The sequence below is a fragment of the Oryzias latipes genome, chromosome 9 (genome assembly GCF_002234675.1).
Source record: "Oryzias latipes chromosome 9, ASM223467v1".
NCBI lineage: Eukaryota > Metazoa > Chordata > Actinopteri > Beloniformes > Adrianichthyidae > Oryzias > Oryzias latipes.
This window is the reverse complement of record NC_019867.2, coordinates 3,300,282-3,588,639: the sequence shown is the minus strand read 5'-3', so window position 1 is coordinate 3,588,639 and position 288,358 is coordinate 3,300,282. Positions and strand designations below refer to the sequence as shown.

General features: G+C 41.4%; 8 protein-coding genes and 2 long non-coding RNA genes across 22 annotated transcripts; 5 read left to right on the top strand and 5 right to left on the bottom strand.

The window, feature by feature from the left end:
• Positions 1-6,804: 6,804 nt before the first annotated feature.
• On the bottom strand, positions 6,805-7,152 carry LOC110015598. Its single transcript, XR_002290813.1, has 2 exons — positions 7,040-7,152; positions 6,805-6,960 (listed from the first exon to the last, which is right to left on the bottom strand). It is a non-coding gene; the product is annotated as an uncharacterized LOC110015598 (long non-coding RNA).
• A 28,674-nt stretch (positions 7,153-35,826) lies between these two features.
• On the top strand, positions 35,827-37,957 carry LOC101156581 (zinc-binding protein A33). Its single transcript, XM_020705701.2, has one exon. It carries the CDS (start codon positions 35,965-35,967, stop codon positions 37,384-37,386), a length of 1,422 nt encoding a protein of 473 aa, XP_020561360.2. The 5' UTR covers positions 35,827-35,964; the 3' UTR covers positions 37,387-37,957.
• Positions 37,958-39,121: 1,164 nt separating this feature from the next.
• On the bottom strand, positions 39,122-44,270 carry LOC110015597. Its single transcript, XR_002290812.2, has 2 exons — positions 40,438-44,270; positions 39,122-40,155 (listed from the first exon to the last, which is right to left on the bottom strand). It is a non-coding gene; the product is annotated as an uncharacterized LOC110015597 (long non-coding RNA).
• Positions 44,271-49,597: 5,327 nt separating this feature from the next.
• Positions 49,598-60,217, bottom strand: suds3 (SDS3 homolog, SIN3A corepressor complex component). 4 transcript variants are annotated; one of them, XM_004072073.4, is made up of 13 exons: positions 59,752-59,945; positions 58,288-58,357; positions 58,146-58,201; positions 57,010-57,081; positions 54,721-54,740; positions 54,459-54,615; positions 54,213-54,308; positions 53,604-53,665; positions 53,504-53,525; positions 53,310-53,415; positions 50,671-50,755; positions 50,023-50,076; positions 49,598-49,939 (listed from the first exon to the last, which is right to left on the bottom strand). In XM_004072073.4, exons 1-13 carry the CDS (start codon positions 59,861-59,863, stop codon positions 49,841-49,843), a joined length of 1,011 nt encoding a protein of 336 aa, XP_004072121.1. In that variant the 5' UTR covers positions 59,864-59,945; the 3' UTR covers positions 49,598-49,840. The 4 variants fall into 4 exon arrangements, with proteins under 4 accessions (XP_004072121.1, XP_004072120.1, XP_023813993.1 ...); XM_004072072.4 differs by lacking the exon at positions 50,023-50,076; XM_023958225.1 differs by lacking the exons at positions 49,598-49,939; positions 50,023-50,076 and having other exon boundaries at positions 50,175-50,755; positions 59,752-60,217.
• Positions 60,218-62,789: 2,572 nt separating this feature from the next.
• Positions 62,790-119,369, top strand: taok3 (TAO kinase 3). 4 transcript variants are annotated; one of them, XM_023958222.1, is made up of 22 exons: positions 62,790-62,892; positions 63,103-63,198; positions 86,294-86,403; positions 92,916-93,141; positions 95,256-95,327; positions 96,793-96,894; positions 97,101-97,146; positions 98,976-99,072; positions 99,532-99,645; positions 100,724-100,815; positions 100,898-100,991; positions 102,864-102,945; positions 108,262-108,429; positions 109,465-109,662; positions 110,223-110,360; positions 115,278-115,514; positions 115,705-115,833; positions 116,252-116,455; positions 116,720-116,959; positions 117,042-117,254; positions 117,368-117,550; positions 118,330-119,369. In XM_023958222.1, the coding sequence occupies exons 4-22, from the start codon at positions 93,010-93,012 to the stop codon at positions 118,489-118,491; spliced, it is 2,703 nt and encodes a 900-aa protein (XP_023813990.1). In that variant the 5' UTR covers positions 62,790-62,892; positions 63,103-63,198; positions 86,294-86,403; positions 92,916-93,009; the 3' UTR covers positions 118,492-119,369. The 4 variants fall into 4 exon arrangements, with proteins under 4 accessions (XP_023813990.1, XP_023813989.1, XP_023813992.1 ...); XM_023958221.1 differs by lacking the exon at positions 62,790-62,892 and having other exon boundaries at positions 63,073-63,198; XM_023958224.1 differs by lacking the exons at positions 62,790-62,892; positions 63,103-63,198 and adding an exon at positions 63,331-63,448.
• A 985-nt stretch (positions 119,370-120,354) lies between these two features.
• On the bottom strand, positions 120,355-121,390 carry pebp1 (phosphatidylethanolamine binding protein 1). Its single transcript, XM_004072070.4, has 4 exons — positions 121,182-121,390; positions 120,934-121,043; positions 120,743-120,843; positions 120,355-120,657 (listed from the first exon to the last, which is right to left on the bottom strand). The coding sequence occupies exons 1-4, from the start codon at positions 121,314-121,316 to the stop codon at positions 120,440-120,442; spliced, it is 564 nt and encodes a 187-aa protein (XP_004072118.1). The 5' UTR covers positions 121,317-121,390; the 3' UTR covers positions 120,355-120,439.
• A 2,485-nt stretch (positions 121,391-123,875) lies between these two features.
• On the top strand, positions 123,876-133,395 carry vsig10 (V-set and immunoglobulin domain containing 10). Its single transcript, XM_011478803.3, has 8 exons — positions 123,876-124,102; positions 124,180-124,482; positions 127,641-127,907; positions 129,955-130,239; positions 130,322-130,438; positions 130,515-130,527; positions 132,706-132,845; positions 132,922-133,395. The coding sequence occupies exons 1-8, from the start codon at positions 124,051-124,053 to the stop codon at positions 133,017-133,019; spliced, it is 1,275 nt and encodes a 424-aa protein (XP_011477105.1). The 5' UTR covers positions 123,876-124,050; the 3' UTR covers positions 133,020-133,395.
• Positions 133,396-136,874: 3,479 nt separating this feature from the next.
• wsb2 (WD repeat and SOCS box containing 2) lies at positions 136,875-140,944 on the top strand. Of its 3 annotated transcripts, XM_004072069.3 has the most exons (9): positions 137,009-137,291; positions 137,424-137,592; positions 137,981-138,177; positions 138,258-138,389; positions 138,480-138,580; positions 139,011-139,207; positions 139,304-139,393; positions 139,765-139,881; positions 140,387-140,944. In XM_004072069.3, exons 1-9 carry the CDS (start codon positions 137,252-137,254, stop codon positions 140,607-140,609), a joined length of 1,266 nt encoding a protein of 421 aa, XP_004072117.1. In that variant the 5' UTR covers positions 137,009-137,251; the 3' UTR covers positions 140,610-140,944. The 3 variants fall into 3 exon arrangements, with proteins under 3 accessions (XP_011477104.1, XP_020561355.1, XP_004072117.1); XM_011478802.2 differs by having other exon boundaries at positions 136,875-137,592; XM_020705696.1 differs by lacking the exon at positions 138,258-138,389 and having other exon boundaries at positions 136,875-137,592.
• A 105-nt stretch (positions 140,945-141,049) lies between these two features.
• Positions 141,050-145,139, bottom strand: rfc5 (replication factor C subunit 5). Of its 2 annotated transcripts, XM_023958220.1 has the most exons (11): positions 144,952-145,132; positions 144,635-144,699; positions 144,424-144,560; positions 144,262-144,341; positions 144,097-144,170; positions 143,606-143,765; positions 142,437-142,518; positions 142,237-142,366; positions 141,464-141,541; positions 141,271-141,325; positions 141,050-141,186 (listed from the first exon to the last, which is right to left on the bottom strand). In XM_023958220.1, the coding sequence occupies exons 1-11, from the start codon at positions 144,996-144,998 to the stop codon at positions 141,087-141,089; spliced, it is 1,008 nt and encodes a 335-aa protein (XP_023813988.1). In that variant the 5' UTR covers positions 144,999-145,132; the 3' UTR covers positions 141,050-141,086. The 2 variants fall into 2 exon arrangements, with proteins under 2 accessions (XP_023813988.1, XP_023813987.1); XM_023958219.1 differs by having other exon boundaries at positions 141,271-141,541; positions 144,952-145,139.
• Positions 145,140-146,372: 1,233 nt separating this feature from the next.
• On the top strand, positions 146,373-277,647 carry ksr2 (kinase suppressor of ras 2). Of its 4 annotated transcripts, none has more exons than XM_023958217.1 (22): positions 146,373-146,664; positions 161,734-161,874; positions 163,156-163,306; positions 172,818-172,853; positions 174,198-174,699; positions 200,912-201,084; positions 218,698-218,767; positions 219,562-219,645; positions 220,456-220,541; positions 221,347-221,367; positions 221,615-221,724; positions 224,638-224,806; positions 233,594-233,635; positions 237,693-237,762; positions 247,593-247,641; positions 248,158-248,519; positions 251,752-251,848; positions 251,922-252,055; positions 253,768-253,902; positions 255,903-256,032; positions 261,646-261,779; positions 270,829-277,647. In XM_023958217.1, exons 1-22 carry the CDS (start codon positions 146,491-146,493, stop codon positions 270,833-270,835), a joined length of 2,877 nt encoding a protein of 958 aa, XP_023813985.1. In that variant the 5' UTR covers positions 146,373-146,490; the 3' UTR covers positions 270,836-277,647. The 4 variants fall into 4 exon arrangements, with proteins under 4 accessions (XP_023813985.1, XP_023813984.1, XP_020561249.2 ...); XM_023958216.1 differs by lacking the exon at positions 270,829-277,647 and adding an exon at positions 263,952-264,236; XM_020705590.2 differs by lacking the exon at positions 270,829-277,647 and having other exon boundaries at positions 261,646-262,751.
• Positions 277,648-288,358: the final 10,711 nt, after the last annotated feature.

Here is a 288,358-nt window from a genome sequence, read left to right as displayed (position 1 = left end):
CCGCGCGTGATGCCAGGGGTAGTAGTAGGGCAGTAGTAGCGGTGCTTGGAGAAAACAAATCTGCGCCACTATCATTTTACTATTTTCTGTTATATCACAGAGTTTGTACCAGCCTGAAACCTGCAAATTGCCATTTTAGGTACCATAACCATTCAGCCTGCATCAACCGTTCGGGGTCCTTCGAGTAGTGCTGATGTCAGATTACGTGATAGGCTGTCCGTTGGTCCGATGACGAATCAAATAGTGATTGGTCTGGACAAATTACTATACCACCATAGAATAGAAGATATTATGTGGCCCGTTGTAAACAAACAGAGCTCTCACACAGAGAGAGATTATCTTCTTAACATGCTTTTGTTATTGTTGTGAATATTAATAAATGCATTTGCAGCCAAACGGACTGCGTTCAGAACCTTCTCTGGACCGCAAACTATAACAAAGCACCTTCCCTGCCTGCGTACGTTAAGCTACGAGACTCCAGCTGCTCTGCTCAGAGACACTGTTTGCTCATGTGGAGCATCAGGTTCATTCCAACAGCCACACATCGTTTTACAAAGTGGGTTGTGGCAAAATGTCTCTATAACCACAACAAAAACTAATGAGGGTAAAGAACTTTGGGTACAAAAAAAAAAGTGAAATGAATATATGTAGAGCCCGAGCAGATCTCCACACTACGTAGTTTGTCCAAGTGGGGCTACCCTGGTGTGACATTATCCTCAGTCGAAAGGACCCCGAACAGTTAATGCAGGCCGAATAGTTTTGATACCTTCCCCATCCCTGCAGCTGCTCCCGTCTCTGAGAAGGAGCCGAAAATGTGTGTGAAGGAAAAGGGGAGGGGTAGCTGGCTCAGGCAGCAAGGAGAAACAGTGCACTGATTTTCAAATCTTAGAACACGCTGCCCGTCACATTCCTCACACTGCAGCATGTGAGTCTTGCTGTACTGACAATGTTTGGCTCCACGTATGTGTGTGAGCAGCCTTTCTAACATCTAAAGAACATTCAGGCCAACCTACAATCACGTTTAACGGATGGAAGCCTCAACGCCTGCATGAAGCTGAAACTCACAACGTATCAACCAGACTAGACCATCAGCAAAACCCCCATGCAGCACCAGAAGTCACATTTATGCTAAGAAATACTCATCATTTATTAGAAACAGCATAACATAGCATCCCACACTGAGGCATGGAGGTTTGACCTTTTTTAAGTTTATTTATTCTGGTTACTGAAGGCCATAACCAACGCCGTACAACTTATTCAGCCACTCTTGAATCTCTCCCACTGAGAGGGCTCGCCCCTAACTTTTTATTCCCCCGCTCCAGCACCAGCCCTCCTATTTCCTTCGGCCCATAGCTGAACCCCATTGGTCCAAACCCCCCAACGACAGAACTGAGGGCCAAGCAGTATCTCTGCTTGATGCGTTCATTGAACTCAGAATTGAACTTGAAATTCAGAACGTGACCCAACAGCCAGCGAGTCAAGCTCAGTCCGCTACAATAGCAATGTTATTAAAATAATCCACAGACACATTGTAATTTAAAAGTGTTGAAATTACATAAAATGCACACATTCACTTGTATTTTTAGTTTTAAATATATTGTATGGCTCTCAGGAAATTACATTTAGAAATATGTGGTGTTGATGGCTCTCTCAGCCAAAAAGGTTCCCGACCCCTGGTCTATGGTGTCAAAAACCTTCTTTAAATCAATGAAAATTCTTATTGTATATTTCTTTTTGTCAATTGTTGTTGAAATTTCTTCAACTAATTTCACTATAGCCAAACCTGTAAACCTAATAGAACGAAACCCATGATTCTCACTTAACAATTTATTGTTTTCAATAAAGCTGTCTAATTTGTTAACAAACAACTTTTCTAACACTTCTAAAAAATTGGGAAAGCAATGATACTGGTCTGTAATGATTAAAATATGTCTGTCTCCATGTCTGCTTTCATTCTATCTTGAAATATTCCCAATTTAAGTGAGAGGTTAAAAATATAATGTAGTGGTTTGACGATACAATCTATTTTCATTTTTATTATTTTCATATCCAATCACTGTCCTTTGAAGTCTTGTTTTTCAGTTTGTGTTCTAAAGTCAAAATGTCATTTTCAGTAACATCAGATAAATACATAGATTGAAAATCACATTTAAAGTTAAATATAGCAAATATAGGCAAGTGATTGTTTATATCATTAATTACTAACCCACAATCTCTGACTTTCCAAAATATTGGTAGAAATATTGTCTTTTAAAGTTGCACTAGTTGTTTTTATTCTGCTAGGCTGGGGGTTGGCAACCTGCGGCTCAGGAGCCGCATGCGGCTCTTTAGCGCTGCCGTAGTGGCTCCCTGGAGGATTTTCAAAAATGTAAAAAGATGGGGGAGAGAAATATATTTGTTGTTTTAATATGGTTTCTGTATTAGGAAAAACAAGACACAAACATTCTTAACGTTTTCCAATGCTGTAAGAATGAGTAGAATAAATATTACATTTCAACATTTCTGTCAACAAAGATTTGCGTCATAGCCAGCGACACACGTTTCTACCAGCAGGGCAGCGGACCGCTAGTGGCTGATGTAAATGAACCACCGTCAGTTCCGTGCATTGCTTTGTAACAATTCACCCTCCACTCAGCGAGGGGAACATCACAACGCCGTTCTACGGCTGGGGCATTAAATATCAAGACAATCTGCTCTCTAATATACTCATAACCGTTTGTTGTGCAGCCGTGTATTGTGTGAGCGTGACAAACGTACATTAAACACTTCGCCCAACACTCAAACATCAAAAACCCAATTTCCCTAAATACACAATATATACACAAAACACAGTTTAAACCCAAGTCCCGCAGATTTGCTAGCAAAAAAAAACAACTGTTCTGGAGGAAATATGATTGTTCGACAGTCTCGCGCGTTTGGTGGGAGGCCGCTCGCCTCACTCGCTGGAACGCATTCCACCCGTCAAAAAAGCTGACACAGATCCTCGTACCGGACGATCCGAGCTCTTGGAAAAATATATTCAGTAGGCAAATAATCCGTATGAGAGATCGCTTGCTCCTCTGCGCTTCTGCGTCTCTGTCAGCTGTGCACCCCCCCCCTTGTGCTCCTGCATCTCCTTACAAAAAAGAAGTGTGTCGCCCTGTCACCTGGCTGTCATCTGTCAGCTGGTACCTTTCAACCAATGGGGTGACGACAAATACAACACATGACCAGAAATTTTCATTTAAATAAAACTTTTAAATAAATAACCAAGTTTTCAATCTTTGCGTCACGCGCTGAAACTCATCTGTAGTGGCAAACATTACAGCTTGATGAAGTTGAAAGCTAATATTCTGATCTCCTGCTACACAACAAAGTCCGATGGCAGTCCAGGGGTGTCGTTTTGCGTCACTTTGTCATCTGTTTAGAACACGTGAAAACATTCCTGAAAAGCAAAGACCTGAACGACCCGCACCTGGAAGATGCTGAGTGGCTGGAAAAGCTGCACTTTTTGGTGGATATGACTGACAAGCCACCTGAACGAGCTGAATGAAATTGTGCAGGCGCAGCAAAAACTGTTCTTTCATTCGAACGCAAGCGGACTGTCTTTACCAGAGATGTACAGCCAAAAAGAGAAGAGGATGCTGCTGCGTTTTACCTTTGCACTGACTTGCTTGGCATTTGCACAGAAATCAAACTCAACTGTATTAATTTGATTTTATATACTTTACCATTTCAAAAGGCTGCTGTTTTCTTTTTTATAAACGCAGGCTGCGTTTTATTGCACTCTGTTTAGTTCCCAGAGAGGGGCACGTCACGCACGTTCAATTTTGTTGTTTATTGTTCGAATCCTCAAAATAAAAATGACATCAAAATGACATCAAAATCGGAATTCTTTATTACGTTTCTTTAATTTTATCAAAGCAACGGAACATAATTCATTGATATGCAATGCAGTTAAACTTGAACAACAGAGCAGTCACGTGACGCGTCGTTCCCCGCTGAATGCACTTCAGGGCAAATAAACATTTACTCGTTAATGCTCATTATGTATTTGTAACAACTTAGTCATTTTTATAGTAGGCTAATATAGTTAATATATATACATATTGCACGTGTTGCCTTCATTATAAGGCTTAAGTAAGGCGTTTAATATTTTGCGGCTCCAGACATGTTTGTTTTTTGTTTTTTTCGTCCAATTTAGCTCTTTCAACATTTTGGGTTGCCGACCCCTGTGCTAGGCTTTGTAATCAAAGGATACAGCCCTTCACTAGAATCAGAATCAGAATCGTTTATTGTCATTGTACATGGGGATACAATGAAATTGCAGCAGCCTTGGAGTGAAGGAGTTACATAAAATAAAAATAAAAATAGAATAGAAATACTGTATTTACAACTCTTAACAAAAAATGAACAATATGTACTGAAACTGTTAAATATTAAATATTTGTGGATAAAATAGAATGGAATGACATGAGTTGTTGTCAGCACAGCATAATAAATATCGAGTTATTGCACAGTGGCCCGGTTATTGCACAGTCAGGATATTGCACGCATTGTAGTAAAAGTCAGAGTGAGGTGTGGTTGGTGGAGGTATGTGCATTCCGTATGGTAATTGCCTGTGGAAAGAAGCTGTTTCTGAGTCTGTTTGTCCTGGTTTTGATGGACCTGTATCCAAGGTTATTATAGTTAACGAAAACGAACGAAAAAACTAAAACTAGAACTGAAAAAACATTTTCGTTAACTGAAATAAAAATAAAAACGAGAGTTTTAAAAAAAACGAAAACTAACTAAAACTGTTTGTTGTGTGTATAAAACAAACTGAAACTAACTAATACTAACCCCAAAAAATACTTTGTTTTCGTCTTTGTTAATACATAAGTCTTTTGGGTTGAAATAAAGTCTATTTACTTCACCCTGCTAGTTTTACTGTATATCTGAACCTTACGGCATTACGTTGTCTGTGACGTCACATGATGTCTGTCAGACACTGCCGGCTAGCGTTGTCATAGACATTTACATGAGTGTGATGGCTGCATTAAAAGTTGGGAGAAAGCGGGAGAGTCCTATTTGGGACTTTTTTGAATATAACAGCGTCGAAAACAAAAGTAAGTGCCTTGTAGTCGAAGCAGGAGACAACACTTGTGGAACGCTCCTCAAAGGGAAAAACCCTACGAATCTAAAAGTACATTTAAAAAGCGCACACAAAAACGCAAATCAACAGTACCTAGACAAGCTAGCCTGTCGCCCGCCCTCCCCCGAAAAAGAAGCGAGAGCAGATAACGTAATGCTGTTATCGGCTGTAGTATTTTAATTTAAGGATGGTTGTCCTTGTGTCCTCTGAATAATAAGTGTTTCAAAATGTATCTTTGATTTAGTTTTTATCATACAATACTTATTCTGGTGATTTTGAATCATGCACCTGAGAAATATCCTAATTTACAAAAAAAAAAAAAAGAAAAAACTAAAACTAACACTAAAACTAATAAAAACTAAACTAAAACGAAGCAATTTCAAAAAATAAAAACTAGTAAAGCTGCCTCTAAAAACTAATTAAAACTAAATAAATTTAAAAACAAAAATTCAAAACGAAATAAAAACTAAAACTAATAAAAAATCCGAAACTATTATAACCTTGCCTGTATCTCCTTCCAGAGGGCAGCAGTTCAAACAGAGGGAAGGCAGGATGGGTGGAGTCAATGGTGATGCTAGTCACTCTGCTGAGGCAGTGAGACTGGTAAATGTCCTTCAGTGAGGGGAGGGGGCAGCCGATGATCCTCTGCGCAGTCTTTACCACTCTCTGGAGACTCTGGACTCTGGAGATGATAGTGGATGATTTCAGGCAAGCAGGGATGAAAGCCTGAGCTAGCGACAGGTTGAAGATTTTTGTGAAGACCTGGGAGAGTTGATCGGCGCAGGCCCGCAGAACCTTCCCGGGAACTCCGTCAGGTCCCGTCAGGTCCCGCCTGGGGTTTACCCTGCTAAACATCCGTGCCACATCCTGTGTCTGCAAAGTCAGGGGTTCGGAGCTGGAAGCAGAGTGAGGAAGAGGTGATGAGACTGCAGACTGCAGTGATGTGGTCTCGAAGCGTGAGAAGAATGCGCTCAGCTTTTCTGCTAGTGTAGCACTATGTAATGCATTGAAAAAATCAGATGTCTGTAAATGTGAATTTAACTTTATGAGATCTATATTGAAGTCTCCACTTATTAATAGTTTATGTTGGTTTAGATTACTTGACAAATCTTCTAAATTATCCTTAAAAGTTTAAATTTTGATCCGGGTTTCCTCTACACACATCCAACCATACAGTTTGTTGTTTTTTTATATTTATTTCCGCATCAACACTTTTCTTTAAATCATCAAGATGTCATGCATTTTACCAGTTTCCTTTTTAAACTGTTGTCAATATAAAGAGTGACTCCCCCCAATCCTATTTGTTCTACTATTGAAATACAAATCATAACTTTCAACTTTAAATTCCTTTCCTTCCCTTAATTATCCATGTCTCTGACAGTGAAATGACTTTAAATGTGTCCAAAACTATTTAATTTTGTTGAAGTTCCCTAGCAGACTTCTACAATTTAAATGAATAACAGAAAATGTTCCTTTAGGAATAAGACACCTGATCAGAATTATCAAACACTCAGGCTTGCAGATGGTTTAGTGAAACCAGAAGTTTCTCTCCCTCTGAACCAGAGATAGAGATAGTAATCATCTATACTTTTTAAAATCTCATTTCACATCAATGACAATGTGTCATGATTCGGGCGAGAGTTCTGAAAGACCCAGATGCTGGAACCCGGAAAGAGGCTAGGACTCCATGGTAAGTTTAAAGAGATTTAATCGGGAACAGAGCTTGACTGGCTTTTTCCTAGGCGAGGAGCGGCGGCTGGCTGGAGGGATCTTGAGGCGGATTTCCCCAAGGGAGGACTGCGGCGTAGGTGGACAGCGACCAGGTAAGTATCCAACAGGTTTAAGTCCTGAAGCAGAGCGAGAGAAGCAATAACCAAAAGGAAACGAGACAGGAGTCAAAAAACATGAGCTGACCAGACTATGCACCATAGGAGGAACAACGAACTGGCATCGGCTGATGATCCAGGAGGAGCTTATGAAGGCAGGAGAAGATGAGGTAAGTGGATCCAGCTGGTTGCGTCCGAAACAGGAAGGAGGGGGGGAGGAGGGAGTAGCAGCCAGGACATGACACAATGTGCTTGTTTGATTAGTTGACATCCTTTTTCTCATCATTTGTGTTGTATTTGTGGGATTTAGTCTGCTCTTCTTATGGCAAACTACCTCTCCAGTTCTGGAGATGACCCATTCACACAGAACTAAAGTGAAAACAGTAGAATAACCCCACATCTTTATCCCACATTTCATATTCATACATTTGAGTGGCTTGAACATCCTGCTGTGTTGTAATTACATTATTCAAAAAATTCCTCTGAAACATTCAAACTTCCATCAACACATTCTATTCATTTGGGTTCTGATCTACAGAAATGAGAATTCACAGCAGTGTTTGATGCTACACCGTCTGGACTTTGCATGTAGTTCAGGAGTTCCTGCAGAGCACCTGCTTTGACTCTCAGTCCCCCTGATGGGTCACAATCTTCTCTAGGTAGTCTTTCTCTCAAACCCGGCCGTATTCGTCCTGACCCTTCCAAGATCCAGGCAGTCACCAAGTGGGAACCCCCTACCAACAGAAAGAAATTTCAACAATTCCTGGGGTTTGCCAAATTCTATTGCAGATTTATACATAACTTTAGCCAAATTGCCTCTCCCTTAACTAAGCTCACTTCTCCTTTAAAAACCTTCAGCTGGAGTACCTAGGCCCAAGAAGCCTTCGGTACTCTCAAGAATCTCTTCGTCTCGGCTCCTATTGTTATTCAACCTGATCCTTCATGCCCGTTTGTTGTGGAATTGGAAGCCTTAGATTCCGGTCTTGGCGCAGTCCTGCCTCAGAGAGAGACGACGTCAGGCAAGCTTAAACCCTGTGCTTTCTTCTCTAAAAAATTTTCTTCTGCTGAACAGAGTTACGATATCGGGAACCGGGAGCTGCTGGCGATTAAATTCGCCTTGGAGGAGGCTTGGAGGGGGCACCGCAACCATTCAATGTCTGGACCGATCATAAGAACCTTGCCTACCTACATTCTGCTAAGAGACTCAATTCTTCACAAACCTGTTGGTGCTTATTCTTCGACAGATTCCATTTCACCATCACCTACAGACCCGGCAGTCATAATGTTGAGCCTGATGCTCTTTCAAGTCAATTCAACCCCTCTGATGATAATTCTGACTCCTCTATTCTACCCCCCCACCTGTATTGTGGGCACCCTCACCTGGGATATTGAGTCTAGGGTGCAACAATCCCAAGGTGAGGAACCTGTCATACTGGCATCCACAGGACCCTCGCCCTACTCTGTCAACGTTTCTTTTGGCCGTCTATGGAGAAGGATGTGCGCAAATACATGGGGGCCTGCTCCATCTGTGCGCGTTCATAGTCCTCTAACTCTCATTCCTCTTGTTTGCTCCACCCATTACCCTCCCCCAGTAGGCCCTGGTCTCACATTGCTCTAGATTTTATCACTGGTCTTCCATCGTCCCATGGCAACACTGTTATTCTCACGGTTATTGACCGTTTTTCCAAAACGGCTTACTTTATTCTTCTACCCCAGCTTCCCACGGCTATGGCAACAGCTAATGTTCTAGTCGACCACGTCTTCCGTTACCATGGAATACCAGCCTACATTGTGTCTGACCGGGGCCCACAGGTCATCTCGCAGGTATGGAAGGCTTACTGCTCTGCCCTAGGAGCCACCGTCAGTCTCTCTTCGGGCTATCGTCCACAATCTAACGGTCAAGAAGAGCAGGCTAACCAGGAGTTACCTGGTGTGGATAGAATACTCCCACAACTCTCAACCCTCATCTGCCACCAGTATCTCCCGTTCAATGCCTCCCTTGGGTACCTACCACCTCTTTTTCCGTTGCAGGAAGTCGATTTGGCGGTGCCCTCGGTCCAACACCACCTTCAGCAATGCAGTTGCATCTGGAGTCAGACCAGGGCTGCTGACAACTTCTACCGGGCCCATCCTGACCAGCGTCCTGGACCTGGATTGAAGGGGGGGGGGGGGGGGGGACTGTCATGGTACCTCCGGGAGTCCTCTCTTCCCCCCTTCCTTCTCTGCTCTTCCTCCACAGATTGAACCCAGCTGTTGACACTTCTCTCATCAGTCCTCTAGAATATAAGATGGCCTTGCTCCAGTATTCATCGCCAATTCGTTGCCCACTATGATGCAGTACCTGGACTCTTGTATAACCTCGTTTACCAAGTTACTCCCTTGTTTTGTCAAGTCAAGTAATCAAGCTATCATTCCTGTCAACAAAAACTTCATCAGCCACAAGTGCCAACCTGGGTTCATTCTCAAGCTCCTGAAAATTAAATCCACCTCCACCTCGCCATACCTCCAGCTACGCCATCTCTCCACGCCACACCTTGCCTCTCTACCTTTTAGCTCCATCTCACCTGTCTCGTCACAACGGTGTCGGCAAAAACACACAAAGGAGATACCTACCTTCTGGTCCACTCCTCGCCTCCACCTCCTCTGGTGACTGTCTCCACGGACCTCCTCGTCAACATCCAAGAACAAAATAAAACTTTTTTTTTAGCCAAGTCGTCTTGCGTGATGATTCTGGGTTTCAGCGATTGGGTCTGTTCAAGTCATAGGCAATCATGACAAAAAAGCTTTAAATGATTTACTGTTGTTGTTAAAATTTTGTATAAAAAAACAAAAAAATTAAAATCAAACCATTTACGAAGACATAAGATATTATTTTTTTTCTAAGTCAAAATAATATATATAAATAAAAAAAAATCTTAACATTAGTTAGTGTACTTATTTGTTTGTGTAAAAGTTTTCTTAATGTTCACTTTAATTATAAATATGTTGTTTGATATACAGTTGCTGAAGTGACAAAAATAAACATTTACAACTGCATGAACTGCTGTTTTTTTTTTTTTTTTTTTTTTTTTTTCTTCTGAAACTGCTGTTTAAATAAAGATTTAAAAACTTTGAAACATAAGGAGAGAAAAAAACTTGACTCCACCTTTGGTAAGAATGAGGAAATGAATTCTGAGGAAACCGGAAGTAAAATTACTGAACTGAACTCAGACGCCATTAAAGGTCTTTGAATCTCTGCTAGAAAAACAAAGATTTGTGGAATATTTGCATCCTGAACTTAAAGACAGAAGCTGGTGAGTCTGAAAGACTTTGGTCAGAAATGGCTGAGAGAGCTGCTCTTCTTGAATTCCTGAACTGTCACGTCTGTTCAGAGACTTTCAATGATCCTGTAACTCTGAGCTGCAACCACAACTTCTGTTCGAGCTGCCTGCAGAAGTTCTGGAAACAAACTCAGAACAAAAACTGTCCCATGTGTAAAAGAAAATCTTCTAAAGATCATCCACTTGTGAACTTTGGCCTGAAGGAACTTGCTGACTCGTTTGCTGGAAGACAGAAATCTGAATCATCAGAGACAAAAACAGGAGAGCAGAAGTTCATCGAGGTCTGCAGGAAACATCCAGGTGAATCAAAACTGTTCTGTAAAGACGAGCAGAGAGCTTTTTGTTCTGTCTGTGAGTTTTCTCTGCACCAGAGTCACAAAGTGGTTCCTGTAGAAGAAGCAGTCAGAGAGCTGAAGGAGGAGCTGAAATCTGACTTAAAGTCTCTGCAGGACAAGAAGATCAAATACAAAGAAGTGGAGAAAACATACAATCAGATGATTCAACACTCCAAGAAGCTGCTGCTGTCCACAGAGACACAGATCAGAGCAGAGTTCAACAAGCTCCAGCAGTTCCTGAAGGAGGAAGAGGAGGCCAGACTGGCAGCTCTGAGGGAGGAAGAGGAGCAGAAGAGGAAGACTGTGATGGGAGAGATGAAGAGGATCCAGGAGCAGATGTCCTCTCTGTCAGAAAGTATCAGTGCTGTTGAAGCAGAGCTGCAGAAAGACAAGGAGGCGTTCCTCAGCAGTTGGAAAGACACTCAGAGCAGAGCCAGAGCCCAGAGCTCGCTGTCAGACCCACAGCTGCTCTCAGGAGCTCTGATAGATGTGGCCAAACATGTGGGCAACCTGTCCTTCAGAGTCTGGGAGAAGATGAAGGAGAAGGTCCACTTCAGTCCGGTCCTCCTGGATCCAAACACTGCAAACGGAGGTCTTTATCTGTCTGATGATCTGACCAGTGTGAGAAGAGGAGAAACTTCTCAGCAGCTTCCTAACAATCCAGAGAGAAACATGAAATATGCCATTGTTTTTGGCTCTGAGGGCTTCAGATCAGGGAAACACAGCTGGGAGGTGGAGGTGGGAGATCATCCTCACTGGCTCATTGGTGTGACTAAAGAGTCTGTTAACAGGAAGGGAGAGTGTGAACCAACACCAGAAGATGGAATCTGGTGTTTAACAGACAATAATGGAGAATACATTAACGTTGTTGGTCAGACTGTCACTGTGACCAAGAGTCTCCAGAAGATCAGAGTCCAGCTGGACTATGACAGGGGGGAGGTGTCCTTCTACAACCCTGAAGACATGACTCACATCTACACTCACAAAGACACTTTCACTGAGAAACTTTTCCCTTTTTTCGGTGTTGGAGAATCTGGAGAGGCAAAAACCTCTAAACTCCAAATCTGTCCGACTGATTGAGATGATTTGACTATTTTGTCATCAAAAAATAACTGAAATCTTTTTTGTTTCATCATCACACTTTGATCAATGCAGATGATCAGTTTTTCTCTTAGCAGAAACTCTGTATTTTTTTGTGTAAAGCAATTAACACAAAAATATTTGAAAACTCGATTTTCTTCATTTACTTGCTCTACCTTGTGGATTCCAGGTAACCCCAATCCCAACCTTAACGTCCCTTGGATTGCATAAAGGAAACTGAAATCACAAATGTCTGTTCCATTTCTGTTTTCTTTGTTCTTTAGTGTCTCAAATATTTTGTATCTGAATTTGATTTTCACTGCAGCATCTCTAAAATGTTTGACAAGTTTCTGATGTTTCTGTTCAAGTAAATGTGAATCAGCTGTTAAATCTCCTTCATGAGTCAGAAATCAGGAGCATTTCAGACAAAAACTGTGCAGTTAATGTTTTTCTCAGGATTCAAGTAGAAGAAACGGAGCAGAAGAAGGTTTTTCATGTTGGAAGATGGTTTCAAATAGATTCAAGTTTCTGTGATTTATTTTATTTATGTCAGAATTAAAAAGGTTCAAGGTGGAAATGTATTTTTATTGTCTTCATCTCAGAGTATACAAAATCCAAAGAATGATTTTTCTTTTAATATAATTGTTGTTTTCTTTTTTTATCTTTTACTTAGAAACTGATTTTCTTTATTTTTGCTATGGAGGTTTAATAAAGCAGTGGCTCATCCAGATAATTTCTATAAAGAGAACAACAAGACAATTGTCTTTTTTTTAGTTGCATGAAGGACTAACATCAAAACATTGCTCTTATTATGAAAATCTCCTTATGGCATTATATATATATATATTTTTTAATCTAATGTAAAGGCACCAACATGGTAGGAATGATTGTTCTTCAAATTCACAGCGTCATTCATCACATCAAACTTCTGAGCCACATTTTAAACACCTTCTAGACTGAAAACACAAACATGGACTTAAAGTGAAATTGGTTTGTGATTCACCAATTAAAATAAATACACTCAAACTTAAGGACATTATGATAAAAAAAAAGTTTTGGGGCCAGTTTGCAATTTTATTTTATTTTATTGCGACTTTTAATTTACGAGAAAGAAAGTGTAGCCTGGGTGGTTTTGCTGGTTCTATTTTGCCTTACCCGTCTGTTAGTTTGTTCTGCATTGCTTGTCACCTTCTGCTTCCCGCGCCACCGACGTCACGTTATCATGTGGGATGACCGGCCAATCAGGGTTTTTCATCTCGTGTCGTCACAGCATCACGTGACACGGCGCGACCAGTCGTGTACGCTTATTAAGGTACGGGGAATTAGTGTTGTAAGGTGCGGCGGGGAAGCTACCTGGGTGACAAGGTACCGGTCTAAATCTAAATAACATTTTCGGTTAACTGCCATATTCCGCTACGTAATTATTGTGGTACATGTTATGTCGTAGGAACCTTCTATCCGGTCCACATGTCAGGTCCTGATGGCGAGCTAGACCAAGAGCCGCTTCCTCCCGCCGGGCCAGTAGGGTTTTTCTTCTAATAGGCCAAACAGAAGAGCCGGTTTCCTCTTTTCTTTCTCTCTTGGCTTCACTAGTGGCCAAAACCAAAGAGATGCTTCTTTCCCTCTGTTTTGCTAAACAGTCCAATAACTGACTTGACCTATCCTCACAGCATCAGCCTACGTAAGCTACTATGGACATGAGAGTGGCACAATCCAATGCATCCTCTAAACTGTGGGCCAGTCTTGTCTAGTACTTTTTTTTCTGCGGTGCAGTTAAGAGATGCTAGACTCTTTTTTCTGAAAAACTATCTCAATAAGAGCATAAAGTATTGGTGATTTTTCCTGAAGTGTCTCTGTGTATATATGTTTGAATGGCCATTCTTTGTCTCATTATCTGTCTGTCATGGTGCCTCTCTCAGACTCCTCCCCCTCCTGCAGCTGCTCCTCTCCTAACTACCACCAGCTGTCGTCACTCAGCTTATCACCCTCTGCAGCTCAAAAGGAGACCCAGCTCCACCATTCGACGCCAGTTCGTTGCCCATTATGGTGACTAGCCGGGTCTTGTCTTGCATCAAGCTACGTTGTCTTGCATTAAGAACTGGCTCTAACTCTATTTTCCTGCCTCAGGAATTCTACGAGTGACGTCAGTGTGAACCTTCTACCCTACAGTCTTGAAGAACCTGAAGACCTCTCGGCCTACGTCTACCGCGTTCGCATCTCCAGCCACGCCACAAGTCCTTTGCTGCTCCGGACCACGCCTCGCCAAAACCATAACCATCTCTGGAAAATAATAAATCCATTCTTACCTGCAACTTACCTGTCTTCCGTCTGGGTTTCGGCACCTGGGTTCACCTCACCCTGAAAACATGGCAGAACGAACTGGCTAAACTCCGGACCCAGCTGACCGTGAGGGACTCTGCTTCGCCGTTAGTCAGCAAGGCATCGCGCTGGGGCGTCAAGCCGACGCGCTGTCTCAAATTGCGTCTTAAAAATACACTCCCTCCGCAACAAAGCTCTGCAGTGGGCCCAGGCGTTCCTAGCGGCCAAGCCAATATCCCATCTGACTTTTGAACATTTAATCAGGGAATTTCAGCTTGTGTTCGATCAGCCCAAGAAGCAGGAGGAAGCCACAGGTAAGCTGTTAGCCCCCAAACAATGTAACCGGTCGGTCAGTGACCACGTTATAGATTTCAGGATCCTGGCAGTGGAAGCAGGATGGTCGGAGTTGCGTTACGGGGAGTTTTTTACCAATCCCTGAACGAATCCATCAAAGACCATCTATGCACACAACCAGAAACCCACACGTTTGAAGAACTCGTCACCGCTGCCCTATGCTTGGACACCCGCTTAAAGGAACGACATCATGAAAAGACTTCTCATCCCCGCAAAAGCCCAGTGCGGTCCACCCAAGGTACAGCGCAGCACTGTTCATCTCACGTCTGATGATTCCCGCAGTTCATCAGAAGAACCCATGCAGAGCGGGCACGCCAAGCTCTCCTCAGAAGAGCGGCAGAGACGTCTGATCGAAGGTGCGTGCTATTATTGCAGCAAAACGGGACACCAAGTCAACCAGGGCAGTTCACGTTTAAACTTTGCAGCCCCGCGCTAGAAGACAGGCCGCGGGTGGGTGAATTCACTCCTTCTTCCGAAAACTTCCTCTTCGTCCCTGTCAAGCTCTGTCATGCATGTAAGATCATTGACTCACAAGCTCTAATCGATTCTGGAGCGGAACAAAGTCTTATTGACCACCCTAGTCTCTCGTCTTTCACTACCCACCGAAAGACTTCAAGTTCCTGTTAAAGCCACTGGGTTGGGTGCTCACTGCACTGAACCCGTTCTTCTAGTTACTTCCAGTAACCATCGTGAGCTCACCCGTTTTTTTGTCATCCACTCACCTCAGAATCCGGTCGTGTTAGGGTTTTCCTGGCTTCGGCGTCATAATCCTCAGTTTGACTGTATCCATCACCAGCTCACTGATTGGAGCAAGTTCTGTCTCGCTAATTGTTTACAATCTGCTGTCCCGTCCGTTGACGTCACCCCTGTCAACACTCCTGAAAACATTGACCTCTCGAACGTTCCCGAATGCTATCACAATTTATGTACCGTCTTTAGTAAATCCAAGGCCAGCTCGCTACCCCCTCACAGGCCATACGATTGTGCTATCAATTTATTGGAAGGAGCTCCATCTTTCTAAAGGTCGGCTATTTAATCTTTCAGGTCCCGAGAAAGCTGCCATGGAAAATTACATTCAGGAGGCACTTTCCTAGGGACACATTCTCCCCTCGTCTTCTCCTGTTCGCGCCGGTTTCTTATTTATGAAAAAAAAAAAAAAAATCCCTGAGACCATGTATTGACTACTGGGAGTTAAATCAGATCACTATAAAGGACAAGTACTGTCTCCCACTCATTAGCTTGGTTTTTGACTCTATTCAGGAAGCACGCATTTTTTCCAAGCTCGACTAGCACAAGGCTTATTACCTGGTCCGAGTTAAGGAAGGGGACATATGGAAAAATGCGTTTAATATCCCCTTAGGAAACTACGAATATCTCGTCATGCCGTTTGGCCTTACTAATGCGCCCGCAGTTTTTCAGCGTCTCAGACGTTCTCAGAGATTTTATCAACCGTTTCGTGTTTGTTTATCTCGACGACATACTCATTTATTCCAAGGATCCCAGTCAACACCAAGTTTAGGTTCGTCAGGTATTGCAAAGGCTGTCCGAGAATCAGCCATTTGTCAAAGCTGAAAAGTGCCAGTTTCATTCCTCTGTCATCCCCTTTCTAGGGTACATTTTCGAGGCAGGTAGTATCCGTCCTGATCTCGCCAAGATCGAAGCTGTTTCCCAGTGGGAGCCTCCAACCATACGCAAAAAATTACAACAATTTCTCGGGTTCGCTAACTTTTACCGCTGCTTCATCAGGAATTATAGTACCATCGCTGCTCCACTCACCCAACTCACGTCCACCACCAGACCTTTTCAATGGAACACCACGGCCCAAAATGCCTTCGACACCCTCAAAGAACTCTTTGTTTCAGCACCCATCCTTATACAACCTGATCCCACCAGACAATTCGTGGTGGAAGTTGACGCTTCTGATTCTGGAGTGGGGGCCGTCCTCTCCCAGCGTGAGGAAAAAAACGGTAAATTAAAACCCTGTGCTTTCTATTCCAAGAAATTTTCCCCCGCGGAGCGGAACTAAGACATGGGAAATCGTGAATTACTCACCATCAAGCTGGCTCTCGAGCAGTGGCGTCACTGGCTGGAGGGAGGGGTTCAACCATTCATTGTCTGGACCGACCACAAAAACCTTTCATATCTCCGTTCCGCAAAAAGACAGAACTCACGTCAAGTCTGGTGGTGTCTGTTTTTTGACCGCTTTCATTTCTATGGGATTTGGGAACAGGATGTGCGTCAACAGTTCCAGAAGCAGAAGATCAGGAAGACTCCAGGACCGGATGGAGTCTCTCCCTCCTGCCTGAAAGTCTGTGCTGACCAGCTAGCTTCCATCTTCACCAGGATCTTCAACAGCTCCCTGGAGATGTGCATGGTCCCTGCTTGTCTCAAACTCTCCACCATCATCTCCGTCCCCAAGAAGTCCCCGGTCACAGGATTGGACTGTGACTACAGACTACAGACTGGACTACAGACCAGTCGCCCTGACCTTGGTGGTCATGAAATCTTTTGAACAACTGGTGCTGGACCACCTGAAGGTCATCACTGACCCTCTGCTAGACCCCCTGCAGTTTGCCAACAGAGCGAACAGGTCAGGGGATGACGCAGTGTGATAAAGTAGTTTATCTTGCACAACCACCAAATGTTTAAGACTGGTTTGATTTTTGTAATGTTTCTGGTGGCAAATGGTGGCAAAGGCCTTCACTTCCTGTTTATTAGTTGGCACAGGAAGTGGAAAGAATTGTGATTTCTTTGTATACCTTTTGTTGTACTGATTTGAGTTCTTTGTTTATTTATGTATGTCTTTATTTGCAGGACTTTAACTGTATCATTTACAAGACATTTCTATCTTTTGTTGTAATAATTTGAAATGTTTGTTTAAATGTGGCTTCCTTCCTGGGCGTGGCCAGCCAATTAACTGGAGCCCATAAAAGAGAAGGAGCTCAGTGTGAAGGGAGAGCATTTGTGAGCTGTGCAGCCAAGGTGTGAGACCAGCAAATAAAAATCTGGACCTGAACTTAAGAGTCATCTGCCTCCTACGTAAACCAGGCCACTCTTGTCACATTGCATTGTGATATGCAGTCAACATGGCTCTCCACTACATCCTGCACCACCTCGACTCTTCAGACACGTATGCACGGGTCCTTTTTGTTAAATGTGGTCTGCATTTAACACCATCGTCCCAGAGCTCCTCCACCACAAAATGTCCCAGCTCACCATGCCTCTCCCCACCTGTCAGTGGATCACCAGTTTCCTGACTGACAGGAGGCAGCAAGTGAAACTGGGACGCTTCACACCCAGCAACCGGATCCTTAACACTGGCGCCCCCCAGGGGTGTTTTCTCTTCCCTCTGCTCTTCTCCTTCTACACAAACGACTGCACATCAGGAGCCCCCTCTGTACTCTTGAAGTTTGCAGACGACACCACAGTCATTGGGCTCATCCGGGACGGGGATGAGACTGCATACAGAGAAGTGGAGCGGCTAGGGCTAGTCCTCTGGTGCAGCCAGAACCACCTGGAGCTGAACTCACTTAAAACAGTGGAGACGACAGTGGACTTCAGGAGGATCCCCCTACCACTCCCCCCACCACTCACAATTCTCAACAGCACTGTCCCCTCTACAGACTCTCACAGGTTCCTAGGGTCCACCATCTCACGGGACCTTAAGTGGACCTCTCACATTGACTCACTCCGGAAAAAGGCTCAGCACAGCTTGTACTTCCTGCGACAACTCAAGAAGTTCAACCTGCCTCAGGAGCTGCTGACCATCTTCTACACGGCATTAATCCAGTCAGAGTCAGGAAGTGGGCTGGCAGAATTGCAAAGGACACCTCTTATCCCGGACACTGCCTTTTCAGCCTTCTCCCATCAGGGCGGCGCTTTAGGATCATGTGCACCTAAACCACTCGGCAAAAAGACAGCTTCTTCCCCCGAGCCGTCACTCTAATGAACTACTGACTCCAGACCACTCAAGAACACGGAACAAAAACAGAAACTGTCACACCAGAACTACTGTTGCATTTTTATTTAGTTATGTTTAAATATTCCTACATCTGCATCCCACTACTTTCTTTTATTATGGATCCTCTCTTGTCTTACTCCTTTACTCTTTTTTATATCTTTCTAGTTTGCATAAGAACACAAGACACCAAAGCCAAATTCCTTGTACATGCACTGTACTTGGCCAATAAAGCTGATTCTGATTCTGACTTCCAGCTCCAGCGGCTGCCAGGCGTTTTGTTCACAGGAGACATCTTCCTGCTTTTCATCCCCACACTTTAGATCAACCTTTTGGGAATGGAGCCATGGATGGCAGGCTTGCTCGCTAACTGAGGCGTAGAGCAAACAAAATCAAGCATCAACCACTTTCCAACCAACATCCTGTTCTAAACCCAGACTCCAAAAGTCACGAGTCAAAATAGTGTTGTCCACCATAGCAATGTGGTCTCTTGGACTAGTAAAATAAAAAAAGAAAACTCTTTAAAAGCTATAAACTGTGTAAGTTAGAACCAGAATTGAATTTTTAAGCACTGAAAGTTTCTAATTTACCAAAGATTTTCAAGAAAATTTGCAAGGGGACTTCAAAACTCGCCATATTTTTTAACAGAAAAAAATAAAAATACAAAAATCACAAATTATCAAAGTAAAGTCTGTGATGGGGTAACAATAAAAAGCCTACAGTGCCCTCACTTCCTGCACCTGTGTTAAAAAGACATTTTCACAAATCAGAGAGAGGTCTCACAAATCAGAAACTGTGTTTAATGTGTTCTCTAAATAATAATTTAATTCAGGTTTGAGGAGTCCAGGTCAAGTGGTTTTTGAACAGGACCCGGTTCTAGGTGATGTTAGATTTTCATTTTCAAAATCCAGGGCACTAGATAGTCCCGCACTATAGTTTTTAGGGATTAGGGTTGGAATTCGGACATAGCCTAGATGTACCTTTGTGTTTCACGGATGAATGGGTTTCCACGAGGTAGGCTACAGCAGGCTCTGCATCCTTGTAATGGCAAAATGGACAATGAAAGGGTCGTTTTGTTTTTTCGGCGTTGGTTTCCATCACAGCAGCTTTTGACAAAAGTAAATACCACTGAATTACTTGTTGCCGGTGATTTAAATTGGGACTGGTTAAATACAACTTCTAGTGAATAAAAAGTCTTTTGTGATTCCATTAATCTCACTCAGTTAGTGAACTTACCTACCAGGCCAAATCTCAAATGTTGTCTCAAATTGACTTGGTTTTAACAAACGTTTTAACAAACGTGCCGCATAAATTTGCTTGGTGTCTTCTGTAATGATTTCAGTGATCATTGAGTTGTTGCGGCTTGCAGAAACACTAAAATTCCTAAATGTAAACCACGTATAGTTTTTGAGAGGAGTCTTAAACATTTTAATGAGCAAGATTTTTATCATGATTTTTCATTAGTTAAATAGGTAAATATTGGTGGGAGCCGGTTTAGCTCGTGCTAGTTTGCGGCACCTTCCGTCTGTCAAACCAGGGTTCAAATTCGGGCTGCTCCCTGTTCCCTTCTCTACTTCTGTGTGCCGGTCTCAAGCCCAGATCAATTGAGAGAGTTGCGTCAGGAAGGGCATCCGGCGTAAAACATTGGCAAGTTTACCATGCGACTCGTTCTCTGTGGCGACCCCTGATGGGAAAAGCCGAAAGAGACGCAAAAAATGGGTAAATATTGGTCTACTGCCAGACGTAGAGCTAGCTTGGATATTTTTTAAGGAAACTTTTTTACAAATCGTAAATAAACATGCTCCTTCACAAAAATTTAGAATTAAGGGACGTGAAAATCCCTGGTTCTCACAGGCACTTGCAGATATTATACATGAGCGTAATAGAGCATGGAATAATGCAAGACAAACAAATTCTTCCACTGATTGGTCTGTTTTTAAAAAGTTTACGAATAGGTGTACTTCTCTTATAAAAAAGGCCAAATCTGAATATTTTTTGTGTGTCACTACTGAGAACCTTTATAACCCACAGAAATCTGTGGGTTAAGTCTCTCTCTGTGATTAAAATGACTCAAGCACTTCCTACTTCTGTTGTTAAAGATTCATTCGTTAATGATAAAACTGAAGTCCTGAGTTGCTTCAATGAGCATTTTTTATCATCAGGTTCCCTGTCTGATTCTGCAAGAAAATCCCCAACAAACTCTTGTTGCAGAATCCCCTATGTTTTCTGGGGACTAATTTAACTTTGTAACTGTGAAGAATATTTAGAAACTGCCTTTAACCTTTATTACACAGTCCGTCCTTCGTCTACACAAGACGTTTAGCCTACAGAAGGCTCTATTAGTCGGTACACGCGGCGGTACCTACACTTCAGACTCGGGCACGCGCAGCACCCTGACTGCAAGCGCTGCTCTGTTCAGCGTGCCCGCGCAGCAGTCAGGCTGCAGCCATGTCTCTATTCTTCCCCCAAAGTTGATGCACGCACACACAAAGACACAGACACATTCAAAGTAAGGCCCTAACAAGTAAAGAGGAACAGACTTTCTGTGTGGCGTACTCACTTCAAGCAATGAACCTCGTTATTTGATGAGGGTCCGACATCACCGGGGGCACCACCGGACCCAAGGGCGAGGGCCGCCGATCCTGAAGGCGGATGTTTCAATGCTGAGGCTGTGATCTCAGACCGAGCTCGGTTTTCGGGCAACCCCCCCCAGGGGCTCCAGCGATGTCCAAGGCGTGCCGGCCAGCCGAAGGACCAAATGTGAAGAAACTGGATTTTCTAGAAAGGACTGTATTAAATTTTAGTTCGTTACCCCGTCAGTTTCTTACACACAGAAATAATGAATAATGACTCAGAGACAAAACTTAGCTGTTGTGGAGGTTTTACTTCGTACAAACACGAAGGGGACAGACATGAACATGGTACATTCAAAGTCCGAACCAACGAGCTCAGGGATGGGCTTTGGTATAAAAACCCTGCATTTGCATATTCAGAAGATCGTCCGATGGACCTCGTGTGAAAAACACGCCCACAGGTTACTGCTGGAGAGAACCTCCAAGGCTAAAGTGAAGATAAGTCTGAGGACTGCTCAGCAGAAAACATGCACAGAAAAGAGGGAGGATGAGAATAAACTGTGAAAACAATAGCTTGGCTGTGCTTTCTTCAAATGTAATATAATTTTGAGATGACAATACATGCTCAGTGAATTAAGTTTAAACCATTAGTGTAATAAAGGTTAAAGGCAGTTTCTAACTATTCTTCACAGTAACGTTTACTGTTCATGAAGTGCATAAAGCTTTAATGGCATTGGATCACAGAAAACCTCCTGAGCCAGACTTAATGGAGCCTTACTTTTTTTAAACTGGCAGCAGATTTTATTGTAGAACCACTAAAAAATCTTTTTAATCTTTCAATCAAAACTAAAGAAATTCCATCAGTTTGGAAATCAGCTTTTGTTTTGCCTTTATTAAAAGGAGGTGATCCATCCGTACTGACTAATAGGCCAATATCACATTTATGTTTTTTATCCAAAATTCTGGAATCTTTAGTCTGTGCCCAGTTGAAAGAGTTCCTTTACTTTAATAATATCCTTATTTCAATCGGGGTTTAGGAAAAAGCACAGTACCAACACAGCTTCTATTGAGGTGATAAATGACATTATTGTGGCACTTGGAAAAAAAACTGTACTGTGCATCACGTTTTATAGATTTGTCAAAAGCTTTTGACACAGTTGACCATACTGTATTAAAAAGCAGACAACTCAGCTTTGGACTGTCAGGGCATGCAGTTGTGTGGTTCTCAAATTGCCTGAATAACAAGACCCAATGCATTAAACATGAAGGTCTCTGTTCTAAATGTGTTACTGTCCACAGGGGGGTGCCACAGGGCTCAGTTCTGGGTCCCCTTTTATTTATTTTGTACATTAATGACTTGTTTGAAAATGTACGACGGAGTATTAGGGCCACAAAAAAAAAAAAAGTTAAATTATGAGATTTTAAGTCGTAAATTTAGGAGATTAAAAACTCGTAAATTTACGACTTTTTATCTCATAAATTTACGAGAAAAAAGTCGTAGATTAAGGAAAAAACACCGAAGTTGTCCGTTTATCGGAACGTAACTTGAAGATTAAGTATGTGGAGCCTTTTGTGAAGCTTCATTTCCGTATTATTATAGGTTTAAAACAAAGAGATTCTGAACCTTTTGGCGACTCAAAATCAGATTATTGTCAATGTAGCCATCTTTCCGGGGTTTAGTGTCAGTAAAGCGGAGTTTCATATGTAAAATAAGGAGCTCAGAGACACGTTTGGGTGTAGATGATCGCTGCAGCCTTTATTCTCCTTTTCATTCACATATCCTGAAGTTCATCTGTCTGATTACGTCATGAAGCTGTCATCCGAACACCAATGCGGAAGTAAACAGTGTTACATACGCCTCCTCCTGCAGATCAAATGTTATGTTTCAGCATAAAACAATAAAGAGGAATGAAAATTGTCTTCTATATTAGCTTTAGAACATTGAAAATGCCAAAAAAAAGTGCTCCTCCTTTTGTGTGACGGAAGCGTCACAGACGTAGAGATCTTGTCTTTGGTGGAGGAAGAAAGGATTCAAGCGGACAGCTGCGGGGACACCCGACGGCTTCATCGGGCTGCAGTGATCCTGCAAACCAACCATCAATAAATAAAACTTTAATGAATCGTAAATCAAACAAATAAGCTTCCAGACATTTGGAACGTTATCAATAAACATTCAGCTCACCTGTTCAACAAAGTTTAGTCGGTCTGCTCTGCTGCTGCACAGCGTTCACCTGCTGCTCTGCATATTCACTTCCACTGTAATCTCCTAAAATTACGAGTTTTTTTCTCATAAATTTACGACTTTTTATCGCCTAAATTTACGAGATAAAAACTCGTAAATTTACGACTTTTTATCTCCTAAATTTACGAGATAAAAACTCGTAAATTTACTTTTTTTTTTTTTTTTTTGGTGGCCCTAATACTCCGTCGTAAAAATGTCTCTGATGCTAATCTAAATTTTTATGCTGATGACTGTTATGGATCATCGCTTGCTCAGGCCATTGAAACCTTGCAAAAAGCTTTTGTTGCAGTACAGCATTCACTTATTCAGTTGAAATTTGTTCTCAATGCTGACAAGACAAAACTGGTGTTTTTTTTCAAACTCAAAGAAGGTCCCTGATACAATTCCGATGGTGTCCACCTTGGATGGAAATGTCATAGAGTTGGTTTATGAGTACAAGTAACTTGGTGTCTGGATTGAAGACTCCCTCACCTTTAAACCTCACATAGAAAAAAATCGTAAAAAACTCAAACTCAAACTTGTCTTTTTCTTCCGTAACCAGCTGTGTTTTTCTTTTGAAGTAAAAAAGCGACTTGTTGCTGCATCTTTTTTATCTGTGCTGGATTATGGTGATATTCTGTATATGAATGCCTCATATTCATTTCTCAAAAAGGTTGACACCATGTATCATGCTTCCCTGAGGTTCATTACCAACTGTCCATCCATGATGCATCATTGTGACTTGTGGTCAAGAGTACATTGGCCTTCTCTAGCCACTAGGAGGCAGGGACATTGGTAGAAGAACGAAAGTTTAATCTTTGAGAATGACTGCTTTCATTTCAAAGCAGCTCATTGAGCTGTTGTGTTCTTTATATTTTGGAAAGTTTTATTGTTATTTGATTTGTACGGAGCCTGTGTCTCAGTTTATCTCAGTTTATGAGATAAAAACTCGTAAATTTATGAGATAAAAACTCGTAGATTTATGAGAAAAAAATCGTAATTTTAGTAGATTACAGTGGAAGTGAACATGCAGAGAAGCAGGTGAACGCCGTGCAGCCGCAGATCAGACCGACTAAACTTAGTTGAACAGGTGAGCTGAATGTTAATTGATAACGTTCCAAATGTCTGGAAGCTCATTTGTTTGATTTACGATTCATTAAAGTTTTATTTATTGATGGTTGGTTTGCAGGATCTCTGCAGCTCGATGAAGTCATCGGGGGGGTATTCCAGGAAGCATGTTAAAACTAGCCTGACTTTAAGCCTGAACTCTGGCTGAAATCCGCCTGAACTTGCTTACTCGGTGTACGTCGGTTCCAAAAGACCGGATATGAGTTAGCGTAATTACGCTCAACTTGGTAACCCTTGGTTAATGCACGTGCGCGGCATGCACAAGACATTCTCAATGTATCGCCAATTTACGGAGTCACCATGGAAACGCGTGGAGAAAAAAAGAGCGAGCCACACTTCAGTGAGGCGGGGTCTGAGCTTTTAATGACGGCGTATGAAGATTATACGTCCATCAAAAAAGTAATACGGCTGCATCATCAAAAGAAAGAGTTTCTGCTTGGAGAAACAGAACGGACAAAGTAAATGCACGAGTTTCTGATCTTATTTCCATTTTCCTTGTGACGCATATATAACTTATCCAATTTTCCAACTTAAATGAATTACTTCTATTGGTAACAAGTAATTCAGTTAAATTTATTAGATCTCATTTCACATCTATAAAACTCAGTAATTGTTTGTACAACTCATATTTACATATTTATCTAACTAAATGTCATATTACTCCAATTCAATTAATCTTTTTTCCATCTTAATAATTATGATTCTTGAACTCTCATATGTCTACGTTTGAGCCGGCAAATATGCTCATTTTTATAACAATTAAAAAGACGGGGAAAAAATTGCACGGAGTGCATAAATTCATTAAAGAATTCTCTGTCATTATAATTACAGCTATAAAGGTAGGAGTGCTATATAAACTCATCCTCCTCTCCTTCACTCTCACTTATGGTGCAGAGACATAAGCATAGTAGCTCTGTGTTTGGATGAACATAGAGCTGATATCCTGGAGATGGTAAACAACACTTCAACCATCCTCAGCAGCTTCTACAGCTGCATGGTTGAGTCCATCCTGACCAGCTGCATCACAGTGTGGTACGGCAGCTCTACCGCCATGGACCGCCAATGCCTGCAGAGAGCGGTGAAGATTGCGTCAAGATCACCAGGACTCCTCTGGCCTCGTTGCAGAGCATCTACAAGTGTGGGATCCGTAGGAGAGCTGCCTCCATCATGTATTGTCCCTCTTTCCCTCTCCCCTCCTGGGGAGTGGGAGTGCTTCCAGACTCCAGTTGGCTCATCCGTGCTCCTGTTCCTGACCGTTTACCTCGCCTTTGCTCCTGCTCCTACACCTGGCTGTGGATCCTGCCTCTGGCTCATCTCTGGCTCGTCTCTGCTCTGTACCTGACCGAGTACCTCGTCTCTGCTCCTGCTCCTACACCTGGCTGTGGTTCCTGTCTCCGGCTCGACTCGCGCCTTTGACTGTCCCCACAACCACGGCTGGATGAAGCTCGTCTGCTGGACTTTTATATATGTAGTTGTAGATTTAGATAAGTTAATTCTTCTCTAAGAGTTCTGGTAAATCGCCTGTCCATCCTGGGGGAGGATCCCTCCTTCATGTGGGCACCCCTGAGGTTTCTTCGTTTTTTTTTTTTTGGGAGTTTATCCTTACCGCGAAGGAGGGTCTAAGGGCAGGGATGCCAATATAGCTTAGTCTGTTTGTTAGTTCATTTTAGTATTTTCCTATTGAACTCTTTGTATTCGTGATCCTTTTGAGTTCATGTTTTATTTCTAAGCCTATCGAGACGACTGTTGTTGTGATTTTGGGCTATACAAATAAAATTGAATTGAATTGAATTGAAAATTGAATCCATCATCAAGGACCCCACCCACCCCCAACGAGGCAGGAGTGTGAAATGCAGGACCACCAGACTCAGAAACTCTTTCTCTGCCATCAGACTCCTTAGCAGCTGAAAGGAGTCTGGAACAACAAACTGCACCTCTGCACATCTTCATCGTTTATAATTTTTCTTCTTGCACATTTACCTCATGTAAGTCTACTAGCACAATCAAACTCAGCTGTGTTTGTATCTGTTTTGTACATAGGTTTAGCCATTTACTGATGCATAGTTATATTTCATTTATGTTAAATGCAAATTTACGTTATCCTGTATATATCCTACTCCTTTCTTTATTTTACTTTATTTAACCTTGGCATTCTGAGCAGACAGCAATATAAGAACTTTATTGTACATGGAAACCTGTTTCTTTACTGAGGATATGATAATAAACCCTTTGAATCTTGAATCTTGAAAAAAATCAGATGTTTGTAAATGTCAATTAAACTTTATGAGATCTATATTAAATTCTGACATGTTTATGTTATGTTAAGATTCATTGACATATCTTCTAAATTATCCTTAAAAGTTTCTATTTTTGATCCTGGTTTCCTATACACAAATCCAACCATAACATTGTTGTTTTTTGGTAACTATTTATTCTACTACATATTTTATTCAACTATTTATTCTTCTACTACAGCAACACTTTCCTTTAAATCATCAATAGCAGTTGTCATGCGTTTTACCGGTTTCCATTTTAAGCCGTGGTCAATATAAAGAGCAACTCTGCAATCCTATTTGTTCTGCTATTGAAAAACAAATCATAACTTTTTAACTTTAAATTCATTTTCCTTTCCTTTATTCATCCGTGTCTGTGACAGTGAAATTACTTTAAATGTGTCCAAAATATTTAATTTTGTTGAAGTCTCCTGGCAGACTTCTACCATAAAATAAACAACAAAAATGTTCCCTCAAGATTAAGACCCTTTGATCAGAATCATTGGTCCTAATCACAGGTGTAAAAAATAAAATAATCAGGCATGCAGACACTTTAGTGAAGCCAAAAGTTTCTCTCTCTGAACCAGAGAGAGTGACATTAATCACCTATACTTTTTTAAATCCCATTTCATATCAATGACAATGTGCATGTTTGATTAGTTGACTTCATTTTTTTCATGATTTGTGTAATAATTGTGGGATTTAGTCTGGTTTTCTTGTGGCAAACTACCTCTCCAGTTCTGGAGACGACCCGTTCACACAGAACCAAAGTGGCTACAGTAGAATAACCCCACATCTATTTAGAATAGAATAGAATAGAATATTTATCATCTCAAAAACATTGCCAGAGTCCGCCCGTTCCTCTCTCTTGCCAGCACAGAGGTGCTAATGCATGCTTTTATTTTTAGTCGTTTAGATTACTGTAATGCCCTGCTCTCTGGTTTACCGAAAAAGTCGATCTCAAATCTGCAACTATTACAGAACTCTGCTGCACGAGTTCTGACGAGGACCAGAGGGCAGGAACACATTACACCTATTTTAAAGTCGCTGCATTGGCTCCCTGTGCGTTTCAGGATTGATTTTAAAGTTCTTTTAATGGTTTACAAATGTTTTAATGGTCTTGGGCCTTCTTATTTAAATGATGTTATTTTAAAATACGAACCCTCGCGGACCCTGAGGTCCTCTGGCACTGGCCTCTTAGTTGTCCCTAAGGTGAGGACCAGGACACATGGTGAGGCTTCGTTCTGCCATTACGGCCCTCGCCTGTGGAACGGCCTGCCTGAGGGCCTCAGGGCCGCAGAGACTGTAGAGATTTTTAAGAAGAGGCTCAAGACCCACCTTTTTAGTCTGGCTTTTACATGACTTTGATCATTTCCTATGTCTTTTTTATTTTTTATCTATCTATTTATTAATTTATTTATTTATTTACGTATTTATTCATTTATTTATTTGTAAGGACTATTATTATCTCTGTTTTTTAATATACTATTCTTTTTATTGTTATTTTACCAATGATACGTAGGTTATGTTTTAATCAGTTTTACGTATTTTATTTTTTAAATACTAAAATATTTAAATCTTGTTTTATTTTTTATCTTTTTTCTATTTTTAGTGTAGTTATTTTATGATAATTTTTATTCTGATGTTTTTGACTCCGGTGTTTCCTCTTGGGGATCCATTTTTCTGGGGCACCACCGGCTTGACCTGTAGGGGGTGCTATTGCTGCGGTGCCCATTCTGGTTGGGCGGGCTGGGGTCTAATAGCCATGGAGTGGGCCCTGGGCTGCTCTGTGCTTGCCGGGCGCTGTGGTAGTGACCCCTGTGGTCGGGCTGGGCCTTGGAATAAATGGATCCCCATCATATCGTTTCCTCACAGCAGTACCAAGCCAGACCTTCTTTTAGCTGCAGTTCTTTGTTTCTGTTCAGGGTTCTACTGGGGGAACTGGGTGGGTGGGGTGTGGGTGTGGGTGGTGTGGGGGGTGGTGAGGGAGGGGTCCCATCTTTGTGTGATTGTCCTTTGTTTGCTGTTTTTAACAATATTCTGTTTTTTTTGACTGTTTTATCTGCTTTTATGTTAAGCGCTTTGTGTTTTTAACTGAAATGAAAGGCGCTATATAAATAAATAAAGTTTGAGTTTGAGCTTTAGAACTTTGTCCCACATTTCATATTCATAAATTTGGGTGGCTTGAAGTTCCAACAATTCCTCTGAAACATTCAAACTTACATCAACAGATTCTTTCTCGTTTGGGTTCTGATCTACAGAAATGGGAATCCAGAGCAGTGTTTGATGCTACCCGTCTGTGCTTTGCATGTAGTTCAGGAGTTCCTGCAGCTCCTCCTTTGACTCTCAGTCCTGCTGATGGGTCACAATCTTCTTTAATCTTTGCTTTTCTTCTGCTAAACATTTGAACCCAAAGACAAGAACTTTGTTCCAGGATTGTCTGGTTTCTGTTCCATCAGCTACTTTCTATTGAAATAATTTATTTTCTGTTGTAACCACAACAATTCCTTCAACAATTCCTTCAAAAGAACAAAGTCAAAGAGATTTCATTTAAATTGTTGAAAATATATATTATTAAAAGAAAAAAAACGCGAACAGTCCAGGGTATTCCCTGCCTTCGCCAACAAGTGGCCGGGATAGGCTCCAGCAGCCCTGTGACCCGAAAGGGATAAAACGGTAGAAAATTAATGAAAGAAAGAAAATAAGTAATATATTTTTAAAAAAAATAGCCTTTAATGATTACCAGATATTTTGATAAAATTGTATTTAAAAAATAAATAAATAAATAAAAGTAAAAATCCAATCACTTATAAATTCAATTAAATTCCATCTTATTTGCATCTTCCAAATTCAAAACAACAGTCGTCTCGATGGGCTTCGTTTAGGTAATTGAAGAAGTAAAACATAAAATCAAAAAGATCATGAATACATAGAATTCAATAGGAAAATACAAAATTGAACTAACAAACTGACTAAGACAAACTGGACATCTCTGCCCTTAGACCCCCCCTCCCCCCTTTGCGGTAAGTGAAAACTCCTAAAAAACACATTACGGAAAAAACGAAGAAACCTCAGGAGTGCCCACATTAAGGTGGGATCCTCCCCCAGGACGGACAGGCGATTTACCAGAACTCATAGAGAAGAATTAACTTATCTAAATCTACAACTACATGAAGGCATAAGATATTTATTTTTTCCTAAGTCACGAGAATTCATAGAAACAAAAATCTAAATAAACTCTTTAAATGTGTAGAAGTGATTGTAAACAAGATAAAAAGTTAGAATTTTTCTTCACATTAGTTAGTGTACATATTTTATTGTGTGACAGTTTTATTAATGTTCATTTTATTTAGAAATATATTTTTATAAACAGTTTTTGAAGTGGTAAAAATAAATTATTCATTTACAACTGCATGAACTGCTGCTTAAATAAAGATTGAAAACTTTGAAACATGATCAACAGGAAAAAAGAACAGGACTGCACCTTTGGTGAGAATGAGGAAATGACATCTGAGCAAACCAAAAGTAAAATCACTTTGCTGAACTGAATTCAGATGCCATTAAAGGTCTTTAAATCTCTGTATATTTTCATCCTGAACTTCAAGACAGAAGCTGGTGAGTCTGAAAGACTTTGGTCAGAAATGGCTGAGAGAGCTGCTCTTCTTGAATCCTACCTGAAGTGTCACGTTTGTTCAGAGACTTTCAATGATCCTGTAACTCTGAGCTGCAACCACAACTTCTGTTGGAGCTGCCTGCAGAAGTTCTGGGAACAAAGTCAGAACAAAAACTGTCCCATCTGTAAAAGCAGCAAATCCTGCCCACAATGAAATTGAGTTCATCCAATGAGTTGTTTTTTTGAGTCCGTGAGGCCAGACTAAATGTATTTATTCCCTAATACATGCACATGGAAACTTATAAAAAGGCATAAGAAGACAGCAATCACTGTATAAATTCTCTAATTCAGTTAAATATTTGTTTTTATTTAGCGCAAATTCGAACTACAGACGTCTCAATGGGCTTCATACCGGTAATTGTAAGGTAAACATACAATGAAAAAGGGATCCTGAATACAAAGAATGCATTAGGATTATACTAAACTTTAACAAAACAGAATAACTAAACTGATATTCCTGCCCTTAGACCCCCGCTTCATGGTAAGGAAAAACTCCTTAAAGTAGTAGCGGTGCTTGGAGGAAAAAAATTTGCGCCACTATCAGTTCACTATTATCTGTTATATCACAGAGTTTGAACCAGCCTGAAACCTGTGAATGGTCGTCCCTACAGCTGCTCCCCTCTCTGTGAAGGAAAAGGAGAGGTGTAGTGGGCTCAGGCATCAAGGTGAAACACGCACTGATGGTCAAAACTTAGGAAACGCTGCCCATCACATACCACACACTGCAGCGTGTCTGCATGTGAGCAGTCTTTCTCACATCTAAACCAGTGTTTTTCAACCTTTTTTGAGCCAAGGAACACTTTATCCTTGACAAAAATCTCGCTGCACACCAAAAATAAAAAAAGTGAAACTTTATAGTCTGTATTGATCTACAGTCCCTCTGCAATCTCACGTACATTTTTGCGACAATTGTGGCAGAAAAAGCTGGAAGTCGCAGCAGTTTTTTCTAAAAGATGTCATGAAAGTTAAATTAGTTTTCAGTAATAATTTTCAACTAAATTATTTGAAATGTTTCCCTGGTAGTTGTTTTTCCATCCAGTTTATTAATATGCAATTTAATGTAACCTCAAAAAAACAGATAATTCTTTCTAAATAGTGATTTATTTTATTATATATTTATTTCAATGTTAGAGCAAAGGCAACTGTAAGTTTTTGAACAGTTATATGATCACAATATGTTTATCATATTTACACAAAAAAACTGACATTATATTTATGTTTTCTATAGCTACACAAAGAGTCAACATGTTGTATTTTTATTAGTTTTTCTTTTGTTTTAATCAAAGATGAAGTCTTTGAAATCTTTAACAAAAATGTTTTATTTCTTTTTAGATGATTAAATTCTTTCAATTTAGTTTAATTGTGTCTGTTGGCCGCTTCACTTTAATCCTTTTTCTTAAATGTTGTCATTACTTCTACTATTACTTCTGCTTAAGAAGTCTGAAAGCGAATTTTTCCTTCAATCCAGACGTTATTAGAAAAGTGTTTCAGCTAGAAAGATGACTTGGACCAAACTCTGGGATGTTTGGCTGTTAATAAACACAAACCTGGAAGGAGAACTAAACTGTTGACCTTTTGATTTCATCAAGAAGATTGAAAAACTTTTTGATGTGTTCGTTGTGGATTCAAGACGTTTAACAATGAAGACTCATTGTGGGCTGAGACGCTGTCACTTTAACCCAATGCATTATGGGAGATGTAGTTTGTAAACTGCAAAAGGGCAGAAAGACTCGCGTCTTTTAGCTTAATTATTTTGCCCACTTGTTCCACGGTCTGACACCGGATTCTGTGGAAAGCTACACAGCTAAAGACGGGCTTTAGCTGGTATTTTTGTTGGAACTGAGAGACTTTATGAGCAGAATCAGAACAAGGAAGTGAAGACTTTAACCACTTATGATTTGTCAGACTGATGACGTATGATTAAGCCTCCAATAATGATTGGTGGAGACAATTAAAGGGGCGGGACTTTTCCAAAAACAGCTGATGCTACAGATAAATCGCAGTACTTTCATTCTTATCAAAGTGTCTTTAATTAAATGAAATAAACAGAAAGAAAAAAGTATTTTATGGTCTTTCATATTTCTAACTACTCAGTGTTTCATCAGGGCCTGTTTGGATGAACAAAGAGCTGATATTCTGGAGATGGAAAATGTTTTTAGATCAGTGAAAATGGGTCATTTCCCACGGCACACTAGTGTACTGCGGCACACTGGCTGAAAAACACCGGTCTCCGGTTTCATCATTCCTTATTCTTTTATATATTTGGTGGATTTCTGCTGACTTTTTTGTGCAATTTAAAGTTAAACATAGCAAATATAGTTAAGTGATTGCTTATATCATTAAAAACAAGCAATCACAATCTTTGACTTTCCAATATATTGGTAATAAAACAGTCTATTAAAGTTACACTACTTGTTGTTATTCTGCTAGGCTTTGTAATCAGAGGATACAGCCCTTTACTATGTAATGCATCAAAATCATTCTGAAGTGCTTTGATAGAGTGGTGCTGACCCACATTCAGAGCAGTATCCAAGACACACTCGACCCCCTGCAGTATGCATACCAGCCCAACAGATGCCATTGCTGCAGCACTGCACACCTCCCTCTCACACCTGGAGAACAAAGACTCCATCATTAGGATCCTCTTTATTGACTACAGTTCTGCATTCAACACAGTTGTTCCCCACAAGCTCACCCACAAGCTGTTCTCCCTTGGAATGCACCCCATCATCTGTGACTGGCTCCTGGACTTTCTGACTGGCAGGCCTCAGTCTGTCAGAATAGGGGACAAAATCTTCCACCAGCATCACCTCTAACATTGGCACACCACAGGGCTGTGTTCTCAGCCCCATCCTCTACACCCTGTTCACCCACGACTGTATGGCCTCTCATAAGGACAACATCATCCTGAAGTCTGCTGATGACACCGCTGTGATAGGACGCATCACTGGCGAGGATGAAGCAGCCTACAGGAGGGACGTGGCCAGTCTGGTGTCATGGTGTGAGGACAACAACCTCACCCTCAACACAGAAAAGACAAAGGAGATGATGGACATGAGGAAGGAGAGGAGGAACCCTCATAAGCCGCTGCTTATCCGGAGTCTGGAAGTGGAGATGGTGAACAGCTTCAAATATCTGAGGGTCCACCTCAGCCAGGACCTCACCTGGACACTCAACACCTCACAGCTGGTGGAGAAAGCTCATCAGCAGCTGTACTTCCTGAGGAGGCTGAGGAGGTTCGGCCTGTCCCCAAAGATCCTCAGCAGCTTCTACAGCTGCATGGTTGAGTCCATCCTGACCAGCTGCATCCGTGTGGTACGGCAGCTCTACCGCCATGGACCGCCAACGCCTGCAGAGACTAGTGAAGACTGCGTCCAAGATCATCAGGACTCCTTTGCCCTAGAGCCTAGTGCCCTAGACTCCTGCTGCTTCATGATCATCATTTTCTCCGTGGAAAAGACGGGGTTTCTTAATTGAATTAAAATCTTAGACCCCAGATATGAGCTGTATTGGTAATCCTATAGAAAATGGTGCTACTGTCAAGGTGAATGTGCGTCTCCTTTTAGTCTAGACCACAAAGTGTGACTTAAAACACAGCTGGGACTTTAAGTAAGGAAGTAACCTTTTTATTTTGGATAAGTGAAAACAAGTTTAGAATAACGAAATTAGACAAAAACAAGACAAAAATTACATAAAACAAGACACAATTATTTAAACACAAGTCCAAAAAGGGAGTAAGAAGAAAAATCTTAACTTTGATTCCAAGAGTGTTTTCATTTATTTATTATTCATCCCAGAAATGGGGGTTACATTTGTCTTGGGTTTGATTAAATATAAGCAAAATTTGCTTGAACTTGTTTGCCGTTTGTACTTATTGCTTTCCTTAAGTAGGGTGGGGGAAAAAAAACGAGAAAAAATCGGAAATCGAATTAAAAAATATAAAATCTGAAATTTTATTTTAGGCCATATCGCCCAGCCCTATCAGGCATGCAGACGCTTTAGTGATACCAGAAGTTTTTCTAGAGAGAGTGATAATCACCTACTTTTTTAAATCCCATTTCATATCAATGAGAATGCACTTTTTGATTAGTTGACATCAATCTTTATTTAAAAACTAGATATTTGTTCTACAGTTTTGGGATTTAGTCTGCTCTTCTTATGGCAAACTACCTCTCCAGTTCTGGAGACGACACGTTCACATAGAATCAAAGTGGTTACAGTAGAATAACCCCACATCTATTTGGAACTTTATCCCACATTTCATATTCATAAATGTGGGTGACTTGAACTTCCTGCTGTGTCGTAATTACATTATTCCAACAATTCCTCTGAAACGTTTAAACTTCCATCAACAGATTCTTCTCGTTTGGGTTCTGATCTAGAAAAATGAGAATTCACAGCAGTGTTTGATGCTACCCGTCTGTGCTTTGCATGTAGTTCAGGAGTTCCTGTAGCTCCTCCTTTGACTCTCAGTCCTCCTGATGGGTCACAATCTTCTTTAATCTTTGCTTTTCTTCTGCTAAACATTTGAACCCAAAGACAAGAACTTTGTTCCAGGATGATCTGGTTTCTGTTCCATCAGCTACTTTCTATTGGACTCATTTTGTTTCTGCATTTAATAGAAAAAAAGTCTGGTTGTTACCACAACAAGTCAAAGAGATTTCCTGTAACCCTTGTGATATCTTAGATGACCCCACCCTTCCATTGACGTGTTCTCCCTCCCATGAAAAAGGTGGATAAAAAGAAAAAAAGGCGAACAGTCCAAGGTGCTCCCTGCCTTCGCCCACAAGTGGTCGAGATAGGCTCCAGCAGCCCTGTGACCCGAAAGGCATAAAACAGTAGAAAATAAACGAATGAAAGAAAATAAGTAATTTTTTTTTAAATAGCTTTCAATGATTTACAGATGTTTTGATAAAATATTATTTAAAAAATAAATAAATAAATAAAAATAAAAATCCAATCACTTATAAATTCAATTAAATTGTATTTGTATAGCCCGAATTCACAACGACAGTCGTTTTGATGGGCTACGTTTATGTAATTGAAGAAGTAATACATAAAATCAAAAGGATCATGAAAACATCGAATTCAATAGGAAAATACTAAATTGAACTAACAAACTGACTAAGCTAAACTGGTCATCCCTGACCTTAGACCCTCCTTCGCAGTCAGGAAAAACTCCTAAAAAAAGCACGGATTCCGGAAAAAACGAAGAACCCTCAGGAGTGCCCACATGAAGGAGGGATCCTCCCCCAGGACGGACGGACAGGCAATTTACCAGAACTCATAGAAGAATTAACTTATCTAAATCTACAATGACATGAAGGCATAAGATATTTATTTTTTTCTAAGTCACAAGAATTCATAGAAACAAAATCTCAAAAAACTATTTAAAATGTGTAGAAGTGATTGTAAACAAGATAAAAAGTTAGAATTTTTCTTCACATTAGTTAGTGTACATATTTTATTGTGTGACAGTTTTCTTGATGTTCATTTTATTTAGAAATGTGTTGTTTGATATACAATTTTTGAAGAGGTAAAAATAAATTATTCATTTACAACTAGATTTAAAACTTTGAAACATGATCAACAGGAAAAAAACTTGACTCCACCTTTGGTGAGAATGAGGAAATGACATCTGAAGAAACTGAAAGTAAAATGACTTTGCTGAACTGAACTCAGACGCCATTAAAGGTCTTTAAATCTCTGCTGGAAAAACAAAGACTTGTGGAATATTTTCATCCTGAACTTCAAGACAGAAGCTGGTGAGTCTGAAAGACTTTGGTTAGAAATGGCTGAGAGAGCTGCTCTTCTTGAATCCTACTTGAACTGTCACGTTTGTTCAGAGACTTTCAATGATCCTGTAACTCTGAGCTGCAACCACAACTTCTGTTGGAGCTGCCTGCAGAAGTTCTGGGAACAAACTCAGAACAAAAACTGTCCCATCTGTAAAAGAAAACCACTTGAAGATCATCCTGCTGTGAACTTTGGCCTGAAGGAACTTGCTGACTCGTTTGCTGGAAGACAGAAATCTGAATCATCAGAGACAAAAACAGGAGAGCAGAAGTTCATGGAGGTCTGCAGGAAACATCCAGGAGAATCCAAACTGTTCTGTAAAGACGAGCAGAGAGCTTTTTGTCCTTTCTGTGAGTTTTTTGTGCACCAGAGTCACAAAGTGGTTCCTGTAGAAGAAGCAGTCAGAGAGCTGAAGGAGGAGCTGAAATCTGACTTAAAGTCTCTGCAGGACAAGAAGATCAAATACAAAGAAGTGGAGAAAACATACAATCAGATGATTCAACACTCCAAGAAGCAGCTGCTGTCCACAGAGACACAGATCAGAGCAGAGTTCAACAAGCTCCAGCAGTTCCTGAAGGAGGAAGAGGAGTCCAGACTGGCAGCTCTGACGGAGGAAGAGGAGCAGAAGGGGAAGACTGTGATGGGAGAGATGAAGAGGATCCAGGAGCAGATGTCCTCTCTGTCAGAAAGTATCAGTGCTGTTGAAGCAGAGCTGCAGAAAGACAAGGAGGCGTTCCTCAGCAGTTGGAAAGACACTCAGAGCAGAGCCAGAGCCCAGAGCTCGCTGTCAGACCCACAGCTGCTCTCAGGAGCTCTGATAGATGTGGCCAAACATGTGGGCAACCTGTCCTTCAGAGTCTGGGAGAAGATGAAGGAGAAGGTCCACTCCAGCCCGGTCCTCCTGGACCCAAACACTGGAAGCAGATATCTTTATCTGTCTGATGATCTGACCAGTGTGAGATATGGAGAAACTTCTCAGCAGCTTCCTAACAATCCAGAGAGATTCATGAAATATGCTGAAGTTTTTGGCTCTGAGGGCTTCAGATCAGGGAAACACAGCTGGGAGGTGTGTTTCCACACCAATGTTCCTGTCTGGAACATTGGTGTGGCTAAAGAGTCTGTTAACAGGAAGGGAGAGAGGTTTGTTACACCAGAAAATGGATTCTGGTGTTTATTACACCGTAATGGAAAATACACAAACGGTCTTTGTCAGACTGTCACTGTGACCAAGAGTCTCCAGAAGATCAGAGTCCAGCTGGACTATGACAGGGGGGAGGTGTCCTTCTACAACCCTGAAGACATGACTCACATCTACACTCACAAAGACACTTTCACTGACAAACTTTTCCCATATTTTGAAGTTAATAAATCTGGAGACGTAAAAACCCCTAAACTCCAAATCTGTCCAACTGATTGAGATGATTTGACTCTATTGTCATAAAAAAAAAGAAATAACTGAAATATTTTTCTTTCATCAATTTGATCAATACAGATGATTCAATTTTCTCTTAACAGAAACTGTATTTTTTGTGTGCAAAACAATGAACACTAAAATATTATTTTAAAACTCTGATTTCTTTTTTTTACTTGTTTCTGTCTCGTGGTTCCACTTCCAACATTAACGTCCCTTGGATTGCATAAGGGAAGTTGAAATCACAAATGTTGGTTCCATTTCTGTTTTCTTTGTTCTTTTGTGTCTCATATTTTGTATCTGAATTTGATTTTCACTGCAGCATCTCTAAAATGTTCAAAGACAAGTTTCTGGTGTTTCTGTTCAAGTAAATGTGAATCAGCTGTTAAATCTCCTGCATGAGTCAGAAATCAGGAGCATTTCAGTCAAAAACTGTGCAGTTAATGTTTTTCTCAGAATTCAGGAAGAAGAAACGGAGCAGAAGAAGCTTCTTCATGTTGGAAGATGGTTTCAAATAGATTCAAGTTTCTGTGATTATTTTATTTCTGTCAGAATTAAAAAGGGTTCAATGTGAAAATGTGTTTTTATTGTCTTCACCTAAAAGTATAAAAAATCCATAGAATGATTTTCCTTTCAAGCTAATTCTTGTTTTCTTTGGTAGGAAGGATTGTTCCTCAGATTCACAGCATCGTTCATCACATCAAACTTCTGAGCCACATTTTAAACACATTCTAGATTGAAAACACAAATATGGGCTTTCAGTGAAGTTGGTTTGTGATTCATCAATTTAAAAAAAATACACTCAAACTTAAGGACAGTTTACGATAAAAAACAAATTCAATAGATCCTCTATGGACACTAAAAAAATATATTATCATGTTGAAATTTAGTCATAAAAATATACAGAAATGAATCTAATCTGTTAATAGGTTAGCAAACGTATCCTCAGCTGTTCTGTGATGCAGAGCTCTCTGTACAGCTACCATAAAACAGGATGTTTACAGGAAGATGAAGACTGTAATGTGATTTTTTTAAAGGTGAATTCGAAAGGTTGTATTTATAACTTCCAGGTGAAATCTTGTTTTTAAATCAGAAGTTTTTGGAGTCAGATCGATTCATCAAGGAAAGGAAGGGTTCATCAAGGAAACTGTCTAGTTTCAAAAACATATTTCTTTCTTGTTTTGAGATGAACCGTACCTGATACCTGCGTTTACGTACATTTACCTCATGCTTTTATTGTTTATATGGTCTAGACAGTGTCGTGGTCACCTCTTTAGTTCTGAAGCAGCTTCATGGTGGATGTTTCAACATGTAAGCATAATATAAAGCCTTCATATTCTGCTTTTTGGTTCATAGCAACCTGGGACGTGTTGAAGTTCCTCAAATGGCCACTTGAGGCTCCTAAAATTGAATCAAATTCCAACTGAAAATAACATTTTACACCACGATACAAAAGTCTGTCTCTTTTCAGTAGATGGACTCAACAAACCTCACAAAACTCTTGTCATTGTCTTTCTCCTGCAGTGGGTGGGATAGGCTCCAGCATGACTGTAACCCTGTGGAGCAGTGATTTCAGACCACGAGCAGGTTTAATGTCAGACAATATCTTCACTGACCGATCTAAACGAGGCTATGTTTTTTTAAAGCTTGCAGTTTCCCTTAAATTTTGAGGGTAACGTTTATTTTCATTTTCTATAAAATATCTGCTGGCTCTCTTCTCCCAAAGGAAACTTTCCAAATATGTTTTTTTGTTGTTTTATTAACTAAGTATCTCTAGCTAAACACCAGTCGGACTAAACTGAAGAAGCCGCTCAGATTAGGGCCGAAACGTCTTCAAACCAGAAGTTTTTTTCTTTTCTTTTCATTTTATCATGACTTGGATGTCTGAGAATCTACACGGAAGTGTAGGCCGTGTTTTTGTTTTGTTTTTCTCTCTGAGGCCTAGAACCAACCGTCCCACAGACTAGTACCAGTCTGCAACCCAGGGGTTGGATGTCACTGCTGTAGAGACTAAAAAGATACGGAAGATGGGAGGATGTATTCCTGCTTTTTGGTACACTGACAGTCATTCACACTGAGATGAACCACACCAGAGTTCATCTGCAAGTGAACTAGAAGAACAGAAACCTTCACACTCACCAAACAATGGGAACTTATAGGGGTATGGAAACAGATGGAAACTCAACCTACCAGCGTGAATGTACCCTGAGATTGATTTGTCAGTAAATTACACTGCTAAATGAGTTAATTACCATTCATGCATGTGTTTTATGAAAACAACAATAATATATCCAGCCAAAACAAGAAAAAAGTGAGATTAAAAAGTGTTCACATTAAACAAAGGATGGTCTTTCTCCTTCCATAGACTTCTGTGACTGTAGATGTTACATCAACAGCATCTGTGAGGGATTATGTGATTGTATTTCACTCTCTAGTGAGCCGGACATGATCCCTCGCTGCTGCACAGTCTGTGGCAGATGGGAAGTGAAGTCATCAGCATGCGACGCCTTAAACGCCTGAGTTTGGTCAGCGCGTTCAGAGACAGGATGCTGCTATAATTGGACCTCGTGGATACAGATGTTGTGTTCTGTGGGATTTCCAGCTCCAGCGGCTGCCAGGCGTTTTGTTCACAGGAGACTTCTTCCTGCTTTTCATCTCCACACTTCAGATCAACCTTTTGGGAATGGGGACATGGATGGCAGGCCTGCCCGCTAACTGAGGCGTAAAGCAAACAAAACCAAGCAATCACAGGTGATTCTTCGAGCCTTTTGAGATCTGAAAATACAAAACCACAGAAAGAAACACAGAATTATCCCTGAAAGGCTGCAGGAGGGGGAATAGTTTTCTGACAAGTGCAAAAACAGAAAGCAAAGGGTTGAGAGGCAAACACTATTATTATGCAGAGACAGAGCTGTGCGTTGTCTAGGAAACCCTAATTAGAAGTCATTTTGCTCTCAGTCCTATCAAAGCTAATGGAAGTAGAGATATCAGATCACGGCAGAGCACATTTCTGTCCCTATTAGAATATATCTCCGAGTGGTGAACGTCTGTTGTTACCTTTTCACGAGCTGTGCTTGTCAGTAAACACGCAGCACTAAAATCCCTCTTAGAGCTCCAGAGGAGATTCACGGCTGACCCACATCAGCGCAATCAAACCGATGGCGTCCCGGCTCTGTCCTGAACCATAAAGAAAGCACAAACGACAAAATGGAATCCATTATCCCCTCCTCTCCCTTCTGATTGAGGCATCAGCCAGCACTCCCAGCTCTCCTCAATGCCTCGTGAAGATGTCTCACAATCAATGGGCTTTAATCACATCCATTTTCCCTCCTTTTTCTCCTTCCATAAAAAGGAGAGAATGTCTCAACCTCAATCAACGCTATCAACACCGAAAAGGGAGGACAGTGCTGGTGTGGTTGGGCGTTCGTGGAGGAGAAGGGTCATAAGTTCACCAGGATGCAATCGTTTATGCTATTTTCATTAGAGTAAGATAAGGAGGAGCTTCTGCTGGGATCCTCCACAAACCTGAAAAACCTGCAGCACCAGTACCGGTCATCCGCCCTCCAGTACAGGTCCATGTGACTAAGGCTTTAGATGTAGAGGATTTGAATGTGGAGATCCAGGATTCAAGTTCTTGTTCAAATACTCCATATAATAATATAAACAACAGATGGCAACAGATAATAAATAGCAATAATGATAATAACACTAGAATACATTAGATAACACAATCTATTGTCCAGTGTCAATGAAGCATCGTAGAGTCTAATACGATAGAGGACATTTTCTAACATGAAATCAGTGTTTTAACTCAAAAGAAATCAAACAATAAACAGTTTCAGTTTAGCTCTATAAGTTAAGCAAAACACAGAAATGAACAATCAGTTTCCCTTTCCTCCTCTGCCGTGGTGGTTGAGTGCTGCTTATGAGCTTCTGCATGAAGATCAGCTCCATCCTCAGCCAACTCTTTGGACCAGGAAGCTAAAACTCCACAGGAAACTAAATCCAAAAGGATTTAGTAACACAAAAAATAACAAAAAAACAGGAAAAAAATGAATAATTAACTTTGATTTTTTAATTAAGCTTCAAGTTGTGTTGTGTGTCAGAAGACTTACCTCACAGAGGAAGTGCACGGCATTAGAAATAAACCCTTAGTCATAGCAATATTTAAAAAAAAAAAAAAATCATTTAGAAAGTGAGCATCCACAAACGCAAGGAACAGAATTACACAATAACTGCCTGCCACTCGTACGTAGTATTGAAATTGCCATAAAAACACATTTGAGACTCACTTCAAAGTCTTAATTATTTCTGCTCCATAAAAACTTCAACTTAACGTAATTTGACGTATCAAATCTTTGTTTGGGTGTAAACGACCGGCTGTGAAAAACTAAGTGTTTCTTCCTGATTTGTTTTCTTGCTCGTGTCAAACTAAAATGATTCGAGACATCGAACAAGCACACAAAGACAGCCTAAGTGAATAAAAAATTGTGGTTTTCTTTTAATTTAATTCATTTATGGGGGAACAAATAATTTTTCTGCATCACAATTTTTCCTCATGAAAAAGAATGTCAATCATGATGACAAACTGTGTGTAGCAAAGGAGCTGTGATGTTATTAAGACAATAATTCACCGTTTTCATCTTTAATCAGCACCCCTCAGGCAGTGATCCAGCAATTGATTAGTATTTACTCAAGATTTAAAAGGGAGGATGTGTCTGACTGATGCTCACATAAAAAAAGAAGACATGAAGGTGATTTTTGAAGGATTTCTAACCCTGTAATCACACCTTTAGAACAGTATTTTTTTTATTTCAAACAGTAAAGTAATTGAGTTATTTTGGTGATGCTTCACTCGCTCACTAAGTTTCTTTTGATTGGTTAGCTTCTGCTCTTAAGCCTATAACCTGTTTTCTCTTTCACACCATTAAGGATTTATTTCAACTACAAATCTTTATTCTGAAAAAATGTTCAATAGTGTAAAGACAGAGCACTTGTTCACCAAACGTATTTCATGTGGAACTGTCTTAATACCAAAAAAACAGTTAGCAAAACATGCAGAGACAGACGATGCGATTCAGTCAATTTTGGTTCATTTTGAACGATCCGAATCACTGACCTAAAATGGGTCCAAGACATCTTTAGCCTAAACTTAAACAAGTGACACTCAGAAATAAATACCTGGATACTGAACATGGCAGGTGAACTTTTCCAGATTCCTTCTATTTCTTGTAAGATAATCACTTGTAAATGTAATATGTGTACAAACAAAACAAACATTAGTGTAAAACCCATTCCCATTTCAGCCCACTGTTGTTTTTCTGTTTTGGTCTGTCTGAAGTAAAAAAAAAAAAAGAAGAAATCTGTACAGGGCATGCGGGGGTCTCACATGAAGGTCATAGACCCCTCAAGGAGCCCGTGGGGTAAAAATGTTCGTGCACATTTTTTCTACCATCATGCTGTGGGTGGTCATAGTAAAGTAAAGCAAAGCGGTAGTAAAAAGTGAGTTAGGGTGAAGTAGAAAACGGTTGTGCTCAGCCCCACCCTGCATTTGTGAGCCCCCCTCTGATGTGATGTAATATAGTAATAGTTGAAAAAAACTGAAACTGAAAATACAAAATAGCAGCTTTTCCAAATAAACTTTTTCATTTCATAACAGTTTTAGATTTTTAGTTTTTGTAATTCGAGTTTCAAATTTAAATTTTTTTTATTCAATCTTTATTATTTCCGTCAGGTTTACATTGTGTCCTTTTGAGTTTAAACCTGTTTTCAAATTTTCTTTGCTTTTTTTTTTTTCAAATGTGCTATTTGTTGTTTTTATTCCCTTTAAGCTGATTTGACATGAGACTCATTCTAGAAAATCCTCTGTACTGTTTGAACTCAAGCAGATCTACAAAGAGCAGAAAAGCAGGAGAAGGGAGGTGCACTCAAAGACTGCAGATGTTTTCAAATCTAGAAAAGAGCAGCACACCAGAACATCAGTCTAAAGTGATTTATTCTGAATGATTTGCAACAAACACCAACGCCTGCTCCTCCGATTTACTTCATGACATTTAAATATTTTTTTAGTAATTAATTCAGTTTTATATACAGGTTTGTTCAAAATTGTAAACTCAATTGCCAAAAGGATCTGTACAGTTGTAGCTTTCGTTTATAATAATAAATATTTGGAGTCCATCTCAACATCATCTTTTTATTCTAATGGGAAATTGTTCTCTGGACCAGCGAAGCTCTTCTTGGTTGAATCATGGTGCAGAGAAAAAGGTTTGTTTCCTTTTGAAATTTCTGGCTGCAGAATCTGAAGGAGTTGTGCGGATTCTAACCCGTCCGGCGCCGCAGCTGATTACAGCCTTTGTAAACGCTGAACTTTCTGAAGGTTTCTGGCCAAATCACTGTAATTATCCAAAGAAGCGATTGTGTGGCCCAGAGTCCCTTCAGCATTTCGATCTGAATAATTTAACGCTGGAAAAGGTGAAGAACCGGGTAGAAATCAGAGCCAGAAGATAAAAAAAACCTCACTGAGAACGGCGTTCATGCTTTTAAGCTGCCGAGGTTACTCAACCCCAAACTCACAGCAGCTTTTGTTTGGCTCTGACATCACAGACGGGAACCTGTTCTGTTCTGGCTTTTCCTGTTTGACTGAACAACAAGGCAGCATTTTCAAAAAGGAAACGGCCTTCATGCTAAAGATTTACCTTCATTTGAGTCAAATATCTGCCCATTTTTCCACAAACAAACATCAGCTTTGCATTTTTCACCTGAAGAGTCACATTTTTGCATTTGTACCGAAATGTTGAAAATACTCTTCAGATGGAATAAAATGTACTTCAATAAAACCAAATAAAACATTTATAAAAGAAAATATGTTTAAAATTATTATTCTTGAGTAAAGTAATAACTCTACTTTTTTGTCTTTTGAAATAGAATCATTAAAAAAAATGAAAATCGAAAAGATTTTTACAAAATAAGCTTAATGGTTTCAAAATAAAATTCACGATTCAGTTAAAAATGACGGGTTGTTTGGGTCTGACGTCCCTGAGCATCACACTACCACCACCGTGTTTGAATGATGCACCTTTGTCCAAAAGTTTCTTCCTGATTGTTGGATCATAGATTGATGAGGACGATATTTTATTTTGGACACTTTAAAAGAAAAAGAAAGGACTAAATAAAATATTAAAAAATGCAACAAACATCCAAACAGGAGTGGGACGAAGTGAAAGCTTTGTAAGTTCTAACCTACATGCTCTCTAGACCAATTTAATCCCCACACCCAGTGCCTCCATTATGTGTCCTGTTTCCTCTCTAATGAGTAAATGTTCACTTTCAGATAAACATATATAGGTAAATATACACAGAAAAACATGGAAACAGGGCTGCACCATACGAGGAAAACTCACAATTTGCGAAATTAGTGATCAATATTGGGTTGACAATTTAACTTGCCATACATTCAAAAATAGCAAACAACTAAATACGTCCCATTCATTTCACTGCAACAGTTTAATCTAAAGAAGAGTCAAAATTATTTATATTACACTCCAAATGACCCTCGGCTCCCAAGGAGACAAACATCGAACATAAAAGAGCTCGATCCAATTGATCAAATGCATAAATGGATTTATTTGATTCCTTAAATACTTCTAGATGCCATAAGATTGTTTTAGCTCATTTAAGGTGACCATTTATTGCAATTTTCGCCAACTTTTGCAATATGATTATTGCACAGCTTGATACGATAAATGTGCGATTCATTTCGCAGGTCTTCATGGAAACATCTGATCTGAACAGAATAAAGTGAGGCCTGATCTTCTATACGTCTTCTTCTGCTCCTATCAGGACCTCCTGGATGAGTCCTCCTTGTGTTCTTCAACTATTCTTTAGTTGGTTCTTCACAGTTTTCTGCACTTGTAGATGATGATGTGACCCCTTCAGACTAAAACATTTGGTTGAACTGTGAAAGGTCACCCGCTTTCTTAGTCTATATGATTAGGTGAGCAGTCTGTCTTTTAAATGAATCTCCACCTGAAGCGGGTGTCTACACCGTCTCCTCTGAATCAGTATGCTGAGAAAGCAAGGGATTAGTGGGAGCAGTTAAGCATGTCTGGAGCTCTCGGGTGATGAATCCTCGTGAACCCGAGTGTGTAGAAAACACCGAAGGCGAAACAAAAAGCAGCTCTCCAAACCTTTTTGGAAGTCATTACAGCTTCACACCTCCAGTCTGGGATTGTGGGCAAATCTCCGCAGAGCTGTTAGGCTCTTTGCTGGTTATTGCTTGTGTGCATAAGAAGTTTCCTGAGGCATCAATAAAAAAATAAAAAAATCTTTACAATCTTGCAGCAGCCTGAGCTCCGGCAGCTCCTTCATTCTGTGATCTGAGGAATGTTTGCGCTGCTGCTGCTGCGCGTGGCTGCAGGGCAAAGAGCTGCGATCTGCAGGCAAACCGGTGTGATGCATGCAGACTCAGATCTGCCTGCAGTGGTCTGGGGGGGTGGGGGGTTACTGCCTGTTTATCACTCTGCTGCAGCTCTGCTCTGGAAGAGTTGTCTCTTTGCAGGTTTTTGTTCCTCAGATGACTCCCACAGAGTCCTTCAGGCTAAAACCAGTGGTTTTTGGTAATCTGGGCTTTTATTTTGTCATTGTTGATCAGTTCCTTCTGTAAACATCTTAAATATAAAACATCAATAAACTTAAAGCCAAAGCTGTTAATGTTCTAGTCATTTATTTTTTTGGGTTATGCATATTGATAAACCAAATTTAAAATGTATTTTTTATGATAGTAGATGATAGTAGTTTTATGATAGTTTTATTGAAGGTGTTTTTATTATGTTTTGCTGTTTTTAAAAGCTGTAGATTCTTTTTAATTTAATTTCCATGCTGCTTTTCTTTTTTCTCGTTGTTTAGCAAAAATGCTGCTGGTAAAATATGAGTTTCCTCTAAATTAACAAAGAAAACATTTTCTTCATATTAGGAATGATCTTGTTTTAACAGCTGTAAACAGATCCTAATGAGCCTGAGTGATCCTGATGGAGACGCTGCAGTGGTTTCTGGCTCCTGTTTCCAGAATAATCCACAAACATCGTTTTCTCACGCCTTCGTCTTTTATGCCAGCCTGCAGGTTGAGAAGTCGTGCATTTGTGTGGCGCTCAGAATCCACTCTAAAATCTTCCTCTACTTCTTCTGCATTGTTCAAGCCACTGCATGGTTTTCATTTAACTTGGTGGTTTTTGTGGGTAAACTCTGGTTTTTGGTAATCATCAGTTCTTCTTTTGCATGTGTGGATTTTCTCCGGGTTTCCTCCCACAGTCCAAACGCGTGTTTCATAGGTTCATTGGTGTCTCTTTGCGTGTCCCTGCAATATACTGGTCAACTGTTGAGGGTGTACTCCGCCTTCACCCAACAATATCTGAGTTGACTCCAGTAACCCTGTGAAAGTTATTCAGCGGCTTCTGAAAATGAATGGAACACTTATTTAGTTAAATATGACTTTTTTCTTTGATTTCAAATCAGTCTCATCTTCAACTAGTAAGATCTCACATGAACTGTTTTGTCTCATGTTGCTGTGGCTTCAACCGAAGGCCACAAAATGATTTTGTCATCTTCAGAGAGAGGAGCGCTGATGGCAGACAGCTCCTACCCACTCTCTCCCCCTGTGAGCCTTAGGTTTGGTGCAGAATGGAAAGTAATTGCCCTCATTGCCAGGCGGTGTCATTAAGTGAAGATAAAGGGCTGAGGACAGACAGGAGGCAAAGCCAGACTCCGCTACAGGAGTCCTGCTCAGCAGTGGCAGTTTTTGATGCGGGCGGTGTGGGCGGTCACCCAGGGCGGCTCTTCATAGGGGGCGGCATTTGCCGTGCCTGAGGCGTTACACCTAATGTGCTACATACTATATTCAAAGAGGAAGCTTGGAGCTTTTAATTTGAAATTGCTTCAGCAGCCAACACTTAATGCTTTTTGTTTGACATATCAGACTCTTAAGAATGTCTTCCTCCTATTTGCTCTTCACACTTATGGTGCAAAAAAAAAAAAAAAAAAAAGAATACCACAGAGTGAAACAACGTAAAACAGGCACATGAAAAGGAATTAGGCAGAACAAACACCCGTGCTCAACCCAATTTCGAAAAAAACAGGCAATGGAGATTATTTCCCACAATTCTTTGCTCCGACACAGCAGACCCGATGCGCACGTGACCACCGCCCTCTGCTGCAAGACGCTTGCGGCCACACCTCTTTGCGGTAGTCTTTGGAACATAAGTCAAAAAACTCGAGAGGGGAGCGCAACTCACCGGTGGCTGGCTGAATCACACTAACAGGTGATTGGGAGTCTTTTTCTATCTGACAATCAACTCTGGGCCGCAGCTGCGCCTCCCGTCATAGAGACGGAGCCGCGTGTGTCAGAGGGAAGGGGAGGGGGGAGGGAGGGGGGTGAGCGCAGACCATTTTTTATGGATTGAGGTTTTTTGGAGGATTTCTTCTGTTGGTGTTGCACAAATTTAGGGAAATGCCAAATATTTTTGGAGTAATCCCACTGATGAGTTCTAAGATTTAGTCTTTAATGTTTTATAAGACCTAAACATATTAATCACAATAAGTTTTATTTTTTAGATCTAATCCCTCTGATATGTTTCACAAATACACACACACAGGACGTCACACATTAAGAAATTATTGCTAAAAATGAAGCAGGAGTCCAGCTCTAAAAAAAATTTCTCTAAAAAATGATGAAAGAGCAAAAAAAAATGGAATTATTTGATATAATTTCTTATTAATATTTCCAGGCTTTCTTTGCTTTTTGTCCTGCAGCATGTTCATATTTGTATAATTTTGACAGAATATATTTATATGGAGAACAAAATATTACAACTTATTTAAGGTTTAACTTGTGTTCCTGTTTTTATTCATATTTATGTTCAAAAAGTTCAGTTTAAAAGGTTTAAAAGTTTAGCTTTAGTGTGTTCAGTAAATGTTTATCTTCTTCGGCCCAAAACCTTAAGCGTGTTTTTAACTTAGGCCCCTGTGTGACTGAGTTTGACCCCCCTGTAATACGAGTCTAGAAAATTCATGCATTTTTTGTGTAAAATGGCTAAATAAAAGATAGGGAACACAGCAGGATGTTGTCAAATTTTGTATGTGTGTGTGTGTGGGGGGGGGGGGGGGCGCTGGTGGGGTTACTCGCCCAGGGAGTAAGTTAGTGTAGAACCGCCACTGCTGCTCAGCATGCCAAGTCTGTAGCTGTTTACACAGAGGAGGGGCTGCATGTGGACTGGGGGGTCCGTCCAGATGAGTATATGGAGAAAGTGTAAAAAGAAATAGAAATATCTGGTTGTTAAAGTCAGTAATTTAGGCTGCATCAAAAACGGATAACTCTTTACAGCTCCACACAATGATATTTTGCCTAAATAAGGTGGCTTGATTAATTATTATTATTAATTAAAAGCTAGTTTGATGTTTATACATTGCAAGCCTGTTCAAAAAATTAAGAACTGAGGTTTTGCTTTGGGTTCCCCTGCTAGCCTAATAAATGCAGGTTAACCTATTGTTTAAGTATTTACATTGTAAATTCTTGTTTTTCATCACTAAAAGCTACACTTTTTATGTATTAGCTGAAATTTTTTTTTTTTTACTAAAAAAGGATGTTGGTCCTTGTTAAATTCTGAGTGGAGCTTTCTTCTCCAAACGCATACGGATGTTTTTGTATATTTTGACTGAATTATGACTACCGTTATTTCATCTTAGCAGGTTGATTACATTAATTGTATGTGAGAATTTGACCAAAACAAGTTCAAGCAAGTCTGTCCGGAAAGTGGGAAGAATGTTGGTTCTCATAAAATCCAATTGTAATTCCAGTTTGGCATTAAAAACATCAAAATTTACCATCTATTCCTAAACTAAATTTTCTCTCCACTCTAAGTTTTTTCATTTACGATACTTTTTTAGGGACCTAGCACAAAGAAATGACTATTTTTCTGTTGAATGGACATGTATAAAGACAAAACATGTTTCTTCTCAAACTTTTCATTTTCACCAACATTACTTCTTAACCTTACAGTTGTGAAGATTAAATCAAATCTTTTCTGACTGCCCCCAGTGGAGAGGACCCCCGCAATGAACACGCTAAGCAGGAACTACAAATTAAACATTTTATTAAAATGAAAACACACTTATGGACCAAATAAAAACACTTTCAGGTGTTTGAGCATGAAGAAACAAACAAAAATAGGAGTTTAGGATACAAAAGGTTTAATACACCTACAGCTGGTAGCTTGAGTCTGATTTGGAAGAAAACCTGTTCAGGCAGGTTGTTCTGCAAAACGATCTTTGTCACTGAAGACTCTGGAGCTCATATGAAAATGGCAAAAGAAAGAAACAAAAATTTGTGTTTCGTAGAGCAGCCGGCTGGGAAATGGTCGATAAATGACAGATGGGTTGGAGAAATTGAGTGTGTGTGTCGGGGAGGGCTTCAGGATGCCGACCGTCGCCGGATGACAAATGTTCCTCTCTGGAGCTGTCCCAGGTAGATTCTCATCTTTGTGCTGTCGCTCGTCTTCCTCACCCAGATCTGTTCAACAGAGAGGAAGAAAACATCAAGAAGGAATTCTGTTTTTGAAAGTGGAAAATGTATTTGCTCCCCGACCGCTGTACCCCCTCTAGTGGCAAGAACGCTGTGCCCCCTCTAGTGGCAACTCCAGTGAACTGCTGATGACAAATGGATCAACACCTGAGTGGATTTTAGAGCAGCATCTCCATCTCCTTCAAGTCAGATTTTTCACCAAATCGCTCCTTTTAGTGAGGGGGGGGGGGGGGGGGGGGGGGTTCATTTAGACAAGCAGTATTTTTGGTTCCGCAGTGTTCTGCTGCAGAGCCAAAAATACTTAGGTCCAGAATCTGAAGCTGCCCCACACCATCACACTACCACCACCACCACCTTTGACTGTTTATGGGATTTTATAACGATTGTTTGTGTTTCTTTTTTGAGCAGAGGTATTTGGAGATCAGAGAAAAACAACAACAAATGCTTCTGCAGCAACGGCAGTAAAGCAGAATTATTGAATGTGTTTGAAGAATCAGTTTAACGAGAAATTTGAAGTTTGACTTTTACATGAGATTAGCTACTATGAACTGATTTACTGGATTCAGAGAAACGTGAATGTCTGAGGACAATAAAAAGACAAACATCAGATGCTTTTTTATAATCAAGGAACCAATAAATCCACGTGGAAAAGAACCGGATAAACATGAAGGATGTTTGGCTCCGGATCCCATGGTTCCACGGTGGAGAGAAAAACTGACCTCGTTGGTCCCCACCGAGCTGATGACACAGCTGATCTTTGTGTTGTCCTTGGACTCCAAGTAGATGGCCTGGCTCTTGTGATACCTGCCGACAACATGCGCATCATTCTTGTCAGGAAAAAAAAGGGAAACTGTGCCATCAAAGGCGGTCAACAAATAAGACACCAGCAGAAAAAAATAAAAACCCCAGTTCAGGAAAACAAACAAACATCCATCATAAAAGTCCAACTAGGAGAGGAGGAATTTTCTTCTGGTCACACTGTTGAATGAAGCTGGGGGTCAAACACAACAGACCGTTTATGGACACAAAGACTATGGGGTCAAATCACCTTAAAGTGAATAAAAAACCAGCTGGTAAAATGGAAAAAGTAAATCAGAATTTATTTGACACTAAATCATGAGAAAAAATGTAAAACTTGAAATATTTAACATTTGAAAAACAATGTTTATTTGTAGCAGCTGATGTTTTGTGATTTCAATGTTTGTTCTTCATCTCTCCCCCCGTTAAATCATTGACATGGGGGGGGGGGGGGTGTAGTTCTAACGCTCTCTCATTAGGGGAGGAATGACACCAGAAGACGCTTTGGGCTAGACGCTGACAGAAATACTGGTAGCCAATGGGATCAATTTTTATTTTTAAGTTTTTATTACTCATTAATTATTATTATTATAAACTAAAAAATACACAAAACATCTCTTATTCCTGAAAAAGAAGTTCAAAAATAGGTTCAAAAATGAGATGAAACATTGAATTGTTGGCTTTTTGTGTCAGCTCAAAAAAAGTGGTTATGTGTGGATAAAAACAAGGGGGGAGGATGAGGAGGAGACGCACGTGTAAACACGAGGAGATGCATCAAAGATAAACGCACAAGTGAGAGTGACAGCAGCGAGCGGATAATTGGACAGAAACCTCCAAACAAAAAGGCTTTCATTTTCCTTAAAGGCGACCAAACCGTCAGCAGAGAAACGCAAACAAGGACAGACTGACAGGAAAAGGGTTTGATCACTAAGCAGCTAGAGAACAACACATGTGACGGCCTCCTCTTCCCCCATAGCCCCTCCCCTTCCTCTGACAGGTGATGAACAGCTTGGGTCTCAAGAAAAAATAAAAAAGGGGGTCAAAACGACCCGGGTTTCAACGATGAAATGAAGAGAATTCAAATCTCTGCTGTGCAAAAGTCATCGATCAAACTTTGGACAATATAATGTGGTAATGTTGCCATCTAGTGGAGACACAAGGAACAACAACAAACGTTCCTGCAGAAAGTAGAAAAATTAGTGCCTCTGAGTCTGTGATTATCTACTGATGTGTAGTTTTTTGATCCACTGGGTTGTGTAACGTGTGTGTGTGTTGTGGTGGATTAAGGGAAGTTAAAATTGATTATCTTTTGATCTATTTTCAAAGTCTTCTCAGTGATCTTTTAAATATGATGATGCTGTTTGAAGCCATTTTCTCTGACAGTTTCTGCAGAGCAGCAGGGGTTCATTAGATATTCACCTCTGAGTTGTGGGCGGGACCTTTGGGGCTGGGATACCCCGCCCCCCTTCCCCTCCCAGTTGCCAAAGTTCTCTGCTTGGACGCTCTCCCGCTGATTTACAGCACATAAACCCGTAAATCATGTTTCTTCTTCTCCTTATTTACAACATTTTACAAAAATACATGCTAATTTTCTTTAGATATGTCCCCCATCATCAGAAAAATACCACAACATGATAAAAACACAGTATTTTCTTCAGAGTGGGTCTTTAACACGTATCCGAACACTTGGATATTCTCCAATTTATTACAGAAAAATGACAACAAATGTTTGTGATCACTGATGCTTTAGGAGTACAGTCAAGTACAGTAAAATACACTCCAGGAAATGAAACGTTTGCTCTAAAATGTGGGAAAATGTTGGCACTGGAAATGAAAAAATCTTTAGAGAAAAGTGTCGGTGAAGGTTTACATTTTCTAAGTGAAACTATTTCATGTTTTTTGTAGAGAAACTGTTTTACAGAAATAAGCACTGTAAAACAGATTTGTTGTAAATATAAATGATAATTTGAATAACATATATAATGAATATTTAATGGATAATATTCAAAAATCTGCCTATCGGCTGTGTGGTGTCGTTTGAAACCAGAACACATCTGTAAAATGTTCATCTTTAGTGTGGACGTATTTGGGATTTTCACTAAAGATGAAAATAGTCGGTTTGTAAAACACCGTAGTTTAAAGGATTAAAGATAAAAGTCTGTTTTCTATATCATTTACATTCATATCAAATTGCTGTTTTTCTTGTCATCTATTTTAAATGTAGTCGGCTAAACACTGAGGATGGAAAAACTGCTGAAAATGTTCAGGATTTGTTGTTAAATGATCCAAACGACAGTGATGTTTATGTTTTGTTTGCTGCTGAAGTTAACCAGGAAGTTGACAGAAAACCTTTTTTTTAAAGTGATAAGAACCTTTTCTTTCTTTCTAAATCTTTGTGTTTTTAACAGTTATGTTGATTCTGATCTCCTCTCCTAAATAAAGCTATAAATGACGGTGTTTAAAATCATTTTATTTGAATTTTCAAAACATAACGGTGGGAATCTTGGTTTGATCTTTGAATTCCTGATTGTTGAATGGAAGTGCGGCCCCACAAACTCACCATCTCTTGTCGTAGTAAAGTTTCCCCTCCTCTATGCGAGCCTCGTAGCGCTGGGACAGGTTCTCCAGGGGAGCGGAGGGGACGTGCTCGGGAGTCGAGGGAGACACTGAAAAGCGAGAGCGTTTGACATCAGAGCTGCTCGTCAACGCGCCTGAACCAAAAGGACGAACTGAGCGGCGCCGCCGCGGACGTACCTGCTCGTTTGGGCGACTTCAGCTGTAAGAGATGAAAGGGAAAAGAGTTACGATGAGCAGCAGGAAGGGAGGTGGATGCCGCAGACACGGCGGTACTCACCTTGTTTAGTGTTCGTAGATCTTCTATTATCTGCTCTTCTGTTAACAAATAGTTCAGCTGAGGTTTGAGGAGTCAAGGACGACATCAGAACAGACGATTCAACATGGCGGTCTTAGTGAAGGTCAAAGGGCCGCTGGATACCTTTACATGTCTGGGTCTGGACTCAGACTGTCCACCTGTGCAGTCACTCCACGCCTGCGCCACAGCAAGGCACCTTTTATATTCTATTCACCTAATATGGTTGTAAGCCGCTAGAATTGTGATCAATAAAGTTTGGGTTAGTAGTTCAATCCTCCTAATGACCTCCAATCACACGCTCAAAAAAAACTAAAGCATAAACAGAGTCACGATCTGACTCCAGGTGGCGTCCTCCACAAAGGTCAGAGGTCAGACCCCTTCTGTGTTATTCTGTGAGGAACAAGCAGCATTTCAGAACTTCACACTACAAGACGAGCTGAGCCAACACATTCTTTAAAACAGCCTTTTGATTGGTCCAAAGATGTAAACATTTCACAGGTTATACATTTTCCAACATAAAACTTTTTTTTATGGGATCAAAATGCAGCAGAAGTGTCTTAAAACATCCAGCTGGGTTCCTGTGAAGGATATCTGGTGCCGGTTTTCTCCTCTTGTCCGGTATGGGGACTGGATCGTTGGGTCGTCTCCTCAGCTTCCTGGTCATGATGGGTTTCACCTCCATGGAGTCTTTGAATGACAGAGCAGAGTCAGACGGTTACATTTTCCGTAACCGACAGTAAAAATCTGACAGTTTTGCTGAAAATACAAACATTTCTCAACAAAATCTGAAAGCAACGCTTGATTTAACATTAGGAGGGAACGCGGCGGCGTCCTTACCGCCTGTCAGCTCCATCGTTAGTTTCTCATTCTCGATCATTTTCTTCTTCTCCTCCAACTCTGCGATGAGGTTCTCCTTCAGCTCCACCTTTTTATCGTCAAACTCCTTCACCGCCGCCTTCTTCTCTTTGATGTAGTTCCTCTCCACTTGTTCCGACTGAAGTAACGATGCCGATTTGAGAGGGGGGGGGGGGGGGGGCACGGATTAATCCAGGAAAACCCCCACTTCGGTTTCAGCAGAGACCTGATTCAATGTTCTTACCTCAAGTTGAAGAAACAAATCTGTAAACAAAGAAGGAATATTGGTCAGGTAGAATAAAATCTACTGTTTCAAAAGTGAACAAACAGCAAAAGAAGAGAAGCGTAAGGATTTAGGAAGAAAGGCGAGAAACAAACTTTATGACACTTTTTACACGGACAACATGACGATTCTGCAGCTTTGTCAACGTAAAACACACATTTTTGTCCAAAACTAATATTAATATTAAGAACGCATTAGGAAAACATGACTACAAAAAACTTTACATTTCTAATCGCCAGATGTCGTTAAAATCCCACTCCGATCATCGTTGATCTATTTAGAGCTTTCTTAGTAATCTTTCAATTATAATTTTGACGTTTTTAGCCAAAATCAAAAAAAACTGTGTCGTTTTCTAGGACATAGTTTCTGCAGAGCGGCAGGAATTTGTTAGAAATTAGTTTTGAAGTTAGTTGTGGGCGGGGCCATTGGTCTGGACAAATAAGAACTTTATCAAACGGCATTTTTTTCGTTGGCTCCGGATTCGGAACAATTTCAATAAAGAAATACTCAGAAACTCAATTTCGAGCTTAATTTCAGTTAAAAATGTCCTCCATCATCAGGAAAATGACATAAGAACATGTTAGGAATACAAAAAGCATGATTTTCAGTGGAGCAGGTCTATAAAGGTCTAAATTCTGAGTGTTATTAAATTACTGCTCTAATGTAGAAACAGCCAAAAAATCCAAGGTTTTTACAGGAGCCTTGAATGCACCACGCATTTGTGACTGAAGCTTTAAGAGCAGGAAAGATCTTCAAAAGAACGTGAGTGTGTGTTCAGAGGATTAAGTGTGTGTGTACACTGTCATAAACCCTTTGATTTACCTGCTCGACTTACTGCATTTGTGTTAAAAGTTTCCATTTGCATATCTCTACAAATCTAGGAAATGATTTCATCTCCATGCTTTACGGCAGAGACGACCTTCGGAAGGATGACTGACAAACCAAGATGTCTGACAACAAAACACGGATTCCCGCAGGAGCTTTTTAGTTCATCAGGAGACCGAGCAGCCGGGTTTCTAACACACACATGCTGAGGTTCCTGTAGTCCAAAGCAGACCTTAGAACAGGGGTCGGGAACCTATGGCTCGCGAGCCATATATGGCTCTTTTGATGGTCACATGTGGCTCGCAGACAAATCTTTAATTGTACTATTTTTTTTTTCATTAGACCAGTCCTTCTCGGGCGCGATGCAATAACAGAGGCGCGGAGTAGTAGCGGTGCTTGGAGAGAGAAATCAGCGCCAGCGCTATCAGTTTACTATTATCTATTATTTCATAGAGTTTGTACCAGCCGGAAACCTGTGAATTGCCGTGCCTAAAACTGCGCGCTCCCGTCTCTGAGAAAGAGCGCGCAGTTGCGGGGACGGGATGTGTGAGGAAGAAAGCAGAGGGTGGGGCTGAGGTGTTGTGGGGACCGGCAGCAGGTGAATCACGCAGGGATTGTAAAAACGTAAAACCCGCTGCCTGTCACTCACTGCAGCGTGTGAGTGTGTGTTTAACTCCGTATCTGCATGTGAGCAGTCTGTCTCACATCTACAAAACATTCAGACCTACGATCACGTTTAAAGTCTCAACGCCTGCATGAAGCAGAAACTCAGCCAACCAGACTAGACCATCAGCAAAACTACCATGAGAAATACTCATCATTTATTAGCAACAGCACAACAATGTTATTAAAAATAATCCACAGACTTATTGTACTTTAAAAATGTTGAAATTACATGAAATGCACACATTCACTTGTATATTTAGTTTTAAACATATTGTTGCGGACTGAGTTTAACTTGGCTGTTGGGCCGCGTTAAAAGTTCTGGAGTTCAACGAACGCATCAAGCAGAGATCTGATTGGCTCTCAGTTCTGTCGCTCAGCCTGTTGTTAGGTAGTTATGACCAATGGGGTTCAGCTATGGGCCGAATAAGGGAAATGGGAGGGCTGCAGCGGGAGCAGGGGAATATAAAGTTGGTAGAAGCGCTCTCGTGTCGGCGGGAGAGATTCAGGAGCTGCTGAATTAATTGTTCGGCGCTTGTTGCGGTCTGCACTAACCAGAATAAAGAACCTTAAAAGAGGTTGAGTCTCCGTGCCTCAGTGTGGGAAAGGGACACTACACTATTGTATGGCTCTTTCGAAATTACATTTAAAAATATGTGGCGTTTATGGCTCTCTCGGCAAAAAAGGTTCCCGACCCCTGCCTTAGAGGGTTTAAAGTGGATGCTGAAGAACCAGCCATGGTTTTGTTTTTTGTTTTTTTACCAGCGTTTCGAAGCCTCTCTTTGTACTGCTGATCCAGCTTCTTCATTCTCTTCTGGTACTCCTGCAGCGTGCCTGCAGGAACAAAGCTTTGACAATGAAGCCGAAAGGCTGAGGAAATGATGGAGCTTAGTGAGGCTTCAGCTCCACAGAAGCTGGTACCGATGGAATAGAGTGATCCCAAACCCCCAGGGTTGACGGTCCAGGTCCGTAGGACCGCTGGTACCGGTCCACAGCTTTATAATCTGATTCTGAAGGAAGTTATATTTTGGAAAACTATTCCACCACATCCGACTCACTCTTGACGCGTGCAAAGTCGCTCGGTCGTGTGTCGAAAATTCATCCGCTACTTTCTTAAGCGGCTTCACAGACCGCTAAACTGAAATCACCAAACCAGCAAAGTTGACAAAAACAAACATACTCATAGTTTCTTTTGGGAGAAAAGAGTCGGAGAAGAAACAAAAGAGGACTTCAAAATAAAGGACAGCTGCATTTATCAGAAAAAAACAGTCTTAAATCCAAATATGGACCATAATAATAATGAATAATATTCAGCAAGTTATGAGGATGCTGCTAATAAACTTACTCAAACAGTGGATTAGTGTTTTTTTTAATAATGTTTAAAGAGTTCAGAGTTTTTAAGCTTCCTCCTTGATGGCTGTGGGTTCAGGGAAACTCTAGATCACATTTTAATCGTTCCTACATGAAATCTAGTGTTCAAATTAAGTTTAAAGCAGATATTTTACAGAGGATGAAGATGAACATTACCCTCAAAACCTAAAGAAAGCAGGAGGCAAAAAACAATAAAAGAACTCAGAGGCCCACTTCAGCCCCGTCCGTGAAAATACCGTTTGATTTTAAACCGATCTGTGGCCTGAAAAAGGTTGGAGATCTCTGGTTTACACCCACATCTTTGCTTTAAGAAAAAAGCCAGATCTAAAACCAGGGGGGGCACCTGAGGGCTGGATTTGTTCTCCAGCACATCCTAGACACACCTGGTGATCCAGGTAACCAGTAGAGCAATGATATCTGGGAAAACATGCAGACCTTTCCTACCACAAACAAACCCCTTCAGACATACTTTGGTTTTAATGACGCACTCTGAAATGATGGCGTTCTGTGCAGGCCTGCATCTTTACCTTCTTGTAACTGTTGCAGCTGTCTCTTCAGCGAGGCCAGCTTGTCTTGGTACATTCTGTCAGGAAAACAAAACCACAAATAAGGGTTCGGCTCAGGCCACGCACACACACACTAGTACACACAAAGACACAAATCCCTTACTGCTCTTTGATTTCCACATAGTCATCTTCGTCATGCTTGGCCAGGTCCGTCTCACTGGCATCTTCTGTGTCTTTGAGGGGGGGGGGGGGGGGGGGGGGGACAAAGAGACTGAGTTGAAGTTTGAACTCACTTAAACCCATCTGATCATGTCAGCGGCTCCCTCCCCGGAAGGAAAGACAGACAGACAGACAGCACAGGTCTTATTGCAGACCAGCCTGGGGGGCTCCGGTGAGGTCATACTGAATGCCCCCCAGGTCAGATCCACGTTTGTTTTTAAGCCTCACGTCAGTTCAACTCAAAAGGGACAAAGTTAAAGTTCGAGGCGGAGGAATGACGGTGCAGATGTCCGCGTGAAAGTCAAACATTTGCCGCATGCTGCTGGGCTTTGATCCTCCGCGCTCCCGCTGTCTGTCTGTCAGGTCCAGCAGCGGCTACCCCCCTCGGAGCGATGCCGGGACGTTTCTACCCCCCCAGAAGCACAACGATGACGCGATCGACTTCACAAACGTGCCGTTTTCTTCGTGAACCCGTGGGAAAAAGACACGGACAGAGAGGCCCACGTAAGCTGACGCAGCGCTTTCGGTTTCAGTTAGCTTTGAGGGCTAGCTAAAGTTAGCTCCAACAGTTGTTCCAAGGAGATCGGAGCGATCGGGACCGTCAGCACACACGCGCGCGCGCGGAGAGAAGGGGAGATAAAAGCTACGCTACGCAGTTCTTCTGGAGGTCAGGAGCACCAAACAAGCAGACCTGGCAGGGCTGTCATCGCCTCGATGCGCCGGGTTCCGCTGCGATCGCCTGACCGGAGTGTGAAAGGGCAGAACGGTGGACACGGCAGGCAGGCCGACCTGTCAACGCTCAGAGCTAAAGTTACGTAGGAGGGCGGCTGATTAACGCTGCGGACGGACGCTGCGGGGAATTGCACTGAAATCCTGCGGTAACTAACTGCAGGGGAGGGAGGTACTCCTGTGACTTACTCTGCAAATCACTCACTTAAACCCTTTTATTAGACGATTCCAATTTTTTCGAGCAGAAATGTGACATTTGAGCATAAACATTCATGCACCACAAAAGGCAACCCTTTAGGAAATAGCGATAGAAAAGGGACTCATTCTAATTATTTATTAGTGGCTAATTATTTGATATATTTGTTTTAATAAAGTCACTTTACTCAATTATTTTTATTTGTTTTCCTTCCTTTGTTTAAAAAAAACAATTCGGGAACCAAATGTTAGCTTGAAGCTAAGCCTAGGCAGTACAAACTCTACCACTTTCACGCTCAATAATCAAACCTCACATGTTTACCCAAAATATATATTTTCAAATCCCAAACTTAACTTAACTGTAGGTGCTGTTTCAACGAACAACAAGCGAAACATGTGCAATGGCCGCGCATTTCCGTTTCTTCTCCAATAAATAGACGGAGCCCGCGAACCACAGAGAAAGGTTCTACTGATTTAACGTTACCTTCTTCGGAGTCTCTGCCCCTGAAGCTCCGATCATCGTCGTCATCCACGCTGTCGAGCTCCTCCTCGTCGTTGTAATAATCCACCACGGGCGATATTAAAGTGGACGCCATTTATTTATTTGGAGGATGTAAACAAAACAAAATAAACAATCGCTCGGTGTTTTGCTGCTCGCTTGAAACTGCGCCTACAACTGCGAGGACCCCCAAGCGCTAAGCTGTCCAAGCTTGTGCCTGACGAGTATTCCGTTTAAAAATTGCACAAAATATACTTTATTGTATTTTATTTAACTAGAAGGACGAACATATAATTAGTTTTATTCACCTTGGAGAATAAACACATCCGCTTTAATTTTGTATCTGCAATGGAAAAAAAGGAAAAAACAGGCAATTGCAAGAGATTCGATACAGTATTTGGTGCTGTCAATGGCCGTTTATTTATTTACTTCTTTTTGTGTGGGGTTTGTGTGTTCTGGGTTATGAAATTATTCAATTGATCATGTTAATTGGGTAATTTGGTAGCCGTTATCTGACATTGGGAGTAAACTGATGAACCTGGAAAAATCTGGTTATAGTGTGAATACCACAGGATGATGGACTCCATAGGCTTTCAAGAGACAACTGTCTTTTTTGCTGCATGAAGAAATAAAAAAGGACAAGAGAACCTTAAAGTCTTTTTGTAAATCTATAAGCTGTGGTTATGGCTAATTTTAATAAAAATTAGTTAATTATTTAATAAAATAAGCAAAAACACATGAGCCTTAAGTCTCCACACATAATTCTTCAAATTAATTTTATAATAAACCACTTTTTTATTGCCAAACATCTACTTGTCTCCAGACACATCAGGTCCAATTAGCACAGTTATGTGATACTCCCAGTTATAAATTTAATGGATAAAGATATAATTTAATACTCCTAAGTTCCCTAGAAAGAGCCATTATCAATTTCCCAGAAGTGACCAGTTTGGATGAAGAATCATACAGAAAATCATAAAAGAAGCAGAATAAGAAGATGGAAAGAAGATCAGACCCTCGATTGACTCAGTTCAGGTTAGAACCCATGATTTAACGGCCAGACAGAGACTTTTGGACAAACATGGATCCATAGGAGAGTTCAAGGAGAATCACACTGTGAGCAACAGGAACATTTGGATTATCCACAGAACTTTAGGACAAATGTGACTCAAGAAGAACTGTCTTTCTGGATAAACAACAGTGGCGTTTCACTGAAATAAAAAATGTCACATCAAAGCAAATCTGCATCCTTGCACTCATTTAAATAATCCCCATAATCACATTTTTTGTTTGAATATTTTTTTTCTGCTCTGTAATGTCTTTTAAACCTGACAAATTAAAAAAACAACAACATTGTTTTATATCTCAAACCTTTTTTGTCTGTCTGTCTGTCTATAATTTACAATGTTCCAATTTAGTCTGAAGAAGGATTCATGCCCAGCCCAACCAGGATGCTCTCCTGGTTGGGCTGGGGCGGCGCTCTCTTTCCCTCCGTGCTTCCCTGGCCTCTGGCTCTGGGGGCCTTGCGGCGGCCCTGCTGGCCCTGGCCTGGGTGGCGGGCTTGGTCGCCCGGGCGGCGGTTGTTCCCTGCCGGTTCCCGTGTGGCGTTGGGGGAATTCCGGCTGCCGCTGCTGCTGCGGCGGGGGTATGGGTGTGGGGGTGGCTGGGCGCTCCTCCTCCTTCTTTTCACATTCCACCATCCATTTTAGAAGAACATAAAACCTCACCTGAGCACAGGTGTTAGCTCACCTTTGCACTAATAGCTTGCATGATTGAATGACTGAAATATTTCACACTAGTTGGTTTTAAGGCATAAGTATGTGTGTGAACACTATCTGTTTTGTGTACATGTCGACAGGTGGACATTTTTGCAGCTAGCAGGTGTGTTTATAACATTTGAGTGTGTGTGTGGACGGGCCCCGCCCTTTTTGTACTGCATTTGAACCTTACCATAATGATTAACAACCAGTAAACTTGTTGCTTTATGCTGCTTCATGGTCTTATCCCCCTTCCCCTCCTATTATCACCCCCTACCCCCCCTCTTTCTAGCGTCCCTCTCTCTTCTTCCCCTCTTTCCTTTTCCGTCCGGTCCAACACCAAGGATTTTAAGACATGATTGAAATTAATAAAGTTTGGCCTCAATTACAAAAGGGGTTTATTCAGACATACCCTTGGTTTGTCAGAAGATTAATAACCCCTCTTGTTAAAGCAAAATATGTCCAACACAAGAGGCCCTCAGCTCTCATCTGACTGCCCAGCTGTTGGACAGGACAAGTTAAAAAAAAAAAGAAAAAGAAAAAAAATGAAGAAGGATTCATTATTTTAGTTCCTGCACTAGATGTACATGGTCCTTTTGCTAAGGGTAAAAACCCTTTTACTGTGAAAACAAAGGGTGACTGAGGAAACTTGCATCAGAAATGGACTGGGATACACTGGCCATCTACTATCAGGCCAGTGCATTTCCTAGTTATGATACTGAACTGGCCTGATAAACTACTGCTTTTTTAAAAACAGTCTAAAATAAGAAATTTATTGATGACATTTAGCATGACAAAAAAAATAATACCTCATTTTTTGATTGATGCAATAAAATGAAAACCGATTGAAATCCAGATTGATAATGTGGGCACCCTTGAGGTTTCTTCTTTTTTTTTTTTCCCTGAATCCGGTTTATTTTAGGAGTTTTTCCTTACCGCGAAGAAGGGTCTAAGAACAGGGATGTCCAGTTCAGTTTAGTCTGTTTAGTTTGGCAATCAGCTATTGAATTCTATGACTTTATGTTCTTTATGATTCATGTTTTTCACCGGTATGAAGCCCATTGAGATGACCATTGTTGTAAATATTGGGCTAATTTAGGGCAAATCAATTTAAGCCAATTTCAAATAAATTTAAATTGAATTGATAAAAGCAGGTCAACTGCTGCACTTCTGCAGTCCGACAGCAGGGGGCAGCAGAGGCTTGAGAGTCACGCGGAAACGGTCGGTCGCTGAAGTTGCAACCGAATCGGGATGACTCAGTCCATACATGTTTAATGATTTTGCGAATAAATGTGGTGTAGCGCCGCTGCTCCTCTCAAATTAGCGCCTTTTAGATGGAAAACACCCTGCAAGTGAAACCATTAAAGCTGTAAGTTTTTCATTCAATTGTTTCTGCACCTGTCAATCAATCAATTTGTTTTATTATTATTATTATAATCTTTTTTGTTGCAATTTTGTATAAGTCGTCGCGCTCTGAAGATCAGCATCCTGCGGCGGCCACTGCTCTGCGCGACACAACTTTTTTTTTTTTTTTTTTTATTTCCGGCTGCCTGTCAAAGTAACCGAGGCTGTTCTCCAGGAAGTCTTGGAGCGGCGCGCGGCCAAGCCGCTCAGACGTCTCCAGACTCGGACTAACAGAGCTCCACAACGGCGGGACGACGACTTTTGCTAAGAGGTGAGCGGTTCTTCTCCGGTGTTGTTGTTTCGGCTGCTGTCACCGGTTCGTTGCTGCTCGCCCCCCTCTGCCCCCCCGCCTCGAACCGTTACAGAACTGACACTTCCTCATTCGGCGGCGGCTAAGCTATCGCGGCTATATCGCTGGGAGCGGGTTCGACTGAAGTTGGACATGACCGCCGTCGCGCGGTGTTGTTCGCTGTGTCGCCGTCCCCCCCTCCCTTCCCCAACCCTCCCCGAGCGCAGACGCGGTGAGTACTGGCGCCTCGCGGGAGGTGAAGTGCGTAGGTTTGTTTTTCCGCGCGGGTCTTTCTTTGCACCTGCTTGAAACTGCGCACAATTTGGGGATGTTTACGATGCGAGATGTGCTGCTCGCGCGGGGAGGGCACGCGCCGCTTGCTGTGAGTGACGGATAGAGGCGGTGGGGGCTGAGCCAACAGATGACAGGTTGTAGAGAAGTGGACAGTTGGGGGTTGTAAAGACGAGGCGCCTGGATGCTCCTGCGTGAACTTGTCCTGCGCGTCATTGGAGCTCCGTCGCGCGCCGTGGACCGGTCCACTCTTCCTGACCGGACCGGACCCGACCACCGTGGTACCTTCCATTGTTTCGGAGCAGGGAAACCGTCTGCAATGTGTGTTTGTTTGACTGCACCGAGGGGGTGATCTGCAGTCAGGTAACTCCATTTCCTATCTTTTATTTTTATTTTTTTTGCCCCTGTTTATTTAAATAAAAAACCTTTGGCTGAGAGTGCGCGCAGGCTGCAGAGACGCCGTGGAAATGGCAGATGCTGAGCTGTAAAAACCCAAGCTGACCCAACATGATGTCATCCGCGGTGCGCAGAGCGCATGAGTGAGAGAGGAAGCGAACCTGCTCCACCGCCGAACTGAGTCGTTAGGAGGGATTTGTTGAAAGACGCGCAGCTTCCTGCCCGACAAGCTGACGTTTCCCCTCACAGGACTCCCGCGCGCCACCAACTCTTCCTCTCAGTTTACAATTTTCTCGGGAGTCTTTGAAATCCACCACTTTCTGATTTAACAGTTTGAAGTAGGCCAATGCATTTCATGATGTCACCCAGATCTTTAGCATTTTTCTCCCTGTAAATGTTTGACTGATGCCATAAAGACCACATCATTATACAATCCAGTAAAAAGTAGGTTGTTTGTGTAGTTTGAGCACTGTGACAGTAGAATTTATCAGCGGAAAACTGTTTACAGTACCTGTTATGTGACTTTCCATGAACAAGATGATCTTTTTTAACCTTTTGCAGGAGGATAAGCTTAACTTCTTGCAGGAAAACGTCCCCACAAACGCAGGAGAACTGTTGGTTTCACTGACGAGGCAGGATTTTAAATCACTCAACTTGACGTCTTGAGTCCCAATTGCAAAGATCTTTAAGTCTTATTTTTATTTTTTATATGTGTTGCTTTTTGATGGGCTGCACAGTGGTGCAGTGGTCGGCCTCACAACCAGAAGGCCATGGTTTGAATCCCGGCTGGGACTTTTCTGTGTGGAGTTTGCACGTTCTCGTCATGCGTGTGAAGGAATTTTTCCGGGTTCTCCCACAGTCCAAAAACAGGCTTCATAGGTTCATTGGTGTCTCTCTTGTTAAGGATGAATTCATTTTTCCAGCCAGATTGATCTGTCTGTGAGTTGTCAGCAAGTTGTTGATCTAATTGAACTATACCATAATAAAATTGATTCAAAATGAAATAAATTGATTATAGTTCTTAGCAGGAAAATACCGTTTGGATTGAGGCATGGCAGGGCTATTTTACTATAACCAACAGCGGATAACACACACATGTGAGATGACAGCAAAAACGGATCACGCCATCATTCCAGTCCAGTGTGTGGAAACACTTTGAATTTTGCAAAGACGTGACCATCTACTGTGCTAGGATGTTCTAATAATGTTCCCTTTGTATGTGGAAAAACTTCAGGACACTAAAATGTGAGTGGATTTGCCATTAATCCTCGTTTACTTGTTTGTTTGTACACATATTTAATGTACAATTGATTATCTGGAAGAAATCCAGGAAATCTGGAAAAGTTCACCTGCACTGCTCAGTCTCCAGGTATTTCTCTCCGAGTCACACTGTTGAACTTTTGGCTCAAGATGTCCTGAATCCATTATAGGTCAGTGAATCAAATCAATAAAAGGAATTGTTACGCCCGTAGTGTCTCTGAATTGCCCCTATAGGTGTGCGTGCGAGTGTAAACATGTGGCCCTGTAACAGACTAGTGACCTGTTGAGGGTTTGTCCCGCCTTTGCTCCACTTGAGACACCGGATAAGCTCCATGAATCCTGTGACCCAAAAAGGGATACAGTAGATTTTAAAGATGGATGATGCTCTTGATCCCTTCACCTTTCCTGGGATTAGTTACTCCTCTTTTGGATTATTTGCGTTTTTCTTTGTGATGGAAAATTGACTTTTTTTTAGTCCAGTAAACAATCTTAATATTTGTGATGAAATAAACGATCTTCAACATAAGTCATACCATCTCTTGTCACTCTGATCGTTTTTTTAACCGTTTTAAAAGTGTTCCCAGTGGTCTTTTATTCACGATTATGCCGTTCGGTGTCATTTTCTAGGACATAGTTTCTGCAGGGCGGCAGGTATTCATTAGAAATTCACCTCTGAGCTGTGAAAGGGACTCGTGGCACAGAGCAACCCCGCCCCCCTTCCCCTCCTCGTTACAGAGCGCTCTCTGTTTACATGCTCTCCTGCTAGCTTACAGCCCCTCAAAACCCCCCAGCTAACATTAGTGGAGCAGCAAAACTGGTGAGCAATACAGGAATTATGAAGCCTTACAACTTTTAGCCAAACTTCAGCTCAGACTAGGAAAACAAACGTTATTGGATCAATTTGACTGCAAGTGGATGGATCAGAATGGAGCAGAGCAGGGAGCTTAATACATAAGAAATATCCATTTTTTTCAAATAGCAGTTTTTTTTGTCTTATTTGAATAAAGAAATACTCAGAAATGCAATTTCAAGCTTAATTTTCTTTTAATTTACATATATATATATATCTATATATATATATAGATAGATAGATAGATAGATAGATAGATAGATAGATAGATAGATAGATAGATAGATACACAGACATGGACCCATCATATTTTAGGTCCAAAAATACGCAATGCTCCAAGCTGCTGTCCATCAGCTGATATTCCCATGATGCCTTGCTTCCAACCTGTTGAACTGATCGATTCCTCCCGTCCTCATCCGTGGAAAGCTGCCCTTTTAATTATTTCCATCCTGAGGAATCACTCAAAGATGGCCAGGCCGGTTTGGTTGGTTTGTGGCTCCGAGCATTAATATTAACGCGAAGCTGTCAGACTTAATGTTCTGCAGTGATCCTGGTTTATCATGTCTAATACAGGACTGCTGTCTCACATGCCAAGGAGAATTATGCCCCCCCCCCTTTCCTCAGCTTGCAGATGTGTTCATGCATACTTCTTTTAATGATGATTTCAAAGGACAGCAGAAGGCTGCAGCGCTGCGAGAGTTGTGTCTCCAACCAGCCGGAGAGAGTGAAACCTCACAGAAGAGGCTGACCTAAAAATCCTCATTTTCATTTAGCCTGACACCGTCCTGCCGCTCTATAGAGATGTGCTGGTGACGGTGTGGGCCGCCAAATGCCCCTTTCCTTCTCAAACTAAAATAAATATACCAAAAATTTACCGGAATCGATTTGCCCCAATCTATACGTATTGACCAGCAATTGAAATGTAAACAAACTGTTGGAAAAACTCCTGATATCTTAGTCCAAGGTGACGTGATAGCATCACTGCTGAATATCCCATGATGCAAATCTTCTGTTTCATCATTGACTGTATATCAGAGCTGGAGGGAGTGGGTGTGTGATGTCACCCATAGAGTTTTCTTTATGGCTCCAACCAAATCAAGTCAATTAAGTCGCCATTTTTCTTTGTGCAATATGGAGCGCGACGACATCAGTAAGCAGTCATTGGTCCGAGCTCCTCTGAGTCGACGTTTCTATGGCGACGACTCTTACCAATCAAGCTCCCCGTTGATAACTTAACTAACTTCAACTACTGACAAATGTCATGAAAAGAGATGAGGATCATCAAGATCAGGATGGAAAAGGTAGCAGAGCAAGGATGGTTATTCTGACAAATATAGTGACTGTTTGTTTCTGCATAGATGTCTATGGGATTTTGGTTTCTTGGAGCCAGCGGGAACTTCCTGTTTGGAACGCCATGAGGGAAGGGGGTCTCCCAGTCCAGTTTCATGTACAGTCAAGGGTCTCAGCACATTCCCAAAGTATAGAAGTAGCCACTGGAAGATTAGCCCACTGGGTCATGATGGGGCGGCCTTGGGCAACAACAGTGTGTCAGGCACAGTGATCAGGAAACTCCTCCCACGCCATTACACAACCAACAACAACAATCTGATCTGCTGAGACAAACTATTAGATCCACAATTGGTCAATTATCTAGGATATTTTTTTTGTTTAATCTACCAATTTTAGCCGATTTCCATGTTTGGAAGACTTAACTGACCTCGGATTTAAGTGAAGTTTAGAGTTTTTCTTCAACATTTGGAAAAACGTTGTGATGCTTTTCTGGGTCAATCACATAGAAAATCGTCAGATTGCGATTGAGTTGACATTCTGAAGCTTCCGCGTGATTTTTATTTTTTTGCAGTGGATTTTGAGCTCCATCAGGGCTTGGCCACGCGATTCCCCGTTTGGTTTGGTTTTGTGCTCTTTGCTGAAGAAAACATTGATCTTCTATATGGGTACGCTGACATTAGAGATTGAGCTGCCATAACTGGGGACATAAATGAGAAAGGAACATTCTATGATGCATAATTGTTATAATTCAGTTTCAGGGGTTGTCCGGATAGAAACCAGTTAAAGAGTAATTCGAGATGGATTACTAAGAATCTGAATATTTTATAATAAAAAGTTTGCTAATTATTATTATTTTTTTAAATATTTAATAAAAATGTATCCAGACCCTGCAATTTTGCAAGAAATACCACTTTAGAATATTTTTAAAAAGCTCCTCAAATGCCACATCTGCATATTGACCTAACTTGTAATACTGTAGCAGTCCCACTTGGTTTTGTTGACCAATTTTATGAACTAAAAACTCCAAAGAGTTGTCTTTTTCTAGTTGAAAACATGTAATAGAAGGAACACTCGGTCATCCATGGGGTTTATGTTTGATTCAAACAATTTCTTTTAACAATGATTCCCTTTTGTATTAAATGTTATAATATCGCATGTTTGTTTGTCTTATAAACCCTTTTCTTTTACTTGAAGCTGTGGTTGCTCAAAAGACCTGGTTGCACGGAGAAGCTTTTTTTTTTTTCACTTCCTGCATTTGGTGGAAATAGTTTATTTCCATTCCTCAGAATGATAGGAGAGAAAAGTGTGGAAAGGATCCGCTCATGGCCCGGCAGCTGGTGCAGACCTGAGTCATGGCCTTGGTCTGCACAGGTCCGCCTCACATGGGAGGAGGCCGTCTGTCTGGCAACAAACTTTTCTGTTGTCGCAGTCAGAGGAGCTGTTTGACGTCTCGGTGCAGCGGCGGTGTCGAGTCGCTCCTCTTTCAGAGTAAAAGCATTGTGCGGCAGGCAGTGTGTGACATCTTTGTTGGTTTTCGCTGCAGACTTGTGTTGGAACATGATAACCTTTCTTCAGCTTGTCCTTATCTCCGTTTTCCCATGTTCCCCTCCAGCCTGACATCTGGCCCGAGTTGATTATAGGAGCACACAGTTGGAGAGCATGTTGGCGTCCAGGACAGGTGGAACGTCCCTCCTCCTTTTCATGGGTTTTATTTCTTTAAGCTGGGTTTATTTTGGTAAAAATGCATTTTTTTGGGCTGGCTCAGGAGGTCAGCATCAGCGACTTCAGCGTTTCCCCAAACTTCGGTAAGAGTTGCAGCTGAGACCTCAAGCCCCCCCCCAGACTCTTTTCAACCCCATTCTGTTTGGCCACATCTGTCTCCAGCTCTGCGATCATTTCTGCGAGCTCCTCCGTGACATCGCTGATGGCTGACCGTGTTAAATCCGCTCACAGCCACCCTTCCGGGCCGAACGGCTTAGCTCAGCCCTGTCAGAAGATCCACTTCACCACACGTTTCCCTTGAACGTTCCATACATTTTGTGTATGTTTAGAGGTTCCCTGTGAAAGCGTCGGAGGAGGACGCCACAGCTTAGCAGAGTGGGCACGTCAGCTGGGTTTAGGCCGGATGAATGTGACAGACATGTTTGCTGATGCCAGTGTGGGGGGTGAGGTAATACACTGCATCATGCTAGTCTATTTTAGGAGCATCGTTTGTCTTCACAAAGTGCTTTTGTGTCTCTCAGTTGCACAAATGATTTTGGTTGCGTCGTTTGGCGTTGAGGCAGCAGTGTTGAGCGGCCCTGCTCTTTGACTCTAAGGGGGACGCTTCCAGATCATTTATGCAAAAACTACCACTGCATTTGCCAGAGCCGCCCCCCCCTCCCGTGAATCTCGGCTTCTGCCCAAGCTCAGTGCAGTCCTAATGCTGTGACTGGACAGCCTCCATTGGGTCAAGTGGAGATTTGCCTGTGAATCTGGGGGAGATTGTGTTATGCTGTCAGCAGCCAGCGGTGCATCAGGATACAGCTGACTTTTAATTAAAAAGAAGTTAACTCTACGTTTATCCGGCAAAAGGTGTTTCTTAGTGATTTTCCCCTTTGATGGCTTAAAGAGCCACTCTGATGAAAACCGTGTTTTTAGCATGTTCTTGTGGCAATTCCCAGAGAATAGAGGACATGTATGACAATAATTAGGCACAAATTGCATTTTTAAATGATCCGCACTAGGGCTGCACGATATGAGGAAAACTTGCGATGTGCGATATTAGAGATTAATATTGCGATAACGATATCATTTGCGGTATATAAACAAAAAGAAAAATAACCAAAAACATAATTCCTATTTCATTGCAACAGTTTAAAAATAATACTAGGTGACAAACATCTAACATAATAGGCCTCCATCTGATTGGTAAACAATGGGAAGGCGTCCATCTGATTCGTCAAAGCATAAAGGGATTTATTTGATTCTTAAATGCTTCAAGCTGCCATAAGATTGTTTTAACACATTTAAGGTTTACGATTTATTGCGGTTTTCGCCGTCTTTTGCGATATGCATATTGCAGAGCTGGATATTGCGATAACGATAAATTTGCGGTATATTGTGCAGGCCTAATCCGCACTATAGGGGCCACCTGATTATAAGGTGCACATTCAATATGTGTCATCTACAAGGCGCACCGAAATATAATGCTGCCTACACTACGCCCTCGGCAAAGCTCAATCAAGCGAACACTTTCAATGAAAAGTATATGTAAATGTGTGTAACCGCATGTTTCAGGCTTCCACATTGAAAACTCTTGTGTTCTTGCATTCCTATGCATGTTTCTACGACCATTTTTGGCCTCTATGTACAAAGCGCACATACATTGAAACGTGTGTTGAAAGTTAACTAGGTTGAACTTTGACTATTGAGGGACTTGGATTTGGTAATGACAGTTGGATGACGTGCCCTTTAATTCAAGGAAGTGCCAACCGTTGGAAAATTTGTCATGGAGGCGAAAGTACATAATAGTTGCGGTTTGTGCCTGGACGGAATAATGCAACGTCAAGTTGTGTCCCAATTCCTTCCCTACTCACCATATAACGCGTTCGCCATTTTGCAGTGCTGTCCGAATCTACAATTTCAAAATCGAGTGGCCTACAAATTTTCCAGAAGTCTCTGCGAAAAAACAGTGTGCATCAATACTCACTAAATTGGTGGATATAGACCACAATGACCACAATTTAACTGTATTGTCTAATAAGGCTGAGTAGCTCGGTTGGTAAGGTGAGAGGCTACCAGGCAGGAATCCAGGGTTTGATACCCGGAGGGGAAGAAACAATGGTACTGGGGGCAATTACCATATTAATGGCGAGCAGTTAACATCACTCAGTGAGGGTCCTTAGGCAAGACCCTTAATGCTACCGCCTCCCAAGTACAGTTCAGCTGCAGCTCACCGCTCCCCCAGGGTCAAATGCGGAGAAGAATTTCCCCATTGAGGGATAAATAAAGTATCCGGAAAAAAAATAATAATAAACCATCATCATTTTTATCTTCAGAAGACGATGGACTCATTAACAATCGTTGCAAAACGCTTGTAGTAATTAGATTTTCACTTCGTGAAATCGATGACGTCATATTCGCCGTTTAAAACAAAAAAAGTATTGAGCATGGTGTCCGAATTGCTTTTAACAAAAATACATAGTTCTGCACTATATCGTTCTTTAGTAGTTAGGGATTAGGTTGGGAATTCGGACACAGCCCGAGTCTTTCAATAATCGGAAAAGAGCTGTGAAGGAAAACGCCTGGTGCAAGATTTAAACTGCTTCGACATTCCGTACCAAGGCTATTCCGACTGTAGGTAGTAGATGAGCGCTATCAGGTAGCGACAGTCCAGTGTGAACATCATGACCTGAACGGATGTTCAAGAATACCCGTTCACGTGCCCGGTGTGTATGGGGCATTAAGCGAGGCAAGTCAAAAATAGGTCAGCCAGTCAGACTTTTTATTCTAGAATTTGCGACAAGCTACACGGTAGCCGTGTTGGTGCATTTACAATACCTGTAACTCCCAACCGTGTTTGCAACATGTTAAAAACAGACTGACACCAATATGACAAACATTACTTTGACTAAGCTAACCCCCAGTTTTGTTAGTAACACCGCTACACGTTAGCTGTATTGGCTTATTTACAATAACCCCCAACCTTGTTTGGAACTTGTAATAAAAACAAAAAATGCATGCCCTGTACTTCTTAAAATTTCTTCAAAATCACTAAGCAAAACCATAAATCCATATCGGGATTATAATGTGCATTTTTATAACAAACTCTTGCCGCTCTGCAGAATCTATGTCCTAGAAAATTACTTTATTTTTATTTTTATTTTGGCCAAAAACTGCTTAATCATAAATAAAAGACCACTGGGAACGCTTTGAAAAAGGTTAAAAGACAGCCAATTTAGTCTCCTCCTGCGTCTGTTATCTTTTGAAGTTTATCTCCCCGATGTCTAAAAATTCCTGTGTTTTAAGCCAAAGTAAACATTTCTGCCACCTTTTCCTGCTTAGCGCCACCTGCTGGGACGCTTTTGTTTGCCTTTCTGAACCCGGGGAGCCCGAGGTCAAATGAAACAATTGTCCAATTAAAGCGTGAGTAGGAGGAAAAATGCTGTCAACACCCCACCCCACTTATTGCACACACATCCTCACCCCCCATCCGCCGTGAACACAAATAAACCAGATGTGCAGCGCCGCGCAGCCAGAAGGAAGCAAACCCTCGGATAATTGCGACGGTGGTGCTGTCCCCCGGGGGGCAATGCAGGAAGGAGTGAAATGGTCAATCAGGGGGGTATCAAAGATGCAGAAGCACGGACAACCCCTTCCAGGTTGTTATAGACGATGACCTTTATGGCTCATGTCCAGATCGTTTTTATGTCTCTGCCAGACAGAATCACCCCCCCCCCACCCCCACCCCCCACCCCAACAGCTGAGTGAATCCAACCAACACAAGGAAAGAGAAAACAGGAATCAGACCAGACTGGCTGTCTGAAGGGTGTGCTTGTTTCTTATCGCCAACCCTTTATCTTTTACCAGACGTTAAAAACCAGCAATAAAACATCTTTTCTCCTCATTGAAGCCTCACTGCTTCGTGACTCGTCGTGAGAACAGCAGTAAAGAAAATGTAACGCTGAGAAACACGCAAACCGAGGTCGTATCGTCTTAAAATGCACATTAAATGCACAACTCAGTGGTGATGTGCATTTAAACAATCTACAGATCATAAATGAAGCGCGCGTGTCTTTAAAAGTGTGTGTTCTGTGCTTTAAGCTGAACTTGAACGAGGCGGATCTGGTGTTCAAAAAGCTCTGTTTTGGTAATTTGATGTTTCAGTTGATGAGAAGACGGGAAGTTTGAAAGTTGGACAGTTTTTTGTGGTCGAGTTATTTTGCTGTGCTTTTGCCCACACCTCAGAAAAGTTCCAGATTTAATTTAAGATTCACTTTAGGGTTAGTATTTCTAGAACATCCTTTAAGGTTATCTTGCTGCAGTTAGCTCAGTACAAACAATTGAGGGTTTTTTTTTATATATTACTCCAAATTTGGATCTTAATTATTAGCATTATGACAACAATTAAGGGCATTACTTGTGTTGAAAATATCTTTTTTTCTATTTTTGCCTGTTTAGACTTTCTAAATTCTGTTTTGAATTGATAGTTATTTTTATCCAATGTTCCCATTTTGTTTTTGATATTGAAACTAATATAGGAAATTCAAACCCTTCTTTTTTATCATTCAAGATATATGACAAAATTACAACTTACTGATGAAAAGAAAATACTGATAGTGACAAACAAAACAATATACACACTTTCGGTAAAAAAAGAACAAAGTAATTTAATTTACTTGTGGATCAAAGTTGACCTTATAGGTCCGATCAGTCAAGAAAAAAACATGTATTTAGTTTCTTTCTGTTTATTACCTCCATATGGTCTCAATTAAGTCCAGGCTGGACCACGCCCACACCTTCCTGGCTGCTTCTGTTGATAACCAGGAAGTGTTAAATGTTGCAGTTCCTCCAAAGACCACTGGAGGCGGGCATCAGAAAAGAGCAGCCCCTTGAGCCCCCTGTGGAAAAAGTCAGATTTTCCACCAAAATAAAAGTATTTACAGTTGGGTTTCAGATAGTTTATTGATGTGTTTTACTTTTTTTCAGTTCTTGACAACTGTGAGGGGAGGGAATTTTAATACATATATATATTTTATTTTATTAGAGAGTTCAAAGTTGTGCAATATTAGGGGAAAACTCTATACCAGAGGTGGGCACTGAGGGCCGCATTCCTGCATGTTTTCCAGCATACCATGCTCTGGCATGTTCTGATTGGCTGGACACACCTGAACCAGGTAATCAGCCATGAGTATGGCAAGGATGTCTGGAAATCATGCAGACACACCGGCCCTCGAGGCCTGGAATTGCCCACCCCTGCTCTATACTATATACTGCATGTTGGTATGGTGGGTGGAGAAAACACAATGCCCCTCCCACTTATAATCTGCATTTGTGCTGCTTGGAGTGGTGGACTTCAGACGGACAGACAAACCGGAGATGCAGTTTTGCGCTCGCTGATCTTTGGTAAATGGTAAATGGCGTATACTTATATAGCGCTTTCTACCTTCTTACGAAGGCCCAAAGCGCTTTACAGTCACAGTCCCATTCACCCATGCACACACACATTCACACACACATTCACACACTGGCGGCGGCTCCGCTGCCGAACACTGGCGCCAACCTCCCACCAGAGGCAAGGTGGGGTTCAGTGTCTTGCCCAAGGACACTTCGACACATGGGCGTGCAAGGCGGGAATCGAACCTGCAATTTTACGATCATGGGTCGACCGCCCTACCGCTGCACCACGGCTGCCTCTTTCTTCTTTTTCAGTTGAAGACGAACAGTCCTACTGTGAGCGAATGTTGGTGATGCAGTTGGTGGGTTCAAATCGACAAAGACGCAGACATTTCATGGGCGTTTCTTCATGACGCACGCCTAAACATGGCCAACATGTCGAAGCACCTAGTGATGCATTTGCCGTAATCCGTATAACCAATGCAGAGCTCCATCTTTGAGAGTTTTTAGATATTTGTGGATCTTTGCTGCGTCTTCACGTTGTAGTTTTCTTTTTCTTTTAGAGCTTAAATTTGTTCCTGATGTTTGTGCATTTGTAGATGTTTTTAGACGTTCCTTTGATGCCTACTTTGAAGATGAATAACTGGAGACATCCAAAGGAAAATAAAGTTTTGGTTTTACAGAACAAACCTTGAGAATTTTTTTTAACATCGATTAGGAGCAAACCTAAGCCCAGATGGGCTCATTAACACGTGAGACGTCTAGAGAATGGAGGTTTTTTGGGTTTTTTTGCTCAGAGATCTTCTATTATTATTTCCGTTTTTTAAAAATTCTTCTTAAGTTATGCAAAATCCCAACTGATGAGTATTTGTTTTGAAATGTCAAAGACTTTTTCTTCCCCTAAATCTTTTTGTTCGAGTTAAAAAAAAGAATCACCCAACTGGATTGTGATCAGGCTGAACATGCACAGTGGTCTATAGAAAGCGTTTCAATTATTAATTCATGTTTCTTCATGTTTTCTAACAAATATTTGCAGTGGGAGGAATCTCATCCTAAATTATTAATAAAGGAAAGACACAAAGTACGGCTGTGTTTTACTTTAAGATTAAAAAAACAGACTTTTTCCATCTGAAACGGGTATACTCAACTCAACTCAACTTTATTTATATAGCACTTTCATACAACAGTAGTTGAGACAAAGTGCTGAACACAATAGTAAAAAACATTAAAACATGTTAGGGGGGGGGGGGGGGGGGACACAGAGGGAGATAAAACTATAGAAAACAGTAAACAGTTAGAAAATCAGTGGTCTCATATTGGGCCAAACGCCAAGGCATAAAAATGTGTTTTTAAACGGGTTTTAAAAATGGACAGTGAAGGGGCTTCTCTAATGGCCAGCGGCAAAGTATTCCACAGCTTCGGAGCGGCTACAGCAAAAGCTCTGTCCCCTCTGAGCTTCAGTCTGGACCTCGGTACCTCCAGAAGCATCTGATCAGCTGATCTGAGGCACCGTGCCGGCGAATAGGGAGAGAGAAGCTCAGAGAGGTACAGCGGGGCAAGACCGTGTAAAGATTTAAAAACAAGCAGAAGAATCTTAAAATGAATTCTAAAATGCACAGGCAGCCAGTGATGCGATGCTAGGATCGGCGTGATGTGGTCTCTCCTGCGTGCTCCAACCATAAGAAGTATAAATGGTAAACGATGGCCATAAAATGCAGACGGGTTAAGTTGGTGCAGCGTTAGTTTAGGTGCTGTCCTGTGAAGGAGGCTGCACAGACGAGGGAATGCATTTCCTGACCAGTAGAGCTGCTTTTTTGTGGTCAATATTTCGGCGCCCGAGGATTCAAAGACCTGTCACGTAACAGTTCACACGCTGGTGCATATTGATTCTCATGCAGTTGACCTTTCAGGCTCATAATCATTCATTTGCATTCGCTTTGTTGTCAAACTTGAGTTATCTGCAGAAGATTTTTCCTTTTTTTTCCTGTCCATGGAGGAGTTTTAAAACAAAAAAGAAAACCCTCCTTCTATGTTTGCCTGCTGGAGCTCCAGCAGCTTGGATGAATCAAAGATCCAAAAGAGGAAGAGGGAGGCTAAGTTCTGAGCCTGAATTGTTTTTTTAAACTTATTACGGGTCGACTGTGTGGGATAAAAGCTGAGATCTTAAAACCCGAGGCCCCCGCTCACTCTGTAAACCCTGCTGATGATGTACATAATTTATAGTGTCAGTGTATTTTTGACAAAAGAGGAAAAGGAAATGACTCGGCGGCCCAGATGCCTCTTTCCTTTTTTGGGGGGTTCCTCCCCCCGTCTTCTAAGGAAGTGCAAAACTTTTAATTTTTTGTCTTTTTTAAAGTATTTAATGCACGAAGCTGCTGAAACTCTGAACACAGATCACACGTGAAGAAGGATCGCCGTTGCTCTGTGAGCGTTCAGAGAGACTTGAAGATGCACGACCTGAAGCCTCCTGCCCACTTCTGCTGCCTCTAGACGGAAAGCTAACTCCTTTGAACCTCAGGACTTGACCTGGTTTAACCTAACTCCTGAGAATTTGGCAAAAGACGGCATGACATCATTGTTTTCCCCTGAGGAGATTCTCATCTAGATGTCTTTCTTGGAAACTGTTCATTAATCTGGGAACGTCAGATGGGTTTTTATCACCTTTTTCATAAAATAAATTAGCAGAATTCTCCAAGTTTTGGCAAACTTCTGTTTTTCATCAAGCCGTAGTGACGCATTCTCAGGTCAGAGTGTTTAAAACTCTGTTATAAATGCTTTACAGACCCACTGAGATCATCTTTTCATCTATTTTAAAAGCGTTTCCAGTGGTCTTCTAAATAGGATTTTGCTGTTTTTAGCCAAAATCTGTGTTGTTTTCTAGGACATTGTTTCTGCAGAGCCCCAGTAGTTCATTAGAAAAACCCCTTCTGGATTTTTGACAGGGCAATTGGCGCCCCCCCTTCCCGTCACCGTTGTTGAGAGCTCAGAGCAGGGAGCTTGTGGCCCTGGCACCCAAGCAACCCCGCCCCCCTTTCCCCTCCCTGTTGTTGAGAACTCAGAGCATGGAGCTTGTGGCACGCCCAGTCTATTTTCTATGTCACAAATTCAGTCTCTTTCCAGCAGCAGTTTTTCTTCTACTCCTGATTCACAATGATTTAAAAATAGAAATACTTAGAAATGCAACGTTAAGCTTAATTTTCTTCATATATGCATAAGAAAAAAACCACAAGAACATGTTAAAAACACCATAAACACCATTTATATATATTTTAACTTTTGGATTTATTTAGGGTCCAAACCTGCCTGGTTCTACACTAAAGACAACGATTAAACTGCCCTGTGAAATCATAAATTTTTTGTTTTTGGAAAGCAGAGCTTGGTGTCACCTTTCACACCCAGGCCGGATCACTGACATACCGCGACAGAAGCACACTAAAGATCTGACAAACAGACACACGAGGCTGCCAGAAATTCAAGAAAAGCTTAGAAACAAAGCCCGACATGTTGGGCCTGAAAGGGTTGCACAAACATCTCTGCAGCCTTTAGACTCCAGAGAGGCACAGAGATCCATCCTCCACGCACGGAGAAAACCAGAGAACGTTCAGAGCGAAGATCATTATGGAGACGACGGAAATGTTGCTAACCAGGAAGTTATAATGTTTGTCAGTCTCATTGGACTCCGTTCAGGTCAGAGTTCATGATCCAACGGTCAGAAAGAACCTTTTGGACAAACATGGATCTGTGGGAGAGTTTTCCTTAAAACCCCTGAACTCGTGTTGTGGTGAGACTCAAGAAGAACGTTCTGGAAAGGGTTTCTCTTCCAGGACCTCCTGAAAAGAGCAATATAGTAAAAGTCCAATTGGTCTGTTGAGAATTATGCAGTTTATGCGTTTTTTATGTAGTTGACACACAATTGTTGCATAAATCTTGCGCAGCTGTAAGTGAGTTTTGCGTGAGTTCTGTGTTCTTTGCGTAGTTTATTCGTACTTCTTCCGTCGTGATACGTCATGATACAACCTTTCTTACTTTTTCCCCGTATATTCACATATGACCACTAGGTGCAAAATGTAGTGTAGTGGTTGTAGAGATGTTGACCAACTCCGACCACTCACTGATTACGGACAGAGCCTGGATCCAACAAACTATGTTGACTTCTTTTTGTCGGCGCCACTCTGACTCGTTCCATTTCCCGTATACAGTCAAGGTTCTGCACTTTTCTGTAACTTTTCCAACACGGAAATGAAGGAGGCGGATGTGTAGAACTGAAAAACCTCATTAATCAGGTATTAGATTCTGTGTCCCGTCTTCATTGTTTCACGTTGACTCAGCATCGATCTGCAGTTTTTTCGTTAGGCTTTGATGGAAAAAATATATTCGGAAATATGGAAAGTTATCGTCCTTCTGTCCGTGGTAACCTTAACAGCACATGATGGTGTGTAGATCGCTGTTCCGCCACTGAAACTTTAGTGTATGGATGTTGGAGATGCAGCCTTAAAGTCTGCTTTGGATTTTTTTTGGTACTTTTAAGCTGCCATGCTGGACTGGATTTTAATATTTTCACTAATGGATGCTCAAGAAAAAATTTGGCTTTGAGAACAATTTAGGAAGTTTGGATTCATGCAGAACTTGGTGTTTTTTTCTTTGAATAATTGAAACATCAACACCAAGTTTAGGAGAGGACACGTTTGGCGTTTTCAAATGAGTCATGAAGTTCATAACAAAGTGTAATCAATATTAAATGAGAATAAGACTAAATACAACTTTAAAATATTACTCTTAACTTGCTAGCTTTTATTTAAGTTACCTAAGTAGCCGAATGTTACCAAAAAAAGAAGTTGTTTCAGGTCTATCAGACAAAAAGTGTTTTGAATCATCTTTATCTGTATTTTTAGTTTTAGTTTTCTCCTGAAAAAAGACAAAATAGGTCTTGTGTTGCTTCTAACTTTATAAAATCAATTACAGCTTTCTCATGTTGGAAAAACTTCTCAAAGATCCTACTAAAAAATGACAAATGAACCCACATGTTTAATAGTGATGCAACAATTCTGGGTTTATAACCGAATCCTATGCTACAACATTGAACCGAATGTTTACATTAAAACGTGTCAAAGACGTGTTTATTACATCACACCAGGCTTAGTAGAAATCAAAGGAAAGTTTTTGTTGTTTTTTGCTTTCTTATTACCGGTAGCTAATTTAAAAAAAAAGGGATTTTCTGAATTTTTTGTTAGTTTGTAATAAATATATTGAATAAAAACAAAACTGTGGCCAAAAAATCGGAACTGAATCGTGGGGAAAGTGAACTGTTTCCTTCCTAATGTTTATGGGAAACAAACATTTAATATGTTTTCATATTATTAATGGATTTGACTTGAGGTGAGAAGTTTCTGTGAAGCAAAGAAATGCTGAAGAATGGAAGAAGCTACCACTTCCAGGTCATTGAGGCTCAAATAAAGCAACATTTTCCAACCTCCTGCTGGTTTATTTGAACTTCAACTACAATTCAAATCAAAATCCTCACAAATTAAACAAAATGCATACATGTACATCTTGAAAAATCTGACATCTCGGCTGCTGTTTGCTCACACGACTGTCTCCAGCTGTAGACTCGTCACACTCCTTCCCCAAGTCGCCTCCGCCGTCAGAGGGGGTAAAGTCAGCTGAACGCTCGCTCTGACGCACTTCATTATTTTGCAGACTTTACGTCTGGCTCAGTTATCGGTCTTCAGAGAAGCAAAGTAGTTCTGGACCACATCTTCATCGTCCCGTGACCTGCTTTTTTTACAGGAACAAGCTGTTTTTCTCATGCATCCTATCCCAGTTCACCTGTAGTGAACGGCGAGCGATGCTCGTACTGTTAACCACGGCAAGCTAAGTCCACGTCGCTCACAGGAGTGGGCGATCACAACAAATATTGATATAAAAGGAATAAGAAATGAGGAAATGTATTGTAATATCAAAGAAAATATGAAACCTTTAATCTGTTCCTGGAGTATATCCGACATATTTCTTCCCCACCAAAGCTTTTCTTTGTTTTTAAATAATAGTTGAATAAAACTAAAATGAGTCTGTAGACAAATATGGATTCAATCTACATTTGAAAATAATGCAGTTGTTAAAATTTTTACCGGATTTCTTTTTGATAATTACTACTCAAAAATACAGATTTGACCTAATCCTGCCCCTTTAATCCACATGTTAATCGCACAAAAATGCCCTCAGATCCATCATATCATCCAGAGCACCAACCAGGATTCTCATCAACATCTTCAGGATCTCATTTTCTCAAGAACAAGATGGTTTAACGGCACAACTTTGTAGGTTTTGAATCCTCTCATGACGTTTTTGAGCCCCAAAGTTCACGAAACGTCAAGAAAGATGCTCAATCTGGAAGAATGGGACTCTGTGGTCAATGTTTAGAGATCACAAACATTTTCTGATCTCATTTATTTAGAGCTATGTTTGTATTTGAAGAGTAGGATGATGTATAAGATTCTTTAGAAGCTGTTAGTCCTTTGAATTTTCCATAAATGGCTCATGCTCTAAGTAAGAAAAGAATCCAAACCTTTTATTGGCTACAACTTCAGTTTGTAATATTGCAATATTTGTTTTTGGGTTGTTTCTTTCATAAAAGATGATCATGTTTCCTCCTGACCTGCAAACACACAGTGACACGTCCAGGAGCCACAGTGGGGTGGATGTTTTTGTAGGTTAGCATTGGTCCTCTGGGTGTTTTAAATCTCCAGAGGACAGTGACTGTGGCCGCGTTGGCGGGGTGCAGATTAATTGAATGGTTTTTGGGCATAATTTGCCTAAAAAGCAGCACGAACACGTCGGTGTTTGTTCGGTGAGTCAGCTTAGAGGAGGAGGTGGCTCTGCTGCTTTTAATGTAATGAGTTACTGTACAGGCTTTTCAGAAACAAAGTTCATCTAAAAATATGCAAGAAAACCTCAAACATTTCAGCGGGTTTGTTGCAGAGGAGTTGGTAAAGCGAATCCCTCTGGACTAAAACAGCTCTGTTCTCATTTTTGTATTTTTAATAAAATACAACAAAAAAGAACATTTTAAAAATTTGAAAACTGTGTTTTTTTTTCTTATAGGAGCAACAATTAGAATATTTCTGAGAATTCTCGAACTAAATATATTTAGCAGAAAACTGTGTTTCTGAATAGTAAATGTAATAACTAGAAGAAAATAGAAGTCCAGAAGCAGAAAAGATGAGGAGGAAACACAAATGTTTTGTGTTTTAAATATGTGTCTTTACTTTACATTATTATTATACGATCCACTATTTTATGATCATAAAAATGATAATTACATCTAGAATCATGTTTGGCTTGACCTTTACCTGCAGGGTCTGAACAGTGGATCCTTAAACGTGCTTGTGTGACGCTCGGTGGTCTCATCTGCTCGTGTGTCTCGTTAGGCCTCGTTTCGCTCGGCCTTGTCACTCGTACCCCCCCCCCTTTATTCTTCTCTGCTGTGCAGCGTCATCTGTGAGGGGGTGTTGAATAATGCAGCTGTGTGGTGACAGCGCGCCGTGACGCCGCACCCAGCCGCTCTGCTCTCGTCACTCGGCTTCTCTGAGCGCCAGTCCAGACGTTTGAGGCGCTGAGGAGCAGTTTTAGTGGGGGTGATGCTAGAGGAGGGGGGGCTCAGCTGAAGGTGCCGTCACCTGGCTGTTGTGGAAAATCATGAAAATGTTTTTGGGGGGAAAGTCCCCCAAAAAGGAATCTATGAAAGTAATGGTTTCTCTATGCATGGACCTCCCACCCCTCTAATGTAATGAAGACATCTGAGAGTGTAGGTACCAGAAAAGTCATGTGACACCTTCCTCAGCTTGATGGACAGGAAGTGAGACATCATAAAGTAACTGGAATGTTACTTTATGATGTCTCTGTCGTGGATCTTTCACCTTTTATGTGTATTTGCTCTGCTTTTTATAGATTCTGCTCTTCTGCTTGACAGTAAAAGTCTTAATAGTTTAAAGATTAAAATAAATCTTTAAAGTGGCTTAAGAAAAGTTGTCCGTGTGACAGATATTGTTTGAACAATGTTTTATTATTTTTCTCTAGTGAGGTGTGAGAAAAGGGTAATGGCGTTTTGTCAAACCTTCCTGAGCCATCCTTAAATTAGGCTACATTTGTTCTGAAGGTCTTCGCGCACGATTCCGATCTGGATTATCTTTGGGAATTTACGTTCACACTGCACTTCTGAGTCTGACTCGCATCTGATTTTGGTGGTTGTGAGAAGTGAAGTTGGATTTTTTTAATTTGTTGTCCTGCAACGAGGAGAAAACCGGCTGCCACGTTTGTTTTTCCTGCTTCCTGTCTGTAGATTGTTGCTGAATTCTGCACATTAGTGACATTAAATTAGACCAAGACCTACTGAACAACTGAGGGCTCACAGAAAATGATAGATGTATCTAACTCTTGACTGCATATGAGAACCTCCCCCCTGGTGTTCCAAACAGGAAGTATCCGCTGGCTCCAAGAAGCCCAAATCCCAGAGACTTCTAGAGACATAAACAGCTGTTACTCAGTCATTCTATTGGTCAAAGTAACAATTCTCGCTCTGGAATCTTTTTTAACAAGTTCTTAGCAGTCCTTCTCTTTTGATGATTTTGTTAGAGCGCCTATGTTAGTGAGTTACAAGCTGAAGATTGTAACTGATTCAAGGAAGCAAGGAAATCTGACATTTGTGGTAGTTCTTCCACGAAATGCACAACCTGGATTCATTCTGTCGAAGTTCAATTAAATCTAAAGTCAATTTACTTATTTAAATATTTTCTTTCTTTGTGAGCTTCCTGTCTAACAAACATCGTCTTTTTAAAAAGCTTTTTAGTGTTTGACTGGTTGCAGAGTGAGGTTTCCCACATTATGACACTCCCTCAGCATGCCATTGTCTGAAAAACATTCAGAAAAGGATCTGAATGCTTCTCGATGCTGTAAAAATCATATTTTTAAACTTGACTTATTCTTCTTTTTTTCTGTTTGAAAAAGAAAACAAAAATATAAATAAGGGTTGAGTTTCAGTTTCTCCTTCTCATTTTTGAGGAGGATTTTGTGAAAGTTCTGAGCTTGAATGTTGCTGCCGTCACTTCTCATGATGCTCTGGAGTTTTTCTCCTCACTTTCACCAACACCCACTTCCATGATGGAGGTTTGCCCAGCATCCAATCCAAGAGAAGCCTCTTTTTGAGGGCTGCCCGTCCCCAAGGTGTCACTAAGCTGCTGACATGAGAGCTGCCTTGAGTTTTCTGTGTTTTATTCAGGATTTTCTAGAAATGAGCTTTGAGCAAAAACAAGATAATCAGGATTTTATAGTTTTTTTGATTTACAGATGTGGGCATCACTCCCCAATTCCTAAATGGATTTAATTGCACTGCAATTCAATAGAAATGGGTCAAGTTTGTAACATTCCCACTGTAGGAATGTCTTTTCCTCCTGCAGCACTTTTTTCTGCATGAAACTTAAAGTTGGGTTTGGATGGTTCGGCTCATGCAGGAAATGGATAATCCTTAAAAATCACAACCAAAGCCAAATGAATTAAACATCAGAATCAGAACTTCCTTTATTGGCATTGTATGCACTACAAAGTCATGATGCTCCCAATGTGTTTAAAAGACGATAAAAGTCAGGATTACAACTCAAAATAGATTTTAAATAAAATGAAATAAAGTATAAAATGCATTCAAAAAATAGTCAGGATTATATTAGACTTTGCTGGTGAGCATAGAGTTATGTAGTATTGCACTCATGAATAATAAATAACCTGTAACTGCACTTACATAACCATATAAACATGATGCACACGTGTGATTGACATGAATACATGGATAGTGGGTATTGCACTTTCCTGAACCAAATATTCCACATGTTTGTAAGAATACACAGTGTGTTTTTCTTTAAGAGTTCTTATTTTTGTTTATGTCAATATATATTTATAGTAGACATGTAATCTGAGAAAGCACACACATATACAACTTGTTCTATTATTGACAAATTGCTTTTTTTTCTGTCTTGCTTGGTTTTTGTGGGGAGTGAGTTCATCCGAAGGGTTACACTCTGAACAAAGGTGGAATTTTTATCAATAAAATAAAGAGTTCTTACTTAAATATTAACAGAAAAGTTGTTCTGGCTGAAGAAAAATATAATTAAAAAAGTGTTTTTGATAGAAGGAACCCACAGATTGCATGAATCACTTTAGCAAAATGATTCTTTAACCTGTTCTTAATCCGCTCTGTTTCACTTTAGCCACAAAATTTTGTGACCTCCGTTAGATAGATGGATAGAAAAAAAACACAAAAATGCAATAAAATAATAGTAGCAAAAAGTATACAAAAGATTACAAGCTAAAAAAATATTTATTTACACCAGGACTCGTAATTGCATTTTTGACCATTTTCTTAATGAAAAATGAAGAAATTGGAGACTTCAGCAAGTAAAATTTATACCAAAAATTGTTGACAGCGTCTTCCATGCAGACTTGTCCCTAAAACCCGGCCTGAAGCTCCAGAAGCCTGACGGCCGCTCTGTTGGGTTTGTTTTGTCACGAACTGAAAACAGTCAAACGTGTGACTCAGGGTTTGTGATTCATGCTGCAGTTTGTGCGGAGTGAAGCAGCAGGAACCGAACTGAGATGTTGTGTCCGCGGTTTAGTCAGTCTCTGCTTCCTCGCAACGTTTTTCGCTCGTCCACAAAGCTGGAACAAAGCGGACGTGGGCGGACGTTTCACCTCCACCTAAAAATAGTCCTTATCCAGCTTTTTCTGTACAAAAATCAAGCAGAAACTCTGAAAGTAAAGTCATAAATAAGTGAGATAGTTGACCATATTTTGAGACTAGAATAGAAAAAGTCAGTTTTTAGTAGAGTAAACCACCTCAGCGGCTTTACTGTTTGTATCCCCCCATCCTTTGCCGGACAGAAATGCCAAGCAGGGTGGAAGGAGCGAGGGTGGTGGTGGTGGGGGGAGCCACAACTTTCCCAGAGGCTCATGCAAGCGTCAGTTTGTGTTATAAATCATTCAGAGACACTCAGAGGAGCACAATACATTTTTATCCCTGTCCTCCCATCCCCTCGTCCTCCTCCCCTCCTTTATTATTCAATACGCTCCCCCCGGAGCGGCGATCTGCTCCGTCAGAACTCTGGAGGACCAGGCTGAAGGTTTGGAGAAAAGGCTAAACATGGATTTGGAGGCCGCTCGTGACTTGAGAAGTCGTCACGGGGTCGCTGATGCTAAAACGGGAACCACATTGGGGTCTTGGAGAAGCTTTTCCTGTTTTCGGTGGATGTCGTTAGTCTCCAGCTCCTTCGATGTTCTTGTGTTTGCGAATGAAACATGTCTGTGGGGCACGTCTGTAAAAAGGTCATCGGATGATCGCGTCCTTGAACTCCTGCTTTTATTCGAGGAACAATAAAGATTCACCTGCAGACGAAGGTCACTTCCCTTGTGAACCGGGACAGCCCACTGAGGAGCAGCGGGTGGAGATGTGGAGACGTCAAAACGAGGCTGTGGAGTTTTTCTGCGGCTCCAGGAGCTGAAGAACCGAGCAGAATCTGACAGTTACTGATTACCACTAAGGAGATTTTCGGCGCCTGTTGAGTCATTCCGCCATCTGCTATTTAGAAATCAAAGCCTTCCCTCTGTTTGTTCAGGGTGAACGCCACCTTCCTAATTTTATGAGCCAAAAAGCATCTTGGTGCAAAGGAGCATGATAAATAAACTGAAGTCCAGATGTTTTTCTTTTTTGGTGGTGTAGTTCGGTTTGATAGGCCTTAAACAGCTGCAAACTTCAATAAATGCTCAGTGTGATGAAGAAATGCAGTCATAATGAAGAATATTTTATAGATGATCGAAGGTTTTGCGTAAAACTGTTTTTTTTCCCCTCAGGTACGACGGTGTTTGAGTCATGAGGGACCCTGAAAAATCTGCACATCTGGACTTTCTCTGAAGAGACAAAAGGAGACAGAGACCCATCAAGACTTCCTGTACATAACCAGGTCAGTGAATGATCTTCATCTCTTGAGCTTCAAGGCCCTCTTTCTCCAAAAGTACAGCAGCTGAGCTGAGATTCTAGAGGAACGTTTCTGCCATTTTTAGGGGAGGAAAACCTTTTTCTGACCGTTACGTCTGAAGTTCGGACCAATCACTTTAATAACCTACTGTAGAAATGTAGAAAAATCATATTTTTTCCCTTGTTTTAACAGCACTTTGTTGCCATTTGTCCTTTAAAATGTTGTTATAAATTAATATATAAAATAAAATAATATATAATTAAATAAAATAATAATAAAGAAATAAATACACAGATATATAAAAATAAAATGATGTTAAAGTTAAAGTCCCATTGACTGTATTTGAGAACTCGACCGACTGAGTGTGACGTCACTCGTAGAAAATGGCTCACCTCCAGCTCCGACTGGTCTATTGAGTTGCCATTTTTGTCGCAACATTGACTTCACCACGTTGGAGCCAGACATCGTCAGTGAGCAGTGATTGGTCCAAGTGGGTCAGTCATCTTTTCGATGGCAACCATTCTCGCCAATTAGCAGTGAGCTTGTTTGAATGCCACGCCCCGACCACTTGTAAGCGGGCTACACGAAATGTGTCAAATAGAGTGACTGAGTGATAGCTGTTTATTTCTCACTAAAGGTCAAGGGGTCACTCAGTCCTGGACTGTTAATGGTTGTCACCATTACCGCCTGGGTGTGTGAAATATGCTCTCCACACTTGATCCACCTCCAGGGATCCAGCTCAGGAGCTATTTAATGGTTTGAGCGTCAGAGTCTTTGATATGACTCGACCGTGGATTTGAACCCACAACCTTCCAGTGTCAGGATGGACACTCTACTACTTGGCCACTGAGTTGGTCTCGTCAGACTTTTATTATGAGAGGACAAATCATTAAAAATATTCTTTATTCAGATAACACCGGAGATGTAACACACAGTCTTTGACATATTGTAAACCTTTGACCTTTCACATGATCAATGTGAATCAGCTGATTCTGACACGACGCATTACTGACATAAAGTGCTGCTAAGGAGCCACTTTTCTTCACGACGGAATCGATTGGAATTACGTCACATGCGTGAAGAAAGGGATTTGAACATTGGAGCTAAAGCTCCGGTGCAAAACTATTTCTGTGAGATCTTGGTGTCAGAAATATGAAGTGATCTGTTTTCGCTGAGTCATGGTAGCAATAAAAGTAAACCCACTTTCAGCAATGCTGCAAACATTATCAGGATTGTATAAATCGGAACTTTAGAAATTTGTTGATGACACTCTCCTAAAAATTCCGAAATTCTAATATTTATATTCAAGAAGTGACCCCAGACCCTTCATGGATTCTGGACTTTTCCACAGTTTCTGTTGGGCCATGTGGAAAATCGACATTTGAGTAACGCTGCTGTACCCCTGTGCAGGGCTGCATGCATGCACAACTCCCTACACTTCCTCTCAAATCAGAGCGACGCTCCGTCAAAAATTAAAAAAAATAAAGACAGTCAAAGCCACAAAAACACAAAAATAAAACACAACAGATCACAGAAGTCTGTCTCCAACTGCCGACTCATCAGCACACGACCTCGCGTCTGAATGAGCTCTTGTAAATTCATGCTGGATGAAGCTTGACCCATTTTCTGTCAACTGCAGGAAGCACACACCCAAATGCAAGCACATGGTGCACACGCCGTGCACGTGCTCCACAGCTCTCCGGGGACTTTGCCTTCTCATGCTCACCCCGCTTTTTTTATTTATTTATTTTAGACATGCATGTGTTAGACTGGATTACTAAAGTGCTTTTTTTTCCCATGAGTCTGTAAAATCCAGGCGCGCACACACACACACACACCTCACACCTCACAGCTTAAACGCCTTCTTTAGACGCCATGATAGGAGTTAAAGAACTGGATTATTACGTAATTCTTACTTCACGCGCAGACTCTCTACTGCGGCGCACGTTTTGGTGGATTTACCCGTTTTTTCTTTCTCTTTTCTGATTAGAGCCGATTCTGAATGCCAGTAAGAATTCCCACAGTCTGTCTAATTCCTGTTGCCGTCTCAGCCTGGGAGGGGGTCCAGTAAGCTGATAAAGCCCTCTGGCTGTGCAAGCACACATACACATAATCTGACACACAAAATGACCCACACATATGGACACTTTGTGTCCTCCATCTTTAATGGTGGAGCCCGTGCTCTAATTCACTGGTATAGAAAATGCTCGTGCCAGTGGCGCCGCGTGTGCCGTACATCAGAGGCTCGCAGAGATTAAGGGCAAATCAAGAGAAAATACCTCCTTTTTCATCATCAAAGACTTTCTTCCAAGTGACGATTAAAGGGTGAAAGAGAAATGAGCGTCGAGTTAGGAAGGAAGAGGCATTTGAGTTGGCAGGAGGCTCTCTCACAAAAAAGTTTCAAATTTGACCCCGAGATCACGGCGCCCAGGATGGTCCCTACGATGGCGCCCTGCTCCGGTGTCGTTGGATTTCATGCAGCTAATATGCTGCAGGCGGAAAGCTCCATTGATCCAGACTGGATCTCTGTTGAGCTGCAGGCGGCCATGTGTGGCGTGTTCAAGAACGCACTGAACGTGGGTTTTTGTTCGAGCTTTTAGCATATGGTGTTCACACTGGACTGATACTAGCATGCACTCACAGTTGGAAGAGTCTTGGCGGTTCAAATCTGGTGAATCTCGCTCTGTTCTCGTAATGAAAGACGCGATGTCATATAATTCCATCCAGGCACATTATTAATTTTTCCTTCACGATTGATTTTCTAACGGTTGGTACATCCGTGTTTTGAAAAGGACGCTACCCATGCGTCATCGTAAGCGTGAACTTTCAGCACGTGTGTAATTGCAGCGCTCTTTGTATGTAGAGCCCAAAAACAGACATAAACTCGAGTAGCAATGCGTTAATGCAATAATTTTGAACGCAGAAGGAAACGGTTGCTCGAACGCGTGTTTCTGAGCCCGGTGTACGTAGCATTAGGATTTTTACGACCATATAGTGTCGTTTAAACTCCAATTCATTAGGCTGCGACAGGGTTTAACCTAAAGAATTTGTTTTTTCTTCGAAGTCTCTCAAACTGGCAGGAAGTGGATGCACGGCAAAGAAGTGTATCTTTTGACCATTTTCGTTTTTGCTAGTTAGCCCACAGGTAATCTTTTGATATAAAGTGACACAGACGAGTTTTACCCAGCCTCCAAGTTCCCAACCTGGAAAACCAAAGGTTGCAGTTCTTCAGAGGCCCACTGGTTTCAGACTGGGAAAAGACAGTTTTACACCAAATTTGTCAAAATTGATAAAATTTACTTTAAATTAATGGGGTGGGAGACTGTAAGAAGACGGGTTAAAGGAGCTGTTTTCATTTTATTAATGCTCAGGGTTGTGAATCATTAGGGGGCGTGGCCCTGCGATTGACTGGTAAACCGCCCATGATGTCCCCTGCCTTTGTGCAACAGAAGATGTTTAGGGTTTAGGATCCCTGTGATCCTGAGCAGGAACAATCAAGTTTGGAAAAATGGATGGATAGGGGCGTGTCATTTTATTTAGCAGGTGGGTGGAGCTAACCAAACTATTAGGTTGATCTTTTCTCCCCATTTGCTGTTTTTGTGTTGTTGCAGAGGTGGGCGGAGCTAACTCTAATCAATAAATCTGTTTGTCAGTTGCTCTTGTAGATTTAGCTTATTAGAAAAAAATAATAGTAATAACAAATGAAATAAAAAATACATTAAATGTAAAAAAAAAAAATATGTAGCTAATGATAGAACTGTGGACGCAGCGACTCAGCCAATGCTGGGTGTCACCGCCAGAGTACTACATCTAATCATTTTATGATTCAGTTTCAGGATTTAATATTTTATTTCCCTTTAAAAATGAACCTTTGTTTGCAATACAAAGCAGATTTATATAGCAAGCCATTTAAACTGAACAAAAAAGTAAAAAGTTTTATTGGAAAAATGATAAATTCCTGCAATAAAATCTACTAAAGGTTTTTTACTTACTTGCCTTAGCAAAAGTGTCTCCATAGATTTCTCTCGGTATGAATACAATTTTATATTTTTCTAAGCAAAGAATTATATTTATATGTTAATTTTTTTTAAATCAGTTCTTTTGGGTGTTAAGTTAAAGACACGTAGCTCCCTTTTTGAGTGTCTTTCCATCTGCATTGACCTGAACTGCGTGGTTGTTATGGTAACATGGTGTTTTTTAACCAGCGCTGACCTGTTTGACCTTTTATTTCGAACTGACATACCCTAACATTTTTAAATAAAATTGTTGTTTTTTTTTTACTTTTCGGGTAGATTTTAATTGATGTGTCATTTTTGTGGTGTCAGTATAATAAAGTTACTTTAAAAATGTCTAAAAGTAAAAGGAGATTTTCAACTCCCAGCACATTTTTCCTTTTTTTTAAGGAACCATCTTGCATGACATGTTTAGACGGAGCCTCCCGTTGCTCCGATGCTGCTCTCTTTTAACCCATTCGGCAGCATAAATGCTGGGATGTAAATCCGCCGACGTGTCGGGGGAACTCTGCGCGCTCGCCCGGCGGTTCTGTGGGGGTTGCTGTCCCGCCCGTCAAACCTCTAATCTGTATAATCCACACCCTTAATCAGCTCTCTTAGAAGAAAAAAAAAACGTCCCCACGCCAACAGAGGCAACTATCCACACGCTTCAGATTGCCAGGCTGGTGACGGCTTCATCAGCCCCCCCCCCATTACAGCCAAATTGCATCATTTCACACATGTGGGAGGAAAAAACGTGGAGAGGAGGTGTGCAGGCTAACGGTCACATGACTTTTTTTGTCTTGGTCGTTTCCTGCTTCCTAAGAACTCCCCTTGATTCAAAGCATAGAGACACAAAAGGCAGATTTATCGGTGCTTAATTATTGTAGACCATTGTGTTCTTTTTCTAATAGGTGATGGCACAATTGTATACGTTTGTATGTGTTTGTGTGTTTGTGAGTCGTGGTTGTCGCTCTCTTTCTAAGCAGCTGAAGCAGGCAGGATGAAAGACAGGCTGATGTAAGTTTGAGACATGCAGAGTAACCGAGTACTTCAACCGTTGAACAGTCGAGTTCCCAACCCAACCCTGATGATGTCTCAAGAAAATCAGCTCTTTAGTTTTCCTTTCTCTTTAAAAAAACAAAAATTGAGGCTAATCTTTACATTCGAAAAAGAAAAAATTCAAGATTGAAACTTTTTACCGTCAATGCAAACCCCAACTTCCAGCAGGAAGTTTTAAATATTGCTGTTGTTGTACAAACCTCAGGTTTTGTCATTCAAGGATTGTTTTAGATGTTTTGGAAGAATAAAACATCCGCAATCATCTGGTTAAAGTTTCGGAGATGTTTGATTCAATACAGTAACTTTTTCAAATGTAAACACCTTTATAAACTTTTATAGATGGAATGAAAGCCTGAAAAGGGATTTTTAATGGCACCAATCTGAAGATATATAGCAAAATATCAGTTCATATTCCAGAGGTCGATAATCTGAACTGACTGTGAGCTGATCTCAGAAACACGGCTCGCCTTCAAACTTCCCGCAGTGACAGATGGTTTATTTGTTTGCCTCCTTCCCCTTCAACAAAGTGATGGTCTTTCAGGGCGAAAAAAAAGCCACTTATAAATCAACTTTGTTTTTTTTTATATGAATGAAGACAAACGTAAATTAGAAAGTCATTAAAGCAAGAGCTCATCTCTCATCATCTGTGCTTAAAAGGACCATCAGGTACCTGAAGGACAGTAATTAATTGCATTAAATGTGCTGCTCTCATGCTTTTACACTTTCAAACAGTATGCTGTTGGTTTGTAAATTGCTCAGAAAAATAGAGCAACAGCATTTTATTAATCACAGTTCAGGGAAAACCCCCCCGATGGCGCTTAGGTGGAGACATGCAGCTCAGGCTGTTTGTAGACGTTTCAGCTATTGGAAATAAAAAAAATAAAACGCTCTTTAAAACGTGCAGAACTTTGCCTCTTTTGGTGGGGATGCCATGGATTAGATGGGATTGGGATGACGCTTGGCGTCTTGGCCCGCGCCGGCCTCCTCTGCTTTTTACCAGCCTCGCTCCGTCTTGGTGATGTTCACCCGGATTTCACGGTAAACAGGAAAAGGGAGCCAGGCGTGGAACGTGGCGTGTGAAAGCGTGTGCAGGCAATGCCACTGCCTGTGCAGTGAAGCTAACTGGAGCAGGGTGTCCAGGATGTGCACACGCTCAGCCGCCTGTCTGCAGCCCTGTCACACATCAGCGTCTGCGCAGTCGCGCTGTGCCGGGGCGGATGTATCCATGACTCAGCCTCAGCTGTCAGCCGTGTGTTTGTGCTAAAGTAGCTAAGTAGAGGTCATTTTTATTAGCTCAATGTCCATCGGTCGCATGTCCTGAAGTCCTCCACGCTTGTCATCACCATGACAACGACACACCATGTGTAATTATCAGAACTCTATCACAACAAGAATGCAAACATATGATGTCATATTCTGAAATCTGGGTCTGATTCCTCCCAGGTGGAGCTGGCCAATGCCGGGGCCGTCGTGGACGTCTGGCGGCGGCAGCAGCAGCAGTAGCGTGTATGCGAGTGTCCCTGGTGCCTAGCCAATAATGCCGTCGTCCACAAGGAAGGCGGTGCCGAAGGACCCCGAGCTGGGTGACCTCTTCTTCAAAGATGACCCAGAGGACGTGTTCTGCGACCTGCACGAGATCGGACATGGCAGCTTTGGGGCCGTCTACTTTGTAAGTCCACAGTTTTGTGCTTTTTTCAGCGGAATCTCAAGTTCTGGATCCAAATGTTTATCCTCCGTTGGAGTTCTCAAAATTGATTTCCATCTAGAGAAAAATGTGCAGACTTTGTTCATTCAGCTTAAACTCTATAAAGACTCAAAATCTCCCACAGTGCTAGACCTTCAGACACACCAGTTTCTGTTAATAACCCTTAAAAAACAAGTTGTTGATTTGGACTTTAGCTCATTTCCTGTTTTTTCATGAATTTTTGCTTCTGTCCAAACTTTTTAAGTAGTAGATTCTTTTTTTTTCTTTTTTTTTTTTAAACATTGGGATACAAATACTACAGTGATTCTGTAGTGCATGTACTTACGGCATCAGTAAACTACCACAAGAACATGTTTAGAAAACCCCCCCACAATTTTCATTGAAGTGGGTCTTTAAAATCCCACATTTGCTCAAGTATGGAGTGAATATATATGTGGATATATGCGGATTCTGCACTCAAGAAGCTGTACCGGTAGTAAAAACATGTTTGCTTAAAATGGTTTATTGTATTTTTAAGCGTGATTAGAAGTCAAGCTAACTTTATTAATGTAACCTTTGCTTACAGCACAACCTTGTTTTCTTTTTTAACTCCACCCCCTTCATGAATTATTCTCAACTTCATGATACAAATGTACTGATTTGCTGTTTTAAGTCCCTTCAGCTTCTCCTGTTTATCTAACCTCTAATTACTTATCATACCTTTGACGGATGAAGGGCCTCCTCTTCCCCAGTTGCATAGCTGGGGGGGGGGGGGGGGATAAGCCTCATCCATGATTCAGATTCAGGTGTTCTGCAGAAAAACTAAAAAAAAAAGATGCAAAGCTGGAATATGTCTGGGTTTTGCTGGAGGTTTACTGTTGCATCACATCTCAGTTTCCTTCAAAGTTTCACTTTACAACCTCTGCTTCACTTTATGAACACTGGAAATATTCATCTTCAACAGGATTTTGACGTTACGCTCTGAAAGAGCAACAGTAAGAACGTGTTGTAGAAAGGAATTGTCAGGAACCGGTGGCGTCGGACCGCATTTACTGAATCAAGTGAAACTTGACAAAACCACGGGAGCATCATGAGAGACAAAGCAGAACAGATGACCCGATGAGGAAGAACTGAAAAGCAGACGCTTAAGTAGACAGACAGCGGGTAATTAAGTGAAATGAAGACGGCTGTGAATTAAACCTGAAACTGGTGTGACTGACAAAGGGACAGAACCCAAAACCAAACCAAAGTTCACAATTCTCACAAGAATGACCAACGTGTACATTTGTTCTTGGAATATCTTCAGTTGGAACAGTAATTTGGTTCCTTACTTCAAGTTTCTGCTTCTTCTTGCCTGAGCAGAAACGAATGTGAGAGAATCTGAGGGTTTCCATCTTTATCAGTGCATCCTCCTCATCATCAGTGCAATCTAAGAATGCAGAGATTCGAGGGGGAAAACCTAACCCGGGTCTGGGTGTGAAGCAAACACGGTGTAGCTCTGAAAGATCACACAGGAAGAAGCTCTTCACAGGAGGAGAAAAGGGGGATTTCCTCTCTCACTGTACTTCCTGTCATTTCCGCCTCATTCGTGTGCAAAGGCGAAAACACTTCAGACTCACAAAGATCTAGATCGTCTGAACAAGCGGCCGCCTGCTCTTCCTGCGATGCCAGTTGTTTTTTCAGGGGGGTGAAGCAGAGAATAAGGCTTTAAGCCGGGCCCGAATACTCCGAGCGGCTAAGATATTTGCACCGACACACATGGGAAATGCACACAGACACTTCACTGAGGCCCAGTTTGTTCTAGTCACATTAGGACAAATTTGTGATTGATTGTAATAAATTTGTTCTGTAAGGAGATTTTTTCATTCTTTTCTGACGTTTGTATGATGTCCTTAATGTCTATAATTAAAAAAACGGTAAATGATTCCTTAATAATGAGTCTCCATCTACACAAATTGGATTTCTTAATCAATAATTTGCTATTCTTACCTTTTTTTATTAAGAAAAGTTACATAAACAGAGTCCTCAAAAGTGTTTTTTTTCTCTCTAAGTGATTGGATTTATACTTTCTACCCCCCCCCTCAATCGATCTTTTCCAGGCACGAAACTCGTACTCCAACGAGGTGGTGGCCATCAAGAAGATGTCCTACAACGGCAAGCAGACGACGGAGGTAAGAATGAGGCAGACGCCCGCGCACAGATGCATCACCGCCGTCCGGCAGGACGACATCATCCCCTCTGCAACAGTTTGCTGTTTGTGCATCAATTCACATCAATATTTTTAAGCATCCGTCTTTAAAAATATTCCTTTTAAAGTGATTCAAAAGTGTTGATCACTAGGAATTTTTATTTTTTCCTGATTTATTAGCTTAAGAATTCTTATGATTATTAATCAAACATAAACATATTTTAAGTTAAAAAAAGGCTTTTTAAACTATGAGCTTGTTATGAGGAAAAACCTGCAAATGGAAAATAAATTACACCACACGATCTGCGTGAAAACATTTTTTTTAAATGTTCTTAAAAATAAATGAGAAACAAAGTCTTTGACATTTTTGAGAGGATATCGAGAACGTTTGTGCAGCTTTGAGACGCCAGAGAACCACAAAGATGCATCATCATCCACACATGGAGAAAACTGTGGAGAAGCTCCACAGGAGCGAGCAACCAAAATGAGTCAGAAAACATCATTTAAGAAGCAGAAGAAGTGATCAAACAGTCGGAAGCTTTTGAACTAACATGGATCTGTGGGAGAGTTTAGGGAGAACCACACCGCTGAGCAACCATTTTTTTTTCTGTTTGTCCTCCGACGGACATGTTGACCATGGATGACTTATCCTAGCCGTCATCTTGGTTCGTGTCGGCCGCGCTAGTAGCACTAGTGAGGCTGGAGTGTCCATCTCCAGGGTTGCGATAGTGGCCGGATACTAGCCAGGCAACGTGGTATGGAGGACAGGCTATTGCCCACGTAGCGGGTTTCCCCTCTCCACGCCGTCGATGAATCCAAAGGAACAGCAGACTGCTACAGTTTGGCATCGGCGCTGTCGCAGGACCTGCAGGCAGCGTTGAACTGCCTCAGGGACTCCGACTCGGGATTTTTCCTCGAGGTTTACTCCTGAGCTGAGCAACAAGAACACAGAAAAACATCTGGATTATCTACAAAACTCCTGGACTAATGTTCTGATGGAACTTTCTGGAAGGAGGGCACCCTCAAACATCTAGACTCTTCACACAGTCAAACATGGTGGTGGTAGTGTGATAGTATGGTGCTGCTTTGCATCTTCAGATTGTTATAATTGATGGAAAAAGGAATTCAGTTTCTGGAAGAACTTGGGTGAAATCCTTCTTTCTGAAGAGCAACACTTGTTAGAAGATATTTCTGCTAAGATAGTGAGTCGCTCTGCCGAGTCAGCAGATTTTGGCTTTTTTTTTTCTTCTCTAAAAACCTTTTCTCATATTAGGCTGTAAACGTCACAGTAACGCATCGGGGGATCGTTTTTGATGAAATCACGGGACCTGCTTCTCACAGAAGATGTCTCTGTAAATGTCCATGAAGTTGACCCCGTGGGTGCAGGCGGCAGCACGGACCCGCCACAAGAGACAGTATTTCATTCTGTCCAAACTCGTTTTCTGCAGAAGTGGCAGGACATCATCAAGGAGGTCAAGTTTTTGGGGCAGCTGCGACACCCCAACACCATCGAGTACAAAGGCTGCTACCTGAAGGACAACACCGCCTGGGTGAGTGGGTTCTCCCGCGTGTCTCTGCTGCTCCACACCTTCTTTTAAGTCCAACGATTCTTCTCTGCGTTCGGTTTTTTTGTTTCTGACTTTGCTCTCCACTGAGAACTCGTCGCCGACCCACACATACCCCCCATGCTGCCGTCAGGTGACCGGAAGTGCTTGACATGTTTCATAATGCATCAGAAACTTTGCTGTTGTTTCAGCTGGTGATGGAGTACTGCCTGGGCTCTGCATCTGATCTACTAGAAGGTGAGTGTGTTCACTTATTGTATTACAGCGCTGCAGGTTTTTGGGTTGTCTGGGCCTGTAGAGGGTTGTGGTCACATCTTAAAGACCCACGCCAATGAAAATTGTATTTTTAACATGTTTTTGTAGAATTTTTCTGATGATGATAACAATAATAATGGATTGGATTTATCTGCGCTTTTCCAGACGCTCAAAGGCCTTACAATGTATCTCCATTATTCATTCGCTCCTCATCCATACTTGGTGATGGTAAACTACTGATGTAGCCACAGCTGCTTTGGGGCAGACGGACAGAGGCGGGGCTCCCATTAAGCGCCTCTGACCGTCACCGGGACGTTCATGCACCAGTGTACCCACGCTGGAGGCAGGGAGGGTAAAGTGTCTAGCCCAAGGACAAAGCAACAGTTGACTGGTGTGGAGCGGAGATCAAACCCGCGACCCTTCCATCATTGGAAGCAATGGCTTAAAATTGCATTTCTGATACATTGTACTCTCTGCTCCACTCCTTTCCATTCTGATGCATCCACTTGCAGACAAGTGGATCCAAGCACATCTTTGTTTTCCTCGTCTGAGCCGGAATCTGACTCTAAACTGTACAGCTGGATAGCTCAGATATTGCTCCCCCGTTTTGTTGCACCGGTGATGTCAGGTGGCTGTAAACTAGCAGGGGAGCGAGCACTGGCCCCCCTACTGATCGTGAGCAAATGCCGTACTTCCAAGGTGTACAGGTGATACGGAAATCCCCTTAGATCAGCTGTAGGAGGCCGACATAAACTACACTCTGCCAGAAGGGCAGAATCATCACGTAAACATTATTAACAGGCCCCATCTGCAGTCTGCAGGATTTGGGATGTTTGAAAATAGGAAAAATCTGCACAACCCACCTGCACCTTATCGTTCTAAACAGGTTTGCTACGACCTGTCGCCCGCTTCATGCCTGTAGGCAAAAATATGTGCATGAACATTTTCACTCTGCGGACTCACTGAGCGGTCTGTGACCTGATTGCCCCATACAGGTTTGCCCATTTTTGGCCTACAGACACAAGTTTTGCTAAAGCTTCCGCAAACTTTCTGAATCTCTGAGGGCTGGAAATGTTCAAAGCTGCAACGGTGGAGGCTTCACCGCTCAAGCTTGTCCACCAGGCTGGTTTTCTTTGTCTTTTTAGGTTTAAAAAACTGTTGATGTGTAATCTAAAGAATCCTTGAGACCAGATTACAATCAGACTTCCTGGATGTTCTCATTCAGCCTGGAGTTCTGTCGTCTGAACAGGACAATAAAGCTCATTCAATCCTGTGCAGTTTAGAATCAAAGTTTATGAAGTTGAAGTATATATTTTTAATTACAGTACATCTTTCATCCATGAACCTTTTCAGTTTATTTCTTGGGTTTCACTTTTGACAAACTGCAGTTTTACTGGATTCTCGTTCTCCTCAGCTGGAGGAAGACGCCTTCAGGGCTATGATTAGACCAAGACACCACAAGCCAGAGGAATCCATAAATGTTTATTAGTTGCATAACCTGTGGTATTTTCGTTTTTAGATTTAGTTTGAGCTGGTAAAGTTTGTCTGTTCGCCCTCCAGCCGTGCGGCATTTCCTGACCACCGCCGGCTGTTGGACATTTTGTCCTTGATTCTGTCATGACCTTTTGACCCCGACACACTCTGTATGGTGAATTTCTGAAGCTGTTTTTTGGTGTAAACCTCTTAGCTGCTTAATGAATAATCTAGGATTTTTTTATTTTTATTTTAATGCCCATTACTTTTATTGTTACTAATAAAAACACAGAGGACTGCTGAGTATTTTTCTTTTTTCTATATATTTCTCATTTAAGTTCACAAGAAACCACTCCAAGAAATGGAAATTGCTGCCATTACCCACGGTGCCTTGTTAGGACTGGCCTACTTACATTCCCATAACATGATTCACAGGTAAGTCGCATATTTTCCTTGGCAACTCACAGATAAGATAGGCTATAAAAAAAGAGGCGAGGTTAGAGATCAAGTCATAACAGCAGTAAAAACTGTGATCTTTAAAGGAACTGAAAGTCTGTGGAGCGTTTACGAGCGGTAGGTCAAAACACGAAGCCACAGCACAGGTTTTGTTATCAGTTTGGGAAGTCAGAGAGGATTTTTTTACATAACACCTACTTGCATTATTTTTTTCATTTATTTTAATCAAAGTTTATTGATATGTGCAAATCCCTAAAAAAAAGGTGCCAGTTTGACTAAACTCAGAAATTTTGACTCATTAAAACATTTTTAGTAAAAATAAAATCTTCTTTTCTGGTTGTCAACAGTCCCGATTCCTTTCAGACCTACTCCATGTCTTATTCTCTTATTCTCTTATCCTCACAAGCTCCGCCCCCTCGCTCCCCTCTTTCTACACAGAGATGTGAAAGCTGGCAACATCCTGCTGACTGAGCTGGGCCTGGTCAAGCTGGCTGACTTTGGCTCCGCCTCCATTGCCTCACCTGCCAACTCCTTTGTCGGAACGCCGTACTGGTCAGTGAACACAACACCGCACACCTGTTGGGAAACGAGCAACGAGGCTTTAAGAGGAAGTTGAAAGGTTTTCTGAGAACCTGATCGTTGTTAGGACTCTAGACGAGTTAAACGTTTCAAGATCGAGTTTCTGTGGGAGGAAAACCCTCTTAGAAGCTTTTCAATGGAGGAACAAGTGTTTTCATAAAGTATTTACCTTTCATGTTGACAGATGAAAACTTTAAAGTCCCACTCCGGTCATCTTTTGATGTTTCCCCAGTGGTCTCTTAATTATAATTATACCATTTTTGGCCAAAACCAAAAAAACTAAAGTGTCTAGGATTTTGTAGGACATAGTCTCTGAGCCTTTGAGTTGTGGGTGGGACGTTTTCCCCTCCCTGATGCTGAGAGCTAAGAGCAGGGAGCTTACCCGACATATTTTCTACATTATAAATCCGGTCTTCTTCCAACATTTTTTCACTTGCTTCTGATTTGATCAAGAAATACTCAGAAATGGAGTTTTGAGCTTAGTTTGTTAAATATAAACCATTAGAAAACAAAGTGCAGGTCTTCAAAACTTTTATTGTCATTGGTTGAAAGGAACTGCCCGTCCCATTATGTAATAAACGGTTGTATTAACCTCAGTGACAATCGTCTTGCTTTTAATAAAACCGAGCATGACTTGTTGATGATGCGACAAACTCAGGGAAACTCATCTTCCCCACAGTTCCTCTTTCTCACAGAAAACAGTTCGACGATTGATCCGATTAGTTTACTCAACCTGCTGTTGAGTCCAAAGACCACAGAAGGGACTTAGCCACCAGTTCAAACTGAAACTTGACATTTTCAGCGTGTTTCTCGTCTGTACTTGAATATCTTTAGATGGCACCACGATGGCTCCTTTTTAGTTCTTTCATTTCTTAGTTGGCTTGACTTTTCTTGATTCCCTGCATCTAACATTAAGACTGAGGCTGATCTTTGAGTGACAACGTGGGAGGAGCAAGAAAATTAAACCATTTTTGGATTTGGAATTGTTTTATTTCAAGTTTATTAAAGGAAATAGGTTTTTCATCTCATTCTGTGTTTCCTCTGCTTTCAGGATGGCCCCTGAAGTGATTTTAGCCATGGACGAGGGTCAGTACGAGGGGAAAGTGGACATCTGGTCGCTGGGGATCACCTGTATTGAACTGGGTGAGCAAACGTCAGCGTTTTTAGTGCAAGTCAGCTGTAGGTGGAAAAAGCCCCCGTCTGACTCCGCCCTATGTCTTTTCAGCGGAGCGTAAGCCGCCGCTGTTCAACATGAATGCAATGAGTGCCTTATACCACATCGCACAGAACGACTCCCCCACGCTGCAGTCCAACGAGTGGTGAGTTCCAGACGCGCTGCTGCCGTTTCCCTTTGAACGGCTCCCGTTTTTTTTAGGCCAACAATGAAAACGGACTTAAAATCGTGCAAAGAATCCATGAAATGAGGCGGGGAAATGATCATTTGAACGCTTTTATATTGTCGTTGTTTCTCACTGGGCTGCTGCTGGTAACAAATGGTCATAAAGGCATTCGAGCTAAACCAGAAATGGTTTCTAAATAAAAAACTTCAGCTGCACCTTCAGAACAAAAATGTTATGGCATATTTAGGGTTGGGTGCGTAAGCGATGTGAAGTCCACAGATAACACTGGAATTCTTCTTGCCATGGACGACAAAAGTACAAAAACATAAAATCCTTTATGACACAAAACATGCATTTTACAAGGACTGGGTGAGGAAGGAGAGGGCCTGGGGGCTGATTGGTTTTAGATGTTGATGACACAGAGATGGCAGGACAAACCACTCCTCCGGAAGCCAGAGGGGAGAGGGGGACGGACCAGACGTGAAAACTAACTGAAGGTTGTGAGACGGACGGACAAACTGTAACCGGGTTTAAAGTTTTTGCGTCACCGAGACGAAACCTTTGTACAATAAACAAAAACTTTAACCAACTTTATGGAAAGTTACTCGATCAGAGGAATTTAAAACATAAACGTGCCTCTTGGGCTGCAAGGATTCATTTCAACAATGATTCATATTCCTTGTTTTTCTTGCAGGTATATTAAGTGTAACTTAAAAATGTGTCCAAACAAACAAGTAAACAAGAATGAATGTTTAATCTATTCACATTCTAGTTTCCTAAAGTTCAGCCCACTGTTGTTTTTCAGCATCCAAAGAATCCAAAGGGAACATTCTAGCACTCTGGATGGTCACATGACTTTGCTGAATTCAAAGTGTTTACACACGTTGGACTGGAATGATGGTTGATTAGTTTTTGCTGCATCTCGTGTGTTGTCCGCTGTGATGGTACTTAGTCTTTTTTTTTTGGTTATAGCAAATTCTAACTACCAAATATTGATACAATCAGTTTATATTATTTTGAAATTAAATTTTATAATGGTTTAGGTTGATTGATTACCGCCTGGTTGGACCATAGGAATATAAGTCAATTCATCAATAAAGTCAATTAATCGTTACACCCATCTTATATGTGTGCTCCCAGTATAATAGACAGGAGAATTTTAAATTATGTAAACTTTTAACCGCAGGAGAATTGAGAAGTTTTGAGGTAAACTGAGGCCTGAAACGGGATAAATCTGAGGCTTCAGTCTGCATGAGAGACCACCCTGGAGCTGGAACCTCTGCTGGATCCAGAGCTCTACCAGCAGCGAGAAAACCGAACAAGACGTCTGCAGGCGTGAACACGGCTCGCCGTGATGAACAGCTGGTCTGGAGCAGATGTTTGGTTCTGTGTCAAGTCTAAGAGGCTGATGGAAACGGGATCTTTTGAAACCGTGGTTACTTCCAAGATGTGGAAAAGATCGCTTGGTCACCTGTGAGTGCTTGAACACCTGTTGGAAAACCGCTGCTGGCTGGGCGGGGCCATTACATGGATGCGATATTTCTGCTCATCAATCTTCTTGGAACCCTAAACGGCGTCAAACAAACGGCGTGCCACGCGGCGGGGAGTATTGACATAATCCAAACAGCCTCAATCCGTCAGGCTCCTGTGTTATCTGGTTAAGTGACTCGCTAAACACAGGCAGCTCTGGATTACTCCTCTGTAAACATAAATCTGTAACCGACGGCATCTGGAGGGGGGGGCTTTGCCGCTGTCTTTGCTGCTGTCTTTGCTTCATGGTTCTCTTTGTCTTTAGAGTTTTGTCGGGGGGGCAGGATCACTGACCCGCTTCCCTCTGTCCTCTCTGTCCAGGTCCGACATCTTCCGGAGCTTCGTTGACTATTGCCTACTAAAAATTCCTCAGGACAGACCCTCGTCAGGGGAGCTGCTGCGAGTGAGTGGGCTTCCTCTGTTTAATCCGTCCAGATGTGTGACCTCACTTCCTTTCTGGCCACGTCCCGGAGCCGCGGGGATGAGTCACTCCCGGCCGCCCACGGCTCCCCGATGCGCCGTTTCTGTTTAAGCACAGGAAGCGGGCGCCCCGCTGGGAGCAGCTCCGGCTCTGTTGTTGTCGTCGTTCCATCGCGTCACCGCTCTTTTACGTCTGCACGCCGCCGGTGCGTTTGCCACTCGCCACGCTCCTGGGATTAGACAACAGAGGATTTTTCTGCGCAAGACATTTGCAGCTTTGAAGTTGTAATTCAAAAAGGAATTTTCCTTATTTATTTATTTTTAGCAAGAAGGCTGTGTACAATCACAAGGCAATAATAGGTGAAGCCGGGATAAGAGAAAATATTCCAAATTATTATGCAATGCATATGTTTCTAGGATTTTTTTAAAATGGTCAATAAAATGATGCAGCATAGTTTTTAAGATTTTAAAAAACTGTTATAAATGAAATATTATCAACTAAGCCTCTCCACGATGACAGTATATTCTTTTGAAACAAAAAACTGAAAATGCACTTTTCCGAGCTGTTATGCATAACAGAGTTTGGACAGATTCCAGATGTGAAAATGGTCATTTGTTGAGTTTGGAGGTCATATTTAATCGAATCTGAAACATGTTGATTCACACTGATCTCTAATCGCTCAGGCCGTTTCTTAAGGGAATCACCACAATCGCTGCAAAACGTGACACAAGCTGATGAAATCATCCGCGACTGGAATTTTACACTGTTGCGCCATTTAAGCTATACTTATGAAGGCACGATGGGAGGGGGGGGCGGCAATGCTGTTTCCTCGTCCCAGGATTTTGACAAGGATGATATTACTGCATTCAGAATACAAGATACGTTACATACCAGTGTATGAATGTGTGTGTGACTGGGTGAATGGGTCTGTGACTGTAAAGCGCTTTGTCCTTGTAGGAAGAAAGGCGCTATATAAGAAATAAAGTAAAAATAAAAAGACAACATTTTTACTACGTTCTAATGTAGCTATGACTTCAGCTATAGTCCATAAAGATATCAAATCATTTTAAATTCACCATAAGTTTAGTTATTTGGAATGTTGAGGATATTAAAATACAAGAAAAATATCTGATGTACCGCCTACCTTGTTTTGTCTGCACCAATAATTAACCACAAATGTATTTTTTATATATATATTTATATAAAAAGCTTGTATATAACTATAAATCAAATATAAAACATGAAACGCTGAGAACAATCATGTCAAGCTTTAAAAGCGTAAGCTCCACTCATATGTTTGTCACAGGTATCGCAGACAGTCTTAAGTGAAATTGGTCAATCTTAGTCTGAACTCGACAGCAAAGAGATCAAACTGATTTCTTGGTTCTTTTGTTGTCCTACGCGGTTGTGTCCTTTCACATGCCTAACATGTTTCGACGGAAGACGTCCTTCAAAACATCTTAGGTATGTAAAAATAAAAAGCACAACCGTGTCTGTTAACAAAAGAACCAAGAAGTCGGTTAATAATACAGACCCTATGAACTTTAGTGAGCAAGTACATAGATCTAACTGTCTGCAAGTGAATGCATCGGAATGGAGCAGGGAGTTGGTGGTGAACGAATTGCAGCACCTACGTCAAAGCTACAAGCTTTCTGCTCCTGATTCACATCAATTTGAATAAAAAAATACTCAGAAGTGCAGTTTTGAGCTTAATTTTTTATTTTAAATGTTCTCCATCACCAGAAAAATGCCACAATAACATGTTCAAATTCTTCAAAACACCCAAAACATGATTTTTATCAGTGTGTTTTCAATAACAATAGCAGAGGTGTTCCTTTCAGTAGGTGAGATGGTGCGTGCATCAAAATGATTTTGATACGAATCTGGTTTTTCTTCTTGTACCAGGAAGAAAGTCAGAAACTCCACATCCTTTTCAGAGGTCATTTTCACACCCTTAAAGGGTTGACCAGGTCTTTCCCCATGATTCCTGCCCAAATCATGACTCTGCCACCTCCTTGCTGACCTCACAGCCACAGACATGGTGGGACATCCATCTGCTCCATCCAGGACTACACAGCACTTATCAGTGAACAAGACTGTTTGAAAAGCTTGTTTAGGGGTGGCTGGGTGGAACGCATACCTGCAAACCTCTGTAGGATCCCACACGTCCAGGGACGACTCCAAAGGCACCGGTAGCTTCAAATGTCCGTTTGCTGCTCTGTAATTGTATTTTAGCAGCCGCTGTCTAAGCCTGATGCATTTTCCTGGCAGAAACGGTTCCCCATTCTGCCTTCATCCGCATGAATTCCTGTCTGCTCTGAATCAGGCACAAATAGTGCGACGATTACGCTCACGTTTTCCTGAAATATCTAAAGTTCTCATTCCTATTTCACGCTTCTTAGACGCAGAAAGGCTAATTCGTGTCTAAACACGTTGGTTTGCTTAATAATGTTGAACGCTCCTTCAGTAGTTTTTCATTCACTTGGACTTACCTGGCAAACCAATTAGCACAGGTGCTTGAGTGTGATGTCGGCGATCCAAAGAGCCTTGAGGCTCAAAACGAGTTTGAGTCATGAGTCTGACTAAAAAAAAAAAAAAAAAAACAATATAGTTTGGAACAGGGTGTCTAAACAAATGTTTGGAGTTTTTCTAAGTGACGAAGGGTCTGAATCTCTTCCAACATCTGATGGAAGCGTTTACCCAAAGTCTTAGTTTACATGAACTCATCTGTAAGCTGCGGTCTAAAGTTCTACCGCAGACATGCAGCCCGTCTGCGGGTTGATCTTTTTGTTTGTGTGAGCAGCAGGTAATCCCGTTGAGCCGCTAAGAGTTTTAGTGCAACAGTGCGGCGCGTGAGCAGGACTTTTGACACCTGCGTCACGTCACTGAGGCTCAGGCGGGAAAGGTTAGGAGGCAGGCGCATGAGGAGATGGCGTCCAGCGATGGATGGATGGATGGATGGGAAGTCGCTCTTCTGACCCAAATACCAGCAGAAAACAAAAACCATTAGTGGGATAAGTACCAAACAGACTTTAGATCAGTGTCGAAGAGCTGCTTTACAGCAAAGATGAGGGAGGAGGGGGATCGGTTTGTGATTAGTACTCCTCTTTTTCTTCTTCTCAGACGTGAAGGTCTCTTCCTGTGACCCAATGCGTCGGCTCAACGCCCTCCGAGCTCTTAAATGCAGAAATCAGGTCGCCGATCTTCGGGCCTTTAGCCGTTTGTGTTCCAGCTTCAACTTAAACGCTTTGTCTTCCCGTGCGCCTTCGGGATTTTCATTAATTATATACAAAATATTGCAGCTGGTGACCTTTTCTCGCAACTTTGAGGCAAACCTGTTCTCTGGGTTTTTGCACAGCAAGCAGAGCCGCTGCATTTTCCAAAGGAGACCCTAGATTCCAGGGTCCAGGGGGGGTTTGTGTTTTAAGAACTCTGCCCACAACTCAGAGGCCAAATGTTTTAATGTTCTACTACAACACAAGTTGAATCAACAATCCAAAGATGATCGGAATTGGTCTTAAAGAAGCTAAAATGATTCCCATTTGATACTTTCTTATAAAAAAAAAACACAAAAAAACACCCTGAACAGGGTGGATTTGCAGTCTGCAGCAGGCTAGAGATCTTGACCCAGAAGACTAATCAAAACCAAAACGGGGTGGCTGCAGAAACTTCAAAAGTCCTAAAAGGTGTCAAATTTAATCTAGCCAAAATAAAGCCTTTAAAATGAATAATTAGTCTTAAACGGGTCTTACATATCTTTCTCGTCTACGCGATGTGACTTCCTGTCACTGAGGACAAAACACTCCCAGGATGCGCCGTGTCAAATGGTCTTGGAACTGGTTGTAAATTGTTTCACCTCAGCTAGCTAATTAGCTGACGCCTGTCGGCGCGGGACAACGGGAATGTGCAAATTCATGGAAAAAGGGGATTTCTTGTGTGGGGATAAAGAGGATAAAGGTGGTCCAAACGTAAGTGTAGGGCAAGAAATGGACAACTACAACCGTTTGTCTTAAATTTCATTTTGAAATGCTCCTAAAAAGGTCTTGAAAACCTTAAATTAAACTTCTGTAAACACCCTGCAAAGAAAAAAAACCCTCTGAGGATATAGAAAAAAAACTCACTTTTGTTGCAAAATTTGTAAAGATACTCAACTTTTCAGAAAAAGCATCTTTTAAACATTTTTTAATGCAAATGCGCACAGCAAAATGCCATTTCTGCATAGATTGACGGCAGCTTTGTCTAATATTTACTGTCATTGAGCATCAGAGCTGCTTTTGAGCGCTTACTTATCCAAATTTGTTGTTTTTCGAAGCTAAAAAACCCAAAGTCTACATCAAATGAAAAGTGTTTTCTTACTTCCTGTCAAAGGAAAAATGCTCCTTGAAGTTGGAAAAGCCTCACACATCTCAGCGAATCGCAGCGCTCCGATGTGGAGACGAGTCACTCTTATTTCTATTTCGGGGGTGTGATGTCAGTCCCCCGAGTCCTGACTTGCGCGTTCCACCAGCATCCATCTCCTGAAGAGACGTGGGGGGGGGGGGGGGGGGGGGGGGGGGGGGGGGGGGGGGGGGGGGGGGTCTACGCGCAGCGAGGGAGGGGGGCCCAAAATAGAAGGGATCCTTTTTTAATGCGGCCTCTTCTGCTTCGTACAGTTTAGCCATTTAAGCCTCAATATTTTATGAATGAGAGTGACTCAGAGGAGGTGTGAAGCTGTATGGGGGCCCAGGTGGGAGGAAGAAAAATCCACTCCGTCTTCCGGAGTGTAAATCACACACAACCTGCCACAACGTGCTCGCCTTACAGTAGTTGTATGAAAAGATTAGCATACATTTGTGTTGAAAACTATTATTTCTTTGTCATATTTGATCCATTTTTCACAAAAAAGTTTTTCTTGTTTGCAAATTGACTAAAACCTTGAGTTATCAGCGAATTGCTTCATAGATTCACCTGCCTTGTTGTTTTTTATTGTATAATTGTATAATTGTCCTTAACTTGTTGCCCCTAAAACCAATCCAGACTAGAACCAAACAAAAGGATTTGAAGTCCTTGTGAGAATCAATTTTTATGGGATCAGAGTGCAGCAGATCAGGAGAACTTGACTTGTTAGGAAACCTACAGCGCCCTCTAGCGGTGGTGTCACTTTGGTCCTAAGAGAAGTTAAACATGAGATTTCTGTGACAGCAATGTGAATTTCTTTAAAGGCGTAAAAAACACTTCATTTTTATATAGTTTTTTTTTCAATATGAAAAGATGGAAAAGGAATTTTTAAGTACCAAGTTCCTTTGTTTGCCTTTCCAGCATGACTTTGTGCGTCGGGATCGCTCGCCGCGCATCCTCCTGGACCTCATCCAGAGGACCAAGGATGCGGTGCGCGAACTGGACAACCTGCAGTACCGCAAGATGAAGAAGATTCTGTACCAGGAGAAGCACAACGGGCTGATGGGAGAAAGCCAGGAGGAGGAAGAGGTGGGTTTGACTCCGGGTGTTGTCAAACTATTGATATCAAAAGAAACAAAACTTCAACAAATCCTTCATATTATACCTGTAAATCTACATTTAAATGCAACCAATCTACTTTGAATCAACTTTTTTTCACTTTTATTTTTAAATGTGTATCCTAAGACAGTGGACAGTCGGTACCGTTCTGCAGAAAAAAGAAAGGGGCCTCCATTTTTTCAGTTTAATTTATAAGTTTTATTTTGAAAAACCAGTGGATTCTCCCCCCCATCTGACTCATTCTTGATGCATGTCCAGTCGCTCGACCACATGTTTAAAATCCGGCCGCTGTGGCTGCACTACGGTGGCCCTGAAGTGCAAATCAACAAATCACCCGATACAAGAACGACAATAAAAAGATAAAAAATAAAAAGAGTAGCATTAAATTTTAGAAAACAAAACAAAATTTTAGAAACAGACATAAAAAAAAATATTAAAATCATTTCAGAAAACATTTTTTTCAAAAAGCAAAATGAAATGTTCTGGGAACATTTCAGTAAACAGTGAAATGTTAAAAAAACGAAACCAATCAGAAACCAGTTAAAGGTAGGTGCGATGGGACAACGCTGATTGGACGATATCCAGTATCGCTCAGGGCCACCGTCCTGCATCGACCACTGAATAGAAACCCCTAAACTAAGAAAATTAACACAAAAAAATAAAAATGAAAAAAACATATTTGGAAAATGTCTTTTGGGAGAAAAGAATCAGTAAGGAAACAGAAGAAGAACCTTTGACTTCAAAATAAGACATTTTTTACCGGACAAAAAACCAGGAGTCTTTACTCCAAATATTGATTCCTTCCACAGTTTTTCCCATATTTAGCAACCAGCAGTCTAATGAGGACGCTGCTAATAAAGCTGTTCAAACGGTGCATTAATGTTTATTAATATATTTAAAATATCCATCATCCAGTCAGACGAGGCTGAAGTTGGCGTTGGGGACCCTTTTTTTTTTTTTTTTTTTTAAATCATCAGCATAGCTGACGACTCTCTTGCCTTTCAGGACAGTGAGGCGGCTAGCTGTAAGATGAACAGCCTGGGCAGCAACCACTCCATCCCCAGCACGTCGGTCAGCACCGGCAGCCAGAGCAGCAGCGTCAACAGCATGCAGGAGGTGCTGGAGGACAACTGCTCCGACATGGCCATGATGCACCCGCAGGACTACAGTGGCAACCTGGACGCGTCCTCGCACGCCAAGAAGGTGAAGCACCCTAAAAAAGTCAGGCCGGCACCACAAAGAACCTGAATGCTTTGCAGGTTCCCTGCGGTTTATGCACACAGGTCTAACGAATCGATTACAGGCTAAGTCATCCTCTTCCTCCAGCTGAAACCACGGAAACCCTCCACACTTTTTCAGCTTCATCCCTGACATCGTTCACACTTCAGGAAACAAAGGCATGCATGTTGACAGGCCACGCCCCCTTCCCTGCTGTCACGCACGCAGAGCGACCCGTCCGACGCTCAGATCGTTCACAACTGATGGGGGGCGCATCCTGACCCATCCTGCTGTCAGTGGTTTCTGTTTGTGAATGAGGCTGCAGACACTCTGCTGCTCCAAGTTCAGGATCCAGCAGAAAACGCCCCCCCCCCACTCCACAAATCATTCCGTTCTTTACATCCATGACTTTTTCATCTTGTTATTCACACATTCTATGAAGCAACAATCTTCCCCAGAATTCTGACTGTTCCGGCGGATCCTCACCTCCACGCTGGTTCTGATCCCAGAGAAAAACTCTGACGGATGTTTTGTTTTGGACTCAGGACCATCAGTACAACTGGGATGACGGGATCCACAGAGACCAGCGGCCCGAGCCCAGGTCGGCCTCCTCCGAACGCAGCAGCCAGGCCCAAAACTACAAAAACCAGGGCCGTTTCGCCACCATAAAGTCAGCCTCTCTGGTGAGATTTGATCAAAAGCTGCTTTTGTTTTGACTGTCTGATTCCGAGAAATGTTTTGTGTTCGCTTAAAGAGCTTCACGGGTGGTAAACTGTGGCTTTGAGAGGCGAGACCGGAACCGGGTTTCCACTAGCACAAGCTAAATCCTTGAAGAGAAATGTCTGACGCTGCAGAAAAAGGACAAAGACTCTGAGAGAATAGGAAGGACTGAAGTAATAATGCAGATATGAAAAAGCTTAATAAAGATATAAAGGAAAGTCAGAAATGTGGCAAAAGAAACATAAAGATGGAAAATTGATCGTGTGAAATGATTGATCTGGGTTCTATTTTCGTTAGCATGAAAAAATATCAGTTTATCTGAAAAAATCTGGAGTGTTCAATGGGAAACTTTGAAAATCAAATGTTTTCAAATTCAGAAAAAGGAGAAACAAAAAGGAAACTTTAAAGCTACGTTCACACCACCCACAGCAAGGCGGGTTTCAGCAGCCACCTTCAATGAAAAGTCAATGTAAATAAATAAATAGAGTGCAATTTTGAGATGAAGTATTTTTTAAATATGTCCTCCATCGTGAGCGAAAGGCCACAAGAACAAAAAACACCATTTTCATCAAAGTGTGCGTGTGTAAAAACCAAAAGCAATAAGAAAGAGCGTCTCAGACAAAAATTGTTGTCAGGAAAAAATGAATTGATAGAATCCAAAAAGTCATAAAAGTAACTGCAGCTCTCCACTTTCAGAGGAAAAATCTGATCCTCGCATTTTAGATCAAAAACTGTTCAAAAAGGATCTACAGATGTAGAAAAAATTAAAAGAAAAAACCATAACTGTTCCCTTTTTTAAAATAAATCACTCTTTATTTTATCATTTTTATCAGTATCGCCGTTTTTCTGTGGCTTTATTTACATTTGTACGTATTTAGTTTTAAAGAGGGACGTCAAAGTTGCCATTCACCCCCCCGCCGCTTTCATCTTTCCAGTTTTTCTTCATCGTCACCTCCAACTCCTTTGTCCCTGAGCCGTTTTCTACTTTTTTCTTCCTCCTCCTCCTCCTCCTCTCCTGCTCCTCACCTCATTCCCTTTGTTTTCTTTCAGTAGGTTTTTTTTTCATTACTCCCCCACCACCACCACCACCCCCCATCATGGATTCTTGCTCCTGTATCTGACTCCTCATCAGCCTCAGCTGTGACTCTGAGCCGAAAGGGGTGGAGTTTGTCTCCTCCACGCTCTCTCCCTTCATGTCTGTTGTCATGGAAACCGGCTCCAGTAACCAGAAAGTAGTTGTTGTGTTCCGAGCGAGTGTGTGCGAGCTTACCCGCCCGTGACCCGCCTGCTGGCGTCGAGTCACGTCTTTAAAGATCAGGCGTCTCCGGCCTGAACCTGAGCTGCGGCGGTCAGCCGCGTCAGGACGACCTTCACGCCTGTAAAGTGCAAAAATACTCCAAATTGTTTGGGGGGTTTTTTCTCTCTAGGGGGGCATTGAAGTTTGTCTTTTGTTCGTCTCACTGGGATCTCACATCCCATAAAGAAGGCTAAAGTCTGACGTTCGCAAGAAAACATTTTCATTTGATCAAGAAAAAAAACATCTTTTAGTCTAAAAACGAAATCCCTAAATCCATCACAACTGTTGCTGCTCCTCCGTTTCATTAAAATGCCACCCCTCCGCTACTGCAATGCATGCTGGGTGAAGGCACCCGTCCTGGTCGCTGGCGCCCAGAGAGATGACATCATCTCTTTCTGCCGAGAGAGAGAGAAAACGTCCTCCAAGTCTGGAAGCAGGTAGACAAAGAGAGACGGAGGGGAGGGGGGGCGATTGATGGAGCTCTCAAAAACACGAGGAGCGACAGAAAAAAAAAAAAAAAACAGAAACGACACAATGCTGGAAGGGGGGGGGGGCTAACAGAGGTGTCAGGTGAGGCGGATGTGAGGAGAAAAGGAACAAGAAGAAAAAAATCCTACATTTGATAGTCATATAGTTAAATCATCAAAATGATTCTAGTTTTACATAAAAGTAAATTAGGTTGATTAAAAATATGCATATTTAAAAAAATAGATGGAAGAAAAGAAAAAAGGAATTAAAAAAACTGTTGGATCTGTCTGAAAAATGAGTAATTATTACAATACTTTTCTTTTTTCTTTGTCTTACATTAAAATGCCTTTAAAGTCCCACTCTGATCATCTTTTAAAGTATTTTCAAAACGCTTCCAGGGGTCTTCTTGTTTGATTAACCGTGGTCTCCTACCGTTTTCAGGCCAATATTTTCACGGACCGGTCCAAACGGGGCCGAAGCTTAAAATCTTTACGTTTCTGAAAAACCTATTTTTCAAATTAAAATGCTACTACAAGAATTTTCTTTACATCTGAAAACATTGGTAGATATTTTTTTTCAATGAATCAAAGTTGTTTATATGTAGAAGTTGTTATTGATTTGTAAATAATAGATCTCAGATCATCAAAAAGATTGCTAAAGATTCTTAACAGATGACAGCCTAATTCTCCTTTGCTGTAGGAAAATTCACAAATGTCCTTTTTACAACTCTCCACAAATCAGCAACTTTGTTGGATTGAATCTTCATTCTCTGTAAAAGGTTTGGTCTGGTTTACGCTTAAACTTTGCCGTTAAGATTTTCCCTTCAAAGTGGATGCTAACAATCAGACGCTAACTTCAGCCGCATCCGAATTTTAAGATGTGACTGATAAATAAAGCAAAATAGGATGCCACTACTATCAGAAAATTGGTATTTTCTAAATCTAATAATAAACATGACTCCACCGTGTCTTTTTTTTATCTGCGTGTGTGAAACATTCCAACTTTCCAAATGCATTTTATTGTTTGGTTTTGGTTCGCTTTTAAGCGTTGAGCTACTAACTAAGCGGTCCGAGGCGAGCAGCTGCCTAAAGTCATGTGACCTGTCAAGACAGACGGATGCAGTGAACAGAAGCTGGTAGATTTCCAAAATAAAACTTCCTTTAGGATCAGAAACGAAAATAAATGAAAAAAATTGAAGTTAGCGTATGCATTTTTTAATTTATTTTTTCAGTCTGCAGTTCGGTACCAAGTGGCCCACGATCCGGCGGGTGGGGGCCGAGGTTTTACCACATGGTTTCTACAAAGAAATTAAACACAGTTAAAAAATTGGCCACTGATTTTGGGGCGCAGATTAATCCCGCCCCCCTTCCCCTCACCATTGCTGAGAGCTCTCTGTTTACACGCTAGCTTACAAACCCTCACACCCCCAACTTAACATTAGTAGTGCAATAAAATTAGAGAGCAATATAAGAGCTACCCAGCCTACAGTTTAGGTCCAGATTCCAGCTCAGACCAGGAAAACAAAGACGTTCATGGATCTATTTAGAATGTGGACGCATCAGAATGGAGCAGAGCAGGGAGCTTGTGGCCCCCCCAGCAGATTTTCAACGTCACAAACACAATTTTTTCTAAACGGCATTTTCTCGTCTGCTTCTGATTCACAGCGATTTGGATAAAGAAATAAACAAAAATGCAATTTTAAGCTTCATTTTCGTTATAAATGTCCTCCATCATCAGAAAAAGGCCACGATAACACGTTAAAAACACGTTAAAAACACCACCAGTGCTTTGAGATTTGTCCTCAAAATGTAAAGTGCATTCTAAATAAAATGTATTAGTATTATTATTACCAGAGTGGGTTTTTTAACTAGTTAACTTGAGGGGAAGAGGTTGTAAAAGATTTGAATTGTTTTTTTTAATGGCGTGAAAATCTGCTGGACGACCTCAGTCCACCGAGTTCCATCCGCGTTCTGGTTGTTGAATTTGAGGAAACTGGGCCGAAGCGTAAACCGAGGCCGGGCCTTTCAGCCCCGTGACACGTCTGTTCGGGTCTGAAGCCGGTACCGTCGACGTCTCCTCTCTCTCTCTCTTCGCGGTCCCGGAGGACCCGCCTCGCCCCGGTTCTCCTCCGCTTCGGGTTCTGCTCAGAACAAACCCGCTTTAAGCGCGGGTCAGACAAAAGAGCGGTTCAGCAGCTCGGTTCCCACTGGTCTGCTTCACCTTTAGCCTGCATGCCCCCCCCCCCCTCCTGAATATGACCCCCTCCCCAGCGTGTGTCAAAGAGGCCGTCACATGTTGTGACTCGGCCCTTTGTGGCGGCATGCAGGGGGGCAGAGATGCGAGCAACGCTGTTGCAGTAGCGGTATTGATTCAATGCAGATTAAGGAGATGGGATGGGGGGGGGGGGTCAGCGTATACCTATTTCAGCCCCCCCCCCAGTTTTCATTTTCCCTCCTAACTGTTTCTTTTCTCCGTTTAAGTCTCTTCCAAAACGCAGTTTCTCCCCCCCCCCCCCTCCTCCCCTCATCTCTTGGCCTGCTCCTCGCCGACCCCCCTCCCAACTTCTCTCACTCCTCAATGAGGTATTCATGTGACCCACCTGCTGTCCGCCGCTAAGCGTTAGCCCTCCTAAAGAGCCGCACTGTGCTCTTGTTGGCGGCGGAGCGGGCCTGCCTCATTCACAGTTCACACGTCTGCCTCGGGGAGGGCCAAAGGAAGGGGGTGTCCTCTGGGAGGGAGGGGGTCTCAGGGGGGCATCGGAGTTCAGGCGGGGTTCTGCTGGGCAGAGGATGCTGAACACGGTCCCTGGATGCTGGTGCGCTTGGCTAAAGTCGCCATCATGTTTGGCCTGAGGATTTCAGGAGGAAGTTATGAGAAGATGCGGAGCGAGTACTATCTGGACGCCGAGAACCCCTTCTGTCCTCAGGTTTGTCGCCGCCCGTCAGCCTGCTGATGATCGGTCAAGTTCATCACAATGGATGCTGTCCTGTGAGCCCATCAGCAACCCTCTTCCTTTCCTTTACCTCCTCTAGTTTCCTTTCAGGTTCTAGATTTGAGGAGGTCGGCCGAGCGCCTTCTGAAACAAACCTCCTCAGATTTCCTCTGTGCTCCGCAGGTCACCAAACAAATCCACGAGCATGAGCAGGAAAGCGAGCTGCGGGAGCAGATGTCGGGCTACAAGCGCATGCGGCGGCAGCACCAGAAGCAGCTCATCGCCCTGGAGAACAAGCTGAAGGCTGAGATGGACGAGCACCGGCTGAAGCTGCAAAAGGAGGTGGAGACGCAGGCCAACAACGCCTACATCGAGCTGGAGAAGCTGGCCAAACGCCACGCGGCGCTGACTGACAAAGAGGTGAGAGCGGCGGCGGCGCCTGCCGAGGTCCGCTTTGGAAAAACCGAGCGTAGAAGGATTACATGGACCAGAGCCTCAGAGATGTTTGATGTAGAGGAGAGGTAGAGCAGAGCGTGTGCAGATGTTAGAGAAGATTCATTTACAAATCTGATGCTTGTGTTTGAGTCACGTCTCTGAATCCGTCCTCCAGATGAAGACGGCGCTCACGGATGAGAAGAAGTTCCAGCAGCAGATCGTGGCGCAGCAGAAGAAGGAGCTGACCACCTTCCTGGACAACCAGAAGAAGCAATACAAACTCTGCAAGGAGAAGATTAAGGAGGTTTGTTGGTTCTCCTCCGTGCGAGGTGCTGAGTCAGCCCCCCCCTCACACACACACACGTGAACACCCCCAAGCCTCCGCTGAGCCGTTAATCCAAACGGAGGATTTGTGGCCTCCACAATCTCCAGAAAGAACGTGGCCTGGGGGGGGGGGGGGGGTTGTGGTTTCAGTTTCAACACAAATGGCCCAAATCAGGTCAGAGCAGAAGAAAGAAGCTCCAGCTGGCAGGCGGAGATAGTCCCCTCTAACACAGGCCTGCGACAGATTATAATCCACAGAGGCCACAGATTAGGCTCATGTTTGGTGAAAACAGAGGAACCCCAGCTGCCACATCTGGAACCAGAAGTTCTGGTGATGGAAGTGAAAGGTCGTTTTCCAGTTCTTCCGTCGGTGAAAGCTCTGCTTCTCTGTCGCTCAGGAGATGAACGAGGACCACAGCACGCCCAAGAAGGAGAAGCAGGAGCGCCTGTCCAAGCACAAGGAGAACATGCAGCACTCCCAGGCCGAGGAGGAGGCCCACCTGCTGAGCCAGCAGAGGGTTTTCTACGACCGCAACTGCCGCGCCTTCAAGCGCAAAGTCATGATCAGGAGGCACGACGTGGAGCAGGAGCAGATCCGAGAGGTACGAGAGCATCTTCAGACGCTTGTTGGTTGTTTGTGACGTTGGCAGGAGAAGGTCCAAAGAGCTTTAGCCCCGCCAAAGTGCCGTGATCATTGCCGCCATTGTTCTGTGAGGAGCTTAGCGAGGAGCGAATCACGCTAACAATGTCTTAATCTGGAAAGCTGAAAATCTGGAAGTTTTAGAGGATCTGGAACCTTCTTGTGGAAACATGAAAAACATTCTGCTGACGAGAAAAATGTGAGTTTTAATGGCTTGTTGCTCTAGGAACTGAACAAGAAGAAGACCCAGAAAGAGATGGAGCACGCCATGCTGATCCGCCACGACGAGTCCACGCAGGAGCTGGAGCAGCGGCAGCTGAAGAACCTGCAGAAGCTGCGCATGGACCTCATCCGCCTGCAGCACCAGACGGAGCTGGAGAACCAGATCGAGTACAACAACCGGCGAGAGCGCGAGCTCCACCGCAAACACGTGCTGGAGCTGCGGCAGCAGCCCAAGAACCTGAAGGTGCGTCTCCGGACGTCCGCTCGGTTGTGCGGAGCCGCTCCCCGTTTTTACCTGCGCCTTTTGTTTCTGCGCCGTCCTCCAGGTGTTGGAGCTGCAGATAAAGAAGCAGTTCCAGGACACGTGTAAGGTGCAGACCAAACAGTACAAGGCTCTGCGCCACCACCAGATGGAAGTCACCCCCAAGGCGGAGCACAAGACGGTGCTGAAGGCCCTGAAGGACGAGCAGACGCGCAAGCTGGCCATCCTGGCCGAGCAGTACGAGCAGAGCATCAACGAGATGATGGCCTCGCAGGCTGTGAGTGCAGACACGCCCGCCAATCGGTTGCAAAAAGAAACGCCTCACGGCTTTGACACCTCATTTCTGTCCCTCTCTTGTCATCCCGCTGCGTCGCCGCTTGGCCGCGTCAGCTGCGTCTGGACGAAGCCCAGGAAGCCGAGTGTCAGGCCCTGCGGCTGCAGCTGCAGCAGGAGATGGAGCTGCTCAACGCCTACCAGAGCAAGATCAAGATGCAGACCGAGGCGCAGCACGAGCGCGAGCAGCAGAAGCTGGAGCAGAAGGTGTCGCTGCGCCGCGCTCACCTGGAACAAAAGGTACCCCCCCCCCCCCCACACACACACAGGATCTTCAGGAAAACGCATCATTTCCAGAATCCTTTGCTTTTCTTTTAATTGCTCATCTTTATTTGACCTTTGAGGCTCACGTTTGTCTTCAAAATGTGGTACTTTAACACACATGGGGGGGGGGGGGGGTCATTTTAGCAAATTATCACTTTAATCATCACTTGACAAATACGCAGCAGCAGGTTTTCAGAATCAAATTCAAATCTGGAAGCACGGCGATGTCCACAGGCCGTGTGAAAGGTGACAGAAAGACACAGATTTCCTTCACCACAGGTGGGGATGAAGACGGACGGCACGGCTGCACGCCGCCGTCTCCCTCCCCTCCCTCACTTTTAGAATGATTGGCGTTCCTGACTTGACTACAGGCGTCGTTTGTTAGTTTTTGAATCTATTTTTTTTTTATGAGAGCGACCTGAGGTCTGAACAAACGGACCTGTGGAGGAGACAACAAAGAAGTAGCCCCCCCACCCCCCATCCGGTTCTGCTGGGTTCTGTGCAGCTTTGCAGGCGTTTGTCGCCCCCTCCTGGCAGCGCTTGGAGCTGCCGCGGCGGCACCAGGATGATGTCATGTTTTCAGAAGCACCATTGTTCTCCGGGTCCGGTTCCTGGAGGGCTTGTTTTCTGTGCCTGCTCAGTAGGCGGCTGCGTTGTCGTACTGCGTCAGGCGGCTCTTTGTGTGCACCTGTGTGTCAACACAACACACGTGAAGAGGCTCTGAACCTCCCGCTCCTGTGTGTGCTCCTCCACAGATCGAAGAGGAGCTGGGTTCCCTTCAGAAGGAGCGGACCGACCGCATCAAACACCTGCTGGAGCGCCAGGAGCGCGAGATCGACAGCTTCGACATGGAGAGCATGCGGCTGGGCTTCAGCAACCTGGGCATCCTGGACTTTCCCAAGGACGAGTACAGATGAGGAGGCGCGCGCCTCCTGACGGAACCCACCCCTTTCCTCCCAGGACCCGACCTGACGGCGCAGATGTTTAGTGCTGCTGAAACCCCCCGCCCCTCACACACTGAAGGTCCGACTCCAGCCGGACCTGACGGCGCCTCCCGTTCTCTCTTCCAGCCTCGTCGCGATGTGACGAAAAATGCCGAATAACTTCATGTTTGTTGTCATGATTTTTAAAGACGATTTACATAGTCAGTGTTTGATTCGTGTGCGACGTGTTCGACCCAAGTGGGGGGGGGCTGGGGGGTCAAAATAAGTTGAGAAAAATCGGAAAGAGATGAAGTCAAATCGATTGTTCTGCTAAACGTTTCGGTTTTTATTCTTGAGGGTTTTTTTTAGGGTGAATTTGATACTTTTGAGACAAAAATATCAGGTGTACATACAGGTACGAGGATTGCTGAGTCATGGTACTTGTCCTGATTTCTCTGCACTGACCTCCAATGTGAAAATCCAACCCAGCGAGCACAAAGGGCTTCATGTGGGGGGGGGGGGGCTGGAGGGCTTGTATTTTCTGTATAGATGGATTTATGGAGAGCTTTTACTTATTTTCATATCTTAACTGTCACTCAAATCAAAAAAACAATTTTTAATGACGCTTTTTCGCCCCCCTTTTCCTCCTCGGATAGAAAATTTGACGTGGAGTCATTTATTCATGAAAAATTTCTTTGTTTTTTTTGCTTTTCACAGCTCTCGGGCTGTGGATCTTTTTCTAAACTAGAGCAGTATGATGCTTTATTAATGCATGCACTTTATTTTTTTTTTTTTGTTTCCAGGTTCCAAGAAAGCATGAATCTGTCAGAACTTTTAATTATATTTGTAAATAAAGTGCTCATCACACAGAACCCGAGTCCTTCCAGTCAGTTTTCAGGTTTATAGCATTACATTTTCCAAGAAATAAACATTAAACCCATAAAAAATTAAAGCCGCAAGCTGGCCCAGTGGCCACTAACTACCCCTCACTCTCCCCTTCTGCCAGCCCTTCTTTTCAAAGTGGCGGCTTCTCTGTTGGTTTTATCTCCATAGCAACCATTTTATTTTTTAGTCGCCTGAGGATGACGAACAGCTAGATGTCATTTTTAAAAGAATTGGCAAAAGTAAACTTTTGAATTTCCTTGGCAACCGAGTTGTTTTTTGTTAGCCACGCCCACATTTCTAATATAGTCATATCGTCTTGTATATTGCTTTGATTCGTGTACTCATTTTTCACAATAATCAGGGGGGGGGGAGTGAAAGCAATTAATGAACGCCACTTCTGCGACATCGCCACGCTAACGCTGCTAAAAATCTACCTTTAATTTCAATGGGTTGGTTCCCCCCCATGAGGCTTTGGGTTAGGAAGTAATGGATCCAAAAAGAGTTTAATTTGTAGGTAGGCCTAAATTTTTAATTTAAGATGGCAGCCTCTTCCAGGGGTCAAAGGTCAACAAAACGTGCTTATGGCATGTCACATCACTCAAACTAAAGTTCTCTTTTCCTATATAAATGCGAAAATCACCAAATTTCACACTTTACCACAAAGGGCTGCCAAGCCATAGGTCATGTGGCCATCCCATAATTTCAAAACTTGCTTTGGATATCCCTGCATTAGTGGTTTTTTAATATAATTTCTTTCGGCCCCATAAGACGTTTTGGCCACATTAATTCTTTTGTATGGTTTCTCTCGCTTTGATGTCCCTCTTTTTTATTTTTTTTACTTTGGGCCCCCAAAATGAACAAGGTGGGGGTCAGATTTTGGTGAGTTTTTTTGTCCAAAGGTGCAGTTAGAAAGATCTGGTTTTTGCCGTCCTGCAGGGCAGAATAATCTTCTTAAAGAGATAACGACTCAAAGAAAGTGGGTGTTTGGATTTATTGCAGGCGACTTTGATGAAGCGTTTTGCTTTACAGCTTTTTATATTGGACCTTCGTGGTGTTTCTACTTTCCGGCCAGCTGTTCGTACAGTTTGGGGACGTAGTCGTCCCACTCGGCCTGGTAGCAGGTTCCCGCCACCGGAGCGTCCAGGTTGTATTTCTGCCTGAAGGTCTGGATCTTGAACTTTCCTCGGCCGTCTCCGGAGCGGTTGGTGAGGACCTTCTCGGAGCAGGACAGGCTGCCGGGCTGCTCGTACACCAGCCACACGTACCTGTGCAGACCTGAGGAGGAAAGACAAAAAAAGAACCACCTCAGTGGAGGACGGCCTCCGATCTGCATGAATGCATCCACCTGCTGCGGTCCCACCTGTGCCTTTAGGGGGTCCAGAGCCCACGTAGTCTGACAGGACGCAGCCGGAGGACACGTCGTTGCCCTTCATGTTCACCACCAAGAAGTGATGCCACTCCCTGTTTTTTTTATATATATTTTAATGCAAAATTACGATTGTGGCCTTAAAAATATGTCAGTTTTAACGTGAAAAGTTCAAAAAGCTTCACCTAAATTTGGGGTCTTTCCTGCTGGGAGCATCCGGGTCGGTCAAAGCCAAAGTGTACAGTTTACTCGGGTCACATCCGTCCCACTCCACGCTGGTGGGTCTATTCTGCACCTAAACACGAGTTCAGAGGTCAGTGTCCGAGAGGGGGCGCTGTTTCACCGCTGCAGACCCGCTGCAAGCTGACTGTGACCCAGTTTGAGGTTTCCAGGCGTTCCCCCCCAAACTAGCGTTAGCTGCTAGCTCACGCACCTGCGTGGGAGTGAACACTTTCCCGAGCTCGTCGATCTCCAGAGAACCGTACTTCACCACCAGAGGCACCGCGGGCTTCTCCTCCACCTCCTGCAGGGCCAGAGCCCCGGACCACTGGCTCAGATCGATGGGCATTTCGCGGCGTTCCTCTCTGCGTCTGAGGCGCGCGCTGCACACAGGAGAAAGCCCTAAAAGTGATGCGTTCAAGTACCACACGGACAAACCAATTTAAGATACGAATGCACTTCATAACGTGTTCGACAAAACACGAAATAACCAACAGTATCTCCTAAGAAGATTGAATAAATTAATGTACACTTTTCTGGTGTGTGTGTTGGGGGGGGGGGGGGGGGGGGCTGCAAACACTGGCTTTTAATGTTTAAGTTGAACTGTATTATTTATTAAGACGACATGCACATTTCTGATACTTATCATCTAAAGATTGTATTTTTATAACATAAGAAATCAGTCACCGTTTTTAATACTCAAATATCTTAGATTTCTTAATTTAATTGTAGATTTTTACATACAATTCATGGCAGTGATGAGTTGTAATTTCCTAACACGGATTTTTCCTACATTTTCTGTGCATTTGAACGCAATACAATGTCAAATCCAACTGTGACCGCCAGAGGGCGCAGTCGAGTCACGGCAGCTTGATTCTTGATTTGCTTCAAGAATTGTCAATCAGTGTGCTGTTCCTCCTGGTGTCCTCCCCCAGGGTTTAAACACCACCCCCACTCCACGTGCTCCTTTCACTTTCTCTGATTTAGTTCCAAGTTGATTTCTTTAAAACGGATACAAAGCCGGTTTCTGCTGTGGTTACAGTTAGAATAAAAACTATTTATTACCAGGCTAATGTAATCCAGTCCTATTTGGAAGAAAATGAAATTAATTGACTATTTCTCAAACTGTTATTCTAAAAAAAAACAAAAAAGGTTAAACAACATCCACCTGCTCCATTCCAATTAGTGCTATATTATAAATAATCTCATTGCTGTGTAATAATTCAAGTTGGATGATTTAATTATTAATACGCCAGAATTTTGTCCCTCACAGACCCCTTACTTCTTCATTTAGAAGTCTTTCCATCTTCCACTATTAATGTCACCTGTTTGAAATGGTTACCTGTATAAAAGACACCTGTCCACACCTTTAAACAGTCCACTGTGACCAATATGCCAAAGAGCTGTCAAAGGATACCGGGAACTAGATTGGACAACTGAAAGACTGAAAAGACTAGGATGAACTAATGAGCGAGCAGCTTGGTGAGAAGAGATCAACTGTTGGAGCAAAATGAAATACAAAAACACTGAGGATGTCCCTTCACCGGGAGCTCCATGAAAGATCTCACCTGGTGGAGTCTAAAAGATCATGAAAACGGTGAGGAAACGGACTGTCATCTCCAGACCTGCTCCTCATGAGCCACCGCCCCGCTTGTTTTGCCCCAAACCGCGATTCAGTAATTCCCGATTAACGGGATTAAGTGAGCCCAATTTCTGATTGGCCGAACACACCGGATCCAAGTAATTACTGATGCAGGGCTAACTGCAAAACAATCAGGGCAGGGTTGGAGACCACTGGACTAGAACAACGGGGGGGAACTGGTCAATGACCTGAAAAGAGCTGGAACCACAGTAACTAAGGTTACTGATGGTAATGTGCTGTGTCGTCATGGATTCAGATCTCACAGTGCTCCAAGGGCCCCCCTGCTTAAACCAGCACATGTCAAGAACTGTGTAAAAGTCTCCAGAGACCATCAGGATGATCCAGAGAAGGGTTGGTAGGTCATGTGGTCAGATGAGACCAAAATGGAACTTTTGCGGCATAAACGCCACTTGCTGTGTTTGAAGGGGGGAAAAGCTGATGTGCAAGACAACCATACCCACCGTGGAGCATGGGGGTGGAAACATAATGGTTTGGGGCTGTTTTTCTGCAAAGGGGGCAGGAAGACTGCTCTGTATTAAGAATGGGATGAATGGGTCCATGTGTGGGTCATGGATGGTGCCCCCCTGCTCATTGGCGCTGGTCCTTCAGACTGTGGTCTGGTGCTGGTTTGGGGCACGTTCCCTTATATGCTTCTCCACGTGGATGTCTGTTGGGTCCTAGCTGCCACCCGTGTTCTGTTGGGGACTTGATGACCCACTCCCACTCTCTGCTGTCCTTAACGTCTTCGTCCACAGTAGAACAAAGTCACCTGAGCACAGGTACCCACTCAGGTTTGCACAGAACACTTGTATGTTTGCGTGAATCTGTATTGTGTACGTGTCGACATACATGTGTGTGAAGGTTTTTCCAGCCAACGGGGTATGTTTGTAATATTTGAGTGTGTAGACAGGCCCCGCCCTTTTGGTTAACATACATATGAAAGTCATAATGATAAATGTATGTGAACCCGGGTGAACTTCTGCTCAGATCCACAGGAGTGTCAGGTAAAAACTGATTCTTGAAACCCGATGCTCTACATCTGAAAAGAATTTTTTCAAAATATGTTTTTGCTGAAAGTGACCGAATATGTTGCTGTTCTTTTATATTTGTATTGGCCTTTTCTTTAACGGTTTTTTAAAACATTTTAAAGAAGTCAGAATGAGTTCTGCTCTTTCTTGGACCCATCTGGACCCTTTGCTTCTAACGTGGAGGTGCTGTTCCTTTAACAAGGTGAGGTCTGGGTGTGGCCTATTCACGGCCGCGTTTCCGGGTGTGCACGTTCTTGTCAACAGAGCTCGCCCTTCAGGTGAGATTCTGGCTCATCATGTCAGACTGGTCACCGGGGCTCCGGTCTGTTCTATGATGGGAGAACCGGGCCCGCGTGCCGCAGGTGGACTAGTCCGACCGGTTTAGTTGTTGCTCTGATGAGGGAACGCTAAAGATGAACGCGGCGACGGTTGTGGCGCTTCTGCATCTCTGCTTCACCGCGACAGGTGAGCTCTGTCTGTGGCGCGCGCGCGTCAGGTAAGTGTGGCCGTGTTTCCGACGTGTCTGTGTTTCTTCTCTGAAGCGGCGGTTTCGCGGGAAAAATCCTCCCAAACAGAGATAAAAGTCAAACCGGGGGACACCGTTCCACTTCAGTGTTGCCCCTCCGGCGTCACCCAGGCGTCCGCCGCCTGGTCGAAAAACGGAGCAGAGATCACCTTCCCCCCACCGCAGCAGCAGTCCCCCCCCGGGGGCCGCCTGTCCCTCCACGAGGACGGGATCCTGAGCATCAGCCCGGTGACACCTGAGGATGCGGGCATCTACATGTGCAACTGCACACTCCCGCGGGAAAGCAGCTCCCAGACTCGGCTGCTGCTTCAGGTGGAAAGTAAGTGTTCAGGTGACCGGCGAGCAGATGCGCCAGCCAGGCGTTTGTTTCCTGAAACTTTGAGCAAACACAAACTGGTTCTGCTGCATAGCAGCGCGGGAGGTCACGGGACAGCAGGTGGCGGGTTGGAGCCGCTTTCACTATCAACCACAACTGCCACAAGCTCGAAATGACCCCAATTATTCATTTATGAGAAAGTAAAAGATGGCACCAAACATCAAATGGAATCAGACTCTTAAAAGGCCCGCTCCACCACAGCCCCAAACAATGTTTTTGGCCAGATTGACTCAAAACAATTGTAACACAAAAGTGTTACAAAAACGCCGCAAAATCTTTAGATTCCCTTTACGAAACAATGCTGCTAAACATCTGCGCTCTAGCTGTGGTACAGCGGACGCTGGACCTGAAACCAAAGTTGGTTTCAGACCAGGTTTGGTAACATTCCAGTTGTGTTTACAATTCCAGTTCACTGTGACGAGGCGCCTAAAGATCGGATCTGCCGGCAAAACGCCATGTCAACCATGCATGAAAGCCCAGCAGAATTATAATACTTCCACCTCCATGTTTTACTGTTAATGCCACACGCATCTGTTCTTCTTTACAGAAAAAAATCCCAAAACTGTTTTTTGGGGGGTCTTTGAGAACCACACTTTTTGAATTCACTGACACTACCACTCTATCTTTAGTATCTCAGTATCTTTAGACCACTAACTGCACTTTTATCTCCATGTGGTCACAATTTAGTATCACAGGAGACCAACTCCATCCCACATGTCTGCTTCTGGACAGGATTTGTTTTCAAAAATGTTTCTGTTTAAAATTCCAGCGAGTTTTTAGGCCCCACCAGAGGAAAACGCTAACCCCGCAAACACTTGGAAACAATCAAAAGTGAATGTTTGTAGCAAGAAATGCCTTTGTTTTACATTATTTAGGTTGGCATGCTTAACTAAAAGCTTCTTTTTTATGCATTTTAGGGGAAAAGAATCATTTGTAAATCTTGTCACTAAACGCTGCCAGTTTTCCATAAATTCATCTGTTATATCTGGGTTTCATGAGGGTCACTGGTTTGTCACACCAGGGGGGTAAAAAAAAAAAAGCTAAAGGATAAACTTCAGGACTGTCCTTAAACTTTTCCCAGTCTATGCTTTTTTTTTATATTTTGAAGAAAAATTGTAATTGATGCCTCATTGTTTAAATTCAATATACAAATTATTGTGCTTTAAACATTTTCCTATGTATTTATTCCATTTTACTTGAATATTTAGTTATGCATTTATTCAAACTTGTCATTTAAAATCGCAGCACACATTTGTGCCATAAAGGAGAAAGGCCAGGACGTCCTCCTGCTGCTGGTGTGCCGGGACTGTTCCCCTTCACGCTAAAACGTTTCACACATGGGTCGCTTTGGTGCATCTGTGCAGCTAAAAAAGGGTTGGAAAAACCGACATCATCAGTACAGTGGCCCTGAAGTGCAAATCACATCAACAAATCACGCAATACAAAAACATTTTAAAGACCATGATGACCAAAAAAGCAAAACAAATTATAGGAAAACAACATGACATTTTAGAAATCAATACGTACCTCCAAAAACCTAAAACAAAATAAGAAGAAAACATTTTAGAAAACTAAAAGTCATTTCTAGAAAGCAAAGTGAAATGTTAAAAAAATGAAACTAAGGGTGTTTTTTTTTTTTGACTGGACAAGTCAAAGTGGTTTGCTTAGAGTTTGTTTCCCCGACAATCCAGAACTCATTTTCAGTCTGAATACACCAAGCGTACCCTGGTCCGGGACCAGGATCGCTCTCTGACCCATCTTTGGAGGGGGTCTCGGTTCGTTTCTGAAGGGACTGAGCTTCGGTTCGCTCTGAGATTCCTCAGTCTGAATAGTCTCCTTGCTTGGTGCGGAACAACGGCATCAAAACAACCACCGCAGCCAGGCATTATGGGATGTAAACAGAGTAGGAAGGTAGCAGCCATGCGGTGAGACACAGCAACTCATTGAAATGTGTTTAGCTGAATGCAGGCTGATTAAACAACTTTTAACGTGATAAACCTTGCCTCTCACTGTTTTCCTACCAATCTCTACGTCATATTTACTCATCAGCGTAGCTTCTGAGCCGTCGCCTCCTCAGGAAACCACCGTAGCAGCACGGAAAAAGTGTTGCACGTAACGTCGAGGCAGACGTTCAAAATTGGTCAGCGAAATCTGAAGTTAGAATCCGTGAACTATACCAACAGGGACCGCAAAGCCCAGGACTTATTCCTGGCCAATGACTGAAGAGATCTTTAGTCACATGTTTTTGTTTACCAGCTTTGGTTTAGAAACGGGAAAGTCCGCTTATAACAGCAGTCTAAATACAGACCAAACGTAAGATTCAGGACTCGATCCAGATTTTTCCAGTCTGAACACACCCTAAGTAAGAAACCAGAATAGGTAGGTACTATGGTACATCACTGATTGGAGGAGGATGTTTGTTCACCTTGACAACAGGAAGTTATTTGGCATGGAGATCTCTGCTGACAGAAGAAATACTTTAAACTTCTGATCACAGTCACTGCAAAAGTTTGGTGGTTGCTCAATCAACTCTTCACCATAGTTCGGACCAAACCTCCCTCTGCTTTCCCTTTTCTTTAAAACTCATCTAATCAGTGACATCCCATAATACTTACTTCCAGTTTCTGTTTTTCACTTTAATATTTCATGTTTAATTCTGGAAGTTACTTTTGTTTACTGAAATGCTTTTTTTGTTTTTGTTTTTTATTTGTTTTGCTTTTTCAGTTGTCATTGTGAGAGTTTGTTTTTTCTTTTGCGTTGAGCGGTTTGAACTTCAGGGCCACCGTACTCCAGTGTGCATAGCTGCGGCTGCAGAAACCTCAACTTGGATCACAGGCTTTTCTAATTCTCTGCAGTTTGTCAGACCAGGAGAACCGGCAGCAGTCGTCTGGCTTTCGGTTTTGTTGTGGTGTTGCTCGTGTGCTGTGGGGACTTTGAAGCTCTTTTGTTGCAGAAATTGAATCTTAATGACCACTTTCTTCAAAAATATCAGCTGGGTTTGCAAGACGTTTAACAAAACATTTGTTGGCATTGTTTCTATTTTAAAACTTCCTCCTTGCGGTTTCTTCAGACGTGTAAAGGAGTTGTTTTTCTTTGTCTAGGGGTCCCGGTCACACATCCAGATTGTGCGTTGGTGCCTTCCTCTGATCCCACTCAGGCCATTTTCAACTGCTCCTGGTTGGGAGCGGTCCCCCTCCCGACGCTGAGCTGGAGTGGGAAAGGCCCCGCCCTGGTGACGGCGAACGTGACGGACAGCCTGCTGCTGACCCTGAACGCGTCGCAGGTGTCCCACGGGGAGACGGTGACGTGCACGGCCCAGCACGAGCTGCTCAGTCCGAGCGACAGGAGGTTCTGCTCGCTGACCCTCAGTAAGCATGACTGTTGGACCCTCAGGTTCTGATGGAGAAGCTTCCATCACACTCGGGTTTGCATTTTCAACCAGTTGCAGATGAATGATGGAGGAAGAAGGGGAAGGTGAAATCTGATCAACTCACTAAATGTCTTTTTTCAAAACAGCATTTTTTTGTGTCATGATAGTGTAGTTATGTAAAATACACAAGTACAACCTCTCAGAAATGTTGGACGAGCTCACCACACTCCATTTCTGCCTCCACCACCCAAATCTGGATCAGTAAAATCTGTCAGAATAAAGAAAAAAATGAAATCAATAACGGAAAATCAGGTAAATGATCTAGACTCCGATCTCCGAAACCCTAAAGGCTGATGGTTAAATGGCACTAACCCGAGTAAAAATCAGCTCCATCTTTTGTTTGATGCTGGAAAAGTTGCTGCGTTTCCCACATCGAACCCGACCAGAGGAATTAACTGCTCTGGATTCCTGTGTTGCCCACAGAGATTTTGACAAAGCGCCACCTTCTCACCGAACACCCACACTCTCAACAGCTGCAGAAGATCTCAAGCTAAAGTCTGCTGCTTTGTTCTCATCCCATCCAAAAACTCCGAAAACCAACCAAACCTTCTTAAACAACCAGAAAGATGAACCATTTTTCCCCCAAAACACTCTGCTTTACCAGTAGGTCGCTTAAGAAAAGTGAAGAAGAACATTTAGACGTGACGCTAACAGAGTTTCTAACCTTTTCTTACAGTAGATCAGGATCTGTGTTGTGTTTCTTCTTCTTGTAACCATTTCATCCTTCTCTCTGCCTTTTGGCTGCTCCACCTCCGTCTAACCGTCTTTAGACTTTTGATCTGTTGAAATAACTATTGAATGAAATTTGATGGCAAACAAACCAAAAGAAATAAAACAAACTCATAAAAAGATCAGTTCATTTCCAGAAGGCAAAGTAAAAAATCTGGGTTTCTGTGCAGATGTTTCAAAAAGGCAAACGGATAAAGTAAAGTTTACCACTTTTGAAAGAGGAAGGGAAATATGAACTTTGATTGGAGCTATTTGAGTCCAGCCGTTAATATAAGAATGTGGATTATCTGCAAATCAAAGAATCATGATGGTTTTTTTTAAAACTTCAAAATAATCCACTTTTATGAATGATCCTAGAGTTTTTATCAAATTTCAGAAAAATAAAAAGGAAAAAGGGGTTCCTCATTATTTAAAGACCCACATCAATGAATATTGTGGAGTTTTTTTTTCCACATGTTCTTGATAATCCTCATTTTTTTTCTCAGTAGCTAAAGTGATTTAAGCTCTAAACTGAACAATCAGATGCAGTGTTGCCAGAAAAAACAGCCCAATTTCAGCAAAATAAGCACCCAATTTGTGCGGCATACTGCCCAATCTGGCAACCAACCTGATCAGATGCCTCAACATAAGTGGGTGGAGCCTGCCGACCTATCATCCGTATCTCTGAACTTTGTCTCAGGCTGGTCGATAACAGCAGACCTCACTGGTTATTTGTCAACAGAGGCAGCTGATCTATTTTCTGGCTTGGGGTGGAGAAAAATAACAAATTAACCATTTGAACGTATAAGAATAAGGATCACGTTGGTCGTTGATTGTCCCAGTTTGTATAAATCAGGGCTGCTCATTTCTGGTCCTCATGACCACTCATGACAGTTTTCCAGATCTCCAAGCCCTTCTGGTTGCTGAGTAGTTCAGTCAGATGTCTCCACATTCTGATTGATTGAACACACCTGGTCCAGGTAATCAACAAGAAGCAGAGAGCTGGAACACAGGCTTCTCCAGGACCAGGAACGAGCAGGCCTGGTATAGATGATCATTTTTGGCAGCATCTTTGAACCAAAAAACTTTTTTTCCTCCTCGCTGCCAAAAGAGAAGTTGGTGCATCTCTTTTTTTTATTTATTTTTTATTTTTTATCAGAGTTGAGATGTTTGGTCGGCTCTTTGTGCAGATTCAAGCTCCCCCTGGTTACAGTGCTGTTCCAGCATTAAAGCTGTTTTAAAGCTATAGTCTAAACACACTGATTTGCTCTTTCCAGAATTACCGTACCCTGAGGGTACACCCTTGGTGTCTGCGCTGGAGGGCTCCAACATCAATCTAAGCTGCAGTGAGACCTCCTCCATCCCCATTGCCAACACCACTTGGAGAAAAGGCCTTCAGCAGGACCTCATCCGACCCGGATCCAAGTACGTCTTCTCAGGGACCAACCCCAACTTCCAGCTGACCATCGTCAACGTCAGCAAAGAAGACGAAGGCATCTACTTCTGCCGCAGCGAGAACCTGCTTGGTGTCCGTGAGCTGGAGATCAGCCTGACGGTGAAAGGTGAGCTGTGATGAAGAAACGCGAGCATGCCGATGAACCTGCGGCTCCCATCCTCCTCTCTGTCCCCTCCCTCCCTCCCCAGCGGCGTCCTCTGCGTACACGGGGGCGATCATCGGCGTATTCCTAGCCGTGCTGATCCTGGGCTCGGTTGGCATCGTGGCGAAGATGGTTTACTTGAACCGGCACAGGATCTGCCTGGGTACCTCAGTCACAGCTCCTTCCATGTCTGAACCCGCTCACTCTGACTCACACTCCCTTCTCTGGTTTTCTTACAGATGGAGGCTTTACGTGAGTATTTCAAAGACCGCTTCGTGTCCGAACCCAGACTTGCCTGATCCTCCAACATCGCATTTCCACAAATACAAATGCCACTGAAGTGAAGAACAGATCAAAAAAATATGTATGGAAACCCAAGGATAGTTATATAATCTGTAATTTAAAAAGAAAGAAAAAATATGAGAAAAAAATGAGACAGACGCCTGAAAATGCAGAATAAATGTCTATTTTTTATAAGTGAAATTTGAAAAGTATTATAATAAATGGCAAAATCATAATTAACTTAAATAGAATAGAAATTTCAAATCCCCTCTATTAATCAAAATATATATTAAATAAAATAGAATAATAATAATAATTGAATAATATCTATTATTGTTCCTTTTCTTTCATTTAGCTTAGTCCTAAACTTTAAAACTAGCTTTAAAAATGTATTAAAGCTGCTTAAATCGAACCCTTTGAGTTCAGTTTTAGTTTAGTTAAACAGTTTATCTTTTTAGTGAAAACCTTTGATGTTTAAGAAATCAATCATGAATAGGTTTCGGTTTTAGACAAAGCAGCAATTTTAAAGTAAGAAAACAGTTTGTGTTTTTTAAATGTCGAATTCTCTGAAACATTTTTTAGTTTAAAGAAATAGCTAAAACCTAAACGTCAGCACTGTTTCTCTTTCTAAAGTGAAAGTTAAACACAAGATAGTTTGATGCTAAAGCTTGCGTGTGGAGCGTTTTTTACGTGCGTTTCGGTTGATATCTTCCAACCTCAGGCACAAACCGCCGCCGACTCCTCCTTTTGTGGGGAGTTTCTCAGAAAACCTCCAAACTTTCCTTCACGCCCACGATCCTGTCTCCAGCTCAATACAAAAACAAGCGACCCTCACCTTAAAACTGCACTCATTTTCCTTGTGAACGCTGCAGAGTTTCAGCCACATTTAGTCTTTTTTTAACATTTAAAAAAGCAGACCAAAGATTATACATTTGCTTCTTTAACATACACTAAAACGAACCTGATTTCTGGCCATGTTTTTATAATTTGGGGTTTTGTAAGTCTGCATTTTTAGGCCTCCCTGCTAGTTTGCATTTTTATTGACCACTCTTGGGTCAGAGGATGGCTGCTGGGTTGGTTGCCAAGCATCAACGGTGTGTTTATGAGCCAAAGGCCCCACGGTGCTCATTGAAACAAGTGCAGCTCAGTCCAAAACGAGGCTTTATGCTGCGGTTTTAGGACAGTTTATCAAGAAGAATAGTTTACCTCTCAAGTTAAGTGAATGCACAATCCTAATAGACCAGATGTAAATATTTAATCACAGACTAAAAATCAAATTTCTGCTGTTTAATTTGTACTGTTTTCCTTTAAATTAAATAAAACTGGTTTGCTAATAATTAGAAGCCTTAGTGGCCATTTGGGGAACCGCACCTGTTTCTATTTCTCAAATGTTTTGACCATGAAATGCTTTTAGGGCATTAAGCAAAACAAAAGTCATATAATGTGATACGATTACTTACCTAGAAAGACTAGATGGGGCCAAGAGGCAGGGGATTGGTCGAGGTGACTGATGGGAAGTTTTCCTTGTGAACTGTATTGCTTTTCATCTTTTAGCTTTATCTGAGAACTGGACCGAGTGAGTGGGACATCACCCAGAGAAACGGCTTACAACCAAATTAAGTCCATTCAGTCACATTCATTTTATTTATTCTTTTTTTTTTGTGTGATATAGACGCTGCTATGTTGGAATCAGAAAACATCAGTAAGCAGGAATTGGTCAAAGTCTGACCGAGTCATCATTTTCATGGCAAACACTCTCAGCAGGAGTGAGCTGGTTGGACATCCTTCAAGTGTTTTGAATGGTGGACTTTTCTTTTCTTTTCTTTTTTAGGTCATGGTTACTAGATGGGATGAAGGTGACCTTGCTTGGTGCTAAAGTTATTTGTTTTAGACAAAGTTCAGTTCTTGCAGTAGAGGATTTCCTCGGTTACAAAAATCCAAATTTCATAAATCCATAGCTCTATCAAAATTGGCAAATATATAATAAGTAACAGGAAAAAAAACTAAAATATGATTTAAATGCCTTGAATATATTCCCCTCAAAAGGTGGACTTTTACAGAGATTTAAGGTGGAATCTTAGATGGGAAGTATGGATTTGTGAATGATCCTTTGGTTTGGTTTTTGGTCTGAGTCTTTCTGCTCTGCAGACAAATGGAGGAGAATGGTGATGTGCTGAGTCTGGTGGAATCGGACGAAGAGCAGTTCTACCGGGACGCTGTTCCACAGCTGCCACCGATGAGCAACGATCGCCAGACGACGCTGGTTCAGATACATCGTATACCATCCAGTAGGATCTCATTTCTGCATTGCTCGTACCACATTCATGCTTTAACGGGAAATGACATTTTCCCCGCTTTATTCAGGCGATCAGGACGATGCAGAAAAGAACGAGGCGACCACGCAGCTGCCGGAAGACACGGAGGAGGCCACAGAAGAGCCAGAGGATCTTGTAGTGTTTTAGATGTTGGATTTTTTTAAATGTTTTTGTTTTAGATGAAAGTCTCGTTTTAAGAAATGACGTTTTTTGTTTCCCCCAATAGGAATGTGAACTGGGTCGATGGAGATGTGTGTAATAGAAACATACCTTACCTTTTTTTTTTTTTTTTTTAAACAACCTTTTTTTTATTCTTTTTTATGACTTGATGATTTGTTTGAAATGCTTTCTAAATGTGTGAGACACAATAAAATGTATACCTGTGGAAACGCACTAAAAAGCTCTTTTCTAGGGTTGTTTTTTTGTATATTTGTTTATTGGTTGTGTTGGGTTTCCACTCGATCATTGTTCTGTTCTTTTTTTTTTTTTCTGTTGGTGAAAATTAAAAATCAACAAACAATAACTAAGCATGCTTTAATTCACTCATCCCTTTTTAACAGTTATCAAGAAGGTGAAGCCCCACAGTATAATGCTGCCACCACCGTGCTTTAGAAAGGGGATTGTGTCTGTGGTTCCTGTGATCCCAAACTTTATGATCTCTCGCTGTCTGTGCAAACCACAAACTGATAAAGATTTTTTATCTTCCTGCTGGTTAAAGGAAAGCATGGGGGGGGGGGGGGGAGACTTGTTCCTGTCTCCAGAAAACCCACAGAAACAGAGTCCTGGGAATTTGTCCTGCGTTAATCCTGTTTTCAGCATCAACAGTTCAACGTTCTTGTCTCCTTTGGTGTTTTTTTTGTTCTGCGTTGAGCTTAAAGCCTGATAGTCTCATGATAAAGATATTGTCTTCTCAAGCCCTTAGGTGTGTCTAGAGGTGTGCCTCCCTTTGACCTTCGCTTCTATACAAAAGACATGATCGTTTTGAATTGCGTAATTTTGTAAGGCAAAATAAAAAAGCAGTTCAAAAACCTTCTGGCAAACCTTTACAGGGTCAAAAGATAAAAGGAGTTGGAGTGAATGTGAGTTTCCAGATGACAGGCCAAGAACAGAAACTCAGAACTATGTCTGCAGTGCAGCGGATCTTTATTTCTGTAACATTAGTCACATGGTTACTCATTCTGGAAAAATGTCATGATTTCATGCTCACTATGTGAGATCAGACTGATTGAAAAGTAAAAACTAAAACCAGTTTCAGATGTAAATTTATTCACTTTTTAGTATAAAACTATCCTATTTTGTTACTTAATGAACAAAGTGTATTTCTAACTTGTTCCATAATGAAAGCTTTTGACTTTAATTTTTCACTTCCTGTTTGACAAATGACTCAAAATTATGAAATTCAGTTGTTTTTTTCTTGGTCACTTCATTTCCATTCATCCATATAAGCATGGGGACCTCCTCTGTCCCTCAGCTGCAGATTTAGATAAGATAAAGATACTTTATTGGGAAATTCGGTCGTCGCAGCGACCGCGTACAGGCTCAATAACACAAACAATCAACACTGAGTGACAATCAGGGAAGCAATCAGTTCGGATAACAGCTTTTAGAAAAACAGACATCAAATGGGTTAATCTTTGGCGAAAGGATGATGAGTTATAAAGTCCAGTGGAGTGAGGTAGGAAGGATCTCCTGTAGCGGTTGGCGTGACAGCGAAGCTGCCTTAGCCTCTTGGAAAAGGCGCTCCGCTGACAGTCAGGTACAGGACGGAGAGGATGCTCAGGAGTATCCATGATGGATGCCAGCTCATCCAAAGTCCTCGTCTCCGTCGCAGCTTCAAACGTTTCCATTCTGCACCCGATTACAGAGCCAGCCTTCCTAATCAGTGTGTTCAGTCTGGTGGGTTTTGCCTTTTTCCATGACCTGATTTCTGCAAGATTTAGCACTTGGACAGATGGCCTCCATTTGCCTCCAGAACAGTCTAGAAAAGTCCTGCAGACTTTTTAAAAGCAGTCATACATGTTGTTATATCAGTACTCTGAGGCTGACAAAGTACTTTTATAGTTACCTCATTTTTGAATTTGTATAAAATATGACAAGAATTATGCTTAACCCCTTTGCTATCCTATGACCCCACCCTTGCACTGATGTGTTCTCCCTACCATGACCAAGGTGGATAAAGGTGGAAAGATTTCATGTAATCCATGGACACCAGTGAAGATCACAAATCATTGAAGAAAAAAGGTTCAGCGCACTGTCTGGTGGGTCTAGATGACCCAACTCCCAACGTTAACCCTTGTGCTATCTTAGATGACCCCACCCTTACATGGACGTGTTCTCCCTATCATGACAAAGGTGGATAAAGGTGGAAAGATTTCATGTAATCCATGGACACCAGTGAGGTTCACAAATCACTGAAGAAAAAAGGTTCAGAGCACTGTCTAGTGAGTCTAGATGACACAACTCCCAATGTTAAAGTGCCCAGGATAGCACAAGGGTTACAGTGCCTAGGATAGCACAAGGGTTACATATGTAAGGAAATGCAAAAACCTTCTTGACTCAGTAACGCCTTTTCAAAATAAAAGAACCCCCTGGGAGCCAGTAGACAAAGTTAGACCACGTAATGCTGAATTATAGCAACCACATACGGTTACATTTTAATATTTTAAGTGAAACCCTTTTTTTTGTGGGACTTTTAAAATCAGTTGAATTATTTACCGCGGTGTTAAAAGATGTCCTGGATGTGTTGGAAAAAGGAGCTGAACTGAATAATGAATGGTCTGTACTTGAAGCATTGCAGGAGTTTTTTTTTTTTCAGAAATCCAACAGACATTTGAAGGTTAAAATCTAAACCCATGAAAGCATCAAATCCATGCTTATGGCACCTTGGGAATAATACAAAAAGGGTTCTGAGACCTTGTAATAGACGTTTATTGTTACAACATTTAAAATGGTTTACTTTTGATTTTTTGTAAAATTACATTTACAAATATAATGTAATGTATTCACAATTGTTTTTATTCTATTTGAAATAACCAGCATTTTAGTACAAATTACTTTAGATTGTTTTAAAGAATATGTTTAAAAGATTATTTACATTTGTATTCAAATAACAAATACAAATAATAATACATTTAAAACATTTGGTATTTTTATTTCCATTTTACTCTTCAATTTTTTTTATAAGTGTAAACTTTTGTCTACAACACAAACACAAGTATTTGGTTGATTGTTACATTAAGCCACAGAAAAAAAGACAAGTGAGCTTCGTAAAAGAGCGAGATATATAAAGAAAAAAAAGCTTAAACACCTTATTTATGGCATATTTAATTTTCTAAAGTTTTTGGAGAATGAAACTTACAAAGTAAAAATTTGATCAGTTTCAAGGAACAAATTATTTAAATTATTTGCATTTTGCGAAAAGTTTTAAATGTTTTCTTTTAGGAAGTAAATTTGCATAAAAGAAAAACTTGAGCATGAAAGCATCTGTGTGGCTGAATGATACTATATGTAATTTAATAAGAGCATCTCTTAGGGGAAAATGTAAACACTGGGTTTCAATTTTAATTCACAGGTGTTTGATTTGATTGAATATCTAATGATTACAATTTAATTATGAAATCAATTTGGATTGGAAGAAAAAAAGAAAAATTAATGAAAATAAAAGAGAAAAATGTGGTTTAATTAAAAAGCCTTTTTGCATTAAAAAAATGCAAAAAATATTAAATGTAATTAAAATTAATTAAATTCCTGTTGCATTTATTTAAATAGTTTTTTAGTGTGGATATCAGTCAGTGTTGCTTGCAGCGGTAAATTTCTATTTTTATTCAAAACTTATATGAAAAAATAAAAGGGAAACCGTTTTTATTAAAAAGAAAAAAAGCCAAACAAAGCAAAGAATTGAATTGCAGTGAAGTTTTCTTGGCTGAAATGGTTCAACATGTTCAAGTTTTCTTCAGGAAAGGGTTTGAAAAAAGGACTAAAATCCAGGATTTTGTGTCTTATGTTTTACTTTTCTTCTCTTGACTTTGTTCAAACAGGAAAACACCAAAGAGTAAACAAAAACAAAGAACTTCACCGGAAGCTCAGACGTTGTTCACGTGCTCAAAGTCTTTTGGGGGCGTGGTCTAAACAGGCTTACGTAACTGAGTAGGGAGAACGTGACCGAGTTATACACTTGAGTCCGTCGTTCAGGGTGACGAAGAGAAGACGAGGCGTTTGTTCCGTCTCTTGAATTTTTCACATTCCGAACCGCTGACACCTGGAGGACGCAGGGGTGCACGCGCGTGACAGACAGAGACAGACCTCAGCTCGCGGCCGCGTTTACATGGAAGCCGGACGGAGGACCATCCCACGGCGCTGAGGAGAAAGAATGTGAAGAGATGTGCTCCACGCACGGCAACGCGGAGCTTCAGCCGACACGTAAGTCCCCCAGTTCCCGGCCTGCTGGTGTTGGCGTTGTCATGCCGACGCTCCGTCGCCAGGCAGCGGAGGATGACGGGCTCATGCGGAGTTTGAAGCCGTTTCTGTGTCCTCCTCCTCCTCGTCCTGCAGCGTCAGACCCGGCGCTCCTCCTGGAGCTGAAGACCAGGCGTCCTCCGTCGCTGCTGGAGCTGGCGGGATGCGAGACGTGGAGCGTGGACTTCTCCCCGGACGGCGCGTGGTTCGCCTGGTCCATGGGGCACGGCATCATCTGGGTCGTCGCTTGGCCTCTCGACTCTCAGTGCGTTCGTGTGATGCCTTCAGGGGTGGCTCGGACATTCGAGCTTTTTTCAAAAATCTTCCTTTCAAAACGTTTAAATAATGGCAAAACAACCATGATAGACTGTTTATAGGTTACATACAACAATGTTTTGTGTTTTATAAAGTAAATTTATATTATCCTCTGAAGCTATTTGCTGCAAAAAGAATTAAAGTTAAAAGCCAGCTGCTTTTTCCTTCCTTTTCAATGTCCTGGGGACTCCGGCAAAAGTCTTACTTCATAAACATGTAATATTTGTTATATAATGGATACATGTTAAGGATTAGAAGCAGAGAACCTTGCATCAACCTGGAACTGTGGCTGAATCCACCCACACTCGATATTTGCTGATTGTCGATGTCGCCCACAGAGAGGGTCATGGCGAAACGACAGACCGAGGAGACAAAAGCTTCAGCTGTGGTCAGCCAGTGTGGGGACTGGCCTTTGGTCCGAAGCCCCACTCATCAGTGGCTCAAACCTCAAAACGCACGGCGAAAGGGAAGGAGCCCCTGCTGCTGGCCACGGGCTTGGAGAATGGCGTGATCAAGATCTGGAACGTTCTGACAGGTGAGAAATTGCCTCTGATTTGGGGAGCCTGCTGATAAAAGATGAGCGTTTACGAGGGTGCCCCCCCCCCCCCACTAAAGGTCATGCTGTGTTTGATCTCCGGGGGCACGAGGGTGTTGTGAGAGACCTGGTTTTCCCTCAGAACGGGACGCTCACCCTCATCTCGGCGTCTCGGGATAAGACTCTGAGGATTTGGGACCTGGCTCACAAAGGTGCACATAACTGAGTAAACTCCACAAAGTTCCGATGTCCGTGCGTCTCAAGCCGCTCTTGAAAGAGGCTGATGGCTTCCTCCATTTCAGGGAAAAAGGTTCAGGTGCTGTCGGGACACAAAGACTGGATCAACAGCTGCTGCGTGTCGCCGGACTGCAGCATGATGGCGTCCGTCGGCCGCTTTGACAGGGTGAGCAGCAAACAGAACATTCTACCCGCTCAAAGGGATGGAATTGAAACTGAAGGGTTTCAGACAGAAATGCTTCAGGATCCTGCAGAATCCGAGGATTCCGGCTGGAAGAGGCATTCTGCGCGCATAGGAAATCTAGGAGACATTACTTTGTGGTGCGGGAAGCTGCTGGGAATTCCTGAGACCAAGTTTGCTGCTCTGTTATGCTTGTCTTCTCCTGCTCCTGTGCTGGATCTGCTGACCCACAGAGCTGAGGCTTTGTTCTCCTCATGTGGAGCTCCAGGGAGCCTCTTCACACATTCCCAGCTGCAGCTTTCCCAACACAAACTCCTTTGGCAGCGGAGACTTCCCTCCGAGTCCCGATCCGGAGCGGCGTTTAGATGTTCCTGCTGAGGACTGACCTGACTAAGCCTTTTCCCTTTTTGCTCAGATGGTGTGTCTGTGGAGTCTGCGGTCCTACACCTTCATCAGGAACCTGACAGGAGGAGCCCACAAGACCCTGTGCCTCCTGTCGTCCTGTGACTTCTCCCCGGACGGAGCCGTGCTCGCCACGGCCGCCTTCAGCGGCTCCGGCTGGTACATCGACCTCTGGGACCCGTACACATCGGAGAAACTGGCCACTCTGGCGTAAGTTCTTCCGCGTTTGACCTTCCGTCTCATGAGCGCGGGTTCAATTCCCCACAAAGATGACTCATTCCTGCTGGTTTGATGCTTCACTTTTAGGGACTACTTTGATGTCTACGGGAAAAACCAAATCTCTGCAATACAGTTTTCTCCCAGCGGTTTACACCTGGCGATTGTGACGGACGACAGGTAGAAAGACGTTTTCCTGAAATTTCCTTTTTAGTTTCCCACAAAACACTTTGAAAGGACTTTAAACTAACCCAAAAAAAATCTGATGGAAGTCCCAAACCATCATACTGCCACCACTTTTTACAAAGTTCCTCTTCTGTCTGATCAGAATATTTGTTTTTCCATGTGTGGATGAGGGATCTCTGGTCTCCAAAAGACGGATAATTTCTCCGTAATCTGAACAAAACGCGAGTGTTTTTGGTTTGAATTAGGACTTTTTTAGATGTTAATGTTTAAATTCACACTTAAAGTGATCCTGTGGTTAATGGTGCTATTAGGGAGGGGGCACATTTTTCCCACAACAACCAACGTCTGAGATGTTCGGTCCACAGAGCGCTCAGGATCTGGGAGCCAGGGGAGAGACGGATGACGATGCAGACGAGGAGGGACAGAGACTCCAACGGACTGTGCTGCAACTACCACCCACAAGGGGGCGTGGTCGCCACCGGGTAAAGAAAAGCCCCCCCACTCCAACCTTCTTTTGTCGGTCTTTTTAGTTCATTGGGAATTAACCTCCGAGTTGTGGGCAAGATCCTTGGCATCCCCCCTGTTGTGAGCTCATAGCGGGGAACCCAGCATATTTTCTGTGTCACAAACTGCATTTTTTCATCTGCTTCTGATTCACGATTCAAATCAATACTCGGAGATGCAAGTTTGAGCTAAATTTTCTGTACATGTCCTTTATCATCAGAAAAATGCCACAAAAACACAATTTTCAATGGAGTTCATGCAGCATTTTTCAGATTTTTGGCTAAAAACTGCATCATTCTAATTCAAAGACCGCTGGGAACGCTGTGAAAGTAGATCAAAAGATAATTGGAGCGGCTCTTTAAACAGACCTGCTTTTATATTTGTCCCTTCGGGGCTGAATGTCGAACTTGATCGCCCTCCACATCCTGTTGACCTTCCCCTCCGGCGATGACCTTAACTCCACGGCCGTCTCTCCTCACACAGAACCCGAGACGGCCACGTCCGGTTCTGGAGGGCGCCCGTGACCGTCCCCAGCCTGTGCCACCTGTGCCGGTCCGCTCTGCGCTTCTCCGTCTCCACGCAGCAGATCGAGGCGCTGCCCCTCCCCAAGAGGATCGTGGAATACCTCACCTATAAAAACATCCCCGAACGCCTCAGGAACTGCGCCTCCTCCTCTGATGACGAGGAGGAGGACTGGGAGTCTTGAGGAGGAGCGCGCCGCACTCTCATCTCAAAAGGCCTTTATTTTTGGTTTTGGTTTTCTGATGGAAAACTGCCGTATAAAGAAGGAAAATCCGCTCGTGTATTCTACTTTAAATAATCCTGCACTAAGAGTTTCATTTATTGCACTACTACTTTAAGAAGCATTTAGTAAATGTTCTGCTAATTTAGCTTGAATATCACAGTTTTCTATGTCTAATTTATTTTGTAAATATTTGTTTTAACCCTTTGGTGGTCGGAGCGCTTCTGCAGAACCTGCACACCTTAATACTGGATAACAGGAAGGAACAATAATAATTATTAAAATGATTCAATCTCCAAGTTGAAAGATGATGTTTTTCAGGAAGAACAATCTGGCTTTAACCGGCAAGTTGTGTTTATTTTAATGATTTTATGCACCAACAAAAGAAAGAAAAACCGAGGACATTTTTGGGGTCTTTGAAGTATTTAATTCTGCTGAACTTCATGAAGCCTCGCTGACCACCAGGTCCCGGACCTCCTGGAAAGCCCCCACCATGGAGCTCAGCTGGATCTTCTCGTCCGTTCCCGAAGCGAGTCTGTGTCTGAAAGTGAAAAAAGACGCGTCAGCACATTTGTAGCGTTCATGCGGGGGGGGGGGGAGGGGGAGGCGGCGCGGCGGCACTCACTCCACGTCGGCTAACTTCACCAGCAGAGTCATGCGGGTAGCAGGAGGAAAATCCACTTCAGCAGAGGAAGAGGAAAACGTTTCAGAGGAGATGCTTGCTTTAGGATGTAAAACTAAGACGTGAAACTGTGAGGAGGATAAAAAAAAAAAATCCTCCCTCCACGATGGTAATGGGAGTATTTCTGCTGGATTACCTCTGTGAACGAGCAGGTGCAGCTCGGTGAGGATGTCATGAAGAGCCAGACCCTTCAAAGTTTTCAGCTGGAGGATTTCTGGCATCAAAAAGGTTAAAGATTCACACAAAAAAAAGCATTTTAGAAACTTCTTCAGTCAATCCAAGTGAAACGTGACTGAAATGAGTTTTAAAAACTACGTTTCACTGAATCTTCATTATTTGTAAAATATTGTCAAAATGTTTTTTAGACTTCATTTCATGAGCATTTTAATTTGAAAAGCTGATTCTGCCGCGTTCGGATCGCTGTGAAAAAAAACTATACAGTGCTGCACTATGTAGTGCCCTGGATTTTAGACACCCTGCTCACTACTTTTCTTTTTTTAACGGCGGATATGACGTCATCGATTTCACAAAGTGAAAATCTAATTACTATGAGCGTTTTGCGACGAGTATTTACAAGTCTGCTGAAGATAAAAACGTTGATGGTTTATTTAAAAAATACTTTTTTTATGGCAAAAAATGTTCCGACGCAATGCATTGTGGTCTATCGATCTAGTGAGCATTGATGCACACTGGTTTTTCGCAGAGACTTCTGGGAAATTTCCAGGACACTGGATTTGGGAATTGTAGATTCGGACAGCTCTACAAAGGGGAAGGAATTCGGACACGACCATAGTCCGACGTTAAACGTTGGAGGCCAAAAAAGGTTTGGGATCACTGATCTAACGGATGAAAGTCTAGATTTCTAAAAGAGCGGTTCCAGCTCTGTATGTGGGTTTGATGGAAGGATACGTTTGTAAGCCGAGGTGAAGTCTTTGTTGAGGCACCAGTCGAGGATGTTAGCGATGTCCGAGCGGAGCGGCTGTCCCGTGCAGGTGTACACGGAGTCCTCCGTCACCTTCCCGTACGCCATGCTGGTGCTCTGAAAGGACACGAAAAGTCTTTCCTCTCTGCTGGAGAACATCCCGGCAGGAGGAGTGAGGAGGTCCCACCTGCAGGACGTTCAGCGACCTCCTCATGTCGCCGGACGATAAAGTCACGATGGCCTTCATCCCATCCTCGGTGATGTCGATGCTACCAGACAAGATTCAGCTCATTAAAGGCCAAAAGGAAGTTTAAAGAGGAAAATTATTATGATCAGCGCTATGCATTTAAAGCTTATTTTTACAGATAAATCCTGTACTAGACGTCTGCATCTCATGGACGGATCACAACATCTTATTGCCCTAAAACGCAGCAAAAACATGGCACTAGCTTGAGCGGGAGGCGCACAAACACAGTTTGGTAAAGTCTGAAGGATATTTGGACTTCTAGGTTTCAAAATTCTTTTAATTAACATTTGAAACTGACAGCAAGTGTCTCTATTGGTTTGTCTTAACGTAAACGATGACCTTTAAAGAAAAATGCGATGTGTTTTTCAAATACGGAGAATTAAAGAGAGAAACGGCAGTGAAAAGAGCTGCTAAGGGACCGTCTACAAAAAGAAAGCTCTGTGAAAAAGTGATCAGAAGATAATAAACTCTCAAAAACAACACAAATACATAAATGGTTCTGTTTATATAAGTTAAGTCATAAATACTCATCATATTCATGCCTTTTAAAAAAATGGGTATTTCTTTTTCCCAAAGTAAAAAAAAAAAAATCACATCTGATCCAAAAAGCTCTGAAGAGCCAAAGCTACAGTCACCAAACTTTCTCACATGACTAATTATCAACTATTTTTACCAGTTAATAGTTTGTTATTTTTTCTAGTTGATGGTTGCACTATTTGTACTTAATTGTTCACAGAGGTGCTCTTTTTCTGACAAAATAAAGGGGGAATAGAATAAAAACGGGAAAACCTGCATTTGTTTATTCAACTTTTAAAATGTGTTATAAAAGTATTGGAGCGAGACTCGGGTATCAGCATAAAAAAACGTGAAATCGGATCAAAAAAAGAAAAAAAGAAAACTGAGAGATTCTTAATGAAAAGCTTAAAAAGCGATGAATGCGAATGGCAGAAACGAGAATGTAAAGTTTTTCATTCCATTTATAGTCCTAATTTTTCAAAAATCCTTTGAAAGCATCTTTTCATGTCAACATCACAGTCGTTTTTAATGCTTCTGACAGACTCAGAAAGTGAGAGACTTCAGAGGCCGAAAGCGGTCCCGGTTTTCCTCACCTCTCCTCCTGAATGACGTGCCTCAGCCGGGGGATCATCTGGTCCGCCGACAGAGGCCCGAAGCGGAACCTGGTGCACCGGGACTGCAGGGCGGGGATGATCTTGGAAAGGTAGTTGCAGATGAGGCAGAACCGGGTGTTTTCTGTGAACTTCTCAATCACTGAGGCGTACGGGAGACAGCAGGAAGTTTACAAAAATAAAAAGACAGACTGTTACCTGCCAAAACGTTAGTTCAATGGGATAAAGTTACTTAAAATCGTCTTATTTTGAAAATCTGCAAACATCTTAATTCGTTTATGAGATCGTTGACGATAACCTACTTTCAACACCTATGAAAAAAAAAATTTTAATCAACAAAATCAATGCAAAGGATTATTTTAGAAAACGGTTGTGTTTTCATGCAGACCCATGCATCATCAGCCAAATGATTTGGCTGCCCAGTGAGCCGTGTCGCTCACAGCAAGCCATACTTAGGCGAACAGATGGCTCACCTCGCCGCAATGCATTCTGGGCATCCTGGGTCATGGCATCGGCCTCGTCCAGGATCACCAGCTTGAAGCCTTTCCTGGGGATCAAAGGGAGGAAAAAGGAGTTTGGAGTTGTCTGGAGGGAATCTCTGCAGAAGGTCACAGAGAGCTGGAGCGGTACCGACTCACTTGAAGATGGTTCTGGTGCTGGCAAAACTCAGGATGGGACCTCGGACCACATCGATACCCCTGTCGTCTGAAGCATTCAGCTTGAACAGAAGAGAATCAGAATCAGGACCCTTGGAGATGAGAAAATCCCTGCAGACTAAAGATCCTGAGTGGAGACGGTACCTCCAGCACCATGGAGTTGAACTCCTTGTCCTTGTACAGTTGCCGGGCACAGGCCAGAATGGTGGAGGTCTTTCCGGTTCCAGGAGGCCCGTAGAGCAGGAGGTGAGGAAGCCGGTCCTCTCTGACGAACCTCTGGACTGAAGAGACATGGAGACCTTCAGAACTCTGGACACCACAGAGTCGATTTGCTTCCTTAAATGAACAAACTTACTGGTGCTCAGGATGTCTCTGTGTGAAATTAAATCATCGAGTTTTTGTGGTCTATATTTTTCTACCCTGAAATGCAAAACAAACACTTTTAGCACAAAAACAAAGACGTTGTTTAGTAGAATATTTCTTTTTTTCCCTTCTTTTTAAGAAGTGTGTAGGCCTTTAAAAAGCTGAACAAACTTAAAAGAAAACAAAACAAAAAAAAAAAGCACAGCCTCTGACTGGAGACAAACAAGAACTTGAAGGAGCAGCTAGCTTAGTCTTAGACAACAACGACATTCTCGCCGCTTCTCAAACGTCTCGTTCGTCGCGGCTCACCATGGCAGGTTTCTGCTCTGTAACGGGGTCCTACTCGTAGACGCCATGACTCCCGGTAACTTTATTTATTAGCCGGGCAAGTAGAGGAAAAACCCCGTCTGTTCTATGTCGCTTCCTTTTGCCGCGCTCGCGACAGAAACGCACGCCAACGTCATGACGTAACACCAACAGAATGTCGTTTTGCTTTCCGGTGGGTGGGATCATGGTGATATGTTGAAGGTAAACTGTAAAAAAAACCACAATATCAATTGAAGAATTTTAATATTTTCTAAAGTAAAGCTTAAAATTGTTTTTTGTTTATTTTATAAACATTTTTGAGTTGATTATCTTGTAAAATAGAAATCTCTGTGTTAGTTTGATATTTATCCGTAGGCGAAAACATTTTTGACCGATTTTCTTGAACATTTCAGAACGAAAATTAATGTGCTGTGGAAATCAGACTAATTTTAAAGATTTGTATAAGACTTTAAAGCATTTAACAGGAAAAAAACAATATTTAATCCCCTGATGTACATACATTTCTATCTAACTTGTGCAATAAGTATTTCGTAAAATAGGTAAATTAAATTAATAGAAAAATACACAAGTTTCTTAATCTGTTTGGTTTTTAATACGTTTCATTTAGAATATACGCTTTAGACGTTAACTATTTAGCTACCTAACCAGGCGACAACCAAAAACAATAAATAAATAAGTAAAACATGCCCCCCCCCCCCCCATTATTTAATAACTTGGGTGAGTACACACAATAAATGTTTTAAAAAATGTTTTCAAATTTTGTTTAACCTTTTAGTTTAACAGGCACTTCGTTTGCATTTTAGTAAGATTGCTGAATTATGTTTAATTTGATGAAATATCACCCTGAAAAATAAAGATCATTTGTCGCAGATGATGCGTTTCTCGTCCAGCAGACGAGAACCCACTTGAGCGCGCCGTGATCACGCGAGAGCGGCCCCTTACGGCGGCGCTGCGATGCTGTTGCTGTGGCTTTGATTGACGGGAAACATGTCGGTGTGGTGGGAGCGAACCGGGATGCAGCTGCTGCCAAGGGAGACAGGGAGTACCTGCATCCAATCCGCACATCAGCACCTTTAAAACCGCCAGGTTCTACCCGATCCGGCTGTTTAGGATGCGCTGAGCAGCAAATTTGGTTCCTTTCCCCCCCTTTTTTTTCTCCCCCCCCCCCCCTTCCTCAGCATCCATTAGAACGGAAAGGACGCCCGATGGATGCTGTAGCAGACCGCTCAGCCCCGCTCCGCATCCTCACATTGAGTTTGGTCTAGTTTACATCCTTGATCATCCAGCTGGAGCTGCGAGGACTGTTGTTGCAATGGAGGCGACCCTCTCACGGCTCAAAGCCAGAGTCTAAGCCTGCAGCATCTCTTTCCACTGCGCTGTGCTGGTTGCTCTTTTCCGCGGGCTCCTCCACGTTTCTTTCTTGAATTATCCTCTTTTTTTAACCCTCTGTTCTTCTTCTTCTTTTTTTGTCTTGGAAATACAAACTAAGGGGAAAAAATACCATCCAGCGCGCGCTAAACTATGAACGAGGAGATGACAAAAAGCGAGGAGCAGCATCTCAGTTTGCAGAAAGCCTTGCAGCAGTGCGAGTTGGTGCAGAACATGATTGACATAAGCATTTCTAGTTTGGAGGGTTTACGGACCAAATGTGCCACATCCAACGACTTGACACAAAAAGAGATCCGAACGCTGGAGGTAAGCGGCTCCCTGACTCAATTACTGCTCTGCATCCTCAACTAAAGCATCACCCAGGGCTGTCAGTTTTTACAGGCCACTCTGCACGTTTATGCTGTTTTTTTTTTTCCCAGCAGCAAACTACCCTGGTGCTGTCATTGCATCCATATGCAGGGGCTCCAAGCTCCACAGCCTTTCATCCGTGCGCGCGGCTCTGTCTGTGCAGTGCAATAAATCTCGAGGCCACGGGGCTGCAGTGGGCTGCTGGAGACTTGCGCATTCTGCAGGTGGCGGGAAGAGAAGGTGGCTCTCCTCTTCATCAGATATATACGTGAGGCCTGCGCGTGCAGCCCCGTGTTTACAATCCGTTGCCGGTGTGCCATGCCAGCCTGCGCGCGCTCTGGGCTCATCCCAAACCCAGCCGCCGTTACGCAAGGCGACCAGATTATACCGACAAGGTTACAAAACATCCCTATCCTTTAATTGGCCCGTGGGGGTATTCTGTAAATTACGTTATGTAACGGTCACAATAACCCGGTGTTGCGTTTGAGATGGTCCACCTTTAACCGGCCAGCGGACCTGCTTCAGAGTCAGAGCGCCGCACGCAGGAAGAAAGGTCAGCGTGAGTGCTGCGGACGCAGAGCAGCCATAAACACCTGTGAGAATGTGACGACGCTGTCCCAAGAGATTAAAACAAACAGTATTAAGTGCAATAAGAGGCCCATAAAGCCATCTGAGGTTCTGCACGCCTTCAACACACTCTAACCCCCCCCCCCCCCCCCCCAGGGGGATTAACAGAACTGAAAAGCTACATTCGAGACCATAAAGTCACCTGAAAGAGAGAGAGTGCTGCACACATCAACATGCTGCTCTAATGCTTCATGTCTGAGCTCTTCATTGAGGAGACACTTAATCCATAAACATGGAGCACAAACATCAGGCTGGAAAGTGCAAAGCAAACAGGAACGTTGTGAGAATTATATTATGCACTTGCAAAGGTTATAATTTTTTAAAGATGAATGAAGATCAAACATAATGGTGGGGTTGTTACAAATCTAGCTTTCTTTTAAGGCCGTCCCTGATGAAAATTGTGTTTTCTGTGTTTTTCACATGATCTTGTGGCATTTTCTTTCTGATGAAGGAGGACATTTCTTAAAAAAACTAAGATCAAAATAGCATTTCGGAGTATTTCTTTTTTTTTCAAATCATCGTGAATCCGGAGTAGACAAAAAACGGAAAAGGTTTTGGGTTTGTATAACAGCAAGCCTCAAACCCCCTGCTCCGCTCCATCCTGATGCATCCACTTGTAGATGACATGTACATCTTCGTTTTCCTCGTCTGAACTGGCATCTGGCTTAAAACTGCGGCTGGATAGCGCCAATATTTCTCACCATTTTTGTTAAACCCACAATGTCACGTTGGGGTGATGAGGGGCTGTAAGCCAGTGGGAGAGTGTGTAAACAAAGGGATGATGGGAAACGCAGCACTCTTGTCCTTCACTAAATCATATTTATTTTCTGATAATTAATGATTTCTAGAAATCTTACTTGCAAGGTAACCATTGCTTGTTAGAGCAAAGTCCCAAAACATTTGTAATTTATTAATGTGTTGTAACACATGTAACTATAAACCACCTGCTTTACCTTAGATCACATAAATTAAACCTTGTTTCAAAACATTTTATTGATTTGATCAGTGATTTCTGCCTTCGTGGAGAATCTAGGAAATCATTTCTAGGTCAGATGTTCGTGATGTTCTGCAGCTTGTGTCTTCAATTCCAGCGTGTTGTGTCTGTTTGATATTATTCATCTTAAGTTGGCAGGACTTTAGGATTTCTGGCGGTGGTTTCAAACCGTCCTCAAAGGCTGAACGTGGTCATTTTTCTGAACCTTGACAGCAGTTCTTGCATTTGTTTACCAGTTTTTCTTGAGTTTCACTCATCTTTTAAAGTATTTTTGTGACCTTTGTTTACTACATAGGGAAACATTATGGATCATTTTCAGAAATATTAACTTTTTTTTTTTTTTACTTTTGTCGTGAATTAGGAAGAATTACCCGTCAGGAGCTAACTAAAAAGCCTTTGGTTACGTTCAAATTCACTGACTACTCCCTAAACCCCAAAAACTACTCTTACCACTTTTCTTTAAGGCGAAATATGACATCACCCATTTTACAAAGTAACAGCCTAATAATAATAATAATAATAATAATAATAATAATAATAATAATAATAATAATAAATTTATTTCAAGCGCCTTTCAGGTCACCCAAGGTTGCTGTACAAGGTTAAAAATAAGACATAAGAATAAAACATCAATAAGAAATTATCAGAGTAAAACATGAGTAAACATATAAACATAATAAATGTTAACACTTTACAAAGATTAAGTATAACACTTGAGTTCTGATGATGAAAACTTGGATGATTTATAAAAAGAAATGTACACACAGTTTTTTAAAAATAAAAGAAATGGTTCAAATGCAATGCATTGTGGTCTATAGTTGCCAATTGAGTGAGCATCAATCATTGGTTGTATCCAAATTCCTTCACTACTTACTACTTATTGCACTACATAGGGTACTCGCCATTTTGTCGTGGTTCCCAGAAGTCTGCAAAAAAAATAAGTGTGCATCGATGGTCACCATTGGCAAATATAAACCACAATGCATTGCGTTGAAACAATTTGTCATTATTAAAAATGTATTAAAATTGTTTTTTTTATAAACACAGCAGATTCATAAAAAGTCTTTGTAAAATGTTCACATTTATTCAGTTTTTACTTTGGCAAATGGGTGACATCATATTTTCCATTTAAAGAAAGTAATGAAATTTCCAAATTGTGTTAAAATCCAAGTCACTAGATCGTCCCACATTATAATTCTATAGGGGTTAGGAAGTAATGGAGGAATTCGGACACCGCCATTGACTGTAAATGAGAACTGGACTGAGTGACTCCTCCCCCCTGGCTTTTCAAACAGGAAGTACCCTTTGGCTCCAAGAAGTCAAAATCCCATAAACGTCTATAGAGAAATAAACAGCTGTTACTCAGTTATAACCTTTCTTGTTCCAATACCTCTAAAAAAAACGTATTCTTGTTTAATGTTGTCTTGTTAATTCTATTTTCTTTTCATGATATGTCTGTAGTGGAAGTTATTCAAGTTAAAAACTGGCCAAGCAGCTGCCTTAACAAAAGTTGCCTCACCTCCAATGTTCAAACTTGGTTTTGTGTTGCCCACTTTCAACTGGTAGGGGTGTGGACTTCCAATTAACTCACTCCTAATTGGCCGGAGTGGTTGCCATAGAATTGTTGACTCGGACTGGCTCAGACCAGTATTGACACCATCTGCCTCCAACATGGCGGTGTCCATTCTGTAAGCCATTTTCCATGGGTGACGTCACACATTTCATATAAGGCCAAAGGCATCAATGCACCTTAGTTTTTTGCAGTCTAATAAATTTCAAGTGCAATGGATTCCTTATTTGTTGATTCAAATACACTGACAAAATGGCGAACATTCTTTATAGTGCACTAGGTTGTATGTAGTGAGAGAATTCGGACAAACCTTTTGTTTGTAACTTGAGTCTCTGCAAGCAAAGCTAATTTACAAGAATACAAAAGAATAAAAGACATTATGAACACATCTATCGACAAAAATAACACAATATGTGTGCGTTTGACAAAAGGTGAGCGCAGACAAACACAGCTGGTAAAAAAAAACTTTATTCCTGTTAGCATGGAAGGGGGTGTTCCCGCCAAGAACAGGAAAGGAACAAAGAGGTTGGGGGTGTAATTCTCAGAGAGTGTAGATGGCTCTCAGAGCGACATATTTTTAGATTTTAGAGGCTTCAAACAAAAAGGTCAGGGTTGTGTTTTCCAACATCTTCTCAAGTTATTGACTCAGAAGGCTTGTAAGTGCTCCCAAAATAAAAAGAGAACATTGGGTTCTCTTTAATGAAGCTTGATTAATGAATTTAGTCTCATAGAGTCACGTATAGTTCACCAGAATCACAACAAAACTGCAAATGTCCTATTTTGACAATTTTTCCTAAAGTAAACATTTTGTGCTTCACCACATGAAGATTTTAAAGATAAATTGCGCGTTTTTAAATTTCTAAATGCACAAAGTCAGTCATCCAAAGTCTTTTGAGTGGAGGGTTTGTGCTTGAGTTGAGGCGTTTTCCATGTTTCTTTAGGTTAACATTGGTGTGTTTGTGTTTAACCGCAGCAGTAATCAGTTAAGCTTCTTCTACTTTCCACAACATCACATCTAAACATGCTAAGAGTCTCCAAAACTATGGATTTTACAAATGATAAAAACTGCAACTTTATTCGAAAACAATTTTTTTTTGGCTGTGTTTATTGCTGCGTTCACATCAAATTTGGCTGCTGGACGCTTGTCCAAAAGTGGATTTACAAACCTGACACTCCCACTGGGTGTGGGAGGAGCTACTGTCAAAACTTCCGTCTCTCTATGACCCAGTTTGACAACTTGCTGTCTGTCCCGCATTAGTTCGAGGAGAGAAAAAATAAATAAAAAAGAATAAAAATAGATGAACTTTATATTGTTGTATTCGGACAAATCAGAAAAATATGATTGAGGTCAGGAGGAGAACAATCAGATTCTCTGCTGTGTTGGTTTTGGACTCCACCCGTTAATCACCTCATCAACACATCAGGGTTCAAAGCTGAGTTCCTGATTGGTTGAGATGATGCAAATTCTTTGCCAAAGTTCAGATTTCTGAGCTCTGGAAACATTGTACCATGACAAAAAACCCTAAACGTGCTGCCGCTTGACTGCTGCAGCGCTTGAAGCTCAAAACTCCTCACTGAGTCCACAAATTGACTTCACTGCTGCTTGAATTATGTTTAGTGTCAATGCAACTTTAAGATGCCACAAATAGGCAAAAGTAGGCTACATAAATGAACCCAAGTTTTATGAATTAGGATTGAAATCATCTAGTTTATCCAAAACATTTCACATCAGTTCATCATTTCATTAGAGCTAGGTTTCTGAAATTTAATATGTGCCTTTCCTTTTCCTGTTTTTGTGCTCACCCTATTTCTCATTGTCCTTGCCATCACTTAAGGGGTGGGAGGTGTGAAAGGAGTGGGGTTCTAGGTACGGGGAGGGGGGCCCTATTTATTTATTTATTTATTTATTTTTATTTTATTTATTTTTAATTCGTCAATACTTGTTTTTATATTTTGTTGTGTTTTAATGTAAAGCACTTTGTGTTATATTTTTATATGAAAAGTGCTTTATAAATAAAGTTTGATTTGATTTGATTTGATTTGATTTCAAGCACCACTTTGTTGTCTATTTAAACTTTCTTGCCCTTTTTTGGTTTTCATGAAATGCAAATTCTTTTTTTAATTCAAAAAAAGAGCGTTTGCCACCTGTTTTAATAGTAATCCAAATGATTGAAGTATACATTTTTACTTTTGATAACTGTTAATGATTCTTTTGGGAAACGACCTTCTTTCTCTTTCGGCTTTTCCCATCAGGGGTCGCCACAGCGAATCATCGTTTTCCACCTCACAGAGTGAGGTGGAAAACGATGTCTTTTGGGAAACGACCAACAGCAACAAAAGAAAAGGAAATCAGATGCAGACAGTTGGTTCAGCTCAGAAGAGTGAGGTCCTGCTTTCTTTGAAGCTCAGGAGGCTTTCAGCAGGTGTTCAGATCAGGCCAAATAATGTCTGCTGTGTACAAAGCCTCCTTTGTATTCATCAGAAGTGAATTTGGTGTTTTAAATCCAGGATGAAACCAAAGTAACCAAACTTACCTCAAAAACTCAGTTTGTCAGGGCTGAACATTGACTTTGCTCTTCCCAAAAGGTGTAATCAGAATACAGTTACTTGCACGAGACCCCACGAACGGCTTACTGGGATTACAGATTGTTCGTGGTTTTCCGGGATGAATCGCTCTTTTAACAATTTAATTTAGTTGTTTTTTTGGAAGGTGCAGACATACAGAAGAAAAGGAAAACTATTCAGATCAGCCATTTTTTGTTTTTAACATGAATATATCATGTTATACTTTTGCCAGCTCCGTATGAAAGCACATGGGTACTTTTAATAACATGTGAAAAAGCTAAATAAAGCTTAATGTTAGAGATAGTTTCTAAAAAGGGAGTTTAAAGGAAAGAAAATGAATATTGGTTATAGTTAATTTGCAGGTCCATGATGGAGCAGTGAAAGCTTCAAAACACAGAGGAAAGGTTTTGATTTCACTCATCAGGGGAAAAATGTGCTTTCTAAGTTAAATATATTTCTTTTAGAAAAAGGACAAAACATGGTGGTCCTGCAAAGCACTGAAAAAAAATGCTGTTTGTAAAAACATTATAAGTTTATTAAAGGATTTACTAAGTTCCACTCTAAGTTTATTATAGAGAATAACATTTAGAGTCTGAACAAAACGTTCAAAAAAAGTTAAGAGAAAGAAAAACAATCTTATAAACTCTCACCCCATACCTTGTGTCGTTATATTCCTAAACCCAGTATTCCCACTATCAAAGTTCAGGGCCCTAGCTAAGAGTATATTCAGTTACAGTTGCACACGAGTGGTGTTTTGTTATTGGACTTCTGTGCTCGTCATAGTTTGTCCATAACGAACACCATGTTCGAGCACAAGGGTGTCCATCAGTACACCTGGCATCAGGACGCCCTAGGCAGGAGGTCAATGATCGACTTTGTAGTTGTTTCAGGTGACCTTCGGCCCTGTGTTTTGGACACTCGGGTGAAGAGAGGGGCGGAGCTGTCCACCGATCACTACCTGGTGGTGAGTTGGATTTGCTGGCGGGGAAGGAGGCCGGAAAGACTTGGAAGACCCAAACGTACTGTGAGGGTCTGCTGGGAACGTCTGGCTGAGCCCTCCGTCAGGGAAGTCTTTAACTCCCACATCCGGGAGAACTTCAAACAGGTACCGGGGGAGGTTGGGGACATTGAGTCCGAGTGGACCATGTTTTCCACCTCCATTGTCTCTGCTGCTGCTCGGAGCTGTGGTCGCAAGGTCTCTGGTGCCTGTCGCGGCGGTAACCCCAGAACCCGGTGGTGGACACCGGAAGTAAGGGATGCCGTCAAGCTGAAGAAGGAGTCCTACCAGGCCTGGCTGGCCTGCGGGACTCCAGAGGCAGCTGACAGGTACCGGCAGTCTAAGCGAGCTGCGGCCCGGACTGTTGCGGAGGCGAAAACTCGGTCCTGGGAGGAGTTCGGTGAGGCCATGGAGAAGGACTATCGGTTGGCCTCGAAGAAATTCTGGCAAACCATCCGACGACTCAGGAGGGGAAAGCAGTTCTCCACAGGCACCGTTTTCAGTGCAGGTGGGGAGCTGTTGACTTCGACTGGGGACATTGTCGGGCGGTGGAAGGAGTACTTCGAGGATCTCCTCAATCCCACTGACACGCCTTCTTTTGAAGAAGTGGAGAGTGAGGATTTTGGGGTGGGGCTGTCCATTACCCGGGCTGAAGTCACTGAGGTAGTCAACGAGCTCCTCGGTGGCAAGGCCCCGGGGGTGGATGAAGTCCGCCCTGAGCACCTCAAGTCTCTGGATGCTGTGGGAGTGTCTTGGCTGACACGTCTCTGCAGCATCGCGTGGCGGTCGGGAACCGTACCACTGGACTGGCAGACAGGGGTGGTGGTTCCCCTCTTTAAGAAGGGGGACCGGAGGGTGTGTTCCAACCATAGGGGAATTACACTCCTCAGCCTCCCTGGGAAAGTCTATGCCAGGGTACTGGAGAGGAGAGTCCGTCCGATAGTCGAACCTCGGATTCAGGAACAACAGTGCGGTTTCCGTCCTGGTCGTGGAACAGTGGACCAGCTCTACACCCTATCTGGGGTGCTGGAGGGTTTGTGGGAGTTCGCCCATCCAGTCCATATGTGTTTTGTGGATTTGGAGAAGGCGTTCGACCGCGTCCCCCGTGGCATCCTGTGGGGGGTGCTCTGGGAGTATGGGGTCCGGGGAGCCTTACTGAGGGCTGTCCGGTCTCTGTATGACCGGAGTAGGAGCTTGGTCCGCATAGCCGGCAGTAAGTCAGACCTGTTCCCGGTCCACGTTGGACTCCGGCAGGGCTGCCCTCTATCACCGGTTCTGTTCATAGTTTTTATGGACAGAATTTCTAGGCGCAGCCAGGGGCCGGAAGGGATCTGGTTTGGGGACCACAGGATTTCCTCTCTGCTTTTTGCAGATGATGTTGTCCTGTTGGCTTCATCGAACCGGGACCTCCAGCGTGCATTGGGGCGGTTTGCGGCCGAGTGTGAAGCGGCTGGGATGAGGGTCAGCACCGCTAAATCTGAGGCCATGGTCCTTGACCGGAGAAAGGTAGTTTGCCATCTCTCGGTCGGTGGAGTGTCCTTGCCCCAGGTGGAGGAGTTTAAATATCTTGGGGTCTTGTTCACGAGTGAGGGAAAATCGGAGCGTGAGATTGACAGGCGGATCGGAGCAGCGTCCGTAGTTATGCGGTCGCTCTATCGGTCCGTCGTGGTGAAGAGAGAGCTGAGCCGAAAAGCAAAGCTCTCAATTTACCGGTCGATCTACGTTCCAGTACTCACCTATGGTCATGAGCTATGGGTCATGACCGAAAGAACGAGGTCCCGAATACAAGCGGCTGAAATGAGCTTCCTCCGCAGGGTGGCTGGGCGCTCCCTTAGAGATAGGGTGAGAAGCTCGGTCACCCGCGGAGAGCTCGGAGTAGAACCGCTTCTCCTCCACATCGAAAGGAGCCAGTTGAGGTGGCTCGGGCATCTAGTTCGGATGCCTCCTGGACGCCTCCCTGGAGAGGTGTTCCGGGCATGTCCCACTGGGCGGAGGCCCCGGGGAAGACCCAGGACACGCTGGAGAGACTACGTCTCTCGGCTGGCCTGGGAACGTCTCGGGGTCCCCCCAGAGGAGCTGGAGGAAGTGGCTGGGGTGGGGGAAGTCTGGGCATCTCTGCTCAGTCTGCTGCCCCCGCGACCCGGTCCCGGATAAGCGGAGGAAGATGGATGGATGGATGGAGTTGCACACGTACACACATGTCATTCTTTCCAAAAACACCATCTGATTTACCAAGTATGTAAAAAATCTAGTGTTCAGTTTGTTTCTAATATGTACATATTTATAAATAATAACCTTTCTGTATTTATACTTAAAGTCTTTTATGTTTGGACATTGTTTCAAGCATTTACTGGTTCTGCTCCACAGCTTCACTCCACATATTGAAACACAAAACCTTTTTTTGTTTGTACGTGCTTTATGGATGAAAAATGTATTTTTTCCCCAAGATTTTCCTCTTTTCAAGAAATAAACCCTATATATTCGTTGGTAATACATTTGTTTCTGCCTTAGATATTATCTGAGGTGTACAATACTCTACTAGATCATAACATATCTGAATGTATGAACGGTATAAAATGTGGAGTGATTTGTGGTCCAGAACCAGTTTTGCTTTATTAAACACAGAGATACTTCTGGAACCTTTAGTGTGTAAATACCTAATAAGTGCTTTCCAGGTTAGTTTTTCATCAATTACAACCCCAAGAAATGTAATTTCATAGATTCTTTCAAGTTTCACCCCATTTATGTGCATGACAATGTTCATACTTTTACCATTATAATTACCAAATAACATCAATTTTGTTTTATTTAAATTTAGTGAAAGTTTATTTACATCAAACCATATCTTCAGTTTTTTCCGTCTCCCTCTTAACAATTTCCATAAGTTGCTGCAATTCATCCCCGCCACAAAAGACATTTCTTGGCAGCAGAATGTTCCTTTTTTCAGGACTTTGTTTCTGCTTCACTTTGTCCGTTTCTTTTGAGGAGATCTGACAATAATCAGGTGTAAGAGTAAAAAATGAAGTTGATCTCAGTTTCTCTAAAAAATAAAACTGTTGATCTCAGTCCTTTCACAGTAGTAAGATATTTTACATTTACTCTAGTCACCTTTTTGACTTTGGTGTAATAAAACTTTTTTAATGTAGGACAAAAGCCAGTGAGCTAAGAATAACCGGAACCTAACAGAAACATTGCTTTTCCTGAACCATCTTGACTGTTTCATTTATTTATTAGCGTTCTTGTAAACGAGCCGATCGATAGACATTAGTGTATGAGATGATCAGGATTAGTGAAACAGCTTGTGAAAAATGCGATCCAAATGGAAAAAATAACAAGAATAAAGGACTAAAAACTGATTGAATATGTATTTCTTTTGTAAGTGACCATGGTATAAGCGGGATAATGGCCTTCGAAGTGTGCATTATTACTTTTTAACACGATTCGCTGAAGCCTGAACCATCCAACGCGATGCGGAGGCCATCAACCCTTAAATTATGCACACCTCGCAGCCAATCAGAATTGAGTATTTACCCGGACCAATTTCTTTAAAACCTGCTTAACTGACTATTTTAAAAAGGATATTTTGAGATGAAAATGTCACAAATTAATTCGAACGAGGTTGTTTTAGGCACAAAAGAATTTCTTACAATTAGGCCGCCCCCCAGTTCCATCTAGATGAAGCCCATCTCCTTCACTATATAAGCATGTAGTTGTAGAGTTAGATAAGCTAATTCTTCTCTAAGCGTTCTGGTGCATCGCCTGTCCGTCCTGGGGGAGGATCCCTCCTTCATGTGGACATCCCTGCATATTCTTCTTTTTTTTTTTTTTTTTTACCTGGAATCTGTCTTTTTAGGGGTTTTTCCTCACAGAGAAGGCGGGTCTAAGCGTTTAGCTCAGTCTGTTTAATTTAGTTTAGCAATCAGATATTTTATTTTATAACTGATATGTTTTTTGCAATTAGTGCAGCCCAGAGATGACTGTGTTGTAATATTGGGCTATATCAATAAAACTGAATTGAATTGTTCTAATGAAAAAAAAAAAAGATAAAATCTATTGCGATATCTGATCAGTTCTGATTTTACCGTTTAATTCTAATTTTTAAACCTGTATAAAAAAAGCTTATTTCCGTATTTTTACAAAACTAGAAATGTTGGGAACCTTAATTTAAAACAAGAGTTCAGAAGCATCTTTACAGTCCTTTTACTTCAATCTGCCTTATTCTGTAGGCTGAACATCGGTTGAATTAATGAATAAACTGACAGGAACATTTTTTTGCCCCCATCAGGGAAGGACCCCCTCCCCAGGATCAGAGTTCAGATTTGTGCCAAAAAGCAGTTTCTCCTCTGCTGTTGGAGGCGTTCGGCATCCTTCCATACGGCATACACTAACAAATAATCACAAAAAATTAATTTTTATCACTTCACTGAGAGAAAAGACTTTGTTTTTAGAAAATAGTTCCTCAGTTCGGCTAATTTTTAGTTCTAAAGGAAACTAAATCATGCCAGGCTTTACTGTTTAGAGTTGTGTATTTTTTTCTCTCACCCGATTCGATTTGCATCTCAATGTATATAGATGCAATACAAAATAGTCCAATTCTTTTACCTAAATTGGATAAAATCCAAACATGTATTATTCTTATAGTGTTTAAAACTATAAATTAAAAAGCCTTTCAATAGATAAACTCTTTTTTGATTCCTGTTTAATAAAAAAACAAAAGTCTTGTTTTTTAGAGAGTTTTTTGTTCTTTGAGGATAAAAAAATTGTCCTTGTTATTCAGGTATTGTTTGGAGTGCTGTAAAAAACATCGGTTTCACTATTATTATGTTTAGGTAACACATCCCTCACCATGGTTCACCTCCAGCCAGTTGTAATTGACCCGACGATGTAGAAGTACACTTGTGATTGGGCGTCTTTTTGTTTGCATCACATGTACATATAATGTACCCCCCCCCGTGAGTGAAAGGGTGTGAGTTCAAATCCAGGCCAAGACTCTAAAATTGGGACCCAATGCCTCCCTGCTTGACAATTGTGTCGGGGGTCCAGAGTGAGGCTGTGTCTGCAGCTTTTAATCGGTCACAAGTGTTTGACAGCTAATGGGACTGTAACTCAGAGGTGAATTTCTAATGAACTCCTGCCGCTCTGCAGAAACTGTGTCCCAGACGACGACACAGATTTTTTTGATTTTGACTAAAAACTACATATTCATAATCAAAAGACCACTGGGAAAACTTTGATAAAAGATCAAAAAATGATCGGAGTGGGACTTAAAGGACCAAAACAAAACGGAAAATACTTTAATAAAGTTTCTTCAAGTGAATACAAAATTAAACAAAACAGTCTGAATAACCTTTTGAACAAAAACAAAACCCACCCTAAGACAGTAAACTCACAAAAGCATATAAAAAGTTACTCATAATCAACCAATACAAATCAGACATTAATTTGATTGATTTTAAATGTTTGTTCAGCAGAATCTTAAATCAACAAACTAATAAAACAGACCTGGGCAATAGTGATGGTACAGTTATGTCTTCCAGTACTTTTGAAACTAAATCAAAAGGATTCCTGCCCCCATTATCAGGTTTTAAGGTATCAGCTCAGCTCCATCAGGATTTCCATTAGGGCTCGTTAAAGAACACTGAAAACACGACGGAGCTTTCTGACACGTATCAGAGCTGCTCTGATTGTGGTTTTTGTGAGCTTGCACTGAGCTTTTCCTTTATTACACCAAACAACTTTGTCAACATCTGTTGGTGTAAAATCGCACGTTGAAATTCTTCCAGGTGAGTGTTTGTCGGATCAGAAATCATCAAAATCCCAGAATGCTCTCCTAAATGATCACCACACGTTGAGTGGCAGCTCATGCTTCCATCAGCAAACAGAGGAGTGGATTTATTGTGACGTGTGGAATGAAAGTGATGTTTGAACAGGCTGAACGTGTGCTTCTCTGTAGGTGTGTGCTGAGCCCCGCTCAGCAGTCGTGGGCAGCTTTTACTGCAGGCTTTTCTGCATTCGGAGGTGACTTGCCGGTCCCTCCTCCACTGGTTTCTACTTTGGTTTGCACCGATGTAGGCCAGCGCTGTCTATTTTCTCGCAGTCATTTTGTAGGTGTACTTTGGAATGAGGCCATCCGAATGCATCATGCTTAAGTCCTGGAGCATCACGTCACTCTCTGCGGGCCTGGGCCTGATTTTACCAGCATTTTTAATCAGACCAACTGTTTCAGCTCCAAACTTTGCCGTGCTAAGAGGCTTAAACCAAGAAGAGACAGTGAAAAAGTGAAACAGACTGTAGTCAAACCTTTGTTTGACATTGTGGCTCCCTTTTTTCTCTCAAGCGGTCAAGAGGACATTGAAATCGTTGTAGTTTTTCTGTCCCAAATACTGTTTATTGTTTAGCCTCATCAGTTCATCTGTTAGATTATTGTGGTCAGTTTTATCCAGTTTGTGCTGAGTGGTCGTAGTGAACACTTACACAGACATAAGGGTTGAAGTAGGTGAGATGCAAGCTGTGCAAGAAGCCTGTTGGTCACATGATACATGGGCGCTCCTGGCATGCAGCCTGACTGTTAAAAAGCTAGATAATCAGTGTGTAGTTTGTGTGGACGTCCTGTGGGGACTTACATGTGCATTGTGTGTGATCAGTAAGGAGCCAGACCTTGCACTTTATTAACGACTAGAGTGTGGTGTAAGGACACCATACGACAGGATCACCCGTAAGTCATGGGTGCGCCCATCTTCCGATAACTTCCCAATCCATTTATCACAATAATATTCCTTATTGTACTATTTTAGTGTTTAAATGTAATAAATATCTACATTTGTTATGTTTATTATCAGTTGTATTTCCAGTGCTTCCTCAGCGGGATCGACTGCTGTTCAGCCACTGCAGCTCTAGATGATGCTGCACTTAAATGGCTATGCAACTACCCCAGGGGGAAGAAGCCCCAACTACCAGGGTTTCCATCTACCAGCTTTTTCAGGGCTCAGCCCTTTTTCCCAAATGTTTATCTCCATCAGTTCGGGATGGGAGGAGTGTGTGGGAGGGGGGGCCTTAAGGGTGTGAGAGAGGGACTGGCTCAATTTTTTGAATTTTGTTTTTATATAGTTTATTTTGGGGCCCACTTCAGCACTTTGTGTTAAAAGTGCTATAGAAATATTATTTATTTGGTTTGATTTGACCAAAGGCACAACAATGCTACATTCCATTATCATGACATGCCTTAAGGTGGATGTTCCAGCCAAAGGGAACTGCAAGACACACCTGAGTGCTGCGTAACCCTTGTGCTATCCTAGGCACTTTAACATTGGGAGTTGGGTCATCTAGACCCTAGACAGTGCGCCAAACCTTTTTGCTTCAATGATTTGTGATCTTCACTGGTGTCCATGGATTACATGAAATCTTTCCACCTTTATCCACCTTTGTCATGGTAGGGAGAACCATCAATGTAGGGGTGGGGTCATCTAAGATAGCACAAGGGTTAATCCAATCCCAAACCTGCACCTGAAGGCATCCAGGACAAGTTCACCAAGTGTTTGCAGCAACTGGATCTTGGTGCATAATTGCTTAAATTTAAAAAACCTTTAAGTATTTTTTTCATTTCCCTTAAATGTCCATTTAGGTTCATGAAGCAGCGTTTAGGTTAGTAATCCGATTTCAGGCGGGTTCTGGATTACTGATAAAGCAACCGCTCCTTCAAAGCATCACTGTTGATCATCTGTGGGGTGTTCAATGACCAGCCTGGACCCTGGAAAACGGGGGAGTCCACCCCAGCTCTGACATGCTGCAGGCATTCTCCTGTAATCTTCAGCATGCAAGCAGCAGGTTTGAAGTTTTTTCACCTGCCTCAACTTTAGCTGCAGAAGATTCAGTGTCTTTGTGTAGTTTTAAAATGAATTTCTAATTTTCAAGCAAAGCTAATCATGTGTACCGAATGACTAGAATGTTTTCTGGATCAATGGATTTAAATAAACTGATCCAGAAAAGCATCATTGTTCTAAAAAAAAGGGGTGGAAACTGTTGTAAACGGATTGTCTAGTTTAGCCATTTTCCCACAAAGGTTCTTCTGGAATCGGGCTGAACAAGCCTTCAGGAGTCCGGGTTTCCCAGAAATTGGGACTCTTGGTCTGGAGAATCAGAGATGGAGATTTGATGAAGGAAACTGGGAAGGAATACAGGATGCAGAAAGAAAACTGTGGATGCATCCGCCTGATTTCTCCATTGGAAAAATGGAGCATACCAATGGTTTTCATGATTTGGATTTCTCTCTTTCAGGGGAAGTTGGTGAAGTATTTCAGCCGCCAGCTGTCTTGCAAGTGCAAAGTGGCCTTAGAGGAGCGCAGCACCGAGCTGGAGGACTTCCCTCGCCTGGAGCTCTGGTTCCGCATTGTCAACTTGAGGAAAGAGGTCATAGAGGTGAGGCCGGGTCTCCTCTGGTGAATAAAAGCCACAGTAGATGACCAGACCCAGCTTTCCTGCTTCTGCAGTTAGAAAATAGTAAATAAAAAATGTGAAAATACAAAAACTATGGATTAAAAAAGACGCTGATATATTCAACTAATTGTTAAGCAACTTTGAGCAAAACGAATAAACATTTTAACAAAAAAAAATGATTAAACCAAGAAAATGTGTCAAAAATAGACCTGATCCATATTTGTTTAGTGATAATTATAAACAACTAAAAATGATTCATTAAAATGAACTTAAATAATATTGTTATGCATCATAAAATAGGACAAAAAAAAAGATATTTCACCAAAGTCGGATGACTTTAGGGTAGCAGTTTGTGAGGCATCTACCTGCGTAAATAAAATGAACCACTAGGTGGCAGCAAATCCAAACAAACACAATGTTTAATAGCTTAAAAACAAAAAAAACATCAGCAAAAATAATGAATTATTCCCTAAAGCTGTTGCATCTGGATGATGCAGGCCGTGATTTTCATGTATTTATTATTTAATCTATTCTAATAATTGTATTTTTACTATTTTATTTAATTTTTTAGGGTATAAAGATTTTTTGTTTCAACAAAGAGACAATTTAAGTTTATCTTTCTAAATTTGATCTTTTTCACAATAAACAACTATTTCTAAAAAAACAAAAACAAATTTGGGTGAAAAAGCAAATTTTCTGTTTTCGGACATAAAACAAGAAAAGAAACCAAATTGGGAATTTTACTTTCAACATTCTACTGAGTTCTTGCTGAAAATTACGAGGAAATCTAATAATATTCTTTGCTTTTTTCAAAATCAGAGAATGAATGACGACAGTGGCAATCTTATATATCATATATAATATTATATATTTATAATATATGTTATAAATCATCAAAAGTATAAACCATCTTGAGCTGCTGTTCCTGTGTGCGTTTTGTGTTGTTTTTGAGGAGTTTGTGGTCGAGATGAACCCCAAATTCTGGAGACACGACTTTGCAGAAACTAAATTTAACAAATGAACTTAAAATATAAAAAAAAAAATCATCAATATAAAAATATAAACATAACACAAGATGGCAAAATAACTCTGAACATGTCTGGACAAAGTGGTAGAGACTTGATTACATCTGGGATTGATTATTAATCAGGTTGATTGGAAATGGAAATCTGGTGCTTGCGAGGTGGAACCTGTAACAGAACCGAACACACAGCGTGACGGCAGTCAGGAAAGCAGAACCCAGAGATGATGTCTGCTCTGCAGGACATGGGTCCAGGTGAGGTGACTCTGGAGGGCCTGTTGGAGATGAGTGAGGATCAGGTGTGTCAGCAGCTGCAGAAATTCGGTGCCAATGAAGAGGAGTGTGCACGGCTCAACGCCTCCCTGTCCTGCCTCAGAAAGGCCCAGCAGCTCGGTGAGACCCGACCCGAACAGTCCACTTCCATGAGACACACCTCCAGAACAAACACACACGGATCTTAGTTTAAAATCTGAAAAGAACAGACCGACCTTCTCGTTTTCCACCCCAAGACGTTTGGTCAAAATAAACGTGAGAGTAAAATGAAGGGAAAAAAAGCAAATTATTTAGTAGTTTGACAGATTTACTGAAAGTTTTTTTTTTCAAACCAAGCGAGGATTTCTCAAACGTCTGTTATTTCGGCCGGTCACAGAAATGGCCTGCATTTATTTTCCATCTCTTTTGCTTTCATTTTGATGCTAAATTAAGGTCATTCTGGACCTGAAGTGGTGTGGTGCATATTTGCATCAGAAGGTGTCAAGAGGTTGAGTTTTTAAAAATACTTTTTAGAAATCGTAAATCAACACTGGACCTCATAGTAGGTTTGATGCTTGGAATCATTTTTGTTTTTTTTGTCGTGGACACGCTTGGCCTCCAGGACTGTTCTGGGTCCTGTGGGCTGCAGGAAGCTGGATCAGAACAAGGTGAAGACTGTGACATGAGGAAGATGAGGGTATTGGGGGAACCTTCCCACTGATGATGGAGGCGGAGCCTATCTTCTGAGAGCACAATAACAATAATAATAAAAAAAACATAATCAGAAAACCTCCATTTTCTAAAGGATCATAAAGGCCAGGTTGACGCCAGATAGATCCCAGAATATTGGAGGCTCACTTGGAGGTGGAAGTGGAGGTGGACCGGTGTGTTGAAGTGTCTTTGGAGAAGACGCTGCATTGCTCCCGGTGGTTAGAGGCTGGCGTTGGTGTTTCAGCAGCAGTGTGTGAATGTGTGTGTGTGTGTGTGTGTGTGTAAATGTGACTATGACTTTAATGTAATGCGGGCTCTATAAAAGTACATCAACGTGTAATCAATACCAACAGTTAAATATTTTTGTTTTTTTTTAATGAACATTATCTATTAGGGACCATGTACAATGATAAACATCTCTTCAGAGTCTTAGATTTAAATGTACCAGATTACAACAACAATGCTAATTTACGTCTGCAGTCCCTCGGCAGGAACACGGAGAACTCAAAGGAGAATTTAAAAAACTTTAGCTGCGAGAGTTCAAAACTTTTAGAAAAGTGTTGAAAAGCACAATTTTTAAATGGATTCTTGCATTTTGTTTTTGTTTATTAATAAACGGTAAATTAAAAAGTTTCCAGTAAGTTAATGTAAAAAGAGTACAGGTCAAAAATGACAGCATTAAACTAAATTATTGGGTTATTATGTCTGAGCGTTTTTAATGACCTTATTGTTAACTCAAGATTTTCTTTATTTTACAAAATGTAGTCTATTTAATTTTGTATGTAATTTTTTTTCAAACAAAGTGAAAGCATCAAATCAAATATATATTTTGCTGTTATTTCTCTATAAAAAATAAAATCTAGTTTAGGCTTCTACATTTAGGGATTTATTTGCATCACGTTGTTTCAAAAAAAACTTGGATTTTTTTGTGTTAGGAAAATGTATGACGGGTTTCAAATATTTTATTTTATTTTAAACATTGTTGTAAAAACTAAAGTTCTCTTAACATTGGTTTTTGCCTGGGATGCAGTTCCATCGTTGTCCACCAGGTGGCAGTGTAACATGAGGTTTGACTCAAAGACCAGGTTAACCAGTAGGGGGCAGTCAAGCTCCATTTTAAACTAACTTCCTTCTTCTTTTTTCCATTAACAGATGTTCCTTCAAATACATTTCTCTGAATAATTGTGTAATTTGTGTTTACTAATTTTACTAAAAATTTCTCTGCATTTTTAATGACTCAAGGAGTTTTTCTGAGTTTTATCCTAAACAAAAAAATCTCTTTTTATTTTTTCCTTTTTATTTTTTTGGGGGGTTAACATTTAGAAAGGTGTGGCATTATATCTAAAATAAGTTTTTTTTTTTTTGTTGTTGTTGCCATAAATGGATAGTTAGAAGATGTTGGGCCCCCAAAACCTCTGTTTTCTAACACTCAGACATAAATAAGTGCAGCCCTGATCTGCAGCGCCTGAGGAAATCTGAAGCACCAGAACCCAGATTATGGAGAAACGGCAGCCAGCAGTGAGTCAGTGATCCTGATGTTGTTGAAGCAGTTCTAAAAATTCTCCGCTGCACGTCGACCAAATCTATTGAGACAGAGATGAAGCACAAATTAGGCTACATCCATTTTAGACGGCGAACGCGCCGTGATGCACAGACAAATTCCAGGTTTTAAATTTGTCTCCAAATATAGCCAGAACCAATCTGAAGGGTTTGCAGTTGAAGGAGGCTAACTCTGGAAGTGAAAATGGATTCAAATGATGGATTTACAGTGAACTGCTCCACTTGGTGAAGTGATGGGGGACAAACACGCGGCCTTAACCACAGATCCTTCAGAGGTTTCAATGGCTGGGAGGCTCGGAAAACCCAATCGAGGTCACGCAACAGGAGACCTCCACTCTCTGCCTCTTGAGGTGTTTCTCTGCAGCAGTGACCTGGATGTGCAATGTTTTACCATGAGTCCTGACTCCTTGTGACTGAAACACTCTGGAGGATTTAGAGGTGTCTGTTCCGGTCACGTCTTTGAGGAAAATTCCGGAATCAAACCAGACACAACTTTTGAGTCGACAAACAGGGAAATGGTTGACGACGATTTGTACTGCGTCACGCTGGCGGACAAATGCTCCTGACTCCTCCTCGGCAGGCGCTCACATGAAAGACGTGTTTTGAGTTTCTGAGAGTCTGCAGCCTTTTTGTGGTGTTACAGATCAAAAATGATCTGCGGCGATGGAGGATAAAGACAAAAAAACTTTAGTAAGAGCAAAGTCTTCAGCTTTAACTTTAACCAGCTTTATTAATAATGCGTTTTATAGAAGCAGAAGCAATTAAAAGTGTGCTGTTAAATATGACAGAATCAAATCAAAAGCTTACAGGCTGGCCTCCTGATTCTGCTCACTGGAGTTAAAAGCCCAAGAAAAAATGCGTTTTTAAAAGCGATTTTTGATGTCATCAAAGTGGAGACCGTCCTAAAGTTTAGGAACTGCAGCCACAAAAAGGCTCTGTCACCTTTGGAGTAGCTGTGGATGCTCCCACCTTCACAAATTAAGGCACACTTAAAAGCCTTGATTTAAAAAAAATGGCAGTGCACCCTATGGATTATTCTAGTTGTGCTTACTGATGTCCGCGGCGCTCTATCGACACGTTTAGTTGGGTGTTATTGTGAGAACGCCAACACAGTTTGTAGATTTGATTTATTAGTTTTTACAGTCACATTTTGTCATTTATTTTTAGATTTAACATGCCAGACAGAGCAAAAATGAGGGTAAAAGCTTTCATTTACTATCAGAGTGGTTTATTGTTGCATTTTATATCTACAGTATAGTTTTTTTTTAATAAATTGTCATCATGTTTATCTTAATGAACTTGCACCAAAGTTGTCAGGAGGAGGATCTTCTTTGACTAAAAGGTGTATTTTATTTTGAAAGGAACTTGTATGCGCTGTTTTTGAGAGTAAAAGAAGTTCAAAAAAATATTTAAAAGTTGCATGTTTTAAAATAATGGATGTATGGTCTCAAAAAGATGAATACTATTTATTTTTCAGTAAAGTTGGACTTGGCGACACTCCAGTTAATAACTGGACCTAAAAGCTTTTTTAGTGTTAAAGGTCACTGACCTTTTGGGAAAGTGACTGCAGATCAAAGTTGTCCAGATGCTCTGGAGATGTTTGTCTCAGTTTAGCTTCTGCTGCTCCTCATTTCTCACACTTTGACTCTCAGCAGCTGCAACCAAGAGAGTTCTAAAAGGTTCTGCATAATTCATTCATTCAAGGAACAGACTCTGGAAACGGAGAACCCTTTAAACATTTCAGGACAATCCAGAAACTTCCAGATTTTTTTAAACCTGTTGCTTCTCCATTTAATTTATGCCCGATATTTATCCCTAAAGGAGTTTGGAGAGAAAACACAATCTTGAAGGTCTGTGCTCTTGTATCATTTGTGTTTCTGACTTTTCCCCGTCGTTTGGAGCCTCAGTCCCTCCCTCCTCCTTAGTTTCTTCTGGCTCTCCAAAAACGAGGTCTGGCCTCACGGAGCCACTAATGGGCTCTCTCTAACAGGGAGACTTGCTTGAAATGTGTGAATGTGCAACACCACCAGCTCTGACAGGCACTTTGCAGAGGCCTTCTTCATGTTTTACCCAGATGGAGATGTGTCGCAGCATCCAAACATCGCACATATGTGCCTTCAATCAGGACAGCAGTGAAGCCGCGTACGTTAGGTTATCAAACAGGGTTAGACTTCTACAAAACTGACACGAGCTTCGTGTCTCCATGCGGAAATATACGAGGACAGAAGTGGATTTTTTATTTTTTTAAACTTTGGGCTCTTGGCATTGCGGTTCAGGAGCTGCAGCGAGGATGAGTCATGCAATCCAGAGGCTGCGCACATTAGGCCGGCCGGCCCTCCAGACGAGTCTGCACGCTCCTACAAAACATTTTCACATGGACAATATCTGGAATTGGAGTCCTTGTGTTGCTCAGGGTAATAGTGTTGATCTTTGCACGACAGGCCTCTTCTGTGCCTTCGCTCTGCGCTCTTTGACAGCTGAAAGGAAGCCTGCACCCAGGCAGCTTTGCATGCATTTAAACACCTAATTGGCTTCAAATGCCATCCAAAAAAAAAAAAAAAAAAGGAGAAAAAGATGAATACAGGCAGGGAATATGAAAGGAGAGGGATTCCAGGAGGAAAGAAGGTGTGCTTGCGTGTGAGAAGAAGGAATAATGAAATACAATTAGGTGAGAAATAAGTGAAGACAGCAGGAGGTGAAGAACTCTCCTCCTTTCAGAGAAGAAACCCACCAATGCAACGAAAAAGACGAGAAGAAACATCGACTGAAGCCCCCCCCCCCGGTCTCTCATCATGAATACTTCCTGGCGAGGGGGGGGGCTTAGTGACTGTTAATTAATTAGCAAAGTCCAGCCTTGAGTCCTTCTGCTTATACTAGAAAATTCCTTTCCGTTTCAGGTTTTAAAGCAACGCTGCTTTTCTGAACGCAGTGGCTGCCCTTTTCATCCTGTTTACAATGGCAGCAAGACAGAGCAGCTATGGTGGCATTTCACTGCCATTTATCCCACAGAAGCAACATATCTGTGGGTAATTAGTCTAATTACGAGGCTGTTATCGGCCTTGCTCAAAAGTTTTCCCCCGTTCATGGAGGCGGGATGCGCTGCTTGCATCGATCAGCGTGATGGAGGAGTTGTTGGCAGAGCATCAGCTGCTTCGTTTGGTCTGACACTCCATGTGGAAAGGGCCAGGTGAGAGGAAAGGGTGAAGCTTACAAACACATCAGCTTTGGATGAGATGATCTGAAAATCAGAATATTTATTTTTTTGCTTAAATAACTTTAAATCTGTGAGTTTTTCATTGGAAAACTCCACAAACTAGACTTTCTGCTTGTTTTCGTTCAGCAGAAGTTGAAATGAAATTTAAAGCAACTCAGAAATGTGTGTTTGAAATCATGTTTTTGGTGTTTTTAACGTTTTATTGTGACATTTTTCGAAAGATGGAAGACGTGTACAAAGGAAATTAAGCTTAAAATTGCATTTCTAAGTGCTAGAAAGTGCTGGATGGGCCCCAAACTCCCTGCTCCGCTCCATTCCGACCCTTCCACTTGCAGACAAACAGATCCATGAATGTCTTTGTTTTCCTCGTCTGAGCTGGAATCTGGATCAGAAATGTACAGCTGGATAGCTCAGATATGGCTCACCATTTCTTTTATTGCACCGATAATGTTGGGTTGGGAGTGTGAGGGGCTGTGAGCTAGCAGGAGAGCGTGTAAACAGAAAGCTCTCAGCAACGAGGAGGGGAACCAAGTGTTCCGCCCGCAATCCAGAAGCAAATGCTTTTTAGATTGGCGCGTGAGTGAACCAATGGGTGAAAAAAATAATTAAAATGAAAGTACATCAATGTGCCTGTCCCTCTCCAGGTTTCATTATTGCTCTTCAGAACCCAATGAATGATGTCAGAATTTATCCAACCAGGGTCTAAATGTCGACGGTCCCTCACAATACCGACGTTTGAACCGGAATGTCTGTTTTTAAAACAAACGAATTACTCCTGTAACAGTTGGGTTATGGGGTGACCATGACCAAGAGCGGTCAACCACTGATCAAATAGTTGCAGGTTTGGTTCCTGCGGGACAGTGTGTGACATGTAGAGTGCATACTGGGTAAATGAGCCTAAAGCACTTTGGGCCTTTAGTAAAGGTAGAAAAGCGCTGCAAAAGTACACATTTACCCTCGTTTTATGACAACAAAAAAAACAAAGATAAATTTAATCTCAGGTTGTACCCAAGTGTATTCAATTTAGACCTTATATCATGGGAATCGATGGGTGGTTGCTCCTCTTTAAAGCACCCCCTGCTGCAACATTTATTCAAATTACCTAAAATTCGTCAGCTTAATACTTAGTTTATTTAGACCAGGATTGACTTGCAAACCAACCAAAAGCCACGTTTGGGCATCATCAGAGTTCACTGCTCAGAATATTAGCTAAAACGCATCACTAACTGAAATACTGAGGAAAAACCTGAACATAAATTAACATCGTTTGAGGAGTCTGGTACATTAAAATGTTGTTGATGGTTTCTCCTGCTCTGAGTTGCTCTGGATTTACAACAGTCAGACAAACTTACCACCCCATGTTCAAATATCCCAAAATGCCTTAAGGCTGTGATCAGTTTACAGAAAGACACACATATTTATCATAAAGATCAATGGAGAAACTACCTTCTGTTTGACTAAAGTGTGAGGTGCACTCCCTGCTCTTCCCCTCAGTCATCGTTTGGGGTTCTGCCCTGGTGGATCTGATGGCGGGGCTCTTGTTTCTAAGATACTAATGGTCTCCGTGAATTGATTAATTACCTCAAGGAGCGTTTTCACGACTGAGATCCAGGGTCGCAGCTCTTCTTGCAGATAATTTCCACCTGGTTTCGGCAGCAGCTTCCAAAAGTGCTTATGAAGAGAGGCGACCCCCATCAGGAGATTCATTAAAGGGGGAAGCTCATAATTCAAAGCAAAGGTGATCGGTCAGCATCTCAAGAAACTTCCTCATTTAGGAGACTGTGATACTAATTGGCATCTTATGTGACAGGTGTTAAACCCCCCCCCCCCCCCCCCCCCCCCCCCCCCAGCAGCTTTCGGTCTGCAATCCCTGCATCAGTTGCTGGAACTCTTAATTAGACCTGATTAGTGCTCGTGTGACAGAAATCTGAACTTGGACATTTCTGAGAGACCTGTGGAACAGGCGTCTGCCAATAGAAGTGGCTGGATTGAGTACCACCCCCACCCCTTCCCGTCCTGATGGTGCTGTGGCGGACCCCCCCCTGACCCTAAAATGATGAAGCGGTTATGAAGATTGGACAAGGGTTTGTCTGAACATCCCTTTTTAAGGAGAAGAGCTCTTTCAAGCCCACTCTGCATGGTGATATGGCTCTCGAGGGCTGAGCTGGGTGTTTCAGCGCCAGAATTATGAAGATGGTTCTCAGGCGGAGCCGCCTGGAGTCGAGAGATCTCCACTAATTTCCAGAGACGTGAAGGATGGCTGTCGACGGGCCGCACAACCTCAGATTGATGGGGGAGAAAAAAAGTGTTTTATGTTTGTGGAGTTTCTGACGGTGTTCGCTGACTGCAGGAGATGTGTTGCAGAAACACCTTCTGCTCCAAGGATGTGTGGTGTACAGCACTGAAAAACCAGAGGGTTTCCATGGCAACCAGGACAGCACAGTTTCTCCAAGCACAAACTAATATATCGCAGAGACTTAGCTTCTTTTTGGACTTCATTAGATTGGATGTGATAGAGTTTCACATATCAAAGTTACTGATGTTTATTAACATGTGTTTAATCTGAACAAATTAGTTTTTGCAGTTACAAAGTTTATAAAAGTACATTAGACTATTTATTTACATCAAAATGTAGACAGAACAAAAAAACACAAGATGAGAGGGACTTTGGAAAAAGCCTCTTTTTCACAGGATTTAAAAAGCTGATTGGAAGAAAAGAGGGCAGCAGTAGTCGAGGAAATATTGTTTAGAAAGGCGTCAAAGTTCATTTTCGAACAACTTGAGGTCCGATGAGCAACACCACAAAGTACACAACCCAACAGAGTTTTGTAAAAAGCCAGAACAGAGTTTGTGTGTGTTTGTTTGGCAGGAAAATGGCTCATTTGTGCATAAAAGTCCAACCGCGGTGAAGTAGTTCAATGGATTCCCTTCATGGCTAATGCAGTTTCTGACAAACATCCAGCTCCTCGTGCCAGCTGTCAAGCATGGTGGTGGAAGGGTGATGATTCGTACTCATTTGGAGCAAAAACCAGTCTCCTTGGAGGCTGAATGAACTCCCCTGTGTTCCAGAATGGGTCTGTACAGCAGGAAACACAAACTTGAATGAGGCCAAAATCTCTTATCAGGCTCAAAAGTAATATTTCAAAATCCATTGATAAAACCAAAACACACATGTTGGGGGATAGGCTAAAAGTTTTGAAGTGATTACGGCCACAGGAGTCATGACTTGTTGCGGAAAAGGCTGAAAGTCTTGGAATTTTCACACTTCCCCACAAGATGCGAAAAGAAGTTAAGTTTGAGCAATCTTTACAAATTTTCACACACACACACACCACCAGGTCAAATCTACCACTACAAAAGTTTTGTTGACCTTTGACCTCGGTAAGAGGTTGCCATCTGGAATCCCCCCCCAAATGTTGGAATTAGAAAATATAGATTTTAGCTTGGCAAGTTCACACATTTCCCTGTTTATTTTAATTTAATTTTATTTTTTTTAATATTGTGAAAACATTACATTGATCCTTGGCTCAAGCTGGACAAAAGAATATAACATACAGAATGAACACATTAGGAATGTGAGCGTGGTTAGGAAAAACCTCGGTTGCCAAGGCAACCAAAATGTTTACTTTTGACAATTCTTTTAAAAATTACATAGACTTGTTCGTCATACCCAGGCGACCAAAAAATGAAATGGTTGCTATGGCGATAAAGCGAACAGACGCCGCCATGCAATGCAATTTTAATGTTATTTGTAAAAAACGTTTTTTTGTGAGGATTAATGATTTCCAAGTATCTGACATGACAACGGTTGTATTGTAGTATATTAGCCTGTCATCACTTGTGATTTTGTTTGTCTTTTTAACCCAACTATTGCCACTTTTTTTTTAATTGTCTTTGCTTTTGTTTTTTATTGGAATTTTTTACTTCCTTCAAATTTAACTTGCTTGGTTCGTGTATTTCACTCACAATAATATTTTAAGGGGTAATAGAAATTAGACAAAAAAAAAAGTTCAAATTTGATGGCAGGACATTTAATTTTTGAGTTTAGCTATAAAAGTTTTTTTTTCCAGCATTCCTGCTGATTTTCTACAGTCCTTCAGATGATTTTAGCTGTCTTCCACTCAAAATCGATCACAACCTTCATCTTTTGTCTCTTTTTTTTTAAAGAACTACTTGAGGAGGATAAATTGCACAGTAATGGAGGTAACGTATTGCCATCTGAATTCAAAAGCACTCATTCTGGCCGCTCACTTTCAACTCTGTCATTTCTGCTGCTATTGCCTCATTTCAAGTTGAAAAGAAGTTTCTTGTGTTATGACTCATGCAGTTCTGCGCTCGCATGTGTCTGAACACACGTCAGTATTTCTCTCATGTCTGTCGCTTCATCCACCGCTGCTGAACCGGCTCCTCATGCTTTTCTAGCGAGTCAATCAGCTGAAAATGTAATTCTTTATTACACAAACAGCGCTTGGTTGTTTTTGTCTTGCTGCCTGTGTTGCTGCTAATGGTCTGGTTTTAAATACAAAGAAGATAACCACCATGGAAGAAATGACTTTCTATTGCAATTTCTTTAAACACATTTCTTTAAATACTTTGAAATTCTTGCTTTTGACTCTTTGGAAAAAAATTGGGTACATGTAGTTTTATTTGTCATTAATAAACCAAAAAATATTTACTTTCTAATTATTTTGAATAGAGCTGTAATTTTAAGTGTTTACTGAACTCAGCCATCTGATGTTTTAAACTGCTTTTGTGTTTTTTCTTTTTTTGAGCTTTTATTTTCTTAAACTTCAATTTGTTAAATGAAACTCCATGAATGTTTGGAGTGTTTCTGGGAATGTTATTCTCATTTTTATGAGTCACTGGGCTTTTCTTTTGAGTCACTGACGTATTAAACACGTTTTGAAAATTGGACAAATTCTCTTGTTTATAATCATCACAGATGAATTAAATCGGTCGTAAAGGCTCCCAAGTGATCCAGTGGGTTAAGAATGTAAGTCCGAAAACTTTGGAGGCTTGGTCACTGATTAAATGAAGAATCTGACCTTTTCTTTTGTTTTTTGAAAAATCTATTAAAATGTGGCCAAAATTTGGATTTATGATTGTTTGTTAGACTTGACTCCACACATTGGCTGATTCTTGTCAGTTACTAGGTTGCCACAGCTTCCTTTAAAATTGAAAGAAAATATTAAGTTTTACGGACACAATTTAAATAAAAAGTATTTAAACTCATAATTAATTGGTATTGCTTGAACTTTGGCCTAAAGTTGGAGAAATGTAAACCTTGAAGTGTTGCTACACCAGAGATTTGTCTCCTTTCTTGAAAACATTGATCATTTTTAGGAAATATTTGTTTTCTAAATTCCTGCGACATACGAGAAAAGCCCAGCGACTTTTGTGACTCAACAGATTTGATTTTTATTTTTTAAATGAAACGATAAGTCATGAATCATTATTGCATATGTGCACTTGCAAAAGTCGGCTTTAAATCTTCACTTGTAAACTGTATGTTACAGTTTTTTTCTGTCTTTTTCACACTTTGAACAGGGAGCCAGGCGAAACAGGACTGGTCAATCCAGTGGCCGACCTCCGAATCTGGCAAAGAAAACACTCCGGTGTGCCAGCCAGAAGCCAGTCAGTGGATTCGGTTCCAGCTCTCCCAAAGCCCCAAAGTCCAGTCCAAGTACAACCAGCACATGTGTCAAAGCCCACAGGCCTTGACCCCTTCTTTGTACGCCGATCGACTGACTGTCGACAGCCCGGCCTCGGGGCTCTTCCCTCTCCTGGACTTTGGTCATCGCTCGCTGCCCCCGTCGCCCCGCCAGAGGCATTTTGGCCACACGCCTCCTCGGACTCCTTTGGTGGTCAACACCATGACTCCGCCTGGCACTCCCCCAATGAGACGGCGGAACAAAGTAAAGGCGCCGGGTACACCGCCCCCACCGAGCCGCAAGCTCATCCACCTGCTGCCTGGCTTCACGGCATTGCACCGCAGCAAGTCCCATGAGTTTCAGCTGGGGAACCGATTGGACGACACACCGACACCAAAGTAAGCACCCAACATTTTCAGGGAAAAATGCATTTCCTAAGAAATTACTGTTATTCAAGTCATAAACTGACTAATTTGATGCTTCAACAATAATAGGTTGTGCCTGTCTGCCCCCGTGTCCCATAAATGAAACAGATTTTGTGTAGCCTGCTTTCAAGTGGGGGTGTGGACTTCCAACCAGCAGAAACCGAAACCAATCAATGCTCACTGGCGACGTCTAGCTCTAACATGGTGGAAAAATGGCGTCTGAATTGACCAAATTCAGTATCTTCTTTGGGACCATTTCACATAACAGTCAATCGCTAAAACGGTTGGCAGAGTTTGGTGGCCTCTAGTGGTGGCATTGCAAACTACGACAAATTTATGGCAAATAAGAATGAAATCCATATGTGAAAATGTTGTAGACCTCAGTAGGACGGGGTGATCGAAGAGGTGAAAAGTATGCAGCCACGTCTAAACGTGACTTGTTGCGATTCATGCTCGCTGAACTTTACTGGACTGAAATAGCTCTCTTGACTCCAGTGTTTCTCGGTCAAAGCAGACAAATGCCTGCTTTCAGCTTGAGAGTTGAGATGCCAATATTCAGCTTCTCATCTTTTTTCTCAATGATACAACTTGACCGACTTGGATGTTTCCCGTTTGTGTGAAGTTTGGAGGCAGGTGATGAAGCCGCGTGGTTCCTGCTGCACACATTTATTTTTTATCCCCCTTATTTAATGAAGAGTGTCGCTGCTGAGTTTCAGCAGATTGTCCGCCTGAAGCAAACATCTCTGCGTCCAGTCCACACTCTTCCTGATCCTCACAAGGACTATTTATGTAACTGTCTTACTTAATGGCTCCTAATGACAGCTTGAGCTGTACCATTCCTTTTACAAGTTTAACCAGAGTATAATCTTTAATCAGATGACAATCGGATTAATTGTGTGCAGAACGTCATGGCCCATACTGAGCCTGTCAGGAGATAAGAAGCCTTCGGACCAGGTTTCTTACCGGCCATCCCTGCGTCTGGTGCTATCCTGATCAGATTTGGCCATAAACAGGGTCCAGTGCTACTTGGTAATGCAGGAACTGACGTATGCCTCAGGAGAGCTGCGGCCATTTTGGTAATGCTATTAGAAGACATTACCCTAACGCTGCTACACTTAGTAGGTTAATATTAGGGAGTTGTTCTCCGCATTCATTATCTGGTTTGGTGTGTGTCTGCTTGCAGACGGGGCCACGTCTGCAGAGGCTTTTCAGGCCGTGGTGTGCATATGTGTTTCTGCAACTGGTGGATTGTAGCTGCACAGAACAAACCACATTAGAGAATTGATTACCGGTCCCCAAACGCTGATAGGCTGCAGGCTGTGTGCTGAACCTCTCTAATCAAAGGCCTGCATCTGCCTGGAAATGCTGCATCTCATTGAGCCTGATGGTCCACCATCCCTTCTTGTATGGCAGAATTTTCATGGTATATTACTTCTTTGTGTTTACAGGATAAAGGTTCTTAAGCATTCCTGTTATATTCCCTCAGATCACAACAACTACTGATTGGAAATCAGTCTTTTCACTTAATGCCAGCCCATTTTGTGTCCAAAGACAATTCAAAGTGCTTGACAGAAAACATTGAAAGAGACGAGTGATCACTAAAATGAAAATTTAAGGAAAGTTACATGAAATTAATCGAAAGTAAGCTTAAAGTAACGGTGTGGATGTAAAGGAATCAAAAGCGCTGAGAACAGGTGGGTCTTCAGCCTGGATTTAAATAAACTGAGTGTTTTAGCAGATCTAAAGCTTTTTGGAAGTCTGTTCCAGATCTGTGAAGCATAGAAGCTAAAAGCCGCTTCTTCATGTTTGGCTTCTCCAGATGCGACACATTTTATCACAGAGCTGTGGAAATAAATAAGTTCTATTTGTTTTTTCATTTCTTACTTTTACTTTTGGGAATAGATCACGTTTAAGTATTTTGAATCAAATCCAAAAATTTTTCTTACAAAGGTTAAGATTTCAAAAAGTCCCTTTTTTTTTTCTTTTATGCTTTTATTTACACAACAGCATCTGTTGTTATGTTTAGCTTTTAATATATAGCGCTTTGTTCCATTTAAATTGTATTAAGCCCTTTGAAAATAAAGTTGATGATGATGAAATCCGCATGACCGAATCAAAAAGAAACGAGTCCTTTAAATCTAAAAAACTAGATGTGGTGAGATTTACAAATGAAATGTTTTCAGTTGCACACATGCACATGTGCAGAGGTTTGAACCTGTACAGGAGCTGCAGGTTTTTGAGTTGTCCGGGTCCGTGGAGGGTCGTGGCGAAGAGCGGTTGCATCTTAAAGGGACCGCAGGTGTGTCTTGTCGTTCCTTTGAACCTCATGGGATGTCAAAAAAATGAAACGTACATGTTCATGTTGTGCATGTGGTCATTGTATTGTAAAGTATTTTTAAGGACACTATAAGTTACATGCACTTGAATTCAATTTTAAACAAATTGTTTTGGAGCAAAGCAGCCCCAGACCATTGCACTACCACCAACGTGTTTGACTGTTGGAATCCTATTCACTTTTCTTCTGATGCAATGGGATGCACACCTTCCAGAAAGATCCTCCTCTCGCTCATCTTTGACTTCCTATATGAGTTTTTAAACTAAATTAAATGAAGCAAGAAAAGGCAAAAAAAGTAAAATCAGAAAAACTTTGGAGTTTCATGAAGTCCATTTGCAAAATGGAGAGAAAATGTTAATCATACAAGAACTTTAACACATAAGACCAAATTTACACTATATATCTGGATTTCCTGTGTTCCCTCCATATGAGCCGCGTTAGCCTTTTTCAAATCTTGGTTTTAATAAGCTCACGTTGCTTTCTCAGCGCTCATTTTGGTTAATTGCGCACACTGTGGCCTGGACACAATAAGCGGGGATTACCCTCTGACCTCGCCAGACATTTTTCTCCTGTTATTTTAATGAGAAATAGGCTGATGTCTCATTATCCCTGGCCACCACACTTCTGCTTAAAGTGCACATTTTATTGGAAAGCTGAATATTGATTTTTAAATTTGCTTCATACTGAAAAGCAGAGGGTTAAATTCGTGTTTGTGGAACGGTTAGTATCATTGTGAATGGGATCTATGACTCCTTCAGAACGCGGTTAAGCCATGGAGGGAATGAATCTGATCCTAAAGACTAATTAGATTAATTTAGCAATGTTTTTTTTAACACATTACATCTCAGTTGTTGGCTTTCTAACCATCATTAGTGGCTGTTCTAATGCATAATAGCCTCTCTTTTCCATATATTCAGTTTCCATCTGCAAAAACGGGCCTCGGATGCTGCTGCTTCTGCAATCACGATGAGAAAATTGCATCCAGCGAGTTTATTTTGATAGAAAAACTTAGGGAGAGCAGTGGTCTGCTTGTGAGGACCCTCATTTTCTGCTTTATAGCTTTCTGATTCCTGCGTTAATGTGTTTGTCTGTGTGATAATGCATTTTCCTTTCAGGTTGCAGTAAACCACAGAATGGTTTCAGCCACCACCACCCCCGTAGAAATAAGGAGCAAATTGTCTTCTTACTGATGTATTCAGTATGATCTAATTCAAGAAGGTCTCACCTTGGAATGAAACGGCTACCAATCTTGCGAGTCCTTACGCACAAGAGAAGCAAACTTTCATCTCTGTGGTGAAATTGGAATTTTTTTTTTCTCGCCACCTGTCGAGCTCATGTCCTAATACCTCATATTTGGTTGCATGCTGGAGTTGATTCACTCCTTGAGTCCTGATGGAACATGTTGCAAAGGTAGGATCCTGTTTGGCAGCTCTCACAGCTCCCAAACAGTTTGAGCAAGACGTGGATTCCTGTTAATGTGACAAACAAAAACATGTTTTCAGACGAGTGCCTTCAGTTTGTCAAAATCCGTCAATTCTGATGGATCCAGTTGCCTTTGACTCGGGGGTCTTTATTGCTTTTGCTCCCGCATTGTTGTGCTGCTACGATGATGATCAGATCATTTGAGACGCTTCAGTTTGTTGTCATGTAAAAATAAATCCTCCTCTGTGACTTGATGACGATCTCTCCAATTAACAGTAGAAGCTGTTTCTAAGTAACAGGATTTTCTTCTCTTTCTGTTGATTCAACACCGACGCTGTTGCTCTGGTTACCTTATCCGTTTCCATGTCTGACGACTTTTTTTTCAGCTCAGAGGTAAATTTTGGCTGAACTTGTTGCTTGCTCTGGTGGAGGACTGCTCATAACTGTGATCTTAAACATCATGCTTGACCTTTCTTCCCTGTACATCCAGATTCTTCTGTGCTGATAAGGAGAGGAGCATCACTCCACTGTAGCACAGAGCGCAGCTTCTCCTTTGTTTGCAGAGTGGAAGCTGATATGGTTAGAGCTTCAGGTTGGAGTAACTTCCAAATGTTTGATGCATGTGGACTGTTTGTAGCTTTGGGGCTGTGGTTTGTTTCAAGAATCAAGCTCAACGATTCAAAGACCAAACTACGATTCTTACTATTAAATTACTAGTACGTTTGAATGTTTGCCATGTCTTTTTATTGGGTGTATAAAATCGATTCCCTTTATGTAAACCTTTTTATTTAGAACAGGAGATCAGAATCAACATAAAAGACAAAAACACACAGATTCAGAAAGACAAAAATGCATTTTATTACTTTAAACAATGTCACACTCAAACGTTTTTCTGTTAACTTCCTGGTTGTCACTAAACCCTATTTTCTGAAATGCGTCACAGGGTTGTTGATAGAGACTGGTCTCCAGGAGCCCCTGGCTTCAGTTTTTTCCCCTTTAAAAAGTCCTTCAGTGTTTGTAAGACAAATAATTTGAATGTAAGAATGTCAAAAGATGCACACACAAAGCCATAGGGGAATACGGGACCTACTGTATGCAGGGACAAATACTCAACGTTTTAAAAGTTTCAAAATTTCTGATTTTTAAATGTGGGTTGGAACGATAATCGCCCAACCGTCATGCTGGAGGGCAATGGCGGATCTAAGTGCAAATGAACATCAAGTGAACATAAAACTGGGGAGTACCAATTTCAAATACAGCCCAAAGACCTTGTAACCTATTAGTTAAACTTATGATACAATAATGGAAAAGGTCCTTACTATTTAAAAGATTTACGGTGGAACCGGCTGCTTTAACCAGAAATGAAACATCTTGACTTTGTGAATTATCTGCTTCTGTCCCCGAACCCGGTTTACACAATGCAGGAGCTGCGTGCAGGCAAGGGACTAGAGGCGCACAATCAGTTCACATTAGGATGGATTTGGGATCCCCAAACCGGACATTGCAGCAGTCGCAGCCAAGTGAAATGTGGACTGCTATTCACCATGCATTCACTCACAACACTACACACTCCTGTACACAGTGTTTGTATGCTATTCACTGTCATTTCTCCCTAAACATTCACACCAAGAACTTTTAAATTCCTTAGACAAATATATATTTAGCTGAAGAGTACAAATCCTAACTGACCTTTGACAAAAGCAAAACTCGAATCCTTTCGCTAGCCATTTCTCCTGTCCCTCAATCGAGTAGTTTTTCTTCGTTTCGTCCTGCTGACTGCTGGTAATCTGTAATATTCACAATCTGATAAAACAACACAGGTATGGACCATTGTTGTTTCCCTTAAATTCAAAAGAAGTAAAGTTGTGTACAGCGTGTTGATGTGTCGCGAGCGGTTATGAAAGTTTGCTTGCCCTCCTACGTTGTCAACAGGAAGTTCTGTGACATCGTTTGTAACCTGCACACCCACAGTTTGTTGATGTGTCATCAGCCATCGCTCGTTTTTGAATTTGGTTTGTTTCCAAAGATGTCTACTTAATTTATTTGTGAGGTGTCATATCTTATTGTTTGTTTTTTCTAACATTTAATTTTGTTTTCTAGAAATGAATTATATATTTTTTAAATGTGTTTTTCGTTTATATTTTTTGTTTTGTTTTTTTCTGATTTTTTTTTTTTTAATCTAAAAATGTAATGCTTTTTAAAAAAAGTATTTTTTTTTAATTTTTTACTATTTTTGTGATCTTTAAAATGTTTTTTAATGATTTGTTGATGTGATTTGCACTTCAGGGCCACCTTACAGATCTATAATTTCTTATATCTTTTCATGGTAAATGTTGGGTAAACAAGGTAAAACATGTCTGTGATCCCTGCTTAGCTCTTAATCCTTTCAATTGTGCCACTTAGAAAACTAAAGTTTAAGAGGTGCTGGCGTCTCAGAGTTCTTATTTTCCTTGAAATGCCATTTAATTCTGCTTATGATGCAGTCTTTCCATCTCCGTCCTTCTCTCATCTTTATTTTTTCTGCATCCTTGTGGCTCTACCACCCCCACCCCTACCCCCACCCCATGCCCTTTTCAAAGAGGAGCGGCTCTATGGGCTGGAGTGCCAATTAATGAACCTCGTTGTCTATGTTAATAAGTGGTAACATGCATTCGTGGAAAAGGCCAAGTGAGTTTTCAGTCTGTCACAGGACCCACTAGGCACGTCACGCCAAGACGGTTCTGGAAAGTGGGCGTTTTTGTTTTTCACTGCCTCTTGTCTCGCCCCCCCCCAGTAGGAATGCTAATATTGTATAGTTAATGCCACCTTATGAGACTTTCAAAGCTTTTTGAATGTTAAGCACTTTCTTATTGAATTGGATGTTTGCTAATAAATCACATGGTGCCGCGGGTTGGCATGATTCACCCTGAGCTTCTCTCAGGGTAATTCTACCACGCAACTCTCAGGGGACGGAAATTTGCATTCCCTCCATGACTAATTTAGCTGTTTGCTTTCATATGGCTGGTGTACACATCATATATTTCTTTACCCCTTCCCTTTCCTCTTTCACTCTCCATTTCCTTCCCTTTCTGACTTTACCCCTCTCATCAGGCATCTCCTTTTAGAACCTGTCAATGTTTTATCCCAATCGTTTTGGTGTATTTCTTTCTTCAGGATTTTGTTCTAGTTAGTCATTCGTTTGGATTCAGTTGTTGATCAAGTATGGAGCATCAGAGAGAGGTATAACCCCAGGGCAGTAGAGGGTTCTGCTGTCAGAAGCAGAGAGATCGCCTCAACCATTCTGGATGATTTTTTTTGAAGTTCCAGCATCACTCTTGAATCTTGTAGTTGGTTTAGAAAAGCGTTGGCTGATCATTGAATTTCTGGTATTCTAAACCATGATGAGGTTTAGCCCTGTGGCTTTCTCTTCTTATCTTTACTATCTTTTCTTTTGGATAGAGTATAATGTGATGTGGCATCACATGACCATCTGTGGTACTCAAGCCTAAAACTGAACCCAATAGAATAAGCCAAATAATCGAGACGGATGTTTTATTGGCCTGAAAGAATGTCAGTGATCATTATCTTTGTCCATATTGTGAACACATATTTTAAGTTTTAGTGTTCAGAGGAGAAGAGCCCAACATCTGGATAATTTGGAGTCCAGGAAGTATGTAATGGATTTGGGCTGAATCATTTTGAAAAATAATCAAACTGCTTTCGTGATTTCTAATATTTAGATGATCAAGTCAGAAAATAAGGCTGCAGAGTGGTGTAGTGGTTGGCAGAAGGCCCTGGTTTAAATCCCAAATAACTCCTTTCTTAGTGGAGTTTGCATGTTCTCCTGTGTGGGTTTTCTCCTCTGTATATGCAGATGATACAGCTTAATCTGTCTCTTCATCTAGTTTAGTAATATCCAACAACATGAAGTAATAACCTATTCCTGCTAACCACTGCACCGTGGCAGAGTGGTTAATGCTCTTGCCCCCGGTTCAAGGCCCGCCTGGCGAACCAGAATAAAAACACCAATTAGGGACTAGTTGAATAAAGGTCATTGTGTCTGTGTTGTTAACTGACTTCTTAGGTTTTTTCCATTATCAGACACGTTTTTGTTTTTTCACATACCTGACCTGTGTCGACGGATGTCTCCCGTCTTCGTCAAGGTCATCATCAGATGTTAGTGATGTGAAGTATATAATAGCGGATGATTGTGACTGACAAACTTTGACAGCTGCCTCCACCCCTTGATGTCCGTTTTCTGCTGGAGGATGTTACTCCCAGTATGAGAGAGCAGGAATGTCCCCTCATCCCGGTTCATGGAAGTGTGGGCTCGCTTTCGAAACGTCCGTCGAAATATGGCAGGTATGTGAACACAATACCTGACAACTGAGCTGTCTGATAATAGAAAAACCTAAGAAGTCATCGATGGGGGACTTTTCTGTGTGGAGTTGGCCCGTTTTCTCTGGGGACTCCGGCTTCCTCGCACCATCCAAAAATATGCTCCACAGGTTAAATGGTTACTCTAAATTGGCCCTAGGTGTGAATGTTGATGTGCATGGGTAAGTGATTCATGGCCCTGCGACAGACTAGCGACCTGTCCAGGATGTCCCCTACCTCCGCCCACAAGTGGCCGGGATATTCTCCGGCAGCACCGTGGACAAAACAGTTTTAGAAGATGAATGAAAGGAGTTGTTTATTTTTAAATGGGTAAAAAAAAAAACGGTCAAAATGAAATGTTTTGATAACCAATTCATCAAAAGTTTTACAACTTTGGGCTCAAAGTCCTAACAGAAAAGTTGCATATTTTGCAACAGAATCAATTCAGTAACTTAAGGAAGTCAACCTGTTGGGTATGACATTTAATCGAAAAATATTATAGACCACACATTTAAGTAAAACTCTTAATAAAATAAGTAGGAAAATTTAAATAATTCGACACAATGCTAATGTCAACATTTCTGGTTTGCAGTATTTAGTTTTGTGCTACTTGGACCATTTTCCTGTCAAGGGCAGCCAAAGAAGACCATAACAAACCTGGAAAACTTGCAAGACTGGCTCAGGGTTGTCCTTTTAGGAATAATATCAACTGGATCCATCATGGATGAAAGTCGATTACTGATGTGTGTGGTCTGGTTCTGAAAATTACACAGACCCTTCAGCTTGTTTTCACAGTCACTGCCCACTTAGAATACACATACATGAGGTTATGTTGCCATTAGGGTTGGGCGATGTCCCCTAAATTGGCAGTTGACGATGTTTGCAGTCAACCATCGGGATGGACGATGATATCGTCGGGGGGGGGGGCTATTTTTAATTTTTCGTTCTTATATATATAATTGCCATTCGTCATTTTACTTTATTTATTTTATTTCCCAAATAATGACTCATCTGCGATGATCCAGTCTAAACTGAGGGAAGTGACTTTTAAAAAGAAAATCAAATAAAAAAATTGAAAAGAAGTGGTCCGGTCCTGCGTTTGATTAGACCGGTGGAGCGAGCGACCGTGTCTCTAGCAGAGCAGACGGACTTACAGTTTTGTGTTTTAGGGGAAGTAAGGATGCTTTGTTACGTGTGGGAGACTTAGGACTGTGATCCGTCCCGCAGCTCTACGTGAACGAGCAACCGGAATTTAGGAGAAGCGGGTCTCCCGGTAAAAGTGCGTGTCGGGGCAGAGCTCGGAGCGCTAGCTAACGCAGTGTAAGCTTCGAAGCAGAAAGGCCGCTCAGTCCTTAGAAACCGTTCAAACATTTGTGTTTCCAGTCGTGTCCCGACAAAATAAAGGCTGATGTTAATCCACATATTTACGTGCAGCCAAGATGCAGATTGCAGCGTTTCACGCATGGATTTATGTTCATGCTAATGTTGTTAGCCCGTGTTAGCATACTGCTAATCCTGGCTTCCGGCTCCGTTTTTCAACAGAAAAAGCACTGACCACACGAATTAAAATGATGCGCGAACAGGCGCTTCATAATAACCGTAACATTAGTAAAAGCCCGTTTAGGAGATCATCTTGTATAATACCGAGCTGACGTATCTATGTATGTATGTATGTAGCCGCTCGGCGGAACTAAGTTTTTAAAAACACTGCTGCGCATGTGCGAATGATTTATTCCGACAAAGTGTGACCCATGTGAATGTTTTTTATAATCTGAAAAAGTTTTTCTGGACCCATCTACACGGTTGGATTCTAATCCGACCATTGATCCCATCAAGATATTTTGCACAGGTAACCGCGGCTTATAGGGTCGACTCGCAGCTTCGCGGGGGTGTGGCATCACGATGGTGTCTCTCCATCGGGATGTCAGTCAACCATCACGATGGACGATGGTATCGTCATATTGCCATCTTCTTCTTAAAAAGTGGAAGAATGGTCTTTACTTTGGTAAAGACTTATGGGGTTCCTTAAACACATAAACAGTCTGAGAACATGCTGCATTGATGACTCTAAATTGTGTGTGTGGGGGGCATGTGTGTGTGTGTGGGCATGTGGGGGTCAATGTGGTTGACTTGCAACCTGTCCAGAGTGTACCTCGCCTTTACTCAACAGTTGCTGGGACACGCTCCAGCAACTCCATTACCCTAAAACGGATTAAATGGGTTTATAAAATTGATGGATTGATAGATGAAAGTCAGAAAATTTATATTTTGGTGACGCTAAAAATGTATGCATGAACAAATAAACCAGCTTCAAACTCTGCTTAATGTTTAGAGATCATTTGAGGTCAGATTTATCACAATTGCAAAAAGTTGATTTAGGGCGTCTATTGGACAGCTCTGTGGAATAAAACTGAGCCTTCAGGTGCTTGTGTTGGCCTAAATCGGTCTTATCTGTTCCAACATAGACACGGGATTTATACGTCCATGTGGTGGTGCTCTGGCTATGGGGCATCAGGTCCGCTATGGTGGAATTAATCCTGCTGGCTGATCAGATTGCTATCTGAGGAATTAGGAGGTCCAGTTAACAGCTGTCCTGGTCTTTGCCCTGATCATTGTGCTGCAACAACAAAAGCTCTTCCAGCTGATGTGCTGTAGACACTACTGGATTTATTTCCAGGTTTTACGATCACGTCTGCTGAAACACCAGATTGGGTTGTGTTAAAGAAGAAAACAATCAGGATAGTGGAAATGTGTGTTTTTAAGTTTTCCTTATCTGAACTTTTTATTTGTATTGGTTATTATTGGGAAACGCGCACTCAATGCAACTTTTTTGGTACTTCTTAAACCTCAAAACTTAGCTTTCGTTATCATATTTTTACAAATGAATCCATGTTTATGCTCTAACGAAAGGCTTTGTCATGTGTGATTCATGCGTCAATGATGACATTTTATGGGATATCTGCGTGGAATGCACAATACAAGAGTTATACATCGGTGGTACATATGTGAAATGTCCATTAGACTCATGCGGACATATGTGGAAAGGTCGTGGAAAGTCGCAAATTTGCGTATGCAACTGGCAAAATTAACAGACAATTGTGTATGATTCACGTAATAATTGTGTATAAACTATGCATAAATGCCAACCTCATGATCTTAGCACCAGGACATGTTGGCATACTCCCATGATGTTGTACTGTTGGAACTATCAACTGCCAGGATAAATAGAGCTGTGGTCTGAGGTAATGGTGCAGTTAAAGATCAGAACTCTGGACAGGTGAACGTAGGGGCATATCAGTGGTCTTGTATGTCTTTCGTTTCCCTAAAATTTGCTTCTACAGTGGATTTCTTCACCAAACTGCTTACCTATTGCAGATTCAGTCTTCCCAGCCTGGTGCAGGTCAACAATTTTGTTTCGGGTGTACTTGGACAGCTCTTTGGCCCAAAGTAGAGCTTGGAGTATGCCTGAGATTGTAGACGGGTGTCGTTTTCTATAGATAACCAGTTCAAACAGGTGCCATTAATACAGGTAACGAGTGGAGGACAGAAGAGGTTACAGGTCTGTGAGAGCCAGAAATCTTGTTTGTTTGTAGGTGACCAAATACTTATTTTTCCACATAATTTACAAAGAATTTTTTTAAAGATTATATAATTAGATTTTTCTGGATTTTGTCTCTCATAGTTCAGGTAAATCTGTGATGAAAATTAAAGGCTTCTCTCATCTTTTTAAATGGGAGAACTTTAACAACGGGTGGCTGACGAAATACTTTTCTGCTCCACTGTTTATATGCATTTTGTATGTGCGTGTGACACACTGTCATATGTTCTGTTTTGATTAATTGCTGTCGTAGGGGAATCCCTGCGGAGCTGGTGCCATTGGAGGGTGGGGGAGGGGTTTTGGATGTTTAAATTCTTATTTGAAGTGTTACTTGAAATGGTTGAATGAAAAATTGTTTGCAGGACTGGCACCCACCTAATTACTGATTCTCTTATTGGAACATCTTTGCAAAGCACGACATCTCTTTGTTCAACGGTGACACAAAGCAACACGGCTGCAGGTGTTTATTCTTTCCACTATTTTAAAGTATTTCAACTTTCTACTTGTTGGTTTATTGCCTCACCACACCCTAATAAACCAAAATGTATCTTTCTTATGAGTTTCATTTTGATTGCAAATGATTGAAATAATAAATATTTCATCATGTAGGAGTAAAAAATGTTTCTTTAATTTTCCTTTCGGTCAGCATAATTTTACCCACAATGTTGCATCTGTTCTTGGCGCCGAAGGCCTTTGAGGCTGTGATGGATCGAGTGTTTCTGCCTGAAATTGCCGAACAAATAGATGATCCACAGGACTGGACCTGCACTTGTACCGTCACGGTGGTGGCAGCAAAGGTCCAGCTTACCTGTAATTCACCATGTGCACCGGTTCAAAACGAGAGTTTATACCACTGACTGGAACTTGGCTTTCCAATATGGGATTACACGGCCATCGGAGAAACGTGGAAACGCATTCCACACATGTAACACCAGAGAACAGCTCCAGGTCCACACCGGGGGTGTCCACGCATTAGAAAAAGTTTCTGACTATTTTTTTTGTTGTTTAGTAAATAATCCGGGTGTTGTGTTGATCGCAGTGCTTTCCCCAGGGCAGACATGGCCTGATTAAAACTTCCCCACTTTATTTAGCTGGGTCTTGTGGGAGATGGTGTTCAAATTGTCTGACAAACAAAAGTGTTGTTTCTTTACCTCCTGGCTTTATGCTGCATCTCAGGAGCTTCTTATTCATGTTGTTGACTCTCCGAACTTTATTCTTTTTTGGAAACTTATAGTAGTTATGAATTTAGTGCTTTTTGCAGCAACTTACATTTTATATAGTGTCTTGAACTCATTGAATGTGTTCATGTCCAATGCTCTCGAGTGCATTTTACTCCAGCTTTATTCCACAACTTCTGTTTTGCATTTGTTTTCTTTGCACACACACACACATGTTCAGCACACACTATGAAATAAATTAAGAAAAAATAATTCTGTTCAGTTTTTGAAATTTGAACTACTTTGCTTACAGTATTCCAAACTGCTTTGCTTCCAGGCAGAAAATCTTTAGTTTTGCTTCAGTGGTCATACAGGCAGGACAGCTGGTACCTTCCCCTCTGCCGCCCGATTTGGTGTTGATGTTTTTTGAACCATAAAATGAATTTAAATGATTATGCATTTGAATTGTTTTAACAGAACATGAATATTTCTGCAAAATATTTGCAAGGATTGAAACATTATTGGAGAGTGTGTAAGGAAGAAAGCAGTTTTGTGCTACCACAGTAATGACTCCTCATCACCGCAATACCCACCTTTCCCTCCTGACTTAACAGACATTTAACCCATTTTTATTTTTTATTATTAGCTTTTTATTAGATCAGAATAAGATTTTCCAAAACCTGTTTTATTCCTATTCAGCATATGATTTCAATAAAAAAAAAAAAGCATTATTAATCCAGTTAGGAATTGTCACATCAGAGGCATTTATCGTTTCTGTCAAAGCCAAAGTTCTTCTCCCTCAGAGGCCCCTGATAGAGTGAGGAGACGCGCGTCTCCACATTAGCCGGTGACCTCTGAATATTTAGCCGTTCGGCGTGGCGTTCACAGTGCGGCTAAGCACGCTCTGAGCCGTGCATCCAAAACAGTCTGTGTGTGAAAAACGACGCAGCAACTTTTGCTCTGTTGGATAAAAGCTCATCCATGCTAATGAGGGCTTTGGCTTCTTTGCTATTAATGATAATTTGGGTTAGAGGGGATGTCAACAGCAGGCCGTCAGCAGCAGCCAGACGCTGCTCCTCCCTCCCCTCCAGTCACTCCTATATCGTACGTAGTGAGAGTGCTGTCCCCTTAGAGGCCTGGAAATTGGAGTCATGATTATGAATTTATATGAGCGTTTAAAAGCAGAGGTGAACTCAAAGGCCACAGTTGCTGTTGGAGAATGGATTTATTAGACAGATGGGCTTTCCTGCAGTGATTTGTGAACAAGAGGGCGCTCGTTTGGGGGGTTAACGGCACTGGAGTGGGCGATGGAAAAGGTAAACCTTAGCTGGAATTCAAAATCCCCCAAAAAAGATTAATTGCAGTTATAAAGTGCTTCAGGCATTTAGAGCAGCATCATTTTCGATCTAATAGTAAAAAAGTTTGATCACATTATTCCAAGTTCAATTTGAGTCTTAGTTGTGGGAAGAAGATTAATGACGTTGAGCATCAGCCTTCCAAATTAACAACTTTTTTTCTGATTTTAAAAACCCACTCTGATGAAAATTGTGTGTATTAAGAGGTGAATTTGTTATGAACTCTTGCTGCTCTGCTGAAATTATACCCTAAAAAATCTACCGTTCTTTTTCATTGTGGCTAAAAACGTCATAATTATAATTAAAAAACCACTTGGTAAAACTAAACTAAAATAACTGAACTAGATAGGTCCAACAGGTTATGCGGAGTTGTAACACAAATAAGTCCATCCCCATTTACTTTCACTAATTTAAAATGATTATTTTTACAAAAAGAAATCATTTGTAAAAAAAACATTGCTGTGGTTGGATTAATTATCAACAATAACCGCATCTTATTAAAACTTTAGGTCAAACTTTAGTTTAACATTTTTGCATGTCAGAGAAATAAACTTGCTTTTTACTTTGTGTGACATTGATGCTTTTTTTTTTCAATCTTTGGATTCTACAGTGACCAAAATCCTAGAAACTAAAGTAGCTAAAAAGCTTTCAGTATTCCAGACCGGAACATAAGACCCAGGAAATGTAAACCATTTGTCTGCAAGGAAATGCGCCACAACATCAAATGGTGATTACCTTCAGAGTGTGCTAATGCATGTTGTTGGATGCAGGGACAACTCTGTGCATTTCAAAGCCTTGGAGACGAATGGTTCTTTATTTCTATTCATCCCAAACAATGTGGCAACAAAGGAAGCAGCACAGAAAGAATATACATCATTCAAAAGTTTAATAGAAAGAGTTTTCATGACTGGTGTTTCTGCAGAGGAAAAATCATTTGTCACTGGTTTTCTTTTAGTTTTGTTTTGCTGTCTTTGCCTGCACCATCATCTGCATAGAGACTCCTCTGTAGAACCATCCAAATATAAACAACAATCTACCACCTAACTGCAGAAATTTGTTGTAAAAACAAAAATAAAGCGTCAGATGGTTTCAAGAATGCAGCTTCCAATCAAAGCTTGGAAAAATGTCTCTAAACAGCCTGCAGTTGCAGAGAAAGCGTGGCGGTCTAAAACTATCTGAACGTAACGGGCTGACATGTAAAAACGCCTCTGATGTGCGCAGGATGTTCTAATACACCAGTTCAAAGACGGCTGTTGTTCTCCTTTCACACTTTGATGGAGTATAAAAAAAAAAATCAGCTTCATGAGGATGTCTTCTTTGACATGTTTTACAGATTGGCAGCAGGATCTGTATCACAGTAAAATTGTGCTCTGATAGTTTTCTGAACGACCTTTTGTGAAACTTTTGAGAGTCTCAAAAGTTTTAAGACTCTTTTCAGTAAAGCCTCTAAACCCAAACTGGATCAGAACTGTTTCCTAACTGTGAGACGCGTCTCAGATCCTGTTATGGCATAAACTGCAATATTTGGTTTCGGCTCAGATGTTTAGAACAATTAAACATCAATTACATGTCATTCCAAAACTGAGTTATGATTGGGAGTTTAGCTTTAAAAACAGCTGTTGGTGAATTTAAAATGCTGTTTTTGCAAAAAAATAAATAAAAAATACTAAATATATTGATTGCAGACATAAAAACATTTTATAACCACACTCACAAAAAAGTTAAAAAAAAGCTTGGTAGAAGTATTATTTTTACTTTTGCAATAACTGTGAGGATTCTGTGGTTTAGCTTGGTTTTGGGTCCTACAACACCAGTTCCTGACAAGAACATTTAAAAGATCCCTACTAAGGGTGTGATGATAACCGCATGATGAGGTCATCACCATGGTGATCAAAAATCCCACACTGTCACAGCTCTAATCCCTAACCAAATCTGGAACATTACCAGGAACACATTCATGGCATTAGCAGAACAGTTGAATTTAAATAACCAATTTGCCTCACCCATTCCGAAATTATCATTAAATAAATATTTCTTCTTACTTGACACTTTTTCAAGCAGTCTGCTGCCTAACATAATCTGGATAAACGCGATGCTTCTGTGGTTTTCTAGCTGGTGTTCAATAAAAGTGGATTTTGTAGATCGAACCCCTGAACCGTCCACTAATCTGCTTTAGATGAATGTCTGATGGCTTGAATGAAGTGTGTTTAATCGATCTAGAACTGGAAACACCAGCTGAGCTGAACCGCTGAGAGTAGAGGTTTATGTAACAAGGAGGGTGGGGCTTACTAATTTTGGTGTTTTTAAAATGTTATTTTTAACATGTCTCTGATGATGGAGGACGTGTGTGTGTGTGTGTGTGTGTGTAGTAACAGGTCGATCCAAAAACCTAAAACTTCTTGGCTCTTTGAAGTGATGAAGATAATGATGATTTTTTTCTGAGGCCACCTGATTTTTTACAGTGTTCTAGTACCTCAGGAAAGGGTGGTCCCCGCATATGATGACCACAAAACTGGTACCCACAGATAATGGAAACAAGTATGTGTGTGCGTGTGTGTGTGGGTGTGTGTGTGTGTATATCTATATATGATATGGTATAGATATACAGGAAATTAAGCTCACAATTGCATTTCTGAGTATTTTCAAACCATTGTGAACCAGCAGCAGACAAATAACTGCTGCCTGTGACGTAGAAAAGTACGCTGGGCGGGCTTCAGTATCTCTGGTCTCTGAGTGATATTATACATGTTTTGGTGTAACCGTTTTTTCTGTGTGAACAACACTAATAACTTGTTGGGGCAAACCACCCATTAAAATCATTGTATCTAAACGCACTGAAAGGAAAACACCATACCTCTTCTTTCCACTTATATGGAAACCTATGTACACAGATATGTCGAGCTCCCACTGAAAACATTTCCAAAGCTTCATGTTTGTTCGATGTCACCTCCTATCCTCTGCCCCAAACCACCAGTCTACTTATCTAGAAATCAGTTCCCTCCCTCCCCACCTCCGTCACATTTTTCTCCCCCTCAGTGAAGCTCACTTTCCCTTTTAGTCTCTAGTTTCTCCTCCATTTTTTTCACGGGTGCCTCCTGCGTCCTCATCTCAGCGCTCACCTCTCGCTGCAGAATCCCTAGCTGAGAGTCCTGTCCCTCCACTGGCCTCTGACGGCGCGCTGACATCCAACCATGTTCTGGTGGGAGATGCTGACAGTTAGAAAGGGGAGAAGCACTCAAAAGGAGGGAAGCGGTTTTTTAAAATTTTTGGTTTGCATGCTTCTACGTGCAGCTATGCGGTTATGATATCACAAGCAATTATAGAGGCCTCCAACCCTGCAAGTCCATTAATACTTGAATTAACACATGCTTTCATTTGATATTGGAGTCTGCAATTACAAAACAGCAGGGGGCGGAGCTTTTGTCTCGTGACTTTTAGAGGTTTGCTGCAAAGGTTTCTCGGCTGTTTACTCCGTTTTTACAGCCACACTTTTAGAAGTTAATTTTCTCAGGTATTTACAAGCCTATAACATTTAACAAACTACTTTATTTAGAGGGACAAACTCTGGAGAAGCATGAAAGCTGCTGAAATTATCATCACTTCTCTCTCATTCCCTTAAATAACCATGCGTGGGTGCTGAAGGCAAGTATGGCAGATCAAGCCTTTTTTCTTTTAAACTTATTTCTAAGCACCTTTTGTTTTCTCTTCCAAGTTTGGCATAGCCTGAAGATGTTATTTACCCCCATTTGTTCATTTCATAACTTTATTTTGTCCCATTTTTTTGTACTTTGTGAAGTTTTTGTGATGCTACAGCACACATTTGTAATTTTTGAAAGCATCTCAGGTTTAGTGTTTTCATTCTTGAAGGAGTGGAACATGCATCATTTACTCTAAATATGGTTGTTTGATTTAAAATCATTGAAAATGAGGTAATTTGTAAATATTCTCCACTTCCAAATGAGGAATTTGAAAAAATGTGACGCGAATTGGGGGTTGCACTTCGAATTCCCCCAAAGTCGGCTTTGACTTTTGCTTAATAAAGCTGCCTCAGGACCTGACAAATAAAAACCTTCCTGCCAGCCTTCATTCAGCACAGAAGGGATCCTGAAAGCTGCAGCTCCTGCTTCGGATGAAAGTGCTCAAACGGCTCCCAGTAATTCTCGGTTGTAATCATTATTCCAGCCAGTTTTTTTTATTTCATTATTTCAAACTTTATTACAGAAGCACATCGCAGTGGCTGCCAGGTATATTGTTTCACAGCTACATTTGCATAAAAAAGCAACAGGGGGGCTGTGCAGGTCTCTGTAGATATTTCTGAGGGGAAAAAAAAGATTCCTGCAAGTTATTCACCTGACGTACAGGTGTTGATCATAAAAAGCTCAAATGAATTCTAATTTCTACAGTATAACTGTAATAATTTGTCAAAATTAATAACGACTCCTTTAAAATCCTGCAGAGCATAAGAGACCTGGAACATCACCTCTGTCCTCGGTAAGATTAAACGTTTACTTGGAGGTGTTCCTGTAATTGGTGTCTGGCAGTTTTGGATGACGGGGAAATGTCAGATTCAACACTCATTCATTCATCAGTCATTTTTCAGAAGTGCAGATTTCAAAGAAAAAAGAAAGCAAATAAAAAACAAAACAAAACAAACTTTAATAGAAAATCATTAGATATAACTGGCCTAGGGTCATAGGATGTGTTTGTAAAGCATTTTCCCTTAAAGATTTAGTTTTTCTTTATCACAGTCATTCTGTCAGTACAATGCCAGGTCATTAAATTAAAAGTATATTTAACGTTTATATGCTCTGAACAAAATTCACAACCAATCAAATCAATGCAGGAGTCCTAATTACTTACTGTGAGGCGTTTGCAGTCTGACTACTGGGAAAACTTTCAGTCACTTAGTTCGAGCCCCACAAATTAAAAAATGAACAGAATATGTAAAATTCAAGCAGATTTCTCATCTCGGTCAGCTCACTGTTCCTTTTCAGGATTAAAGATGTGGAAATTTGTTAGGAATAAAAAAAGGACATCAGAAAATTCACTAAAAAATGAAAGTTTAATTTTACTCAAAAATAGAAAATGAACAAACTGGGCCCTTAAAAGAGGTCAGCAGAATCAGAACCAACTCAGGCAACACATTAAACCTTAACTAAACCAACTGAACAGGCAAAGAAGAATGACCTGACCAGAGGACTCACCAGGGAAACATACAGTTTCTGATCAAACCCCCTGACAAACATGAGGAGACTCGCAACGTTTGACAAAGGCTACACACAGGAAAAACTAAACGCAAAACGTGTTTTTTCACTGGAAAAACAAAAAAGGTTAACAAATTAATAACAACCAACAGGAGAAAAGCAAGAACCTCCAGGGGCAGAACCTCAGCCATACTCTTAGCAACCAGCATCATCCCCAACTCAAAAACAGGCGATTTTAATAAAAAATGTTAAAAAAGAAGTGATGAAAACTAAAAACTAAATTTAAAAAGAAAAAGAAAAAAAATGAAAGTGTATGTGATAGGAATAAACACATAGAACACAGAATAAATGTAATAAACAGAAGTAGAGTACAGTAGAGAGCGCGCAGACATTCAGTTGTCCGGTTAGCGAGCAATCACTTTTACCACACTCCAAAGGAATCATAAAAATAGATTAAAAGGTAAAATAACATTAAAAAATTGATGTGAATATGTGTATTAAAGAATGAAGAGATGTAATTTGTAAACTTTATTAAACTGAAAAAAGTGTGGCTTGGTGAGTCGAGAACGGAGGAGGAAGCAGGTGTTCATCTGGACTCCTGGTCCATTTAAGGGGAACAATTTAAGGGGGGCAATGAGCGGTTTGACATCTGTTGCTGCTGGATGTTTCCTCCGTCTTCGTTTTCCAAACATTTTCCCAGCTTGTGTTGAAACTGGGACGTCCAGTGTCCATTTTAAGTCAACAATCAGAGGTCCTGGGTGAATTTTGGGCGTTAACGTGCAATAGGCCTATTTCCAGAGTTCAAGTATCTGAATGTTGGCAAAGAATTGGCGTTGCATCGACCAATCAGTAACTCAACTTTGGCAGTGACGCGTTGATGATGTATTCAGTAGGTGGAGTCCAAAACCAACGTGGAGGAGAATCCAATCGTTCTTCTCCTGATCTTTGATAATTTTTCTTACTAGTATGACCATATATGAGACCATTATATAAAGATCCTCTAATTTTTCTCTTTTTATTTTTCTATTTTCCCTACTTGGACAAATGTGGGACAACAAGTCGTCAAACTGGCTAACAGAGAGACGGAAGTACTCCCAAAAGCGGCGGTTGTTCAGATGCAGCTCCTGCAGATGGTGAAGCTCACCGTACTGGGAGAGTCTCTGAATGATCTCATGAAGACGTGATTACCAATACTTTTGTGGAGCTCTTCAAAATTAATCCACCTGATCTGTCAACATCCTGTGTCTTCTGTGGATTGACTGTATTTACAGCTACATTTGTAAAGATAAAAACTTTTGACAGTAGCTCCTCCCACATGGGGTGGGAGCGTCAAGTTTGTTAACATTTTTGGACAAGCTTCAAGAAGCTAACGCCAAAAGAAAGGCCGAGGACAGGAATTTGACTCACAAAAAGGATCTTATGGTAACATCTTTAAAGGTATAACTGATCACAATCTAGCCAAAAATAAATTATTTGGTTTTGATTTAGGAGAAGTCGGGTCACCCTAGTACACCTGATTGAGGACCTAATCACTCACACCTGTTTGGCATTTAGACAACCTATATAGGTCCATCACGCCATCCAGCCATTGTCGGTTCGTCTGCTTCCATGAGGGACTCACCGATCATATCGAAGGCCTACGACAAAGCCCCCGCCAAAGAACCAAAGCCCACGCCAAAGAGTCAAAGCAAACACCAAAGAACCAAAGCCCACGCCAAAGAGTCAAAGCAAACACCAAAGAACCAAAGCCCACGCCAAAGAGTCAAAGCAAACACCAAAGAACCAAAGCCCACGCCAAAGAGTCAAAGCAAACACCAAAGAACCACAGCCAACGCCAAAGCTAAACCTCTCTTCCTCATTCAATAAATTTCAGAACTCCAAACTAAATCCCTGTCTGCTTTTTGGGTCCAGCTTACTCCAAACCTAACAGATGCAGTTGCCTTTCACCCAAAACTTGAGTCTTATTGGGTCTAAATGGAGATAAATGTTGTCAGCAGCTTCTGCAAACATAACACAGATTTTTATTTTACTTTTATCTTAAAGAAAATCTGTGTTCTCAGTAAATGCAGACTAACCCTTGCTGTGTTTTTAGGATAGATTGCACCATCAGATTCTGACATCCACATGTGTGAGAGAGTGATGCCCTTGTCCTATAAAGAAACAAGAAACTACGAAGAAATGCAGATGCAGCGTGCCAGAAAAACAGCGAGAAATGAAAAATGGAGCAAAAACAGAAACAATTGCGCGAATGAGAACCCATTCATCATAAATATCATTGCTTCCTGACAAAGCACTCTTCACGCTGGAAGAGTTTGGCTTCGCCTAACAAAAAAATGGACTTTTAAAAGTGCCAAAAGAAAATAAGTTTTAAGGTTTGACTTATGCAAAGTAACCATCGTTAAATCCTACAGGATTCCTCCGATGTCAGTCTTTTACTCCCTTTACGGAGTGGGGCAATTAGACCTGTGAACCAGCGCTTCACTCCCATCTCCTGCCATGAGGAAGCCGCCTGCAGGTTATTGCTTCTTCGTCATACGGCTTTTGTCAGCAATTCCGATTAGCCCACTTTATGCAATTTGAATCTAAATTAAACCATTCATCTTGCTGCATGCGTGCATTTATCCTCCCCTTGAATGATGTGGTAGATGTGAAGTGAGGGAACATTGAAATTGAATGCAGGGAGAACGGAGAGGATTCCCACTTTTGGCTTTGAAAAACGCCTGTCGGCGAAGGCAGGCGGAGCGGGGGTCGGAGAGGGGACTTTGAGCTCCACAGAAAAATCATCCCTTTGACTTTCCCACTCAGCATATGAAAAGTTCAGGGAAAGTAAAACATGAAAGACAGAAGAAGCTGGAGGAGTGGGGTGGGGGTGACTAGTCAAGAGTCAAGAGGAATCAGGGAGGGTTTGAAAAGTTGGTTTGTGCTTTGATAGAAACATGACGCATCACTCACAGATGGAAATTGCGTCGTGTTTTGGCACATTTAAAAAAAAAAAGCTTGTTAGGTCTTTTATTCAAAGTCTTCCATACTCAGAACTGAGGAATGCCTGCAGTCCCACTTCAGCAGTCCCCTTTTAATCCCTCCCCCTGTTAGAAGGAAGCCCCGCCCCCTACCCCTAAAATCTGTATAACTTAATTCAGTTGTTCATCTTCTAAACCCATTTTGTCCCTTTCTGGGTCATGGGGCTGCTGGAGCCACTGGTGGGCAAAGGCAGAGGACACCCTGATGATACCAAATGTAAGGGGTTGGGGCTCTGGGAATTGTAGTTATTGGGGAATTTAAAATTTTTTTTTTTTTTCTCTCTTAAAGTCAAGAGAATACTTACATAATGAGGCGATTTGATTATTTTTTTTACAACTAACAGTTGTAAATTTTGAAAGAAAAATGGAAATGGTTTCCAAAGAAAAATCCATTTAGCAGAATCCTTAATTTAAAAACAAAACATTTCTACTTCATATTCCCATTGTCTTATTTTATTTTTAAGTCATAAATCACAGCTTGTTTTTTAATAAAAGCAAGAAAACAATCCTCAATTAACTTACTTTTTATTTGGTGTTGCAGTTTTGTTCTGTGGCGAATTTATTCCATTCCTTTGATGGAATACTTCAGTTCTGTTATTTCCCATCATGTGTTCTCTTCTGTTGTGTTCTTTTTGTTTTCCTGTTCTGCGGTCTGTTTGTGAAGAAACTTCTGAAGCCAAACAACATTAAAGAAAAAAATTAGAAACCAGGCTCACCTGGATGCTGAGGGAATCCTGCGAACAGGCTGCCTCTGCGGCGATGAAGATGAGACGTTGTTCATCCAACAAAAACACTACTTTATCTCTAATTTTAACATTCCAGGTCAAAGGAAAGTTTACAGAACTTTACCAGAAAGAGGAAGATTCATCGATTTAGTTTCCTTTGCTCAGATGACCAGGAGCAGCTTTAACTGACTGCCAGTAATAACGGAAAAGTGTGAAACTTAAGAAGTGAAGATGGAACAGTTGTGAAGTTAAAGATGGAATAATCGAATGGCGTGCACAAATGTGCTTAGTTCAGGATGAGTTAATTTACCGTTTTATGACTCACGATAAGAAAGGTATTTTGTGAGCGTGAACCTTGTTAGAAAAGAGAAAAATGCGATTAAAAATTAGCATATATAATAACTGAGAGCTAATTAACAGTGTGAATTATTTTGTTCATGAAGGACAGTGAAGGTTGTACTGTTCATTTCCAATTATCCTCCTCAATGTCACCCCATTATCCTGAGATAATATAAAACACAATGGCTTTAGAAATCTGCAGGAACTCTGCTTTTTATTTTTAATTTTTTTATTTTTTTTATGCACGCTTTAAAAAAATACATTTTTGGCGGAGGTGTAGCTGATTCTCTGAAGTTAACCTTTCTGGAACAGGTGGTCTGTGCAGTGCTGGTTACCATGACAACCTGCCCCTCTTAAAACTTTGTCAGCTCGGAGCTGCAGGAAAAACCTGAGTAAATACCGAAGGCGGGCGGATAATCCACTAATCTCGCTTTGTACACGCGGCCTCTGGCTCCACCGCGCCGCTTGTTTTGAGTGAAAAAGGAAGGAAATAAGCGAGCAATGACCGTGGTCATAAACTGAAGGTGTGCCACCATTCAGGTGTTACGAGCTGCTTCGCTTATGTCAACATCTAGTAAATTCTATTTAAACATCAACTTTCTCATTTGACAGAAAACCTGTTATAAATTCAAGGTAAACTTGTTGGTTTTTATGCCAAGAAAAAGCCTAATAGATCAATCTGTCACACACAAAGTATTGAAATCAGTCATGAAAACGCCAATATTTCAGTAAAAATAAACTTGGTTTTTCTGGTGTTTGCAGAATTGTTAAGACTCAGAATGGCTGTCTAAGATCACGATGATGTTTTTTCAAAGCCTTCATTTTATGAATTTTTCATGAAAATGCAGCTGTGTTTGCGGATCACTGCAGAAAGAAGTAGCCTTAAAATACGAACAGAACATTAACCTTAAGAAGAACCTCTTTAAACTAGTAACATGTTCCGTCCAAGTCAGTTTTATTTGACAAGAAGATCTTACATTTGAAAAAATTGTTGTCAATGTTAACTGTCTGAGAGGTTTAATAGGGCTAGTGCATGTTTTGCAGTAATTTTTGTAATAAAATAGTTAGATTTCTCATTAACAAATTTCTTTAACACAGGCAATTTGAGGTTTTTTGAGTGTTAAATTGAGTTTTGGTGTTGTAAAGAATATAAAGTAATTTTTGGCTCATTTAAAAAATAATTACCTTATTTATAGATCCTAGCTCTTAATGAGACTGAAAATTCTGAACTGTAATGATTTTGAGAAAAGCTTTTTGACACTGTAGAACGTCTGAAAACAAGGTTTGAAGTCTTTGCAAGTCTCAGTGGTTTGCAGTGTGCTGAGGCTTTTCAGCTGGAGGTCATGAACTGGTTATTGATATTTTTCCTTTGGGAGTTTCTATTTATGATTCTGTCATCAATATTATATCATAAAGGACCTGAAACTACCCACACTATCACACTACCACGGCCATGTTTCTATTGTTCTATCCCTGTAGAGTCCAAATGGAGCAGAACCGATTTCCTTTAGAAAGAAATATCAGAAATTCAGAATATTAGTGCTTGAACTCTTTAAAGTCCCACTCCCATCATCTGTTGGTCTATTTTCATCGCGTTTACAGTCGCCTTTTGATATTGATTATGCCATTTTTAGACACAATCCCCAAAAAACTGTGTTGTTTTCTAGGACATAGATTCTGCAGAGGGGCGGGAGTTCATCAGAAATTCTCGTCTGAGTTTTGGGGGGAACGTTGGCGTAGAGCTACCCTGCCCACCCTTTCACTCCCCTATTTCAATGATTTGCTTTGAAAAAAAAAAACCCCAACTCAAATTCAATTTTCAGCTACATTTTCTTAATATATGTTCTCCATCATCAGAAAAAGTCCACAAGAACAGGTTTAAAACCCCATTATCATCACGGTGGGTCTTTCATGGATCCGTAGTATTTGTTAAATCATTAACTCCAACATGAACAGACTTCAGTAAGGCCTGCATTTCTTTCCCTCTGCCATCTTCTGCTTTCTTCATGACCCCCTGGATGAGTCCTCCTGCTGTTCCCGGACCCATTTTGGTCGCTCGTTCTTAAAGTTCTCCGCAGTTTTCTCCGTGTGTGCGTGATGGATCTCTGTGGTTCTTTAGAGTCTCACAGCTGCAGAAATGTCTTCATGACCCTTTCAGACTCCAGCGTGTCAGAGACTGTTTCTCATCTGCTGTTACCTCTTTAGCGCTGTGTGATGTGGGTTTTCATAAGTCTTTCAGCATTCCTCCTTTTTTTTTGTCAAACAGTTTCTTGGGGGGAGAGTATTTTATATGGTATCATATTTTTTGTGTTTGCGGTGAAAGAGGAATATTTTAAACATACAAGTAACGGGATGTGTTAGAAATTGATTTAAACTTCTACTGTAGTTTTCTTCCATTTTCTTTGATGTGTCTCTCTCTGCTTGTTTTTCTCTCCGCTGTGGTTTTAATTTCCCTCCAAGAAAGTGCACTTGTTGCATTGGGCTGTGCTGTTTGCACTGTGTGTAGGTGGGGAGAATAATAATGTTACTGGCAGAAGCAGAGAGAGTTTACCGAAAAACAAAAAAAAAAGTGCACTGGAAGTACTGAAAGTGCTTTTGCTCAAGTGCGTCCAATTCCACGTGTTAGAACAACTGTTTATGATTTCTATCTTCTCGTCTTGTTTTTTTTTCTTAGAGCCAAGAAGAAGACGAAGCCGTTGAACCTTAAAATCCACAGCAGCGTGGGCAGCTGTGAGAATCTGCCCACGCAGCGCTCACCCCTCCACACCGAACGCTCTCTGCGATCCTTCTTCTTCCCCACTTTCATCCCTTCTACACCTCCTGTCCACGCTGAAACGCCCTCTGCAAGTAAGTGACATGCTCAGACAATAAACAGACTGGTGGCCGGTTTCAAACCCGTTTTGCACATTTTCATGGAGGCTTTGAATGCAGATCTTGCCTGGAGTGCAGCTGTATTGGAAATGCAACATGTGAGAATGACGGCTTTGCTGTAATGGCTGGAGGAGGCGTGCTGCCGCACACTGGCAGCCTTATTGGCTAACGCATTATGGGCGACCTGCAGAAGCCATTAGGCTGAGGAGACGGGGGGAGCGGGGAAATAGACGGTAATGGAAGTGTTGTCAGAGAAAAAGGAGTGATGCATGGCCTTCACTCCTGTTTACGGAGACAATTGACTGGTATGTAGGGCGCCGGCATGCATATCTGCTGGCAGAGGCATGACGTGCAATAATTACTCATCCCATCTCAATATATTCCTGAAGCAAAGCTAAAGGCAGAAAATAAGCAATCAAAGGAGTAAAGTTTGGGTGAAGAGCTGCTTTCTGCTACTTTACATGTGTTTTCCTAATGTTGCAGATAGGAGATGCGCACGCAACTCCAATGAGATTTAACCCTCAAACAGGTTATAAGCATTTATTTTATTTAAAGAAAGATCATCATCTTTTAAGTGTCAGACGAGCTGTTCCAAATCAATTGTTGAGGTTAACTTTGAAGTTTTGTCTGCTTACCTTTTGTGTTTCTTGTTTTACTAAGGCTGGTAATTTTTTCATCAGCAGATCAAAATAAATAAAAAGAAACAACAAAAAAAGTCACTTTGATGATTAGAATCTGTGTAATTGGCTTTGTTGGAGCCTGTTGCTACCTGCTGAAGGTATTGCTTCTCTTTGACCTAAAGACAACTTTTTCTTGATTGAAAAAACTGCCCCCAAAAAAGTTATGTTGTTCTGAAGAAACCAGAAATAGACTGAGCTCTAAAGATGACGAACAAAGCATCAAAGCCTAAATGATGGAAGTCAAATCTTAAACATTACAGCTATTTTTTAGTTTGGAGCTTAAATAAAAGCAAAAAAAAGTCAAAGTAACTACAGAAGAAAACCTAAAAAAGATCATTCATGACAATTTTGAGCTTTTTCTTATTCCGTCTTGAGCCGTGAAAACCCCAAAAATGGTAGAAATGATAAAAGACGTGTATTTTCTGAGCAGCTGATCAGTCACTAAGCGATGAGTAAAGGCAAACAGACGCTTTCTGGGGTTCTTATTTTAGCAAAGCGAGTTTGTGTGTAAACGCTTGCATGACTCTGTGCGCCAGCGTTCACCCGGTCAGCCAGGATAAATATATGTCCGCGTCTATGTTTAGGATGTGAGTGCCGTACGTCAGGGCCCTTCAGCCAACGGCATTAACACTCATCCCCGTCCGTCGCATGAAAGAAAACACAGAGGATCCACGAGACCGCCGGGCCGACTGAGACCACACGCTGTCTGTTGAAGTTGAGTCAGAGGCCCTCGTCAAAGCCGAGCCGGCAGCTCCGTCCTCAGACTCCAGGATGTTTGTCTGCTGAAATGATATGATCACACTTCAGAAAAACACCACACCAGCATATCCTCGCTCCTTTATTTTTGGGGGAATGAAGATTGTTGCTTTCAAGTCTGCAGATGTTCTGATGGATTTTGACTTTTGTGTAGATCTCGATGAATCACGCTCATGTGGCAGATTTTCCATCCAGTCCTGAGTGATTTGCTCTTCAAAGACCTCACACATGCTTTTTTCGACTCTGTGCCGTGAGAGTGAGCCTGTCTGACAGCTCCTTGGCTGCGCTCGAAGTCGCTCATCAAAAACTCTGTATGAAAGAGCATTATCCAGCTTACAGTGGAGCGAGCAGCAGATTACTGTTTGGGACAGTCACTGTGTGGATCGCTGTGTTTTTCTGTCACTGCTGACAGATGAAGCTCGCAGCCCAGACACGGGACTTTTCTGTGTCATTGTTGGGAAAATTCAGTGCAACAGACATTTTGCATGAATTTCATTATTTTTTAACAGAATGACAGATGCCTGAATGTTCATGGAGAAAGACACTGGTGACAAAAAGGAATACAAGGACTCGTTAAAATATTCTGATTAAAGTTCTGTTGGCGCATTTCAGGAAAAGATCAGAACAATCAACACGGTGGTGGTAGTGTCATGATGTTGGTTGGTTTTTCATCTTCAAGAATCGGAAAATTTACAATTGATTCACAAATTTGTCCCATTTTTCAGAAAATACGGAAATAGCAGGTCTGACCATCTACTAGGGATAGGTACTGTTTGGATTTTAATAGTTGCTGCTACTGATTTGTTTTTCTAATGGTTTCTTTTTTAATGCTCAAAACGATGCTTCAAAAAATAGATTTGACCTTGGTTAACCCACGAGGTCAAATTTGGTCCTCGCTGTTTTTAGTTTTTATTTTCATTTCTTTATTTTATTTTTATGATTTGGCTTCTGCTAATTGCTGCTTCCCCAAAAGGTACAAACAGAAACGGAATTTCTTCAATTAACTTTAAAAGCCCTGAAGAAAATTGTTGATGGGTTCTCCAGAGTGAAGTGTGATGAAGCAGAGCCGCACAGCACTGGACTGGGCCTGAAGTGCTTTATTTTATTCTTTCTGACAGTCTTCACTTCCTTTTCTAACACATGCTGAAGGAAAGACCGCTCATCGCCATGGCGTTGGTCTTTTTTTGGAGTATTGTACACGCCATCAGGTCTCTGATTCCTTTGCTGTGAAGTACAGCAAAACTTTCGCTCGCTTCCACTTTGGCATTTTTGCCCGAGAGGGGAAGAGAAAGAAGGGAATAAAATGATTATTATTATACCATTTAAATGTATGCTGTAGTCCATGACCAATGAAGTACCGGTAATTTGGAAGTTTGGAAACAAAACCACCACGAGATTTTGCATTTTTCAAAGTTTTTAACCACTTCTTGTTTTGTCTATGAAGACTCTCATTCATCCAGGTTGGTTCCATTGTAGTAGGTTTAGGGGATGTCATCTGGACTTGGTTTTTTAAAGTTAGAAGACGTTTCGCCTCTTATCCAAGAGGCTTTGTCAATTCTGAATTAGCTGGTCTAAGAGCTGTTATATATATGCGCTCATGGGGGAGGAGTCAGACCTGAAACTGGATGGTTTTGTCGACTTAGCCTACATGGTTTCGGGTCGTTAAGAGTCCTTTGTCCTCAGCTGGGGGTTGGGGAGCAGTGACCCCCTCCCCAAACTGGTCATCTCTTTCAGCTATTAACGACCCAGGTGGAACTGGTTTGGTTTGTTTAGTCATCAAAACACTGCCGTAGATGGATGGAAGAATAAACCTGAGACCACCATTCTTATTACGAGAAGGTTTATCCTTCTTGACAAAGATGGCTTCTTTCACTCCTCGCTCAAACCATCCTTTCTCTCTGGCTAGAATTCGGACTTCACTGTCCTCAAAAGAGTGGTTTGTGGCCTTCAGGTGGAGATGCACTGCAGACTCAGGTCCACTTGGGTTGGCTCTGCGATGTTGGTAAAGCCGCTTGTGTAGAGGTTGTTTGGTTTCTCCTATATACTGTTCATTGCAGTTCTCTTTGCAGTGGATAGAGTACACAACATTACTCTGTTTGTAGCTGGGAATTTTGTCCTTTGGATGAACCAATCCTTTTAAGTTTTTCAGACAGGCCTGAGATATATGGAATTGAATTTTTTTTCTTTTTTTTTCCATATAAAATGGACATGGAAGCATCTAATGTTTGAAACTTTTACAGATGATGAGAAAAGTTCCAGTTTTGTCTCATTTTTCTAAAGGATAATCTCACAGCAATTTCGAGACTTGCTTTTTTTTTTTTTTTTTTGCTTTCAACAGTAGCGTCCTCTTTCGACTCCGACAGCCAAGGAAGTTTGTGATCTGATTGATGAACTTTGAGCTAAGAGTTTATCACTGCAGGTCTCCTCAGTTTACATTTCTATTCTCCATGTGTTCATCTTCGCTGCTTGGAGATGCTCTCACAGCCTTTCCCGTGAACCTGCTGTTCGCTGTTTTTATTTATTTTATTTTTTTCCAATCTCCTGAGATGCTTTTTTCTATCTGTGGTCCATTGTGTGGAACACAGCTGTAGTCACCTTTAAACTGACTGACTGATTACAGGTTTGAAGACACCCGTGATGCCGATGAAAGGACACGTCTGAGTTTAACATGGTGACATTTTCAGCCTTTGTCCACCTTATTTTGTTTTAGTGGGTTTGATTTAATTTATAACCAACATTTTCTGTCCATATTTGTAGTTTGCGCTCCAGGGTTTGCTTCCAAATTGTTAGTAATTCATCAAATATTTCCTTTTCCCCGCAACATTTCACTTTGCAACCCAGTGCAACTAGAAGTCAAAGGAGCAGTGACACTCCCAGGCTCAGTATTTGATGAGCTGTTCTCATTAAGTCCTGCTCCTTTTTCCTCTTCACATCATTGCTGCCAAAAGCTTCACTTTCGGCTTAATCAGTTGTCAGGACTTTTTCCCAGAGTGCATCAGTCTTGTTTAGATGTTAATTTGCAAAGTATAGAGGCTGATGCCGGGACACAGGAAAGGTTTTCCTATAATGAAGCCCATAATTGTGCAGGTGTAGCTGCAGAGGAGTCTCTCTCTTTTACACAAACAAGGTTTTAATTAGCTTTTTTTCAAGTTTGCAGGCACTTTTCTCAAATGTATCTTTGAGTTCCCTCAACTTTAATTTGACTTCAATTATTTTAACACTGTGATTTGTACTTTAGATGCAATAGTTTCAAACTTTTATGAAATCCGTGATGTTGGGATGTACCTCAATCCAAATGGTAATTACCAATATCGATGTAATAGATTTATTTCAATTTGAAACAATTTTATAATGGTATAGTTCTATTCGAGAGATCGATCTGGATAGAATTTAGGAATATAAATCATTTCATTGATCAATTGTTACCCTACTTTTCAGATAATGCTGATTTTTTTTTTTGTGGCGGTGGACTCATTTTAAACTTAATTTTGCTGGTAGATTTGAACAGAAATTTAACAGATCTTCGAAGATTTTTTTTAACTTTTGAGTTTCTTCTCCCCTGACTAAACTCAAAAGTTTAGTGCACTTCCCTCCTGCTTCAGGTGTTGCAATAAATCATCATTAGTCCAATCTGAAATGTTTCTTCGGCCTCTGGGATGCAGCCGTGCACGTGCAGCTCAGCTCCTGCGCCTCTCTGGGTGTTGGAGCCCACACAGCGGGGTTTGACAGACGCGCCGATGCCTTGTGTCCACTTGGAGATCCAGCCGCGGTCCTGGCACTCCACCAACTCACACACCTGCTCCGAATGTGTGCATGTTTGAGATGGAGAATGATAGAGGGGGAGTGTGGGAGTCTGCAAGTGTGTGCTTGTGGATATAAATGGCTTAAATGTTCTTGAAACGCTTTGTGCACGACTCTCTAACCCTTTTATACTTCCACATGTGTTCCGGTGACGTCATCCGCTCTCCTTAACCTTGCGTAGATAATTTGCAGTTGCATCACAGGGCGCCTAGCAACCAAATGTGGTGGCACAATGGAGGTCTCTCTGAGAACTGGCATAAAAATAATATCTTTTTAAATACTGGAAAAAGCAGTACAAGTAAAAATAGTGAAAGGACTAGCATCAATTAACCTATTAACCAGGTAAAGGCTCGTCATGCACTCAAGTATGCTGCTCTATGAAGCCATAAACATATATTTGTCTTAATTTTTGGTGGTTTTCTTGCTTATTGAGTGCTGGCAGTTTAATTAGGAAACCAGTCTTGTTCAGAAGGAGCTGATGAGGTAGCTCGTTATTGCTTTTCTCCCCTCAGCATCCCACCACCACCAAAGAAAAACTGCTGTCCAGATGGTAAAGATTTGGCAATTAGGACTTAATTTACTCCTCGTCTGGTCCAGAGCTCTCTCATCAAGCGCTCAGTCCAGCTGATGAAACCCTGAAGCTGGGCTCATAAACACTTGTAAATGAAGATACAGGCTGATCAATTTTTGCTAACACTGATTGTTTTCGAGCTCATCACAGGCTCCGTTTCTCATCGAGATCACCACTGCAGTTCGCTGGAATTGATTTCTCACACCCAACATCCTTTCTGATCACATTTGAAATTACTTTTAAGAGAAAAAAAACTTCTTGCAGATGATTTCATGAGGGCAAGAGACGGTCTTTGGGGGCGGGGGAGATGCTGCAATGTGACTGGAGACCCCTGAAACCAGATGATGCAGATTACTGTAAAGTTTAGGTTTACACTTTAATAAAGCCTTGAAAAATGGCTAAATATTTTTTAACTCTAAATTTTACAGCTAAGTACTTTGGCTAAAAGGATAAACCAACTTCTTCTTAACCAAATTCAACCTTAAAAGTGAATCACTTCAAAACAATTATTGATTTTATTGTTTCAGTTACGAAAAACATTGTTCTCATAACAAACTAAAGGAATGGGAACATCTGATATGTAAAATTATACAGTTAATTCTAGCATGTTAACTTAACTAAAAACTGTTTGTTGCCTAAAAAACACAAAAAGAATCTTTGAAGTAAAATTGCTTTACAGATTTGATGAAACAGAATTGATTTTTCAATTAAAAATCTATTTGACGATCAATTAATCTTTAAAACACAGCCCTAATCAATTTATACTTTTACTTTCTTTTTTTTATAGCATTTATTCAAATACAAAAAAGTTTATTTTAGTGAAAAATAAATTTATCTAAATAATTAATGAAGTAAGAATTGAATAACTGCATAAGTTGACTTTTGAATATGGTTCTGATTTGTCAAAATTGGGCGTTAAAGGTGCCAGACCATGAAATCTATCCTTCCATTTTCGCTGTAACAGGGCTGCTGGAGCCTATCCCAGCTAGTATTGGGTGAAGTATTGGGTCAGTCTGGACAGGTTGCCATTACAACACACCCACACCAAGGAACAATTCAGAAACATCTATGAAGCATGTTTTTGGACTGTAGGAGGAAACTGGAGTCTGCGGAGAAAACGCACGAGGAGAATATGCGAACTCCACACAGAAAGGTCCCAGCTGTGATTTGAACTTCAGACTTTTTGCTGTGTGGTGAGAGTGCTAAACACTGCACCCCTGTGCAGCCTGTACTAAATAATCCCTAATAATGATAATTAAAATTGCAGCTTTACCAATTCAAGTTTGCGTTTGAGTAAATTCAATAAGTTTAGAATCAAAGTTGCTGCCATGCTTGACTAAAAACGTTATGAAGACGTTTCTACAGCTTTAGGACTCCAAAGAAATAGAGTGGACGTTTTTGTCCTCATACAGAGAAACTGTAGAAAACCTTTTCAAGAGAGACAGACAATTATTGAAGTTACAAAGAAGATGGAAGCAGCACTCAGACATGGAGGTGGTAGTGTCATGGTGTGGGTAACATTATACCGATGTGTATTTGAAAGTCCAGAAGAAAAAGTTGACCAATCAGGTCACGACTTCAGGCTTGAGAGCCATTACGTTCAGTTGCAGAGCAATAATAAATACAAAGTTCTGGAGTGACCCAGTCAAATACCAGCTTCACATTTGACTGCTTTGTGACCTAAAACAAACTTTAAATGTCTCTGAAATCAGATAAAGCTGTAAAGAAATGTGGAACAAACACAAGTTCCTGCAGCACAAAAGATCAAAAAGTGTTTTGTTTCTGTAAAATACCACTCTGATCCAAAGCGCTCCCAGTGGTCTTTTAATTATGATTATGCCGTTTTTATGCTAAATTAAAAGTCCTGTGTCATTCCCTAGGACATAGTTTCTGCAGAGCGGCAGGAGTTTATTAGAAATTCGTCTATAAGTTGTGGGCAGGACCGTTGGTGCGGAGCAACCCCACCCCCACTTACCTTTTCATGTTGCTGAGAGCTCCCTGTTTACACTCTCTTCTGCCAGATTACAGCCCCTCCCCCCCAACCAAAAATTACTGCTGCCACAAAAATGGTGAGCAATGTTGAAGCCATCCATCAACCATTTTTCAAAGACATTCGCAAAACTAAGAAATTGTATTTTAAGCTTAATTTTCTTTAGATATGTCCTCTATCATCTGAAAAAATCCACAAGACTATGTTAAAATTCCAAATTTCAGTCGGTCTTTAAAAATTAAAATCTATAAAATGTCACTTTTAACTAAAGTCATGAATCACAGATGTTGAAATTCTATTCGTGGCTCCAGTTGGACTTGTGTTCATGACTCAGGGGTTGTTCACTGATCGCAGTGTTGGCCTTTGATCCTCAGCTACTCCGCGTGTTGAAGGGTTGCTGAGCGAGAGGCTACACCTGCTTGCCGCTGTATCTGTTTGACCATGTTGGCTTTCTACAAGTTCTTATCCCAAACCAACCACCTCGTCGTTCTGCCGGTTTGTGTCCTGACGCCTCCAGTGCGTCATTACTGAAACCTGCTCTTCTCATTGGTCACTTCTGGCTCCAGGCTGCTTCAAATCCCCAATTGAGTAAGTTCCTTTAGAGCCACGAGGCCTTCAGGCATCATCTGTTCTGCCATTCCCTCCCTCCTGTGCTCCATCGGCACACTGAGGACTCCCACAATGCTTACTACTGTCTAAAGATACTTGTTTCTTCAAAGATGTCCTCTTTTTAAATTTATTTTTTGGCATTGTTTGTTTTTCTGTCATTTGTAAAGGGCGCGTGTTCTCGCTTGTCAAAGATGACAGCACGGTATTCTCCAAAAAAAAGGCTGAGCAGCGTGCAACAGTTACCATGGCAACTGTGCATCCTGGCTTTGTCTCTTCTTTCTTTTTTTTTTCTCACAGGCAAACTGTAAAATGAAATCATCTCAGTTTGCCTGAGACAAATTCTAGAGTTTACACTGAAAAACTGTTGCATCCTTTTTTGTTTTTGTTTTCATATACATTCGGGCTAAGAATAATACTGAAACGAATATTTTCTTTTCTTAAATGCTGTTGTGGTCTACACCGCACAGTCCACTTTTGTTTTGGTAAATCTACTTCTAATTAATTCTGTTATTTAGCATGTTTTTTTTTTTCATTCTTGGTCATCTTATTTGTCATTATGTCAACATGGTACGCCAGTCACACGTCTACTGTTGATTGCATGGAGCAGCCAGACATTCGTGTGGGTTCCTCTCCGCAGACTGAGCTGCACAACCTTGATGGTTATGCGATTGATGAGAGCAGGTGTGGGCGATTAAACTGTGAGATGATGACAGTTTTGGAGCCGTGGTTAGCATATGGTTTAGGTTTGTTGTTTTTCCTTTCTTTCACTGGAGGTAACTTTCTCCTCTGGGAAAAAACAGGAATGCTCAGTCAATCAGGAGTTGTGACGCATCTCGTCTAACGTCAAGATAAACTATATTTGGCTTTAAACAGGCTTCTTCGCTTCTTTCTATCCTTCAGCAAACGCGGAGACGCCTCAGCCCATTTAGCTCAAATATACAGACTGAAACATGTGCTCCATTTTCTTTGCACTTCTCCTTTGATCCCACACAAAAATGAGCATGAACTGCCACAAACGTCTCCTCAACTGTGCATGGCACGTAAGAGGCCAGTGGAGGAGGCAGAGGGAGGAAGGCCACAGTTTAATTAGGTTGAGGCCGATCGGAGATGATGTAGGATGATGCTGCCGTCTGGCGCCCTGAGGTTTCTCAGAGCCACACGCGCAAACGCTTTTTCTGTTGTTTGAATATTAAAATGTTCCAGGAATTTATAGTTTTTGGATTATAATACCGCCTGTTTCTTTTATATAACACTGATAGCACATAGCGCGTAGAAATGTGACTTTTTACTAAATTATTTTATTGACAAAAGTTTATTAAAACAGATTCATAGGCATCAACCGCAGTAGTGTCTGAACTCATCGGTCCATTTGACAATCACGTTGGCTGTTTACATGTTTAATGTAAGACCACCCCCATTAATATGGTTTTCATATAAAATCTGGTGCAAAGGTTTAAAAACACTTTTTAGCTTTTATTTAAGACAAACAAAAGTTATGATGCCCTCTGGAAGAAATCCTTAGGACAAGTTTTGACTTTGTCTTTGCTTCATTTTGGGATTTATACATTTAAATTTGGTCTCTTTTTATTTTTATTTTAAAACAATTGTTATGTCTTATTTATTTATTTATTTAAAATATAAATGGCCCAATTTACTACTTAGAATTTAGTATTTTTGTATTTTCAGGTTGATTGTGGAATGATTGTCATATAATGAAAAAAGTATCTGTTAAAATAGAAATATATTAAGCACTGCTGTAAAAACAGCTTTGAAGATTAATTAATAAAAAAATTGTAAAAAAGACAGAAAAAGCTCAAAAAGGCCCCATACTAATATGGGAACGTATAATTGAACACAATGCTGTATAGTTTTAAGATAAACAAATATGTTATGTTAAAGACATTGTTTAAAAATAATGTGCAATTACAATTGATCTATATATATATTCATTGAACATGTTTGGAAATGATGAGACTTTAGCTTTCAAAAAATGTAAATACAGTTCATTTAGGACTTAGCAAAAGATTTGTGTCGTTTTTAAATTAATCCAAACACATTTGGCTTTTAATTTTCTGCCTGAACTTAAAAGAAAAAAATGTATTCAGATTTGCCAGAAGCAATAATGACCAAAAACAGTACTTTACTTTGAATAAGGATAAGTAATCAAGTATACACTCATCTGTTTGACTGAAACAATGGAAAAAGGCTAATCTAATACTGAGAGTTTAAACATTTTTACTTTATACTCCCAGTGCAAATTCTGGTATTTTAAGAAACTAAAATCCATTTTTTAAATAGCTTGGTCCGCCTGTTATCGGACTTTTTCCAGAACCAATAAGTTTCAACCCAATGCCGCAAATATCAAACGAACGGGTTTGGTAACTTTTAAAATAAAGGTTTTACTTCATCGCACATCACGGCATCTTTCTGAATATTTCACACACAGAGTTTATCCTCTGTCTGCGAGATTTTAAAATATTGTTGCAGACGCTCTGATGTGTTTTTATGCTTTATCTAATTAAAATGTCTCAGCTTTAAGAATCAGAGACAAAAACTTTAGACTGGTCCATGCAGAGAGAGTTAGTTGATTAAATGTTGCGCATTATTACCTTCTAAGAATTATTTTGATCAGTAGAAAGCATAAAGTGTATAGTCAGTCTAAAAGATTCTAATCATCTTTCTTCAGCTGAAGGTTTGTTTTGTGGCCAATGTTTTTTTTTTTTAATATTCATTCTACAATAATGCCAGCTATACAAGCAAACCATCATCGGGTCGGCAGTGGCTCAGGTGGTTGAGCGGGTCGTCCAATGATCGAAGGGTTGGCGGTTCGATCCCCGCTCCCCCCAGCCAACTGTCGTTGTGTCCTTGGGCAAGACACTTCACCCTCCCTGCCTCCAGTGTGGCTCCACTGGTGTGTGAATGTGCATGAATGGTCACGGTGATGGTCAGAGGGGCCGTAGGCGCGAACTGGCAGCCACGGCTCTGTCAGTCTGCCCCAGGGCAGCTGTGGCTACAACAGTAGTTTCATCACTAAGTATGAATGAGGAATGAATAATGGACACAATGTAAGCGCTTTGAGTGACTTGAAAAGTGCAGATAAATCCAATCCATTATTATTATAATCATACTACCACCTCTGTGCCTCACATAGGGAATATGAAATATTTTGTATAACTAGTTGATTGATTTGTTTTATCTTCGAATGAAGGAACCTAATTTAGCTTCTTTTCAGCCCACCTTAATGTTTATGTGATTGGATGTTTACATTCATGTACGTTCATGCTTTATTGATGCCATGCAGATCAAGTGTTTTAATTTTGCAAGATGAAGGTGTAATGTACGTCAAGACAAAATGCTTTTAGTTGACTGAAGTGAGTTCAACACATTTTTATAAATGACAAATTACGTTTGAGCGAAGGTTTGACGATGTTTACGTTCAGCGTTCTGTACCTAAACTTGATGATATACTTGTGCTCAGTTTTGGACGATGAGTTGTAAGTCCGTATCCAGAGACCAACGAGGAGCAGATGATGTCAGTTCCCTGTTTCTATTAAATTATCGGGCTGATTAAAGGGAATTGAGCAATGCATCGGAGTGCAGAGGCTCAGCACCAAGTCCCTGGAGAGGCTGGGAGAGCAGGAGAGGAAGGGTGTTTCAGGAACTGGGAAATGGTGTACAGGACCAGAGCAATGACATTATCATGTCAACAGATGGGGATTACAAGCAGACTTCCAATAATTAACACAATTGACTTGCCTCTCCCCAGATTAAATATGTCAATGTCGATTTCTTATTGGGCTTTGGCAATAAAGCTACCTTAAAAGGGCGCACGAAAGTTTGGATTCCACCTCCTACAAAACACAGTAACAGCTTTGTGTTGCTGTTAACAAATACATAAAATGCGCAGCTTCCAGTGTCATAGATTAATTCACAGGTGTGAGAAAAGTATTTACATACATTCCTATTTGTCATTTTTGTTTGCAAATCCATGCGTCAAACGTAAAAAATACAAATAAAAAGATGCTAAAATGATCCACAGTAAATTAATCATACGGTTATTAAAGGGAAAAAAAACTGCAGTTGAAAAGTATTTGCCCCCACTTTGCAAACTTATGAATACAGCTTTTTCATTTTTTTCCCCACACTCTCAAGGTGTACATTTTTAGATTTCCTAAAAATGGCAAATTTTTATTCACTGGTAGATTTAAAAAACAACAACAAATCTTTCTGAAGAAGCTCTGTTTCCAGGTAAAGCTGAAAGCTTTATGCAAGGACAAAATAGCCTCACATAACTTATCCTTATTAGCATTATTTTTAATCTACAGTCTCACTTTTCTAGTTGTTTTGTTATCTTCCCACACAGACACCCATCAAGCCCCCCCTCACTTCTGTCCTGAAGGAATTCATCTCCCGCTAAAACAACCCAAATCTCATGAATAAATTTACATAGTAGGAAAAACACTCTGTTACCTTGCACTTATCTTTGAGAAGTTATTCCAATATTTATTTTGTCTTCTTAGAGGTTTAACTTACGCAATCACAATTATAATTTATTGTTTAACAATTGTCTTAAAGAATCTTCTTATAACCCCATTCCTCCCCCCAAAACTTCCTTTGGATATCCCAGACGGGGGTGTATTTTGTTTTTTTTTTTAGCAGATTTTAAACTATTTTTTTTTAACCACATAAGAGATTTTTGCCTCCTTTTTTAAAATGTTGAAGGTTTCTCCTGCTGTGATGTCATCTTTTTTTTTTGGGGTGGGGGGCAGTTGGAGAGTTGCTTACTAAGCCAGAAATTCATTTTGACGGGGTGCCTGGGAATGTTGGTACGTTTTTGGGTTTGTGGCTGGGCCAGAATTTCTGTTCAAAGGAGCAGTATTTTTTTAAAAAAAGTTGCCAAAACAATCTGGTCTGTCCAGGACTCCTGCGGGACAGAAAGAGCTGATTATTGATTTTTAAAGCGCAGAATGAGCAGCTTCAGATCCTGCTGGCTGGAGCAGCAGAGCATCTTTTTTCTGTGTTCAGTACACACTGAAAGAGCTCTGAAGGCACTGATACATGGCGCCCCTCGTGTGTCATCAAATGGACAAAAAATGGTGGCGTTGTGTACCGACGTACAAGTGTTTGCCAGCGAGTGACCAGAAGAAAGGTTGACGAGTGAGAGATCCGCTGCGTGTAATGAATCTCAGAGAATCAGGACAGCGTGCTGAAACGGCGTGTCTGTGGCCCTGTGATGGATGGCGACCTTTGCGGGGCTGTAGCCCACCTCCACCCAAAGACAGCTGGGATGGACTCCAGCAACCCCTGCATTCATAATTAGGATAAAGAGGGTGAAGGTAATAGACGAATTGATGAATTTCTTATTGCTGCAAACCTATACCTGTTTAAATGGCTTCAAACTCCAATTTAGGATGGAAATGATTAGGATTGAAAGCAAATAAAAGAAAACTGCAGGAACTAGAAAAGAATCGTTCTTTACAATAAAGGTTTACAGCTGCATTATTATGGCCGAGTGTAAAATTACATATAGTAGACTCGAAGACGGATTCCCTTTTAAAGGCAAGCCAGCTTTTCTTTTTTAAATCACTTTTAATCACATGATACAGAAACGTGTTAAAAACATCTATCTAGTTGTTAGAGTAACAGCAGCATCGGTTGAATACCATAGATCAGGGGTGCCCACACCTTTTGGGCATGTGAGCTACTTTTGAGATGAGAATGTCTCAAAGCTCTACCTCCATATACAGTATATAGTATTTTGAGACTAAAATACTGTTTAATAAAAACATAGTATTATGAACTATTTGTACATAAAATTGTTAATGTACAAATAATTCAAAAACTACACAGTAAGAGTACACAAAATACTTTTGTATTAACAGATGAGGCGTTTTATTACAAAAACAGAAAGCAGTGACTATCGTTTTTCATGCTCTGCTGTAAACCGTGCAATGGGGGCGGAAGGGCAATTCTAAAGTGCGGCTGGCGCCGCGGGAAGCGCTCGAGAAAAGCGTGCTACAGTAAAACACTGCTACCTCATTGAGTTCGGATCCATCGGGCCGGAACCGCGGAGGCTCGCGGGGTGATCCAGGCCTTCATAAACACTCCAGTGTCCGGAGTGGTCTTTTGCCGAGGGCGTGACGTGACGTGACGTGGGGCAGGTGGCGACTTCCTGATGACAGACAGAATTTACAATCAGAGTATTTAAACACGCATGGGCAGTGACGTGTAGATCAGAGGAATGTCCGATTGGCCGTTCTGCATGTCATTCAATTCCTGTACTTCTCGGTGAGGATTTTGATTCGCTGATGGATTTTTTAGAAGTACTTTTTTATTTCTTTGGTTATTTATCTTTGCTGGGCTGTGATCTACCCTTTTGTCCTTGAAGATCGACCGGTCGATTGTGATCGACATAATGAGCACCCCTGCCATAGATAATCAGTTTTTGGTTGTTTTGTAAGTTAATCTTTGTCTTTTGTCTCCAGAATTCACCTTTTTATGTCCATGTGACGCAAACAAAAAGTTGTCCAATCACAAGCAGCTTCCACCAGGTTGGGTCAATCAGGATTTGCTGGAAGTGAACCACAATGAATGATGTAAACTTTGTTTTTTACAGCACTGAAAACAATATCTGAATTACCTGAATACCTGAAATGAATATGACACAAAGACTAAAACTGTCTAAAAGACCCAAAATGCAGGTTTTAATGCTTGAATCTCTTCTGTCTTTTCAGTTTTAGAAGTTTTCTTTCGTTGTTTGCTCCGATCCATTCTGATGCATCCACCATCTTTGTTTTTCCTCCTCCGAGCTGGAAATCTGGCACAAACCTGCACGGCTGGATAGTTCGGATACTGCTCGCCATTTTTGTTGCATCTGTAATATTGGGTTGGGGTTGTGAGGAGGCGTAAGCGAGCGGGAGAGAGTGTGAACAGAGAGCTCTCAGCAATGGGGAGGGGGAGTGGAAGCAGGGTTGCTCAACACAAACAGTCCTTTCTGCAAATCAGAAGCAAATTTCTAATAAACTACTGTCGCTCTGCAGAAACTATGTCCATAGAAAACAACATTGAATTTCTGGCTAAAAACATCCTATTCGTATAGAAAAGTACGCTTTAAAATTACATCAAAAGATGATTAGAGTGGGACTCTTAATGCCCTATGAATAACACATCTAGATTGTGTCCATTTAGATAGAGAATTGGACTCTATCGCATCGCCACTAAGTTAGTTGAATCTTTTATGTACCGATTCATAGACCATGTATGAAGATGTGTATTGTATATTGTGAGTGGGAAAGATACACAACCAAAGTAGAACACCTGTATGATCACTCAACAGCAGGAACAGCAAACGGCTGGATTTGGACTGAGGTTGCTATGTCTATTAAAGGTCTGCAGCACAACTCAACACAATCAGCTGTCAAAATCTTTAGACTTTTCAATGAAAAATATCTCAGCACTTTTTTGGCGTTTCATTTTGCAGGTTTTTCTGTAAATTGAAAATTTCCTAAAAGACATTTGTGGTGTACTCTGCTGTTCTCTAAAAACCACGATGAGCATAAACACATTTGAAAGCCGTTGCCTTTATTTCCAATAAAATCCTAACAATTTTTCAAATTGCACCTCTATGTCTGACCTGTTATTTTTTTCAACAGTACATAAAGATTTCTGTTCTGTCATTCAATCACTGCACAATGTGCTATCATGCTATCATTACCACATCCAGCCACCTTTCCAGTTAATGCTGTGTGGGCCGCCATTCTCACCTGTCAATAAGAGGTGACGCATTAGCGTAACAGCCGGCTCACTCCGTGCACTAATGGACAAGCATAATGTTTTAGGAATTCTTTTTAAAGTCAGAAAAACACAACTGAGGATAATGTCTTGATTCTTTTTAGAGGACTACAGTGAGTTTTTCACCCGTAACAAAAAAATACCCTTTTTTATATTAAATGCACATTTTTTCAACTAAATGTAAATGTTAAATCGTTTTAGCCGATTGAAGGTGAGCTTTCAATCACCTGAAACTTAAAAAGAATTCCAATTGTGTGGTTTATCCCTGATCTCAGATGTCAAGATAGTCAAGTATTTTAGTCATGGAAAAAGTATAATCTTTTTTTATTTTTATTTTTATTTATGGACAAATTTTGGATCTTTCCATGTTTTTTCTACTGAAATTCCTCTAAGAACACGTTTTTACAGAAAAAGAATGTTCTTGTTGGGCACTATTTTCCAAAGATCCGTGTTTTATTGAAACCACTTTTAAACATGATCTTCCTGATACCTTGTGTTCTCATGCAACCCTACCCTTACCACACTATCACACTCCTACCTCCATGCTGTAATGTAGCAACTGCAGATTGTTGGATCATTTGTCTCATTGTGGTTCTACCCACATGTTTTTGTTTTCTACCCAAACATATTCTTTAATAAAATATAATCCCCTTCTTTTACTTTTAAAGGGGGCGGTCTGGTGGGATAGTGGTTAGCACTCTTTCCCCCACAACAAGAATATGATGGTTCAAATCCCAGCTAAGACCCCTCTGTGTGGTCTCTCTCCAGCTTCCTCCCACAGTCCAAAAATATGCTTTATAGATGAATTGGTATCTCTAAATTGCCCCTAGGTGTGGGTGTTTGTGTAAGTTTGGCCCTGCCACAACTGGAAACCTGTTCAAGTTGTACCCCACCTTTGCCCAACAGTCTCTGGGTAGGCTCCAGCAACCTTGTGACTCCAAAAGGATTCATCAGGTTCTGAAGATTGATGGATGGAAGGAACCAAATGGGTTAACTTAAGGCAGTTTATTGTAGATTTTTCAACTAAATTGTGCATTTAAATCAATTGCTTGTTTGAATCAGTTCTTTATTAGTTGTTAGTTTGTTAGTTAGTTTGCTTTATCTGAGAAAATCATCTTTCAGGTGTGTGTTTTCAGTCTGTGATCAGACTAGTAGTCAATTACTTCTACAAGCAATTCCATATTTATTTATTAAACAAACACATTTATACCTGGAAAGTGTTGATATTGGAATATTTGAATCTGACGCAGAGCAGATAATTGAAGTTCTTGTTAAAGAATCTGTAATTGTCACATTTGATGAAAGCTGGAGGACATTAGGCGGATTCTCAAAGCTGCTCTGTCAGGATGACTATTTCAATGACAAAATCTTTCTTTCTGTTTTGTCTCCAGACACACTTTCAGTGCCTCGCTGGTCCCCACAGATCCCTCGAAGAGATCTGGGAAACTCAATAAAACACAGGTGAATCTTTTTTTTTTATTATTATTATTATTCATCAATCATCAATTTGCAGAGCTGGTTGCTCCATGTAAATGCAATAGAACTTTTTCACATTTTTAAACTTTTGCATTTAATTTCTAAATTGCAAAGACATTGAAATAATTTCTTCATTCAGAAGATATGGGACTTCATAACTGACTCTCCATTAAGTAAATGTGTTGGCAGGATTTGGCTGCAGCGAGTTATGTCTCATTTAAAGTAAAGGAGGAGCCTGATAAAGAGACGTGGATTCTGTCAGGCAGCATTAGTCACCTGTCATTAGCCAGGCGGCGCATCAGTAAATGCTGCCAGCAGTCACAAACGTGCTCGCAGGAAATCCCGCCGTGGACTTGTTTGCTGAAGAAGGAGGCTTGGAGTGTTGGAGACTCTGAAAGCTCCTCATGCAGGATTAGGGTTGTATTGACGTGAACCTTTTGGACTTGGTCTGAACCGCAGTATTAACGGGCAAGACGTTTATTTGGTTGAGCTCACTGCAGGACAGAAAATGAAAATTGCCAAAATTAAATCAGTGGGTGAGGAAGATTGGAGAGGTAAACAAACACTGCATCTTTAGGCCTCTATTATCCTTGCAGTTGGACTCAGATGGGAGAATGATCTTTAATATTCCACCCGGATTAAGGATAATTGAGGAACAATGTTGAGAATTTTTTTACAGAATACATTTTTACACATGATACACAGATGCACGACCAGATAAATGTTAATGACTCCTTCTGTTATAATCCTGTTTAAATCTTGTTCCGTCTTTTTTGCAGGTTTTCCACAAAGTACTGGATGTCACAGACATGCATAGTATGTGGAAAGGGAATGTTGTTTGGACTAAAGTGTAAAAATTGCAAGTAGGTATCAGTATTTTTAAAATAAAGAGGCCAAAATTGCAGCTTCAATAACTCTGATTTGACCTTGCATGTTAAAATAAAAACATATAAGATGTGTTTCTCTTAAAGAAGCTGCTGTCTTGCTTTCGGAAAAGTTAATTTGGTCTGTTTTGCTCTTGAATACTTTTTGAATTTTGATGATTTTACCTTTTCTTAACGCATTGGTTCTAAAACAGCACTGTAAACCCGAATAGGTTCAGTCAACTCAAAATTTATGAGGAACCTAATTACATATTTTTTTTAAAGTTATCTTACTTAAAAATTACAAGTTAATCAGAACTAAAAATGTTTGAGTTGACACTTTATCTAAATGTAAACTATTTACCCTGTGGGTCATGGGCCTGCCAGACCAGTGGTGTGAAGAAAGCCAGACATCCGATGCATGCAAACTCCACACAGAAAGGTGGACTGTTAGTGGTCCCCAACTGGGACTTGAACCTTTCTGAGGCAGGAGCACTAACCGCTGTTATTCAGTATGTCGAGGATTTCTTAATGATGTAATCACGTCTATTTACTTTTAAGTTTTGACACAATGGTTTCATTTACTCAAAATGTTTTAGTCCAATAAAGATATAACGAGTCAAAGTTGAATCGGCTCATAGATTTTAAGCTGAATTGACTTGGTTGCTACTTTTGAGTTCTATGATAATAAAACTTTTGTGCTCATTGTACTGTTCGGGTTTACAGTGAGGTTTAGCTCTGCATGGTTGAATAACAATCAGAAAATGAGCATTTTCATTATTTATATTTTGTATTTTTGCATGCACTTAGGCTGAAGTGCCACAACAAATGCACCAAAGAAGCCCCGCCTTGCCATTTACTGATCATACAGCGAGGTGGAAGAGAATCCTTCAGAGGTATTATGACGCAAAGCTGCTTTTTTTTTTTAAATCAACTTGTTTATGTTGATTGTGTAAGCACTTTACTAATGCAAAGTTTTTGTATATCAGCACTAAACTGCTTTTATCCACTTCAAAATTCCTTGGAATTACATGAACTGCATAAACGTTTAAAGGGTTGCGGTAATTTAAAGAGCGTTAACACCAAAGCGAAAGCTCCGGTGTTAAAGGGTTGATATCATTTAGGCAAGTTTGACTCAAGTCAGACCCAGTCCAGAACCATTTTATGGAAGCATTTCTGCGGAATAATTAAAAACAAAAGTCAATACCGGGAATGCTTTTTCATTTTCAAAATGAAGCTGCATTTGTTGACTCAAAATTTAAAAAAAAGCAGCAATCAGCCAAACCGCTTTTTCCTTTTCTTCTTCAACATCGCTCATTCTGTCACTTAATTCAAATGATAAGGACAATGGTATTTGTCATTTCCTTTTCAAAAAGTGCTTTAGTAAATGTGTAGCAAATTTCAATTAGAAATATCTAATTTGACCATTAAAATGGATTAGCAGAAATGCTTTTTCATTTTCACAATGAGCTCTCATGATTACTCATTTATCGGAGCATGCAGAATATATTAGAAAAGGAAACCTTTCTGTGCCTGGAAATGAAATAACTGAAAAGCTAAGCCACTTCGGATGAACCAATATTCAAGCATGATATACTGTTTATTTTGATGAATTGCTATACAGAAGACATTATCAGCACTGAAAGTAAAGTTTCTCTGTTTCTTCTCTCTGCTCTGCTCCTTCTCGTCCGTCTGAATAAGATCAACAAGGAATGACTCAAGGTAAAGAGCACTAATTAGACATCTTCTGCTGCTTTAATAAGACAGCGTACCCATTTGTTAGTCTTCTTCAGGAAACTTTTTTCTGCTTTGTAATGGAAAGACATTGTAGAGAAGATGATTTGTACATTTCTGACGTTAGAGAAAGCGCCCACTGCATTTTGTTTTGCCATGGTGCCAACATTTGTTCGGTTTCCCACAATGCTTCATTGTTCCTTTGTGCTCTTTTTTTTTTCTTCTATCTGTGCAGTAGCTCGTCTGGTACGGACTGAATCAGTGCCGTGTGATATCAACAACCCGCTCAGGTACACAGACCTGCACATCAGTCAGACGCTCCCCAAAACCAACAAAATCAACAAGGTAAGCACAAAGAATAAGCCGTGAACTCAGATGAGTGTGGAACCTGTCTGACATGTCAGATTTTTAGGAGCTGGTTATGAGTCACTGTGTATTTCCCAGGGGAAGAGCAAACAGCCAGAAAAACTCTTTAGCAGCGCTGATGTTTGCACAGATGGATTTGTATTCGTACGCTGAATATTTTACAGCAAGCCGTTCTCACAGTTGACGCTCAGTTCGGGAGAAAAGTTTGTCACAGGAGTCCCCGCTGTGAAACAAACATGCATGTTTAACAAGGATTTGTGGAAGCAAACATCAGGATGACACCATCACTAAAGCAGAAGCTTTTCTATTTTCTCCTTCACAACAAAACAAAAGTAAAACAAAACCCTGTTGCATTTTGAACCTATGAGAGTTGAGGCAGCAGGAGCTTTATGTTAGGAGGAAACCTTGCTTTAATCATGCCATGGACAGCAAAAACACATCTGGGGACATCGCTAGATTAGTTATTGATTTTCATCTTAATTTCAAAAGGTTGAAAAAAAAAACAGGAAAACACCAGCCGCCCAGAGCTTTATTGGCTTAAAAGGTTGTTCTCTAATTTGAAGAATTGAGAATCATCTTTAAAAGTGGTTTGTGTATCTTGGGAGGGGGGGGTACACCTTTTGGAAATGTCCACAAGACAATTCTGAACTGTTTTACTCCACATCATCCGTGACAATGAAACGAAGAAAACATTTGTGAAAAATCGAGAAACTCTTGTTCTGTGACCGAACAGAGGATCCACAAACACTTTGGTTTCTCGGTTCACAGAAGTCTGGAATTGAAAACAGCAGAGTAGAAGGCCAACACAATGAAATGATCGAAAATATGTTTTGTCATTGTTATTAATGTTAAAACAGCAGCTCTTTAAGCTGAGGTGCTATTACTACTGTTTAAAGGAGCTTGTATTGATGAGATTCCACGGTTCAGTCGCTTAATTCTTCACTCTGTAACAAGGTGAATCTAGTCTCCTCTGACTGGTGGGTTTCTCTGGGGAACTGTTTTTGTTGGCTTAGCATTTAGAGGGGTGGCCTGCCATGTGACTATTTCCTCATTTGTGTCTGTCACATTAAGGAAAGGTTTTTGTGTTCTTAATTGACCTGCAGTAAAATCATGGGTGAAATCATTCCCCCTTTGTGAACTCTGGAACATTTACCTTTAGTCATCATCACACTCAAGAAACAAGCAAAAGTTGAGTTTTGACCTTTCGACTTGGTGTATTATGAATGCATGACAAAGTAGGAAACCAAAGCCACAGACAAAAAACAAAGAAAAACACAGAAATTGTGATAGATGTGTACATTTTAGCTCTTAGAGTCACTTTAAAGTTGGTTTTGTGCTTTAAGCATTGATCTGGTTTCTTCTTGGGTTCATAAACTTATGAGGTATAAAAAGGTGTTGAAGTGTGAAAGCAACCCCAGACCATCACACTACCACCACCGAGTGAAGTTACTGATTTAAAAATGATTTAATCTGCATTAAATTACTTTTGTACAGTGTTTACTACTTCTGCACCCAATGCTGCATTTTTATTCTTAGTAACTTATTCATCATTTCTTTCTTTTGTGTAAGAATACCATTGATACAACTAAGTAAACTCTCCTTTTTATTAATCTGAAGTATAAATTAGATCTGAAACATTTCTCTCTAGAGTTCAGATGTTGGCCCAAACCTAAACTTCACAGATGGTATTTCAAATATTTGCAAGTCATAAATCAAGAAGATAATCAAGGCTGAAAGTGTTTGAAATTTCCTCTAATAAGCCAGCAGTTCATTGATATGATTATGAAAAATAATTGTTTGTGCACTGATTGTAACTAAAAATATGATTACATTTGGTAATTACATTTCCAAACCCTCCACATCGGCATGCTCATTTGAAAAATTTCTATTTTATTGTCTGCTGCTTGTGCACCTGAGCGTAGCAGGCCTGTCAATCACTCTGCATATGATATCAAATTCTCATCTAAATTTAATGACGTGCTAGGTGCAGGTGATAATCTGGGCCGGAAATGTGAAATGCATTTAAAGGAAAAGGAAATGCAGAAATAAAAATGACATAAAACACCAGAGGCATGCTGATTTGAGGCTGCACATTAAAGCTTGCATCTACTTTGCATTGTGCTTCCCAAAGCTGCCTCTGGATTGATTTTTCTCTTTCAAAGAAGAAGCATCGATTTCCCTTCATTCACACCCACATAGAAAATTAACAAGCAGAGATGGAAGAAGATAATCTATCAAGCTAAAAGGTTTGGAGTCAATTTTTTGTCTGCGGTTATCGCTGCGTTTCAGGGGGAAACCTTCAACTGCTGTTGCATTCAAAGGTTATCAGAGATTTAGAAGCTGACGGCTTGAGAAAAAGAAAATATTTGCTTTGATTTTAGTCCTTTGGATACAAATTGAATCAATAGATTTAAAAAACGGAAAACTTTTACTTTAAAATATATTAAAGTGCAATTATTATCTGTTATTTAGCTGTTTTTATTTAAAAATCCAGTTTGTGGTTTTAACTTCTGCTTTTGTGTGCTTTCTGAACCTTTTAATCGCTTAAACTTCCTTATTGTAATCTATTTAGATCTTTTTAAACACGGGTTTTACTGTAAAGTCAACTTGATGAATGAAATACCAAGAAATTCTGCAGAGTGCTTTGGGAGGAAATCAGTTTTTTAAAGTTTTCAACAACATAACAAGCAGAAAAAAACAAAACAAATACGACAACTTCTCATGATGGATTCCTTCTGTCAGGCAAATTCAAAGCTCCCAAGCTGCTTTGTTTCTTGTGACAAAGTTAATTTACTGGAAGTTGTGCCCGAAAGGAACAAAACCCAATCAAGAAACAACAAAGCCGAAACGCCACAAATTCTGACATCAATTCTTTTTTTGGTCTCCTTTCAGGATCACATCTCTGTTCCATACCAGCCAGACTCCAGCAGTAATCCATCATCCACCACCTCATCAACTCCATCCTCTCCGGCTCCGCCTTTGCCCAGCAGCGCCACGCCCCCGTCGCCACTGCATCCCTCCCCGCAGTCGGCACGACAACAGAAACAGTTCAACCTAACAGGTACGAGGGACTTTTTGTCATTTCAATCCGAAATGTTTAAAAAAATCCCAACATTTTTTTAAAATAATGACTGTCATTCATGGATTAACGGTCCCACTTTGGGAACAAAATTTTACATTATTAATCAAATTGGGGAAAAAATGAAAAAGTTTGGTAAAGTGATCGTATTTGTCACATGTTATTTGCCAGGACGCTCTTGCAAAAGAGATTTTTAATCTCAATAAGTTTTTTTTTTTTAATCCTGGTTAAATGAAAGTGAATAAAAATAAAAACATGTGCCAAAATAGTTAAAAATGCATGAAGCATCTAACTGGAGAGAAAGTTTGCCTGCAGCACTTCAAGCTACAAAATGGACAATTTGTTCATGTAATTTTCTTTAAAAAATCATTCTGATCAGTCATTTTTCATATGCTTAAATTCACTTTTAGCCTTTTTTAGGACCTTTTTTTGGACAAATATTTTCCCCTTTACTGAAAAGAATTGCATGGCTGAATGCGTGGCTATTGTTATCAGTTGGGGGTATTAATTTATCCCCCTGTTGTTTTTGTGACATGTTTGAAAAAAACAAAACACTTAACAGCCCCCAAATGTTCTCATTCAGAACCCAAAGACGGTTGGAGACAGCTTCCTGTGGCCATCAGAAAAACTAAAAACATATGTTTTCAGTTCTAGCAGCCACATTTGGGCCCACAATCATAATAATAATAATTTAGCAAAATGAAATCTTTTACTAAGGGAATAAATCCTTAAGCCCAGTGATGGACAGGTAAAGACTTCGGGGTGAACCTTGCCTTTGCACTTTATTAACAGAATAAACTGGAACTCTGTGACCCCCAACTGAAATAAGGCAAATTTAAAAAATGAATGGATGAAATAAATTATATGAAACAAAGAAATACCTTAAATACCCATTTTCTCTAAAACATTAAGTGAGCCGACATGATAAATGATTTTTTACTAATAATATATGTTTCCTATTTTATTGACATATTGATTTTACTTCCAACATCTACACATACAGAAATTAAGATGAACATGTAAATAAAACTTGTAAATATAATGTTGCTTCTCCATTAGTTCTCTTTTTCTTTTTTTTTTTTTTTTTTTTTTTTTTTTTTTTACCTTGTCCTGTCCAACAGCTGGGCAAACAGATGAGAGCTGAGGGCCTCTTGTGTTGGACATATTTTACTTTAACAAGAGGGGTTATTAATCTTCAGACAAACCAAAGGTATGTCTGAATAAACCCCTTTTTGTAATTGAGGCCAAACTTTATTAATTTCAAACATGTTTGAAGATCTTTGGTGTTGGACCGGACGGAAAAGGAAAGAGGGGAAGAAGAGAGAGGGACGTTAGAAAGAGGGGGGGAAGGAGGGTGATAGTAGGAGGGGAAGGGGGATAAGACCATGAAGCAGCATAGAGCAACAAGTTTACTGGTTGTTAATCACCATGGTAAGGCTCAAATGCAGTACAAAAAGTGCGGAGCCTGTCCACACACACACCCAAGTGTCAAACACACCTGCTAGTTGCAAAAATGTCCATCTGTCGACATGTACACAAAACAGATAGTGCTCACACGCATACTTATGCCTTAAAACCAACTAGTGTGAAACATTTCAGTCATTCAGTCACGCAAACCGCCAGTGCAAAGGTGAGCCAACACCCGTGCTCAGGTGAGTGCTCATGTTCTTCTAATATGGATGGTGGAATGTGTAAAGAAGGAAGGAGAGCGCCCAGCCATCCCCACCCCAAGACCCCCACCGCAGCAGCAGCGGCAGCCGGAATCCCCCCACGCCACACGGAAACCGGCAGGGAACAACCGCCGCCCGGGCGACCAAGCCCGCCACCCAGGCCAGGGCCAGCAGGACCGCCGCAAGGCCCCCCAGAGCCAGAGAGCAGGGAGGCACAGAGGGAAAGAGAGGGCCGCCCCAGCCCAACCAGGAGAACAGCCCCCCCGCCGCGCCGGGAGAGCCCAACGCAGGGCCCCACCGGAGAGGGACGCCCACAGCCCCAGATGAGCACCCCACCACCACCCAGGAGTTCCGGGCATCCCCCCGCCCCAACCCCAGGTACGAGCCAGGACCCCCCAAGGGAGACCCGCCCCGCACTCCAGGCAGCCATCCGCCCGGCCCACGGTTGGTCCAGGGAGGAGCAAGGCAGGGGCCCGCCGCCCCCGCCCAGGAGGGGGGAACCCCGGGGAAAAAAGAGGGCCCACAAGGGGTGTTGTAAATATGGCCCGACCAGGCTCGGCCACAGTTGGAAGTTAGGCGGGGCCCAGCGCTCAGGAGCAAGGACCAGAACCCACCCCCCCGGGACACTCAACACCCCCGGCTCAGATGTAATGTGAACCCCCCCACCGCGCGGAGAGAGCACCGCCGGGCCCAGGAAGCCGGCACCCCGGGGACACGGCCGCCGCTCCAAAGGGGCCCGTACCCCCCACCAGGGAAGAGGCAGGGGACAGATGGTCCTAGGTCCCACCTTCCTTGCAAAATGTGTGTGCGTATATGTGTGTTTAAGAGGGTGTGTGTGTGCATGTGTGTGTGTTTATGTTGGGATGTATATATTGAGGGGGGAGGGGTGTGTGTACTAAGGGGGGTGCAGTTAAAATTGGCGGGTAGGGCACTAAGGGGACATCTCCTGATTACTCACAGTGATGTCCCCTCACCCTCCCCACCAAGGGGCCCTAAATGTCTAAGGTGCGGTTAAAATTGGCGGGTAGGGTGCTAGGAGGACATCTGCTGCTTGCTGGCAGTGATGTCCAAGCACCCCCCCTACCAAGGGCCCTACATGTCTAAGGTGCAAATAAAACCGAAAGAGGGGGGGCCCACTCCATACGGCAGCCATAGGAGGGGGGGCCACTGCCTAGTAAACCCCCCCCCCCAAGGCCCATCGCAGGCTAATCCCCCCACCCCCTCACCCTATTATGAGGTTATATGAGGAAGGGGGTAAGTTGGGGACAGCTGGTAGACTGTCCCCCGGTGGTCAAACAGCTGTCCCCCGCCCCCCCCCCCCAGCAAGGGGGCCAGGCCCACCCAGCCCAGGGGCCCCACCCCCGGAGGCGCCGACACCCCAGGCCCAGCACCACCCACCCCACACAGAGGGAGAGGAGCCAGAAAGCGCCGGCCCCCCCCGGAGCAAGCCCAGGCCCCCACCCCCAAACGCCGGCCCTAGAAGAGCTCTGGTCAGGCCTCGACGGGACCGAGGCAGCCAACCGGCCGGGGAAACCGCCGATGGCCTCAGCGGAGACCCCGACCCGTCAACCCCCCCTGCCCCGTACCAATAGTGGCCCCCCCCCTCCCCCAGAATGCCCCCCCACAGGACAGGGCCGACAAGACCCCCCACCCCACCCCCCCCAGACCCCGCAGCCGAAGCGGATGACACCCAGAGCGCCCGGGGGCCCCAAGAGGGTTGTCCCGTCCCGCCCCAGAGCCAGGGAAGGGCTGATCCCAGCCCCAGGCGTAGATGGGAAGCCCATCCAGTGCCGCTGGGCCCCCCCCCCCGAGCAGCGCCCCCCGCCAACCCCCCCCAGCACAGGCAAAGGGACCACCCCCCCAAGCCAAGCCAGAACACCCCCCCCCCCCCACCACGCACCCCCACACCCAAGCCCAGAGGACCACGCAGCGCCCCAGCCCGCCCCACCCCGGCGCCGGACCCGACCCCCCGACCAACGGAGCCCCCACCACCCCCCGCCAGGCACCGGAGGCCCCGGCCCCCACCCCAGCCCACGGCAGAAGGGCAAGGAGCAGCGACGACCAGGCCCCCCCATCCCCTAAGTCATGGAGTCAGCTATGGGAGACCAGAGAGACCGAATTCTTTCAAAGTTACTTGAACCTTGGGCTGACATTTTTTCCAAGCTGATCTGATCAAGCAGCAGATTTCTGTGTTGACTTATATTTATATTTTTCTTGCTTTTCCAATTTGTTAAAATAGTTTTTTTAGCAATGCAAAGAGTTATGAAAATGATAGAGCCTAATCCTCCTTCTACATCGATGGCACTCATGTCACCAAGCACACAAAGTGACGGTGAAGCTGTGATTGAAACCTTAAGCCAGACTGATAAATCGGCACATACCTGCTGCCAGAGAGCCTGGACAGGCGTGCAGAACCACAGTGCATGCATGTAATTGTCGGGTAGATTACTGTCACAGTGCTGACAAATGTCTGAGTTGCTGAGACCCATCTTGAACATCCTCTGTCCAGTGTAGTAAATTCTGTGAAGGGTTTTAAAATGGATTAGCTGCAGATTTGGACTTTTTGTCAGTTTAAAGGTGTTTAGACAAAGTTCTGACCAAAAGCTTTCATCTGTGCTGATGCTCAAATCCGCATCCCATTTTGTTGTCGGAAGTGAAATGTTATTATCTAAATTACATAAAAGTTTGTATATTTTGGAGAGAGTTTTATTCATTGAGAAATTGATCAGAGTGGTAACTACATCTGGTAGCTTTAAATCGTTGTCTCTGTATTTAAATTTTTTAGTAATGCTTGATTTAAGTTGCTGATATTCCAAGAAGTTATTTATTCCATGTTTGTCTTGAAGTTCCTGGGGAGTTATGAATCTTCTATCAATAATTACGTGCTCTAGTTGTTTTATGCCCCCTGCTTGCCAAGCTGGGAAGTGGATAATTTTTTTGTTTATGAGGATGTCTGGATTGTTCCAGATGGGTGTCATTTTGCACGGTTGAATTGATGATTTTGATATTTTGAGAAATTCCCACCAGGCTGTTAAAGTGGCGTTTATATTAATAGTTTTGAAACAATCCTGTTTTTTAACTGTTTGGCTAATAAATGGAAGATCTGACAGGTTGATCTTTCCACATAACGCCTGTTCCAAGTCTAACCATGAGTTGGTTTCTGGATTATTTTTTAACCATTTTAAGATGTATTGTAATCTATTTGCAAGAAAGTATTTGTGGAAATTAGGTAATTCTAATCCTCCACAGCTTTTTGCAGATTTTAAAGTTTTTAGACTAATTCTTGCAGGTTTATTGTTCCATAAAAAGCTTGATATGGATGAGTCTAATGTTTTGAACCATTTTAGTGGCGGTTGTGTGGGAATCATTGAAAAGAGATAATTAACTTTGGGTAAGATTTTCATTTTTACCGTGGCTACCTTGCCCATAAGGGACAGAGGCAGGTTGGTCCAGCGTGTTAGATCGTCCTGTATGTTTTTCAGTAATGGGGTGTAGTTTAGCTGCACCAGTTCTGATAGTTTGGGGGAAAAATTGATACCTAGATATTTGATATTTCCTGATTTAACTGGTATTGTGAGTCTTTGCTCCGCATTATTGTTCAGTGGTAATAAAACAGACTTATTCCAATTAATGGAATAGTCTGATATAGAGGAGAATTCATTAATGATTGTTGCCGTTTCATTTACAGAATGTAAATTACTTAAAAACAGTAATATGTCATCTGCATAGAGACTAATTTTATGATGGCTGTGTTTAGTTTTGATTCCTTTAATGCTTTCATTCTGTCTTATTGCTGCAGCTAAAGGCTCAATGAATATAGCAAAAAGAGAAGGAGAGAGTGGGCAGCCCTGTCTGGTTCCTCTTCCGAGAAAAAACCTGTTTGAAGTCTGTTTATTAGTTCTAACTGATGCATTGGGGTTGTGATATAATATTTTGATCCATTTGATGAATGCTTCTCCAAAACCAAACTTATGGAGGCGGCAATAAGGAACTTCCAGTTTACTCTGTCAAAAGCTTTTTCAGCATCCAGTGATAGTATGGACATTTCCTGGTTGTTAATGGTGGCAAAATCTATTATATTAACAAGTCTTCGGAGATTGTCATCCGAGTGTCTGCCTTTGATAAATCCAGTTTGGTCGAAGTCAATTATGTGAGGAGTGATTTTTTCTATTCTCTGTGCTAGTGCTTTGCAGATAATTTTTACGTCTGCATTGATTAGAGAAATAGGGCGATAGCTTGAAGGACTAGTGGGATCTTTGTCTGGTTTTAGAAGAAGAATTATGTTGGCTGAGTTCATGTTAGGTGGCATTGATTGGCTCTCATTAATAGATGTGACAGTTTTATAAAATGTTGGTGCCAGCTGTTCCCAGAATTCTTTATAAAACTCAGCAGGAAAGCCGTCAGGCCCTGGTGCTTTACCATTAGGCATAAGTAACAGAGCTTCATGAAGTTCAGACAGCGAGAGCGGAGAATCTAAGTTTGTTATTTGATCCTCATTTAACCTGGGTAGGTTTACATTATTAAGAAATGAGTCAATACTTTGCTCTGACGGATTGATCTGTGGTGTGTACAAGTTTTTATAAAAGTTTTCAAATGCGTTATTAATTTTGACCGGGTCATGAGTGATATTTCCTGTTTGGTCCGTAATAGAGGTGATTGATGATTTTTCTCTATTAATTTTAAGCTGATTAGCCAGAAATTTGCCAGATTTATTAGAGTTTTCAAATCTTTCAAGTCGTAGCCTTTGTATTTGAAATTGTGTTTGTTTATTAATGATGTCATTTAACTGCAGCTTTAAATTTTTCAGATCTCCCAGAATGTGTTCCTGTGCAGAAGCAGCATAAGCAGTCTCCAGGGTTTGGATTTTATTTTCTAATTCTAATAAATCTGCTTTCTCTTTGCGTTTTTTGTGCGTTGAATAAGAAATGATTTTCCCTCTCATGACTGCCTTTGCTGTTTCCCAAAGAACGCACGGTGAGATGTCTGGTGTATTGTTGAATTCTAGGAAGGTTGCCCATTCTTTTTTAAAGAATTCAAGAAATTCCTGGTCTTTTAACAGAGACGTATTAAACCTCCAGGTCGTACATGAGGGTGTGGATTTTTCCCTGGAAATATTTACAGAGACTGGTGCATGATCACTGATAATAATCGGATGAATGTTGGAACTTTTAATTTCTTTTAAAAGAGAGTTACTGATTAATAAATAGTCTAAACGGGAGTGTGAGCGGTGAACTGGAGAAAAAAAGGTGAACCCTTTAGTGCTTGGATGACATGAGCGCCACGCGTCGCAGAGACCCAGATCATTCATGTACTGCTTTAGAATACTTGCAGACCTCCATGTGCGCTGGGCTGCTGCTGTGCTGAGTCTGTCAAGTTCAGGGTCCAGAACCAGATTGACGTCTCCTCCTATAATGATTGTGGAGTCAGAGTGAACTGAGAGTGAGGTGAAGAATCTGTGAAAGAAGGAAGAGTCGTCAACATTTGGACCATAGATGCTGGCTATGCAATAGTCCTTATTCTGAATGGATATATTAATAATTACAAATCTACCTTCTGGGTCAGTAACTGTATCCTTATGAGTAAATGTAACATTTTTATTAATCAAAACAGCAACTCCTCTTTGCTTGGAGTTATAACTAGAAGAATATATGACTGGAAATTTTGAGCTGCACAGGAGGTCCTGAGATTGTGTACATAAATGGGTCTCCTGCAGTAGAGCTATATCTGCTTTAAGATCATCCAGGTGAGATAACACTTTCAATCTCTTTGGCCCAGAGCCAAGCCCACGCACATTCCAGCTAACAATGTTAAGACTGTTCATAACTGCTCTGACCAAGAGAATGTAAGGCTAAATAGAGTGTGTGCCGGTCCATGTGCGCGTGCCCGCTGATCGATGAAGAAACACTGTGCGTTTGTGTGCGTGCGCGTTTCCTGACTGTGTGAGCTGCATGTTGCATGTGTCCTATGTGGGCTTATGTGAGGTGTTTGCGGGATGTCCGCGAGTGTGTGCTGGTTCGCGTGTGCTTGCCCGTGTGCGCGCTTGTCTGCGCGCGCGTGCCCTTCCGTGCATAAATAGAAACCAACTTACCGGGGGACGTGTTACCTTTGGATAATTTACATATGAGGAGGGGGGGAGAGAGGGGAAACTAAAAAGAAGAAAGAGGTAAAGAAAAACAGAAAGAAACAAACATAACAGGAAAAACAACAGAAACATGAGAGGGGAGAAAACTTAAACTGCTTCAGCGAGATGGAGGTGTGGATGATTGATGAGCCGGTTTCATTCATTCAACACGTTTAGCCGCTGTTTTTTCGGATGTCAGATCTTCAGCAAAGCCAGGGGGTGATCTCCGGGTCTCGGAAGAGCCTTCCATCTACAAAGAGTTTATCCACAGAAACCACGGCTCTGGACCCGTTGGCAAGGTGTTTTTTCCTCAGAGGAAAAAGGATCTTTCGGCGCCGCAGGATCTCAACCGGAAACTGGTCATTGACACTAAAATGTGTCCCCCTCAGTTCCCGGCCGCGACCCTTCACCATCTCCTTTTGCTTGTAGTTGTCAAACAAATTAGTTCTCTTTTTCAATCCATCACTGAATGTTTAAGAAAGCATTTAAAGATTGCAATCTATCAATAATATTGATCTGCTTACACCCAATTTTCCAAAATCTTTGCTAACACTCAGACTTATTTTAATACTCATTTTGATGAATATAAAAAAATTAATATTAAAATGGTTAATGAAGACAGAACATTGGAGTAAAACATTTTACAAAAAGATTAAGGAAAGGTTAACATTTTTTTTTTTTTTTTTAGAATAAATAGAAAAAAGAAGCACACCACTGGAGGTAATCCAAAACCAGCTTTGACCTTCACTAAATATGAATTTTATCAGGTGTTTTCTTGGTTTAAAATATCCAAACTTAAAACAGTTACGATATTTGAAGAGTTTATCCTCAAAGTGGTACATATCTGTTGATGATTATTGATGAATTGTCACGCTCCTCCTAAAAAAATGTTTAATCGAAGTAAAATATAAATATTTCTTCAAGATAACTTTTTGGTTAAACGTACTGAAAACAAACCATGTTTTTCTTTCTTTGCAGCATCAAGCTATTTCAAATACAAGCAGCAGTTTATCTTCCCAGGTAAGTGAGATCCTTTCCGCTCTCTCCTAATGCTGTCGGCCAAAGACCGGGCGGATGTTTTGATGCATGTGGTCATTTTCCTTCTTTGGCTACTTGTCGACTCTGTGCCTCCACACTCGCTCCTGCTCGCCTCATTTGGGCTTCCTAATGGTTTGTCGATGCCCAGACTTCTTTTGTCCACTGTAGTTGCACAGTGCCTGCTCATTTGGTCGCTTATTACAGCCCGGACGGCGAAGAATTGTGCGAGGAAAAGAGTGAGGAGTAGCACGGATCCGTGGTGGCAGGTGTTTGGAAACGCACAAATATGCTTTGCAGCAGGTAGAAGCAGCTTCTCCTCATTACAACAGAAACAACTGAACAAAAATATGGTCAAAGTTTATTATTGTGCCCAAACTAGTCTTTGAACTGTGTATTGTTGTATAAAAGAGATTTTGGCCATATTCCTCTTTTTGCAGTTCCAGGATGATGGAGAAAAACTCCACTTAACACGTTAATTTTGCAGGCGTTTCCAGGAGCAAACACTGTGATTGTGTCACGTGTTCCGAGCAGGTTCTGAATGTTTAAATTGGTCATTGAGAGTTTTCAGTCGTCCTGGCTCGCAGCTCTTTGGAGTGAATCCACACAAACACTCAGACGGGCTTCACACAGAAAAGAAAAACACTGTCAGGTGCTGCTGCCAGCTTCTAATGCGCTCCAGGGAGACTGCTTTTTGACGCTCGCACTTTGTGTCACAAATTGTCATGGTGTGTCAACACGGGCCATGTTTGTGATAGTGTTGTTTTTGGAGATGAAAGCAACACAAAAGCGGGGCTTGCTGTGTTTCACCTGTAGATGCTGCAGGGAAAACATGTCCTTAGGTTTTTTTCTCTTGTGGTTCTTTGGAAGAAGATTCAAATCAAATCTTCTGCAAATCTGCAAAACAGACCAACTTTGAATAAATTTTACTTTATTATGCACCTGAAGGAAGTTTCTTCAAGGATAAAACAAGTAATTGATAAAAAGTGTGCAGACATTTTGTTAGGAGGGTTCCCCTATTATCTGTTGAAGGATGCTTTCACATCTAGCAAAGTACAAAGTAGCAAAGTAGAAAGCCTGCTAGCCAATCGAATTTAATAATTGTCTTTAGATAAATAGTACTTTAATTGAGGAAATTGATTTTTTAAATAGTAAACTCATACAAAAACAATAAAAAAATGAATACAAAACAAATAAGCTAACTTTGATAAATAGCAGCCCATCAGAAAAATCTTTATTTACAAATTCTTGTTGTGATCTGCAACTTTTTATCTGTACTGTGTTTTTCCCTCTTAGGCTGAATCTGAATTGCTTCCTTGCCCCTACAGCTTCCTATATTTATCCCTCCAATCGGAGAGATATGGAAAAAATTGAATCTAATTTGGACGTTACTGCTGCTTGATGACATCATCAGTAGTCGGCAGTCATCTGCGTTAGCACGTAGCTGCCAGCGCTAGGAAGATACAAAACAACATCGGTTTTATAACTTTAAAAAGTCATGCAAGAACAACAATTCAATGATAACATTCAAGTGTAAACGTCATGTGCTTCTCGGAAGCTGTATTTGGTTAAAACTTTAACAGTTTAAACAATTTCATCTTCCGTGTTGTAATTCTGGAGTACGGACGCCAACTTAGAACCTTTATCACTTCACTTATTTTTAGGTCTTGAAGCACAAAAGAATGAAGCAAAACTAGTGCTAATATTTACACCTGTAGCATTACACACATTGTCTTAATTCTGATGTGTCACTCAGTAGATAAAATGACATTTGATGCAGAACGGAAAATCTTTACGTTTTCACAGATCAGGAGGATAACACAGCAAAAGATGAATTTTCTAGCATAGGAGGACGAGGAGATCCTAGTTAAGTAAACACTGCTTAGGTTAATTGAAGTAATTGTATTATAACAGTGTTTGCTTCGTTAATATACAGTGAGGCACAGCAGGAGTGACTGCGGGAAGCCCATTTGTCTTTTAATTAGATCACACTTTCCGATTAAACATTTGCAAACAATCGTTTTGAATTGGAAGATGGTGTACTAAGTGTCATCTTCAGAAGTTGGTGGCAACATGTGACTTCGACATAACGTTACGAGTTACATCTATTCAAGTAAGTTGTATTAAAGCTGCACTTCAAAAAACAAAGCCGAATTGATCAAGGCTCTGACGGATCGAATCGAATGGAATCTGTGAATTACTGGTGATACCCAGCCATACCCATCAAGGCAAAAACCTTTATCGTTGTAGGGAGGTGGAGGGATGCAGAATTCTCAGAGAAAAATCTGTTTTGTTTGTAATGATTGTTGCGATGTCTGAGGGTTTTTCTCCTACGAAGGAAGACTTTTTTTTCTTTCATGTCAGCTATTACCCCACATGTGATAAGAGGAACTTCCTTTTTTGCTCAGTTAATTAAAAATGTTATTTTTGACAATTGCAAAAAGTAAACCATAAAGAAGTTCGTACTATTACTCAAAACTTTAGTACTTTTTTATTTTATAGTTAAGTAATTATTTGGATGACCACTTTTTACTTCAATTTGAACCATTTTTGGATACTTCACCCGCCTTCAGCCAAACTGACGAGGCTTCAACATGATAAAAACACTGAATATGTCAGACATGAACAGATCTTTCCAAGGTCCCAGCTCAAGCTTTATGAAATATGAAATCCAAATTTGGAGACAGAAAAAGATTTTGTTATTTGCCAGAGCTCAGAAGTGTCAGATGGTGATAATGGCCTCAGTGATGTGTGAGCTGTTTCCACAAAAGTGGAGGACTGTCCATCCACAGAGTGGGTACAGTGCTTTGTGACAAAGAGGCCTTTTTGTTGCATCGCTGCCGTGGCTGAGATAATAATGCCATGTGGAAATCAGCATTCACCGCCTCTGCAACAAACTTTTCTGGCTATCGGAGCTGCTGCTACATCCGAGTTTGCAGCTTGACAGGGTTTTAGTCCATGATACACCTGAGGAAGGAGATGAAATGTCAAGTTCTCCTCATCCTCCTCTGGTAATTGTTATTATGAAAAACACAAGCATGATTTGGAATAACTCTGCAACCTTTTCGTGTTGTTGCAGTTGCACGGTCAAAACAAGGACACGAACACAAGCGGACTGAAAAAAACAAAGAATGAAAACCTGCTTAAGAGTCTTGGTGTGTCAGGAAAAAAAGTCCCCTTAAAAAAGAAGGACTCCGTTATCTCAAAGCATTGGTGCTCCTGTACTTGGCTGTGGACGTTACCTCTGGCTCGTCTGTGGTTTTTCTTACCGGGAAGGAGGGTCAAAGGGCAGGGATGCCCAGTTTAGTTTAGTCTGTTTAGTTTAGTTTAGCCATCAACTATTGTATTCTATGACTTACTACCGATTTGAAGTCCATTAAGATGATTATTGTTGTAAATATTGGGCTATATAAACGAAAATTGACTTGAATTGGTGTGTTTAGACCAGGCCTCTCAGTCCGGGTTTTTAAGAACCACCTTCTTCTATGAATTAGGCAGGGACAACTGAAAAACAAGCAGGGTGACGGATGGGGGGCACGACATCCAGGGGAAGTCCGACAGCTTACCCTCACAGAACAAATCAAAAGAGAACCCAGAGACAAAAACACTAGATCATAACACCAGCAGTCTTTGCTCATAGCTGCATAACTAAAGGCTGTCATTTACAGGCTACTTTAGGTGTTTCTGCCCGTTTTATCAGTTTTACAAATTAAATATCTCATCTTCTAATAACTATGCAAATGATCTTGTCTTCTGTTAAAGGAGGGAGTCGCTTTCTTCATCTCTAAATTATTCTAAATTGATTGAAATGATAGTTTTAAACCTTATTGTTTGGATCACTATGTCCTTCCCAAACTCTGGTCAAAAGGATCCGTCACCCTGTTTGTTTTCCAGCTCACTGCTGATTACCTGGATCAGGTGGTTTCATCATCAGAACCTGCATCTGCTGCTGATCAGGACGATCTGGACAAAGACAGCTGGATAATGATGGAGATGTTGAGAACCTCAACTCAGATCAGGATGTTTTTGTTTTGTTCTGCAGATGTTACTCCAGAGGTGCCCCCCAGCAGAGCCCCCCAGGTCATTTTGCATCCTGTCCTCTCTGAACCAGGGTGAGTGCAACATTGTAAAGACCTCTCCGTCTGCTTCCCTGTACTTCCAGCATCCCTCCTCCTCCTCCTCCTCCCTCGTGTCTTTCAGTCTCTGTGGCCTCTGGTCAAAGGCCAAGCCGAGCTTATTGGAGCAAAGATATTTGGGTGCCAATTTTAATGTGAGGGAAAACATGACGATTACTTACAGACTAACATTAGCTTGGCCTTTAGTTCACGCTACACTTACGATGCCAAGTGGATTTCCACTGAGTCTTTGAAGAAGTCAGTGGTCAGGGAAAATATCCGGAAGAGGAGAATAAAGGATGAGAAGCCTTTTGACCCAGATGTAAATTAGATTAGCATCACAATCCATCTGGAGAAGCGGGTCAGGAGAGCTTCCATCGATACGGTCCGTCATGATGGAACACGGAGGTGTCTCGGTTGCAGAATCGCTGCTAATTTTATTTTTAACTTTTATCCGTGTCTCCAAATCGGAGCGAGTCCAATAATGAGAATGAATGGAAGTATAGTGTAAAGCGCTGCGTTGTGCCGATTCCAGCTAGAGAAAAAACGAGCTGCTTTCACAATAAAACAGCAGCTGTCGGCTTTGAGATAACAAAATGTATGGAAATAAAACCAGCGCATACATCAAAGTAGACTCTACGTGTCTTCTATTGTGATTATTTAGGGTTCAGAGCTTCAGAATTGTTATCGGTGTTTGTCGAGGCCAAATCCTGAACTGTCTCAAGTTTTTGTCTTTTCGATGGAGAATCTGGCCAAAAACATGCTCAGCATGGATCTGCATGTGAGGCTTAAAGACCCACTCTGACTTTCTTGTGACATATTTCTGATGATGGAGGACACGTATTTAAAAAAAAATTAAGCTCTGAACGTGTTCCAAACTCTCAGCAACAGGGAGGGGAAGTGGGGCGGGGTTGCTCAGCGCCAAAGGTCCCGCCCACAACTCAGAAGCAAATTTTTAATGAACTACTGCCGCTGTGCATAAACTATGTCCTGGAAAACGATACAAGTTTTTAGATTTTGGCTAAAAACGGCATGATCTTGACTAAAAATAAAAAAACACTGGGAACGCTTTGAAAACTGCTTCTAAAAGGCTCGTATAGGTCCTTAAAATCAATTTAGATTCTCCCAGCAGAAGTCACCTGAAAAGAAATGACATCTAAAGTTAACACTCATGAAGTTACAAGTACATTCACTTCTTTAAATTTAAATTTCCTCAGGGATTATTAGAGACCCTGTCTGTCTGTCTGTCTGTCTGTCTGTCTGTCTGTCTCTGGCTATGTCATTCAGGGCGGATGTGCATCCCCCCCTCATGTTAGCAAACACGTTACTCACATGATGGCTTTCTACTTTTAGAACGCGGCCAATATGCTCCGGATAAACACACAGTATGCACTTTTGTGTACATTCATCCACTTCTGTTGCAGACGGCTAGAGTTGACATTGTTCTTCGCTCACACCTGGATGAAAGCTTCATGCTTAATGTTTGAGTGGCAACTTAAGTAAAAAAACGATTCTTTAAGATTAGAGTAACCATGTTAGCAAAGTTAGACGTGTGTTGAAGCTAACTTGGAAAAGAATTAGAAGAGTTAATGAAAAAGCGTGAGATCAGTCTGCAGTCTGACCTGCAAAATATTAATACCTCCTCTGGGATAATTAAAGCTCTACCTCGGCGTCTCTTGGTGCTGAGGAAAGACTTTATTATTTCAATGAGCGCTCAGAAGTTATAAAAGGCAAGCCATTAAAAATGATTCTCAAAACTTCCTCTTTTTGCTATTTGCCCTGACAACTTTTTTATGCTTTTTAAGTCCAATTTAAAACAGAAAATAGGTGTGTGTTTACAAAAGCCTTATTATGCTGAGTTTTATTATTGCTATTGTCCATTCTTGCCCACATCTTTGTGAGCCTTTGCAGAGGCAGCCGGCAGGTTTTTCTGGCTGTAATGGCCTCATCCCTGGGTTAATGAGGGCCGGTTTCAGACCTGAACGCCCCGCAGGATTCCCTCATTAGAGACGAGATCGAAGCAGTGGTAGGAGCCCTCTGTCACGGTGCCTGGCGGTCTCCTCCCCCCTCCAGCTCTGCCCTAATGTTCCTGATTGCCACCAGCTGCCATCACTCTCCTCATCATCTTCTGTGGATTCAAAAGGAGATCAACGCCACTACTCGACGCCAGTTTGTTACCCCTTATGGTGACTGCTCTGGTTCTAGCCTCGTTACAGCTTTGTTCCAAGTCTCTGGCTCTAACTAATTCTTTGCTCCCTGTCTCAGGATCCTACCGCTCACGAGTGACGGCAGCACGGACCTTCCATTCTACGCCTCAGGAGCACGGAAACTCTCGGCAGCCGCTAACCGCTTCAAGACCCTCCAGCCACGCCACAGCCACGTCTAACCTGGACACTCCTCAAACCAGCCATCTTCACATCTGGAGCAAACAATAAATCCATTCTCATCCTCCACTTACCTGTCTTCCTTCTGGGTTGCAGCATCTGGGTTCCTCATCCTTGTGAAATCATGACAGAACAAACTGGCCAACTTCCGGACCCAGCTGATCCAGAGGGACTTCGTTTTGCCGTCAGCCAGCAAGGCATCGCCCTGGGCCGCCAAGCCGACGCTCTGTCGCAAGTATCCTCTGCCCAACAGGAACTTTTTCGGCGCCTGGATGGTCTAACGCAAACTTTGATGAATTTAACTGTCCAGGGGGCTACCCCCGCACCATCACCTCCCGCTTCCAGCATCGCCGCAGTTTCCGCTTCCGGTCCGTCACCTGAAAACTACCGACTGCAGCCGGAACCATTCTTCGGCGACGTCGAAGCTTGTGGAGGGTTCCTGCTGCAATGTAGTCTCCTGTTCCAGCAAGCCCCGAGGTATTATGACTCCGACCTCAGCAAGATTACCCTGATCATAAACTCACTCCGCAATAAAGCGCTGCAGTGGGCTCAGGCTTTCCTGGCCGCCAATCCTGTCACCCACCTATCGTACGAGCACTTCATTAATGAATTCAGGCTGGTTTTTGACCAACCCCGTAAGCGGGAGGAAGCCTCACGAAAGCTTCTGGCTCTTAAGCAGCGAAGTCGCTCAGTGAGCGACCACGTCATAGACTTCAGAATCCTGGCGGTGGAAGCCGGCTGGACGGATCCAGCATTGAGAGGGGTCTTCTATCAGTCTTTAAATGAAGTCATTAAGGACCACCTGTGTTCGCAACCAGAAACCCACTCTTTTGAGGAGCTCGTCACGGCGGCTCTCCGTTCGGACACCCGCTTACGTGAACGACAGCATGAAAGACCTCAGCCTCCACGCAGAAGTCCTGCTAATCCACCACAAGGTACGGCGGCACACATTTCTCCTATAACCCAGTCTGAAACCTCTCGCAGTCAGACCGACGAGCCCATGCAGATTGGACACTCCAAGCTTTCCGCAGAGGAGAGGCAGCGACGCCGGATCGAAGGGGCATGCTTTTACTGCGGAAAACCAGGACACCAGGTACACCAATGTAGCCTGCGTTTAAACTCCAAAACCCCCCGCTAGAGGACAGGCCGCGGGCGGGTCAAGTCTTGTCATCTTCTAAAGATTTTCTCCGCATTCCTGTCAAGTTAAGTCATGTTTCTGAAACTCTGGATCTCCACGCTTTGATTGACTCCGGCGCTGAACAGAATCTTATAGATCACAGCCTAGTTACTCGCCTGTCCCTGCCTACAGAGTCCCTTCCTTCCCCTATTAGAGCCGCTGGGTTGGGGGGTCAACACCTTTCGGTGATTACTCACCGTACGGAACCGGTGTTATTAATTACTTCTGGTAATCATAGAGAACTCGCCCGGTTCTTCGTAACTCAAACCCCCCAGAACCCCATTATTCTGGGGTACTCTTGGCTTCGTCACCACAACCCGCAATTTGATTGGGTCCATCGTCGTATTATTGGTTGGAGCGAGTTCTGCCTCGCTAACTGTTTGCAATCCGCTGTTCCACCCGCTAATTCTGCCTCCGTTAAATCTCCTGAGGAGATCGATCTGTCTAACGTGCCTAGTTGCTACCACGATCTTCACACCGTTTTCAGCAAAGTTAAGGCTGGTGCCTTACCTCCCCACCGGCCTTACGACTGTTCAATCACTTTATTGGACGGCGCTCCTCTCCCTAAAAGTAGGCTGTTCAATCTCTCTGGCCCCGAGAAAGCCGCTATGGAGGTTTACATTCAAGAGGCACTTTCCTCGGGGCACATTCGTCCTTCTTCCTCCCCTGTCGGTGCAGGGTTTTTTTTTGTCGAGAAGAAGGACAAAACCCTCCGACCGTGCGTAGATTATCGAGAACTAAATCAGATCACGGTAAAAGACAAGTATTCCCTTCCGCTCATCAGCTCTGTCTTTGACTCGATTCAGGAGGCCCGTATCTTTTCCAAGCTTGACCTACGAAATGCTTATCATCTCGTACGGGTCAAGGAGGGTGATGAATGGAAAACCGCTTTCAAAACTCCTCTCGGTCATTATGAGTATCTCGTCATGCCATTTGGGTTAACAAACGCTCCTGCCGTGTTCCAGCGCCTCATAAACGACGTTCTACGGGACTTTATCGACCGCTTCGTTTTTGTCTACCTTGACGACATACTGATCTACTCTAAACATCCTGATCAGCACAGAAACCACGTTCGTCAGGTACTCCAACGATTGTCTGAAAATCAGCTTTTTGTCAAAGCCGAAAAATGTCTGTTTCATTCCACCGTCGTCCCCTTCTTAGGGTACATCTTCGAGGCAGGTAGCATTCGACCCGACCCCGCTAAAATCGAGGCTGTCTCCAAGTGGGAACCCCCTACCACGCGTAAGAAACTTCAGCAATTTTTAGGGTTCGCTAATTTCTATAGGCGGTTTATTAGAAATTACAGCTCCATCGCGGCTCCCCTCACGCGACTCACTTCCACTGTTCGGGCCTACCAATGGAACTCGGATGCCCAAGAAGCTTTTGACACTCTCAAGAACCTCTTCGTTACAGCCCCCATACTAATACAACCCGACCCAGCTAGACAATTCGTGGTCGAGGTTGACGCCTCCGACTCAGGCGTCGGGGCAGTATTATCTCAGCGGGAAGAGTCCTCCAACAAATTGAAGCCCTGCGCTTTCTTTTCTAAGAAACTGACCCCTGCTGAGCGCAACTATGATGTGGGCAACCGTGAACTTCTCGCTATTAAATTAGCATTGGAAGAATGGCGACACTGGCTGGAGGGTGCGGTTCATCCATTTATTGTCTGGACTGATCACAGGAACCTTTCATATCTTCGCTCCGCCAAGAGACTGAATTCCCGTCAAGCCCGCTGGTGCCTGTTCTTTGACCGTTTCAATTTCACCATAACCTACAGACCAGGAAGCCGCAATATTAAGCCCGACGCCCTCTCACGGAAGTACTGCTCCTCTGATGACCAGGACGGCACCACGAACCCCATCATTCCCTCCACCTGCATCGTTGGAAACGTTACCTGGGACATTGAGAATAAAGTGATGCAAGCTCAAGGTGAGGAACCCAATCACCCAGAACCTCCTGACGGAACACTTTATGTACCCCGATCTCTCAGGTCCGACGTCATCACGTGGGCCCACGCCTCACGTCTTGCCTGTCACGGCGGGGTCACCAGGACTCTCTGCCTCCTCCGTCGGCGTTTTTTCTGGCCCTCCATGACTAAGGACGTTAAGGAGTATGTGGCTGCCTGTACCACCTGCGCCCGCTCCAAGACCTCCAACTCACCACCGTCTGGTCTCCTCCATCCGCTGTCCACTCCCGGGCGTCCTTGGTCCCACATTGCCCTGGACTTTGTAACCGGTCTCCCTCCTTCTCAGGGAAACACGGTCGTCCTCACCGTCATAGACCGCTTCTCTAAATTTGTCCTTTTCATCCCGCTCCCACAGTTGCCCACGGCCACCGAAACCACGGAGATCCTGGTCCAGCATGTATTCCGTCACCATGGTATTCCTGTGGACATTGTCTCGGATCGGGGCCCCCAGTTTGTCTCCCAGGTTTGGAAGGCTTTCTGTGGGGCCTTGGGGGCCACAGTCAGCCTGTCCTCAGGCTATCATCCCCAATCTAACGGCCAAGCTGAAAGAGCTAACCAGGAGCTCGAAACATCACTGCGTTGTCTCGCCGACCGGAACTCCTCTGACTGGTCCAGGTATCTGGTTTGGGCCGAATATGCGCACAACACTCACCCCTCTTCTGCCACAGGCCTGTCCCCGTTCGAGGCTGCTCTGGGGTTCCCGCCTCCGCTGTTTCCTTCCCACGAGTTAGACCTCGCTGTCCCCTCTGTTCAGGACCATCTCCGCCGATGCCAGAGCATCTGGCATCAGACCAAGGCTGCTCTGCTCCAGACTAAGGAGACCAATCGCCGTACGGCCAACCGTCATCGTGTGGTGGGTCCTACATATCACCCTGGTCAGAAAGTCTGGTTGTCATCCCGTAATATTCCTCTTCAGGCCACCTCCCGCAAGCTCGCCCCCCGCTTCATCGGTCCCTATACTGTGGAAAAGGTCATCAATCCCACCTGTGTCCGCCTCCGCCTCCCAGCGGCTCTCAAAGTCCATCCCACCTTTCATGTCTCTCAGGTCAAGCCTGTCGTTGACAGCGCGCTTTGCCCGCCATCCGCCTCCCCTCCACCCGCCCGGCTCATCGATGGTGCCCCGGCTTATACGGTCAGTCGGATTTTGGATGTCCGCCGCCGGGGTCGCGGCCACCAGTTCCTCGTGGATTGGGAGGGTTACGGTCCGGAGGAACGCTCTTGGGTCTCCCGTTCCCTGATCCTGGACCGTGCCCTCCTTGCTGACTTTTTCCGTGCCCACCCGGATCGGCGTCCCGGACCGCCTGGAGGCGGTCGTTGAGGGGGGGGTACTGTCACGGTGCCTGGCGGTCTCCTCCCCCCTCCAGCTCTGCCCTAATGTTCCTGATTGCCACCAGCTGCCATCACTCTCCTCATCATCTTCTGTGGATTCAAAAGGAGATCAACGCCACTACTCGACGCCAGTTTGTTACCCCTTATGGATCCTACCGCTCACGAGTGACGGCAGCACGGACCTTCCATTCTACGCCTCAGGAGCACGGAAACTCTCGGCAGCCGCTAACCGCTTCAAGACCCTCCAGCCACGCCACAGCCACGTCTAACCTGGACACTCCTCAAACCAGCCATCTTCACATCTGGAGCAAACAATAAATCCATTCTCATCCTCCACTTACCTGTCTTCCTTCTGGGTTGCAGCATCTGGGTTCCTCATCCTTGTGAAATCATGACACCCTCGACGCCACAGGAATCACATTATTTTCTAAGCTGTCTCACCTGTGGCTTTTCCCCCAGAGTCTGGGGTGGCTCAGTGAACAAGTGCTTGCAGATGCACATCGCTGCTACTCATCATCAGAAGTGGGCGGAGGCAGACTGGCTAAAGGAGGACAGAGGTCTCTCTGGGGTGTGTCTCTGTAACCCAGAGTGTCTGTAAGCATCAAACTCAGAGTCCGAGTTGGAGATAAAAAATTTGCACAGTGCAAATACTATTATTATTTTAAACGTACACAAATATCTGTAACCCAAATAAATTCCTAACATAGTTTTGAATTGTTTTAGGTTTGTTAAATGGAAAAAACACTCTAAATCTCCTGTTTTGTTTTTTTCACAAATGATCAGTGATGCATTTTTTTTACTGTCAGCCAAAGAAAAAGGTTAGAAATTGTGAAACTGTCCAAACAAAGCAGCCTAACAACAGGTTAACTAATGCAGTAGTCCTCAACCTTTAGTCCATGGACAGGTATAATGTCAGATGAAATCTTCACGAACCGGCCTGTACGAGGCTGAAGTGATTTTTTTTCAAAACATTTTTTCCATCTTCAGTTTCCCTTAACTTTTAAGGGTAAAGTTTATCTTTAATTGTCAAATATCTGCAGCGGCTCTAAATTTTGTAAATTAGATTTCGTGATTTATTTTTCCTTAATGCCAAAGTCAAAGCCAAAAAAATCTGACGCCAACTCCTTCCTCGTCCGACTTTTAAGGTGGAACACATAAAAAAAGCAGTCACTAAAACTGCTTTTTTCTAAATATAATAATAAATGTGAGCAGCTTTATTAGCAACTTCCTCATAACATAAGACACTTGTTGCTGAATATTTTGCATTATTATTATGGTCTGTGGGAAAAACTGTCACAATAAATCCATATTTGGAGTGAAGACTCCTGTTTTTTGTCTGTTAAATGCAGATTTCTTTTATTTTGAATTCGGAAGCTTTTCTTCTTTTCTGCTAAAACAAACTTTACAAATGCATTTATTTTTTGTAAACTTTGCTAGCTTAGGAATTTAAATTTAGTGGTTGTTGCAGCCGCTTTAAGAAAGTAGTGGATGGATTTTCAACACGTGACAGAGCGACTTTACATGCATCATGAATAAGTAAGTGGAGAGAATCCAGAAAAAATTGTCGATTGTGTTGCTTTTCCCTGTGTCCATAACTGTCCCATGGACCAGCACCGGTCCGTGGCCTGCTGGTTGGGGCATATTTTATATTTATAAGTAAGACAACCTTAGTAGTGCTGGAGAAAAAAAACCGTGTCTTGCTTTTGGTAAAAACATCTGGATTAAAAATAGTTCTCAATATTATTTGAACAAACTTTCTTAGAAAAACGGCATTAGTCAAGCACGGTGGTGGTAGTGTGATGGTTGGAGGCTGTTTTGCATCTTCTGGACCTGAATGATTATTCTTTTTATTAAATGAAGGAGCCAAAAAACACAAAAATTCTGAAGGAGAATGTTGTAGCATTGGGTCATGACCTCAGTCTCCAGCTCTATCTGGAGAAATATCTGCTGATAAAAATACAGGAGAAGGTTTTTGTCTTAAGAAATCAAATATGAAAGTAGTTTTGAAATGCCACAGGAAAAATTTGCCAAATAGTTTTATTCATTCATTCTTTTCTTTTTTAATTTTTCTCCCAAAACAGTACATAACAGATTTTTATTTATTTTAGAAAAAGTTCTTTACACTTTTATGTGCCACTTCAAAGAGCCTCCATACCATTACACTACCACTACTGTGAGGTTTTTTCCTTTGTTTTGTTTTTTCTGTGGACTATAAAGTTTGCTAAAAAACATGGATTATAAAAAGAAATCATCATATTATCCGTCCAAGTATTGAAATTACTATTTTAAAAATGAAATGTTTTTATTTTTTCCCACATTTCCCGTGATCTGTGCAAGCATTCTATTGAATGTTAAAAAAACAAAAACAAACAGCCCTTGTATAAAAGAGCCTCTCCAGTGTAATGTAGTACAGATTTTGTGTATTTTTGGTGGTGATTAAAATGCAGCCAACATAGCAATGACATAAGTGAGGAGCCTGGTCTTTGGCGTCCTGCAGGAAGATCCCTGAAAAGGTTCTGGGCATCAGGCAGCTTCTGCATCCAGCCCAGCAGCTGAGTTCACATTTCTCTTTGCAGCATATTGGTTGAATTTGTGCTCTGGTGCACAAAGAGCATCACTGAAGGCGACGCTTTCTGTCTAAGCTCACAGCTTCTGGGTTCCGTTGGAGTTATTAACAGCTTGTCCCACACAGGATGCAGTTAATCAGCGATCAGAGGCAGAGTGCACGCACTTTCTTCTCCTGAAGGGTCTTTCCACTTCCATGCGCACAAATCTTTTGTCATGCTAGTATTCTGTTAAATGTTTCTTGAAGACAATTTTAAACACAGCAGCTTTGTTTTTTAGTAGCTCCTAAGCAGTCAAAAAAGTTCACAAACTATTTCTGCTCTCCCTTAGAGTGCAGGATTTTTCTCTCTCCCTTTAAGTAAGAAGAACTTAACAATTTTCCTGCTTTTTTTTTTTTCTTTCTCAGCAATGAGGGCAACCATTTACTTCAGATCGAAGTTGAACCAACATCGGACGTAAGTTTTTTAAGCATGGACTGTGATCTTTCACACATCTGTTTGGTCCACATATGTACATCAGTATGGAAACAAATGCAGCCGCCAACATCTGCGCTTCAGTTGCTTGTCGTCCTTTAGTTCAGCATTATCAGTGACCTCTGAGGAGCCTCCAGGTAACTCTGGGGGACCTTTGATGCTCATTACTGCAGCCACTTTAACAAAATTTAAAGTATACCATGCACTGGAATGTTGGACGTACTTACATGCTATTGCAATTTATCAAATCTGTTGGCATTCACCCTTTTTACGCTCTTTTATTTGTTTTTTTTTACTCTTTGCTCAAAGTAGTTGGAGTAAATACTTGAGCCCGATGTAGCCTAAAAATGAAAGATTCTTGCTTTTTTGGTTGTAGGACTTGCAATGAAAGAGATTGACCAAATGTCTGCTGGAGGTTCAAATAACTTAATTTCCAAGATTTTAATGTAATTTTTCATTCTGGCACAAAAAAAACAGTTGTGTTTTGCCTTACCATAGAATGAGGACGGTAACGTTGAGGACTCCGGCGACGAATTCGAGGAGATGAACCTGTCTCTGCTGTCGGCTCGTAACTTCCCGCGCAAGGCCAGCCAGACCAGCATCTTCCTGCAGGAGTGGGACATCCCCTTCGAGCAGCTGGAGATCGGAGAGATGATCGGCAAAGGCCGCTTTGGAAGAGTTTACCACGGACGGTGGCACGGCGAGGTCGCCATCCGCCTGATCGACATCGAGCGGGACAACGAGGACCAACTTAAAGCATTCAAGCGCGAGGTCATGGCCTACCGCAACACGCGCCATGAGAACGTGGTGCTCTTCATGGGGGCGTGCATGAGCCCGCCACACCTGGCCATAATCACCAGGTAAGATTCAGGAGGTCAAGTACAGTATGACATCGTGATCTGCAAAACCTCATTTCAAGTTAGATTAGATTTTATTCACTTTTTTAGTCAAACATGTAATCAAACGAATCAAACAAGTAATCAAATCGAATCAAATATTAGTCAAATAGAATGTGCCTGACTCCTTGAAGATAAAAATGACTGAAATCAATATTTTGTCCTTAAAATTGCAGATTAGGTCCCATATTGACAATGAAAAAAAACAACCATTAAATTCAATCAGTATGAGATTTTTAAGAAAAGTATTGAATCATAAACTTATGTTGACGTTAGATGGATGCTAACCTTCATTCATTTTGATGGTTTCTGAAAGACAACAATATTTCTTTTTCTTTTATTCAGTTGCACATTTTCTGTTATCACAGGTTGAATGAGAGTCCATTAAAAGTTACAGGAAAACTGAATTTGTATTTTCTTTAGTTTAGTCTTTTTAATTAGTTTAGTTGTGAATAATGTTTAATCCTAAATTTCTTAAAATCCTGTCAGGAAGCCTGTTTTTAGTTTCTGTTCCGGCTCTTGTTGACATTCGGATTAGGTTACTAATTATCAGTTTCTTCTTGATTGTCCTTATCTCAATTATTCACTCAAGCCTGTGGTTTTCTGGTCAGCTTTTGTTTTTGGATCACATTTTTGGTTTTCCTTTACTTACATGTGCTGTTTGGTATGACACTCAACCATAAGGGGTGGAATTGCGGAGGTCAAACCACCAAATGGTTCCTGAGTGTGGCTGTCTGCTGCTCCCCCCTCCCCGCAGAGATCAGTCAAATGTGGAGAGCAAATTTCACACACCCAGTTGTTTGACAACCAATAGGACTTTGCCTTTCCTTGCACAAAAGTACTGATTTTCTAAAGACTTTCAAAAAAACAAACAAACTTGTATCTATGTGCTGTTTTACGATGTGAATTTTAAGCCTTAGCTACATGCACCTTTACGAGGGTTGATGCTGCGGCTTTTTGGGTTGTCCGGGTCTATGGAGGGTCTTAGAGAGGAGCGGCCGCATCTTAAGGGCAGCATGGAAGTGCGCTACCCTTATGGGACGTCATGAAAATGGAACACACCATTGTTATATGTGTGGTAAAGAGGAAGTTACACACACTTATGATGTACAGGTGATGTGGTCGTACAGTGCCCTGCACACTCTAGTCAGTAGTAAGGTGTGAGTACTGGCCCCTTACTGACTGCACGTGAATGCTGCACGCACAAGGTGTGCAGGTGAAGCATACATGCCCATCTTCACACAAATTACACTCTGATTGTCTCATTTCCTCATTTCTAACACTCAGGCTGTATGCAGGCAGCACCTATGGGCTCCTTGTACAGCCTCCAGGATTTAGAGGCTTAAAAGAAAAAAAATCAGTCTGACACGCCTGCAACTCACCTACTTCACTATTACTTACCTCTGAGTGTTGTTTACTTGTTCACCACGACCTGCTGCAGGAAGCCCGTAGAAGAAAGCTGAACGAACATCTTTGCTCTATGGGCTCACCAAGGTGTCTACGACCTTCATATTTTGTGCGGACCAAGTACAGGTTTGCCCATTTTTTTTATCCGCAGACCACCCGTATCCACCCGTCAGAGCAGTTGTGATTAAAGGTTTCGCACAGTTAATTAGAGATGGTAGAAGCAGTGATAAAAAACGACTACAGTCCACCTTCTGTCAGAACTGCAATCCTATCCATGCACAAAGACTGAACAGAGGAAAAACTAATAAAAACGAGATTGAACCAATGCTCTTTGCTGGCTGTGAGCCGGAAAAGGTCTTCAGCGTTGGTTCAGATCTGCTCTGCTGTGAGCGTCTGACAGAGAAACATGCAGGCGTTATGATTAGAACAGGCTGGCACTGTTGCTGAGTAGATGTACCACCCACACCTCACAGCAGCAGCAGCAGTGTTGCTTTCGCCTTGACAGTCTGGCAGCAGACAATGCAAACGTAGCTTACTGTAAGTGAACTGAAGAAATTCCCTGCCCGAGTTAACACGCGTAATTATTTCAGGGAATGGCTTTCACGTTTTGTCGAAACGGAAAAGCAACTTTGCTCATTGGGAACATCACAGGAAATCCTCTCCTTCAGTTAATTAGCTAATTATGTTGAAAAAAGTTGTTTAGACGTTTGCCTCATTTCCTCTGTTATCTACTTAGACTGAACAAAAGACAAGTAAAATCCTTGTCCTTTCTATTTTGTGTTTTTTTTTTTTTAACTATGAAAGCTTCCACAGTCTTTTTTTTAACCTCCAGAAAGCAAAGAAGTGTTTTTAAACATTGTTTCTTTTGTGGCAGCTGTTTAACTAGATTTACAGATGAAAAGTATAAAAGAACAAGCGAGCTGACGGTTGAAAATACCTGCAAATGTCAGAGCAACAGGTGGCCCAGTCATCCAATAATACTCTGCCTCAGACGTCACACTGACGGGAGAAAAAAAAAAAAAAAGTTTCTTCAAATGCAGCTTTTCTTGCTTTTTTTCCCGGCTTCACCGCAGCTCAACACATCAATAGAAGTGCATTGATTTTTATTTACATTTGTGGAAACATAAATATTGACTTTGATGTTTTTTTTCTTAATCGTCTTCGATTGTTTCCTCTTGCGACAGACAGTAAATTGATTTTTCTTTTTATAGCATGCAGAACACGTTTCAGGACTTTGACGTCATCTGCTGTTATTTCTGGAGTTTTGTGCATGCATATAGCATAATTACTTCATTTAAAAGTGCAGAGGTGACCTTCGGCGCGTTGAGGTGGCCTCATTAGCTTTTCATCCTCTTTAGACATGTAGCCGCATTCCTGCGTTTAGAGAAAAGGACGAAGGAAGGGAGCGACTAAAAAATGTGGCTGCTGTCAGCTTGTTGCAACAAATGAATATGCATGAACCGGTGGCCCCCAGTACTTTGCTGCTCACCTGTGGGGCGCAGTTGGAGTTGAGGGTTTCAATTGTGAGGCAGTGGGGGGTCATGCAGCTGTCTATTAAGACACGCCTGTGGTGGCGCCCCTGCAGAACGGTCCTGAAGCGAAAAGGATGGGAAAAGGGGAGATGAAGATTCAAAACAACCTTGATGGGGTTTGAAGCCGGTGATTTTAATCATCCACAGGAGGTCGATATGAAATAAGTCCAAATGCAATGTGTTTCCAATTAAATCCTTCTTGCAGAGTTAATATTTTTTTTTTAAAGTTTCACCTGCTGATCTTCTTCCTCTGTCAGTTTGTGTAAAGGCCGGACGCTCTACTCAGTGGTGCGGGATGCCAAAGTCGCCCTTGATGTTAACAAGACCCGACAGATCGCACAAGAGATGGTCAAGGTAAACCAGCTCGGCACAGATTCCCATGATCATGTCCCATCGTGATCACAGCTCCGCTTCTCTCCGTCCTCAGGGGATGGGTTATCTTCATGCAAAAGGCATCCTGCACAAAGACATGAAATCCAAGAATGTGTTTTACGACAACGGCAAAGTGGTCATCACGGATTTCGGGCTCTTCACCATATCAGGTGTTCTGCAGGCTGGCAGGTAATCAACCTTCAGCACAATCCAGCTGCGCTTTGTTCACGAAACCAGTGTGGAAGCTTTGGAAAATATTAGAATAGGCCTCATTTATTTACACTTCCATTAAAATGTGTTTAGAGCTGTTTAAGACTGTAATAAAAACAAATGAAATTATAACATCTTCAAAAAGTTCAATCGTTTCTGCATGTTGGTTAAAAGTATAACTTGGGATTCAAAAGAAACTTCTCATAAAAGGTTTCTTAAGAAAACAGAAGAAGAAACAAAACAGAAGACTATGAACATGCATATCAAATGTTTCTAGGGTGAACTACAGCAGTACCTGTAGCACTGTTTAGGTCTCATAGAGGCCAAAAAAGGAGTTCAGATAGCAATTTTTATTGTGTTGTTGGTCTTTGGTCTCCGCCATTGTCCTTCTCACAATTCACCATAGATTTTCTTTTGGGCTCAGGTCATATGCCAATCTGTGGTGTGATAAAAGCTCTTAAACCAGAAATTGGTGCTTTTGGGCACGTGTGCAGTACTGCTGAAGAATGAAAGCTGGCCCTTGGAGAAAGCCTGAAATGTGTCTTGATAGAGATAAGCTGTGACCTCAGACACACAAAAAAAATAATCAGTGGATTAAAACTAGTAAATGAGATGGAACCTTAACAATCAAATACAGAAAAGAAACAACTTTTATCTGACCTCAATCAAACCTTCCTGAATTCTGCACTTCTCTTCTTCCAGACTTTGGGACTTTAATTTTAAAGAAATGCAAAGTTGACTTTCATCTTAAAGATGAACTATAGTTCACATGTGTGTGGTCCTTATCCCAGGTAGACGCATTAGGTTTCCCTGGTTCAAAAAAGTCCATGTCCTGCTTCAATCTTGAAGCTTTGAGTCCAGTAGATGTCCACTCTTTGTCAATCATTACGCTCTAAAATGGGCTTCTGTCAAAAGTCTCTCAAAGCTGCTGTTATCTTCATTTCTGAACAGATTTTCTACCAAATTATGTTTCTGTGAAGGTTTTGGACACAGCACTCTGTGAATAACCAGCTTCTTTAACAACGTGCCAGAGGGTCAGCCATCCTCCTCTGGAGAAAGACCCACTGAGGGGCATTTCAAAAGCTTTAGCTGCCAGTCATCATAATCAATTAAAGCATATGTGTCTAGGTGTAAGTTTCACCCTTTAAATTTACCATCAAAAACAAATCAGTGGTTTGTTCTTGTTTAAATAAAATCTGTTCTCCTTTGTTATTCATACGCAGCTTTCTGACTTTCTGTTGGACCAGATTGACATTTTTTTTTCTTTTGTTGTTCTGTTGGTGGGTGCTTGCCTCTTTATAATGTTTATTTTTATTCATAACCGATGATGGGGATGATGTGTTTTTTTTTCCTGTATTGCAATTCAGCAATTTTCATTTCAGCATCTCGCATGTATTTTCAAACCGCCGTCAACATTTTTCTGCAGACGGATGCGGCTTCATCAGAAGTCCTGAGGCCGAACTTGTAAACTTGTCATCGTGGGACAGCTAATTTAATGAACAATTAAACACGATGTCAGAGCTTTAACTTTACCGCAGTAGATGATGTTTTTGAAAATTGGATGCGAGTACAGCAACAGCCCCGCGATGCAAATGCAAACTTTACAGTGGACCCGTAATGAGTGTGTGTGCAAAAAGACAGAACAGACGTGTCCTGACGCGTGTCCATGTCCTCATCTTATGTCGGTGCAGCCGGAGAGAAGACAAGCTGAGGATCCCCAGCGGATGGCTGTGTCACCTGGCCCCAGAAATCATCCAGCAGCTCTCCCCAGACACAGAGGAGGACAAGCTGCCTTTCTCCAAACAGTCAGACGTCTTTGCTTTCGGGTGAGTGTCCTCCACTGATGCCCCCCTGAAGTGTGACTGTGGATGTTTACAGCAAAGTCTGCCGACTATGTCAGTGAATCCAGACAGCGCCGATGCAAACACACGCTAATGTTCCTTTGAGGAAATGATTTCCTTAGAGCAGCAAAATAAAACTGCAAAAGTATGAAGATGCTGTTGTGGACCCCACACTCTTAATGAACTCATACGATGATGGATTTATGGTATAAAAGAAATTTGCCAATAGGGACATTAGTACGGTGGCCCCGAAGTACAAATCAGATCAACCACTCAATACAGAAACATATGAAAGATCAAAACCATTAAAAAAGCAAAACAACTAATAAAAACAAATCATTCAAATTTTCAGAAAATAAACCATAAAGAAAATGTCATTTTGGAAATTTACAGAAATGTTAAAAAATGAAACAAGATCAGGCAGGTTTTAGAGGGACATCACTGATTGGATGATGAGGTTTTGAAGAAGAAAGAAAGCAGAAGGATGTCAAGAGTTCACACCAACACCAAACCTTTGCAATGGGATTTTGTATTGCATCAATATAATGCAATTTTCACTCTGATTTAAAAACATGTTAGAAATTGATTGCTAGTTACGCCCTTTTTAACAGCAATGTGTGTAATATTAATAATAATTTATATTTTGTGTGACTTTTGTGGAGTTTTGTTTCACTTTTTTAATGTTCTGTTACATTTTTGATTATGCAAGTGAAGTTGTGACACGTTTTATTGCATTTTTAAATTGGGTTTCTTCTTGGACTTTCCCTGTCGCTCGTTCCTATGAAGGTTTTTATTTGCTTTTTTACGTGTGGATGATAGATCTCACAGATGTTCTCAGGAGCAAAGCTGGATCTTTTCTCATCAGTGTTGGATTTTAGCTTAAAGCATGGGGTTGTGCTTTTGATATGTTTTAGCTGCTTTAGCTCCTTGTCTTATAGTTAATATCTTGATTTAAAAGTTGTGTTTGTGAAGCTTTAAAGTGCATTCATAATTTATCAATAATGGTGAAGATGACCTTCTGCTCAGCTTTATTATGAATTACTGCAGCTCTGCCGGTGGGTGTAAGTTACTGGAGGCACAGAAGACGGTTATTACTCATCCACACAGGATTCGCCATCGCCTCGGCAAGTCACCTGCACACTGACACCCTGCGACCCACCTGACTCATAAGTCAGCCAAGTTTTGCAATTTAATGGTCAGACCCACCAATGTCTGTATTTTCCAACACCAATAATGAAGAAAGTGATCTGTCATCAGGCTTCACATCTTTATCCTCTGGAAAATTTTACCTTTTCTTCTCTGGATAAAAAGGAAATTAAACCCTCGGGAGAGAAAAAAACGCACACACACTTTTGGCATCATAGCGTTTCTTGGGGGGGGGTCGAATGTCTCACCAAAGTGTCTTCCATCTCCTCCTTTGAAGCTCAATTTTGAATTTGCTCTAAGTTGATTAGAAATCCCCATGGCTCCAGTTCTGCTGCTTCATTTGCGGGGGAGGACCCCGCTCTGTCAACTCCTAACACAATTGCGTTTTCAGATGGCGCCCCATATGGAGGTTTCGTCCTGATTTTATTCTAAAGGGAAAAAGAGCGCGGCGCTGGTGCACAATGTCCAGCTGCTCTGCTGGCCTTTGTCAGAGCAGATGCTTGGTCGGTCTTACCTATAGGTGACCCCTTTGGCTCTCATGAATATTCATCCACGTTCAGCCATCAATGTTTTGCTTTCCTTCAGCCTGAGAGCTATTTTTATTCCACTCAAACTTGACTTGCAGCAGCAGAATGAAGACAACGATGTCTGCGGCAAATTGTTTTAGAGTCTGTTTAACAAACTACTCTGTGCTTCTGCAGAAACCACGTCACTGAGACCTTATTGCTTCATTGTTTCTGTTTAATCTACCATGCGTGTGAACTCTTTTAAAGACAATTTTGATTAAAAAAAAAAAACACCCCACAGCACTGATCTGCTCTGCTCCCTTTTCTTCACAGCACCATCTGGTACGAGTTACACGCACGTGAGTGGCCTTACAAGAGTCAGCCAGCAGAGGTGATCATATGGCAGATGGGCAGTGGAATGAAGCCTAACCTTGCCCAAACTGGCATGGGGAAGGAGATACTGGTAAGGACTTTCTTTATTCGTTTTTTTTTTGTCTCTCAATTCTTCTTATACTGATGGAATTTTAAAGGCGTCGCAGCATCTTTGCATCAGAAAGTTTACCCTTGAGTTAACTGGTGCTCTATCAGAGCCGATAGCTAAGTGGGACATGTAAACGCAACAAAACAGATATGATTCTTCAAACGCTGAAATGTAATGTTCACATGCACCATCAAAGGTGGAAACGCTCACTTATTTCATCATAGACCCACACCAATCATCTCTGAGTGATCTTTTAATTATTTTACATTGTTTTCGAGGACATAGCTTCTGCAGAGCAGCAGCAGTAATAAAAAAAAAAATCACCTCTAAGTAGTGGGTGGGACCATTGTTGCAGCCCCCTCCCCTTTTGTGTCGGTTCTTTTTACGTACTCTCCCGCTAGCTTACAGCCTCTCACACCCCCAACCTAACATAAACAAATGGGGAATAATATTGGAACTATCCAGCTGTACAGCGTTGAGCCAAATACTGGCTCAGACGAGGAAATGCTTTTTTTCGTCGGATTCTAATGCACAACAACTTGAATAAAGAAATACTTAATTCAAATACACAATTTTGAGCTTAATAAATGTCCTCTGTCATCAGATAAATTCCACAAGAGCATGTTAAAAACACCACCAAAAAAAAACAAAAACAGTTTTTAGCGCATTTCCCAAAGTTCAGTCCTATCATCCAGTACACAGTGTTTTGGGCGTGAAACTGTTCATTTATGCGTAAACACACTTGTAAACTTCCAGACATACTGAAAAACATCCAAAAAAGTCAGAAGGAAACCTCACCCTGAAGGCTGTAATAACTAATAAAACAATTTTGTCTTGAATTCCACATAAAATTTATTTTAGCTCTAGCATTTTTAGAAGACAAATCTGACAAGTGCTTCCTAAATCCCTCCATCAAAAATTCATATGAAAGTAAACAAAAATGGATTTGTGATGTCACTGTCACCTCAGAATCTCTATGTATGCTTACCTGAATCAGGTCTGAGCCAACAAAACACGCTGACATAGACAAAAATCAATCAATCGCGCTCTGACCTTTGGTATTTTCTGTTGAATATAAAGTCCCATGGAGTCCCATGTGGGTGTATTATCATCAAAATGCAGCCAACATGCTCTCTTATTGGAAAATAAAGTTCACACCAGTGGAGTAAACGCTGCAGATTTGTTCAGCTCAGAACTAGTAAAATTCTGCTTGGGTTTGGTCAAAAAGCCCAAAGATTCTTTTTCCATAGCAGGTCATTTAGGACTGTTTTTCCCGTCTCTCCTGAGTTGTGGAGCCATTAAGTTCAGTTTCAGTTTTTGGTCATGGTAGGGGTCGTGAACTCCTGCCAATGTGCCAACTTTTTGCTCAATTTTTTTGGCAAAATCCAATAGGAGTCAAAAAAATATCTCATGCATTTGGATGACAGAGGTTTAGAGATACAAATTAGGTCCAGTCTAATTTCAAAACCTACATAAAATACATAATGTCCCCGTAAATGTCTGTCTAATTTGACTCTACAATAAGGGATCAACTTTAAAGGTTGTGTTGGGATGGGTACCATTTGGATTTCATCGGGTCCCAGTGCAGAACCGGTACTTTTGAAATGGTTCTGGTGCCTAAACAATGCTTGAAACCAGTGCTCCAAAAATGAACAAACTCACCAATTTATTTCCACAAGAGTAAGATTAAGATGAACTGTTATTCCCATAGGGAAATTAAGTTTACTAGCAACAAAAAAAAGTGTGATGAAGCAGCGTGACAGGGCGAAGGAAAGCGTTTGAATGTACCTAAGATGCTTTATTTCATTCTTTTTGACAGACTGCACTGCAGCGCTGCATCTTTTTGTTTTCAAACACTTTGAAGTAAACACGTATTTCCATACGCATTGTTATCCATCAGGTCGCTGAATTAGAATCTTCAGCTATGAAATACGGACACAATTTTTCTCGCTACGTCTTCTGCATTTTGACTGAAGGTCTGTGCTCCCTTATGGTCACGCCCATTTACATGAAAACTCCAACACTCAAAACCAAAAACAACTTTAGTTCTAGAGTTTTGGTCCAAAACATAAAGTGAGGCAACAAAATATTTGAACACCTTGAACTTTACAAGTTCTCCCACTCAGAAATCATGGATGGGTTTGTGGCATTTTCCTCTTGGGTGCTTGTCCACTGTGAGAGACATAATCTAAAAGATATGTGGAAATCACATTAAATGTTTTTTTTTTATTTATTTATTTGTATGCTACTGCTTTAAATAAGTCTTCGTACACCTGAGCAAATCAATGTCAGTATCTGGTACAGTAGCCTTCGTTTGCGATTAAACAGGTTAAAGGTTTCCTGTAGATTTTCCCCAGGTTTGCACAGACTGCAGGATGGATTTTAGCCCACTCCTCCACACATATTTCCTTTAGTTTCTGGGCTGCTTTGGACAGACCTTTGGTCTTGGCCATGTTAGTAGTTGGAGTCTTACTGATTGTATGGGGTGGATGGGAATCTTGATGCAGCCAAACGCCTCAAACCAGTGCTTCTAATTTAAGATGACGAGTGGAGTGGAGGTGGGCTATTTAAAGGTAGACTGGCAGGACTTTGAGGGTGTTACCTTCACCTACCTTCAAATACTTATTTGCAGCGGTAGCATACATGTTTAAAAAATTATGCAATATAATTTGCAGATTTGGTTTCTCGATTATGTCTGTCACAGTGGATATGAACCTGAGATGAAAATGTCAGACCCCTGCATGATTTTTAAGTGGGATGACTTGCAAAATCATAGGGTGTTCAAATACTTCTTTGCTGCAGGGACTGGTCACATTTGATGAATATTTCTAAAAACAAACAAACAAAATCACATTTTCTCATATCTCCTGATTCTTCTTTTTCTGATGTTCATAAATTCTGTAGCAGGTTATGCAACAGCCTTATCTGTGGACCATTCAATGAATTTCAATGTTTTAATTTCTGCTGACTGCATTGATGATTATGCTTTTATTTATCAAGTGCCTCTGTTTTTTCATAACATGGTTTTATAGTGTGCCATAAGCTTCTTAACCTTAGTCATATGCTGGTATCATTCACAAAGGTAGAGCTTAATATTGTGGTGCAGTCAGATGGTACGTCTTATTGTTGATACGCACTCTGTGAGAGCTTATTCATGTTTGAGGAATGTTTCTGACAGACAAAAGATAGTGTTACCTAATAAAACCAAACTCCCATTTCCTCGCCAACTGTCTCCTCTGATGTGTTCATGGTTGCCAACACTGGTTTCTTTTTTCATGTAAATACAAACGCGTGTTTTTCTCTTTCTGAACCTAGATTATGTTACCTGCTCACGTGTCTGAAGAAGGTTTATATTAAGTCTCACAGTATATTTGGATGTATAGTCTTTTTAAAGAAAAAGGTTTCATAGTAAAAAACACACAAAAAATAAACTATTAATTTTGCCAACTATATGAATGACTTAAAGACCCACTCCAATGAACATTGTATTTTTGGTGTTTAAACATGTTCTAGTGGTATTTATTCTCATGATGGAGGAAATTTATATATAGAAAATCATACATTTATCTGTATTTCTTTATTCAAATTGTTGTGAATCAGGAGCAGACAAAAAAATGCAGTTTGAAAAAGCTTGTAGTTGTGATGTAGAAAATACACAGGGCTGGTCACAAGCACCATTCTGATGCATCCACTTACAGACAAATATTCATGTGTGCCTTTTCTTTTCCCTTGTCTGAGCTGGAGTTTGGCTCCAAACTGTAGCTCTGATATTGCTCGCCATTTTTGTTGCACCGGTAATGTTTGGTTGGGAGTGTGAGGGGCTGTAAGCTAGCGGCCGAGCCTGTAAATGGATGACAGGAAGTCAGGGTGGGCTCACTCCGTGGCAACAGTCCTGCCCACAACTCAGCTGTGAATATTTAATGAACTCCTGCTGCTCTGCAGAAACTGTCCTAGAAAACATCACAGGTTTTTTGATTTGGCTAACAATGACAATAATAATTAAAAGACCACTCTTTTCTTTTTTTTTTTTAAAGTTAGGTTGGGAATATGAGGAGCTGTAAACTACGGGAAGGTGGATGGGCTTACTTTGCAGCAAAAGTCCCGCCCACAACCAACAAACACGTGTTGCTCTGCAGAGGATATGTTCTAGAAAATGGGACTGCTTTTGATTTAGGCTAAAAACATCATAATTATGATTAAAAGACCACTGGGAGCGCTTTGAAAATAAATCAAGGAATAAAGCATGAGGCAACAGTGCAACTCCAAAAGTCTTTATGACTTCAAAAGATTCAAATGTTGGAGTTACCTAGAGAAAAAAATGATGCTGGCTCCAGTAAATTAAAAAACTGCTTTCTTCCTGTTATCTGATTCAGTTACATACGGAGGTTATGTAAGTGCTTTGTAGGGATGGGTACCGTGCCCCGGTATTGAACCAGCCCCGGGGCCGCATTCTTCAAGACCGCAGTATCGTTAAGATCAGACCTGAACGGTTCTGCTATCGGTACTGGAGAAGATACTTTTTCTTTTTTTGTGTCCCACTAGCGTTATCTGCCATATTTAACTCACCAAGTCAGTCACTTTTCCGTTAATTAATGATGATATTAATTTCGTTATTCTCGTTGAAGCGGAGAGCTCTGTCTGTCTTTTTGTGTGCACGGGGGGCGGGGCTGTTGTTCAGACAGCACGCGCCGCACACACAGTCAGTGGCGATCTCGTAGGGGACACGTGAGCGCCCTAGACTAAGAACACCCGTTTCTGCGTAAAATTAATGAAGTTTGCATCAAGGAGCCCCGACCATGCCGTCACCTTGCTGCTACGATGACCGTATGTTGCGCTGTTTGTGTAGCGGCGTGTTCTACACAAAACAAACCGGTAGAGAGGCGGGGCTTAGATTCACCGCTTATGATTCCAGACCCGTGACACACTATCAGCTGATTCCTAATACTTAATAATAATTAATGACTAATGATAGTGGTCATCCCTAAATTAATATAATTTATTGGGTTTACTGGATTTAAACAAAAATAAATAAATAGAAAGGAGTCTGCATCAAAGTGAATTTGTTTCCATCATCTCACTCAATCCTAACTCTGGTGTTTGACAGACAGAAAAGTCTATTCAAGGTTGTGGAAAATGGACAAAAGATCAAAGGAAACATCACGCTCATAAAGAATAAAAATAATTAGATTAAATAATTAAATTAATATCCTGTCTGGAACATTCTCATGTATATAAAGTAAAAATTTTTGTTAAAAAAACAGTGTTGTTGCATAATGAGGAAATAAAACACTTTATGTTCTTAATTTGTTATTATTTATTTATTGTTCGTCCTCAAAAAGTATCGATGAGAGTACCGTTAAAATACTGGATCGATAAGCAGTATCGATAAGAGTAGTAGTACCGTTAAAACCTTAACGATACCCATCCCTAGTGCTTTGCCTGTGAAAATTCTTGAAATTCAAGAAATTCTTGTTTTGTTTTTTATGAGAAACCATGTGTGTCAGAATTGTTGATTCATGTTGAACATTTGTGGTATTTACAGCCTTTCTGAAGGCAGTTTTGACTGATGAAAGCACTGCCTTTGGTGTCTTTCAGGACATTCTGCTCCTGTGTTGGGCGTACAAGCAGGAGGAGCGGCCCAGCTTCTCCAAGCTGGTGGACTTATTGGAAAAGTTGCCCAAAAGGAACCGCCGCCTTTCCCACCCAGGGCACTTCTGGAAGTCAGCTGAGTATGTCAAATGAGTTAAGAGACATAAACAGCAGCCGCCACAACTCCACATAAATAAGCCTCCACTTTAAGAGAATGCACTGAATCCAGATAAAAAACTGCCCGTGCTGTTTCCTTTCATGGAACGCTGGCGAGCGCGTGTACAGATAAAGCTGACCGTCCAAAGTAATCGGGACCCACCTTCTCTTTGGTTTGATTTTACCCATACTGGATGATTTACTTTTCTTCTCGTCATTATATATGATTTGTTTCTTGGACTTTTCTTGCTTGTAAATTTCAAACCCATCATCCTGGGTGAACAAAACTAGATGTTTGAGGAAAATGTTTTTTTTGTTTTTTTCCATGTCTTGTTTTTAACCATTGAATGTAACTGCTGTACATCATATTCTGTGAGTTTTTTCATACTGTCCTGCCATGTCACTGTGTTCTTTTTTGATCCTTGTGTCTCATGTGTTCAGGTTCATCTTCGTCTTCTTTGAGCACTGAACCGTTCGAATGTGAATAAGGCCCCACACACAAACAGGACCTGTTTGTGTGTGGGGGCGAGGCCGCTCTCAGATCGTCCCGTGCTTCGGACACCAAACATAAAATGTTTGAACACCTGGTTTGAGCTGTCAGACCAGGACTTTGCTTCTCGACACTTGAAATGTATCTCAGCTTTAGCAGAGCCTTCTGAATTGACTGATTTTCACAGGTAATTAAATGTAAACACGGGTCTAAAGCTTGCTGCCATGCTGTCAGTGTGTCAATTAAACCTCATCGTCATGGAAACTTTTCAAATGATGTAGGAAATGAGAGGGTTTTACAAACGGCAGCTTGAAAACTGTGACTGACTTTCAGATTTCTTCCTGGCTGTAAAAACTCGGAGCGGTGCTGGAGTCACTGGGAACGCGTCAAATGAAGCGTTGCACAGTTTGAATATATATCAACACAATTATATTCTTGTACATTTCATAAGGATTGTATTAAATGTTTTTGGGAGAGAAAAATGCAGATAAATATGATAAAAATCCTTTTCAGCCAAATACAATTACAGCAGAAGCTATAAATGTTTGAAGCAGCTGTAATTAATGGACAATGTTTTGAGAGCATATCAGTAACTTCAACACCTGCAGCTTTGCAAAGGGCAATCTGTGAAGAAATATGAAACTGCAAATTACTAATAAATGTAAACTTCAATTGAGTTAAAAAAAAAGCTTTTTTTTTTCAAACTTGCTCTATGCGGTCGATGGAAATGAGAACTACAAAGACAATAAAACAACAAGCACAATCACAGTACTTCATTTTAAAAATGTTTAAAAAAAGCTCTTTGCTATTTTTTCATGAGATAAATCCGTTAAAAATAAAAATTTATTGTAAACTTCCCTTAAAAGTAGCTTGAGGATTAAGCCATTATGTCATTTATTCAATTTCACCTGTCTACAGTTATGTATGGTAAATGTTTTTGATTTTCTTTCTAAATAAATAGACAGCAAAGCTGATTTAGCATCAGTTGACAGGAACCATTTGATGTTTGAACAGTAAAATCTTTATTGGCAAAGTCAAAGACTTCAAAATGTTTTATCTGTAGTGTGACAAATCATATTTTATATCAAGAAAATGTTTTAACATTCCTACTTAAGTTATGACAATTAAAATAGTTTATAGACTGGAAAGCCATTTAACAAATATTATTAAATATTAAACTTGGATAAAAGCCTTAGAAGACTCACTCACACCAGATAATCCATATTGAACAAAAAGAGTCCATCCCATAAACGCGGTTTATGGGATGGACTATATGATGTGACTCAGGCCTGAGAGTGATACCTCAAATCAGTCTTGAAAAACGATGTAGAGCCTAAGACATTCTCTCTTGATGTATAATTTTCAGTTACATTCTAAACATCGACTCACTCTCTAGTGCCGCACTGCTAAATACTAACGTTGACTCTCATATATTTGTGAAATTGACTTTTCATGGAAAACCATGACATAAATAACCAGAAGCTGAAATCTGTCAGATCTGTCCAACATATCAGAAAAAATAAAACATATCATGATGGTAAAGTACAACCTTTTGGCATGTTTTGTACTTCATGCTTTATATCAAAGTCAGTTTTAAACATGGAAAGAGTAGACGTGATTCATGCTTTAGTATATTTGAGCTGTATACTGCTTTTATTATTTCCAGCCACGTTGGATAGATGGAGACAATCCCGCCATGTGAGATAACCATTTTCCACCTCATTCAGACGCATCTGCCAGTGCTGGAAAGTGCATACAAACACTCTGCTGCTGTGTGTTTTTGTTTTTAATCTCTGTGGGAATTTGTCAGTTTTGGAATTGCTGGGATTCAGATATTGTAAGTCATTTATATTTGTACTGTTTACAACTATCAAGTGCATGACAGGTTTAAATATGTAATAAAAAAGAATAAGAACCCTTCACAAATAAATATTTATATATATATATATATATATATATATATATATATATATATATATATATATATATATAAGCATTTTTCTGTCCATTAGGGGAATTTGATCTCACACTCTTCTCTGCAAAACCTTTCAGCCGTTTTGTTTGAGAGACAAATATTTCAGTCTTTTACCGTAATATTTAGGACCAGACTAGCATTTAAACAAAATAACTGTGAATAGAAAACACAACACAACAACAAATTAGCGCCAAGTGTACATAAAAGATTGTAGAATATGTTTTATCGTCACTTTGCCGTAATATTATTACTCTGTGATTTCTTTTCATTTATGTACAAAATTGAGTTTATTTTATTTGTTGCCTTTGGTTTGCTTTTGTTCATTTAAGTTTCCTTCTCCTCCATTTCTGTTCTGATTGCATTGATAATGTGTTGTTTCGTTCCTTTGATCCCGTCCCTGTATTGTAGATGTAAAGCTCCAAAAAAGCATGTCTTTAATGATGCCTTATCGTCTATGCTTTAGTGATGACTAGATTTTGATCATGAGCTCTTTTATTTGCACTCATCCTTTAAAAAGTGTATAACAATAAAAAGATGTTTTCATTTTGAATGCTTTCTGTTTCCTTTATGTCATCTTTTATTCCAGTCGATCTCTGTCCATATTTTACTTTTGTTGTAGCTTCATGAAGCAAAGATGGTGGAGATTTCTGCCTCGATGCCATCACTGTTTAATGTGGTTTTTCTTCTTTTTCTGGTTTTTAATCATCAAAATCCCACTGGGTTTAGGTTTTAGTATCCATGGTGCCTGAGAGGTGCAAGACACATTTACATTTAAGATGCAACAATAAATCTCTGTACAGACCAACAAATCCTGAAGCACTAAAAGTACAAATGACCAAATCCGGAAACGTGGCGACGACAGCGGAGACACGGCTTCTAACGGAAAGGAAACGTCCTGAATCCTGGAAGTGACGCAATATAAAACTAATCATGTATGATTTTTCAAATGTATTTATTACAGATTTCTTTTTTATGTGGACATTTTAAATGCATGAACTAGTCCAAAAACAGTTTTTTTAATTGTATTACTACAATGAATGACAACAATGTTTATCAAGGTAAAGTTTTTGTGTCACGTCCGGTATTCAGGGTATTCCCTTTCCGTTAGCAGCTGCTCGCTTTTGTTCATTTTTTCTCTTTGTCTTTTGCTGTTCTGTTTTGGAATTGCCGGCCAGTTTTAAGGGAATAAATTTTCTTATTACCGGAACTGACGCAAAAACCTTCCTTTGCCAATTGCCATTGTTGTAATTTGAATTTTTAAAACTGCTTTCGTTGTTGTGTTTCTAGTTTGGGTCATTTGCACCTGGATTGCTTTTGTGTTTCAGGACTCAGTTATTTGTTCCGTGATTTGCTGTTGCGTGTCAGTGTTTGTTCATTTGTATCGAGATTGTTTTTAGTGCTTCAGGAATTATAAGTTTGTACCGGGATTTGTTGTCATCTTATCCTAAATGCAAACGTGTTTTGCACCTCTCGGCCACCGTACATATCCAAGTAAAACAAATGTAAATGATGTGAAGTATACAGGTTTTTCCTGCTTATTTCAGTATCTTCAGTATAAAATAATATGAAACTAATGAAGAAATAAATAAATTGTATAAAAACTTGCCAGCAAACTTAAACTGATGCTTTTCAATTGAAAAATATTAAGATAGGACTTACTTTTGTCTGTTCAAAACTGATTTAACACGTGTTTGCAACCTCTCTTCAGGTATGATGAAGCTCGACTTATTAAGACAAATGTTTAAATACAGCAAAGGTTTGCTCTTTTTCTATAGTTTTTTTATTTGGTAGTTTTGTTTATTGCAGTTAATTAGTGAAAATTAGGATTTATTTTTTAAAAACAAATTATAAAATCTCCTTGATTAGAACTTTGTCACCACTAGAGGTTCCTTTGACCAAAAGGCAAACATGTTTGCAGAGGTTGCACCTTCTGCTAACCTTCAAAACACATCATGTAATGAACCCTTTAACACCACAGCGGTTGCTGGCAGCACCCCTAAATAACACATGCCATTTGACATTCCATAACTCTTTAATCGTTTACGCATTCAACATGAATCAGCTGGAGAAAAAGAAGTTTTCATTTCAGCTTTGAATCTATAGGTAACACATGATGAATGTAAAGTGTTGCATATTGGCATTAAGCCTCTTTTCTTCACTGCAGAATTCCCTGAAATAACGTTAACTGTGTAAATGGTTGAGCCTTTAGACTCGTGTAAAATCCAAACATTTGGCTAACAGATTAAACATTTTAGCGGCACCAAAAAGGCTTTCCAGGAAATTCAGAACATTTAAGACATTGTTTAAACCTCTGATTTGTTTCAAACTCTCACAGCTAAATCAATTCCTAGTTCTTTTCTTTTAAAGATGAACCCAAAAGACAGAACCCGCGGTAAATCCTCTTTATGTCAGACAGCGCTGCTTTGATTCACACCATCCTGAAATTGCATCACAATCCCAAACTCGTTGAACATAGATCGACTGTTCCACCAAATGAAAATAAAAAATTCCTGATAACTCTTGAAAGTTTCTGAGTGTCAGCTGCAGTTAACATCAGCGGAGCTGTTCTCTCATTCACTGGTTGGAAGTCTTGCAGGATGGCATTAGTGTGCACACACCTGTGTGTGAGTCTGTTTGTGTCTGTGTCCTTCAGTGTCTGACCTGTGACTCTCCGACTGCAGAGAGAGGCTGACTCACTGAGGCCGAGGCACAGAAAATGAAAGGCTTGATAAATAGATAGAGCTTCACTCTTCTGCTCAAACCAGTCCTCCTTCACCTCCACCTCTGGAGTTCAGCTGCTGAAGCGTAAAAAATCCACCCGACCCAATCTGCAGCCGGCTGAAGCTCATCAGAGCAAGAATGTTTGGTTTCTCTGGATATTCTTAAAAGTGTTGGGACCTGACGTGGTTCAATGCATTTCATTTTACGCTATATAAAGAACATAAATATTCAGTTTATATATATATGTATTTATATATATAATATTAAATTGAGAAATAAAAACCTAAAAAAAGATCCAGTACAGGAAAAGGGAAGGTTATTTCTTCATGTTTGTCTTTATTTTTTCATTTGGCATTTGAGATTTTATTATTTTTTTGCCCTTAACCAGCTATTTTTTGGTCATCTTTCAACTCTCTGTGTCTTCAGAGCTCAAGCAGTATTAAAGTCATGAGATGAAAATACAACTTGGGGTGAAAAAAAAAAATCGACTTGAATCTAAATGGTGTCCGGTTGAAAATGTACAAATACAATATATCTATGTTCTCTGGATAAACAGAAAGACATTAAATCCTTTAAAAAGTAAGTCATTTCTAAATTCGTTGTAGTTAAACAATCTACTTTTTACAGTAGATGTTCTTTGTGAAATAAAAAAACTGTTTCATGCGAGAATCATCTTTACTTTATTAGGAAGAATTAACAAGACGATAAATGACTGTACTTCTAAAATCACTTTCAGTTTTCCAACTAAAGACTACTCAGGGGAAAAAATAGTAGAAATAAAGAAAGTTTCCTGCATTGAGATAGACATGATAGTATAATCACAAGTTAAAGAATAATCATAAACTGGAGGATAAATTAAAAAAATTGAAAATCAGATTTTGGTTGTTTGTTGTTGCACATAGAGGCAAAGCCAAAAAGGGAAGAGCCCGACAGTACTGTGAAAGGAGGAAACTTAAGGCAAGTATAAATTTAACACAAAGTAATGGAAATACTTACAGTGGTGGAGACAGCAAAATGTTATCCAACATAACGTTCATTTTCCCAAAGCTTTGTGTCCTCAAATGGTTATGAAATGTGTAAAAATGTGGCTGAGCATTTAATCCCTTAAATTCACGGCAACAGTATATGTTATGATGTTAAACTGAAGAGAAAATGACATCAAAACCGCCCAATAATCGGGCTATTATTATATTGATTAGACTAATTATGACAACTTTGTGCTTACCTTCATAAGCATAATCTAGGTCTGCAAAACACCACACAGACATGTCAAAGCAACGAATTTGGGGAGGCTGATTAGCAGTCAAGCCTCCGAGGACTGCAGCGTTCTCTTATTCATTTAAAGACACCCACGTGGCTTATTATGCAGGACATGTGTTTCATTAGAGCAGAGCTTTGGAAGACGGATAAAAAAATGGAAGAAAAAAAAATAAGAGGGAGGCAGAAGAAGCCCTGCGAAGCGAGCCACAAACGATGCACTCAAGGTTCTGCTTTACTGAGCTGTGCCAGTTAGGAGACGCTTGCTTAGCCTTGAAGCCAGGAAACATGTTGACATCACCTGCGCGTTCGTCGCAGCAAATCCCACGCAGTTCTTGGCCCAATTTAGAGAACAAAACAAATGTAATGCTAATGCTATAAATACTAGAAAAGCCTCCCAGACTGAGCAGAACCAGAGGAAGTCTGTCTGACGGATTTGGGTAAAGACTTCTAGCAGTCAACCTTTGGGGTTTTTCACTTTACGCTTAAGAGTCTAAGTGCTACAACCATTTGGTAAACCACAATGGTTCAAACTGTACAACCCAAAAATAAATCTTACATAATGTGAGAGGATGTGACCCTGTCATTCCCTCCAGCAGGCCCTGTGTTTGCCCATCTGGCAGACAATGTGCAACAACAGAGCCCCTTTGACTCATTAAAAGCCACCATTCAGTGCTTTTATGTATCGTATGCACAGAATAAATGCATTTAAAAAAGTAGGACTTATTCTAATTTTGGCAGCTGAACCCCTCTGACTTTTTTCGTCTCGGGTCCTTCAAGTAATTTTGATGTTTGGTGATGTGTGTTTAATGAATGAGTCACTGATGCTTCTGTGTTCTTGAGACTCTGTGCGAGCAGCTGAAGCCATGTGGGACCAGAATGCAAACAAAATGTTAAACAATTAATTCTTCTAGTTTAGAAACAAACAGGTCAAATAAAATTGTTCCAGCTGAACAAATTATAATATGTATTTGAGTTTTTTGTATAGTTTTTATTGTCTCTATAAACCCAACCTGCCTGAAATAAAAAAATAAACATTTTATTACGGTGATAGTGGTTTACCTTTAAAACTGTACAGACTTACAACTAAACAAAAAATGTAATATATATTTTTAAATGGAATTATATGTTTTTTTTGTAGGACCATAAAAAGGTTAACAGTGGCAAACTATACTTTTAGGTTTGCTATTTACTGATTATCATCAACGTCCTGTTCTTCTGTCATGAAGACACTTAAAATAAATCTTACTGAAAAACTAAATTGTTGTGAAAAAATTAATATCTTAAATAACATTTCATATGTGGTTAGTGTAACTAATACAATATTAATAAATTGGTGAATAAAACTTTATTGATCCCACAACGGGGAAATTACCTAATAACGATGATGAGTAAAAAGAAAAAAAAAATGTTTAAATTACTGATCTAATAAATTTTAAATTGTTTAACTGCAGTTATGATCATCTAAAATTTTAATATACAAATACAGTGCCAAATTCAGTTGTGTTCGCACCGATTGCCATTCAAGAGTCAAATTTGGGCCAATTGACTCTCTGTCCGAAAAAGGGTTCATAGACTTGATGCTCATGATCCGTGTGGGAGGAGCTACCACCAAAGGTTTTTAGCCTGATCAATATATGGAAGCCTTGACTGTACATCTCATTTACAGTCCATGGAAGACACGGATGATGTTAAGAGGTCAAGTTTATTTATTTTAAAGGACTCTACAAAAGCATAGGTAATCCAGACTCCATGTCTGGATTCATGAGATCATTCTACCAGTACTGTGAGGTTCACGATGACGCCGCTTTTAGCGCAACTTCCGCTGTCCTGCATTAGTTTAAGGAATGTAAAAAAGAAGAATAAAATTGGATGATTTTTAATATCGTCTCAACACACATAGGAGAAATATCGTAAAGTTTAGGTGAACAAAAGGCAACAATCAAACTTACCATAATTGTTTTGGACTCCACCCACTAGTTACTTCATCTACACGTCACAGACGGAAGCTGAACGGCTGATTGGTTGACGCGACACGTCTTTGCCAAAGTTCAGATATTTGAACTCTGGACACACTGCGCCACCCAAAACGTGCCACAAGACTCAAAACACTTTTTGGGTCAAAACGTACCCAATGCTCAAAACGTAGTGCAGGACCTCTGATTGCGTCTTTACATTGACATAACATAAAAACTGGATGACCCTGACGAACGAATCGCATTCGCTGTAAACGCGTCTTTAGAGTAGCAAATGTTCATTATAGCCTGTTGTTGCAACATTTGCCGAAAGCAGAATCGACACCTTTTTTATATAAAAATTCACATATCTGTTAAAAAAGCTGAGAAATAAAAGGTTGAGAACTTGACTATAAATCTCTCACTTTCCTTTAATGACAAATGTGTTTTATAAAAAGAGAACATATTATGGGTTAAGAATTGTATCCTCTGTGGAAATTTCGTAATTTACCAAAATAAAGGTTAAACTTTTGGCAGATGTAACACTTTTCTGTCTGTTCGTATGGTGTCCTACAAGGCTCTGTGTTAAGACGTCTTCCAATTGATTACTGTTTCTGTCTCCCTTCCCGCTCTAGGCTGTAGCGGAGGCGTCGATGGGACTGTGTCTCAGCCTGAAGCTCATCCTCCGCTCTGATCACATCTGCTCCACCTGCCTGCTCTGCCATCCACCCGCTCTTGCCCCACCATGCTTCCACAACCTCCACCTTTCCTGCTCCGCCTTGTCGCCAAAGCTCTGACACAAACATGTTTTGTCTCCATGCTTGACTGGACCCTTTATTGGGCAACCTAGGCCAACTTTGCCAGAATGAGGGACAAGACATTCAGAGAGGCCTTTCTCCACGCTATGCCTGAAGATTTTCCTAAAACAGCATTTCTTTCTATTTTTAATTGAGGAATTCTGACATACTTTAATAATCATTCATTCATTTTGTCGCAATTCATCTTTGGCTGCAAATATTCTGCATTCTGCTCTGACTGTCAAATGAACTTGAACTAATATTTTTTAAAGGTTTATCCAGCTAAACTAAGATGACTTGCCACGTCGTTGGCAGTTGGGTTGCTCATCGTTCGGAGGACTTCACATCACTCATGGTGTCTTTCATAATCCGTCTGCAATAATGGTCAAATCAAAGCAATTTTGATTCTCAAGGTTTTCCTTTTTTTCTGCAAATTTTACAATTTCCATCAACTTTCTTGAAGATCCTTTATCACACTGAAGGAAAGTCCTGGTACAGATCAAAACGTTAAAAGAAGGAACTATCACACAATTGACCTAAAATGAGTCCCCTAAGCCCATATGTTTGGTTGAAATATCCTCAGTTTTTACAAAGGTCAAAAAAAGGGGGAAAAAATAAAAATTAACATAAAAAAACCATCACAGCCATGGCCCAAGCCATGTGTCATGAACAGTTGGGAAGAGGAAAGGTAGCGGTTTCATGCCTGTGGATGTCATCGATGTGATTGCATGTTCTCGGCATTCCCTCATGAATTCTCAGCCAGCATGCAGGAGCATCGGACTCAGAAGTCCTCTGCTCAACTTTGCGTCACGGCCCAGGAAATATAGTACAAGTTTGAAATTGCTCTATTTCAGTCAGTGGCTTCTTTCACTACTGATGTGTTTGTGAGTTTGAGTGGAGCAGAGACATGCCATCAGGTATGGAAACAAAATCTGTCCAAGGCTAAATTTGGAGTCTTCCCACCAGAAGTGAAAGCTAAAGAACAAAAGAAAAAAAAGACGTTTTACAGATCAGGCTCAGTTTGACACAGTTGAACTCCTGTTCCTGACCCCTGTGCCCCCCATGGCTGCAAATACTCTGCAGTCCAGCTCTGCAGGAATAGCATCCCATGGAAGTTTATCTTAAATACATAAGTGAGGACAATTTTACCAAGCCTGGTAAACAATATCACTAATCTGTGCAGACGAAATTGATTTTTTTCAGTAAATACAAACTCAAAATGAATAAACTCTCATTTGAAATACGGAGAAGTTCTCCACAAGCAGAATAAGATACTGGTGAATGTTCTTGTTTTAATTATACTTTGGTTTTTATTCTGTTAACAGTTAGTTTTGCTTATTCAAGTAAATAATACTTTGGATTGATTTCTTAATGCTGGTCATTCTTTATGGATAAATTGCTACCTGGTAAGATTAAGAGTTTTAGTGTTACACCAGGGATAAAATCTTAGAAATATAGCATGTGATTCTTTAAGACACAAAGTTCTCTTCTTTCACTCAGGTGAAAAACAGCTCAAAACAGAAACCAAAGCAGGACATTTGGTTCAGGTTAGAATTTAGTTTAAAAGCGCAGCATTTCCATTTCTACAATGCAAGTCCTAAATAACACTTTGATCTAGTAAAGCACAGTTTTATGACAAAGACTGCACATATTTTGAAGCACTGCTAGGAGTTATTGCCTAGAAAGCAAAAAAAAAAAAAAACACTCTTTGGCCCATATTTGGGCATCTTCTGGACAGCAACCAATGCTCCACCAGGGGTGCAACATCAAGCAGTGGTCCCCAACCTTTTTCAGGCCACAGATTAATTTAATGTCACACTATATTGTAACAGACTGGCCTGTACAAGACTGAAGTGGGTTTCCGATTTTATTTGGACCTCCGGTTTCCCTTAACGTTTGAGGGTAAAGTTTATCTTTATCCAATGTAAAATATTTGCAGGTGCTTTGAACTTTGATTCTACGTTAGATTTCACGTAGGAAGCAACTTCAGCCTCGTCTGACTTTTAAGGTGTGAAGGATAAACACAAAAATAAGTTACAAAAACTGGTATTTTTAAATTTAATAATAATAATAAACATTAATCCATCATTTGAACAACTTAGCAGCTTCTTCGTAACATTAAACAGATGGTTGCTGAATATTAAGCAGTATTATTATGATGCATGGTAGGTCACCGTAAATCCATTTTTGGACTTCTGAATCTTATCAGTTAAATGCAGCTTTTTTTATTTTGATGTTGAAAGCTGTTCTTCTGCTTCCTCATCTGCCAAAGCAAACTTTCCAAGTACGTTTGTTTCTTGCTAACTTCGCTAGCTTGAGGATAGATGGGGTGGATTTTCGCCACATGAGCGAGCGACGTGACAAGCGTCGTCAGAAAAATGCGTCCGATATGGTGGAGAGAATCCACTCGTTTTCCTAAATAAAACCTCTTTCAGAATCAGATTAAACAGAAAAATGTAGGTTGTGTTTTTTATTCTCTGCAGCACCAACTGCCACTTAGACCAGTAGCGGTCCGCACCCTATAGGGGTTGGGGATCCCTGCTATCCCCCTGCAAAGCATTGACGTCCACACTCTCTGTGGTCTAACCCTGGCTCTCGGCATTTGTGTGGAAGCTGGTCCATGACATTTGGGCCCTTTCTGGTCCAACCAAAAGATGAGGTGACCCTGTTTGGCCTTGTTTATGACCTGCGCTCACATTAAACTTGGAAGGGCAAAAAGCGCCAAAAATAACCCATTTAGGTACAACTGTGTCTGCTATCTGGGTTAGCAGCCTCATCTGTGCAGCTGAAGGTTAAGGACCTTGTTGAGAGGCCATTCAGCACCAGGACTTTAAACAGGAAAAGGTCACACTTTGTTTTATTGTGGGTGCCAAATATTCACTGGATTCACATGAAAGCACACATCAGTGAGGAAGTCTGACTGAAAAGGGCTTTTTGTCTGTCTTTTTAAAAAAGATAACTTTTACAGATTGTAGACTGAAAGGAATCTCTTCTCACACTGAATGGATTCATCAGGCAAACCCCAATCAACTCCTTGCTTCCAAAAAAAAAGATAGACACCTATCAGCACGGAGGAAATCTGATATAACCACTGCGAGTATCTGAGTGAAATTGATTCTATTGCATGGTCTAACAGCTCCCAAATAGACACACATGTTTGTCTGGAGAAGATTATGAATTTCCTCCAAGAGAGGGGAAGCAGAGTGAATTCTAAACCTCTGACAGTCTCTTCAGGAATCTTAAAACATCTTTGTCAAAATCCAAAGTTTTGTTTTGTTCTTGTTTTGAGAGGAGTTGCTTAAAAAATGTTGATTTTCCTTCAAAATGCTGATCAACTCAGAAAGCACAAGGGTCCAGCTAACAGGACAGGATGTGTATTTTTGTATTCACAAACAAAGAGCCAGCTAAAGGTTCAAATCCCCACACGAGTATGTGTGTAATGGCTTCATATCTCAGTTCTCTACTGATGTACTGAATTGAAAGTGGCCGTTTAAAGCAACATAGCATTTTTTCTTTTTAGTTTGGGGCATTGTGTCACCTATAATCTCTTCACATTCCTAAACATGATTTGCAGGTTAAAGCTGGATGTTTGTGAAGTACTTACAGAGTCCCTCTTCTAAATCTGCAACTTCTTCGACAGCCCAAAGATGCTGAATCCTTTCAGACCTGCAGAAACCACAAAGAGCACAGTTCAGCTTTTGCAAAGCATTGAAAGAATTTGGTTTTGTTGTGTGTTTTCTCACAGCTGCTCTTACAAGCGTTTAACTACAACGGAAGTCCACTCTGACGTGACCTAAAATCAATGTTGCTTTTTCAAAGTTTTTTTTTCTTCTTCCATTTGGATTGACAAATGGACTGTCAGATTGCTGCTTCACCTCACTAAACATGCAAAATGAAAACATGGCGAGTGTTTGCATTGTTTGCTCCACCTGGCCCTTTACCGACATCAGGAAGGAGCGCTCTTCTCAGTGATCCACTCCTGGTTTGCGTTTCGTCACATGACAAATCACTTCTTTCCCAGCCTGTCAGTAAAGGTGACAGTCATATCTCAATTGGATTTTTACAGCTAGAAAGTCTCTTGAAAAATCTAAATTTAAAGACCCACTCTGATGAAAAAGATGATTTTGGTGTTTTTAACATGATCTTGTTAAAAACATGACAAAGGAGGACAAGAAAAGTAAGATTAAATTGCATTTCTCTGTATTTCTTATTTAAAATGCTGTGAATCTGGAGAAAACAAAAAAATTCTGTTTAAAAAAGATCTAATTGGTGTAGAAAATACGCCGGACGCGCTACAAGCTCCCGGCTGCGCTGAATCCACTTGGAGACAAATGGATCCATGAACGTCTTTGTTTTCCTCGTCTGAGCTGGAATCTGGATCGAAAGTGCACGGCTGGATAGCTCCATTACTGATTGCCATTTTTGTTGTTAGGTTGGGGGGCTGTGAAGCTGTAAGCTAGCATGTAAAAACTGAGAACTCTCAGCAACTGGAAGGAAAAAAGGGGGAGCAGGATTGCTCCGCCCACAACTCAGAGGCAAATTTGTAATCATAAAAAGACCACTGGGAGAGCTTTTAAAACAAATCCAAGCATGATCATTAACTCTAGAGAACTGACTAGGTCAAATTTGACTGCTGATTTTTCCTTGTGTTCTTCATTAGGGCCCGATCACGTAGTGCAAGGACCCTATTGTATTTGTAATGTTTATTATTATTATTATTCCGACAAAAAAGGCGTCTTTTTGAGGCCTTTAACATACCTGAAAACTCACCAAATTTCGCACACGGATCAGGAGTCACGAAAAATTTCTTATTTTACGGTAGACCAGCATGGGTGCACAAAAATGGCTCCATAGCGCCACCTACAAAATTTGTTTTCGCAAGCCCCACCATATGCTTTAATTTAAATTCTATTTCTATTTTGTTCCTTTTACTGGGCTCCTTTTAATTGCGGCCTCTCAAAATGCACAAACAAACTTTAAAAGTCAAAAAGAAAAGTGTTCTTGGGTTCTCCAGGTTTAAATTTCTCCAGAGCTCACCTTTTAGAAGATGCATAGCAACGTGAAATTGAAATGAATTGTCCAAACACGCTAAACATTCTCTGTTTCTCTTTGACTAAAAAAAAAAAACGTAACTGACGATAGTTCAGGAATGAGCCCAAACCTCTGTGGCAACTCTGAAATGCAATTTTGATCTTGTCCTCCATCATCTGAAAAAAGCAACATGTTTAAAACACCAAAAACAACAATTTTCATTGGAGGGGGTCTTTAAATCTTCTTACCATGTTCTGACATGCACTTTAAAGGGGAAGTTTGAAACCTTTAAATTTTGTAAAAATGACTATCTGAATGTGTCACTTGCCTGTCAGTCAGTTGACCACAAAATTACAGAAAAAAAACCTAAACAGCAAAAATCCAACACTCTACAAAGGTAAACATTCTGCTTGTACAGCAATAATGACTCAAGAGGTATTGGAAACCCCCCCTCAGGTCCTTACATGCAATTTGTTCTCAATGATTACAGTCCAGTGAGATACCACTTTAAAGACCTTCTGCAGAAAACTGGTTTCAACATGTTCTTGTGGATCTTTCTGATGATGGAGGGGAACAGGAAGGGGGAGAGGCCGGGGTTGCTCCGCATCAGTGGCCCAACCCAAAACAACCAAACAAGACTGTTTTGTTTTGGACTAAAAATGTCATAATTCTAATTAAGACTACTCGGAATAGTTTGAAAATAGCTAAAAAGATGATCCTAATTGGTCTTTCAGCGAAAAGTACTTTTTTATTGAAAAGAACTGGTTGAAGGTTTCTCACTTGCATCCTCTCTGGCTGTGTGGGCCGACTGCAAACACCATTAGATCAATTTTTCCCTGATTCCTTTCAACCATCCTACATGCTCCTGGTTAATGCGGCCCTGCGGAGATCAAACACGCAGGCAGGGCATCAAAAATGATGAGAAGAAAAACATTCTCAGATGAACAAGGGCTGCAGCACTCTGCAAAACCCCACACTCTCTCATCTCCTTCTTAACATATTCCCTGGAAAAGATATTTTTAAGTTAAACAAGATGTCACTTGTGGACGAGAAGATGTCTATTTTTCTGCAGAGAAAACCTGTAATACGATTTCATTGTGCAATGAAATATTTGAAAAAAGTTTTTTTTTTATCCCTCGCTGATTGTTTTTTGTCCTAAAAACGAGTCAAACTTGAGAATGTATGAGATGATGTCAAGTCTGAATTTTCTCTCTAACCTCCTTTCTGCTAAACTCGCATATTCAAAAAACTTTCCGTCCAATTTCTTTTTTTTTTGCCTCTTTTTGTTGTCTTTTTTCACTGACTAGGATTGTGACTAACCCTTCCTCCTCGTCGTCATCATCATCATCAGAATCCTTGTTTTAAATCAGCTGAACACAACGCTGCCCTTATCCACTCACATTATTCCAGCTTGTGACGGATCTTCATCTGTATAATTTGTACAGCAAAAGTTTATAACGTTTTCTACCCTTCCAGAAATGATTTAGTTTCTGTTGTTCCACTGAATGTCAATGAATTCAAATTTGCAAGCATTGTTATAAAGGTTTGTGTTTTTTGTGCAACACTTGGGTTTGTTCTACCTTCCAGGTAGGAAAAATAAGGTTCAATAAAATCTGAAGAGATGGACCTCTGTGTTGTGTCTGAAGTTTGCGATCAGGGAGCCGCAAAAACGTCTCTGTCGCCTCTTTTAATAAGACTCACTCCATTAACGTCCTCCTCAATAGCCTTTATAACGCCTCACCCATGAATTACTTCAGTGAGAAAATCCAGACACATCTTTAAGGTTCCTTCGTGTGGATCTTCTCACCTTCAGATTAAAATTTGAGTCAGTTTACTGTCCTTTTCAAAGACGTGTTGTCTCGACTTCTTTCAGCTGATTTTAAGGAAACATAGAGTTTTGCTGTATTGACCGTTGGGAGGGGGAAGGGGGGTGCATCATTGTCTCATCAACAACTTTAATTTTGATGTTTGGTAGCACTTATTTAAGCATACTGCAAGTAACTTAGTCTGTACTAAAAGTGAGGCAGTAAACTTTACGTTTTATATTCTATAAATATGTTATAGAAGTTTTCAGTTAGTATACTTTGTACTGGGGATGTTCCGTTCAGAATTTTTTGACCCTGATCCGATTTTGAGTCATTTGAGTTTAAGCAAACAATAAAAAAAAAGAATAAAAATGTAATAAAAAGAGCCCATTTTCTTTTCTTTTTTCTTTTATCATTTAACACTTAGAGCACTTCTGTAAAGTAGCTCGAACAATCAAGTAAAAACAAAAAAGATAGTTAACCTTTAACTTGTAAAAATAAGTAATATTTAGTTGTGAGAGAAGGTTTGGTGCCTGTAGCTTTAGTATCTTCAGAACCATTGAACATTTTTGATCACATGTGATTCATATCTCCATTAAAAACAAAAAAACAATGACTTTCTTCCAAAATCGTTGTTGTAGCATGAATATGACTTTTTCTTGACTATCGGTAGCTTCAATAAATATAACCACTTGTCAGAGGTCCGAGCTCTGTCTGACTTCTCCCAGCAACCCCAGCGCACACTTCCTTTTTTTTTTTTTTTTTTTTTTTTTTTTTTTTAACTTGTCCTGTCCAACAGCTGGGCAGACAGATGAGAGCTGAGGGCCTCTTGTGTTGGACAGATTTTACTTTAACAAGAGGGGTTATTAATCTTCAGACAAACCAAAGGTATGTCTGGATAAACCCCTTTTGTAATTGAGGCCAAACTTTATTAATTTCAATCATGTCTGAAAATCTTTGGTGTTGGACCGGACGGAAAAGGAAAGAGGGGAAGAAGAGAGAGGGACGATAGAGAGAGGGGGGGTAGGGGGTGATAATAGGAGGGGAAGGGGGATAAGACCATGAAGCAGCATAAAGCAACAAGTTTACTGGTTGTTAATCATTATGGTAACGTTCAAATGTAGTACAATAAGGGCGGAGCCTGTCCACACACACACTCAAATGTTATAAACACACCTGCTAGCTGCAAAAAATGTCCACCTGTCGACATATATACAAAACAGATAGTGTTCACACGCATACTTATGCCTTAAAACCAACTAGTGTGAAATATTTCAGTCATTCAGTCATGCAAACTGTAAGTGCAAAGGTGAGCTAACACCTGTGCTCAGGTGAGTGTTTATGTTCTTCTAAAATGGATGGTGGAACGTGGAAAGAAGGAGGGAGAGTGCCCAGCCATCCCCACCCCAAGACCCCCACCGCAGCAGCAGCGGCAGCCGGAATCCCCCCAACGCCACACGGGAACCGGCAGGGAACAACCGCCGCCCGGGCGACCAAGCCCGCCACCCAGGCCAGGGCCAGCAGGACCGCCGCAAGGCCCCCAGAGCCAGAGAGCAGGGAAGCACGGAGGGAGAGAGAGCGCCGCCCCAGCCCAACCAGGAGAGCAGCCCCCCCGCCGCGCCGGGAGAACCCAACGCAGGGCCCCACCGGAGACGGACGCCCACAGCCCCAGACGAGCACCCCACCACCACCCAGGAGTTCCGGGCATCCCCCCGCCCCAACCCCAGGTACGAGCCAGGACCCCCCAAGGGAGACCCGCTCCGCGCTCCAGGCAGCCATCCGCCCGGCCCGCGGCTGGTCCAGGGAGGAGCGGGGCAGGGGCCCGCCGCCCCCGCCCAAGAGGGGGGGAACCCCGGGGAAAAAAAGAGGGCCCACAAGGGGTGTTGTAAATATGGCCCGACCAGGCTCGGCCACAGTTGGAAATATGGCGGGGCCCAGCGCCCAGGAGCAAGGACCAGAACCCACCCCCCAGGGACACGAACACTCCCGGCTCAGATGTAATGTGAACCCCCCCGCCGCGCGGAGAGAGCACCGCCGGGCCCAGGAAGCCGGCACCCCGGGGACACGGCCGCCGTTGCAAAGGGGCCCGTACCCCCCACCAGGGAAGAGGCAGGGGACAGATGGTCCTAGGTCCCACCTTCCTTGCAAAATGTGTGTGCGTGTATGTGTGTTTGAGAGGGTGTGTGTGTGCATGTGTGTGTGTTTATGTTGGAATGTATATATTGAGGGGGGAGGGGTGTGTGTGCTAAGGGGGGTGCAGTTAAAATTGGCGGGTAGGGCACTGAAGCGCACACTTCCTGGAGGCTGCACACCTCACTCTCATTCATTCATCAACCACAACATAGTTGAGCTGTACGGAGCTTCGCTCAGTGTGAAGTATTGTTTGTGCCATGCTGCCTTCCTTACTGAGTGGTATATTTTCTGTTTCCTAAACTTGTTTGCGTGCCCCGACCCTCGACTGGATCCTGACTACCCCGTCTCTCCTCTGATGATCTCATGCCTGTTACTGACTCCTGCCTGCCTGACTCTGATTTGGTTTTGTGGACTTTTAGCTGAGCTAATAAACCCGCTGCATTTGAATCCAGGCGTCTACCTGTTCCTGTGAAACCATTTATTAGTTTTGGTTGTTTTTGAGAGATTGTCAATTTTATTTTCCATCACCTCTTCCCAGAGCTTTCACTTTGTGTCTGTCGGCAGCACGGAAAGAGCAATTCTCTTTAAAAGAAACAAAGCTTGATCTTTTAACTGCTGAAACGCCCTAAAAGAGTTATTAAAGCCGGCAGTTTGAATTTGTGAATATCTCGTTAACTTTACCAAACTGTTTTTGTGCGCCTCAGTGTGCCATATTCTTGTGCTCTTTACGGCAGGCAGTAAAATATCGCAATCCGTTCATGATGTGCAGACTTCTAATAGGGCGTTAATTTGATATAGGTTTGAAATATTTGCTGCTAATCAAAATAATAAAAAAGATGACTAAATCTCCAATCACTGATCGGGACACAACATCTGATACAGATGGAGTCTAAAAGTACGTGTTCGGGGCCAATTTCCCATCATGTGATCGGTTTGGGACATCCCTATTTTCCTACACCACACGAACATTGTACTTTCTGTACTTATACTCAAGTGTACTTAGTAAAATAAAGTTTTTTGCTAAGGGAGAACTTTACAAATTCAGCTCAGTTTTGGCGCCAAAAACTGTGAAACATGGACAAACATTAAATTATAAATAGTGTCAGACTTGCACTTAAAAGAAAAACAGGACAAATTACAAAGAATTAGAATGCTCTTTGAAAAATTGAAAGAAAATTTTTTGCTTAACATAAAGTGAGGCTATGATTTAAACCAGACGTGATTTCATCATAACCTTTTAGTGGATGTTTAAAGACCCACATGGAAACTCGGAGATTTTCTTTGGTACATCAAAAGCACAAAAGATCCAAGAGCAAACAGAACCCCATAGACTGAGAGTAATCAAAGTGATTACGGCTGCGTTGAGATCAAACTAAAGTCAGACGGAACAAGAAAGCAAACTGACAAGAAGAAATGTGGAGGATTGGACGGATTAGAAAAACAACGGATCATCTTTGGAAGGAGAGGAGGAAAAAGAAGAACATCAGCTTCATCCTTAAAAGGTATCGATGCAAATCAAGTCATTTTCTGTCTCACTCAAATTGTTCATAGCCAGTTCTATTTTGGAATATCTCACATAGTTAAGTTGGTGTTAACAATAAACAATTTGATTATTTTAGTAACCACATTGTTGGTACTAAATGATGGCCTTCATTTTAAGCTATATTGTACGATGAAGTATTAGGGCCACCAAAAATCTAACATCAAAAAATGAAAGTTGTAAAATTATGAGAAGAATTTATAGCTAGAAAGCAATTTTTCTCATATATGTTTAACTTTTTTTCTTATAAATGTTCACGTTTTAAAGCAATACATTTACAACTTTAAAACACGTTCATTTACGATAAAAAAAATCAATTTTACACTTAAAAAGTAATGAATGTTGCCTTTTAAAGCCGTAAATAAACAACTTTATTCTCATAATTTAACAGTTTGTAAACGGTCCTTAATACTCCATGGTAATATAGAAGCTACAAATGTATTTTCACATTGTCAGTTGTGTGTGTTTTTGTGTGCTGTATCTCTGTACATCAACAGTTTCTGTTTATTTCCTGTCATCTCCATTACAGCAAACGAATAAAGTGAAGTGGATGTTGTGCCTAAATTGTTTCCAAACAAAATAAAAGACCCATAAATTAAAAGGATTGAATAACTGCAGCTGAGTAAAAACACAAACCTTTGTGTTTCTGCGCGTGAGGATAAACTATAAAGGGACACTTCATGTCTCCTGGTTATTACCTGTGCGGAGAGATAAGGTGACTATTGTGATGGATATTCCGCTTTTGCAAAACACATAAAATAATTAGCTTTTCCCTTCAATTTTCTTTTAGTCGTTTGTTTGTTTGTTTGTTTGTTGGTTTTGCATCAGCATTTTGGCTGCCAAAACCCAAAGACTGGAAACTGGCAGCTCTTGTTCCTGACACTGATTAGTGTGGATTTTCTCTCCTGCTGCACACTTAAATACAATTCATTACAGGTAATTGCAGTTGTTTTGCCTCACCTTGCACTGACCTTGTATTTATCAAGCCTATTGTTGTAGAACATCCAAAGTAAACTGAAGTAAAAAAAAAAAAAAAAAAGCAAACAGAAAAAGTTGTTTTTTTTCTGACGATAGTTGTGACATTTGCAGGAGCACTTGAAACATATGGTTGTGCCACATGGCCTTGGTGCTGATGCATTATGAATGTTTACAGACACAGTTGATAAACAGAAGATGAGGAAATATGATGAAAGGTCTGACTCATAGCAAGCATACTGAGACAGACAAAAAAGTCAGGTTTTCTGGGATACCTTTTATGTATTTCTGATGGTCCGTCAGCAGCATTGAGGCTGATCACTGAGAAAGCTTTATGTTTCAACTTAATCCAGTCACAACTGCCCTTATTAGTGGGTATGGGTTGTGTGTAGTGATAAAAAAAAGGGGGGGCAGACCTGTACAGGGCACAAAAATGGCCATCACAAAATATCAAGGTCATAGACCACTCAGTGAGCCTGTAGAGAGAAAAAGTTCAAGCACATTTTTACCACGGGCATGCCGTGACCATTCAGGAGCCGGTACTCGCACCTTCCCAACAACTAGAATGTAGCGTAAGGGCACGGTGCCACAGCATCACCCATGCATCATAAGTATAGGTGCTAACTTTACCTGAGCTGTAGTCCATACAATAAAAAAAAATTGCACTGATTTATGAAACCCGATACAGAATAGATCATATGCACGGATAAAAAACAAACAAACAAACAAAACTTCAGTCACATTTGATTCATTAAATATAGTGATCAATAACTAAAGCCATGACGAGCTTGATTTATTGCCTTAAAAGGAGTGGGAAGAAGCAAATTTATATGATCCCACCCTTGCTGAGTTAACTCATTTTATAGTTTTACATAGTTTTCGTAATCCGGTTCTAATCAGATACAGTTCAGATTTTTCGAAAAACAAAATCAAGTGCTTATTGATTATTGATCACCTCCAGAAAACATTCATTCCTGATTTCATTAAAAAGTAAAGTGAATCCCACAACATGTAACAGATATAATACTCTTTGATTATAATCAGAATACAGTGCATGCATGACACTTTTCCATTTTCCATGACATCCCTTGAAGTGGCTGTACAATTCTCAAGGGAGCTGCAAGACACAGCTCCCCTTAAGATGCGGCAGCTCCTATCTACGACCCTCCGAAGACCTGGACAGCCCAAAAACCCAGTCAAAAACCACCTTACTGGTGCTGGTCAGCCCCCCGTTTGGGTGCATGTGACTATACGGCTTTAAAGCTGTTGTTCAGACTTTATTTGGAGTACAGTAAACCCTTGTTTTTCGTGGAGGTTACGTTCCAAAAAGAACCCGTGATTGGCAAAATCCGTGAAGTAGAAACCTTTATTTTTTTCCCAATTATTATACACTTAAATACTCTATTATGCGTTGAAAAGAAGGAACAAACCATTTTACAGGCTCAAACATTTGTTTCACAAATCAAAGTACTTTAGAAACGTTTTTTTTTCAACAAATAACTTCTCTACTTTACTGTCATATAATAATTTTAATCATCGATGTGAACAGAAGGCTTCAAATCGCGGAGATTGGCCACGCCCACCGCAACCCGAGTAATTGGATTAAACGGGAGAAAATGAAAAATGATTATGAAAAAAATACAAAGTACAGTGGAACAAATAGTGACTCAGGTGTATTTCACTGCTCTTCAGACTGAGCCGCTGCATCCTGACTCCGCTCTGCAGTGTTTTCTCCTTTTGAAGCCCGCGGTGCAGCTGTGTTTGTTCGGTAGAAGAACACAGTGATTGGCAGTTGCTGTCGCTCTTTTTTCTATGGGTTTTAGAGAAACTCGAAATTGCAGGATGATTTGCACGTACGTGTTGTAAATTTGGCAAGCTGTTTTACGTATGTGTACATATTAAACTGCAACGTTATTGACGCACAGGTAGAGAAGAAGGGACTTTTTAGCCAATCAGAATGCAGAACACAATGCATGATGTAAATCCGTGAAGTAGCGAAACCGTGAAAAGTAAACCGTGTTATAGCGAGGGATCACTGTACAAAAAATATAGCTATAGCTATAAAATATATAGCTGAGAGTTCTCCAATTATATTGACTTTGGACCATCAATGTTTGTAAATAAATACCAGATTACTTTTATTCCTGGGGTTTTGTTAGAGTTTTTGAGTTATTCAGTCATTTATTTCATCCATTTGCTACATTCATTTAGAATCCTGTAGACTGGGATGTAACAGGATTACTTTGATTTATTTCTCCTTTTTCACTGAACACATCTAATGGCTCAAAAACAAGTTCAGGAATGAGGCATGTGAAATCTGAAAGGAGACAACGTTAGGACACCGTTAGGACTAAAAAGTGTGGGTATTGCGGCGGACCTCCATCTTAATTGATGCAGCGAGCATGAAAGGGAAAGTGGCCCTTCAACGGCAATCAAGAAATGAGATTCAATTGGATTCAGCTAATAAAGGCGGTTTTAAGCTGTGATTGCGCAACGACAAAAGCATTTTCTCATCACATCCTTGTTTCTCCTGTGGGATTCTTCCCATTTCACAAATGCACGAACCATCTAACCATATCTGCGTACAAACATAGCCGATGCTCACTGGGAGATATTAAAAAAAAAAGAAAACGTTTGTAGAGATCAATGGCACCTGTGGGCATTTTTCCTCTCACTTATAGACTGTGACTTTGAAAATGTCTATCGTTCCCGTAAAGCACATTAACTGCACCAACGCACTGATTCAGACACCAATTGTAATAAAGTCCTAAACTGTTTATCGGTCAAGCAGCCTCAAGTGAACCATCATTTCTGTGCTGTGTTCATTTGTGGCCGTCTCCAGAGGAGGATTCAAAAGTCAGGAAGATGCTGGAACTCGCTGGCTGGGACATCAGTTAAACCGTCAAACATGACAGCCTCCTTACGACTCGACAAAAGCTCTTTGAACTTTGTGTTTGGTCAGTTTTTGTCATAGACTGAGGTGTCCTGCTGTTAAATGTTGCAGACTGCTTGCCATGGTGCCCCCGGGTGTGGCTCCTCCTGATTGGACTCAGCTGTCGGCACTTATCTCCTCAGCTCTGCTTTCCTGGATGTCTACTTAGGCTGTACCTGCTCCAGTATTTGCTGCCAGTTCATTAGCCTTCTCTGGTGCAGTACTTGACCTCATGTTCACTTTAATTTATGCAATATTGCCTCACCTATGTCAAGTTTTCTGTGTATTCACGTCTACCTCCCTGTCTTTAGGATCTTCCATCATATGTGCCGACCTGATTCCCACTCATCACGGAACATTTGCCGCTGCCACGTATCTCCTGCGCTTCGCAGCCTCCGTCTGGTTCATCTCAAGGACTCAACCCCCAGCCACGCCACGTCGCCATCCCAGGCGGCCATTACCACAACCAACCAACAGGACAAGCCGCTCCCTCTACAGCCGTAACACCACTAAGGAAAGCAAAGCCTCCCTACTCACCTGCTTTGTGCTGATATGAAACACGTCAGAACCCAATGGAATTTTGTTGATCGCGCAAATGGTGAAAGAGTTTTGGTAATTCAGCGAGGATGTTTTACTTTAATGTCGCCGGCAACATCTCCAGTGTTGATGTGGCTGCTTGACACCATAGACTGTAGAGAAATGGACAAAGCCAGGTGTGACATCATGACATCACCCATTGAAAAAGCCTTACCTCCAGCTGCAGTGAAATGAAGCGAAATGAGTCGGTCCGAGTCACATTTCATGAGTGAACTTGTTGGATTTCAACATCCCTTCCATTGAAAGCGGTTCAGGAGAATCTGTCGATGAAATGTAGGAGGTGGGGGCCAGTGGGCACCACATGCTTTTAATGAGCCAGCTGACTGGTCAGTTCCTAGCGATATAGAATAATTCATGATATTTTTATCATGAATATCATGGATATTATGATAGTGGGATACAAAACTCAGATTCACAACCATAAAATAGGGCACAAATGCTTTTTTTATATAAGAAAATAACAGTTTTTTCCTTTTCTACCATTCATCCTACAGTGTCCCTGAAGTCCAAATCATATCAAATTACTGAATGCAAAAAAACATATCAAAGATCACAACAACAATAAGAAAAGAAAAATAAACAATGATAAATAAATTACATTTTAAAAATCCAAACTAAATGATAGAAACCATAACGTAATGACAAATGAATGAAACCAAATCAAAAAGGAAACATTTTGAAATTATATAATTCCTGGAAATCAAAAATATATATTGAACAGTGAAACAATATAACAAACTGAATAAGGTGGGAAATCACTGATGGATGATGACGTTTGTTCAACAAGAAGTGGCATGGGATCTTTTTATGTTTTGGTTTCTAGAATTTTATTTTGATCTCTAAAATTGAATCTTTTTAATTATTTATTTTTTATTTTTTAGTGTTGCTGTGATCTTTAAGTGGCTCATTGTTTTGATTTGTACTTCAGGGCCACCCTGGTATCCCCTAAAACTGTCTGTTTCTTTGTGTTACAATGTGTTACTTTGTTCAGCTCTAAGAGCCTTTTTTAGGTTGTGTATTTGAATTTTTAACAGTTTACTTGTTTAGAGAAAAAGACAGAAAAACACTTATCGTTCTGAGAAAAAATGTTAGGGTCTTTGTTAAAACGTCAGCAACAATAAATAAAAATGAGATTGCCATTGTTTGAACTGGTATTTCTTAGAGTAAATAGAGTGATTTAAAGACCACAGTTGTATTGAAATAAGGATATAGGAACCTGCACTTAATCGCATTTTCATTGCCCCCACAGGCGTTTTGGAGCTCAGCCCAAACTACTGTTATCGTTCTCAACAGTATGTCATAAAATCTGTCAAACAAGAAAGCAAAAGGGGCTTTTTCTGTGCAGATAATGGTTTTGCAGATGACCTCCACCGTGTGCAAACAGCCCATTTCCATGTGCTGCATTGCCCGTGGCTCTCTGAAATCCCCCGTCTCTGCAGCTCTGACCCTTTTACTTGCTCTGTCACAAGATAATCTCAGCGCCAACAAAGAGTGGGTGTTTTCTTTTCAAGTGAGAGCATGAAACGTCCCGGGGGAGTTCCTGCCTCACGGTGGCCCACAGGTCCTCGCAGATTTTCAGTTTTGCCCAGAAGTAAAAGAGAATCAACTCGGATTTCTGCTGCGAATCACATCAAAAGGAAAACACTTCCCAACATCAAAGCTTTAGGGAACAGCATAATCTTGCACATGTTCAGTCCTTCTTGCTCTTATCGTGTTTTTTTTTCTTTTTTCAATTTGACCTGCAATTTGACCTCGGAGGCGCTTCTAAAGTAGCAGTGAGGCTCGCATCTTCTGACTTTCATTCATGCTGCGAAGAATATTGTTGGTCGGGTGTCAGAAATTTCCTCTCCCTCTCCACCAACTGGAAATTTATGGCAAATGTCACTAAAATCTACCTTGAAGTGGTTCGAAAGTGAGTCTTGAGTGGTCTAACTTGGAGAAAAAGTGCTTGTAAAGACTTTGCACAAACCTTGTATTTTTGCCATATTTTAAGTCAGTGGCTGAAAATGGACATCAGAGCTTGAAGCTCAAAATTGATCACAAGTGAGACTGCAAAGTATTTTTCTCTCCTCCTGAGAAAAAGTTGTCATAATTTGGCAAATATAGTCGTTCTGCAAAGACCGTAGACTGTAAAAACAATGGACGAATCGAGGTGTGACGTCACCCATAGAAAAAGCCTTACCGCCAGTGATTGGTCCGAGTCGCTCTGAGTCATCGTCTCTATGGTGACAGTCGAGAAAAATAAAACACATCAGCAGCTACACCCACGGTTGGGAGTCTGATGCTGAACACTTACTCCTTTCTGAAGTTTAGGAGAAAGAATGTGATGTGCCTCAGGGCGAGGATGATGATTAG

Excerpts from the sequence above, each read along its gene's own strand:
- taok3 (XM_023958222.1), top strand. The coding sequence starts at position 93,010 with ATGCCGTCGTCCACAAGGAAGGCGGTGCCGAAGGACCCCGAGCTGGGT. Across the intron at positions 116,456-116,719 it reads AGCAGGAGCAGATCCGAGAG|GAACTGAACAAGAAGAAGAC; the intron begins GTACGAGAGCAT and ends TTGTTGCTCTAG. Across the intron at positions 117,255-117,367 it reads AGATGATGGCCTCGCAGGCT|CTGCGTCTGGACGAAGCCCA; the intron begins GTGAGTGCAGAC and ends TGGCCGCGTCAG.
- wsb2 (XM_011478802.2), top strand. The coding sequence starts at position 137,252 with ATGTGCTCCACGCACGGCAACGCGGAGCTTCAGCCGACACGTAAGTCC. Across the intron at positions 139,208-139,303 it reads GAGAAACTGGCCACTCTGGC|GGACTACTTTGATGTCTACG; the intron begins GTAAGTTCTTCC and ends CTTCACTTTTAG. Across the intron at positions 139,882-140,386 it reads GGGGGCGTGGTCGCCACCGG|AACCCGAGACGGCCACGTCC; the intron begins GTAAAGAAAAGC and ends CTCCTCACACAG.
- suds3 (XM_023958225.1), bottom strand. The coding sequence starts at position 59,863 with ATGGCGTCCACTTTAATATCGCCCGTGGTGGATTATTACAACGACGAG. Across the intron at positions 54,741-57,009 it reads AGAGAGGCTTCGAAACGCTG|ATTTGTTTCTTCAACTTGAG; the intron begins GTAAAAAAACAA and ends CTTTGTTTACAG. Across the intron at positions 54,616-54,720 it reads ATTTGTTTCTTCAACTTGAG|TCGGAACAAGTGGAGAGGAA; the intron begins GTAAGAACATTG and ends TCGTTACTTCAG.
- vsig10 (XM_011478803.3), top strand. The coding sequence starts at position 124,051 with ATGAACGCGGCGACGGTTGTGGCGCTTCTGCATCTCTGCTTCACCGCG. Across the intron at positions 127,908-129,954 it reads GTTCTGCTCGCTGACCCTCA|AATTACCGTACCCTGAGGGT; the intron begins GTAAGCATGACT and ends TGCTCTTTCCAG. Across the intron at positions 132,846-132,921 it reads GATACATCGTATACCATCCA|GCGATCAGGACGATGCAGAA; the intron begins GTAGGATCTCAT and ends CGCTTTATTCAG.
- rfc5 (XM_023958219.1), bottom strand. The coding sequence starts at position 144,998 with ATGGCGTCTACGAGTAGGACCCCGTTACAGAGCAGAAACCTGCCATG. Across the intron at positions 144,561-144,634 it reads CAGAGACATCCTGAGCACCA|TCCAGAGGTTCGTCAGAGAG; the intron begins GTAAGTTTGTTC and ends ATGTCTCTTCAG. Across the intron at positions 143,766-144,096 it reads CCAGAATGCATTGCGGCGAG|TGATTGAGAAGTTCACAGAA; the intron begins GTGAGCCATCTG and ends CGTACGCCTCAG.
- ksr2 (XM_023958216.1), top strand. The coding sequence starts at position 146,491 with ATGAACGAGGAGATGACAAAAAGCGAGGAGCAGCATCTCAGTTTGCAG. Across the intron at positions 221,368-221,614 it reads TCAACAAGGAATGACTCAAG|TAGCTCGTCTGGTACGGACT; the intron begins GTAAAGAGCACT and ends CTATCTGTGCAG. Across the intron at positions 224,807-233,593 it reads GAAACAGTTCAACCTAACAG|CATCAAGCTATTTCAAATAC; the intron begins GTACGAGGGACT and ends CTTTCTTTGCAG.
- pebp1 (XM_004072070.4), bottom strand. The coding sequence starts at position 121,316 with ATGCCCATCGATCTGAGCCAGTGGTCCGGGGCTCTGGCCCTGCAGGAG. Across the intron at positions 121,044-121,181 it reads AAGTGTTCACTCCCACGCAG|GTGCAGAATAGACCCACCAG; the intron begins GTGCGTGAGCTA and ends ACTCGTGTTTAG. Across the intron at positions 120,844-120,933 it reads AGGAAAGACCCCAAATTTAG|GGAGTGGCATCACTTCTTGG; the intron begins GTGAAGCTTTTT and ends TAAAAAAAACAG.
- LOC101156581 (XM_020705701.2), top strand. The coding sequence starts at position 35,965 with ATGGCTGAGAGAGCTGCTCTTCTTGAATCCTACTTGAACTGTCACGTT.